This window comes from Peromyscus leucopus, chromosome 12 (genome assembly GCF_004664715.2).
Source record: "Peromyscus leucopus breed LL Stock chromosome 12, UCI_PerLeu_2.1, whole genome shotgun sequence".
In the NCBI taxonomy this organism is placed as follows: Eukaryota; Metazoa; Chordata; class Mammalia; order Rodentia; family Cricetidae; genus Peromyscus; species Peromyscus leucopus.
In genome coordinates, this window is record NC_051073.1 from 6,914,742 (window position 1) to 7,200,144 (window position 285,403).

Consider the following 285,403-nt stretch of genomic DNA (forward strand, 5'->3'; position numbering starts at 1 on the left):
GACAATGTCCAAACACTTTATGAAGAAAAAGAATCAACGGACAATATACAACAAACCCTAAATAGTCATTCTAAGTAGCTAGAGAGAACAGGGGCTTTACCATACCGGTATTTGACGCATGCAAGTGTTCCCGATTTTCTATAATGAGTTAACTCTTAAAGAAAAAGGAGAAAGGGAAGAGAAAACATGCACAAATACGTGTGATGCACATGTACAAACACATGCGTGCACACACACTGTTTCGTCACGTCAAACATTTTATATATGAAAGACACGTATTACAGGAACTGCTCCATAAAACTGTCCCAAGCTAAGCCGCACGAGGCAGCAAATACAAAAATACTCAGTTTACTTCCTTGTTATTAGCAGGACTCTTTGCCTAATTCAACAAACACTTATTACACAGCGACCATGCACTGGACCTGCTGTCTTCAGACTCCCAAAGGAGTCACAGATACAGTTAGTCAGCTGGAGAGACGGCTCAGTGGTTAAGACTGAGTACTGCTCTTGCAGAGGGCCTGAGTTTGGTTTCCAGTACCCATGTTGTTCAGACCACAGGCACCTGTAACCCCAGGATCAGACACCTGTGGTCTCTGGTACCTGTACTCGTATGCATGCATACACGCGAATGTGCATGCACACTCACACACAAAACTAAAAAATAACAAATAAAAAATTTAAAAGTATAACTAGTAAAGTTCTTCCTCACAGTGATAGACAAAGTAGGCTAAAGGTCAAAAGGCCACGTCTCCCCTTGACTACCCACTAGAAATCTGAGGAAGCCTTTTAGAATGTCACCGCGTCCAAAGACATACCATAGCAGACTTGTTATTATGAAAACTGTATGATGCCGGTTCTCAGATGCTACCAGCACATTCCTGCAGGAGTGAAATTCTTGCCTGTGGGGCACACGTGCGACCATGTGATCTGCTGTTAGCTCAGGAAGTACAAGCAGAAAAGCACAAGAAGGACTCGTGAGCCAATCAGAGTCTTGCCATGGCACTTTGCTTCCATCGTGTGCTCTGGGGTGGTGTCCACAGGAGGCACTGACAAGAGAAATGAGCTTCTGTTGTAAACTGGAGATGGGGGGGGGGGGTTGCTGCAACACAGCTTAGCAAGAGCTGACTCAAAGCAACAACATATGAGAGGCAGGTGATGGCACCAGGTCCTCGGAGAACGGGGTCACAAACTCTGGTGTGCTTGTCTCCAGAAGTCTGGGGAGGCTCCTTCGCTGACCTTGGGCATTTGGAATCCTGAGTCAACCCAGCAGGAAGAAAACTCAAAGGACACCCTAGAAACACGGCACCCAGCGAAACACCTCAGAGTAGCACAGAGAAGCGCTGCCCAGGAGCGAAACTGTATTATCCGCTTCCCCACAGATTCCATAAACAACCGCAGGAAGGAAGGTTTGGGGGTGCTTACTGCACAACTGAGATGAATTAAGTAAACAATAACCTAAAATTAAAATGCTGAAAGTGAGGTGGAACTGATGCCAGATCCAACCGCTCCTTAGCGGCGGCACCCTCGTGCATGAGGAAGGAGGTGCTGCTGCCGAAAAAGGGGTGAAGTCGTGGCAAAGACAATAAAGAACACCACAGATAACGTGAAAACACTCGTGCACACGGCCCAAGGGTGACATGTCTAGACACACAAACTACAAGCCAGCCATACATCCCCATAATAAGACTGTGCAGATGCACTGGCTTGGAATTCAGGAAGTGCTCTAAAAATAGTGAAATAACATGATATAGTATCATAAACTTCCTAATTATAGGATAAAATTCTAGGCTGTAATTCAGAAGTAAAGAAATCATGATCTTGGGCAGGAAACCTTTAAATTACTATGCCATATTCGTGCTTGTCCCTTTGAGTTTAAAAAAATGTCAGGAACCATATACCAATGTGTTTCTGAAACAAAGCAGTGACAGGAATCATATTAAAGTGTCTTCTCTCTTATATCCTTAGAAGAGGCTTCAAGTGTAAGCAAATTAACCTTAAACTTTTGACCTTTTGACAACCAAGAAAACTTTCTGAAAGCAGAACCCCACCCTGAAGCTCAGGACGGAGAAGCTGGGCCTGAAGATGTAGCTCTGTGGTAGAGCAGTTGTCCAGCGTGTGCACTCCTGACCCTCGATCGCATGGAGGGGCAGAAAGAAATGCTGAACCGCTGCGGACTCAAGTGGGAGCCGTCCCCGAAGGCGGCCTGTGCCTGTTCTCACCTAGGACTAGGAACAGAAGAACTGACAAAGTGAACCGACAGGATCATGTGACAGAGGGCGGGGCGGGACAACCGGGAGTCAGGGACGAGTTGAGAAGACATGGAGCAGCTTCTGGATCCCAGAGAAGGTTCAGCCAATGCAAAGACCCCAAGAAACCTGTGGAGAGACAGAGGCAGTTTGGCTGATGCAAGCAAAGCAGACGGGGAAATAGAGAAGAGGAAAGGAGGCTAGAGCAGCTGGACAAACACGTTCTTCAGAGTGCAGTCCGCATCTGAGGTGGGACAAGAACCCCTGCAAGGTTAAGGAGGGAACCACACTCTGCTTTACAGTGCGGACGCTGCTCCCGGGACACTGTCACAGGCAGAGGAACTGGAGACACCGGGGAAACCCCAGCAGCTAGCACATAGGACAGTGGCGGCTAGACTGCTGGTTTAGAATGGGGAGCATCCGTAGACAGCTTCAAGACGTGGCATCGATACACTGTGGGTGGCAGGGGAAAAAAAAGCCAACAAGGCAAGACATGGTAGCACATGCCTGTCTGTAGTCACAGTATTCTGGAAACCGAGGCAGGAGGATCAGGTCAAAACCATCTTCAGGTACACACTGAGTTAGAGGCCGGCCTGGACTAGATAAGAGCATTTGCCCCCCCCCAAAAAAAAAGAAAGTGGTGTGATGAGGAGGAGATAAACCATTCCCCAGGATGGGGAAGGTCTCAGGGCACAGATCAGGGAGGGCTCCCTCAAGTTTGCTCCTGTTCTATCAGTTCCAACTGCCTCCTGTGAGGCCAAGAGCTGCCGAGATAGCATACACTCGCTTACTCTCCTCTGCCTCCTCTCCCAGGGCTCTCAGGATTCCCAGAACCCAGAGCAGTACGAGCTGAGCAGTTCATTTCTACCTTCGCCTGAATCTGCCATTTACAAGGCCAACAAAAATAACAAAACACCGAGAAGATCTAAGTTGTATTTACCCATAATAAACCTACTTGCTTGTACTAAATTATAGATGGCTTAGAGATTTTATTAGAAAAAAAAAATGAAGCCATTAGAGTATAGTAAAAGAAAGTGCAGGTTAATATTTATAAAATCTCAGAGTGAGAAAGAATGTTCTCTTTTAGCATCAAGGCAAAGTCATCAAATTGGAAAATAATAGTAGTTAGCAGGTAGGGGACGATGACTACATCTACCAGTGTCTTTAAATAAGTCAGGTTTTTGTTGTTGTTCTCAGATGAGTCTCACTATGTCACCTAAACTGAGCTCAAACTCCCAAGCTCATGTGAACTTCTTGCATCAGCCTCCCAAACAGCTGGGGAAGCAGGCACATGCCATCACAGTTTTTGGATAGATATTTGAAGCATGCAACATGAGAATTAATATAAAGTATAAGGAGGCTCATAAATTTAAAATAAAAAGATTAACCACCCCCAAAACTGTGACAAGAGCAGAAATTCAAAAAATATATAAATGACACAGGTATGGGGGGAGCTTCAAAATTACACTTGATATGAAAATATATTTGACGAAAAAATTGGGCTCCAAAAATGAGAGTACTAGCTATCAATGGAGATATCCCATAAACGACTTCTGGTGGTAACATCAAGAGGCAATGGCGCCACCACTGCTGACACTATTCACCTTTCAATAAGCACAATTTGCTTTAACAGTAAAAACCTCATTTCTTGCTGGGCGGTGGTGGTGCACGCCTTTAATCCCAGCAATCGGGAGGCAGAGCCAGGCGGATCTCTGTGAGTTCGAGGCAGCTGGCTACAAGTGAGCTCCAGGAAAGGCACAAAGCTACGCAGAGAAACCCTGTCTCGAAAAAAACCAAAAACCAAAAACCAAAAAAAAAACCTCATTTCTAACATAAACCACACTGAAAGAAAATTCAACAAAAGCTAACAAAGTATCGTCAAAAGTAAAGTGTGTTTAGAGGCATTATTTCTTCTTTCGGAACAGATACTTTGTCTTTTCCACACTGCACACACAGCTCTTCTCCTTTAAATGAGGCATACAACTCTGGAGGCTGAACTGCTTCCAGATCTCCGGCACCTCCACTGTCAGGACCATCACCACTTGTCATGTCAAGAGCTATTCCTTCTTTGCAGGTTCTTTGGGGGAAAACAAAGAGACTGCTCCCCCAAAACACAGTGTCCTCTTCATAGTATTACTTATCTTCCACACTAGCTCAGGGTTTCCCAAAACCTGGTGCCCAGAGCAAAAGCGCTAATGTCAATAGAGAACTTGCCAGAAATGCAAATTCTTGGGTGCCATCACAAGTCTAGTGGATGCCAACTGATGTCTAGGAACACCTGTTCAATCTACATGCTTTACTTGGGCCTTCCAAATCCAGAACATCTCCTAAACAGGCAAATCACATCTGACCGTCTTTTCTCAAAAGTTCGACAGTAGCCCATTAAGTCATCCAGAGAGGCTGAGCCACACAATCTCTAACAGCTGAGAAACCTCTGAAACAAGAATAGATGCACAGTGAATGAACACCATACCTTAGTGATTTCGGAAAATTAGAACCAGCACGTCCTGGAGACATGGCTTCAAGCCTTCAGCAGCCTCGGAGATGTTCAAACACATCTGGCTTCCTCAAGACACTGGCTACAAACTCATGTAATTAGAGTCAAACGCAGGGCTACACAACCAAACATCCAACTAAGTAGATTCCTGACTAATAACAAGGCACAGCTCTATCTAGAGAGAAGCATAACAATCGGGTATACAAAAACACTTGAGAAATATTTTCATCTTTCATGAAGGGCCCCGCTCAGGGCTCGATCTGCTGAGGTTTGAGGTGCCTGTTCATATAGTTCTTGACACAGGGTAGGTTATTATCAGAACCAAAGTACAGACATAATAAGCACAGAACAAAGTTTGTTTGCAGTCCAACACCAGTAATGCCAATTGCAAACTCGCCACATTTGTTTGCTAAAAGGACGAAGGAGCCAGGCACCAAGCTAGCAAGGGGGACAAGCAACTGAGGTGCCCGTGCTGCCCTCAGGTGCCTGCAGCCCGCTTGCAGAGACGCAGAGGTGCGTTACTTACTACTGTGTGCCGTGACCAGAACACCTGACGGAAGCAATCAGGGAAGGAAGGGTTCATTCTGGCTCAGTCTCAATGAGATCTCAGTTCTCATGATTGGGAAGCACAGTGGTGGCAGACGCTCCCAGCATGGCAGCAAGACCATGAGGTGGTGGCTTTACGCTTGTGGCAGATCAGCACCCTGGAATCCAGGGCAGCCATAGCCACTCACCCCTCCTAAGGGACTCCAAAGTCTTCAAACTAGTACAACAAGCTCCCCGACCAGATATTAAATTATGAGCCGACATTTCAGATTTAAATCCCGGCAAGGGAACAGACAGGGATCATCCCACGGTATATACGCATATACATCCAGCTTCTCTAAAACACATGCAGATAATCAAGTTAAGGCTTTGAATGGCTCAGTCACTTCTTCAAAGCCACCTAGCTCCCTCCAAGTGCACACTCCATCCATGCACTGCAATCTAGCACCACGGCTTTTCCTTTGTTTGTTCTACATAATTAAAATATATGCCAGGCCTGGTGATACACACTAACTAATCCCAGCACTCAGGAGGCAGGCAGAGCTCCATGAGTTCAAGGTCAGCCAGGCTACATAGTGAAACCCTGTCTCAAAAAGACAAGAAAAGAAACAAAATATATGATATAATACCTTAACATAAAATTGGGGGTTGGTATTTTTCCCTAGGTGGTGCTAGTAAATGAACAGAGGGCCTTATATGTATAGTGAACTGATAACTTCAGTAAAGTGAAATATTCATCTTCTCATAGTTATCACACATGCTCTTGCCTCTGTGTGTTAAGATCTTCTGAAATTCACTTTTGCCATATTTCCTATACATACAAATATTTTCTAACTACAGGTATCATGCTATACATTAATCTGTATCTTTACCTAGATGAGTTACCCTTCCTAAATGCACATCTTTACATCTCGCGACCTACTACTCTCTGGACCTCTGTATGACATACAGAGCACAAGATCACTGCGTGCTCTCAGCTTCCCATATTCTACGGGGAAGTCTGGGGTTAGGAACACAGCACTGTTTGAACACAACAGAGGGTTGTAGTTCATGGGGTCGGTGAGCACAGAAAAATCTCTGGAGGGAAAAGAACGCTAATGCCCATTGTAGATACTAATGGAGGGTTTCCATCTTGAAAACTGCCTACATTACTTCAGTGCCCAAGCTGTCATTACACTTCCCTACATGGACCACAGACCCACAGGGTGGAGGGGCTGAACAGCCCTGCTCCCATGCCTTGCACCACACTTTATGGAGTTAAGGCCTACAATGTGGTAATTTGGCAATCATGGGAATATTCTGGCATCCCTCAGCCTCAAAGGAGATCTCCTGGTCATACCTTACTTCCTGCTAAAGGACTCAGCTTATTCTTCATGACACAATGCCATCATGACTTCATGTGAAGAGGCTGATGATTTTATTTTGATAACCCAAATCCAAAAAACCCAATCATGACATTGCTATAGCTTGAGTACAGTGTCCCCCAAAGGCCCTGGTTGTTAAAACCTAGTGTTTGGTGGTGGAGAGGCACTGTGAACCTCTAAGATGTGGAACTTTATGTAAGACTCTTACACCATTAGGACCACATCCTTGAAGCGGGCTATGGGCCTTTGGTGTGTGTCCTGGGGGATGGTCTCTCCTCATCCCACACAAGATTGAGTAATCCTCTATAGTGCTTCCCACTGTGGTGTGCTCTCTCATCAGCTGCCTAACTCAACAGGAATCAATCTTGGACCTGAACCTCCAAAACTCATTTTGCTGTACTAACATGAAGCTATTCACTAATATTTGTAATTCTTGTTTCTGTTCATTTTTCTATTTTCTTGTGTGTATGTGTGTGTGTGTTATGTGTGCTGTGCATGAACATATTATGAATTTTCATGTGTGCACATATGTGTAGAGGCCAGAGGCTGATGTCGGGTGTCTTCCTCAATGGCCTCCACTTTTTATTATTACTGAGGTCGGGTCTCTCCTTCAACTCGGAGAGGGCAGTTTCTGCTGGTCTAGTCATGCTGAGAATCCCTGCCACCTCTGCCTCTTGAACACTAGAATCACAAGTGGGCTGCTGTCCTGTTTGCTTTCTGTTGCTGTAATAAAAACAGCAAAACCAACTTGAAAAGGAAAGGGTTTATTTGACTTACAGGTTACAGTCCATCACTGTAGGAAGTCCAGGAAGGACCTGAAGGCAAGAACGGAAGCAAAGACTATGGAGGAGTGTGCTGTAAAATAATCCTTCTGTACACTGTGTGAACATGTGTCACTATGATTGTTTCAATAAACAGGCTGATTGGCCAATAGCGCAACAGGATAAAGGCAGGCGGGAAAGCCAAACTTCTGAGAATGATGGGATAAAGAAGGGTATAAAGTCAGAGGATTAGCTAACCAGATGCAGAGGAACCAGGAGATGAACATGCCATGTTAATAAAGATACCTCCACAAGGCAGAGAGAAAATAAGAACTATGGGTTAACTAAAATGTGAGAGCTAGTTAGTAATAAGCCTGAGCTATTGGCTGAGCATTCACAATTAATATAAGCCTCTGTATGATAATTTGGAATTGGCTCCCAGGACAGAAAACTCCACCTACATATGGCATTCCAATATGTGGCCAAAATTTCCACCAAAACAGCAACAACAACAACAACAACAACAAAACCATGAAGCTTTAAAAAGGATTCTAGACACAAAAGAATGGAGTCAAGCACAATTTCTTGGTAGCTGCCTTATCTCTAGCAGGCTCTGCTTGCTGGTGGGGAGCAGAGGCATGGCTCCTTTAAAAGATGGCTTTCTGGCTTGGTACTAACAGCAAAAACAAGCAGGCCCTTTAAGAGGCTCTGCTGCCACTTAAATGGAGTTAATGAGCAGTGGCGCACTACTCGGTGGTGGCATGTACCCAGAAACTTCCCAGAGTTGGATGGTGAACATGGCTCCACCATGAGACTAGACTGAGAACCGAGCAGGAGGAGCCGGCACCAGCACACCATGATCTAAGTTACACAGCAGTTTTTTTGCTCACACAGACAAAAAAGGTTACAGATTCACAGTAAGGACAGATTCAGACTAAAAGTCTCTAAACAGGTCACAGTGTGTTTAAAAAATATATGTAGGCTTGGGAGAGAGAAAAGAAAGAGCATATACAATCACAGATTTTAAAATATATATATATATATTATATATTATATATATATATATATTTTTTTTTTTTTTTTTTTTTTTTTTTTTTTTTTTTTTTTTTTTTCGAGACAGGGTTTTCTGGTAGCTTTGCACCTTTCTGGAACTCACTTGGTAGCCAGGCTGCCTCGAACTCACAGAGATCTGCCTGCTCTGCTCCAAGTGCTGGGATTAAAGCGTGCGCCACAACACCCGCTAAAAATATATTTTTTAAATGATCAAATAAAGTCCTTAAAAGAGAAATAAAGTAATATAAAAGAAAAAAGCCACGTAAATATACAGAGAGTCTAGATACTGTATGTTATTATGTTGTCTTTTAATTTTTTTGACTGCAGAGGAAGAGTAATAGCTAAGAGACATTTGATTATAAAGGCTGCTGGATTAAAACGACTTATATATTTTGAAAATGTCCTGACTTCAAAATGGAAGTCAAAAGATAGAGGGAAAGAGGTTCTACTTTTATTTCCACGGAAAATAAAAGACCATGGATTCATTCAAAGTTAAAGGAAATCAGGTTTGATCAAGGAAGATCCCCTGAAATCCTGACTGCAGACATAAGAAATTAAACCTGGAAGAACTGCAAGACAAGTGATGTATATTTTTACCTCCTCAAACACATAACAAGAAATTATCTTTGGCTGACTTGTGTACAATTCACAGTCTATACTTGTATTAATGCAGATATGTATGTTACTTTTTAAAGTTCATGTATTTTAGTACAAGGGGACAAGACACCAAAATGAAAACATGTGATCCAGCATCTCAAAATGCCTCTGTTGCAGTTTCCTCAGAGTTCTGCATCCAGAACAGGTGCATGATCCACCCTCACAGAATATTCCAGTTAAGACTTAACCATAATCCTAAATTTTCTCAGGGTTCCGCAAAGATTACCAGTGTCCCTAATCAGCAGGAAGTATTCTAGAGAACCACACCCACATTCCCAAAAGATGGGTAATGAATACTTATTATCATTCAAGGGGGGTTGGTTACAAGCTGTTATTGGTAATATTCAAGAAAATAGCCGAAAGCCAGGTGGTGGTGGCACATACCTTTAATCCTAGCACACAGGAGGCAGAGGCAGGCAGATCTCTGTGAGCTCAAGGCCAGCCTGGCTACAGAGTGAGTTCCAGGAAAGGTGCCAAAGCTACACAGTGAAACCTTGTCTTGAAAAAAAAAAAAAAGAAAGAAGGAAGGAAGGAAGGAAGGAAGGAAGGAAGGAAGGAAGGAAGGAAGGAAGGAAGGAAGGAAAGAAAGAAAAGAAAATAGTCAAACAAAGGAGATTAGATTCAGGGATCTTGTTCTGAAAAGAAAAAGGGAAGATATAGAAATGACAGGATAAAAGGGTAGATTATTGAATCTACTTTAACCCAAAAAAGAAAAAAAAAAACTATTGATCTTAAATGTTTTACATTGGTATGGATTTTGGCTTATTGATACAAATTTAAAGTTCACTTTGTTATACTGCATGTGTATTTCTGCTCTTGTTTAAGGTATTATGTTTATGCAGCTCATTTAAAAATGTAATTAAGAAATATAGATTAATAGTCATCTATAACAGTCAAACTTATAGTCATGTTAGGTATGTTTTCAAGGTCAAACACAGATATATTTAGATTGATAGATGATCTTCAAATACTTCAAAGACCTACAGAATATGGCATTTAATATGTTTAAAAACCTAAGGCTTTTCATGACATTTAGATAGGTCTGCTCCTGGCAGCACCAGTCTACTTTCAGGGCACATGATAGGCATTTGAGAAACTCTGTATGGAGTTTGTTTTCTTTATGGCAAAAGCTAGCCATGTGGGCAAAGAAACTGCCCTTGCCTCAATTGCTGAGTTACTGTCCAAACTAGACCAGCAGGACACAAGAAAGGTGACTGCTGAACTTTACCAAGACAAGGTAGGACAGTCCTTCAGAATTCCCTGCTTCACAGCAAAGTCTGTCAGATATGCTAGGCTTGTAGTTCAGAGATGGATACACCAATGTTACAGAGGAACTTTGGGTGACTGTCCAGGCGGTCTGATGTCCCTGTCATTAGGTAACCCTTTTTGGGTCTTCAACTCCAATGAAGTTTAGACTCATCAAGATAGATAATTAAGTATTTACTCTAATTTTGACAGATGCAAATGGATTGGATATTATTACTGTAATTCTTAATAACTGTTTTTGTTGTATATAGTTTTACTATATTAAGGTTAAAACCTTCCTTTTTAATTAGACAAAAAAAAGGGGGAAATGCTGTGGAACAATCCTTCTGTATACTGTGAATATGTATTACTCTCATTGTTTAATAAAAAGCTGACAGGTTTGTGAAAGTCCAGCTCCCACCTTTCAAAGGGTTCTTAGGTAGAGGAGAGAGAAATGAGGAAATACTAGGTAGAAAGACAGACGTTGAGGAGAAAGACAGAGACACAGGACAGCTTTGGGAGGGCCCTGGATCAATACTCAGTTGCCCCCTGAGCTTTATTCAAAAGGGCTTTCTATAATATGCCAAGGGGAGAGACTAAAGACCTTCCCCTTGCAAGATCAAAGTGCACTGAACAGCCAAGTGAAGACCCTTCCAAACACCTGGTAAACATGTCCTGGCCAAACATGCAGCCCTGCTAGTTAAGATAAAGCAAGCTCAGATTCTCTGACCCTGAGTAAGGTCTCATTAGGAAGCCTCTATGGGCCTCCACACAGGCTGGTAACTAGGCAGGAAGTTAGGCAGAAAAGCTAAACTGAGAATGATGGGAAGAAGGAAGGTGGATCAGGAGAGATGCCAGCCAGCCGCCCAGGAAGTAAGAGCTACTAGAGGACAGGTTAAGCCATGAGCCAAGTGGTAATACATAGATGAATAGAAATGGGTTAATTTAAACTAAGAGTTAGCTAGTAACAAGCCTGAGCTATTAGCTGAGCATTTATAATTCACTGAAGCCTCTGTGTGTGTATTTGGGACAGGGCAGTAGGGACATAAAACATCTGGTTACAGGAGTGCTGCTTCCTGGCTTGTTTCGTGTTACCTTTTATACAGCTTTGGCTGTTCTGCCTAGAGATGGCAACACCCACAAGTCAGCTGGGGCCTCCTATACTAATTAGTAGACAAGAATATGCCCTACAGACAGGCAAATCTGACACAGGTAATTCCTCAGTTGGGATGCCTTCTTAGGGTTTCTATTGCTGTGAATAGACATCATGACTACAGCAACTCTTTTTATTTATTTATTTTTTTTTTGGTTTTTCGAGACAGGGTTTCTCTGTGTAGCTTTGCGCCTTTCCTGGAACTCACTTGGTAGCCCAGGCTGGCCTCAAACTCACAGAGATCCTCCTGCCTCTGCCTCCTGAGTGCTGGGATTAAAGGCATGCACCACCACTGCCCAGCCTACTGCAACTCTTATAAAGAAAAACATTTAATTGTGGTGGCTCGCTTACAGTTCAGAGGTTCAGTCCATTATTGTCATGGCAGGGAGTATGGAGGCATGCAGGCAGACATGATGCTGGAGAGGGAGCTGAGAGTCCTTACATCTTGATTCACTGGCAACAGGGAGTGGTTTGAGACACTGGATGGTATCTTGAGCATATATGAAACCCCAAAGTCAGCCTCCACAGTGACACACTTCCTCCAACAAGACAACACCTACTCTAACAAGGCCACGCCTCCTAACAGTGCCACTTCCTTTGAGGCTATTTTCTTTCAAACCACCACAGATGCCCTTTCCCAGGTGTGTCTAGGACTGTGTCAAAAAAAAAAAAAAAAAAAAAAAAAAAAACAACCGGTCAGCCACTATGCCTGCCAGATTTTATATAGGAGCTAGAGACCCAAACTAATGCTAGTACATCAAAAGCTTTATCCACTGGGCTCTCCCCAACCCGTTTCTGGTAATTTTTTAAAAATGTACCTTTCTGGGATTTCTTCTAACTGGTGATAACATAAAACAATGCTTTGAAACCCTTTTTAAAAGTGTATCATTCTAATACCACTTCACTTCAACCCTTTCTCTTTCCGGTTGGTAACAAACCCCTCAGAAAGCTCAAATGAGATAAATACATGACCCAAATATGTAGTTTGGTGAAAATGTATCCCATTCCAAAGGGTCACAGAAAAGGTGAGAGGTCCTCTTATAAGCCCTGCGCCCAGACACTCTCCAGGGGAAAGTCCAATCAGCAAACAGGAACAGATGTGCCAGGACACAAGGCTCGGTCGGCCCCTTATAGCTGACTCCTCCTCCTCCTGTCCTGGACCCCCACTTCTCGGCCGACCACTTCCTGGCGGGAGCCCCAGCCTTGAGCGGCCCAACCCAACCCCTCTCCAAACCCTCTCGGTTCAGCACTACAATGAGATAAGGTACAGGCATCGCATGTAGAAATCCCACATCTGCACTGCCAGAGAGCTGCATTGGGCAATGTTTGTAAGAAAAAACACACACCCTATTGCTAACAGGACAGATACCGGGAGTCCAAAGGCCATTCGTGCCACTTACCAGCTGTGGCTCTGGAGGTGAGTTACTTAACTATGTTATACCCTGGATAGAAAACAGAAGTAACAGTGCCTATTCTGCCATTTGGGGGAAAGTTTATCCACAGAATTACCTAGAATAGTAAATACTAGTTGTCATTATCATTCTTAAAATACATTACGAACTTTAAAAGTTTGGGGAGCTAACTATGACAAAGTTGGTGTAAAATGTGTTCAAGTTTGAAAGATGGTTTACCAATAACGAAGATCCTTTGCCTAAACAGGCAATCTATTATGTCCTAAAAAGAACATCTGGGTTCCAAATCTAGTAACTCAAAAAGTCATCTGGCTTTCTATTTTCATATATTGGTGGTCCCAAAGTGCTTACCTTAGATAATTCAGTAAAAACTAAGCAAAACAGACACACACCGGCCCTTAACCATCAGTCACAAAGGGATGGTGCCATGCTGTGTCATAGAGCGTTTGGAAAACACACTGCACGTAGGAATGAGGGAGGAATGGTGAGCACTGCTGTAAACACAGCATGAGCCTGCAGTCTGCTTCAGGGTCTCGGCACCCCGGGGTACCTACCACTCTGTAGTCTATAACTTTGTACTAGGAGGAGATATTAAAACTCTCACCGCTTACTTTCTTTTCCCACCTTTTCTGGGGTTACAAGGCAAGAAAATAATCACAAAATATTTCGTTGAACTGAAATAATTTCCTAAAATGACCCAGAGTAAAGTTTAACAAATTATTTTAGCAAATCAGTACTAAGTAAATTAGAATAAGTGCTGTGCTGGTCTGAATAGGAATGGCCTCCAGAGACTCAAGTGTTTGAATGTTTGGCCCGTAGGGAGTGGCGCTATGAGGAGGTGTGGCCTTGCTGGAGGAAGTGTGTCACTGTGGAGGCAGGCTTTGAGGTCTCAGACACTCAAGCCATACCCAGTGTGGCAGCATTCTCTTCCTGCTGCCTGCGGATCTAGATGCAGAACTCACAGCTCCTTCTCCAGCACCATATCTACCTGCATGCCACCTTGCTTCTGACCATGACTAAGACAAGTGTCAGGCTAAATTTCTGTCCTTTGTTGTACGACTTACCATTCTAGCTACAGTACACAGCTCAGTGACCTTTAGTATATCCCTAGCGATGAACAACAATCACTTGCAGAACCTGGAAAGAAGCCCCCAGCACAGTGCCGCTGTGAATGCTCACTTTGATGTGAACACCTGTCTTCTATTCTGTTGGCTGTGTGCATAGGAATGAATTTGCCGGGCCACACGATAACTCCGTATTTAACCACTGACGAGCAAGCACTTGCTCTCCACAGTGGCAGCACACTGACACTCCTACCAACAATCCAGGAGGATTCTGCTTTGTTAGCATCCTCACCACCAATCGGCAGCTTCCGTTTTTGTTGTTGTTGTTGTTAAATAATAGCCATCCGAGTGTGAAGGGGAATCTTGTTTTTATTATGTTGAGCATCTTTTCATATGCTTACTGGTCATTTGTTTCTTTGGGAAAGTGCCTACTCATACCTTTCCGCCACTTTTTAATTGGTTTATTTTTTTATTGTTGACTTCCAAGTATTATGTCCACTTGTTTTCTGTGAGTAAATGGAACACTTTAAGCCTATCCATCATACATCTGGTCCTCTTCTTTCTCCCCAGCTTAAAGGAAATGGAAATTCTTCCAGATAATGAACAGCTGAAGAGTTATTTGAGGTCTGACAATGTACTTGCAAGTAAACAACATATAATACCTCCCATTTTACCATCAAGTCCGCACTCCAGGCTTGGATTACACGTGATGGTAAGATTGTCATTTCTTCTGAGTGCTCACTATATAGTCAAGCTCTGTGCTAACGGCTGGACCATCCTCACAACAATCTCACGACAAGAACTGCCATCAATCTGTTGGTGAGGTGGAGAACCAGCACAGTTAAACATGTCCTGGCCCCAAAGGAGCTGGCTGCACAGCTTCTTCACTCTACCACCTCTCGGCCTTGAAATGGCAGCACACTTTGTCCCACTGCTTACAAGCAAGCATGTTTGGAAAAGACCAACAGCTATATTGCTGGCATGTCATTTTTAGGTGTCAACCCCGCCCCACATCTGCACAGATCTTTTAAGTAACTGTTGGTTTTAGAAGTTGCTTCTTTATTAAAGTTAGATCTCTCTCTCTCTCTCTCTCTCTCTCTCTCTCTCTCTCTCTCTCTCTCTCACACACACACACACACACACACACACACACACACACACACACACAACACACACACCAAACAAATGAGTGAGTTACCCTGATTTAGACCTTTGCTAACATTTCTGAACTAGACAAAACTATTCAGGATAGTTTCACTCAGCAGTACAACCAAGATCACCTCATCTCTTTGCCAATAGTAACTTTAAAAGATCCCAGGTGCCAGCTAGAGACCAGGCCATCTAACAAAACCCCAAAATTTACAACACAATTTCCTATCAGCGATGGCTCTGATAACAGAATCTAATTGTTCTATATAAATAAAACACTGATGGCCAGTGACCAGGCAGGAAGTAGGTTGCCAGGCAGGAAGTAGGTGGGACAAGGAGAGAGGAGAATTCTGGGAAGCAGAAGGCTGAGGGGGGAGACACGGCAGCCACCGCCAGGACAAGCAACATGTAAAGACTCTGGTAAGCCACCAGCCACGTGGCAAGGTATAGATTTATAAAAATGGGTTAATTTAAGATAAAAGAACAGTTAACAAGAAGCCTGCCATGGCCATACAGTTTATAAGTGATATAAGCGTCTTAGTGATTATTTTATAAGTGGATTGTGGGACTGCAGGGCTTGGGGAACCTGGAGAGAAGCCCTCCAGCAACAAGAAGGTGCTCCTCTTCAGATGAAATCTAAAGGTAATAGATCTTATGATAAAAATCAAGAGGAATCTAAAGCTGGAATTTAGCTGCATTTTCTGAGTAGTACTTACAGCCATACATGCCAGTGTACCCAGCTCTACCACACGTGCCCCAAGAATCAGGGACCTCAAAGCATGAAGGAACTGCTCACCATCTCTGGAGCTCTGACTTCCAAACAGTTCCTGTTCCTTCCAGATCTAAAATGTAGGCTAAAGCCCTGAAATGTACTTACACTGACAAAAAGTTCATTCATACCAAGTCTTGTTTCATGATATTGTACTATCATTTAGGTAAATAATTTAAGTAAATAGCTGTGTTTTGTTTTTGTTTTTTCCACTTGAGTTCACCTGCCCAATAGTCTACTTATAAAGTCTATTATTAAATTAGGGTTCTAGTTCCTTATCTGCACCATAAAGACCCCTACCCTGTCTCACAGAATGATGGGAAATGACAGTACATGTGAAACATCAGGCAGGTGCAGAGTACACTTCTGGGTGGTGGGGGTCAGTAACACTGGAATTCCTTCTAAAGCACCCTCCACAGAAGTAGCATAGACTCTCCATCCTTTACCTAAAGGTCACTTATCTGAGGGACTCAGATAATCCAGAGGATATCAGGTATGGAGGTTTGCATAAGCAATGTCTCTGGGCATGGTGGTGCACACCTTAATCCCAGCACTCAGGAGACAGAGGCAGTTCAAGGCCAGCCAGGTCTACAGAGCTCCAAAGCTACACAGAGAAACCCTGTTTCAAAAAAACAAACGAACAAACAAAATGTATCTCTGGACTAGAGAGATGTCTAAGTAGTTAAGAGCACTTGATGCTCTTTCAGAAGACCAGAGTTCAATTCCCAGCACCCATTGCAAGCAACTCACAACTCCAGCTCCAGGGGAGCCAACCCCTCTGGACTCCACAGGCCGCAGCACTCACACGCACATACCCACATGCAGACACACACATATAAATAATTTAAGATACAGAAGTAAGTATTTTTAAAAAGAAGAAAAAGCCAGGCGGTGGTGGCGCATGTCTTTAATCCCAGCACTCGGGAGGCAGAGCCAGGAGGATCTTTGTGAGTTCGAGGCCAGCCTGGGCTACTAAGTGAGTCCCAGGACAGGCACCAAAATGACACAGAGAAACCCTGTCTCGAAAAACCAAAAAATAAATAAAAAAATAAAAAGAAGAAAAAAAGAAATGTCGCCCCTTCCAGGCACATGTGTTCAAGCCTTTGTCCCCATTTGTCCTCGGTTGGCGGTGCTATTTTAGGAGGTGCTGGAAATCTGAAAGAGCACGGTCACTTGGAAAACACGCTGTCCTTGGTTAGTTCCTGTCCAGTGCCAGCTATCTGCTACGGGGTGAGCTGCTCTGCCCCACGACTCATTCCTTACTGATGCTCAGCTTTGCTTCACCTACAGCAGCAGAGCCTGAAGCCATGGGCTGAAACCTCCAAAACTGTGAGCAAAAATAAATCGTACTTCCTATTCAACAGTTTCTCTTAGGTAACACACTGGGGATGTGTATTGAAAAAAAAAAGATAAAAATTCCTTCTTGTTAGAAGCAATCAGTTTATTCCCCAAACTTAATCTAACTACACACACACACACACACACACACACACACACTGTGGAGCTGAAGAGCAGTGTCAGTCATTAAGAGTACTTGCAGCTCCCATCGAATCACACTATATCTACCAATGAGTGGCTCACACTGCCTATTACTATTTCCAGGGGACCCAATGCCCTCCCCTAACCTCTGCAGGCAATGCATACATGCTGTGCACATACCGACAAGCAGGTGCATACACATAAATAAAAACAAAGTTTTAGAAAAGCTATAGAAGCTCACTACTTTGTAATCTAGTTTAAAATATAATTAAAAAAACAAGTGGTTTTTTTGTTTTTTTTTTTTTTTTTTTTGGTTTTTCGAGACAAGGTTTCTCTGTGTAGCTTTGTGCCTTTCCTGGAGCTCACTTGGTAGCCCAGGCTGGCCTCGAACTCACAGAGATTCGCCTGGCTCTGCCTCCCGAGTGCTGGGATTAAAGGCGTGCGCCACCGCCGCCCGGCCAAAAAAACAAGTGTTTAAACACAGATTTCCAACACCATTGGACAATAATTCTCTCTGAATATATGGGTTAATAAATGAAAATCTCGGTACCAGGCATGGGATACTTCCCTACAAGATATTGGTCAGGGAGGCCCCCACAGGCGACTTGCCCTTGCTCTTGGTTGCCCAACAGAACTAGATGGTAACACCCTACTGCTGAAGACATAACACACTGTGGTAGCAGGACAAAGAAAACCAAGCTGGAAGTGACCTGAAAACTTCCTCCCTGCTGCCTAGCTTCACAGGATAGGAAATTACCCTAGGCCACTAGAGGAGAAAACATCAACATTATCCCCACAGTCACCCCTGCACACTGCATACGATACCGACCTGCCAGACAACACGTGCCCACTGGTGCAGTAGTGGCGTCAACGTGATGAGAGCAACCAATTCCACAGAAAGGGATTCAGGCCCGGCGCTGTAAACCTGGTCAAGGTTGCCTAGAAGTTAGGAGAACAGGCTGCTCCTTCAGGACCTGAGTTCAATTTCCAGCACCCACGTGGTGACTCACAACCGTCCAGTTTCAGGAGATCTAACACCCTCTTCTGTAGCTGTAAGTTTTCTCTGGTCCCACCTGGCTCCTGCGGTCCCGCAGCTGCTCGGACCCAAATAAACACACACAGGCCTATATTATTTTTAAACTGTGCCATGGCAGGCTTCTCGCTAGCTAGCTCTTGCGTCTTAAATTAACCCATTTCTATAAATCTGTACTTTGCCACGTGGCTTGTGGCTTACCGGTATCTTTACATCTTGCTTCTCCTAGCTGCGGCTAGCAGCGTTTTTTCTCCCTGCCTTTCCCCTTCCTCTCTCTCTCTAGTTGGAATGTCCTACCTAACCTTATCCTGCCTCACCATTGGCCAAACAGCTTTATTTATCAACCAATCAGAGCAATACATATTCACAGTGTACAGAACGACATCACCCATCACTCTTCTGGCCTCCAAAGGCACCAGGCACACACACAATGCACAGACATTCCTGCAAGCAAATCACCCATACATCTAAAGTAAGCTAATTTAAAAATAAAATACATGTTTATGCTTATAGCCATAGGTTAGTGCTGCCTTCAACCTTGGCCACAGAAGCATCTCTCTGCACTGACTGACAACTGGTCAAAGTGCTGAACCTGAGAGCTGAGACCTAAATGGGGCATCTGTATGAGCCCCAGCCCTAAGGCTCAGAGAACATCACAGAAAAGGGACAGAAAGCATGTAAGAGTCATAGGAGAGGGAAATGCCGTGAAATGCTGTCTTCAGGGCATGATAGGACCACTGAACCCTGAAGTCTCTGCAGCTATTACCTGCACAAGAACAAGTCAACAAGATCGGTGGTCAACATTCCAACAGGCAGCACTAACAGAACTCAGTGGTTTATTAACAAAAAAAAAAAGATGTGAAGAGGGAGGGGTATGTGTTAGGGATGCTTAGGGGAAGTGGGGAGGAGCTGGGGGTAGTTAGGATCAACATGCATTGTTGACATAGGAAATTATCCTAGAATAAATGAGGTTTTCTTTTCAAGTTTTTTTTTTTAATGGCATAGGCTCTTGTAGATGTCCTTCATCAGACTGAAGAAGTTCTACCAAGTTTGACAAAGTTTTATCATAAATGGATGCTGAATTTTCTCAGAAGAATTTTTTTTCAGAGAACTGACATAATCGTGTAGTTTTTCTACATTAGCAAGTGAGTGTGGTACATTGCACCATCAGTTTTTCAAACACTGAACCAGTCTTACATCCTGGGATAACCCCATTTCGACATATACATATAGAATGTCAATTCAAGAGGGATATAAAAGGCTTTCCTGTTGTGATGGAATTACAGGACTGTACAGAGATTTCCAAGAACCCCTCAGCAAGAGCATCACCAAATGTTCTGTAATGGCAGTCACAGGGAAAGGGGCTTGTAGATGAGGCTCCAAGGGCTTTCTCTTCCACAGTGCTCAGTCCAGCCCAGTTGGTGTGTCAGCCACAGAGTAGGAACAGCCCAAGGAAGTGTACAAGGAACTTGCTGGGATGAGAAGCCCAAGGATACAGCTCACAAGAGTACTTGCCTAGCATGTGCGAATCCTGCATTCAATCCCCTATGCTGCCAATAATAACAGGGAATAGAGAAATAGCATAAGGAAAGGAAGGGGGGAAGGGAGGAGGAGGGGAGGAGGGGCAAAGAGGCAAAAGGGCATTTTAAAGTGAGGGTACTAGGAGAGTGGAATTCTGAATAGATGGTAGAGCAGAAAACTAGAGGACAAACAGCACAGAGCCATCTATATAAAGGTATAGATTTTACGCTAAAGGCAACAATTCTCAAAGTAGCACGTGGATTCCAGGGCTTCCCAAAACCCTTCCAAGGAGTGGAGACCAAAGTTATTGTGACAACACTACTCAAATATTATTTGCTCTTTCTCTGTTTCCATTTTCACAAGAAAAACAATGCTGATTATAACTCCTGCGGTCTTTGCAGTGCAGCAGACCAGACTGTGCGTGGCCACTGTCTTTTTACTCTATCACACTTTTCGTTCTCTTAAAGCCATGCTCGCATGAGAATACTCTTAATGAACTGTGAAATACTTCATTTATTAAACCTTAGCCTTGCATATATATTTAATATTCTCAGGGCTAAGTATTCAAAAAGCACTTACATACATGACAAACTGAACTATGATGCCTTGAGCAAAAGCATATGGTAGTCATTTTGAGTTACCAACTAAATTACCTGCCTGGCTAGCCTTTTTCATAGGGTATGGTTTTTATTTGTTAATTCTAATGACAGTAGAAAGACCAGTTATTCTGACTTAATTCTTTGACTAATGGTTTCTAAAGAACGGAGCGGGCCTGACGCTCCAAGAATTTATATGTGTATGCGTGTTTTGCTCACACACGTGTGTACATGTGTGCCGGTGTCCTTAAACCGCTAAGTCATTGGATCGCCTAGAACTGGAGTTACAGCTGGCTGTGGGCCACAACTGGAGCTCGTGTGGCCTACAAGTTGAGGGCTCAGACCCAGGAGACCGCTCCCACTCCACATACCAGCCTCCAGTCAGATGCACGCCCGGCTTCCATCACTTCTGCTAGACAGAAGAGGTTCCCACCTGCCCCTTCAAGCTCAGGAACTCACTAGGAAGAGTCACAGAATCAGAAAATCGCTATGTCTGCAAGAGCATCCCACTGGGACAGACAAGGCCTGGGTAGGGGAGCTTCCCTGCTCCCTCCTCTGGGAATGCAGGCCCACCTTTCCCCACACCAGCAATCCATAGTCCAGAGTCTCCCTCCATCTGGAACCTTACCTACCATACACGTAGGTATGACTGATCAGATCACTATGGGGCTGAACTCAGCTTCCACGGCCTCTCCTCCAAGATGGTGGGGGGTGACAACTTCAAGCCCTTCAGCCAGTGGCTATGTGGATAGCCCTGGGCCTGAGGCACCTGGCATTAACTACTACTCTTCCAAGAAACACACACACTAAGGAAGACCAGAGATAAGAATCACAGGCAACAGAGTATCAGGAAGGCCCAGCTAAGCGAGGGACAAGCAAGGCACACAAGACAGGAAGACAAAGAGCAAGGAAACAAAGTGAGCATCGGACTTCGGCTCACACAACCCCAGTGGGGCTCCCACACCTCCCCTTCTGGTGCCGGTGGCCCTCATTAAAGCCACAGAAGCCGTTCAATGCTGACCCCTGAGCTGGGAAAACAACATCTTCCTTCCCTGATTAACTCCTACATGCGTCTCAGCCGATGATGAGCAAGCGCTGCCCTCCCAAGACTCTCCAACGTTAGGACCTCTCGAGCACTGTTTTCAGTCTTGTAGCAGCTGGGAGTCATTTCTTTATGTTTGCTTGTTTACTGCCCCACTGGAGTATAAATAGAGTAGGGACAGGGACCCTGCCACTACTGTCCTTGCTTCTGCCACACCACCTGGCACACAGCAGTCAAGCAGGCCTGGCTCTGGCTCTGCACAGGGACCGGGCATGAAGAATGGAACAAAGCCTCCAGAGGAAACGAGCCAAGTGTCCAGCACTTGGGGAAGGAACGCTCAGTTACCTACCTTCTCTTCCCATCTCCAGGCACAAAACTATGTGTGAGAAAGACGCACTCACAAGAGCTACTGGAGGAGAGGGCAGCCCAGCCGGCAGGCAGCATCACACCCTGCCGGTGAAAGTCCTTGGGACTTGAGGCAAGGCGCCAGACTCAGTACGAAGGCTTCAGAAGGCTTACACTGAAGGGCAGCGGTCTTAGGTTGTATGGCTTTCGACAGCAGACTTTTAGCAGCACAAAGAGAGAAAACAGAACCCAGATAGTATGACGGATCTAGGGATGAAAATTCAGAGTTGAAATAACCAGCTTTGAGGTCCCAGATGTACAAAGAAGGAAATGAAACTAACAGGAAGAAGCTGACAGCCCATAAGGGGAAAGATCATCTACACAGGCTTGACGGTGAGACCCTGACTAAAGAGAAGAGTGGGGAAGAGTGATAGATTAGGTCACATCCTCATCTGGTCTGGGCACATACCTGCACACACACACACACACACACACACACACACAATTTCAAAAGTTTTTAGAAAAAAAAAAGAATAAAGAAAAAAAGTAGTTAAAACTGGTGGGCTACGGTTCTAAATCTTTCTGTCCAAGAATTTTCCTGGTCTTTATTAAAAGCAAAATGATTAGCTGCAATAAGTGAGTGAATTGTAAGCATGCATCACAAAAGCTGACAATATTTTCACCACGTATTAACAGAAAATTGGTAAACCTTTATGTACTTGAGATCACAAACAAGCAGGACACCACACACAGACTTCAGTTCTCATATAAATCTTGCCCGTCAGTGTGTCACCACAAATCTGGAGAGTTCATTTAGAGTTAGCTCACTAACTGAGAGGCCTGAGGCTGCCCCGCCCACAGGACTGACTGCCTTTGGTGCCCACAGGGACCCGGTCTTCAGTCTCCCACACTGAGCACAGCACACTGGAGGCCTGGGGAACCGTCACTGGGGGTCTACAACAGCACTGCAAGTGACACTCTACAGGACTTGTCTTTTTGCCTTATTTATATTTTCAAAACATTTCTTCAATAAGCTTGGCCGCCTTTATAGTAAGAAAACCACGTTATTCTTTTAAATTGCCAAATCACAACTATAATATCATTTCAACTGATGCGATCAAAACAACTACAGATAACACATAATGACTGTACTTTAAAATTAACTGAACCAAAAGGAAATGCAAGGCTACAATTCTTGCAGGATTTTCCTTCCTCTGACAGTAACTAACTCTACAGCTTGGACAGACAGCTACAGCACTGTGCAAAACAGATGGAAGAGAACAGTCTCTACGACACTCACCTCACAACACAGCAACTTTTCAGGATCCATTTCTGTGAATCTAAAGTTTCTTTCACAAAGAAAAGCAAATAAAATCTTTCCTCTCAGAAACCACATTCATAACCTCAATTAATGTAACATTTATGGTATAAAATAATTCTTGATCTTCATCTTACACTGCATTTTTGTTTGGGTTTGGCTTTTGGGGTAATTATTTGCTCATTTTGGCTTTTTGGTTTTGTTTTGTTTTTTTGGTTGTTCGAGATAGGGTTTCTCTGTGTAGACCAGGCTGGCCTCCAACTCACAGAGATCCTCCTGACTCTGCCTCCCGAGTGCTGGGATTAAAGGCGTGCGCCACCACCGCCCAGCCAGGCTTTCTGTTTTTTTGTTTTTTTTTTGAAACTGGGTTTCACTATATGGCCCTTGCTAGCCTGAAACTCACTATGTAACCTAGGCTAGCCTCAACCCTCCTGCCTTAACCTCAAGAATGCTAGGATTATAGTTATAACCACCTTACCCATCATCTTAGACTGCTGTTTTATTTGACCAACAGTACAGATGTTCCTGAAAAGAAAATGGGGTTATCTCCTAATAGGTCCATCATAAACTGGAAATATCCAAAGTGGCAAATGCATCCAATGCTTCTAACTTATCAAATGTCACTGCTCAGCAACAAAGCACACTGGAGAGTCATCAGATGCCCTGCCTGGGATCCAGGGGCTCACAAGGAGCATCTTACACCAGACTACTATCATCAGCCCAGGAAAGATGCAGCACACAATTCCAAGCGCAGTACCTACTGAGCTCCAGTTGCTCTTGCACCACCGTCAAGACATCTAACTGGCCTCACCCTAAGCCAGGATCTTACGGGATTCTGTTCCTCACAGAACTTCAAACAGCTTATACCACTCATTATCTCACAGTCTGAGACCCAAAGAGTAAATCACATTATCTACACCAAAAAGACAAAGTACAAGGCCTAAAGTAACTAACGTGGAGCTGACTTGGTCTTTCTCTTGTTCTCCTCCGAACCACTCACCCTGGAGGAGGAACTCCAAGGAGCCTTTACACAGAAGCAAACCACAGGAACTGTCAATTAGCTTCCTACCTCCTGGGGAGTCCACACCATGCCAGCCCTCTCTTCTCCAGCCATTCTACGCCATACACCAACAAATGGCTGCTGAGGGGCCTCCATTTGGTGAGCACTGGTCTAGGGCATGGAGATAAGGCTAAGAACAACACCGATGATGCTCTTTGCTCTCGAGCAGCTGACATCCTAATAACCCACTGAAAGCCTCTTCTTCCCCAATTTCTCTAATCATTAAAAGAACAATAAATAGACCCAAAAGTAAAGTACTACTTCCCATTGGCCACTGCTATTTGCAATCTGCTATCTTGAGTTTAAAGTGGAAGTAAGTGGATTTTTATAGAATATTAGATGCACAGTGCATAAACCCCTACGATATATGATTTACAAGAATGGTGTGTAAATGCATTCAATGATCCCAATTTATCAAATGTAACCTACGTACAACACAAGGCCCTCATAACCACAAAGTTGCACGGGAAATCTGTACTGGAGCCAGGCATGTAGCTCCAGCCCTTGAGAAGTCGAGTGGAGGACAACCACAAGCTCAAAGCCAGGCTGGGCTAGCCTGTGCTACAGTGAGACCCTTTTTCAAAACAAAAAAGGAAAGAAAGAAGGAAAAGAAAAGGCATCTTCACTGGGAATCATTAGCCCTGAATACACACGTACAGAGAGGACTCCCATGCACTTTGTTTAAGTGGCTTTATGTAAGTCAGTGTCTTCCTTAATGCATGGCATTAAAAGCCAGTGACTCCATGTATAACATCTGTGCCTTACACAGATGCAATCATAAATCAAGATTTATTATAAAAACAACAACAAGCCGGGCAGTGGTGGCGCACGCCTTTAATCCCAGCACTCGGGAGGCAGAGCCAGGCGGATCTCTGTGAGTTCGAGGCCAGCCTGGGCTAACAAGTGAGCTCCAGGAAAGGCGCAAAGCTACGCAGAGAAACCCTGACTTGAAAAAAAAAAAAAAACAAAAAAAAAAAAAAAAAAAAAAAAAAAAAAAAAAAAAAACAAAAACAAAAACAACAACAAGAAGAAAGTGCAAGCCAAAAGTTTAGCAAAAGAGGATGGAAAGTACTGTCCCACTGTTTGAAGAGGGCATTTAGTTTTAGTCATCCAGAATAAGACTGGCCACTTGCTATGACCTCGTTACTTGCACATTCTAATTCAGTTGGATCCAAAATCCTGCCGCATGCCTCTGAGTTCAATTCCCAGTTCCACCACTCAGTCGAGGGTGAAATGTACTTGGTACCACTTCCACACGGCCTCTAGGAAGCACCATGCCGCGCAGCTATGGGATGGGGTTTGACGGGCAGCTGAAAACCAAACCTGGCTCTCCCCCCTCACTAGGAAGCAGAGATAAACTGAGGCCAGGGAGCAAAGGCCAGCATGGCTGCACCGCACGGTGTCTGAGCAATTGGCTAGAAGGACAGGTTACCTATCACTGATTCGACCAAGAAAGGGTTGAAAGAGGATGAATTCACACGGGTTAACGTGTTTCCCATTCACCTAGTTAGGTGGCTACAAACTCTGTCACATTTAGTAACCTAAGATTTGCGGTTATTTTTTTTTTTTTTTACGGCTCTCCAAGTGGACCAGTAACATCTTTCACTCGGGCCTTGGCAGTGCTGAAGAGAACTGGCCAGCATGGAAATGCCTGGATAGGCTCCCGGTTGTCTCCGTCACACTTCTATAGTCTTGTGTTCCCACAGCAAGTCCACACAAGTAAAACTGTGTTTTCAAGTTTGACTGTCCTCTATTGCTCTAATCCTGTTTTCATGCAAAGCACTTTAGGAAACTCTCTGCAAGCTAAAAGATGAGAGATGACTGCCAGGCAGTTGCTGGGGCTTACCTGGAGCCAGTTTAAACGAACAACTCTTCAAGGGAGAGTTTAAATAGGCCCCCCCCCAACCCCACCCCTCCAGCCACCCACCTAATTACCATACACATTACTGCTTGTCAAGAAATCTCTAAGTACCTAAACAACAGAAATCACAGATGCAAAAAAATATTCATATGCCTATAAAACGTGTCCACCAAACAGGCCAAGAGTTTTGGACTCTTGGTTAAAAGTTTCTCCAGCTACTTGGTGGCTAAGCTGCTTAACTTCAGTTTCCAAAGCATATTCGGCGAGTTTAGGAAGGTTAAGTGAGTGAATGCATTCAAATGCTGCAAACTTAATGTCAGCTGCTACCACTACAGGTACATGAATGTCCTGACTTCATACCCCACTGCAAAGCAAGCTTATGCTAGCAAGCCGCTCTTCATGCCACAAGAAAAACTGTCTTGTACTGGCTAAGTCGTTCCAGAAAGTGGAGCATGGGCTGTGAAGTGCCATAACCTTCCTCGATGGCCAGCTGGAAATGCACAAGGCAGACCTTTAAACTGTATGCCATACACAGTGCTGCCTCGGTATTGGGCAGAGAAGCTTCTTTTTGCAGTGAGTCAGTCACAGTAACGCAGACTCAAAACTGATCAAGGTGCTGAGAGTAAGTGCTGAGTGCTCGGCCCTTAAAGAGACATCTGTCACCCCCTCAGAGCTCAGCCAACACTGCAAGGCAGACAGACCCTTAGAGCGGAGGTGGGGAGGAGCACTACAAAAGGCTTCCTGTGGGCAGGACATGTTTGTTGCCCCCGTGAACTCACAGCAACAGGAGTTACTGGCACAAGACTGGAGCCATCAACATTTCATCACGGAGAGGCAGAGGCGAGGGGCTCAGAAGCCCCACTTCTGCCTGAGGAGCTACTGACAAGTTAACAGTCGCTGCGGGAAAGGAACTCCTTTCTCAGTGGTGTAGCCACTGATGAGTTGCCCTTGCTCAAGTAAATAACCTCCCATCCACGATCATCCAAACAAGTCTAATTAAATACAGTGGACCTGTGTTCCTCTCCCCCACCCATCCCCGAAACCTCCATACCTAAAAGCTGGAGGGAGACTTGTTGGGAATAAGAGGATGAGGGGCAGGGGGGATAAGGGAGGGCAATGGGGATATGATCAGACATAATATGCTTTGTGTCTGAAATTGTTAAAGAATAAATGAGTTTTAAAAAAAAATCTTTAAGCCAGGCGGTGGTGGCATACACCTTTAGAAACCTGCACTCAGGTGGCAGAGGCAGGTGAATCTCTGTGAGTTCCAGGCCAGCCTGGTCTACAGCATTCCAGGACAGCCAGGGCAACACAGAGAAACTCTATCTTGAAAAAAACAAAAATGCCTTTGATTCTCCAATTCCACTTACAGAACCTAGGCTCTGTAAAAACTCTGTTGTATGTATGTGTATGCACTTGTGTGTAAAGATACATCTACCCATTAGGTACATGTAGTTGACACTGGGCGTCTTTTCCTCAATGACTCTTCTGCCTTAAATTTGGGGGACAGTCTGTTGCTGAAACTAGATCTTGTCATTTGGCTACTCTAGCTTCCTGCTCCTGGGGTTAAGGCTGGCCCCTAACTTGCAGTGCTTCTTCCACACATCATCATACCCAGCTTTTCTGTAGGCCCTGGGGAGCTGAACTCAGTTCCTCAGGCCTGAACAGAAAGCACCTTATCCACTGAGCTATCTCCCCAGCCCCTAGAAATGCATTTAGGGACAGGAGAGGCAGACTACTCTCCCAAGGGGATACAGGTTCAACCCCAGCACCCACATGGTGACTCATAACCATCTGTAACTCTGGAACCAGGGGATCTGACACCTTCTTCTGGCCTCCTCGGGCACCTACCAGGTACATGGTTCAGAAAACTACATGCAGGAAAAACACTCATATACATAAAATTTTTAAAAAATTAATAAAATTTAAAAAAAAATAAAAAGAAACACTCAAGGAGAGCCAGTCATTGCAGATGTTGTTAACACAATGGTGGAAAATGATAACCTAATGTCTAATAAATTGACCAAATTCTCATAGATCCATAGAGTGATGTATTATCTAGCTATTAAGTTGACAAATATAGACATAGACTTTTTTTTAGATGTTGAGAAAATAAGTTAAAAAGTAAATTTATGAGCTGGGTATAGTGGTTGGTGTGTGCTTGAACTCCAACAGCGGGGTAGCACAGGTAAGAGGATGTAGACTGAGGCTAGCCTGGTCTACACAGCAAGACACATTCTCTTTCTCACCTTCCCTGAGACAGAGGAAAAGGATGAAAAGAAAAAGGAACTGGCTCAGTGGTAGAGGTCCTGGGTTCAAGTCCTAGAGTGGGGGGGGGCAGGGGATGATGATACCTTTTTAGTGCTTCTTTTAGTCAGTGTAGGAAAGAATCATTGCAAGTTAGAAGCCAGCCTAGGTAGACAGGTTCTTGAAGAAGGAAGAAGAGGAAGACGGAAACAGACATGCATAGCCAGATCCCAGTTTAGTACCAAAAGCTGTATGTGAATAGTCAAATGCACACACAAAAATGATCAGGTATGTAGAACTCAGGTCATGGATTTATGGGTATTTCATAGTTTTCCTTGTTTTGCTTTTGTTTTTTAATTTCTCTAAATGTGATTTTTTTTTAAACACAAAGGCTATTCACTCTAAACTGATTAAGATTTAAAGTAATAAAATTAAGGTGAAAGTGATCATGAATCTTTATTTTATTACATGTATATAATCCTTGATAGTTTATTAAGTACACATATTTAGCAAAGAAATTATCAAGAGCCTTCCTCTGCAAACAGTGAGTTTCTACTTGTGACCACAAAGTAAAGCAGTATAGAAACCATATGAGTGCTAGTTTTTGAATTTTATATATTATACACTCCAACTCTTTATCATCAGTGTGAACTACTACTTAATCACTGGCTGTGTTTAAGTATAGGACATGAGGACATATGCTTGAAATCTCAGCAATTGGAGGCAAGCCTGGGCTACTCAGAGGTATGTAAACTCTGCTACCATTCTTCCCATTTTCAGCAAAGAAAACTGAGGCACTGAGGTTTGGTGCTACATCTAAGTCACTGACAATGTGATAAAACTCCATATTCTCCAGTTTTAGCATCATAACTATCTAGCCCTCGCCCACATAAAACCTGTAATTTATAGGTCCTGTGGCAGACTTTGTAAAGGAGAGAGAAGGTCACAATCGTGAAAGTAAAATTAGAAAGCATACCACTTGTCTAGATTTCCTGGCATTGATTCTTACAATATTAGGATTATCATCATTTTAAAAAGTGTGTGTGTAGGCCGGGCGGTGGTGGCGCACGCCTTTAATCCCAGCACTCGGGAGGCAGAGGCAGGTGGATCTTTGTGAGTTCGAGGCCAGCCTGGGCTACCAAGTGAGTTCCAGGAAAGGCGCAAAGCTACACAGAGAAACCCTGTCTCGAAAAACCAAAAAAAAAAAAAAAAAGTGTGTGTGAAATGATTAGCCACTACACTGCAACTTCAATTTTTGAGTGCTTAGGTCAACATTTTGCTAGACTTCTTCCCAGCATATTAACCAGAAAGACTCTACATTCAATATCAGTCAAGCTTAGAGACATGACTAGGATCCAGTGCTTGTGACTACCTTGTAATGCAACAACCTTGGCAGGTGAGGACTTTACTGCCCAGGCTCACTGCAATGTGGTTCACACACTCACTCACGACAGAAGAGAGTTCCTCTGGGCACTATTTCAGTTCCTACAGAGATCACAGTAACGCAAGCTCTACCCAATTATTCCTGAAGATCACGGCTGGTAGTTTACTAGCAGCCTAACTAACATGTAAAACTTCTCTTGGAAAGCTTGCTATCCACGTCAGGGGACACTCCATAAGAAAGAAGCATGTTGCCAAGGTTCTCCAAATTTTCCTGCCCTGGAGAAATTCCTAGAAAACACTGAGAATACTGACTAGTTCCCATTGTCTGACTCAGGTGAACGGACAGAGCTTGTGACGTGGATGTAAAGATATCTGAGGTCCAGACTCCGAAATGCAGCCAGTAAGTGGAGCCATTTGGGAAGGCATCACTAAAAAGAGAACTCTAACACAAACTCAGCTTTCACCTAATTGATTTTCTGTAAGTCACAAACTTAGCAAAACTAAAAAAAAAAAAAAAAGATGAGACTCCAGACGTAGCTCAGCCTAGCGTCACAAGGCCCAAGGTTCAAACGTCAGCGCCACACACAAAGATGAATGTGAGGCAGGGGGTGTAGCCAGGTGACAGTGCACATGCTTGACATGCTCCAACCCCTGGTTCAAACACCAAAAGAGAACCAGCATGAGCGGAGGAATTTCCTAGGGCCTCTCTTTTAATCTCTTTTAAGTGTTCTAAGGGTGTGTCTCAATCTAGGTATTTGGGGAAAAGATAAAGAATGCCCAGAGGAAAAGGAAATGGCTAGCAAAAGAAACAACAACAACAAAAAATGCTGAGGGACAAACATTTCGGGGAACTAACTTGCCACCACTCATTTTCTGACCTATTTCACAATGCTCGGCATCTGGGCAAGCGACAGGGTTCCAAAGTACATTAAAAATGTCTTCATTTCCTCCCTTACTCAGGCAGAATAATAATAGTTTTTGTGGCGGCGGTACCACTCTCCTCAGCAATTTCAACAGACACTTTTTTAGGAAGTATCATTTTTTGACATGCACTCTCAGAAGGGCTTACTGTGGCTTAAAGGTGTTTGAATGTCTTTAGCCCGGCCACCAAATCAGTGTCCCTCACTTCTTAATTTAAGCCCTTCCCAATTTCCTGAGTTCTTTACATATCTCCTACAAAAGATTTTCCTTTTTAAAAAGTTAAGTTATAAGCAAACTAACTCTCTCTCTCTCTCTCTCTCTCTCTCTCTCACACACACACACACACACACACACACACACACACACGCTTCAAGCAAACTAGTAAAAAAAAAATGTAACAGAAATGATAACAATGGTTGTTGAAACGTCTGCACGCTTCACGCTTACGCTAACGTCATCTAAAAATAAGAGTATCCCAACAAATACATTCCTCCTGTTAGAAGCGTTAGTGAAGTGCCCTGCAAAAGCAGCTGGCCTGCTGGCTCCCGGCCCTTGCTCCTGCCCTCACATCCTGTCCACTACATAATCCATGAGTTAGCCTTTCTCTTCATCAGTTCAGCAGGATTAGTAAACCGGCCTTCCCGAAAATAGAATTGATATTTTCCAGAGGCATTTGTTCCTATGCTTTCATTATCTATGCTATTTACTAATCAGACTCTTTTTTCATTCTGTCTTGTTGACCACCTAAGTACCAACAGAAAGATACCAACAGATAAGCACAAAAGAACCGCATCTGGCCAGAGTCTGCATGCATTTACATTTCCAGGCTGTTTTCTGAATACCAGTGATGAGGACAAAGTTGGAAACTTTAACATTCAAGATGCTACCAAACATCTCTACAGCCTCCAGCTGCAGCAAGAAGCCTCTCATCTATTCCTTCAAAAGCAAAGCCTGGAGTCTGAATCACAACAATAGACTGCTCATGAGCAAGCGGATCGGCGAAGTTGTCTTCCAAACCAAAGGCAACCGAAGTGAAGGGAGGTCCAGCCAGCTCCTCCTTGCTTTTCTCCTTCTGGGAATGCAGATTGCATTTCCTGGTCCCCCACAAGAAGGGACCGCAATTGTGCCCTGGGTCCACAGCAGGAACCCGAGTCGGTGCGTGCGCAAGGCAGGGCGAAGCGGCCGACCCCGGGGATGCGCTCTCGCTGCGCGGAGAGCCGCTTTCTGTTTAAATACCATCAGAGGCAGCCCCGGCCGCATCACTTGGGGCCGAACGGCATTGACCGCCCTTCAGTGACAGGGTATTCCAAGCAGGCGCCGGAGAAAAAAGGATGAGCCGGGGACTCGAGGCCGGGGCGAGGCGGGGGGTTGGGGGGGGGGACCGGCGGGCTGCGCGATGCCGCTCCCCCGAGCTCGGGATCCCCGGGAGGCCGGGCCGGCCCGCCACCCTCCGGCGGCCGAGGGCAGAGGGGTCAGCGGTGGAAGGACCGCCCGCCGCGATGCCCCCCTCGGGAGCACCGGCCGCGGCTGCGGACGCCCATTCAGCCCGAGCCCGTCCCGCGGCCGCCGCCGCCGCCGCCGCGGCCCGCCCGCCCGCCCCGCGGCCCCCGGGAGGATGAGAACGACGAGGCAGAGCGGCGACGGCGGCCGCGGGGGACGCGCGCCCGGCCGCGGGACCCGACCCCGGGCGGCCATCGCCGACCCCCCGCCCGCGCGCCAGGCCGCCCGCGTCAGCTCCTCACCTCATCTCCGGGCGGGTGCGCGCGCGCGGCCGCCCCTCGCACAAATCAGTGCAGCCCGCACGCCGCGAGGAGGAACGCAGGGTCCGCAGCCGCGCACACCATCCCCGCCCGCCCGCCCGCTCGCCCGCCTGCTCCCGGCCGTCCCGGAGCCCGCTCGGGGATGCTCCCTTGCGAGCCGCCGTACTACGGAGCAACCAAGCTGCGCGCCCTCCCCGCGCCGCTCCAGTCTCCTCGCCCTCCTTCGCTCCTTTGCTCCCTCGCTCCCGCCTATCTCCTCATCTCCCTCCGCCGCCTTCTCCGCCCCGCCCGCCCAACCCGGTCCCCGCCCACAGGCAGCCCTCCGTCCCGCCCACAGGTGGGCGGGGACAACCGCCTGCCAATCGGACGCCGGAGGCCACGCCTCTTCTCCGCCCCTACACATGACCACGCCTATTGGGTGGGCAAGAAATGGGAAGAGCCAAGGGAAAAAGAGATGTACAGAGTGGCAGCCAGATCAACCAATCAAGTGGTTCAGAGAGCGCTTTTTTTTTTTTTTTCCTCCCCTCCCTTGTCTCTTCCCAAGAAGGCGTAACTAGAGGTTTCTGGTCTGTGCGTGTGGCGATTTTGTTTCACGGTGTGGTGCTTTGCTCTTTTCTGTGCGCGACAGTAGCCTAGGATACATCCAACTAAATTGAAGGTTTTGCAGAAAGAACATGGAGACGAAAGTCGAGGCGAGACAAAGACTGAGGGAAGATGGTAGGGGGTACGGTTGGAATGAGGAAGGGTGTGGCCTCTTACTGTAATTTGCATAAAACGGAACCCATCTCGGCAACACCCAACTTCTCCCTTTTATTGGTAGTCCCTAGGGTGGTGCCTGGCCTCTCCAAGGAGAGGAGCATGCCGGGAGTTGTAGTTCCGGGTTCGGTTGCTATGGCGTTCGTCACAGCCTCCCCCAGATCCGTCGTCCTGCGCTATGACGGGCATTCTGGCCAATGGCAGTACTGTTTGGGCCCGGGGAAGGCGGGCTCTCTGCAGAAGGACTGGGAAGGTGGCGGCGGCGGCAGCGGAGGCGCTGGCGGTTGAGGGTGCTCGGAGGCAGGTGAGCTTAGGAAAGAGCGTTGTGTGTCTCGGGAAATGGGACTTGGGGCGAAAGATGGAGAAGCGCTTGGAGGGACCGTCTAGCCCTGGGGGTGGGTGGGGTGGGGGGTGGGTGCTTCGCACCCCAAGCCGACCTCAGAGCTGCTGCTGCACCTCAGGCCTAGCTCGGCTGAGGCCGCTGGGGGGCGGGGGGCGGGTCGTGTGATCCCAGAGTCGGGGGACGGTGCCGGACCCTCCGCGTTTATGCGGGCCGAGGTCTGGAACCGCTTTGCGCCTGGGTTGAAGCCCCGGCCCCCAGCCGCTTCTCCCTGTAACTGTTCCTGGTGCTCTCTCCGTTACTACTCCCTGTCACCCCTCCTCACCCTCCCCTTGCCTTTCCGGTGAGCAGTTTCCTAAGCCGAGGGTGGGAGTTCTCAGCGGTGTGGCCTTGGGGTCAGGAATTGCCCGCTTCATTGCGCTGTCCAGCGGGATACTTGAACCATGCGAAAGATTATCCGAGCTGGGGTCGTGAGGAGGTGCAGATGCTGATTCTGGATCCGGGCCTGATGGTCCACATTTGTTTTTTTTAAAAAAATGACTTTGAGTATCTGCGTTTTTAACAAGCGCCCAAGTGTTGCTAGTCCACAGTAGCTGTGGTTTTCATTGCCTGTTCAGGACAAGTGTTCTAGGTGTTTAGGTGCTTTTAGATTTCCTGGGAGCCATATTTGGATAGTGAAAAGAAAACATGAAATTAATTTTATGTTTCATTTAAGCCAGTATATCCAAATATTATTTCAACATTTTTTTAAAAAATCAGATATTTAAATGAGATAGTGTATTTTTTATACTAAGTTTTACAGATCGGTTGTGCATTTTACGCTCACAGCATACCTTCATCCTCACTGCACACCACCTGTGGCTATTAGCCGCTATACAAATCCAGATGATACAACGGACCGTTGTAGAAACGCAACTCAACAGTGTTGATCGTGTGATTGCCAGGGGCCACCCCTTTGCTGCTCTGTTACATGGGTTCAGAAGTACTTTCAAGAGTCGATGCTGAGCTTACAAAAATAATAGGAAAAGTAATTAACATTTTTAAAAAGCCAACTTCTGTAATGTGTGCTTTGCATACCATACTCAGGCCTTGCAGCACCCAGTTGCTGGTCTCTATCAGGTACTGCAATGCATAGTTATTTCTGACTAATTTCACTTCATCCCTACTTCTGATCCATCCTGTAGGAGGGAATGAGATGTTCATATTTGAAACGGTGTTCCTCTTATAAAATCAAGCTACCCAAGGTTGGAAAGCTGACTCAGGTTAAGAGCACATGCTAATGCTCCCAAAGGACCATAGTTCCCAGCTTCTAGATGGTGGCTCACAACCCTCTGTAACTCTAGTTCCAGGGGCTCTGAAGCCCTCTTCTGGGCACCAGGGACATGGGGCACACAGGTGATATACATACACCCATACACATACAATTTTTTTTAATTAAGATCAAGCTGTCTCACTGGGCATGGTGGCATATGCCTTTAATACCAGCGCTTGAGAGGCAGGGGCAGGCAGCTCTCTGTGAGTTCAAGGCCAGTCTGGTCTACATAGCAGGACTTGATAGAGACCCTGTCTCAAACAAACAAAAGTCAAGTTGTCTGACATCTGTGGTGAAGTATTTTGGTAGTTGCACAGTTCTCCATACTCCTCAATTACAGTTGAGAAGCTCTGGGCTGAAGAAGAGGTGAAAACTTGAAGGACATTCTTGACCCTCTGGACAAGAAAGAGAATGAGTCTTGACTCATTGTATACCTCTCTGGAAGCTGGGAAAAGCTTGGGAGCTCATGAAATGGTTCACTAGGGGATCACAGTGTTTTCTACCTAGTGCAGGCCTGGACTCCCACTTAGTCCTCCAGCTGAGGCAGGAGGATTGGCAGTTCAGGACCAGCCTGGATAACTTAATGAGACTGTCTCAGAACAGGCAAAAAGAGATAAGGGCCATGGACACATGTTTCCTGGTTGTGTTTGTGTGAATTCTTCCTGTCTCAATAGATAGTCCAGGCTGGCTGGCCTCAGTCGCCCCAGGACCGATGGCTAATTGTGTACCTTTTGTGGACCTACTGTGACACTGAGCTGAGAACTCTAAATATACATGAAAAAATATAGTATTTCTCAAAGTAATTTTCTTCCTTTTTATATATTATGATAGACTTCATGAGATTGTTTCCTCTTTCATTTTTTTTTCCCCATAGAAAGCTCGAGGACAATTTTATTAGAATTTCAAAGAAAAACATAGTATACTGGCAGCCACCAGGAGGAGAGATGTAGGAAATTGATGTCTTCTAAGTTAGATGCAGAGTAGCAGTAGAGCTGGCACTCCCAAGAAGGGAGGTGGGCTTTCTGAGGGAAGATCACCAAAAACCTCCTCTCTCATTGGTAGTAGCCACTGAAATTATAATTTGTATTTCACATCTAAATGTTTCCTCAGGACCCTATCATGAACCGGTGAATTAAGTCATCGTTTACAGATTGCTGTAATATTAATAGGCAGAGATTTTCTCACTGGACTCAAGGGTGAAAGGTTGACTGATTAGGGAAGATCCTCAGTGGTCTGCCTCACCTCTCCTCATCCGTCACATTTCCTCCCTGAGACCCCAGGAGCACATGTGAGAAGCTAGGACACTAATCAGAAAGCTAAGTAAGAGCGTAAGCTTCGGTTTTCTGGAGCACGCCGTATTAAATGGCCATACACTTACTAACAGTCTGGGAGATAATGACCTCCCACCTTGCCAGCCGACCCCTCCCACCCCTTACTGTATTGGCAGGGAAGGATCTGATGTAAGAAGTCCTAGGCATTTTTTTAATTTTATGTGTATGGGTGTTTGCCCATGTGTATTTTAATATACCACATTCATGTCTAGTGCCCTCAGGTGCCAGAAAAGAGCATCAGATCCCCTGGAACTGGAGTTACAAATGGTTGTGAGCCGCCATGTGGTTGCTGGGAATTGAACCTAAGTCCTCTGGATGAGCAGCCAGTGCTCTTAACCACCAAGTTACCTCTCCAGCCCTGAAGTCCGACACTCTTAAGTGAAAATCAGCTTACTAGACCAGGTCTCATGGAGGAGGATGGGAGAAAGCATGAACATTTTCTCTTCTGATTTAACAAACAGGGGTTTGATGGGTGCCTCCCTGCTCAATAGGCACATGCTGAACCCTGTTGAATAGATGAAGCAGCAGCTTGACATCTCTAAGCACATACTCTTAGTTTGTTTGCTTAACTTATAACTTTTCTGCCTCTCAATCTATCTTTAATTCTCAGGTTGCATAAAATGTAGGAATTATGCCACAATGTATAAAGTCAGTCAAGTATGACTTGATAATATTCACAGAGCTGTAGCTTGTCAGCCTGGTTGATTGCACATACCTGTAATTCCAGCACTTGGGAGATGAAGACATAAGGTACAAGAGTTCAAGGTCATTCATGGCTATGTAGCAAGTTTGGAACTAGCCTGGGTTACATGAGACCCCATCTCAAAAAATTAATGATAACAATAATAATAAAAGAAATTGTCATAATTAGAAGAGACCTCAAAAGCCTTCTGGTTCTCTGTCCCACTCACCTGATGCTTGAATCCCTATAACAGTATCCAGCCCATTTAAGTTCTTCTAGGGATAAGGACCACATAACTTCATTTTTCTTTTTTAAATTTAAATTAAAGCCAAGTGTGATGACACATGCCGGTAATCCCAACACATAGAAGATCTTTGCAAATTCAAGTCCAACCTGGTCAAACATAGAGAATTCCAGGCCATCTAGAGCTATATAGCTAGACTCTGTCTAGTAAATACTAAAATGGACAAATGAAATATTCTTACTAGGGCCTGGAAAGAGCTCAGTGGTTAAGTTCACTGACTGTTCTTTATGAAGTATTAGGTTCAATTCCCAGCACCCACATGGCAGCTCACAGCTCTCAGGTGATCCAGTACCTTCTTCTGGCCTCCATAGGCTCCTGCTTACAAGTGGCATACTACCATACTACAAGGAAATCTTGCCAAATGAGGCGGCACACACCTTTAATCCCAGCATTCTGGAAATAGAGGCAAGTGGATCTCTGTGAGTTCCAGGCCAGCTTCGTCTACATGGCAAGTTCCAGGACAGCCAGGGCTACATAGAGAGGCTCTATCTCAGAAAGTAAACAAACAAAACAAAACAACTTTTTTTTAAGTTCCTATAGCACATTATTTGCTGGACTTTCTGTAACTTGGCCAGGATGAAGACACTCAGGCCATCCCCTCTGCCCATCCTGTAATGGACTTCCAGTTACGTGTCTGTTGACTGAGGTTGACTTGGGGCACTTTTGTCCTAAAAGTGTATGTAGGTAAGGGCTAATGAGCAGAGGTTTATTTACAGTCATTAACAGATGAGCTCCTTGGGGAGTAGAGTGTAGCAGGAGACAGCCAGTGTAGTTCATGTTGCTGTTACAACAAAACAGAACCATTTGCAGTCCCCTCCCTTGGCTCTGAAGAAATCCTCGGCAGAGCCCTCCCTCCATCTGAAGGGCTTGCTTGAAGTCCTTCGAGTTTGGTGTTTAATGTATGCCAAGGTGTCTCTCTGTTTGCATAGCTGGATCTTAAGTCAACATCCCTTCTAATTTTCACAAGATTTAGCATGTTTAATATGTGACTTTATAAACATTTAAAATATTGCTAAAATAATATTCATTTATGGATTTATTTTCAATTCTAATATAATTGTAAAAATGTCAGCTCTGTATGCTTCTCGCAGGACATCTCAGCCTCCCTGCCTATCTTTTTTTAAATTTTTTAAATTATTATCATTATTTTATTTTATGTATCTGGTGTTTTGCCAGAATGTAGGTCTGTGTCTGTGGAGAGCACTGGATCCCCTAGGACTGGCGATTCAGACTCTTGTGAACTGTAATATGGGTGCTGGGAATCGAACCTGGGTCCTCGGCTTTACTGATGAGCTGTCTCTCCAGCCCCTACCATTCTAAACATATTTGATGTCGTCGCCGTCGAAAGCTTTATAAGGCAGATGTGGTAGATCAGGTGTTTAAGGCCAGATGAGGCTGTATAGTCAGTTCAGTGATGGCTTGGGCTACACAGGAAGACTTTGTTTCACAAAGAAAAGCACATAAAAAGTTTTAACTATTGTGCTAGAGATGTGACTTAGTGGTACCACACTTAGAGAACATGGATGAGGTTCAGTCTCCAGCACAGCAGATAAATAAATAAATCAATTATGTAGCACTTTTTTGAATTAACAAAGTTTATATTGGGTCATATAATTTTCAGATTATACCATTCTTGGAAATGTCAAGGTACACACTCATCTTTAACTCCTAATTTTATCACATGTACATTTTCTATGTGCAAATATCTTTAAGTTCAGTAAAAATTTTATTAGTGAATTCAAGTCTTTTGTTAACCTGGGCCAGTGCCTAAGAAGCCATGTGGGCCTTGAATATCACCATTCTACAATATTTTTAGTGCTAAAAGCTCAGAATTCTTATTTTTTGAGGGGGCAGAGAAAGTGGTATCATAGTAAAACAAATACTATTTCCTGGTTTTGGTTTCCATTTATCTACCTTTGGAAGACAAAAACAAACCACACCACAAGCTACCCTCTCAGGGCTGTGACAATTGCATCCTGCTCTGGCAGAGGACCCAGTTCCGTTCCCAGCACACGTCGGGGTGGCTCCCACTGCCTGTGACTCCAGCTCCAGAGGGTCCAGGACCTTTTCTGTCCTCTGGGGCATTTCACGCACATGCACAAACAGACGTACACATAATTTGTAAATCACATTTACTTACTAATTGTGTGTAGGTGTGCTACGTGTGCGTATGCAGGTCAGAGGACAGTTTCAAGGATCAGGTCTCTCCTTCCACCTGGGGGGTGTAGGACTGCACTGTCTCCTTCCACCTGGGGACTGTAGGACTGCACTGTCTCCTTCCACCTTAGGGACTGTAGGACCGCACTGTCTCCTTCCACCTGGGGGGTGTAGGACCAGACTGTAGGACCTCACTGTCTCCTTCCACCTTAGGGGGTGTAGGACCGCACTGTCTCCTTCCACCTGGGGACTGTAGGACCTCACTGTCTCCTTCCACCTTGGGGGCTGTAGGACCTCACTGTCTCCTTCCACCTTGGGGGCTGTAGGACCTCACTGTCTCCTTCCACCTTGGGGGCTGTAGGACCTCACTGTCTCCTTCCACCTTGGGGGCTGTAGGACCGGACTGTAGGAACGCACTGTCTCCTTCCACCTTGGGGGCTATAGGACTGAACTTAGGGTTTGTCATGCCTGACAGCAGATGCTTTGACTTGCTAAGCCATCTTGCCAGCCCACACATACACATAATTTAAAATAAAAATTAAGTATTTTTAAAAATATATATATCTTTTCCTTTTCTGGGACTGTGGTGGCGAACACTTTTAATCCCAGTACTCAGGAGGCAGAGACAGGTGGATCTCTGTGATTTCAAGGCTAGCTTGGTCTGTAGAACAAGTTCCAGGACAGACAGGGCTACACAGAGAAACCCTGTCTCCAAAAACAAAACCACACACACACACACACAAGCACCTTTTTCTTTACTTTGTAATGTGGAAAATGGTTTTGAGCCCAGACAGTTCTTAGATTAACTAATCCATATTTTACACACACACACACACACACACACACACACACACACACACACACACACACAAAGAAGATTCTAGGGAGTACAGAATTATCCCCCAGGTCTTTGAAATTAAATCACACTTTAAGGTCCACACAACTACTGACCCAGGCCACACATCAAAGATTCAATAGGCAGAGAAAACAATGGCTTCTAGAGCTACAAAAGGAGGTGTTTTGAACTCAGGGTTTTAGTTAGTATAGAACACCCTGAGGTCCACTTTTAGAAAAGGCAACCCTAGTAGGTCTAAGCTAAATAGGAGCAGAGTTTTGTTTATTTAATAATGGGTATTACTGGCCATGTGGTGCATACCTATAATCCCAGTACAGAGGAGGCAGCCAAAGAATCCAGAGTTCAAGGCCAGGCTATGCTACAAATCAAGGCCTTGTCTCCAAACAAATAAGCCGAAGAATGGGGAAAGACTTGGCACATCCAAGCAATAGCTGGGCAAGCTTACTCGTTAGTAAGTAAATAAAATAACAGTAATCTAAAGTGTGGACAGATGGGATCCATTACCTATCATGCATTAGCTATTCCGGAGGAGGGAGTTGGATCTGGACTTGATTTACTCAGCAGCATCAGTGGGCTAGTGCAGCTTACTCTCAAGGATAAGGCTGTGCCTAGATAACATCGATGTAGTGTTAAGTCATACTGAGTTGATCAAACAAGTTTGTGCTGAAGCACTGTGGGTGGAATAAGGTAGACTAGGAAGAGTAATATGCATTTAGAGAGCCTAGAAAGCTAGGCAGAAGCCAAAATCTGATGTGGGAAATGCATGCTGTGTCTGCATTCAGGTTCTCCCTTCACAGTCTAGCACACACACTGATGCTGATACAGACCTGCTGAACCATGTTTTCACTGTTTTATGAACTGTTGATACCTGATACATAACTCCATGTCTTAAATGTGTGTTTGCAGGTGGTTTCTGCATTTGATTATTTACCTACCAAGCAGTAACCATTACTCAGCTACTCGGTACAACTCTTTTATCAGGATCCTTTAGGTCTACAGAGGCCCTAACACGCCGAGCTGGTTCCATGGGCATGAGATCTATGCAGGTCCCTGGGCCTCGTGTGCTTGATAGTCTGCTATTGCCAACTTGGAAATTCTAGCAATTTCTAGATGAGGTACCACTTTTTGTTGTTGTTGTTGTTTTGTTTTGTTTTTTTATTGTTGTTTTGCTTTGCTTTGGGACCTGCAGATTTAAACAACAGATCTATCAGCAAGTCCTGAGTAGTCAGTCCCACAGGATAAAGCATTGTAGTTCTGGGTGAGTGTATCATGTCAGCAGCTCAGTAGAAACCATTAAAGACTGGGACAGTTCTAAGGAATGACCATCAAGGTTCCAACCCAGCTGGTAATATGAGCTCTTGGGTGACTCTTAATCCCTTTAAGATGCCTCCCTAAGTGGACGGGAGCGCATACATATAATAAATGCAAAAGGTATCTACAGAGGTGTTCTGAACACGGCCATTTGTAACAGCCCCAAGCTGGAAACTTCCAACATGGAACTGGAAACATTCATACAGCGAAGTGATAGACAGCAGTGAGAGCATGGACCACAGCTACCAGCCACCGCGTGAGTGAGGCCCAAAAACATCATACTGGAGAAATTAAGTAAATGTAAAGCAGCGTGATCTCATTCCTACTTCACATGGAGCTAATCGGTCTTAAAATTCAGGCTGTTTCATATCCTGGGGAAGAGGAAGGAAGGTCATAACCCAGCAGAGGCACGTAGAGCTTCAGAAGTTCTAGATGTGGCTGCTCCCACTGGGTCATGAGCATATTCACTTCTGATTAGACAAACTCTCCTAACGGTCTACATGTACTTCTCTGTGTAGTGTATATTTCTGTAAAGTTTACATTTTGGAAAAGTAAACAGTCTGGGCATGGAGGCTCACACCTATAACTCTATCACTCTAGATGCCAAGGAAGTAGAATTACTGGGAATTCAAGGCCAATCTGGGTTACCTAGTGAGTTCTGAGCCCACATGGGACGCAGAGTTCAAAGAAAGAGAGACAGACAGACAGACACAGACCTGTGGAAGCCTTAGAGACACTTTAAGAACTTCCCAGGATATAAGCCACTGGAAATGCTTGTGTTTAAAAAGACTGGAAGATCACTCAGTGGACAAAGACCTTTCTGTCCCAGGGTGAGGACTGGAGTGTGGGTCCCCAGCACTTACAGAATGCCAGGTGGGCATGGCAGCTACTCTGAGTCCCAGAGCAAGCTAACTAGCTAAGCCAAGCCAGTGGGTGAGCTCTGGATTCAAGTGAGAGACCTGGTCTCAGTATATAAGATAAGAGTCATTAAGGAAGATACCCAGTGTCATCCTCTGTCCTCACACATACACACACACATGCAAACATACATACATGTACACAGACTGCATCACATGCAAGGGGTGTTATAGAGGACCTGGGGGTTCAGTGCTTCCTTCACAAGTATTAAGACCCAAGTTTGGGTCTATAACACCCATGTAAATAAGCTAGACATGGCCACCAGCCCTGTAACTCCGGCACCAGAGAGATGGAGACAGGAGGATCTAAGGGGGTGGGATTGTCAGTGTTTATGATGAAACACCATAACCAGAAGCAACTTGGGGAGGAGAGGGTTTATTTCACTCACACTTCCATATAAAATAAAATATCATCAAAAAACAATGAAGGCAGGAACTCAAGCAGGGCAGGAACCTGGAGGCAGGAGCTGATGCAGAGGCCATGGAGGGGTGGTCCTCACTGGATTGCTCCCCATGGCTTGCTCAGCCTGCTTTCTTATAGATCCCCAGGACCACCAGCCCAGGGATGGCATCACCCACAATGGGCTGGGCCCTCCCACATCCATCACTAATTAAGAAAACGCCCTATGGTCTTGCTTACCAGCCCCATGTTGTGGAAGCAATTTCTTTTTTTAATTCTCTCATTATTACATCCCAGCTGCAGTTTCCCCTCCCTCCTCCCTCCCCCCACCTCTTCTCTCCCCCCAGATCCACTCCTCCTCTGTTTCCCTTCAGAAAAAGGGTAGGCTCCCAGAAGTATCAACCAAAACACAGCATGTCAAGTCCTAATGATACTTTGCTATACTTGTAGGTCAGAAGCAATTTCTTATTTAAGGTTCCCTCCTCTCCGGTAACTAGCTTATTTCAAGTTGACGTGAAACTATTCAGCACAAAGTACTCCTTGGCCATCCAGTCTAGATGAATCGGTGAGCTCCAGGTTTGAAGAGAGATCCTGTCTCAAAAAATACGGTGACCGGACATGACAGCTCAAACCTTTGATCCCAGTACTCATGGAGCAGAAACAAGTGGATCTCTGATTTCAAAGCCAGCCAAAGCTTTATAGTGAGACCCTGTCTCCAAAAGACAAGTAAGATGGAAAGAGGAAAGCACCCAATGTCAGCCTCTGGCCTCCAAATGCATGCATGCCCATCCTTACACAGAACTATATACCACAAATGTATATTGAAACCTTAACCACTGAGCCATCTCTCCAGCCCGAAATAAATAAATCTTTAAAAAATTAATTAAAAATCAAAACTAAAAAGGCTTATAGGGTTTGGACATGGTAGCATACCCCTGTAGTCCAAACCTTTAGAAGACTGGGCCAGAAGGAGCCTGAGTTTGGGGTCAGTGTGAATATACAGTGAGACTTATGAAAACAAGGCTGCCCCAGAAGAGTGGCAATCGCAGTCTCAGCCAGTGTCTTGGCCGTGCAGTCTTGCCTTTTAAGTGTGAGAAGGCATCTTAAAGTTACCTTTGAACAGTTTTGGCCTGCCTGTCTGGCCATTGTAAGACTTTTTTGTTGGTCAGTTTTAAATACATACCATAGTTGTTATTGAATAGAAAAGTGAAATCCCCCCCCCTTTTTTTTTTGTCCTTTTAAGACAACATCTGACTATGTAGCCCAGGCTAGCTTCAAGCTTGCAGTTCTCCTTCAGCCTACTGCAGGAGCCAGCCTGTGCCACTGTGCCGGAAACCTGGCCCTTCAGGAGGCACCTGTGATCATACTCATCCCAGACCATTGCCATCCATCTCTCTCTCCCCTCTGCTTGTGAGACAGTGTAGCCCAGGTTGGCCTTCAACTCTGGATCATCCAGCCTCTCCCGCCATAGTACTGGGATCCCAGGCATGCACCAGCACTTCTAACATGGCCTGCTGTTAGTTTTATGGAAGAAAAACTGCTGAACTTGCTTGAGGGTTACATTTACAGTTGCCTTTTTCTCCTTGTCTGGACAATTTTTCCCAATTTATTTTCATTTTCTTAAATAGACTTTATTTATTTGCTTACTTATTTTAATTTTTAAAACTTGCTTAAATTTTTGCTTTATGCATATGGGTGTTTAGCCTGCATATATTTCTGTGTACCATGTGCATGCCTAGTGCCCAAGGAGGCCAGAAGAAGGCCTTAGATCTCCTGGACTGGAGTTAAAAATGGTTGTGTGCTGCCATACGGGTCCTAGGAATTGAACCTGGATCCCTGGGTCCCCTGAAAGAGCAATAAGTTCTCCTAACCACTGAGCTATCTCCAGCCCTTAAGAAGACTGCTTTCTTTTTTAACTTGTATTTGTTTGTTTATTATAGGTAACTATGAAGGGCTTGTATTTTCAACAGAGTTCCACAAATGAAGAAATAACATTTCTATTTCAAGAAAGGGTATGAATAAATTATTTCATCATTAATTGAGACAAGATAATGTTTGTTTGGCTTTGGTTGCTATGAGAAAATGCTCAGGCAAAAGCAGCCTGGAGGAGAAAGGACTTATTTACCTCCCTGGTCCAGGTTAGAGTCTTCCCTACCATAACAGGGAAGTCACAGCAGCGGGAGGCAGCCCGGCCCGTTGCATCCAGAGCAAGGGGTGAGTGCAAGCTGCTGGCCAGCTCCCTTCCTCACCCAGTGCAGGACCAGCCGTAGAATGGTGTAGAACAGTGCCATCCGGTGCCGTCTACCGGGGATAAGTCTGCTCGTTTTTTTAAATGCAATCAAGGTCCTTCCCACAGGCACACTCGAAGCTCTGTCTCCACGTGATCCTACATTTTGTCTAGTTAACACTATTAGCACTAATGGTTACAGTAAGGATGCACTTTTAAAAGTGTGTGTGTGGGGGGTGATCATGCACATGCCATGACATACATGTGGAAGTCAGAGGACAAGTCTTTGCAGTCAGTTCTCTTACCTTTACATGAGTTCCAGGAACCAAACTCCAGTTACCAGGCTTGTGGGCAAGTACCTTTACCCACACGGCTAGAGCCGTCCACGTACCCCAGACTCACTTTACATTTGTTACTAGTTACTTTAAGTGGAACTGAGCGAGCACAAGCTTAAGCTGCCTCCCCTATGCATTACTTACATTACTTTCTCTTGACTGTGTGAGAACGGTAGCTCCCACTGTAGTGTAGCTGGAGTTTCAGAAGAGCTGCTGCAGGGCTGGGACATGGCTCAGCAGCACCCATGGCGGGCGGCTCACAACCACCTGCAAGTCCAGCTACAGAGGACCCATGCCCCTCTGGCCTCCATGCACTGCACTCAGTGTGCACAAACCCACATTTGTATGCGCACATAATTGTTTTAGAAGTCAAGTACCTTAGAGGGAGCTGCCGTATTGGCGTGCTGTGAAAGGTGCTGGGAAGGCTGAAACGCTCCAAGCCTACATGTTATGAAATGGGCCCCGCTGAGCAGGGTGGAGCCCAGTGGCACACTCTGCCTAACACTCACAACACTTAAGTTTGATCCCCAGGGCTGGAGAGGTGGCTCAGAGGTTAAGAGCACTGGCTCCTCTTCCAGAGGTCCTGAGTTCAATTCCCAACAACCACATGGTGGCTCATAACCATCTATAGTGGGATCTGATGCCCTCTTCTGGCATAAAGGTTTGCATGCAGATAGAGTACTCATTCATTAAATAGATAAGTAAGTATTAAAAAAAAAAAAGTTTGATCTCCAGCAGCAAAGAAAACTCACTGTGGATACTGTAAGAAAGCAAGTTTTCAGATTGTAGCCACATGATAGAAACTATCTGTATTCTTAAATGGAAGAGACAGAAAAAACCGTATTTTCTACACAAATTTAGGCGCTTCCTAAACTTCCCTCATTCGTTAAGCTTTTAATGACTGTAGTAACTGTTTTTGGATCAGGAACAGAATGTTTTTTTCCTCTCTTGTCTTTCCTTAACTCCAGAGTGATTTAGATCAGGAGTCTAAGGCCTACGCCTCAGACAGATCACCCCTACCCCTGAGTCAGGAGAAGAATCTAAGGTTTAAATGCATTTCAGTAAAACTTGTCTCTAGGTATAATTAATACATTCATCAATATGACTGTCTTCATCGGTATCACTGAACAACAGATCCCAGATTTAGTAAAGATGCTCCCAGATGTCGTGTGTCCTGTCATGGGTCATGGGGTGTGCAAGAGCTGTCTGTGTGTCACTGGGGGACATGTTTCAGTTAGTGGTCCAGAATACAGTATCTGGGAGAAGTGATATTTATACGTTTGGAGTATCTTTTGCCTTTGTCGCTTTATATAGCTAGAGTATAAGAGGTAGTTAAATTTTACTATGTTAATGTTTTGACAGCAAAATACTGTGGGATTTGCTGAGGCTTCTGGGGTAGATGTTAGAAAATAGGTGGACAAGAAACATTGAAGAATTTCATTCATAACATGAGGAAAATTCCAGATTTTATTAAAGGCTGTTTGTTGTATGTGTACTTTAAAGATCTGATAGTTTGAATTATTTGGGTTAAAATACAGTATTTGTCATTCTACTCTGTGAGACTGAGTTTGTTTCTATACTCATCCATGTTGGTCTTCGGTCGCTTTTCAAATAAAGATATGAAAGCTTTTTTAAAATTACACTCCTAATTTTTCTTCTTCTTTCATTATATACTATTAGATAATTATTTGTACCTTTTAAACTTAGGGTAATCATAAGGTTTGGTATCAGTTTAACTTTTCAGTTAGCTATAGAAGTTTTCACAAGATGAACAAATGTTCTCAGAGGAATGTGTAACATGTGGTTTGTTATTTGATTCTAGGATACTCTCCCTGTTACAGACGATAACTTTGTGAAACTCCAAGTTAAAGCTTGTGCTCTGAGCCCCATAAACACAAAGGTATTGGTGCTTTTATTGTGGCCAGTGAAACTTTCAGAGGATATTTAATGTATTAAGTAATTGATTTCTGAGTGTCAAGAAATTATTTTCCTTAGAAAAACTGAACTTAGAAAAATATTTCATATGTATTTCATATATATATATGTACATATATATATTTGTTTGTTTTGTTTTGTTTTTTGAGAGGGTTTTTTTGTGTAACAATCCAAACTGCCCTGGACTCTCTTTGTAGACCAGGCTGGCCTCAAACTCACAGAGATCTGCCTGGGATTAAAGGCGTGCGCCACTATACCTGGCCCATTTGTATATTTTTACATTAAGGTAAATGGTCTAATTTGTGTTTTATATGAATATGTGAAAAAATTTTATAAATTTCATTTTGGAAGAGTCTGAGAATTTATAATTATTAAGTCCTGTAGGTGAAGGAAGAAACTACCTTTATAAATACAATAAAAATAGAAACTAGAAACAGTTTATCAACTACTGAATTGTAGGCATTCTAGTTAACATTTTTTAGATTTGATTTGTATTCTTATTATTTTTCTGTGTCTCATAAACACATATTTCCAATGTCATAGCACCCATAGTTATCTTTTATTATTGGCCATAAAAATATGTGTCTTGTGGCAATGGTGGCACATGCCTTTAATCCCAGCACTCAGGAGGCAGAGGCAGGTGGATCTCTGTGAGTTCGAGACCAGCCTGGTCTACAGAGCAAGTTCCAGGATAGCCAGGGCTACACAGAAAAACCCTGTCTCAAAAAACCAAAACAAAAAAGTGTCTTTGACCCAGGCACAGTGGCATACACCATTAAGCCCAGCACCCAGGAGGCAGAGGCCTCTGAGACTTTGAGGCAGGTCTGATCTATATAGCTGGTTCCAAGTCAGCCAGGGCCACACAGGAAAGCTTGCCTTAAAAAACAAAAAGTCTTCAAATGGTAAATAAATAGTCAATAATAGTAAATAAATGGTTAAACATGACATGATAAGTATTTTCAGGTCTTGTCGTGAGAGACAGGGTCTCACTATATAGCCCAGGCTGGCCTGAAATTCATAGTCCTCCTGCCTCAGTCTCCCAAATACTGGATTATAGGTGTGTTCCTCCAGATCCGGATTTTCTCCTGTTTTTGTCTTGGACTTTTGTTGCTGTTTGTTTGTTTGTTTGATTGTGGTTTTGTTTGGTCTTTTGACTTGAACAACTGAAACTTTATCCCGGATTTGAAGGGTAAAAAGTCCAAGAAAAGTCAGTGTGCAGTAGGCTGGCCCAGGTCTGTTCTTCACGGTTTGCAGATGACCTTGCTCACGTGGCTCTTTGTCTGTGTGTGCCTGCTCCTGGTGTCATTGTCATCCTGGGTCCCCAGTCCTGCCGGATTAGAAGTCTGCACAGCTCCGTTTAATGGTAGTTACTTTTTTAAAGTCTCTGTCTCCAAACGTAGTTACATTGGGGATCAGGGTTAGAAGCATGTCAGTTAGTGTGGGAAGAGCCAATTCGGTCTGCAACAGGAAGGAAGACAGACAAGAAGATTGTTTTGAGCATATTTTAGATGTCTGTGCTAAAGTTAGATGATACCTAATGTGTGCCTGCCCAGTAGAGACGCTGTCCAGTTGGTTACTATTAAACTTTATAGGACCTGCACAGCTTCTGGTCGAGGGTAGTGTTGGGGATTGAATCCAGGACTTGTGAATGCGAGGCAAGCACTCTACCACTCACAGGAGGAAATGACAGTTGAATGAACTATTACAGCCAGGCGGTTGTGGCTCACACCTTTAATCCCAGCAGAGGCAGGCGGATCTCTGAGTTTGAGGCCTGCCTGGTCTACAAAGAGAGTTCTAGGCTAGCCAAGGTTACACAAAGGAACCTTGTATTGAAAAACAAAAACAAAAATGAACTATTAGATACCATTAATCATTCTGGTTATGAAGACAGTACATTAATGTAAGAAACTGCGTATGGTAAATGAAAGGTGGAGAATACAGTTGCTAAAGCCATGGTTATAACTAAAAATGGGAAAGAAAGGGCTCATTGTCTGAGTAAGTGTCTCCAGGACCACTACACACACACACACACACACACACACACACACACACACACACACACACGAAAGAGAGAGAGAGAGAGAGAGAGAGAGAGAGAGAGAGAGAGAGAGAGAAGGAATAAAATCCCCAGAAATTTCTGCAGAGTCGGTATACATCAAAAAGGGCTTCTTTTTTTGTTTGATTTTTAATTGAAACATAAGGCAGGCTGGAGAGTTAGCTCAGCAGTCAAGAGTATCTGTTACTCTTGCAGCAGAGTACCCGGGTTCGGTTTCCAGCACCCACATGGCAGCTTACAACCATCCGTAACTCCAATTTCAGGGCATCCAACCTGATCCCCTGACCTTTTTGGCACCAGGCACTCATGTGGTGCTTTTAAAGACATGCAGGCACATACATAAATAAATAAATGAATATTTTAGAACAAGGAAACCATCAGACACAAAAAAGCCCTGTGCTTACTTACCAAATAAATCTGAAATCTTTCCACACTTTTCCTACAAATACCCACCACTCCTTCCCACTGCGCCCTAACCCAAGACTGAGGGAAAAAAATCCAGGTGGCGTCCAGTTTTTTGAAGACAGAATCTCTCTTATGTACCCAGACTGGCCTTAACATAAAGATTCTGACCCTCCTGCCTCCATCTCTTGAGTGCTAGGATTGCGGCTTGTTTTTGTGTGGTGCTGGGGTGAAAATCAGGCTTTCTGCATAAGCCCTACCCACTAGGCTACATCCCTAGCCCAGGTTATTCTTAAAGGATTGAGGCTGGCCACACCCCCTGTTGTGGGGTGCCCTCTGGCCACACCCCCTGTTGTGCTCTGCCACCCCCTTTGTGCTCTCTGCCACACCCCTGTTGTGGGGGGCTCTCTGGCCACACCCCCTGTTGTGGGGGCCCTCTGGCCACACCCCCTGTTGTGGGGGGCTCTCTGGCCACACCCCCTGCTGTGTGGGGCTCTCTCTGCACTCCCCTCAGCTTACTTGAATAGGTGACTGGGAAGCAGTACTTAGGCAACTGAGAAGTGTTTGGGGTGTAACTTCCCTTCATCTTGTCAGAGAAAAGCGCTCAGCATGTCCTGGTGGTTTGAGCGACAACACCCGTGCCTCAGCCCTGTGTCAAACACCTCAGCAGCACAGCTCTCGCTCTGGAGAAAGGGGTTTTGTGAAGTTGTTTGCTCCATTGTAATTCCAAAAGCGAATTGTATTTGCTATTTCTGTGGCTTGAGTATTTTTGTTGTTCCCACTTTCTCATAAATAAGAGATGGTTTTGATTATTGGTTGGTTGGTTTGTTTATTGTCGTTGTTTGGTTTCGTTTCTGACCCACCATCTCCCTGTGCAGTTCAGGCTGGCCATGAGAACCCCTGTGTTGCTCACACTGGCCTCTGTCTCCTGCATGCTGGGGTTGAGGCAGCTGTTGAGACTAGAGAATTGCGCTATCACGTAAGTCCAGGGTTACTCTTGACTAATGTGCTAACAGCTTCTGTCATGATTCAGCTTCTGGCAGAAATGAAGATGGAAAAAGATCTTTTCCCTGTTGGGAGAGAAGTTGCTGGAATTGTATTAGATGGTAAGTATCATCAGTATTTTTTATAGTAAAAGATTTAATAATAGCTAATAAAGTTACCAATACATAAAATAATGTCTTACAATGTAATTTGTGTTGTTTTTTGTTTTATGTAGCCCTGGCTGCCTTGAACTCACTCAGTAGACCAGGCTGGCCTTGAACTCACAGAGATCTGCCTGCCTCTGCTTCCCAAGCGCTAGGATTAAAGCTGTGCACCACCACACCTGGCTATAAATTTATTAAAATTTCATTTTTAAAAATTAAAACTAGGATTGAGTTTATAATTGAAGAACTAATACTTCAGTAAATACTTAGTTATTAACTCATATGTAATCATATTAAGTAAAATGACCAATTTTATCCTTTTTGTTTTTGTGATGTGGCAGCTAAATTATACTTTTTCCTATAGTCTGGGTAGATTAAAGTAGGATAAAATGATCATTCAGATCATTATAATTAAAATCCCAAGTGAAATTGAAACACAGTCTACCCTGTGTGGTTAACATTCATTCCTGTGTGCACTAAAGGTAGACAGATGTACACTGATCATGAACACCTATTAGTAAATATTGACTGACTCTAGAAACAGATTTTTCCAGAACGTAGGGGTCCTGTTCTACATGTTAAAATCATTATTTACTAAAAAACCTACTTTAGGGTGATCAAAAAATCTCACTGGTTATTTCTCCTCAGAAATGACAATTCTGATTTTTAGATGAATGAACTGCTCACTTTTAAATGCTTGGTTTAAAGCAAACTTTGAAAGCTTTAAAGCAGGTGCTGATAGTCATGGACATTTTGGTCCAGCTAACTTACACGAGTGACTTGGACTTGTTTATGAACATTGGACATAATGTCGGGGCTGAGTATACAGCTCAGGGAAAAGTGTTTGCCTAGCATGCTTAAGGCCATGGGTTCTGTCCTTACCGCTGGCAGAAAAAAAGGAAAATGATTCTTCAAATAGAAGAGAATAAAAGAGAGTGAACAAAAGGATGTGTGAACAGAGACTTGTTCTCAGGAAGAAACAAACAGGAGGGTTGACCAGAGCCAGCCAGACTCTTGGTGAGCATTACAAATGAGATGATTTGTTAGCTGTCAAAGGGTGGATCAAGGCAAACCCGTTCCTAGGCAAGAGGACTGGTAGGGTCATAGACCAACACACAGGAGATAACAACGTCTATAAGCTAGAGAGCGATGACAGAGAAGAGGGATTGGCGGAGAAATGAGGAAATGAAGTCAGCAGGAGTTAGTCATTGATTGGGCTTAGAGGACCCAGAAGAGGTGAGAACTGAGAACGACGTAGTCATGATGAGCTCAGACTCACACTAGTTGAGTTCAGGAAAGGTAAAGGATGTCTCACTAGTAATATCTAGTAAGCAGTTGTTTGAGTTGATTTGGAGGTGCAAGTCCCATGCAGGATATAATTCCACTTGAGAGTTGTCAGTGTGTAGATTCAAAAAAACAAAGAACATAAAGCCAGAGTTGCAGAGCCAGGCAGCCAGTGGACATGAACCTCTGGAGTACCCGTGCTCCAGGGCTAGTGGGATAGCGGTGTGAAAGGAGCCAGCAAAAGCAGCCAGGTGACCTCACGGGATGTGAACCCACAGGTCACGGGAGGAAAAGCACAGTGCGTCCGAAGCCAGAAGAACTGGAGCTTGTGGTGCAGGAGGGATCCCCAGAGAAAGCAAGCAAGAGGGAGAACAGGCTTATGGACTTAGAGCTACTCACTGAGTACCAAAAGATGAGTTCTGGAGCCATTTTACCTCAGTTCCCTCGTCTGTAGAACAGAAGAATGAATGTACCTCACTATCTATATATATACACTATGAGGTATACCAAAAATATAAGGTATACTATAAATACACTATGAGTGTACTGGTATACTATAATGAACTGTAGATATACTCTAAGGTATACTATAAATACACTATGAGGTGTACTATAAATATAAGGTATACTATAAATACACTATGAGGTAGGTGTACTATAAGATATACTATAAGGTGTACTATAAAGCTTATAGGAAGATTCTGAACACAAGGCAGTCAACAGCATTGGACTGTTTTCTTCCCATTTCATCTTATAACTCTTAAAACAAAAATACTCAAATGAGTTGACTTTTGGCAGAGGAGTGTGTGTGTGTGTGTGTGTGTGTACACAATATGTATGTGCACACACACATTTAGGGTAGGAGACAGAAACAGTATCATATCACCAAAGTTCCAAGTCCCAGAACTGGGCCAAAGAGATGCTCAGCCAGTAAAGGCACTTTACTACACAAACCTGCCAGCCTGAGTTCATTTCCTGGTTGCAAAGCAACCAACTCCCAAAAGTTGTCCTCTGTCTTCCACATGTGTGCCAAGGCATATATATATATATGTATGTATGTATATATATATATATATATATACACATATATGTATATATATATACGCACGTACACACAATAATGATAACAGTAATAAAATTTTTAAAAGTTTCTCTGTAGAACACTTTCTACTTGTGCAGCTGCTCGAACCAGAGATGTTCTTATGTATTACGTCGCAAAGTCAGAATAATTTTTTGTTGTTGTTTTTTTAATAAAAAAATATATATATCTTTATTTTATATATATGTGTGTGTGTGTATATACATATATCATACACACACACACACACACACACACACACACACGAGTGTGTGCCTGCATGGATGTGTGTGCACCTGTAGAAGACAGAGCGGGCATCAGATCTCCTAAAACTGGAGCTAGCGACAGTCTGAGCCATCTTGTGGGTGCTGGGAACCTGATCGGATCTCTGCAAGCACAGCAAATGCTCCTAACTGTTGAGCCATCTCTCCTGCCCCATCAAACTAACACATGACTCGCTGGAATTCCTCGCTGTGTGGCTGAGATTCTTCCGCTTAGACGATGGTGGAAGATGTGCCTAGCACAGGGGTAGGGTGGGGGGTAGAGAGCAGCCATCAGAAGCCGTAGATGTGTTCTTTTCCTTTGCACCTGTCTCCTGAAAGTCGGCCACACTGGCAGTGGCACAGAAACAGGATTTCTCACAGTGCCAATACCCGTGTACCTCAGTTTTCCTAGAGAAGCAAGACTTGAAGGGCTCTACCTTACGCAAGTTCTTGGCCCTTTGATTGAGTGGATCTTTACAATCCCATGAATGATTTCATTTTTTTAGCTTTTTTTTTTTAAAGATTTATTTATTTATTATGTATACACTGTTCTGCCCGCATATATGCCTACACACCAGAGAGGGCACAGATCTCATTACAGATGGTTGTGAGCCACCATGTGGTTGCTGGGAATTGAACTCAGGACCTCTGGAAGAGCAGCCAGTGCTCTTAACCTCTGAGCCATCTCTCCAGCCCCCATTTTTTTAACTTTTTAATTGGCTTTTTGTTTGTTTTTGGGACAGAGTTTCATGTAGCCCAGGCTGTTCTTTAATTTAATATGTAACCAAGGATGACCCTAAACTCTTGAACCTCTTGACTCCACCTCCTAAGTGCTGGGATTACAGGTGTTGCCCACTATGTCTGGCTTTTAATCGTTAAGTAAAAATTAAATCTAGGGGGCTGGAGAGGTGGCTCAGTGGTTGAGAGCACCGGCTGCTCTTCCAGAGGACCCGGGTTTGATTCCCAGCACCCACATGGTGGCTCACAACTGTCTGTGACACCGTTCTAGGAAATCTAATGCCGTCTCTGACTTCCATGGGCACCAAGCATGCACAAGGTGCACAGATACACACGAGGCCAAAACGCCCATACACAATCAAATAAAGAGGTTTAAATAGAGTAATTAAATTTAGTAATTTTGTGATGTTAACGCTTCCCTCTTTCTGCTCTTTAGTTGGCAGTAAGGTATCATTCTTTCAACCAGATGATGAAGTAGTCGGTAAGTTGTTCACAAGTCCTATTTTACATCATGTATTTCGTTGTCAGCCCATCTTTTATTCTGTAATTGTTGATGTTCATTATGACCTCACTTCATATGAAAGTGCTTTTTTGGCTGGGAGTTTAGCATGTGTAAGGCCAGGGTTCAGTCCTAACATTCCAAAAACTTTTTCCTGGCTTTTGAAATTTGCTCTCAAGTATCCATTGCTGAAGAAAGGCGAGGAGCGCTTGACCTCAGTGAGCAGGACGCTTCAGACCTGCATCTGCCTGGCTGTTGAAGAGAACACAGGTAGAAAATGGCCAGACCTCATGCTCGCCTTGACGCTTGGCTCTCCTGTGTGGTCCCTCCAGAGTCAGGGGCCGGGGTTTGAAGATGGCTGATGGACTGGGCCATGTAGAGCCTCTGCTCTCCACCCCAGTCTGGACTCTGGAGGGCTCTGCTACTCCTGTACAAGCGGAAATTAACCTGAAGCAGTTTATTATTCTTAAATCCTTAATTACTGAAAGAATGTTACAAACACCTGTTCATGCGTGTGTCCCAGACACTCATGAAACATGTAGAGCGTCACTTTTGTCATTGTCCCTCAGAAACCTTCTTCATCCTCATAGAAAGTGTCCTCTGAGCCTTGGGAAATGCTGTTAAGGATTAGGTATGTGGGAAGGTGTCTTCAGCTCTCACGCCCCATGAACTGCTGATTTTATTCTTTTATTTTCCCACCTAAGAAATCAGTAACACTCTGTATTGCTCAAGTTTCCTTGAAACTAACTGGACTCCAGGAAAGTGGGGTTCTGTTGAAGTCAGGCATCCTTTGATGACAGAGTCCAGGGCATCCAGTGAAATTAAACGCTGCAGGGGCATCGGGCCAACAGGTGCTTGTGACAGAGGCCATCGTCTTTCTGTCACTCAGGAGTGACAAAGGAGAGAGAACAGAGGTGTCACTGTGTTGCAGTGTTCCTGCCAAAATAAGTACAACTGCTCCTCTCCCTTCCTGGGAACTTCAGGAACCTTCCTGAATTTACATGAACATAGCTCATCAGGAGTGAATTCATTGCGCGGGGCGTTTTCCCCCCTTAAACTTGTCATTTTAATTTTTAGGAATTTTGCCCTTGGATTCAGAAGCCCCTGGACTCTGTGAAGTCACTCAAGTACATGAACATTACCTGGGTATGTGGCGGTCCAGTCATTGGGAACTTGTCAGGCTCATTTCACTGGTTTGTCGTGTAACCGTCGGCTGGCCATGGGGATATTCCTAGCCTGTGCTATTTATAGAATTAGTGCTTAGACTAAGCATTGTGTGGACCTGCAAGGTTTATTAACATTGCTCATGGCTCTGAAATTATATTTATAATCCGAATTTAAAAATGTCTTACCCTTGGCTTATCTGAGTGTGTGCATGTGTGTGTGTGTCTATGTGTGTGTGTGTGTGTGTGTGTGTGTGTGTGTGTGTGTGTGTGTCTGTGTCAATGCGTCTGTGTGTCTGTGTTGCTAGAGATGGAAGTTAGGGCCTCCAGCCTGTTAAATAAGTGCTATGCCATTGAACTCTTTGTTATTAACTACAACAAAAAAATGTATAAAATCAGACAGTACTTTGTTGTTTGTTTTTGCTCTTTTGAGGGGCCCACCACCCAGCTCCCAAATAAATTCACACATGGAGGCTTATTCTTACTTATGAATGCCCGGCCTTAGCTTGACTTGTTTCTAGCCAGCTTTTCTTAACTTTAAATTATCCCATCTACCTTTTGCCTCTGGGCTTTTCCCGTTCTCTTACTTCTGTAAATCTTACTCCGTGGCTGGCTGTGTAGCTGGGTGACTGCCCCCTGGAGGGTGACTGCCCCTTGGAGTCCTCCCCCTCCTCCTCCCCGATTTCTCCTCTGTATCTTCTCCCTGCCCGCAGCCCCGCTAGCCTCTCTGCTGCCTCACCATTGGCTAATGTGGGGATTTACCAAGGCAATTCCACGTACTTACAAGGAGGTCTATTTGGGGGTAACTGACAGGCAGTAAAGGGTTGGTTACAGGATCCGGGAGAGGTGAGGTGCAGTCCAGTGGGGTTCTCTGGAGAACTCTGACTCAGTCTTCCCTCCAGCATCCAGGATCATGAGGAACCAAGAGGCCCAGCACCTCTAGATCTCTGGTCTTAAGGGCTCTCCTCTCAGCCCCACTTCAGGGAAGGTCATAGATAGGCGAGGAAGTTACCAGAAGCCTCACTAGGGGTAGTACTTCCAGGTCAAAGCTGGAACAGCTACCCACTACAATTAGCCGTTCAGATCTTTATTAGACCATCATGTGTTTTACACAGGCACAGTAACACAGCTTCACAGAGTTAAACAAATGCAACATAAACAAAAGTAACACACCTAAAAATATTCCCCAACAGTTCTTGTCAAAACTGAGGCAGAAAAGAATGAAGAAAGCTTATATTTGGTTTCTGTTGCTAATAGGCTTTGATCAATATTCAGTTTTATTTTTCATGAGAAATTGTATTTTGAGTATTTCCAAAATGCATACACACTAACGGAAACTATTGACCAGATGCTTCATCGCCTAAGCAGCTAGAGGAGATGAAGAACACTCGGGCCGGTCAGGAGGGTAGAGGCTGAAGAAGTGAAGAGTGGCTGGGGAGGCAGTTCAGTCAGAACAGAGGCTGCACGACTCTGGAACCTGTGCTCGGAACTCCAGAAGCCACACACAGTCCAGAGGCAGTGTGCACACCCCTAACCTCAGTGCTGAGGGAGGCAGGGATAACAGGATCCCTACGGCTGCTGGCCAGCCAGCCTAACCAGCGGGCACCCAAGTTCAATGAGAGGTCTCATCTCAACAAATAGGATGGAGAGTGATTGAGGAAAACAACCCGTAACTCTGGCCTCCACGTGTGCATGTGCATGGGTGTGTACACTCGGATACACATAAGCACACGTACACAACCAAATGGCTTAAAAACAACAACACAAACAGCAAGCCCCTCTGGGCAGCAGTGAGCATTGAAAGGTCCGTTTGCCTGTACTAAGGTGCTGGAGATGGAATGCCGAGGCCTCACGTGTGCCAGGCAGGCCACTGTGCCAGCATCCACATCCCTTCCAGCACAGATCAGGAGGGAAAGAGCAAGTCCAAGTGTCTGGGTCCAAGCTATAAAGTTTAAATTCAGAATGATGTTTCTCTTAGTGGTTTATTTATAAATCAGGAAAGTGGATTATAGTCCACAAGTGTACCAAAGTATGTAGAGTGAACAATTGCAGACATTCTTTGAGGAGGAAACCGGGATTCGATGGTTCCTTAGGAGTCCTTTAATCCAGGTGTGGTAGAACATGGCTGTAATCCTAGCATTTAGGCCAGAGACAGAAGGATCTAGAGTTCAAGGCCTGGGCTACAAAGTAAGAGCTTGTCCCAAAACAGGCCAAGCCCTATACGAATGGCCCCCACTGGGGCTAAAGCGGTGGCTCAGTGGTTGAGAGCACTTGCTGCTCTTCTGGAGGACCTGAGTTCAGTTCCCAGCACCCAAGTCAGGCAGCTCACAGCTGCTGCAACTTCAGTCCCAGGGGATCTGACACCCTCTTCTGGCCGCCATGGGCATGCAACACACGTGGCACACATACACAGACGCATGGGCACATACATATAAATAACAAGAATTCTTTAAAACAGTAACAAATGACCACCAAGAGTGTGACCTTTAGGTGAGAATCCTGGTCACACTCACCATGCACTAACGAGGAGACTCAGCTGGAAAACTGTGTTCTGTTTGCAGCTCCAGCATTTTATGGGCAGAAGATGATTTCAGTACACTCCATGAAACTTTGCACTGGGAAATCTCAGATTCAACTTGAGTTTCTATTCACGCTTAGCCTGGTGACAGTTTAATGAGAGCTCAGCGTTCAGTCACTTTCAGTTCAAGTAAGTTTTGTTCTTTCAGCAAGCCCAAGAATGGGGTTCCAAGTTACCCCCAAACGTGAATGCCGTTTCACAGTGCCAGGGATACAGTTCAGACTGTGTATTCCTCCCAGCTGGTTTAGCTATCCTGCTTCTGATCCCTTTTTAAACAGTTAGTTAGTTCTTGTGTGCATGTCTCGAGGCGTCGCGGGGTGACAGGCACGTCACAGTGCCTGTGTGACAGCCAGAGGACAACCTGTAGGACTCAGTCACTTCTCCTTCCACCACGTGGGCTCCAGATATGGACGCAGGTCATCAGACTTGGTGGCATTTTAGCCCTGAGCCATCTCTACAGCCCCAACTGCCTTTAGTTCTTAAGGCATTCCGACAAACTTAAAAATAATTTTTATTTCTCTCATTCAAGATTGAGCATACATTTTCAACTGTCTCCCCCCCCCTTTTTTTTTCGGGCCCAAACTGAAAAGAAATATAATGTTCATTTTTACTGTTCATGGAGCTATCACTGATCCATATTTTACTTATTTGTTTAGTCTTTATAACATAATGAGCATTGAGCATTAATACACAAGCAAGACTCGAGCAGGCAGTTAGAGCCTCTGCAGTCTAGGGCTGGAAAGATGCCGGTTCTGCCCTGAGAGCACTTGCTGTTGTGTCCTGAGGACAAGGACCCTCTCGCCGCCTTCTGCCCGGGACCTCCTGTGGCACGCGACATGTGTGCACACATACATAAATTATAAAAATAATCGTAAAAAGTTCTTAGAATCTTAAATGTAGTTTCTGTATGAATGGTGTGCACATGTGATTAGAATTATATATGTGTACTTTAAATTTCCTTCCTTCTTTTTTTTTTTTTTCAGTTCTCCACTGCTTCTGCTTTATTATAACTTACAAAGCAGCAGATGTTTGCAAGCATGTGCAAACGCTGTGGTCCACACATACACTGGTTAGTTATTGCCTTCCTCTTCCTCTTCCTCCTCCTCTTCCTCAAAGCTGTCTTCAAACCCCTCACTGTCCTCCTGGTCTTCATCACCTTCTATTGCCGTATCCCACTGTGGGTGGTTTTTTGGCACAGGCTTGGCCTCATGAACTTCCAGCTTCAGTGGTTTAATCTGATCCAAACCCATATAGGAGTCTGACCTCAGAAACACTGTATACTGATAATTTCCAGGCTTGCCTGGTGCAGGAAACTTCAGTTCTACCTCTTCTGTATCCTTCAGTGTACATACATGATATGGCATGGATATTAATGTCTGTTCTTTCCTATCTGCAGTATAAAGCCACCACCACTCTTGTTTTTCCAGGGTGTGTGGTCTTTGACCTGGCTTCCAGGAGCGCCCTCTCTCTCCTCTGTATGCTCTGTTGTAATTCTTGCCGCTCTGCTTCGTCGTCCTTGTTGGTTTCTCATCTTGCTCTCTATCAGACTCTGTCACTGCCGTCCTCTTTCCCTCTGGGACTCTCTGTTGGTCTCTTCCTCTTCAGAGTCGCTGCGGCCTTTGTCAGAAATGTCATCTTCTTCCTCCTTTGCTGAAGCTTCAGTCCCAACAACTCCGTTGGCCTGGGGGAAGGGCAGAGCTGTGGGCTTTTTTTTTCAAAGGCTTCTTCTTTTTGGACTTGGGCATCTTCTTGGGTCCTTTGCTCCTCTGCTGCCATCCTCCTTTGGCCTTGTTCTTGCTGGCATCACTCTGCCCATCTTCCGTAGGCTGTTCCTCCGCAGCGCAGATGGACTGCTCCTTTTCAAATACTTCGGCCATCGTCTGCCTTGTCAATTTAACCAACACCGTGACTAGGGATCCTACTGTGATGTTGTTGCTATCCTCATCATCCAATACCTGTGACTTTATATCCATAGTCACATAGGGAAGACTCCCAAGGACCGCCATTACCTCTTCATATTTGTCATCTTCAAGGAAGTGCAGCAGACTATGACGATCTGATTGCTTTAAACTGACCAAATCCTGAATAGTTTTTTTTGTTTTTGTTTTTTTTTTTTTTTTTTTTTTTTTTACTAGTAGTTATTATTTTGTACTTTTTATGTTTGGAAACTCTCCTACTTCTTTTTTTTTTTTTTTTTTTTTTTTTCTTCTTTTTTTTTTTTTAAACAAGACTCACTATGTATCCAAAGCTGGTCTCAGATTTGTAATTCTTTTACTATTTCAGCTTTCCAAGTGTTGGGATCATGTCATATGAATAAAATTTTGATAAAATATGATAGACTGAAAGGAAATAGTGCCTCCAAATAGACCATACAAGTAAAACGTATATAGATGAACTTAAGAAGAGGTAGATATACTGTAGGTCACATATTCAACCAGAATCCCTATGAGGCCTTAGGCAAACCAATTATTATTCCACACCTAATTTCATAATCAGCAAAATTGGAAGAATAGTATCGGGTAGATAAAAATGAAAGAGAGAGAGAGAGAGAGAGAGAGAGAGAGAGAGAGAGAGAGAGAGAGAGAGAGAAGAACAAACACAGAGACCATTTCTTCTATCATATACTCAGCATGGGTCATACCTAAGATGACCTCAGACTGTGTGGGGATTTTTCCCACAACAGTCAGGTCTACACAAGGCACACCAGGCCTCCTCTGTTCCTCGTTAGTTCTCTTTCATTCTGGTGCTGTCTTCCTGGAGATAAAATAGATGTCACAGGTTCCGGCTCAGTCCCACAAGACTGCCTTCATTTGTGACGTAGTCACAAGTGTGGGCCTTCAGGAATTCTGAGAGTTAGGGTTCCCACTCTAGACTCGTTTAATTCCAAGACTGGCTAAGTGAGCTGAGGCTGGGGCTGTAGAGATGGCTCAGTGGTTACAGAGCATGTGTTGCTCTTCCAGAAGACCTAGGTTTGATTGCCAGCACCCATACATCTGTAACTCCAGTTCCAGGGAGATGTGGTGCCCTCTTCTGACCTTGGAGAGCACAACACATGCAGGCAAACACTGATACATAAATGAAATGACTAGATGTCACTTTAAAGTTTGTAAAGAGCTGAAGATATTGCATTTACTGGTTTACTGGAAAGGATACAAATAAACACAAATGAAGATATGCACAGGTCACAGTCTCTCTCTCTCTCTCTCTCTCTCTCTCTCTCTCTCTCTCTCTCTCTCTCTCTCTCTCTCTCGTTCCTTTTGGATGTGGGCAGGACCCCACTAGACTGGAGTCTTCCTATCTCCCAGGCAAGGCGTGTCAGAGTGTTATTGGCAGGTCAACTCCAAGACCAGAAGAGCAGTAAATTAGAGTGTATGAGTCAGAGGGACTTTGCTTCCCGAAGCTCGCTTCTGAACTGACATACCCCAGCAATATTAAAGACCATGCTCTCCTTCATCCACCAGACAACCAAGGACAAAAGGTCCAACTACTTTAATGAAAGATACGCTTCTAGTCATTTAGAAAATAAAATGGGCAGTGGGAGTTATGACCAGGAACCAAGGATGGGAGCACATATGTGAGTCATGGTTGTCCTGAAGAGTTTCATGAAGAAGTACTCTATATAGTATTGGTATGTTCTTTCTCCTTTCATTCCCAGCTCACTGATTAGGGAATTTTCACCATATTGTGTGAATGCTCTGTCTGCCCACTAGGTGGCATTAGTGTGTTGTTAATGCACTGTTGATTGCTCTGTGACCAGGTCATATGAAAAGTGTGATTCGCTGATGGGAGATAAAATCAGAAAGGACTGCTTTTAGGGTGACAACACCACAGTTTATTTGAACACAAGAATTAGTCAAAATGTGAGGAAACAGCTTAATGGGCAGATCATACAGAGCTCTTATTTTTTAGTTTGTTATCCCATGGGGGGGTATTATTTAATTTTGAGACAGGTCGCACTATGTAGCACTGGATTGCCTGGAACTCACTCTGTAAATCAGGTTGGCCTCAAACTCACAGAGATCTGCCTACCAAGTTCTGAGATTAAATGTGTACCTCATGATACCCAGGTATATTTTGAGGTTCTAAAACTATTGGGAGTATACATTTTTCCCCAAGTGCAGAGGAGAGGCATTGATGGGATTTTAGGAAAAGAAGTGCTAGGAGATTATTTATATGTTGTTTGGTTTTGCTTTCACATGCAGTGTGTGGGTGTGTACATGCGTGTCGGCCAGAGGATAACGTACAGAAGTCAGTTCTCCTCCCACCCTGTGGTTTCTGGGATTGAACTCAGGTCGTCAGGAGTGGCATTGAGTGGCATCGAGCGCCATTACCTGCTGAGCCATCTTGCCAGCCCATTTTGTTTTCCAGTCAGGCTCTTGCTATGTAGCTCAGGCTGGTTGTTAACTCATAATCCCCCTGCTGCAGCTTCCTAAGTACTGTGATCATTAGTGCAGCACCATGTCCAACTAATGGATTTAAAATATCATCCAGCACTGCTTTTCTTAAAGACATCACTAAAGTGATTGAAAAGGAGAGTTATCACGTTGAAAAATGTTGAACAACTGCAGTCTGGAATAAAAGAATACTCCAAACTCTAAAACTTGGGAGTACCAGCATGATGCCACAAGTCAGACACTCCACACCTCATTTCCTGTGACAGGTTACAGCCAAAATGAAGGCACACTAAAAATACTGTATAAAATTACTTTCAAAGACATGGCCCCAAAGTTATTAGCACTGGCTGCTCTTTTGGAGGACCTGGGTTTGGTTCCCAGCGCCCATGTGGTGACTCACAGCTGTTTGTAACTCCAGTTTCACATGTCCCAATGCCCTCTTCTGCCCTCTGTGGGCACTGCACACAAGCAGTGTACAGACGTGTGACGGCGACACACACAAAACTGAAATAAGGGGGTGGGGGGAGGGAAATACAACTTCTTTTCAGGCCAAAGGGAAACTGATTTAGTCTGACACCTTGCTCAACAGTTTATCTTGGCGTTTTGGGTGCTTCTAGGTGTGATACATTCTACGACATCCTATGACACGGAACGGGTGTAATTCCATTCTGGGGCACAGAAGGATTTTCTGCTCCTGAAAACTGCCTTTTTTACAAATGTCTGTAAATATTAAGTAAAAACACTAGGCTCTAAGTCTAGAAGGACACTGGAACTGTGGGTTAATGGTAGTTGGGCCATCAGTGGGGCATGTATCACCTGGGCAGTAAGTCAAGGGATAAATAAATGCTTATTTATGAAGAACTCAAAAAAAAGGGGTGGGGGGAGGCTGGAGAGATGGCTCAGAGGTTAAGAGCACTGCTTGCTCTTCCAAAGGTCCTGAGTTCAATTCCCAGCAACCACATGGTGGCTCACAACCATCTTTAATGAGATCTGGTGCCCTCTTCTGGCCTGTGGGGATACGTACAGACAGAACAATGTATACATAATAAATAAAAAAAAATCTTTAAAAAAAAACTGAAATAAATTCATCTTTAAGAATAAAATTACTTTCAAGCTATATCCATAAAATATATGTGAAACAAATAAATGTTTTGTTTGGAATTGGGTCCTTCAATAGCTCACTGTGTATATGCAAATGTTCTGAAATTCAACACACTTCTTGTCTCAAGCATTCTGCAGGATGCTCGGCTTGCAATATTTGTAGCATAAAAACAGATGACTCATCTGAAATATATTAAAAATTCCCATAAAACAATAAACAACAAAGTAGAAAACTTGACCTAGACTTCAGCAGTCACTTCCTACAAGGACTCTGAAGGCCAGCGGACCTGAGAGGAGAGGCAGTCATGGTAGAGCCAATGACAGTCACAGGAAGAGCCATCACATACCCCGACAGTACCAGTGATGGCCAGAGATCTCCGCAGCAGGTACCTTTGCAGGGCTGCTTTGCTCTCCAAAGTCAACGCCCTGACATTCTTAGCAGTGGTATTTTAACTGCCAGACACACGGAACAAGTGTTCATCAGCTAAGAAATGGATGAACAAGCAAGGATTTCCACACGGGCCAGGCCTCCCTAACGAGGACAAGGAAATGTCCATTATAAACTAATGTGAGGCTCAGGAAGTTGTCCTCTGCTGTCTGCACACACTTGTGTCATGTACACACATCATACATGGGAAAGAAGAACTTTAAAAACTGAAATGTAACAAAGCAAAGTAGAAAAGCATGCATGGTCCTGCATAGACAGGTTCAGAATCAGGCAGAAGTGCTAACTGTCGAGGGATGCGGACATGATGAACTCTGAAGGAGGGCATGAAACCGTGAGAGCTGTAGAGCGCAGGGCTGAGACACCAGGTACTGGCCGCTCACCAGGAAGGCAGCTGCGTGCTGTGCATCTTACAGTCCGTCCTGCAGCTGTGCTTTTGTGCTCGCTGAATGTATTTTATCTCCTGACAGTCCTATGAGGACGACTCCTCCATGCATAAGAATCAAAACAGGGAAATTAATGTAAGTGATAAAGGAGGAGACTGGAGCAGAGTCAGCGGTCCATGGCGGTAGAGATGAGTCTGACTGGATCTAAGAGTTGGTACCGATGAACTCACTAATGAATTGTTTCTTGTTCGTTGTGATAGTTCATAAACCAGAAAAGGTTTCGTGGACAGAAGCTGCCGGAGCCATTCGGGATGGCGTCCGAGCCTGCACAGCTCTGTATTACCTTTCTCATCTCTCTCCTGGAAAGTCCGTGCTGATCATGGATGGAGCAAGCGTGAGTCCAGTTGATTTTGTTTTTACACCAGTACACCATAAACATAGGAACTATGGGAAAGCTGTATCTGTGGATGCCCTTCTGTGCCATTCAGTCGCTAGAATTCTCTTCCATCTTACCCTTATAGACAGCTTTTATCAACAGCATGTCGAAGCTGGCCTTAGCTGAATCCACCAGTCAGGTAAAAAGCAAGGCAAGACTTTTGTTTCTCCCTTCTCTTTTTCAGTGGTGATCAACCCAAGGTCTGGTGCCTGCTAGGCAAGTGTCCTACCAGCGGGCTCTCCCAGCCAGGCCTTTTTACTCATTACTGTTGTACAGAGTCAGGAGTCTGTGGGGTCTCATGGAAGTCTCAGCCAGTTCTGAACTGTAACCCCAGGGCTTACTTATGCTAGTAAGGGTGTTGGCATTTACCAGGTGGGTCAATACAAGCTTAAACTGTGCTCAAGTGTACTGCACGTCACCAAAAAACCCATAAGACGCTACATGATCCATTTAAAAAAAGTGTAAAACTTAGGGTACAATCAGTTTTCTTTTTAACAGGCTGTTGATGGAAGCCACAGTTCTGGGGGGTGTGCAGAAATGCCTTCAGCACTGACTGTAGACTGACACCCAACATCAGGAGAGCAGTGCTTTCCTAATCTTACCCATGGATCCAAAGATGGCACTTCTGAAGTGCCCTGATCTTGAAAGCAGTGTAATCACATTCCCATCCGTGCTGTGCAGCCAGCTTAGACTGACAATGCCTGTGTGGGCTGCTGTTCCTCTCCACCCCTGGACTTCCGTGTGCAGTTACGGTAGATCTGACCTCAAATTTCTGAAGGAAGTTTGCCCTGCTAAGCTTGAGTGTATTATTTCTTTGTTCTATTATGTAACGTTTTAAAACATTTTAAAGTAATGCTGAAGAATTGTATGTGTTAAATGGTCTGTGAAGTAAACTAGGTGTGTCCTCTCACCTGTATCTATGAACCCATTGATATGTATTCCACACAGGCGTTTGGCACAATAGCCATTCAGCTAGCACACCATAGAGGAGCCAAGGTGATTTCCACAGCATGCAGCCTGGAAGACAAGCAACATCTGGAGAGGATTAGGCCATCTATAGGTGCGTTACATGTTACATTACTCAGTATAGACTGTTTAAAATATGAAATCTTTTTTAAAGATTTATTTATTTATTATGTATACAGTATTCTGCCTGCATGTATGCCTGCAGGAAGAGGGCACCAGATCCTATTACAAATGGTTGTGAGCCAGAGGCAAAAAAACAAAACAAAACAAAACAAAACAAATGGTTGTGAGCTACTCTGTGGTTGCTGGGAATTGAACTCAGGACCTCTGGAAGAACAGCCAGTGCTCTTAACGGCTGAGCCATCTCTCCAGCCCTAAAATATGAAATCTTGAAGGGAAAGCAAAACCAGTACCCAGGCATGGTGTCTCTTTGCCTGTAATCCTAACACTCAGTGGAGTGAGGCAGGAGAATCCCGAGTTCAAAGGCGGCCTGAGCTACCCATTGAGATCCTGTCTCCAAAAAATGAAAAAATTACTGAAATGTCTTATTACTGATATTTGTGTATTGGTTTATGGTGCTGACGATCAGCCCAGGCTTCGTGCATGCTAGGCCGTGCCTACCACTGGGCTCCATCTTCAGCCCTGTTTAAGGCTCTAAACCTACACCCTTTACATCTTCTGTTTTCCTTCTTTGTCCTCTTGTTTCCGACTTCACCAGGTCTGAATTAAATCAACTCTGATACAATTTAGAAATGCCAGTTGCTTCTTCTGCTTCAGCCAGTCAGTCAATAGGGTTTCACATCACTCTGTGCATTTCTCAGCCTCTAACTGTCTGTCTTCTGTAAAATACTGAGAAGCAGGTGACCCATGTCACATAAACACAAGCAGATGGGCTGGAAACATCCAGGCCACGGTGGAGGCCAGCAGCCTCAGCAGACTGAATCATCTAGAGAAGAAAAGGGTGGAGACTAGAGGACAGTCAGATAGGGAGAGGCTGGACTGGAGAAAGTAACCCATGGAAAGCAAAAACCACCAGAGTGAGAGGCCAGGGGGGTCTGGGAAAGCCAGGGGAAATGGGGACGCTCCCTCGTCAAGTCCTCGGGGCCTCACTGCACAGCCAGTAGGTACTTCCAGAGACCTGAACTGGCTTCTAAGACAGGAACAGGACCACTGGAAGAAGAGCTGAGTCCAGCCCCATCTAACACGGAAGCCCAAGCTGTTTCCTCGGTTGCAGTTTGCATCCGATAAAGATAAACAAAACCAGAAGGAAGGTAATAGAGCTGAAGGAGGCGGAAAGGATGGAGAATGAAGATCTGAAAACAGAATTGGGGAGGGCGACGGCACAGTGGTTAAAGCAGTTGCCACTCAGCAGGAAGGCCAGAGTTCAGATCCTTGGAACCCGTGTGCCTAGAATCAGCACTCAGGAGGTAGAGACTGGGCAGGGTCCCCGGGGAAGCTGGCTAGCTAAAGTAGCTCCAGGCACGAGCCACAGATTCTGTGGGAAACCCTATTTCAACAAATACAAACTGGGATGGGCCAGTGAGATGGCCCGGGGGCAAAGGCACTTGCCACCAAGTACCTTCCCTGGGACCCACGTGGTGGAAAGAGAAAAATGATTCCCACAAGTTGTTCTCTGAGCTCCACATGTGCTATGGTACACACGTGCACACTTGCACACCATGCACACAATAAATGTAATACAAAGTGTGTGTGGGGGGGTTGTTTTGTTTAATGGAGAACAGTTGAGGAACATTCCCAGTGTGGACTTTGGCCTCACACTGAAGGTCACGTGTGTGCATGTAGAGCACCTACATACATCTGCAGATGTTGATATACATACAGAGAGAAAAGAGAATGGAGGTCTCAGTTGTGGTTTGGAAAGCATGCTGTCTATCATGTATTCATCTAACATGTTTCATCCCCAGCACAGGAAGACAGGGAGAGAAGCTAGGGTGGAGGGAGAGAGCTCAAACTGTATTCTTGGAAATGTTTCCTACTGGCGAATTCTGCCCTTCCTGAATTGCTTCAGCACCGTTTTAAGAAGGTGTTTTGTTTTAGGATTTACTTTTATTTGTGTGTATGTATGCCACGTGTGTACTGGTGCTAGCCAATCCAAGGCAGGGCACCAGGTCGCCTACGGCTGGACTTGGCAGCCTTGAGGTGTCTGCCACGGGTGCTGGGAAGCTGCGGCGGCGCTCAGGTGCGCTGCGAGAGCAGCGAGAGCTCTTAGCTTGTGAGCCCCCCAGCCCCGCCCCTGCACCCCAGCCTGTCCTCCTGGCCCCTCTCTCCATTTTTGCCCCATCTCCCCACCAAAAGTCATAGATTGCTGCTAGACTAAGCCTCTCACCTGAACAGCTCCAAAAGACATTTCCTCAACAATATGGTAAAAACCAAAATGAAATATAACTATATCTTCATTGCTTCAAATTCTAAGAAACTTTTTTCAATTCTCTGTATAGTTCTGTTGTACTCTTAACAGAATTCGTTTTTCTATTGCTGTAATTGTTTTAAGAGTTAAGGACATCACTCAGTTGTAGACTGATTTCTTGTCATCCATAAGGTCAGGGTTTGCCCACACCCCTCACCCAGCACCACACACACACAAAGTATGTGTGGGTCTGTATATTTAGTTAATGCAGCCAACTAAAAGTAGCGTGGTTCCCTAACTCTGCCCAAACCAGTCACATTCCTTTTCCTTACTTTCACGACTGTTCTCCATGTTGGGGAGCTAGAGAAGGATGGGAGAGGGCGGGTTTCCACGATTAAAGACGGATTAAATGACTTCTGAAAGATGAGTCCCACAGTGTACAATGACACAGCTCTGGATACTGGGGAATCTCAAGAAGCTTAAGAAACTGACTGCTCTCACTGGCGCCCTGAGGTGTGTGCTGGGCCTGGGCCTCTGCGCTCAGGTTCCCAGGTCTGGCCATCTGGCCTGTGTTCATGGACAGCTGACCTCTGTCAGCAGAGCAGCCTTGGGTCAAAATGTACCCTTGTTCATTTTACTGACTATGCCGACCTCTCCCTGACACTGGTCCTTATCAGTCAATACTGAATTTCTTGAGAAAGAAATTAAGCAGAATTGACATTTTCCTTTAAATTTAATAACTGTTGAAACTATTTCAGAAAATAGACACTGGCTTTTCTTTTCCCTTCCTCCTGATTCCTTTCCTTGACAGCCCGAGTGATTGATGTGTCTAATGGGAAAGTCCATGTTGCTGAAAGCTGTTTGGAGGAAACAGGTGGCCTGGGAGTAGATATTGTCATAGATGCAGGAGGTGGGTACCTATGCCATGAGCAGCCTGTGTGATGTTTTTAATTGCATAAATTGCAGAAAGAGTATAACTGGAACTAATTATTACTGCATTCATAAAATCAGACGTCTCATTTAAGGGTTTGTTTTTAATTAAGAACTCATCTATTTAAAGTGTAACTCCTTCACTTGATTCCCATCATCAACGCTGTCCTCTGGAAGAGGGAGCATGCATTTTAAGCCTTAGGCACTGAAGCTTGAAGAGCAAAAGATGCGTATCTGTAAGAAGCCTGTCACCGTCATCAGTGTACTCCCTTGGTCCCCAGTATACACACTGCCCAGCACTTCACAGCCACTTACACTGTGTGGCTGCCCTCGCTGGTGGGGGAAAACAAGTTCCTACCGTTCACTTTCTCGAACTTTTTAAGTTCAATTTGCATTTAACGGGTCCATTTCACACCTGATCTGTGCACATTTAGGTGGCACCACTGCTCCTGAAGTTTTGTACAAAACTTCGGTTTGTATTTTATTGTGAGTACAGCTACAGCCATCGTGTGTGTTCCTTTCTGATCTGTTCTCTGGGATCTGAAACTGACTCATAGAAATCACCAGTGGAAGTGAGCAGTGTACTTTGGTGTGGTCACTTTCCAAATGTGTGCTTCAGCGCTGTGACTCAGTATTTTAAAGAGAGCAGTTCGTCCACAGTATTAAGCTACGGTTGTTAGAATTAGCATGAGATATAGTGTTGCAGTACATTACCTTGCTTGCTTCCAAATCAAAATTTATTTTGTTTGCATTTCATTTTAATTAAGTCTAGAGTACATTTTGGTGTAGCTTAAAGTTAACTAAGTTTGCCTTTTATTAAGAAAATTATTTCTTGCTGTATAAAAAAAGACTGATATGCAAAATAAATTTTGTCAGATTTTTATAAAATATACCTTTTCTCTCTTTCTTAACTATTCATTTATAAGTGAGATTATATAGTAAAGATGATGAACCAGCTGTAAAATTACAACTACCACATAAGCATGACATCATCACACTTCTTGGTGTTGGAGGCCATTGGGTAACAACAGAAGAAAACCTTCAGGTATTATCAGAAATAATAAAGCCTTGCTATTAACCAAGTGCAGTCATTAGCAAAGAACAGTATAAGTTCTAATTACCCCCTGTGTTTAAAGGAATGTAGTCTCTTTTCTATGTTAACTACAGACTGGCCATTCTATTCTACTCTATCTATTCATTCTATTCTATCGGGCAGGGAAGTCCATGCAGTTAGAATGAATTATAATTGTATTTAGATTGTATTTCAAATTACACTTTTATCTGTGTGTACATATGTATGTGCAAGGGAAGCCAGAGATAAACATCTGGTATCTCCCGCTCTCATTCTCCACCTTATCTTTTGAGAGGTCTCTCATTGAGCCTGGAGTTTGCTAGTTTGGCTAGACTGGCTGGCATCAGGCCCAGATCTCTTCCCATTGTGTCTCCAGCAATGGGATTACAGATGTGCATGCTGCACCCAGCCTTTTGCATGGGTACTGGTGTTGTGTAACTTGAGTCATCTCTCAGACCCTAAAAATTTGCTTTCTAGTAACTTAGCAATTATAATATTTATAAATAATATTATCATAATTTCATATTACTATATATGTGTATAGGTTAATTTCCTCCCAAGCGTCTATTTTTTAACAGAATTCTTAATTGAATATATATATCATAATACTACAATCTAATATACCAGTCTAGACTTCCCAACATACAAAGGTGACCGACAGTCGCCAGAACCACCTGTAGAAACCTGTCATATACATAACTCTGCCATTTTCTCCCTGAGAGTCCACACCGGCCCGGCATCTGCCTTGTCCTAGTTATTTCATCGTGACATAGGGAGGGAAATGGAACAGTTAGTAAACAGCTGTTAGAGCGTGGAGCTCAGTGTGGGGCTTTCTACAATGATGGATTTGCATTAAAGGTTTTCTGCTTCAAGCACCTTCATGCTGTTCAACTTAATAGAAGCTGTTTTGTCTTTGTTTCTTCTGTCAAAGTTGGACCCTCCAGATAGCCACTGCCTTTTCCTCAAGGGAGCAACGGTGGCTTTCCTTAATGATGAAGTCTGGAACTTGTCAAATGCACAACAGGGAAAATATCTTTATATCCTTTTTCTACTGATTTGAATTGCTAGCTTGCAATTTGCCTTGCACTCTACTCATGAACTCTTTCAGTGAAACCCTAAGAAGTTACAATTAGCTGTGAGCTTTCCTTGAGCATGTCTGGCAGAGGGACAGGATCTTACATTCATTTAAGCAGTAAATCTATGAGGCATGACTAAAGTCGCTCCATTTCACAGGTGAAAAGACTGTCAGGAGGGTACAGGCAGAAGAGACAGAATCACACCCTGGGGTCTAATTCCTTCTGAAAGTGGGGGGGGGTAATGAGACAGGTAGAATATTTTCCTTTTTTTAAACCTGGTATTGCATGGTACTTTAAGGGGTAGCATGCTTAACTCCTAAGGTGGTACCATTGTATAAAATATTCCAAAATGTTTACAGTTGAATTTTACAAGTTCCAGTACTGGGAAATTTATTTTTTAGATTTATTTTTTGCCTAATGTGTGTATGTCTGAATATGGGTTTATGCCTGCATGATGTCTGTGCACATGGTGCCCAAGGAAACCAGGGGACAGGCCCCCTGAAACTCAAGTGACACACACTTGTGAGCTGCCACGAGAGTGCTGGGAACTGAACCCGGGTCCTCTGCAAATACAGCGAGTGATCTTACCTATAAGCCATCTCTCCAGACCTTCATGTTTCTTTTTATTTTTCTCCATATGGATATAATTTTGATTGCTTAGGGGTCCAGGGGGATCGAGTCCATAAGAGCTGGGAGGCATGGCTTGGCAGCAGGGCAGGAACCTGGGTTAACACAGTTTATCTACCCGTGGGAAGCCGAGAGAGCAGGAAGCAGGGATGAGGCCATAATCCATCAAAGCCCACTTCCTGTGAAGTACTTCCTTCCAATACTTCCAGAATACAGCCATCTGGGGACCAAGTCTTCAAGTACATGAGCCAATGGGGGACGTTTTTCATTCAAACTAACACAAGTACATATTTCTTAGCTTTTTTTTCCATATTTTTTTGAAGTAAATGAATTTATGCAAACAAATTGAACCTGATATCAACCAAATTAATTGATAAAAGTTTACTTCCTGTAAGAGATGTAAGTGCTGAATGCCATGCATAACGCCTAAGTGAGAACCATGCATGACTCCATGAACTGTTGCTTAATCTCGGTCACTGCTTATGTGCCAGTCCGTGCTATCAACACTTGTCTTTAGAAGGTTCTGCTCTGTCACACCTTAGCTCTCAACCGTTCACTCCTCTGTTTTAGAGGGGATTGACAGTTTCTAGTTGCTGGAATACCACTTTGAATTTGAAAGTACAAAATTTTTTTTAAAAGAAAAACAAAAGTGACCAGGCCAGCATCTTGTGTTTACTGAATGGCTTATTTAGTCCTCTTTCTATTAAGTTACCACCTTAACAACCCTTCCTTCCAGTTACGCATCTTAAGAGACGTGATGGAGAAGTTATCGGCTGGTATTTTCAGGTATGCAAAAAAAAAAAAAAACCAAAAAAACCTAAATCATTGTTATTGTTCTGTTCTCAAGGAAAAGTGGGCGTGTTTTTATTCCAGTTTTGTTTTTTTGTTTTTCTTTTTGTTTTTTGTTTTGTTTTTGTTTGTTTTTTTCCAGAGCTGAGGACCGAACCCAGGGCCTTATGCTTGCTAGGAAAGCAGTCTGCCACTGAGCTAAATCCCCAACCACCCCCTGTAGCTAGAGTTTTCCGCCTTGCCCACAGTCAGGACAAATCTCTGTCACCCGCCAGTCCCACAGCCGCTCAGACCCAACCAAGTAAACACAGAGACTTATATTGCTTACAAACTGTATGGCCGTGGCAGGCTTCTTGCTAACTGTGCTTATAGCTTAAATTAGTCCACTTCCATAAATCTATACCTTGCCAGGTGGCTGGTGGCTTACTGGCATCTTCACATGCTGCTGGTCATGGCGGCGGCGGCTGGAGTGTCTTTTGCCTTCCTGTTCTTTTATTTCTCCTCTCTGTTAGTCCCGCCTATACATCCTGCCTAGCCACGACCAATCAGGTTTTATTTATTGACCAATCAGAGCAACTTGACATACAGACCATCCCCCAACACAGCCAAGACACCATCTCAGACACCTGCACTCAGGCCCATGGTCCTAATCATCCTCTATGCAGACCTGCTGGGTAACGCCACAAAGAACCCAAGAAGGGCTCCCACAGGACATACAGAACATCCCACAGCAACCCCCCTCCTTTTTTTTTTTTTTTTTTTTTTTGTTTTCTTGAGACGGGGTTTCTCTGTGTAGCTTTGCGCCTTTTCCTGGAACTCACTTTGGAGACCAGGCTGGCCTCGAACTCACAGAGATGCTCCTGCCTCTGCCTCCCAAGTGCTGGGATTAAAGGCGTGTGCCACCACCGCCCGGCTTTTATTCCAGTTTTATAGTATACCTAGTACCTCTTTTTATTCACTTTAGATAAATAGCTGTTCTTTCAGATACATATCTCAAAATGTACCTGGTTGTACACCAATGAGTATACCCACAGATTTTTTATTTTATTTTATTTCTTGTGCATTGGTATGAGGGTGTCAGATCCCCTGGGACTGGTGTTACAGACAGTTGTGAGTTGCTGTGTGGATGCTGGGAATTGAACCAAGGTCCTCTGGAAGAACAACCAGTGCTCTTAACTGCTGAGCCATCTCTCCAGCCTTCCCACAGATTTTTTTATCTTGTGCCTTTTCTCTCCTCAACTTATTCTGTATCTCACCTTTCCCTTTCCTTCATCTCTCTTGCCAGAGAATTTGAAATAATTCATAGCTTGACAAGAGGAAAAAAGTACCATGTTGGTTTAGATTGGGTTTTGGTATGAAGTAAACAGATAGAGTGGTATATTTTTCTTTCAAAACTTAAACCCTTTTAGCCCAATGTTGTGGAACATACCTGTATTCACAGCCCTGGAGGGCTAAGGCAGGGATGATCATGAGTCCTAGGCCATACTGTGCTATCTAAGAAGACCAACCCTGTCTTTAAAGAAAAAAAAGAGCCAGGCATGGTGGCACATGCCTTTAATGCCAGCACTTGAGAGACAGAAGCAGGCAGATTTCTGTGAGTTCAATGGCCAGCCTGATCTACAGAGTGAGTTTCAGGTCTGGAAACACACACACACACACACACACACACACACACACACACACACACAAGAAAGAAAATTACTACTTCTTTAAAACCATAAAAATATTAATGGATGAGTTTGTAATTTTGTTTGGATTTTAATTTTCATTTAGTTATTTATTTTGATAGGTGAATAGCTCAGGCTGATCTGGAACTCACAGATTCACCTGCCTTTGCCTCTCCAGTGATGGACTAAAGGAATGTGCCACTACCAAGCTGTTTGGATTATTTAGATGAATACCATCAAACTGTAACCAAATGTGTGACCTGCTGCATGTGTATTCCACTCATCTGTGCCTGTGCCTGACATTTCTAATCCTTCTTCCTCCTCAGACCGCTACTTGATGAGACCATTCCACTGTATGAGGCAAAAGCTTCCATGGAAATTGTTCAGAAAAATCAAGAAAGAAAAAAGCAAGTTGTTCAATTTTAATTTTCTTTCCCAGACCTCAGTTGGATATACCCATACAAGTATATGAAGCCAGTTTTCTTTGGAAATTGTTGAGACAAATCAAGGAAGATCAAACAAGTTTTTCTATTTTTAAGCCTGTTTTCCTGCCATAATAAGATACTTGGTTATTCGACATATTTGAAAAATACTTGCAAAATTAATGTGCAAAAAAAAAATCCCGATTTTTTTTTTTTTTAGCCTCTGAAGGGGATATTCTAAAAACCTTTTTTTTGTTATTGCATCTATACATTTGCCTCTGCTATAAAATTCTTTCCATAAAGAAAACTGCTTTCAGCAAAAGCCACACTATTCTATCAATACATCCGTCACAAGCTTTTGCTATTCCATGAAAACATTATTTGATTTTGTTTCAACTCCATTCTCAACACCTTCCTTAACAAGCCTCTGCTGTCATTATTTTAGCATTTGAGTGTATTTCCGATTTCAAGGTAATCCATTGGCATTTAAAATTTTCTAAAAATATTCATCCACTCTGAATTTCTCCAGTATCCTACAGTACCAGGTCCTTTAATAGTGGCACAGCATTGGCATAGAGGGCTGGGGTGGCCGGGCACTGGAGACAGGGATGGAAGAGTTGGCCTGAGCCTAGCTTGAAGCTTGAGCATTGTTCTGGGGGTGCCCTCTTGAGCACCCCCTCTCTCAGAATGACCTTGCTGCTTCTCTGAGAAAGTAGCTGCCCACCACCCAGTGTGCAAGGTTTGCTTTGCACTCAGGCTCCCCACCCGGGGCTGACCCTGCCCTCACTGCAGACTAAAGTAGTATTGATTCGTTTCCATGCCCTTCGGGGATGCGCGCTAGTGACGTTTTCTCGGCGACGCCCCGCCTCGCAGCAGAACCGCTGAAGGAGCGCCCCGGGGCTGCACGCGCCGGCCGGAAGCGGCTACCGAGCAAGCTGTTGGGAGGGGCGGGGGCGGCCAGGCGCGCATGCTCTGGCGGGGCGGGGCCGCGGCGGGGCGGGGCCTCCGGGCCCTCCAGTCCGCGAGCAGCGCGGGGCCGGGGCGGGGCCGGAGCGCGCGGGAAGCGCAGGCCGGGCTGCGGGGCCGCCTCGGCGCTGCGCAATGGCCGTCCCGCTACCCGGCTACTCGCCCAGCTTCAAGAGGCCGCCCGAGATCGTGCGGCTCCGCCGGAAAAGGTCTCGGAGCCACGGCGCCGCCGCGCCCTCCGCGCTGCCAGAGCCCACGCCCCGCCGCGCCGCGCTGGCGGCCGGGCTGCCCCTGCGCCCCTTCCCGACCGCGGGCGGCAGAGGCGGCGCCGCCGCGGCCGTCCCCCGCAGAAACCCTTTCGCCCGCCTGGACAACCGGCCGCGGGTCGCCGACGAGGCCCGCGAGGAGCCGTCCCGTGGTCCGCAGGGAGCTCCGGACTCGGTGAGTCTCCGCGCGGGGCAGCCGGACTCAGCGGTGGGAATGGGCGCGAACAGCCGCCGCAGCCCGGCGTCCTGGGGTGGGGGCGGGGGCCCTCGAAGCCACCGGGGAAGGTCGCTGGAAAAGTCCTCGGACACCCCTTCTGCAAGGCGGCTGGCGGGGCCGGCTCCAGAATCTGCCTTCTCACCATCCTTCCGTTCAGTCGGGCTCTCGGAATGGCTGGACGCGGAGACTGTTGAGGGTGGAGGGGTCAGAATCGACAAGTGTTGATCCCTTTGGTCTAAGACTCAGGACTTGTCAGTTAGTTAATGTGTTGGTCCAGCACACTGAAGTGAAACAAACGTTGGTGGTCTCTGGATTTAGCCCCCACTCTCCTGAGAGACTGCTCTGCCAGGTGAGGCCTGACATATTTAAAGCAAGTTCCCTCACCGCTTAAGTTTTAAAAGGACAACGTTTTTTTTTAAACCTCAGCTTTTAGATTCTAATGGAGAAAATAATTTGCTGTGGAAGGAAGCGTCTCATGAAAGAACCGTCACCGAACTGTCCCAGGTACTTTTCCCATCTACATTATTGTGTGGACCACAGTTGTGTATGTGGAGGTCAGTCCTTCCACCGTGTGGGTCCAGGGTTGAACTCAGGTAGTCAGTCAGTCGAGCACAGAGGCATGTGCCTCTAACTGCTGAGCCATCTTGATGGCCTAGCCCAGGTCATAGTTCTTAAGTAGGATTATAATGTATTTTCTAAGAAACGCACTTCTCAGTAGCATTTTGCTTGAAAAATTAGTTTCAATAACAAATTGGAAGTCCGGGGCTACCTCGGTTTGTAAAGTGCTTGCCTAGTATGCAGGGACCTCTGGGTTGGATCCCCAGCGTCACATGTAAAAGGGTGAGAAGGAAGCCTTGTCAGAAGTTTGAGATCGTGCTCAGTTCACAGATATTTGAGGTCTGGAACACATGAGACCCTGTCTCCAAAATGAAAGCAGAACCGTGGGGAATCATTTCCGTACAGGTGTTGTGGAATAGGTGTGAGCTGTGGGGCCATAGCCTGCCGATGCCTCCCTCCTGCGTGTGGAGTGCACTGAGGCTCCCCAGCTAGGACAGATACAGGCTGCCCCGGTGGGAACAGGCTACAAGAGGTCACAAGAGCGTTCTAGCTCTCAGACTCTTCCGGAGGCAGTCCCCTGGCAAGATACTGACTGCGATGTTCCTTGAGGGAAGCCTTACGATGTGGAGAATATGGACTTGAACAGCAGCTTGACTGTAGTTTCCCCTTTTTTTTAACTTCAGGAAAACCTACCCAAGGTTGCTTAACCTGAAGGAGGAGCTTGGTGGTGGTCGCAGTGATTCAGGGGCTTACAAGATACTTTTTAAATACTGGGAGCATTTCTCCTTTGTGGTCTGTAGTACTAGATAGAACTGTAAAAACTAGCAAGTGAACTGGGACCCTGCAGCAGCACCTCGCTGAACTCTTCAGTTAGCTAGCTCACTCACTGGGCTCTCTCCTTCCAGGCAGACCCCGAGGCTCAGTGGCCTCAAACCTCTCGTGGTGGCTTGCTTTACCTCCTTCAGGTGGAATATATTTTACCTCCTCAGGTGGAATATATTTTTAGTGTTAGGCCATTTGTGAGTTTTGACATTTAGTGAGTAACTAGGGTCTTTGTAGTAAAAGAATTTTCTGGAAGTTCTAATTTTTGTGTTCTTTGTTTTCTAAAAGAGCCAGCATGTACCATTCTCTGAATCAGATCCGACTTCTTCAGAAGGTACTGAGTTGCCTGCAGACTGGAGCATTAAAACCCGGCTCCTTTTCACCTCCTCTCGACCCTTTTCCTGGGCAGAGCATTTGAAGGCACAGGAAGAAGCCCAAGGCCTTCTCCAGCATTGTAGGGCAGCAGAAGTTACTTTACCCCAGAGTATACAGGTAATGAATGCCCGAAATGAAGTGTGTGTGTGTGTGCACGTGCGTGTGCGCTCATTCAGGCAGGTATATGGACAGAGGCCAAAGGCGATAGTCCTGTCTCCTCTTCTCTCTTTGGAACAGGATCTCTGTGAGCGTGGAGCTCACATTTTTTAGCTAGCCTGCTGGTCAGCAACCCCAGCTCTCCCCCTGTCCCTGCCTCCTCAGCACTAGGGTTACAGGTATTCACAGGAAATCCAAACTTAGGTTCTTTTAACCGCCCCAGCCCATGAGTCTGTTAGTGTTTCAGACTGAGTGTAGAAGGATCTGCCCTTAACATCCACACACTGCTTTCTGTTACGCTGCTCTTCTGACAGGTGTAGACTGCAAAAGCTGTCAGTCATCTCCCCAAAGGGTCACTCGGGGTACAGACAGGCAGTGTTCTCTGCAAACCATCCTCTGTGTAAGGCTTTTGAGAAAACATCAAAAGCTATTGAGTTATAATAGCTGATGACTTTTTTTTTTTAAAGATTTATTTATTTATTATGTATACAGTGTTCTGTCTGCACACACCCCTGCAGGCCAGAAGAGGGCACCAGATCTCACTACAGATGGTTGTGAGCCACCATGTGGTTGCTGGGAATTGAACTCAGGACCTCTGGAAGAGCAAGCAGTGCTCTTAACCTCTGAGCCATCTCTCCAGCCCCTAGCTGATTACTTTGTACTGAGTTTTCTTACCTAGGACATACTCTGGGATTTTTTTTTTGGTGGCAGGGTGTTGTTGATGAAGTTGTTTTTTTTCCTCCAGATAAGGTCTCACTTTGTAGCTCTAGCTTTCTTGGAACTCACTCTGTAGCCCAGGCTGGCCTCAAACTCACAGACATAGCCTGCCTCCGCCTCCCGAGTGCTGGGATTGAAGTGTGTGTTACTACACCCAACCGTACTCTGGATCTTAATACACTGAAGAATTCATGAGTTCTGGGAAGATCTCAGAGTAATTTAATTACCATGAAGCAGCTCATCAACACAAACTAGGTTGTAAAGGTTTACCTGAAATAGAACTTGAGACATATTTCTCAATAAATCAAGATGATTTGTAGTTCATACTTACCCAGGTTTACTACTTTTCAGACTGTTTTCTGAGGGGGAGGATCCTCTTCCCTGGCAGTTAATTTGGTGCTCTCCTATAGGAAGAGCACGAGAACTCCCTACATGCACATCCCTCCTCCCGTCATCTGAATGCCTCAGGAAAGGCAGAGACAGAGTGTCTCATCTCTGTATATGTGCTCTTTCTGATGAATAGTTCAACACACTGTTTGCTGTCCAGAAAGCAAAGGTAGACTGCATTTTAACCTCTGTGACAGTTGCTAATATTTCCTTATAAAAATACTTAAGACTGTGAACTTGAAAGATGGCTCAGTGGTTATGGAAACCTGCTCTTCAGAGAACCTATCTTCAAAATGCAGGCACACATACAATTAAAAATAAAAATCTTTATTGGGCAGTGGTGGCACAGCATTTAATTCCAGCACTCGGGACCCAGGTGGATCTCTGTGAGTTTGAGGCCAGCCTGGTCTACAGAGTGAGATCCAGGACAGCCAGAGCTGTTACACAGAGAAACCCTGTCTAGAAAAACAAAATTTTTTTTTTTTTTTTTTTCGGGGAGGGGGTATTTGAGACAAGGTCTCTCTACATAGCCCTGACTTTCCTGGGGCTCACTATATAGACCAGGCTGGCTTCACAGAGATCTGCCTTCCTCCCAAGCACTGGGATTAAAGGTGTTCTGCCGCTACTCCCAGCTCATCTTCTAAAATACTAGATTATATGATATGTCAGTGATATCAGTGTCTCCTATGAACTTTTATCTTTCTGATGAGTAAAAATACCCACTCTCCCCCCTGGAATTTAGGATCCCAGACTCTGCACTGAGTTGCGTTGTGCCTTCCAGCAGACTCTTGTCTACTGGCTTCACCCTGCCTTTTCATGGCTGCCACTGTTTCCTCGAATTGGAGCTGATAGGAAAATGGCGGGAAAGTCAAGCCCATGGTCACACGATGAGACTCTGCAGCATACGTTAATGAGTGACTGGTAAGATGACTGGAGGTGTGTGTGCATTCCAGAGGATTCTCTAGGATTTGGGTGATATGGAAAGGACTAATGGTAGATGGCTCTGTGTGTTTCTGGACTTTGTCAGACACTGTTATTAATGGATTGAATCCATTCACATTTTTTCCAGCTTCATCACTATCAAATGTCTAGTGCCTGTAAAGGTTAAATAGATAAGCCTGAGTCCTCAGTGTTGCTTCCCATCAGTTGATGGCTTTTCTCACCAGAAGTTACTCAGAGTTTGCAGCTAGTTAGCAGTTTTGCTTGAGAGAGCACGTGGTTCCATCCACACCACGCTAGAGTCAGCTGCAGAAACTGATTCAGTATTCGAAAGGTTAGGTTGGGCTTTTATCTACTTGTCAGGCTAAATTATGCAGAATTAAGTTTAAAGTATTTTAACACCTGACTTCTTCTTCTTCGGGAAAATACCAAATGGCGGGCAACGCCGGTGCAGCAGGAGGGCCCCGGGGGCCCAGGACTAGGAGGCCGCGGCTTCTGCGGAGGATTCAGCAGCGGTCTTAGAGGGGCCGCTGTCGTGGTCGGGGCCGAGGTCCCAGGGCTCGTGGAGGTAAAGCTGAAGACAAGGAGTGGATCCCCATCACCAAGCTGGCCCGCCTGGTTAAGGACATGAAGATCAAGTCCCTGGAGGAGATCTGCCTGTTCTCCCTTCCCACTAAGGAATCCGAGATCATTGACTTTTTCCTGGGCGCATCCCTAAAGGATGAGGTTCTAAAGATCATGCCAGTGCAGAAGCAGACTCAGGTTCAAGGCTTTTGTCACTATTGGGGACTACAATGGTCATGGTGCACTGCCATCCGAGGGGCCATCATCCTGGCCAAGCTGTCCATTGTCCCTGTGCGGAGAGGCTACTGGGGGAACAAGATTGGCAAGCCCCACACTGTCCCGTGCAAAGTGACAGGCCGCTGTAGCTCTGTGTTGGTACGTCTCATCCCTGCCCCCAGGGGCACTGGCATCGTCTCTGCTCCTGTGCCCAAGAAGTTACTGATGATGGCCAGTGTTGATGACTGCTACACGTCAGCCAGGGGCTGCACTGCCACCCAGGGCAACTTTGCCAAGGCCACCTTTGATGCCATCTCCAAGACCTACAGCTACCTGACCCCCGACCTCTGGAAAGAGACTGTGTTCACCAAATCTCCTTATCAGGAATTCACTGACCATCTTGTGAAAACCCACACCAGAGTGTCTGTTCAGAGAACCCAGGCTCCAGCTGTGGCCACCACATAAGGGTTTTTATACAAGAAAAATAAAGTGAATTAAATCTGTTTAAAAAAAAAAAAAAAAGTATTTTAACACCTGAAAATTTTCTTTTGCTTCACAGGTCTGTGAGTTTTACTTCCTTGTATAACCTGTTGAAGACCAAGCTTTGCCCCTTTTTCTACGTTTGTACCTATCAGTTTACCGTCCTGTTCCGGGCAGCAGGATTAGCAGGAAGTGACGTGGTCACAGCGCTCATATCTCCTACAACTAGAGGTTTAAGAGAAGCTATGAAAAATGAAGGTAATGGTTTGGGGTTAAAGAGAATCCTGTAGATGTAACCAACCGTCTTATTAAATAAGAAACACAGAACCAATGTAAAAGAGAAAGCCAAGAGGTCAGAGCTCAGCTAAAATTTCACCCTTCCTCCTGCGGTATCCCAGCTTCCCGAAAGAGAGCTATTTCCCTGTGTGTAAGTCGTTTCATTGGTTGTAAACCCAAACACGTGACTGCCTCATCACTGTCTGTATGTACAGCCCCCCAGGTCTTAAAGGCATATGTCTCCAATGCTGGCTATATCCCTGAACACACAGAGATCTGTGGGATTAAAGGCGTGTGCCACCACCGCCACACTCTGTCTATGGCTCTAATAGCTCTGACCCCGGGCAACTTTATTTATTAACATACAATCAAAATCACATTTCAGTACAATTAGAATACCACCACAGAATCCCTCTTGCCTCAAATGCTGAACTTTTGGGACTGGAGAGATGGCTGCTCTTACAGAATACCTGGGATCAGGGTTGGGGATTTAACTCAGTGTGCAAGGCCCTGGGCTCATCTCTGAGAAAAAAAAAAAAAAGAATACCTGGGATCAATTCCCAGCACCCATATGGTGGCTAAAACCTATCTGTAACTCCAGGTCCAGGGGATCCAGTGCCTATGCTGGCCTCTGAGCACCAGGCACACAGTGGTACGCAGACATAAGCACCTATACACATAAGATAGATATATGTATTTGGTTTTTTCGAGTCAGGGTTTGTTTCTCTGCGTAGTTTTGGTGCCTGTCCTGGATCTCGCTCTATAGACCAGGCTGGCCTGGAACTCACAGAGGTCCACCTGACTCTGCCTCCCGAGTGCTGGGATTAAAGGCTTGCACCACCACTGCCCAGCAAAATAAGGTATTTTAAAAATACTTTGAATTGTCTCTTACTAATTGGTTATCAATATTATTTTAAGAGATGTAGTGCATTTTTTCAGAGTTGTTTTTTTTTTTTCTTCCTGTTGGTCAAAGGGTCTCTCAAATGTAGCTGGAAGTTGATTGTGTTCCTTTTCTTTTCTCTTTTTATTGGTTTTTCGAGACAAGGTTTCTCTGTAGCTTTGAATCCTGTCCTGGACTAGCTTTGTAGACCAGGCTGGACTCAAACTCACAGACCCACCTGCCTCTGCCTCCCAAGTGCTGGGATTACAGGCGTGCGCCACCACCGCCCAGCTGTGTTCCTTTTCTTACCTCTGAAGTAAAATCACTGTCTTATTGAATATATTTTGCTTTTTGAAACATTTTTACATTTATGTCTTATTTTGTGTGCATGTGTGTGTTTCTGTGGGCACACACACACCGTGTCGCACATGTGGAGGTTAGAGTAACAGTCATTTCTGCCACCATGGGAGTTCCAGGACATGAACTTAGGTGTCCTAAGACTTGACAGAGTCCAGCGGCTGAACCATCTCACCAGTTCTGGTTCTCTGAGAGTTCACATTATCTAACCTCCCCCTTTAGTAATTGTGAAGCTGGATTAGCCTGTCAGCTAGTGGGTCAGCAGAGGGAGGGAAGGGTAGAGACAAGTGCCTTGAATAGAAAACCTCATCTGGATACCAGTAGTGGGACACTGGTTAATTGAAGAAAGCCGAGTTGTTTTCTTTTCTGATGCAGGTATTGAATTTTGTCTGCCTTTGCTAGAAGCAAGTGGCTATAAGAAGAAAGTACGAGAAGCAAACCTGGAGTACGATGAGTATGGAATTACATAACCTTTTACATTTTCACTAATTTCTGAGTTCCTAAAAGCACCCACTCTGGGAATGTGTGCCTCTAACCAGCAGTTTCCTAGGGAGCAAGCGGCCAGCGATGAAGATGAAGAGGAGAGCTTGTCTTGGCTGGAAGAGATAGGTGTGCAAGATCAAATTAAAAAGCCAGACACAATATCTATCAAGCTGTATCCTTTCTGTTGTTAAGAACCTCAGTGGAGTTACTGGTTTAACGCTGAAGTAAAGACAGTCCATGTTGGTCATGTACAAAGTTGTTGTTGGTTTCTCTCTGCCACATTCAGATGGCCAGCATTTCATTCAGACTTGTGAAATGGGACAAGGAGCCCCCGGGCATCTGGAATCCAGGCTGCTATCTGCACTGGTGTAGGGTTTTTATTTTTTGATGTTTTTGGTTTTTGGCTCTTTCCTTGATTGTCGTTTTTCAGACTGAGGGAAAAACATGAAGTACAAGTGGATCACAGGCCCGAGTCTGCCGTGCTGGTGAAAGGGCCCAACGCTTTCACTTTGCTCAATTTTTTGATCAACTGCAAGAGCTTAGTTGCCACCTCGGGTGCCCAGGCAGGCCTCCCTCCGACCCTTTTATCCCCGGTAGCCTTTCGAGGTGCCTCAATGCAAATGCTGAAGGTGAGCAAGCACCTCCTTCTCCTGCCGTCCAGTTCTTAGTGTAGAGTTCCAGTCTTTAAAGGGGCATGCTGGACTTCTGTTCTTGGTTTGCGTTTAGAAAGACCAGGCTCTTTGTGTCGTCGCTCTGTCTGTCCTGAAACTGGCTACATAGACCACTCTGGTCTCAAGCCCACGGAGATCCACTTGCCTCTGCCTCCTGAGTGTTGGGAGTAAAGGCATGTGCCACCATGCCTAGCTCAAATTTTCAATTTTTAAAAAATAATTCTAGGTAGGGCCTGGAGAGATGGCTCAGTGTTCAAGAGCACTTGCTGCTCTTGCAGAGGACCCAAGTTCGGTTCCCAGCACCAACATGGTGGCTCTCAGCCATTAGTAAGTCCAGTTCCAAGAGGTCTGATGGCCTTCTTACCCCTACAGGTATCAGGCACAACGTGATGGCTACACCTTTAATCCCAGTACTTGGGAGGCAGAGGCAAGCAGATCTCAATGAGTTTGGAGATAGCCAAGGCTACATAGTGAGACCCTGTCTCAAAAAAAAAAAAATTATACACGTGAATCTTTGAAAATGTCTAATTGTTCTACCATACTATAGACTTTGTTTTTCAGCACTTAGATTGAACCAGGAGTTTGGGGCATATTGGCAAACATTGTATGCTGAGCTACATTCCCAGTAGTTTTATTTTTGCTTTCTCCATTAAAAATAAAAATTACTTAAGAAGTAGTGTGGTGGTAGGATGACCAGGAATTTAAGATCTCCTACGCTACATGAAACCCTGTCTCAGAATATGTATGTATTTTACATATATACATGAAAACACGGGAATTATGTCAGCTTCCTTTTACTTGTTTGCCTCTAAGACAGGGTCCCATAAGCCTCAATCTCACTGGTGGAGGATGACCCTGAATTCTTGGCCCTCCTGGCACCCCCTCCCAAGGGCCAGAATTACAGGCAAGAGCCGCTGTGTTCAGTGACTTTTGTGATTTTTCCCCCCATACTGGATAAATTATAACTGGTAACAAATCACTTGGGTGTTCACATCCTCCCTTGTCATTTAAGAAAAAGTTCTTTAATCCCATCTCATGTATGTGCCAATGCAATCACATACCCAAAAATAGTGACAGATCTCAAAAATGGGGAAATTGAAGCAACCTGTTAAGTATTATGTTGTAGTCTCAGGAAACAAAAGTAGTTCCTGTTTCTTATCAGAAGAAATCCCAAATAAAAATATACTGAACACATCTTCAGCTAAGGGACAAAGTGAGGTATGATCCTAATTGTCTTTTTCTTTAAATTTTCTGAAGGCACGAAGCATTAATGTCAAGACACACGCTCTTTCTGGATACAGAGATCAGTTTAGTTTAGAGATCACGGGTCCCATCATGCCTCATGCTCTGCATTCTGTGACCATGCTACTCCGATCTTCACAGAGAGGGTCATTCTCTGCTGGGATGTATGCACATGAGCCTACTGCTGTATTCAATGTCCGCCTGCCACTGGATGAAGACCTGCATAGAGTAAGTAGACTCAGTTGTAGCTTGTATTCTCTTGCTGCGAAAAAGGTCACTCATGATAGACCAAATTTGTATCAAGTTAGAAAGCAAGTCATGAATTAAGGAATTCAAGCAATAGTAAAAACTTCCAAAACCTAGAAAGTACTAACTGTCCTCACAACTGAGTTTAGTAATACCTGATTCCTCTGTAGTTTATGGAAACACGATTTACTACAGGTTTTTTGTTCTTCTGTGTGCATGCTGTTTGCAGTTTTACATGGGTTCGGGCACCCCAGTGGGGAGTGCTCACACAGCGAAGCCTGGGGTTCACGACTTGTACTGCATCCCTCTTCAAGGCAGGGTCTTTTAATAAGCCAGAGCACACTAACGTGGCAGGTCTTAGCAGCGTCTGCAGAGGCTGGACCTACAGGTGTTCCACGTCTGCCCAGCATTTATGCAGGTTCTAGACACCGCATCTCTGGTCGTCACACATAGCAAGTGCTCAAATACTGAGCTATCTCCCAGGCCTACGTAACTCACTTCCTTGGAAGTCTAGCCATCTTTAGACTTTGTGAAGAAAATTTAAGTTTTTGATGTTTTGTTTTGCTTTAAGATTTATGTATTATGTATACTGTGTTCTGCCTGCATTTGTCCATGTGGGCCAGAAGGCGGCACCAGATCTCACTATAGATGGTTGTGAGCCACCATATGGTTGCTGGGAATTATGGTTGCTGGGAATTGAACTCAGGTCCTCTGGAAGAGTAGCCAGTGCCCTTAACCTCTGAGCCATCTCTCTAGCCCAGTTTAATAGTTCTTAATTGACCTGGTACCTGTCACATTCAATAGACTTGTAAAAAATAAGATTCTATTAGTTTTTTCAAACTATAGAAATTGTTAGGATCAACTTGTAGCCATGATTTTATTAAGTGAATGAGCCATGTATTTGCCCATCTTTTTTTGTTTTGTTTTGTTTTTTGAGACAGGGTTTCTCTGTGGTGTTTTGGAGCCTGTCCTGGATCTCGCTCTGTAGACCAAGCTGGCCTCGAACTCAGAGATCCGCCTGGCTCTGCCTCCCGAGTGCTGGGATTAAAGGCGTGCGCCACCACCGCCCGGCCTGAATTTGCCCGTCCTCGTGGTGATTATTAAAAAGTCAGTGTTCAAGAACTAATGTGTTTATGGATATGGATTTGTATTTCTGCAGAAAGTTGATCATAAGGACCTTGCTAATTGTGGGCTGCACTCCAAAACCCTGGAACAGCTCAGTCAAATACCATTGCTGGGGAAGTCATCCTTACGGAATGTGGAAATGAGTGACTACATCTATAATTGGAGATCCTGAACACCAAAGTAAGCCTAAAGGGAAACTGAGGAACAGCTTCCTAGCAAGGAAGGAAATTGACAATTCTTAGGCCTCTGCCTCTTTTAAAAGTTCATTTTGGAAGAATATATTTTAAAATACTGAAATGTTTCTAAACATGAACTTTTTACATTAACTTTTATTACATGCATTAGCATTAGGTTTAATAATCAACATTTTGCTTTTATTATTTTCATACATTTTTCAGATCTGAAGATGTAAGCTGTGTCCTTAAACCTCAGATAACTTGAATGAGAATTCTATATCCCTTCAACTTAATTGTAACCTGAGTAGAACCCTGAATTAAAAGTGTTTCATTACAAATGAGAAATTGAATTCCCTGTACATAGCATGACTTCATTGAGAGTGATGACAGGAAAGGATCTGGTGTACCTTAGACCAGCAGCAGCAGCAGGTTCTGTGCAGACACTACTGCACAGCTGACTGCTGCTGCCGCCCGCCATGGTCTCCACTTCTAATGCCTCTTCACAGGACACTCACTCGTGTTCTTCTGTCAGACCGTTTGTTGGGTGGTTTGTACCTAAGTGTTGGTCAGTTACTCAGTATGTTTCAGGTAGTCTGTGTGTTTGCATGTGTGTGTAAAATTCAGCATTTTTAAATAAACGTGCATAGAAGTCACAAGTATTGGGTAACAAATAGTAGTACTTAGTTATATGTGTTCCATAAAGCCAGAGAATAAGACACCACATTTATTCCAGAGAAGGTTGTATTTGGGCCTTAAGCTTTTGAAAATAAAGTTTAGAGACATAGCATATGAATACCACTGTAATACACATGAATATTCTATCAGACCCTAAAAAATTAACATAAACTTAAACTTTCTCATAGTCAACAAAATAGTGGCTAGTTGCCAATTTTTATTAGATAAGTTGGTTACAGCATTTTTATTATTTACGTCTATCTAGGTGTAGCTGAAATTCAAAATGCACATCAAAGTAAAACTATATCACAACTCAAGCCATACTAAATATGTACTTGGCCTCTGAAGTAAAATTCTAGTTGGACTTCCATTTTGACTCCCTTCTTATGACCCAAGTGGCTTTAATGGGAATGCAGTATTTAGTGCTGATCATGACACAACATATCACTTTCTTTTCATAACCTCTACAAAAATTTAAGGGGAGATGGTGGCATTAGCCCTGTGGAACAGATCTTGCTTCATTACCTTAATAACACTGGCCCAGTATCTGTCCAGCAGAACCCATTGTGAAATAGTACAAGGTGCACAGCCCTTCACTGATTACAGGCAAGTGTTACAGCAGCCTAGCCATAGGAAGGGGAGTTACATCATAGTACAAAATACAGTATAAAAGCGTTATTTAACATTCCACACTGAATATTACTGATGCCTTCAAACAGTTGTTTTGATGTTAGCCACTTAAACAAATACATCACTAAGGTAAACAATATAAACATACCAAAACCCTGTATGGTTAAATACAATTTCCATGGTACAAAAACCAAAGCCTGGAGATGTTTGTACAGATTGCTTTTTATACACAATGTCTTAAATTGTGAAATATTTACAACATTAAGGAGGAGATACATTGTGATGCAGAGTAAAATTATCTGAAATGATTAATATAAAACCTCAATCTATCTACGTGAGGCACTCCTGAAGCAAGTGGCATTAGCCATGAGGTCCTTTGGTACAAGGCCCATTGCTTGAAGAACCACAGTAGCTGCTGTGGCTTTAGCATGCTTCTTATTAGGGCTGGCAAAGCTGGGCTGGTAAGCGCTTCCATTTATCAATACCTATTCAAGAAAAACATACAATTGGGCTGGTAAGGGCTTCCATTTCTCAATACCTATTCAAGAAAAACATACAATAAGAACAGCATCAAACTTTAATATCTATTAGCTTTGTACTTTTTCACTAAATTCTAAAATTTATAAATTCTAAACCCCAAATTATATAAAAATTAATCTCAGCCCAGAAACAGTAAATGATTTAAAGGAAACTGCAAAGTAAGTGCAGGTCTCCACATTTAAAAATAAAAAGCACTAATAAAAATATTAGTTACCCCCACCTTCCCCTAGAAAATACCAAATGTTAGCCAGAATTTGTCCATGCCCTCCCCTTTAATTTTCTAAAAGATCATTTATTTATACATTAAATTACCCTTCTAAGTTTAAAAACCCATTTTACCCACACATATGCACATCTGTAACCCACCCACAGATACAGCCCACTGTAGTTGTATCACACTTATCCCTTAGCCCTCTAATAAGTATGTAAGTTCATATTTACCCTAAATAGAAAATGTTTGCGATGATCAGGGCCACTATCATGGACCAAGAGAAATTCAGGTGGTTGCCACCTTCTTTTATTACAGATTTCCATCAAGGCAGACACAGGATGTTTGCCTGTAGAGAGAAAAACAACTAGTTATAAGATTTCCACCAACTTTGCAACAACTTAGGGCTTCAAGATGTGGGTGAGGCAAGAAGAATTCAACAGGCTTTGTTCTCACCTGACAAGTCTTTCATTGCAGCAGAGAAGTTCCCGGACCTCTTTTGTGCTCTTTCTCCTACTGCAACAAGACCTTTAAAGAGAAAGCCAAATTTATAAGATTATTTTTTTTTTATTGTAATAGATGGGAAAAACACCTCCCACTGCTGAAACCTTCATGCCTTCAAATAAAATACTCAGTAGATTTATATCAAAAGGGACTTTCTGTTTTCCCACTTCAGTTTGTGAAAACATACTTAAGGGGCTAGGGAAACAGCTCAGTCACAAAGCACTGCCATAATAAGCATCTGAGCCCCACTTTTGAAAGCCACCTGTGTTGGCACACTCTTGTACCTCCAGCACTGGGGCTTACTGGCCCCCCAGCATATCATTTGGTGGGCTCCAGGCCAGTGAGACCCTGTTTCAAAAATCAAGGTGGATGGTGCCTAAGGAATACCACAGGCTATTGGAATTTAACCTCCATATAAGTACACACAAATACAATGTGTGAGACTCAAAAGAAGTGTCATGTAACTGTCAGCATCTCAGTCTTTTTTTTTTCCTACAAGCTTAAAAAAGGTTGGCTACTAACTACAAGTAACTTTACAAATTCATCTTTTAAATTAGGTTATGAAGTTAAGGGTATGATCCCCACAAACCAAAGGCATAGACAGTAAAAAAGGAAGTGCCCCAATGATGAGATCATTTATCATAGGAAATACTTGATTTCTTAACATAAGTTACATAGAAATTAGTAATTTCATTCATATTACATAGAAATTAGTAATGCTGTAAACCCCCAAACAGTGCTTTTCCCACTTTCCATGTGTCGTTAAACAACAAACTTTTCAGCCACTCCATTGTTAGTATATAAATCTCCCTCAAACCTCTTCTAGGAAACAACCACTATCTGAAAATCCACACATTATGTTGAGTAATTTCAATGTGGAGGCTCCCTAGAATTATACAATATTAATTGGATTCACAGATAAGCCTATTTTCCATACCCATTGAAATTGAACTCTAACTTATTGTTGAACTTCAAAATAAATCCAGTTTCTAAAAATCAGGCCTGGTAGCACATGACTGAAATCCAAGAATGTGAGAAGTCTTTGTTTTGTTTTTTCTAAGGTAGGATTTCTCTGTGTGGCTTTGGCTGTCCTGGGGCTCACTATATAGACGAGGCTGGTCACAGAAATCTGCCTGCCTCTCCCTCCAGAGTGCTTGAATAAAGTCTGTTTTTGTTGTTGTTGACAGAGTTTCTTTGCAAAGCCATGGCCGTCCTAGACCTTGGTCTGTAAACCAGGCTGGCCTCAAACTTTTGAGATCTACCCACTTAAACAAGTAATATGAGCTACCAGCCTGTTGTGATTCTACTTTGAATGTTACTAGCTAGCTGTTAACTTTAGTTACTATGGGCATATTTCTAAAAGAGCTACCAGCAATAACAATTCTGAGGAGCCCAAACAGGAGGTAATGAAGAACTAATATTGCTGACCACAGATGATCTATGCTTTAACCTACAACACAAATACTAAACTTTAAAAAGATAAGCAAAAATGGTTTATGGAGTAGAAACTAATAGGAAATTAAGAAACTATGTGAAGTGTCTAAGAAGGATGTGAGAGGAAAAAAAGAAAATCACACCTTAGAAATAGAGGCAAACAAATGAGCCAAGGACAGTGATGATACAGGCCTGTAATTCAAGCTCTCATGAGACAAGGCAAGATCACTGGAAGTTCAAGGCCAGACAAGACCCAGCAAGATCTTGTCTCAAAAGACAACCAAACAAGCCTGACAGATGGCTCGGGTAGGGACACCAGTCCTCTTTTGAGAGGACCCTGATTCCATGCATCCCTGCAGCTCACAATCATCTGTCACTTTAGTCCCTCTGCTGGGCTTTATGGGTACTGGACATATACAAGCTGCAACAACAAACATGCAGACCAAATCTCCACATACATAAATCATTTTAAAAATAAAACAGACAACCAAACGATGGACCGGGATGGTGCTTCCACAGGTAAGGGTGCCTGCCAGCACCCACAAACCATGAATAAATGTAGCGAGAAAAAAAGAAAAGGGCAAGCATGTGGTGGTCTCCATTAAGAACAAAAGACATTTTTTTCTTAAACTTATTCAAAACTCACAGGTTTGCATAATAACTAACACAATGCAAGTTGTCATTTCAAAGTTCAAACTAGTATCTTCATCAATAGAAATCAGCTGCTATGTGTGAAAAATGTGTTAAAGGTTTCTCTAGCCAAGAGCTGTTCAATTGTCTCTAGTTCATGGTCACTAGGACCAAAATAAGGTCAACAATAAGTTAACACAACTCAACCTATTTGACCAGGTCTAAATTTCAGAAAGAACTTACCTTTCCGGTCTGTCTTAAAGTCCACGAGAATGGGCTCCTTGTTCCCTTCTTTGTTCTTGCCTAGTCCTTCTCCTTCTCTCCAGCCCATTTTTCTCATCAAGACAGCACCCATTCCTCCAGTTACTGGGGCTGCTCTTAAGAACTGATCCTACCAAAGAAAAAAGGGAAGAGGCCCCCATTTTACAGTTAGAACCGAACTACAAAGTGAATGGTAACTTAAGAAAAAGAAATCTTACTTTACTTCTAGATCTGAAGTAGCATTATATTTAAATTCTTCTTCTATGCTCAATACACTCTGCAGCATATGTTCTAATGATAATTACCAACACTTTGAAAGTCAAATGGCAATTTTAACACTCGCCCCTCGGTGCCCCCCTCCAAAAAAAAAAAAAACAATAACAACAACAAAAGAGCCACTCCTGTTTCCGTCCACTATTTAGGTTCACTGGTATCTCTTCTTAGCTTGCAAAATAAAAAGAAGGCAATGTTAAAACAGTCAATATTAAGATCTCAGGTATACCTCGTTTATGAATAAAGCCTAGAAATTATTTTAAAATAGTTTGCACACTGAAGCATACAGTTGTCATCCAGTTTTCTTCCCCATTCTAATATAAAGTATCAAATTTTTACTTAGAAAAAATCCCTATGAAAGAGTACATTTACATGTAGTAAGTTGAAAATCAGTACATAAAATACCCTGAGTACACCAAATTTGAACTCTTCTACAACCTGGCTTGATGTTAAAAGACTTAAAAACTCCTTAAATGTTTACATACCTAGGCCTCGGCAGCAGCAGTGTTGTGAATAGTACGGCTGGCACTGACCGGGGCAAGAAGACAGCTACAAGGATTTGGCCCTGAAACAAGTTTCCATACAGAGGGGTGAAAGTTCACAGGTTATTCTGTGAACAATCATCTCTCTTGTATCCAACCCACTGAACCATAATTTCCATCAAAGCAGCCAACCACTTAATGTCCTAAGCTGCACAACTGTGTGCATTAGCATGGTCAGCAGTCGAGAAATGTCCAGTGCCGCTTTAAAAAGGTATCAATGCACTATGAATTCTGCTGTTGATCTTTGTGGTTTTTTTTTTTTTCCTTTTTAATTGAAGCATCTCTAAACCATGTTTTATTTCCAATTATTACAACATTTTAGGCTAATGTTCTCTGCCAAATATATACCATGTCATTACAGAAAGTCAAATGTTTGGTAGTTCAGCAAGCAAGTATGCATTACTTTTCCTTCTATCAGTAAGTTAATACTTAGAAGTGATGTTTTGACACTGCAGTAAAATATATATATATATAAGCTCTGTTTCTCAGCTTTATAATTAAATGTCGGGGAGAAAACAACCCAGTGACATGTGACTAGACATTAAGTTCAACAAGGTGCTCTGATGGAAGGAGGCAGCTGTGGAGGTAAAAACATACCCCTGGTTCAGTTCCTTATTTGGTGCAGGCCATGCATTGTGGATGTATAAAGAGAAAAGTTAGCTGATGCTCGGGTATCAACTGCCTTGATGCTACACACCTAGAATGACTTTACTTACTTCCAGGTTCATCTCCCCCTCTTTTCCAGGAAACACTCCTAAAAAAAAGGGCAACTGTACAGACAGAGTACAATATAAATCCCCAAGTAGCCCAGTTTTCCAATCCTGTTTGCTATTATATTAGCATCTACCTCTTTATCCAGTGTAAAAATCTGTCTTAATCTAGTGAGACCACAATAACCAACATTTTTATAAAATCAAATCCCAAATCAATTGAGAAAATAAAGGCCCTTTAAAATCAATTAACTTTTAAATGTTTTACTGATAAATGAGTGTATCAATGAAATATTCCTCTTAATCTAAAAGTATTCTAAAACAAACTAAAGAACAGAGAAGGTATTGGTTGGTGTTTCCCTATGGTTTTTAATACAGGACAGTGCTGGGCCAAAAAAAGCCAAATGGCCATTTCCATATTTCCCAAACAATTAATGGGTATAGGTAGTACTTATGATAAATACCAATGACATTTTCAGTTGGCAAATGACTTCTAAATGTACCAACCTATCTACTTTAATAAAATAATGCTCCTCTGGTTTTCATTAAGCAGATATTCTCCAGCAATTCGTTACATAAGATCATTTTCCTATGAGTGTTGATTTCTTCTATAAAGTAAAGCTTAGTCTGATGAACACATAACTTATCAAAATAATTTGCTTCTCAGATTATATTCTATAAAAAAAATGTACAGCAAAATCCTTTTAAAGGTTCTAGTAAACATTAAGTACTTAAGTACATAGGGAGCCACTTGACTAAGTGAAGACTCACCTTGGAAATTCACTTATGTTTATCTGCTCTTTATACATAAACACAGAGCAGCACATTTCACAGTGGAAAACCTTCCAGAAGCTTCTACCTGGCTGGCAATGCACATGAACTATTACAAGCATAAACATTCAAAAACACTTCATGTCTAACTTCCTGCAATCCCAAGCACTCAGCTTCAAGACAGATGAGTGAAGCAGGACTGAATGTGTGGCTCTGGACAACTTGCTTAATGTCCAATGTCCCAAAAAAGTAAACACATAATCCTTCCTACTAAGATGACAGCTATTTTTTTAACTATTTTATAATTTATACAAAGTATTACTATATAAAATGAGTGCAATCATTAAAAATACTGCTAGCTTATCCCTTTTTTCCAAAACCAATGCCTAGGTACATACTCATTCAACTATGAAGATGTGTGATACCTTATATTAATTTGTTAATAAGAGAATCACAGGTAATGCTTGCTATACAACTGTTCAAAGCACCCAAAATTTTATTTTTTGAAAAACCCACCTCACCCATGACTAGCACTCATTCCAATTCTACAGGTAATAGGTACCCATCACAGCACTGATTACCACTGTCTGAGGCTTTGATATGAACCTGTCTCCCACACCACGTGACACTTGGGAGACAGAAATTCCAAGGAATTACTTGCCCACGATCACACAAGGAGTCAGGAGTACAGCAGGACAAAGAAACCTTCCCCATCCAAGAGACCACGCAGCCTCCCAGTTCAGCACTGCTGTTGCCAGTACTCCTGAAACAAATTTCTCATCACCCATCCAACCAAACCACAGCCCTTCACCAGATGTCATGTCTTCAGAAAGCCCCCTTTTAACCACCTAAGACTCCCCCAACAATGAGGTAGCCGTAGGTAGAGTTGACAAATCTCATTTCAGGAATCTGAGATCCGGTGCACCTACATCTTCGTAGCATGAGATGTCCGTCCTCTCCCTTCATTTTAGGTCTTATATATCCTGTTTTTTCATGAAGTCAGTGGTTCTCAAATTGAGCCTGTGGATCACCAGAGGCCACCAGAACCTAAATGGTGGTCCACAGATAGTTATCTCCAGCCCATCCCACCCACCTACCCCCCTTCACAACTGCCCACCCCACATTCCAGCCACCCTCCCACCCCCTTCCACTCCCATGGCAAGTTTACCACATGCAGTATTAACTAGGGCCTCCCAACCGCTTAATTGCATCTAACAGCTGACCACCATATAGGGACCTGGGGCTAGAAGTCACAAAGGAAGGGAGGAGCAAAGGTATTCATAAGCGGGTGCAGGCAGTAATGAGAGGACAAGGATAGAGGAATGGAATATCAGGGTGGCAAAGGGCTCTTAGGGGCAGTGATCCACCAAAACTAAACCTGCAATAAAGTATCCCGTGATGAAAATGTTTGAGAACCACTGCTCTGAAATGATTAGGTTAGTAGTCCAACAGGAACTGCGGAATATTCTGAACAGCACCTGGTACAGTTAGCATTCAAAACAGTTAAGCAAAACCACCCCCACTAAAACCAACAGCAAAAAATATGAAAAACAACCACCTCCAGATATAAAGTGAGTGGCTACTGAGCCGAATGTATGCATTTGGTATCGTGTCAGGATTTCAGCCCATCTTCAGTGTCCATCCTGGAGCATATACACATAGTAAACTTACTCAGGAACTTAGGTTAGTCACTTGCCTCTGCATTTTTAATGTATGATTATCAAAAAAAAAAATTGAGCTTTGTATTTTTTGATAGTCTGTGTACCTTTTTAATCCAGGCTTGGGCACCAGTATTAGCCAGCTGTTCCTGTGTCAGGACTTGCACTCCCGTACTTCCTGTGAACTGCCCAGGGATAGAGTTCAACTGAGCCCAGGCATCAATCTGAAGAAAAAGAAGCCATCTTCATTAAGTAAAATTACTGATCTGATGAAAGTGCCACACTGGTAGTTTAATTCACTGAGGAAAAACGGTTTGGTTCCTAAAATAGCCAAATAATGATATATTTAAAGTTCAATGTTTTCCCAAGTCTTCCAGTTTTACAGCATTCAATGAAATCTACTAATGCAAAAGAAGGTATGAAGTTCATATTTATGTCTAAAATTATCACTGTAATAATACTCATTCTTTAAAATATCAGATATATGAAAAATGTATGGTCAAAGATCTCTGCCTTTGACATTTGACCTCTCATTTAAATACCTTTAAAAATGTCATGCCAGTTAGATCTTTGATTCCTGTGAAATAATAATCTATATCTATCCAAGGTATAATGTAGAAAATGGTTAAAACCAGAAAAAGTAGACCATATCGCTCATCAACACCTACTGTGCTATAGACAGAATCAGGTGTCTTTCATATTGCATGTAATGCATATTTCATGTTGCATTTAATGCAATGTTACTTCTAACATAAACTGTTCCTACATAGATTTAGCATAAAATGAAAAGCTGTTTCCTTCCTGTTCAAAGCAGACTCTGGATTCATTATTATTGGGGTATGAACCCCAATTCTACTTACTAGTTGTGGGTGCCAGCTGACTACTGTTGTAGCTCAGTTTGCTTAGCTGAAACATGGAGAATAATAGTAGTACTACATGGAGTTGTTCTAGGCACTTAAGTGCACATCAGACTATAAACTCTGAGAGCAGGATGTATTTTCTGTTTTGTTCTCAAGAAATAGTTCTTGCCGTAGTATACAATAAACATTTTCTTAGTTATTAGGTTTAAGTCATTTTTATTTAAAGTCAGTTACTAAGAAAGAACAAAGTATAACAAGTATCGAGTGTGAAACAGCATGTATAGACTTTGAGTCCAGTCCCAACTAACACAACCGAAAATAATGGTAATGGTTCCTCACACAGTGTTGTAATGACTCAGCCATTTAGATAGTGAAATTCTCATTTAAAATTAAAAAAGCCACATACCCGTTCTTGAGCTCGATTTAACATACTCATGGCTTCAAGGTCAAATGCATTCTCACTGAGTCTCTTCTGAGCAAGTGCCCGTTCGCTCATTGCTGTTGAGATGTCCACAGGCTAAGAAAGAAAACATAGATAATTATCCCAAATTACCAGAGTCCCCTAATTCTCTCGGGTGCTTCTATATCTGTAGATGCTACATGTAAAAAAATAAACCACAGTCTATGTATTAAGATTCTTGGAAAATGAGAAGATTCGAAAGGCAAAGAGGGCACTCCTGGAAAATAGAAGACAATTAAGGTAAGTTAGTTACCACGTATTCAGAGGCAGAACTCAGTCCAAATTCTGATTTCATCAGTGTATTTTCTACAGTATCAACCTAAAACCATTGAGTTTCATTATGAACTCATTATCGGTAACCTTTAGATAAACTGTAGATTTGAATGGCTATAAATATTGTATTATGCTATACTCTTTTATCAGTTCACCTTACTCTACTTGATTATTAGCGTAACTTCCAGGAGTAGTAAGCGAAGTCTGTAGATAAGCAAGCAGAACACCACTAGAGTCAACATGGCTTTTTACTCATCAGCAGGTTTCACAAGAGCACAGTTGGGCATGGATATGCTTTATTCCTACAAACCCAGAATCTTAAAAATTATATTTAGTATATAGCTATTTTGAATGTACATACATTTATTACCATAATCTAGAAATAACACTGATTTTTAAAAGTGTTTAAGTCCTCCCCCAAAAATCCTATCGTCTACCTTTGACATCTTAGGCTAAGGTCTCATGAGGCACTCATAGTTGAGTGGTCAGAACGTGAGGTAAGTCACCAGCATCCCAGATCTCTTAGACAGTGAAAGCATAGCTTCTTGTGCTAAGCAGAGGACGAAAACTAATATCATTGAACATACTAGTGTTTTCCAGCTCTTCTGCACAACAATTGTTTATAAAATGTTTATCTCATAGAAAGACTTACTGTTTTCACATACATGGGTTCTGCTTGGATATTGCAAACATATCAGTAAAACAGCTTTTTTTTTTTAAATAAATAGAAGCTAGCAATAATTTCGCTGTGTACTGTGTATAATTCTTACAAAAATAAATCTATATACCAAAGGAAGCTTCAGGAGTAAGAATAATGTATAAGGAAGTGTCCTTTTCCCAACTTCAAATTCACTTATATATTATTCTAAGTTATCTTGATTAAAATTGTCCAAGACTCCTTTAACTAAATCATTTTTTTAAAAAAGTATACTTTTCTGGCTTATAATGCAAAAAAAAAAAAAAAATGTAAACATAGTTTGTGCCTATTAGACTACTTAATGTCAATGAAAGCTCTCACTTGCTTAGTTAACAGTATTATCCATGCTCTATTTATTCTTAAGGCCTACAAAAGTTAAGACAGCCTATGTAAAGTCACACCAGAATACTAGAGTCACCTTTTGCTTTTACTGTTGACTTCTGGGACTCAAATCTGCTCCACGTGATTCCTGGGTCTTTCAATGTGAATATAGTTGTTTCAGACCAAAATTTCTATTTCCTAGGCCTACCTTGGATTTTACCTCAACTGTCAAGTGTAGATATTTTTGTTAGTGTAGACCCACCAAACAACCAAATGAGACACATAGTCATATTAGCCTTCTTAGACTTTGGTTTCAGAGCAATTTGCAAACCTATGGGTGCTGAGTCCTAGTACGTTTTTATTCTTAAAAGACTAAATGCTGAAAGACACTGGGGAAAACTTATTCCAATCAGAACCTTCCAATTTCCAACATATGGTTCCAACTTTATAGCCATAAAAATACACTTAGCTCCAAAAACTAAATCTTTCTAAGTAAAACAAAAAAATATAAATTATCCTTTACAGGCCTATTTACCTACCACATTTTTCTTGTAAACTTTATCAAGAAATAACCTAAATACTCTTTCTATTCCCCAAATGAAACTCCCTTGAGTCTCAGTACTATTTCATATTAAATTTACACTACTTCTTATTAAATCTATGTCTCACGATTAATATAATAATCTTGATGTTTAAATAAATTACAACTATTTCCTAATACTTTTACTTTTCAACATTTGCATTTACTTTTCAACAGGCTCAGCAAATAAAGCAGGAAGTTTATACCAAAAATTTACTTAGGCTATTTTTAATGTGAAAATATACTCAAAATTGAGATAATCTAGATTATCTTAGGTTAGGAGGAATATAGCTCAGCTGGTTAATTCATATTATATGCTAAAACATAAAGGGTTAAGTAACTATAGTTCCCAAAGCATTAATATTCAAGGATCAGATCAAATGTTACATAGCCTAATTAAAACACATAAAATACAACAGGTAGCTGGGCATAGTGGCACACAGCTTTAATCCCAGCATTTAGGAGGCAGAGGCACGTGGATATGGGTTCAAGGCCAGCCTGAGCTATATAGAGAGACCCTGTCTTGAGAAAACACACACACAGTTAATACTTGGCATTTGAGAACTTTAGTGGCTGATGACTGCTTCATTGAAAAAAAAATTTTTTTAAATCTTAACCAGCCTTTCAAAAGTAAGAAATATGAGAAAGGTTCAAGGTCTCCCTCTATAAACTAAGAGATTTTTTTTTTAAAATCTGTAACACTATTGTCAATATCAACATGCTTTATTTCTTTTCCACTGACACAAGAACAGGTCAGTTTGCTTCCCAGTATATAAAATACACATCTGCAAAGTGACTGAGGGTGGCACTACTCTAGGTACTAGAGCAGAAATGCTGAATTCCCCTCGCCTAAAAGGAAAAAAAATGTACACATGGTGTCCTCAATTACAATTCTCACATTAATTTAAAAAAAAAAAGCAATCCCGGGAATTCCTTTCATCCTTATGTCAAGGGGATTACGGCTCCTCTACAGATGCAGACATCAGGTCAGCACATTCATGTCCCACAATCACACGGACACTTTGAGTCCTTCTACATGCTTTGTACTTCACCTCCAGTCACTCTACTCTCCCCCTGTGTGAAGCCCAGTGATTTCTACAACAAAAAATGTATTGTAAGAATTTTACAGAATGTCAGTGATTGATAGAAAAGAGCTAAAGGTAAGTGTGAAGGGCTAAATTGAATTCTTTTCCACACAGGTGACTGCAGGTTATCTCAAAAGGCATGAAAGAAACGCTAATAAAACAGCTAAAGAAAAAATATCCAGCCTATAAAGCATTAATAATACTCAAACAAAAATTATTAAAATGCACTAGTTCATATGAAAAAGTGTCAACTTCAAAAAGCAAAGGCACATTAACTTAGAACATCCCTAAGTCACTTTTTCAAATGAAATATGAATATTTTTATCATACAAAATTCTATACCATAATTGAGTTACTATAAAGAGATTTTCTCCTTGTATGTAAGTATTTCAGAGAAATTCAGGTTATCAGCCTATAAAGATCTAGGGAAAAGGAGAGTAAGTAACAAGCCTTGTACAATCTAGGAGTATTGTAACTGTAATTCAAGAACCTCTACTTTCACCCCGGTTACAATTTCCATCCTTTTCCAAGAAGTTAGCTTTGATAAACTTCATAAACAAAGAATTTCCAATTTCAAGAGAATTTTAGCTATTAGAATGTAGACAGGAGCCAATCAACAAACCTAACACACTGCTTGAGGCAGAAGTGAATTAGTAATGACTATAGTTATTACACCACCATTTGTGCATGTATACTCCCGCTAACCTATCCAGGAGCCTTTGCTAACCTTAGGAAAGAACTGTCCTTGGCGACTGGTTTTGTAACATTAATTCTCCAACTTTCTTTGTTTATAAATCAGATTCACACAAGTATCGTGAAAGTTCTGTAGTCACTCCTTACTGAGGATGCTGCTGGCTGGTTTCTGGGAAGGAAGACGATGCTATGGCAGAGGGGACACCATCTGATGAGTTGTTTTCCATAACATGGATTGACGCAGTTTTGTCCGTGTCATGTCAGCACACTCACGTGCAAGACAGTTGTGGCATCAGGGGTGACAACAAGGATATTTAGCCCTTGTGAAGATAAATTCTGTCATCTTTGCTAAAATGTTTTATGGTCAAGACTGAAGATCCCTAAACTTCAGTTATATTTATTAAAATTAAAACAAAAAAGGAGGATTTTAAAAATACTACCTCACCGTTTACAAAAAAAAAAAAAAAAAAATTTGCATTACTCTTAATAAAAAAAATCTCATTTGAAGCCTCACTGAAACCAGAAGGGTCAGTGCTCCTCTGATAGAACATCAACTCTACAAATATAGTACACTTAGATGGTAGTAAGTAACAAGCTGAGTAGTGTTATCAATTGTCAGCTTTCCTTAGGCGTCTTTAACACTGCTTCAGAAATGCATATATGACAGCAAAACCATCATGTCTTTTCCTAGTTTGGAATTCTTTTCATCAGTCTACACTCTGCATCTATCTCCCCAGGAAACATTACGCTTTATTCATCTGACCCACTGGTCGGGCGTTTCTTTTGGTCCAGTGTTTCCGTCTTCTCTCAACACTGCCCCCTTAATTAGAATCTAACCTCTGGCAGGAGAAGAGGCTACAGCATCACTTCCAATGTTGAGACTGAAAATGGCAGTCATAAATTTTAAATAATAAACTTTCTTGTTCAAAAAATATAATCAACATGCACTAAGCATTTTCCCCATGATTCAGCAGAAGCTAAAAATTATAATCCTTTTCTCAAGAAAATGTCAGAATTCTACAATATTTCTAAGTCTTTGCTACATAGGAGATTCTCTCTGGCTATAGTCTTCCCAGCTGTTTAAATGATAATCTGTAATAAACTACTGAAAACATATATATTGGGACATCTAATTCTGTACAGCCCTCACCTGGTTTATATCCGACTACTACAAGAAGATTAAGTTAGCTACAAATGTCCGTTAGCTCTCACTCCTGAGATGTGGAAGTAGCCTGATTTGGGGATTAGTAGAGGAGCACTAAACTTGTTCCAAACTAGATACCCTTTTCCTCTCTGGTGATGGTTTGATTTGCTTCAGTTGTTGAACTCCATGTGAATACAGACCATCACCTTTAACTGTAAATAGGTTAGCTGCACTGGCCAGTTACGTTCATCAGCATTACTATATAGAACTGTTCCCATTCAAAATGCCGCAGGTCAAAAAAACACAGTGAAAATGTCGCCTGTGAATATCTCTGGGGAAAAGTACTGCATGAAAAAGTTCTGATTTGAGTTGTTTACTTTGACTATAAACAAGATTTATTTGTAGAATTGGAAGTGTCTACTGGAAAATGTTTATGGCCAATGTAGGGAACCTCGAGTGAAGAGTAGAGGTCTCTCAGACCTACATATCCCAGAACTGCAAGAAAAAGAAGTCCATAAGGGCATGCGGTATCTAAGTCCAATCCTTGGATGAATGTCAAGGTGACGACTGTTAGTCTCTAACTCCCCCCTCCCCTAGTCAAGTCTCCGCCCTCCCAGATCCCCAAGCGTGATTTTGCACAACAAGTTAAATAAAAGTAAACTGTTTATTAAAAGACACAGCAAAGATACAGATACAGAGATACATACAAAGATACAGATATATATATATTTACATATATATACAGTTTTGCTGTTCTCATGTGCACTGTATTTAGCAGCACAGTACTTAATCAGGCGGCATTTTAATGGGGTTGTTTTGACATTTGGCATTGTTACTGCGTCATTTTGACAAGATACAACTATTGCCTTGAGAAATTTCAATGTATAAATTCCACTCCTCCAACTTTTAATAGTAGCAAAGAGGGGAAGGAGAAGGGAATGGAGAACCAAGGCTGAACACTAGGTTAAACACAAGAATTCAAAAGGGCTAAGGTAGCACAAGGAAGGGAAAATTACTGAAATCAAAGGCTATCTGAAAACCCAGAGAAACAGTAAGAAACCATCACTTAAGGGCAATGGGCTATGTACCCAAGATGTTCACATCAGCCTACAATGACTTTCAATCCAGTTCTTGTGTTGAACCTGAGGATCTGCCTTCTCTCCCCTCAATCCCTCCATCCAATACACTTGCTACCACCAAAATCTAGAGCTATAGAGCCTTGAAGCAAAACGGGAAGCTAAATAGTTGTACCTTGGGCTACCTTCCCACAAGTGCATGGAGGGCCCAATGTTGGGTAGGGATGTGATAACACTTTTCTCTGCAATTCGATGCTTTTCACTTTGTGGCTTCGTTCCACAAAGTGAATTGCATCGAGTTACTGTCAAATGAGAAGCTGCGGGTTGTTTCATCTGTCGTTTAACCCGGCCCTGCCGTTTAACCCGGCCCTAAGAAGAGTGAAACAGAATCCAAATCAGATATAAAATAACAATAAAATGGAAGATTCAGATATAAAAACAAACATGTAGTATTCCTACTACTTACCTCTGAGGGCAAGCTGCTGCTGAACACATTATCATCATCTTTGTTTTCTTCGCCGTTTTTCTCTACAGGAACCCACTCTCCATAAACACTATCGGCTTCTTTTTTCCGATGCTGAGATCCAGATGACACAGGAAATTCCTTTGTTAATGTTACTTGGCTCTTTGGTGGAGTTGGCTTTGCTGCAGCAATCTAAAATACAGTATTTAATTAGAATCCATTACAGAGGACACCATAAATGTTTCTAAAGAACTTCAATAAAATCTAAAGGAAAGGGTGACTTTCATTTTTCTACAGTGCCAGGAACTGAACTTAGAGCCTCACACATCCTAGGCACCCACACTGCCACAGAGCCACATTCCCAGCCCTACTTTTAGAGGGAATGTTGTCAATACTCATCACAATATTTATATACTAATATTTATACTATTTGGTACATATAGTACTCAATATACTAAACTCCACAAGGGTTTCATCAGTCTGGAAGCACTTTACTAATACTCACATTCAGATTGAAAAAAATGGGCTTGGGTTCACTGAGTTTAAAGGGATGATGGTAAAAAGGAGGTTCTTCTTCCTCTTCATCCGAAACATGAGGTTTATTCACTATTACATCATCATCTTCTTTACTCTGTGCAATCTGTTTGCATTTCTTTAAAGTAAAAACAAACAAAAGATGAATAAAGTTTACACAAACAGCATGTAATTTTTTAAAAAGACTCACATAAGATCAATTTCAAGTAATCAACATTTGTAACAACTTATAGAACTATAATTTAGCTTACTAGATAGACTATTTAAACACACACTGGCTGCTCAGTCAGTCAACAACATTTATTGAGCACCTACTATGTGCAGAGCACTGTACTGGGCACTGTCTTGGGAAAAATTAAAAAAAAAAAAAAAAAAACAAGGAAGAAAAAGAGAAGAAAAAAGAAAGAAAGAAGGAAAAAAAAAAAGGTAAAGACATGGTCCCTGCTCCAAAGGAGCTTACAATCTAATACGAGACAAGGGTACATATACAAGAAGTAATTGAAGAACCTTTGTACAGAGGCAACACAATAACAAGTACAAACTGATATAATACAAACAGGGTACATAAGTGCTAAAAGAACAAAGGCTTAAGAGAGAATATTCAGGCAGGGTTTGAGAATCAAAGAATATTCCTTCCAGAGTTCTAAGCGCAATTTCCATAGTAAAGAGGAGGAAATGGGAAGGCAAGGAAAGTTATCTTGGTCAGGAGAGACTTGTCAGACAGGACAAGAGTGCTGAAGATGAGGCAAACCACAGCAGAACGCCAAGTGTCCAGAGTTTTAGATAAAGAGCCTGCATTCGGTAAGGAAGCAAGAGGCTTTTTGCTAGGTCTTTCTTTTTTAAGTTATAATTCATACTATAATGAATCTAAGCGAGGAAACAATCTTTATAATCCCCAAATGTATGGTAAAAGATTTTAAACATTTGCAGCAGGGTAAATAGTAACATGTCTCTCCATAAATGGTTTTTAAAATTTATTTCAGGACTGTAACTTAAGAATGGAAAATAAGGCATGATGGAGAGGGTGCAATTGATGCAGTCCAACATAGAAAGTCAATCCCTTCCTCAGAAGCAAAGGAACAGGTTCCATTTATAAAAAAGGTTAAGAGTAAATTTTAGTAGACCTGTCTATACAAGCAGAATTTGTCACATCTATTATCAATTGAAAATATTACAATAGAATTAAAAAGCTCAATTAGCCAAAAACACAAGAGTGTATCAAGCATGTAACCAATGGGAACAGAATATGTTGACAGTGGCAGGCTGGCATAAGGCTAGCCAATAACAAGTTTCAGTATATGAAACAGTGTGTTATTTCTGGATCCTAGCAGCAATATTTCAGCGTCTTCCCCCCACACACACACAAAAAATATTAAAGTAAAACAAAGCTTCCCCAAAAAAGCCTTAATTTCAAAAGATCAATTTTTTTAAAAACAAAAATAAGTATATTTAAAATATGTTACTGCCAAAACCCGAACCGCAGGAAGAACTGATAATGGCCGGCCATTATCGCCAATGGCTGGTACCAAACAGCCAAAACCCGAAATGTTGATGCGAAAGAAGTTCCTTTCAGGCAATGGCCAGCTATTCTCATTAATTTCCAAGCTCCGGTGGCAAAAGATCATTTCTGAAGATTGTCTGTGTCTTTGCGTATATGCAGTACACTCTTGGCGATCAGTGAACACGTCGTGAATGGAAACGAAACTGTAGGCGAGCTTCTGCGTGTTGCTCACTCAACACCTCCTCCATTCAAACGAACCGTTCCACTCCTCAGTCAGTTTGGCTTCTAAAACTGGAAAGCAAAAGTAATGGGAAGTAACTTTTTAGCTGGCGGAGCTTAGCCATCCCGGATAATGGCCTGCTAAACAGAGCTTCTGCCGCTGCCACATCTGTATTTCGGGTTTTGGGCACTCGGTGCCAGCCATTATCAGTTCAGCCCACAATTCAGGTTTTGGCACGCTCCAGAGTCAACATCCATGGAATAATCCATTTAAGAATGAAAACAAAGTCTGTCTAGCTTACCTCAGTTAGTTCTTCTATGGTAGCTCCTCCAGACTTTTTAGCAACTTTCTCTTCTATTGTAGGTGGAGGTGCAGGCTTTAGGTTTGGTGGTAAAGGAACACCAGCCTTAGCACACATGGCAGCTGCATTAGCTTTGGCTATTTCAAGTAATTGAGCCTTATCTGTAAGAGGAAAAAGACAAGAAGCAGTTTTCCTAAATGCTCTACATTTTTGTTCTATCTCAAGTATCATATACAGTAAAATTAAAGGCATCAGAATTCTGCCCTAAGTTACAGCCAGAACAAGGTAAATGGGCCCTTTTCAACAAGTAACACTATTTGTTTCCAATTCAAATGCTACACACAATAGCTTACTATAAGTCTATGATGATCACCTAGCCACAAATTATAAGGCAGAAGTTTGCCAAAAGCAACATTATTTCCTAAAACTAGTATAACCATACATAAACCATTCTCATTTCGTGCTAGGGATGCAGCTTAGTTGAAGAATGCTTAGTGAGCATGCACAAGCATGCTCAAAGCCCAGTATTACAGAAAACTGCGATCCCAAGCACTTGGGAGGTAGAGGCAGTAGTACCGGACTTTTCAGGTCAACCTCAGCTACATAGTGGGCTACAAAGTTAGTCCCTGCCACCCACACCTCCCCCCTCCCTCTCTGACAAATCTCACTCTAATCTGACAACAACTTAATCCCTTATTAAGCCCCAAGTGCCATCTCTTTCAGGAAGCCTTAAACTGAGTAAGAACTAACACTCCTTCCCACTGTGCAAATGTGCCCCTACACCGTTAGTACTAGGGCAGTCACCACACTTCCTCTAAGTTTTGTCCTTTGGATAAAGGAGTACATTCTAGCAGCTTCCTTCACTAACTTACAATCACTCAGAGTTATTACTTGTTCCTCAGTTCTGAGATAAAAAGACATCAGAAAACTCTTGTCAAACTGAATACAAATTCTGCTGTCTTGTCTTTTTCTTTAAAGACTGCCCTATCCAAAAAATTACCCGCCAGGTAATCATACTTTAAGTTTTAATAAGAAAGAGCTTTTCTTCTTTTTTCGGTTTTTCTGTGTATCTCTGGCTGTCCTAGAACTCACTCTATAGACCAGGCTGGCCTCGAAATCAAGAGATCTGCTTGCCTCTGCCACCCGAGTGCAGGGATTAAAGGTATATGCCACCACTGTCCGGCTAGAAAACATTTACTTTTAAAGTAAAAGACAGATTCTTAATTAATGATTGCCACTTCGTTAAATAAGTTGCATCATTCATCCAGTTCACTCTCAGATATAAAATTTCCTAATTTCAATAACCAATCATATTACTCAGAATAACCTTCCCATTTAACAATCCTAGCTTGCCATTTTAAGATATGAAAGCTAAAGTCTGGCATGGTGGCTCAGCCTGTAATCCCAGCTAACAAGAGCCTGAGGAAAGATCACAGCCACTTTGGGCTGGCTACATGGGAAATTCCATGCCAATATGAACTACAGACTAAGACCCCGTCTCTAAAAAAAAAAAAAAGCCAAACAAAGAAAACAACTACTAAATGAGAAATTTTCAAATTCTGCTTATTTGCAAAGCCATGTGTTGAAATATGTACAAGGCTTCTCCAGCTCCAACTTTTTTAATTGGGGTGAAATAACAAGGACAGAAACATCAAGGCTCTGCAGACTCCCCATAGCATATCTTTTTAACCTTTCCAGTATACTCACTTCCCCTTCATTTTCTAAGCACAACTGAGTATCTAAACCAACAACCAACAATACTCCATTTGACTCAAGATCATCAGAAATCAAGCTTAACTCATACTCTATTACAATGTAAAACATGACTCACCCAAATCTGTTAGACGTTTGGGTGATCTGCCTCTTTCAGAAGACCTGGATCTTTTACGACGAATGGGAGATCTACTAAACCTTCTTCTCAAAGGTGTTCTTGATCGCCTTAATCTGACTGGCGATATACTGAAGCTTCGTCTTCTTACCACAGATCTTGATCTTCTCCTGCGGCTCGGGGTGCGGCTCCTGCGGCTGGGGGTGCGGCTCCTGCGGCTGGGGGTGCGACTCCTGCGGCTGGGGGTGCGGCTCCTGCGGCTGGGGGTGCGGCTCCTGCGGCTGGGGGTGCGGCTCCTGCGGCTCGGGGAAATGCTGAAACTCCTCCTTCTACCAACAGATCTAGACCTTCTCCGCCGACTAGGAGTGTGACTCCTACTCCGCCGACTTGGAGTTCGACTCCGAGCTCGAACTGTTTTCCGGTTGTCCCGGGAACTTGATCTTTTCCTCTTCCTTTCTCTGGACTTGGATCTGTGCTTTGGAGATCTCTTGCGCTTCTCTTTTGATACAGACCGTCTTCCTCTAGACTTAGATCTTGATCTGCTACTCCTTCTCCTGCGTCTTGAACGTGACCGTGAACGTGTCTGAGAACGATGAGACTTGGACTTAGATGACCTCTTCCTTGCTCTAGAACGAGACTCACTGGTACGCTTGCGTGACTTATGTTCAGAAGACTTGGAACGCTTACTCCGAGACCTTAATGAAGAGTCCCTTTTCTTCTCTTTTTCACCTTTGTCACGGTTTTTATTTTTCTTGCTTTTTTCATGTGTGTCCTTAACTTTTACAAAAATTTCATAATCATCCTTTTCCTCTGAAGAAGACTCTGAAGCTCTTTCTGGTATACTAATTACAACTGGACTGGCAGCCAATTTGTCCCGTTCACTTTCACTTGCAAGTAAAGGTCCTTCAATGCCAGCTCTAAGGCTTGTAAGACGTTCCATGTCCTTAGGAAGTAATGGTCTCACTAAGTCAGCTTCATTAATCTCATCAATGCTGGCAGGATATACTGAATCAGGAACTGTTTCTTTATTGGGAAGAGGTACTTCTTTATCTTCACTGCTTTCTTTAGGGCTAGGAGCAACTGCTACTGTCTGGTCACTGTCTTTTATAGGTAACGAGTCTTCTGTATCCTTACAAACAAGATTTGTAGATGGCAAATCAAGGTGAATGTCTTTAGCAGGCAAAGGTCCCTCTATGTCAGCTTCACTGCCACCACTGGGGCTGGTGGAAATCACCATGTCGTGTTCAGTATCTTGAGTAGTTAAAGATATTTCAACATCATATTTACTATCTAAACTGGGAACAGATGCTGTGACAAATTCCAACCCCTTATTAGTTCCCATTGTGTCTGGTTCCAGAGCAAGTTGGGAAGACAGACTTCTTCCTACATCAGCTTCACTAACAGCAGGACAGGTATCCAATTCTGTGACTTCCTTTGTCTCGATGACGGGCAAAACTTTCTCTTCACTTGTTTCACCAACAGGACCAATGGCAGCAGCACACACTGTATTATGCTCCACATCTTTAGCAATGAAATGACTGTTCATAGCAAGTTCTGCATTTCTATCATATTCATTTTCATACAAGTCATTTTTCAAGTGTCCTCCATCATGTGGCTCTTCACCTGGATGCAACATAATCTCCTGCACGCCAACCTCTGGACCAAGACTTGGATCACCAGAAAGTAAATTCATTCCTTTCATAACATGTGATGACAGAACACTGGACTCCACTACTGTTGGTGAAGACTCTAAAGCCATCTCAGGTGATATTATTTGAGTATGCTCCAAAACTGTGACAGCAGGTTCTGAAATTGCCACAGTAGGTTCCTGGACAGGAACACATGGTTCTGAAACAACCATAACAGGTTGAAGGACTGATACTGCTGGTTCCAAGACAGGCACAGAAGGCTCCAGGGAAGAAACACCTGACCCTGCAGTTGTAGCATGCTCTGGGTCAGCCAAAGCTGGGAGCTCCGGGACAGCCACAGGAGGTTCTGAGACAGGCATGGAGGAAAGCTCTGGAGTAGTCATAGCAGGAGGCTCTGGGGCAGCCACAGTAGCAAGTTCTGGAACAGCCACAGTGGGGGTTTCTGGAACAACCATAACGGGAGGTTCTGGGTCAGCCACAGGAGGAAGTTCTGGGACGGCAACAGCAGGAGATTCTGGGGTAGTCATAGTGGGAGGTGCTGGGACAGCCATGGATTGCAGCTCCAGACTGCTCTCTGCTGGCTGTGAAATGGTTACTGCTGGCTCCAGGAGGGACATAGACACCTCCGCCATAGCATGTCCTGATGGCCGAATGGAATCATATGTTTCTGATGTCTCCGACATAGCAGAAGGCTCTGATAACACAGCTGGTTCAGCTGACATGGTAGCCTCAGAAACCATGTAAGTCACTGGTCTCTCTGTAACCATTTCATGTTCTGCTACTACAGCAGACTCAACTGGTGCTGATAGAACTGAAGATTCTGGCTCTTGTGCAGGTTCTGCAACAGTCATAACAGCCTCTGATGCTAACATTGAAGTCTCTGATTCTGACACTGAATAACTAGCAGGTACTGCCAAAGGCTCTGAAATCTCACTTTGACTCACAGGAGGCTCAGGCTGTGCTACAGATTCTTCAGTAGGTAATGTTACCTCTGTAGGCCAAGTATTGTCAGCTGTTAATACCGATTGCTCGGCAGATAATGCTGAACCTTCTGGTGGTTCCTCAGGAGGCAATGGTGGTGTCATTGGTGGTTCCTCAGGTGGCAATGGTGGCATTGTTGGGGGCTCTTCAGGAGGCAAAGGAGGCACCATATATGCCTCCGCATAGGAGTCAGTGTAAGAATCAGTATAAGAATCAGCTGCCATAGACATCATTGATCGATCAGTGTAAGATGACATCATAGATCGGTCAGCTGCAGAGTACGATGACATCATAGACCGGTCAGCTGCAGAGTACGATGACATCATAGACCGGTCGGCACCCATGGACATCATAGATCGATCAGCCATAGGGGACATCATGGAGCGCTCGTAAGCTGACATCATAGAGCGTTCATAAGCTGACATCATAGAACGCTCAGCCATAGGTGACATCATGGAGCGCTCGTAAGCTGACATCATAGAGCGCTCATAGGCTGACATCATTGAGCGTTCAGCCATCGGAGACATCATAGAGCGTTCATAAGACATCATAGAGCGCTCATAAGATGACATCATGGAACGTTCTGCAGCATAGGACATCATCATAGAGCGTCTAGATGCTAACATCAAGGGTCTAGGTGCTAACCTGTATGGCCTAGGTGCTATTCTATAGGACCTGGGTGCTATTCTGTAGGGTCTAGGTGACATCCTATAGGGATCAGGAGTTAGTCTGTAGGGATCATGGCCTAATCTATAGGGGTCCTGTCCTAACCTATAAGCATCATGGCCTAACCTATAGGGGTCATGACCCAACCTATAGGGATCCTGAGCTAATCTGTAAGGATCCTGAGCTAATCTATAAGGATCAGGAGATTTTGAACCCATCATAGCAGAATCTTGGGTACTAGATGCTAACATTTGGGCATCCATAGTACCAGATGCTAACATCTGAGCATCCATGGTGCCAGAAGCTAGCATTTGAGAATCCATAGCACCAGATGCTAACATCTGGGAGTCCATGGAACTGGTGGCTAACATCTGGGAGTCCATACTGCTGGTTGCTAACATCTGGGAGTCCATGGAGCTGGTTGCTAACATCTGGGAGTCCATAGAGCTGGTTGCTAACATCTGGGAGTCCATACTGCTGGTTGCTAACATCTGGGAGTCCATAGAGCTGGTTGCTAACATCTGGGAGTCCATGGAACTGGTTGCTAACATTTGGGAGTCCATGGAACTAGTCGCTAACATCTGGGAGTCCATGGAGCTAGTTGCTAACATCTGGGAGTCCATGGTGCTAGAGGCTAACATCTGGGAGTCCATGGTGCTAGACGCTAACATCTGGGAATCCATGGTATTGGATGCTAGCATCTGAGAATCCATAGTGTTGGATGCTAGCATTTGGGAGTCCATGGTGTTGGATGCTAACATATGGCTCTCCATGGTGTTAGAAGCTAACATATGGGATTCTTGGGCCATCAAGGGATCCACTCCTACTGTTACAGAAGTCTCCCCCACCAATGTAGTAGGCAGCTCCTGTGCTACCGTATTATAGGATTCCAGCGCTGTCGTCGAGGGCACCTCCAGAGACTGCGACACGGTCATCGTTGACAGCTCCGATGTTGTCACCACGGACTGAACAGAGATCTCCAGCGCCACAGTTGCCACGGGCTGCCCAGGCAACTCTGGCGCCCCAGGTTGCCCTGGTAACTCCAGCACCCCTGTTGCCAGGGGCTGCCCCAAAAGCTCCAGTGCTCCAGCTGCCCCAGACTGCCCCGAGAACTCCAGTGCCCCAGTTGCCATAAGCTGCCCAGGCAACTCCAGTGCCCCAGTTGCCACGGGCTGCCCTGACAACTCCAGTGCCCCAGTTGCCGAAGGCAGCCCTGACAACTCTGACACCCCAGTCACTGAAGGCTGCCCAGACAACTCCAGAGCTGTGGTTGCCACTGGCTGTCCTGGCAACTCCAGCACCATCGCTGCCTCCGGCTGCCCCAGCAACCCTGTTGCTGTTGTCACCTCAGGATGCCCAGGATGTTCCACCGTCGTCATCGCCACAGGCTGCTCGAACTCTGTCGTCGTCACAGGTTGTTCGGTCAACTCCATTGCTACTGTTACTGCAGGTTGCCCTGTCAATTCTACTGCCGCTGAAACTGCAGGTACCCCTGGCATCTCCTGTGCCATCACAGGTGGCTCTGGTACCTCCTGTGGTGGCTCCAACCCCACGGATGGCGCTGGAGGCCCTGGCAATTCCTGCAACAATGGTGGCACTGGTGTCACAGAGGGCCCCGGCAACTCAGGCACTACTGTGGCAGGGGGCCCTGGCAACTCAGGCACTGGGGTAGAAAGGGGCCCTGACAACTCTGGCACTGGGGCGGCAGAGGGCCCAGGCAACTCCAGCACTGGAGTCGCAGGGGGCCCCTGCAACTCCAGCATGGAGGTCGCAGGTGGCCCCGGCAACTCCAGGGCTGAGGCCACCGACGACTCCTGCAGCTCCACCGCTGTGCTCTTCGGCAGCTCCAGTGACTCCTGAGGTCTTGTCAAGGATGAATCTGCCATCTCCGATGGTGCTTCTGCAGGCTGCTCTGGCAATCTTAGTGCATCAGTTGTAGATGACTCTGGAAAATCCATTGTTGATGTGCTTGGTTCAGGGTGCACCTCAGTGGGTGTCTCTGATACTATCATGAGGGTTTCTGACGGCTCAAGCACTTTTGCTACGGGAAGCTCTACCGGCGTGGTCTTTGACAGCTCTGGAGCGGTAGTCTCCCAAGAAGACTTCAGCACAGACTTCTGATACTCCACTGACATTGTTACAACGGGCTCAGGTGACTTCAGCGCTGCTGCAGCTGCAAAGGAATCCAGAATCTTGGTTGGGGACGGTTCCATCATTACTGACTCAGGCTGCTCAGACTGCTCTGAGATGAATGGTGCAGATCCAAAGGACAGTTCTGCAGGCTGGGGAGCAGGCTTCGGAGTCTCCAACATATGTGACTCCTGAACCTCCACCGATCCTACTGGAGGTTCCAGCACTAGAGGGGTTTCACTGGCCTCAGAAAAGCCAAATGCTCTTACAGGATGTTCCAGTGCCATTGCTGAAGATTCAGAATCAAACTTTAAAAAGGAATCAGATTCTAGATCAACACTCCCATCATGATGAGATTTCAACTTGGACTCAGGTTCTTCTGGTTGCCTTTTGTATTTTTTTTCCTTTTCTTTCTTCTTTTTCTTCTTTTTGTTTTTGTGCTTTTTATGCTTCTTTGACTTTTTGGTGGGAACTTCATCAGTAGGATCTGTTTGTACAGACACACATCTACTTTTTCTGGAGGCCTCCTTCAAGTCTGAAAGTAATGAAAACTTGTCAGCCATTCCCCAAAGTAGATTCATACAAACTGCCACTTGTTTCATTTACACGTAGCAGTCATTGTATAATTAATCTTACTGTAAATAAAATTTATAAAATAATCTATTGTCTATTAGCCAGTAAAGCTGAGGCTGCCATTTCTCCAGGATTTATAAAACTAAAATCATGAAAATAAATTCTTGGTCTAACACAAAAACCTATTTAGAACTAAATGAATGTTTTAAGGTAGGATATAGCTCAAGGGCAGAGTGTTTGCTTGGCATGTAAAGAGACTTAGCTTCAATTTTTACCCCTAGTGACGGTAGGGGGACGTGGGGTGTTTCACTAAAATCTAAAGTTCTTTTTTTCCTCAGTCAATGAAACAGCTCAGTGTGTAAAAACACTTGTAGACAAACCTGATGGTCTGAGTTCAATCACCAATATGATAGAAGAAAACAACTCCACAAATTACCTCTGACTTCCACAAATAAGGCAGTCCACATACGCATGGCTGTTTACACATGCATGCATGGATAGCTACCCACTCACATGTGGGCACAAAAACATACAATATTTTGAAGATCATTCTTTTCTTCAGCTGGGTATGATGGCACATGCCTTTAATCCCAGCATCCTGTAGGCAGAAGCTGGCAGGTCTTGGTGAGTTCAAGGCCAGCTTGGTTTACAAAATTCCAGGCCCAGTCAGAATTACAAAGTAAGGCCTTCTCTCAAAAAAAGGAACCCCCCACAACCTTTTTGTTCTCAAATTATAGCAAGTTTTTTAAAATTACATCAATGAATTTACTTCATATTTTGTTTCAATTTCTATTAAAAGAAAACAACTCCCATTACACGACTAATAAGATTAATGTCCAAAGATAAAAAAAAAAGTCTCTCATTTAAATAACTTCTACTAATATTTCATTAGCCATCATTTACACAGGAATTGATATGTCACTCACTCGGCTTAAAATTTGATAATCCTGGGGCTAAAGGGATGGCTCAGTGGTTAAGAGCACTGGCTGCTCTTCCAGAGGACCTGAGTTCAGTTCCCAGCACCCACATCAGGCAGATCACAGGAGATCTGACACTTTCTTCTGGTTCCCAGAGACACCTGCACATTTTCACACACATGTAATTAAAAAAATTTTTTAAGCCAGGCAGTGGTGGCGCACGCCTTTAGTCCCAGCACTCGGGAGGCAGAGGCAGGCGGATCTCTGTAAGTACGAGGCCAGCCTGGGCTACAAAGTGAGATCCAGGAAAGGCACAAAGCTACACAGAGAAACCCTGTCTCGGAGAAAAAAAAATTAAAAATTGATAAATCTTAAGGAAATGCTAGTCAAATATACCAGGGATTCCTACTATTGAAGAAAAAAATACCAACACTAAACATTATATCAGAAGAAAATGAATCATTTTCTATTGCTTATTTCACAGCATAGAATGATAGTTTATACCTAAACAAACAAGAATGCCAGAGCCATGATCTAAGCAAGACTAGCTGTTACTTTAATCCGTATCTTATCAGAGAGAACCATACCACACACCTAGTTCCTACAATTAATAATTTATTTTTGTAGTTAATCACAGACACTTCATTTTTTTTAAATTATTTTCTTATTGGGTTTTGCCTATATGTATATCTGTGTGAGGATGTTGGATCCTGGAGTTACAGACAGTTGTAAGCTGCCATATGGGTGCTGGGAATTGAACCAAGTCATTTGTAAGCACCCATTATTTAATCAATTCCAAAAAGGAAATACTACGCAATGACTGTGCTTCAACTTGCTTTGTACAAACAAGTCAACTTCTTTTTTTGTTTTATTTTTTTGAGACATGGTTTCTCTGTGTTTCCTTGGCTGTCCTGGAAATTGTTCTGTAGACCAGGCTGGCCTTGAACTCAGAGAGATTCACCTGCCTCTGCCTTCTGAGTGCTGAGATTAAAGGTGTGTGCCCACCACGACCTAGCACAAGTAAGTCAACTTCTAAGCATGGGATTTAAAACAAAATCTAAGGTGTCTTAAAACACACTAAAGATGGGCTGGAGAGATGGCTCAGAGGTTAAAAGCACTGACTGCTCTTCCAGAGGTCCTGAGTTCAATTCCCAGCAACCACATGGTGGCTCACAACCATCTGTAATGAGATCTGGTGCCCTCTTCTTCTGGTCTGCAGTCATATATGCTGTATACATAATAAATATAAAAAAAAGTTTATTAAAAAAAATCTTCAAAAAAAATTAAAAAAAAAAAAAAACACTCAAGATTTAGTTTAGGATATTGCACCTTACCAAATTGATACTCAGGAGCTAGAACAATGTGCTTAAGAAATTGTACTGCTCTTGCAAAGGAACCTGGTCAGGTCTCAACACCCACTTGATGGCTCACAACTCTCTGAACTCCAATCCATAGGATTCAATACTCTTGCCTTCCTCAGGCACCAGCCACACACAAGCTACATTTCCATATACCCAAACACATTCATATATGCAAAATAAAAATTAGGAGAAAAAAAGACACCAAAACCTATCTTAAAAAGAGCTGATATTAATACAATCCTTCAAAGAAGACACATATAGCCGGGCAGTGGTGGTGCACGCCTTTAATCCCAGCATACGGGAAGCAGAGCCAGGGTTCAAGGCCAGCCTGGACTACCAAGTGAGTTCCAGAAAAGGCGCAAAGCTACACAAAGAAACCCTGTCTCAAAAAACCAAAAAAAAAAGACACATATAGAAAAATCCTGCCATTTTAGTCACAACAAAACTGAATTAAATAGAGATTAAAAAATCTTATTTTACCAGTAAGTCAAGAAAGGAAAGTGCTCCAATGTCCATGTTTGAATATAACTGTTTTCAAAGGAGGAGCTCAAGACACTATAAAAAAAGATTAACCTAGCCAGGCATGATGGCGTAGGCCTTTAATCCCAGCCCTTGGGAGGCAGAGGTGGGTGGATCTCTGTGAGTTCAAGGCCAGCCTGGTTTACAGAGTTCTAGGACAGACTCCAAAGCTACAGAGAAACCCTGTCTTGACAAACAAACAAACAAACAAAGAGATTAACCTAGAAACAGTGCTATCAACATTAGCAATTTTTAGACTTCTAAAGTTACCCTCGACGTACCTGGCTTGTATCGCAGTTCTGTGTCTAGGACCCCAGAAAGGACTTCCTCTATCTTCTGCACGATCTCTTCGTTTGGGAGACTCCGCGTCGAGGCGGCTGTGTCACCTGCCTGGCTTCCTTCAATAGGTGCGTTTGTTTCCCCATTCAGCTGGCCTTCACTCCTTCCGCTTCACAAGAGAAAGTTTAATTTTCATGAATACTTTTATCATACCATGATTCAACATTAACAACCTAGTTAACATAATCTTACATTACACTATATTGCCCATACAACTCACAATTTTCTAGTTCATGTGTTTGCCATTAATAATTCTTAACACTATATACTCAGATGGAATGCTTTTATTTTTACACAAAGTTTTCAGAACTGTGATAGAAAAAAGTCCTTAAAAGCATTTTTTCTAAGTTTTAAAATAAACTAATGGGCTATCGAGATGGCTCGGTGTTTAAGAGCACTGGCTGCTATTCTAGAGGACCCAGGTTCAATTCCCAGCACCCACATGACAGCTCACAACTGTCTATAACTCCAGTTCCAGAGATCTGACACTTTCATACTAATGCACATAAAATAAAATTAAATAAATTAAACAAAAAAAACTAACTTAAAGCTTTCAGTTACCTAAGTACTAATGAGCCAATACACAAAGAAAAATAGATGACCCAACATTATGGTAGAAAGTGTGGCCACAATAAAGTCACCCCTGTACACTGTTAACAACCAGTCAAGGCAGACACTGGGTAAAAGGTTACTTGTAGCCTTTCATCAGGTTCAGATTTTGAGTGAAATGTCTTTGAATTTAAAAAGGAAATAGTATCCAGTAATTTACACCTATTAAAAATTCTGCACCTAAACAATTTCTGTAATTCAAGAAATTCACACAGAACTAGTTTATACTAATAGTAAAAAGGTAAATGGCTTAACCTATTTTCAGATCACAGGACCAAAGAATGTTACTGTAGATAAAACAAGGTCACTCATGCAAACATTTTTACTATTTTTGTGTACACTTGCAAAAAAATTTAACTCATTCAGTTTCAACTAGACTTTTACTAACTGAATATAAAAACTACTACCTAACAATTTCATTGGAGAAACAAAAACACTTTAGTGAGGAATGATTGGTTTTCCAATAAATAACATTTAAAAATACTGACTAGGGCCACTTTTTGTTTTGTTTTTAAGACAAAGTTCTCACTATGTAGCCCTGGCTGGTCTTGAACTTAACAAGATCTGCCCACCTCTGTCTAACTGCTGGGGCTGACAGCATGCACATCTGGCCTGCCACATATTTTTAAAAAATCATGCAATCTTAACGAAACTCTACAATCAGGATTATTATTCTGTTTCTATAAATGGAAGAAATGTATCTGTACACAATAAATTGTGTATTTTGGTCATCTAAATGTTGGTCTCACCATCTATACTAATGAGTATATAAGCAAACAAATGGGGGAAAAATAGCTCGCTGGCATGGCAAACCAAAAAAAGTTTTAGACCTATAGTGAGTGCCCTAGAGCATGCTGCTTGTTGTAATGCTCTTTGCAGACTTCGTAACACAACTATTTTACACTTTTTCTAAGCATTTATACATACATACCCTGGTGTTTTTTTTGTTTGGGTTTTGAGACAGGTCTCTCTATTCTGTCTGGCCTGGAACTCACTACTTTAGAGCAACTCATAGGGATCTTTCTGACTCTGCCTCCTGAGCACTAGGATTCAGGAGCTGGGCATGATGACAACTCGGCCATTGTGAGGCAGAGGAAGGCAGATCTATGAAAAAAAGACCCCTCCGGCTGGGCAGTGGTGGCACACACCTTTAATCCCAGCACTTGAGAGGCAGAGCCAAGTGGATCTCTGTGAGTTCGAGGCCAGCCTGGGCTACAGAGTGAGTTCCAGGAAAAGCTCCAAAGCCACACAGAGAAACCCTGTTTTGAAAAACCAAAAAAATAAAAAATAAAATTTTTTTTTAAAAAAAGACCCCTCCCCCAAAATTTGTGGTTTTTCAAGACAGGATTTCTCTGTGTAGCCCTGGCTGTCCTAGAACTAGCTCTGTAGACTAGGCTGGCCTCGAACTCACAGGGATACACCTGCCTCTGCCTCCCAAGTGCTGGGATCAAAGGTATGCAACACCACTGCCCAGCCAATAATTTCTTCTTAAAGCTACCAGGATGTTAATTACAATTACTGAAAAGCAACTAGAATTTCAAGCCACTTTGGTATTCAACAATGTGTCCTGAAAAGGAATTTAAGTAGTTATGAAAAATGTTGAAATTATTGAGACTTCAAAAGACATAATAGTATGATCACATTAAGAGAAGACATATGGCTGAGCGGTGGTGATGTACGCCTTTGATCCCAGAAACTGGAAGGCAGAGGCAGGAGGATCTCCAAGTTCGAGGCTAGCCCTGTCTATAGAGTGAGTTCCAGAGCAGCCAGAGCTGTTACAAAGAAACCGTCTCAAAACCCATCCTCCAAAAAAAGAGAGAAGACATGTTCATATTGGAGGAAAGAATCTAATTTGAGTAGTTAGTTAATTTTGTTTTCTCTTTTATGGTTTCTAAGTGTTCTACTACATCAACAACCAAGAAAAAGCCATCCCTCATAGTGTAATAAGAAGCTATAAAAACACTGGAGGGGTGGTCACAGACCTTTAATCCCAGCCCTGGGGAGGCAGAGGCAGGTGGATTTGTGATTTTTTGAGGCCAGTCTGGTCTATATAATGAGTTCCAGGACAGCCAGGAGCCAGGGCTACATAGAGAAACCCTGTCTCAAAAACAAAACAAGGGGGGGGGGGCTTATTAAAACAAGTAAATACAATTAGTACAGGAAACTACTTAAACTTTCAGAAGGGTGGCTGTGGTAGCACAGGACATTAATCCCAACAGAGGCAAGCAGATTCCTGTGAATTCAAAGCCAGCCTGGTCTACATAGTGAGTTCTAGATCAGCCAGAGCTACATAGTGATACCCCGCCTCAAAACAACAAAAAGAGCCGGGAGGCAGAGTCAGGCGGGTCTCTGTGAGTTTGAGGCCAGCCTGGGCTACAGAGTGAGTTCCAGGAAAGGTGCAAAGCTACACAGAGAAACCCTGTCTCAAAAACAACAAACAAACAAACAAAAACAACAAAAAGAAGTTTCCCTCGTTTATGTTTTGTCTCATTAAAAAAAAAAAAAAACTTGCCAATGCCTCAAAATGTTTTGTTTTTTAAAAAGGCAACATAGTGGGGATATATATAGTCCTACTTAAAAAAAAAAAAATAGCTGGATGGTGGTGTCACACATCTTTAATGCCAGCACTCAGGAGGCAGAGGCAAGTGAATCTCTGAGTTCAAGGCCAGCTTGGTATACAGAGCGAGTTCCAGGACAGCCACCTATACAGAGAAACCCTGTCTCAGAAAAACTAAAAAGGAAAAAAAAAAAATCCAGGGAAGTGGTAGTAGCTCAAGATTGTGATCCCACCCATCACTTAGGAGGTGATGAGTGGAAGGCCTGTTTCAGCTACATGACAAGGCTGTACACAGTGATATTAGAGCCTGTCCACAAGAAAGGGGGAAAAAAGAACGAAAAAAAACCTACTTCTTGAAAAAAAAAAACAAAAAACAAAAACCGAAAATTCCAGCAATAAAATATTATTGACCAATAACCCTTGCTAATAATATAATTTAGGCACATAATTTACAACTGCTTATCAGCTGATTTTCTAATTCACATATTACTGTTCTCAACTTACAACATTCGTAAGAACATTTTTAACTTGGAATATTACTTTTCAAGAACACTTTCTTACCGTATTTTAAAGAAATGGTGATTTTATACGAAACAAACAACTAAAAGAAAACCATTTAACATAACCCGCACTATTTTCCGGAGTAAACAACTTTGGAAATTTCTTCCACCTGAAATTTTGGGAACCAAGGCTCATCTCTTAAGTCTACTAGCAGCGACAAAAACAGCGTGATGTTCTTCGAATCTGTCCATTAAGTCAGAGTAGCAAGAAAAATAAGAGATCAACACAGAGAGTCCACTTTCTACTTAATAAATTAAGCAGTCACTACTCTCAAAGCCGCCTTGTATGCCTCTGTCGAGTATTTTATCGTGCGTCTTATACCGAACTGAGACGTTTTAGTTTACAACTGTTACAAGGGTGCTATCCGGTCTAAAGCACGGGGCACTAACTGGGGCTCGAGTAGTCTAATACACAGACTCCGGCCGCCAAACGATCTGAAGCGTACAATAATAATGAAGTTTTAAGATTACCCAAGAAGCGGCCGTTAGAGACCCTTTCCGGCCATGGACACCGGCCGGCGAAATGCGCGGAGGCGGGGAGGGGGAGGGGAAAGGCGGCGGCGGAGGAGGAGCTGGGGAAGGAACTAGGCCCGTCCCCGGTGGACGCTGGGCCTCGGAGTCGCTGAAGGGTAGGGGGTCTCCGAACGAAAGAAAGGTGAACGTCTCTAACTCGAGGAAAGACATGGCGTGTGCGAGCACCACGGCAGGGGCGACCTTTCTCGAAAGGAGCGAACGGAAGACTGGGGGGATGGCCCGGAAAATGGAGCCCGGGCCCAGGCGGGGCCGTAGCGGGGCCTGAGCCGAGAAACGACGGCGCCTCCGTGAAAGATGCCACGGAAGGATAGGCGAGGCCCTAACAGCCCGCGAGGGGCAGAAAAGTCTGGGGAGAGTTTACCTGGAAAGCTCCTGTTGTATTTCCCGGAATTTACTGACCACGAAAGACCTAAAAACCTGCTCGATGTCGGCCGCCATGGCGTCCGCTCCGTTCTCTCAACTCCTCCTCGCTAGTCCTCCAGGCTCCCAGCATGCCTCTGGAGGAGGCGCAGCGGCCAATTCCTTTTATCCCTTCCCTCATTGGCTGGTAGGGGCGCGTCCGGCCGGGCACGCTCCACCCACGAGCCAATCAGCGAGCACCGCCCCGCTCTCCTCCGCTGTCTCTGAGCCGCTGGGGTAGAGGTGCTGACGTTTGCGCCGCGCACCAACGGGTCCGCCATGTTAGTGTTTGACGCAGGCGCCATTACAGGAGAAGTCGCTCCCGAGACGACCGTGCCCCGCTTCGGCTGCTGCTCCCCTCAGCCTGCGGGGACTTTTTAAGAGGCTTTCCCTAGCGAGTAAATAATGCTCGAGATTGGAGGCCGTGAAGCAAGGGGGACAATGAAAAAAAAAAAAAAAAAACCAACCAACCCAGGGGGAGGGGTCTGGCACGGAGCTCGAACGCGTTTGTGGCAGGCGCCAAGTTTACTTTGATCACCGGGAAGGCGTGCATGAGGGAGAGATGCTCAGCCCGTGTCCCCACGGTTGACGCGGGCAGGAGCAACTCCCATTCTGTCTGGTTCCCTCCTATGACCGGCCTCACGTTATTGTTAGCAGAGGCTGGGGGACCCGCGACCTGCACAGGGCGCCCAGCACTAGCCGGCCGGTCCGCCCCGGCGCTCCGCGAGCAGCCGCGCGTCGGCAGCCCTGGCTCTGCCCGCCCCCCAGTGCAGGAGGCTCCGGGGACGGACCGGGGAGGCCTCCCGCGGCAGCCCTGACAAGTGTCAGCTGGCAGCGTGCTACCGGGGATGAGCAGCCCGGCCGGGCAGCAAGGCTCCGACCGCACCCTAGGGCGGGAGGAACCCCCACGGCTCGCCTCGCGGGCGGGGACCGAGCCGGCTCCGCCAATGGGCAGCGGAGCCCGCCGGGGGCGGGGGCGGGGGCCGGCGCGCGCCGAACTCCCCGGGCCGACTTCCGGCGGGTGCGTTGCTGGAGCAGCGTGGCGCGGCTTTTGCAGGTGCGTGAACCCCCTCTGTTTTTAAGATGGTGCGTGGACCGCGTGTGTGCTCTGGCTGGTGGGCTTCACCTCAGCGGCTCGTGGTACTGCTGAAACCGGTTTTCGCGGGTTGAGAAGGGTCATGCGCTTTGCACGGCATTGACCGAGGTCGGCCTTGTCCGACTTCCGATTCTGAGACCCGGTCCGGGTTTTTTGTCTATCTTTGCCTTTTAAGACAGACATCGATGGGTTTTTATCATTGTCACTGACGGTCTAGCTGCACCACTTTCGTGTTTGGTTTCCACTTTTTTTTGTTTTGTTGGTTTTTAGAGACAGGGTTTCTCTGTGTAGCTTTGCGCCTTTCCTGGATCTCACTCTGTAGCACAGGCTGGCCTCGAACTCACAGAGATCTATCCACCTGCCTCTGCCTCCCGGGTGCTGGGATTAAAGGCGTGCGCCACCACTGCCTTCGACAATACTTTGGGAATGTTTTTACCAGTAAGTTGCCTACTAATTAACTGACGCCCAAGAAAGAAAAGTCTCTCCAGGTCTCCCAGGTAGTAAAGTCCTTTGATTCCGGAGCACTCTCCTGACCAGTACTGCTGTTTCACAGATTCTGAGTAGTAAATAAAATTGTGTTCTTGCGCTGCTGCTCTTACTCAAAGTATATATAAAGATCTATTGGCGCCAGGCCGTGGTGGCGCACGCCTTTAATCCCAGCACTCGGGAGGCAGAGCCAGGCAGATCTACAAAATGAGTTTTAGGACAGGTACCAAAACTACACAGAGAAACCCTGTTAGATCTATTGGCTTCGGCTATTTCTAAGCAAATGACACACAGAATTGAACTAAAAGCCTTGTATGTGTTGAAGTCTTTCCGTTGCAGGCATCTATGTGCCCCACGTGGCTGCAATGCCCCCAAGGAAACCGGAAGAAGGCGTTCCTTCTCTGGAACCAGAGTTAGGGTGTTTGTGAGCCACTGCGTGGTGATCAAGATTAAGCCCGCCCTCTGCAACAGCACTAAGTGCTCTTAACTGATGAACCACTTACCAGCATGTTTGATTGTCTTTAAATGTGTAATCCCAAACTAAAGGATCAATTTAGAAGTTACAAATGACAGTTTCCTTTTTCCTGTAACCCATCTTCTGCTTAGGTAAATGTCTTGATAACTCCTTTGCACACACCACATTTGGTGCTAGAAGTTGAACACAAGGCTTTATCTAAGCAATAACTTTATTTCTAAACTACATTCTGTCTTTGTTATTGTTGCTCTAGTTTATCCAATGACTTGATAAATTGTCTCTATTCCTAAGGTATCAATTTAAGTAAGCAAAGTCATATAACTAATTAGCGTTTCCTATTTCTGGGTACTTTGTAATATACAATATTTTAATGCTACCTCAGTTCATTCTTAACAGCAAAACGTAAGCAAATGCCAGTAGTCAAGTGAGATATGTTAGGATTTGATTTTGGCTTCTCTAACAGATTTCCAATCCAGGGTATCCCATAAACTCTTAAATCATAAGCCTGCATGTGGTGAATAAATATTGTGTACCCTAATAAAGTTTGCCTTGTGGATCAGAGAAGCAGAGAAAGCCATAGCCAACCTTACCTTGCCATCTTCACAAATCTACTAACTGAAAACCTGAGTCCTCACCGAAAGGATCTCAGCTGAACTGCTTTAGTTCCTATTTCCTCACACCTTATATACCTTTCTCCCGCCCTGCTGTCACTTCCTGGGATTTAAGGCGTGTGTGCTTCCCAGTACTGGGATTAAAGATGTGTGCCACGACTGCCTGGCTCCCTTTCCAGCGTGGCCTTGAACTCACAGAGATTCAGATGAATCTGCCTCCCAAGTGATAGGATTAAGGTGTGTGCCACCACTGCCTGGCCTCTATGTCTAATCTAGTGGCTGGCTCTGTCCTCTGATATCTGGCAAGCTTTATTGGGGTACACACTATATCACCACACTTGCAAGCTAGGGATGACATACAGATGATTTTATCACTTGTTTTTGTACAGCCACCAAACAAAAAACAGTGGGAGAAGCCAGGCGTGGTGGCCCCCACTTGTGACAGAAAAGACCCTGTCTTACCAAAAAAAAAAAAAATGTGGAAAGAGAAACAGTATTAGTGCACTGGGTGGTAATGGCACATGCTTGGATGCTTGGGAGGCAGAGACAGGCTGATCAATGAGTTCAAGGCCAGCCTGGTCTACAAATCAAGTTCCAGGGCGCCAGAGCTGTCACAGAGAAACCCTGTCTCGAAAAGCCAAGGAAAAAGAAAAGAAATGGTTTTAGTGCATGTGGAGTTCAAGTTGCAGTGTCCATGCTAACGAGGTTGCATAGAAACGCACTTGCGCTTGTTTTGTTATGAACCCCTACGGCCCCCTGTTGTTTAGAGCACTGATTAAGGCCAGTAACCTGTGCCAGCTGTTCACACCAATAGTCTTTCTGGACGACAAACACTCACCCATCGATGTGCTGCACCTTCATGCTTTATTCAAGTTCGGCCTCAGAGTTTGGACACTACACAGATAGCTCTCAAATATATTTATTTCCTGCCCTTGACAGAAAAAAAAAAATGTGTACTGTTAATACCTGTTCTCTATACCACGCCAAGATTTAAATTGTTGATGTTTTAAATTTAAAACATCAACACTGGATGTAGCAGCACATGCCTATTGTCTCGGCTACTTGAAATGCTGAGGCAAGAAAATCTCTTGAGCCCAGGAGTTCGGGTCCAGTGTAGGCAAAGTAGCAGGTCTCCATCTCCTAAATAAGTAAGCAGATGTCAAAATCCATTTTCCTGCTAAGGCTTAATGATTATCAGATCTCCCAAAAGAAGACTGTTTATGGATTATTTCTCAGATAAGGCGCTGTATTAGTATAGAGTTGTTTTTTAAATTTATTTATTTTTATTGGTTGGCTAGAGTTTTGTTGTTTTTGTTGTCATAATATTACAGACTGGGTAAGTTACAAAGAAAAGAAGTTTGTTTAGGCTTATAGTTCTGGAGGTGCGCGATCAAGGGGGCCCCTTCTTTCTAGCATCAATGATAGAGCATCCTATGGCAAGAGATACATGGCATGCATGTGTGCATTTCTGTTTGGTCTCTGTCCCACTTATTTAAAAAATAAAATAAAATAAAAAATCTTAGGACTCACTCCAGAGGCAGACATAGCAACATATCTGAGTTCTAGGCCAGCCAGAACTCCATGGTGAGACCCTGTCTTAAAACCAAACAAAAACCTTCTCCACTTTAATCGTAGGTGCTCCACCCTAGTGCCCTTATCTGAACCTCGTCAGTCCCCAGAGGCTCAGTCTCTAAATACCATCGCTACATTATTTCTGCTCTCTACTACCTCACAATATGGATTAAATGCAGCACGTGAAGCTTGGAGGGTGCTCAGAGCCGACCCGGAGCTGAGCTATCATTCTTTCCTTAACTGAACTACAAGCATGCCTACCGCATTTTCACGGCCTTTTATTGTGACTATGGCTTATCATTTCTTTCCAGTTCTAGCCTCCAGGTTTTGATGTGTTTTTTTTGTTTGGTTGGTTGGTTTTGTCTTTGTTTTAGTATATATGAGTTTTCTTGCATGCTTGTTTACCACGTGTGTACCTTGTGCTCAAGGAGGCCAGTGAAAGGGATCAGGGCCCCTAGGCCTCTGGAATTACAGACAGTTGTTAGCCGCCATGTACACTAGGAATTGAACCCAGGTCCTCTGGAAGAGCAGCCTGGGCCATCTCTAGCTCATGTTTTATTCATTGAGGCCCAGTCTTACTGTGTATCCCTGGCTGGCCTGCAACAGAGACCTGACTGCCTCTGCCTCATAAGCCCTGGAATTAAAGGTGTGCACCGCCATGCTGCCATAAGTCCCAATTTCTAAATAATGAACCTCTGGATGAAAATATCACTTGTATAAAAATAAATGATTATGTTAAAATCCCCGTTTATAAATTAAGATTTCTATAGCTGGGTGTGGTAGTACCTGCCTGTAATTCCAACACTTGGAAGATGACTGAGACAGAAGGTTTGCCATGAGTTTGAGGTTAGCCTGAGCAACATAATATGACTTTCTCAAAAACACCAAAAGAATGACTGAGGAGATGGCTCAGCAGTTACCAGCACTTGCTGCTCTTCCAGGGAACTGCGGTTGAGTCACCAGCAGACACAGAGTGGCTCCCAACCACCAAAATAGCAGTACCAGTGGATCCGACAACCTCTTCTGGCCGCCATGGACACCAGCTACACCTGTGGTACACAGACATGCAGGCAAAACACTGGCGGCACACAGGAAAGTTAACAAAATAAACACCACCAGAAAAGAAAAATGGTGCTTTCCAAAAAAATGTCAGTCATGGTTTTCTTCCTACAGGTCTCATTTTGCTTCTGAATTCCTGCTTCGCAGGAAGCAATGGCAGCCCGAGTTCTCGTGATTGGCAGTGGAGGGAGGGAGCATGCCCTGGCCTGGAAACTTGCACAGTCTCATCATGTCAAACAAGTGTTGGTTGCCCCAGGAAATGCAGGCACTGCCTGTTCTGGAAAGATCGTAAATGCTGGTAAGTGTGTCTCCAAGTGGGGGTTGGTGGTTAATATGTGTTGACAGTGAGTGATAGCTCGCATGGGACCTTTAATAAGGTGGGCTGCTATTTAAAATGGTAACGTGAATTCTATCTGTGTGATGAGCATAAGGTATGTATTTTAAGCCTTCCTAACCACTGTGATTGAAAAGGTAGCAGGTGCCTAACGTAGGTTAGAAGCATTTTATGTGTGTTTATGGAAAAAGTTTCTGAGTACATTCTGTGGGTTTGTCTGTTTACTGTGTAACCAACACTGGTGACAAGGACAGTCACATTACTGATGCTGTAGAGTCACTTAACTGGCCACAGTGATAATAGGCTACTGAGCTTCGTTTAACCTAATGCACTATTTGGAATTTCTCATGGTGAAAATTACTAACTGTACCCACAAAAGCAAAACCAGCAATTACCTTAGTTTTAATTACCTTACTAAGGATAGTACTTAGTTTATTTGGTTAACCGAAGATATTTTTGCACATGTGTGGGTTTATGTTTTCTGTCCACAGCTGTCTCCATTGATGATCACACTGTCCTTGCTCAGTTCTGCAAAGATGAAAAGATTGAATTCGTGGTTGTTGGGCCAGAGGCCCCTCTGGCTGCAGGTGAAGTTCATTTCTCTTTGTTACGACACACTCAGTATCAGCAGAAGTTTAGAGATCATTTAGTCCAGTTCCTGGGTGGGGATTCATAATAACACATTAGAACAGGCTCTTTCAGCCCCTGAAAGCTGGTGGGTTCCAGGGTTTTGGTTCCCCCACCCCAAGCCTTCAATAATAAAATAAAACAAGGATGAAATTGTGTCTTTTTTCTGCTCTGTTCTAGTGTCTTTAGTGATGTGTGTATTCAGCAGGATAAATCGAGATAGTCACATAGAACAATTTACTTTTACTAGGTTGGTTGTTTGTTTGTCTGAGTGTTTGTTTTGGGATGAGGTCTACTTAGAGTGCCCAAGTTGATCTACAGTTTGTGGGCTCCTACCCCCTCCTATCAGTTAGCTGGGACTAAGGGGCCACATTGCGTAGCTCTTTTTGTATGCCTAGAATCACCTCTTAGTAATTGTCTGCTAATAAATAAAAGACAACATGGAAAACTTAAGCTAACTACCAGTTCAACTGCCCCTTGACTAACCGTAGATTTAATCTAATCATAATTCATATTCAGTGAAAATCCTTAGGCAGATCGTGGATCACCTAGATTTCAATTTGCTTCTATAGGGATTGTTGGGGACCTGACCCGAGCAGGAGTACGATGCTTTGGCCCCACAGCCCAAGCAGCTCAGTTAGAGTCCAGTAAAAAGTTTGCCAAAGAGTTTATGGACCGACATGGAATCCCGACTGCACAGTGGAGAGCATTCACCACACCTGAAGATGCCTGCAGCTTCATTATGAGGTGGTGTAAGATAACCTCTGAAGACAGGTGCTTCTTAATGTATGTGACTATAAAGTCACTTTCATTCTGAAAACACATTGTCTAAGCTGACCAGTGCTGGTACACACCTCTAATCACAGGAGGCAGAGGCAGGTGAATCTCTCGAGTTTGAGGACAGTCAGGCCTATAGGGTTTAGAGGAACATCAAAAAGACAAAGATAAAAAGGAAACACAGAGTTCAGTTCTGAGGATTTCACGGTTTATATTGAATTAGTTATGGAAAAGGTAACTCTCAATAAAAGTTTCCTTTTCAACACCACAATAAGATGGGATTCTCCAGCACTTGGAAACAGAAGGAAGCAGAATGATCAGTTCAGAGCCAGCCTGGGGTACATGGACCGGCTCTCAAACCAAAAGGAAAACAAAAACTTAGGATTCTGTACATTTCCTGTAAATATCTTGTAGATTATATGTTACTGTCTTCACTACTGAGTAATCTCCAAGAGGAAATACATACTGTCCTGCAGCTGACAAGCACAGTGACATGTTATCACAACAAGTCTTTAGCTTCCCACGTGCTGGGATAATATGTGTGAGTACCTAGATTTTTAAATTTTTTTTTTTTTTTAGATTTTACTATTTTATGTGTATGGGTGGTTTCACCTGCATGGATGGCCTGGTGTCCAACAAGGCGAGAGGAGGGCTTAGATGCCCTGGGATTGGAGTTAACAGACAATTCTGAGCTGCCATGTAGGTGCTGGGAATTGAACATGACTCTATTAAGTATCCTTCTCTCCACATGTAGAAACCTCTGAGAAGTCTGTGATTGCCTCTCCCCTTCTTTACCCTGCCACTCAACATGTTTTCCTTTCAGTGGGGTCAGGTTCTTTTTTTAACCACTTACTTATTGTGTGTGTGTGACTTGTCACCTCCATAGAACCAGAGGACAACTTGTAGGAGTGAGTTCTCTCCTACCACCATGTGGGTTCCAGGGATGGAACTCAGGTCAGCCACCTCGCTGGCCCAGGCTCGTTCTTTACTCACTCTTCATCACACAGGGTTTCTTAAGCACTGAGTACTGTTATTATCCTAGTAGCCAGATGCCTTGGGTCAGTGATGGCTGTGTTACTTTGGTTAAACTTCCTTCCAGATTTCCAATCCCACTCCATTGCTTTGTGTGTTTCTGGAAATGGTCTGTGGATATCTATCTGCCTGTGTTTGTCTCACGAGGCAGTATCTTTGACTTAAGTGAGATTCTCTGCTTTGTACCTTACAGATTATTTCATGTCTGCTCTACAAATCTGCTTAATTTTTAAAGAGTATTGTTTATTTGACCTCACTATATGTGAAAAAAAGTTGTACGTGCTGTATGATCAAAATTATAAAGGAATATATGAGAAAAAAATCTTGACGAGAAGTACCCGAAATGATACTGGAGTAATATTTTGTCTGTGTGCATTTTAATTTTGCTGAAGCATACTATTACAAATCACCAAACAGTTTAAATGCTTGCATTATGAGGATCTTGTTGTATGATCAAAGCTGCCCTGTCTTCACAGCGCCAACTTTCCTGCTTTGGTTGTGAAGGCCAGTGGCCTTGCTGCTGGGAAAGGGGTGATTGTTGCAAAGAGCAAAGAGGAGGCCTGCAGAGCCGTGCAGGAGATCATGCAAGTAGGTGGATGCTTCCGAAAGGTTTGTTCTCTGTGTATGTGAATAAATACTGCAAGTTTACAAAGTGGCCTCCAAATGTCCCAAACACACTGGAATGTTGCTTTTCCTTGTACTGTGTGTCGTCCATTTCTAGAAAATGGCTAGTGCAGAGCTATGCCAATTCCTAAACCATGGCTCATTCTTTTGAAGTAAGTTCTAACTTAATGGAAGGCAGAGAGTCTTTGACCCATGGGATTTGCAGATAACTCCACGCATCCATGAGAACAAAGGCATTTGTCCTCTGTGTTCCAAGTGTTAACAAAAGCAGAGTGGTTGATAGATACACTATTTCTTCATAATCCATATCAATGATTACGACGTAACCTCTTAGAGAATTCTATCTTCACATCCGTGGTTTTGTTTAATTTTATAGACAAAACTTACATGGTCATACAGGAATAAAGATCAAATGATGATCAGGAAAGTCAGAAATGTGAGCTCTGCCTGCTGCCAAACCATAGACCCGGGAAATTCACATGTTAGATCTTCGGGAAGAAGTTCCAATGCTCGTGTGCTTTAGGATTTACAAAGCCCTTTATCTTTAACTACGACAGGAAAAGTCTTTTGGAGCAGCTGGAGAAACGGTTGTCGTGGAAGAGTGTCTGGACGGGGAAGAAGTGTCTGTACGTACAGCCATCCCTTTGCCTTTACCACGCCCAAAACACACTCCATTTACTGTTAGTGTCCTCTGAGAACAGGAGCCCAGCAGTTTAAAACAGGATTTGCACACTCTTAAGATTCAGATGAGAAAACCTGTGTTCTCTTTTAATCATCCCCTAGACTAGTGGTTCTCAACCTTCCTAATGCTGTGACCCCTTAATACAGTTCCTCATGTTCTGGTGACCCCCCAACCAAAAAGTTATTTTCATTGCTACTTCATGATTGTGATTTTCTACTGTTAGGAATTGTACTGTAAATATCTGTGTTTTCCGGTGGTCTTAGGAGACCCCTGTGAAAGAGTCGATTGACTCGCCACCGCCAACAGTCGCATCCTGTCATCCCAGGGGTCACTAGTTGAGAACCACTGCCCTAGACATTAGTGGGGACACTTGGATGTAAGTCACACTGTGGGGGTTCTATACATTCAAGGTCTCTGTTTCACATAGAGCTTACTACACAGTAAGTGCTGGAATAGCATCACCGTATATACAGCATGAGTGCCTGGCGGTCTCAACAGTAGGCAGGTTGGTATTTGTCCTGGGCAGAAGCCCAGACTGTCCCTAGGCAGCTGCAATGACAGCTCCTTTACTAGTTGGATATCCAGGAGCTTCTGGTTCCTGCCATGTAACTTGGAATTATTATTCAAGTTTCCTTCAGAAACGGAAACTTTTCCTCTAAGAAGAGTCCTGTTTGACTTCCTGACTAATCTGTTTTCTCCACAGTGTCTGTGTTTCACTGATGGGAAGACAGTGGCCCCAATGCCCCCAGCACAGGACCACAAACGATTGCTGGATGGAGACCAGGGCCCCAACACAGGGGGGATGGGAGCCTATTGCCCAGCACCTCAGGTACTGTATGCTCTCACTAATCAGCAGTCTGGCTGTCTTTCAGATGGGAAGTCACCTCTTTGGGTCTCTAATAACCGCTTCTGAAAGGCTTTGAGGAACTAACCGCCAATCTAAGAAACAGGAACTACGATGAGGACTGACTGTATCCTCTCCCAGCTTGTGTACACTCGTATTTTACTCCCGTGAGACCTAAAGTTATTCTCTTCCTCTTGGGATCCAGGGCCCAGCACATAAAACAGATATGTATATGTAATGAGTTGAGGTCCAGGACAAGCCATAATTGTGCTCTCTCTACTTCAGACAGGCAGGCGATAGTCCCAATTTCTGGGTAGTTTTGTGTAACAAAATCTGCATTAGCCAGATGTGCTGCACGCCTTTAATCCCAGCACCCAGGAGGCAGAGACTGGAGGACCTCTCAGTTCAAGGACAGCCAAGGCTACACAAAGAATCCCTGTCTCAAAAAAACAAAAAAAAAAAGAGAGAAAAGAAATCTCCATTGTTGAAATAGAATGGATTAGCTCTCTAGAAATCATTTTTATTTGTTCTAGGACAGCCTGGGCTACATAGTGAGACCCTATCTTGAAAAAAGGTAAAGCATCTCTTTATAGGTTTCAGTAGTAGTGATTTTTGAGTCTGTGAGCCTATTTTCCACAGTTAGGCTTACAAGCTCATATGCATAAATATGTAGACTTAAAATTTGCGTGATCTATACTAGAAGAATACACTAAGGAGCATGAGGAGGGGAGAGAACTCTTCATTTTAGCATTATGTCTGAGGAAACTTTAAGTGAGGTACTTGAAGCTGCATATTTTTCAGCCCTAGTGAGGTGAACTGGCGCTCGCCACTGGTACACTGAGAGGAAGTGAGGAGCCTGTACTTCTGTCCTTGACACCATTTACTGGGCTCAGAGCGTTAGTGTTCTGATGTGTGTGGTGAAGTCGTAAGGAAAAGTGGAATAGACAGACACCAATGTTTGCCACAAATGTGTCCTTGAGTAGGAAACATTTTCTCTCTTGGAGTTCTTTCCTGTTCTGTAAAGATAAGGGCCATTGTGAGGGTGTTCTGTTTTGTCTCTCTGTGATCCTGGCTGGCGTGGAACTCTTTGTGTAGGCCAGGCTGGTCTCAAACTCACAATCTAACTTCTTCCCAGGAGTTAGGATTAAAGGAGTACACCTCCATACCCAGCCTGAAACATTTTTTTTTTTTTTTGAAAAGAAATTACATTTCAATGTTTCTGTGTGTTCCCCAGGTTCCTAAAGATTTGTTACTGAAAATTAAAAACACTATTCTTCAGAGAACCGTAGATGGCATGCAGCAGGAAGGTGTTCCTTACACAGGTAAGCAGGCTGGCGAGGATCGTTATATAGGAATGTTCTGCTTTGCCTGGGACCTTGTATCTTTCTACAACTTTATTAAAATGGTTAGTATTAGAAGCTTATAGACAGTCTAGGACGTGGTGGGGGGATTGTAGTTTGGTTGGTAGAACACTTGCCTGGCCTACATGAAGCCCTGGGTTCTATCTCTAGGACCATACACTTGGATATGGTGGGGCACACCTGTAATCCCAGCACCTGGGATATGGAGGCAGGAGGATCAGAAGTTCAAGACTGTCCTCAACTACAAAATGAGTTCAAGCTCAACCTGAGATATGTGAGACTTTGTCTCAAAAAAACAGTTCATAGTCTAGGTGTTATAGTTATAATGCAATGTTGTCATTACATCATTACAGACTCTCTCTCTCTCTCTCTCTCTCTCTCTCTCTCTCTCTTTAATAAAGGAATTCTCTATGCTGGTATCATGCTGACCAAAGATGGCCCAAAAGTTTTGGAGTTTAATTGCCGTTTTGGTGATCCAGAATGCCAAGTGGGTAACAATAAATAAAATACTCCCTGGTATGGTGGTATGTGTCTGTAATCCCAATACTTAGAGGCAGAGGCAGATAGATCTCTGAGTTCAAGGATGGCCCGGGCTACAGAGAAAGACTCTGTCTCTAATAATAATAATAATTTTTAGAAGGAAAGCATTGTTTTGTTCTCACAGTTTATCAGTCTTGAAATAATTGCTTTGGGGAACATTTCAGTTGCTATCTCAATGAATAAAGTGGAAGAAATAAATAAAGGGAGGACTATTAAACTTCATCTCATCTACCATATTGATTCTGTTCTTCCAGGTAATCCTCCCGCTTCTTAAAAGTGACCTTTATGAAGTGATTCAGTCCACCTTAGATGGCCTGCTGAATACATCTCTGCCTGTTTGGCTAGAAAACCATACTGCCATAACTGTTGTCATGGCCAGTAAAGGGTATCCTGGAGCCTATACCAAGGGTGTGGAGATCACAGGTGAATGAACAGTGGCTAAGAGGTTGGGTTACAGTGGAACCGTGACTGGTGGTACAGCAAGCTCCTTCCATGTGAATGAGTGAGCACCTTTTCCTCCTACGGGTCTGAAACCGTCAGATCCTGGAGAGATTCTTGACCACGAGGCTTAGTGTATGTAAAGAACTGCCGTTTATTTCCTTTCCTGCACCAGGAAACATGAGTAACCCAGTCAGGTTTCCGGAGTAACCCCGCTGCAGCCTTGCACTTCCACCTTCCCAGAGCCAGGGTGGTAGTGGCTGTGAGAGAGAACGTTGGCATGAGTCAGCTTTTAAGGACATGAGCTCTACTTCATGCGGTTTGGCCATTAGAGTACCGCTGCGTGCCGGGTCACGGTTTCTGTGGCAGAATTCCAAGTCTGAAAGGGCCAGTCTCTTCCCTTACCCCGTTTTTAACAGGCCGTGAGGTAGCTGCTTGAATGGCATTAGTCTGTAGAAATGAGATTGAGGTGCCAGACAAGTCATGCTTTATGGCCAAAGACCTCTGTGGTCCCTGGCATCCTGTAGCGTAGCATTTATGTGTTTGGTTCAAGAACTTTATTTATTCTCTTGCCCAGAAAAATAAGCAAGAAGTCTATCATCTTGCAACCTTGATGTCAGGAATTGTTTGCTTGTGAACAAGAGAACAGAGAAATGAGGTTGAGCCAAGAGCCTTTGTACTGATGAAATTTCCCCCGAGAAGTGTAACAGTGATTCCAGTCAAGCAGTATTGGACAAACGAGCGAGCGGCCGTAAAGTTTGTGCTGGTGGCACTGTGCTGTCAGAACGCTCAGAGAAACCTTGGCTAGCACATTACCACAGCTGCTCTGGAGGGGGCGGGGAGAGACTGCCGGTGAGAGGGCTGTGTTAAAAACAGTCTCGTTCTCATCTTTAAACCTCTTGTGAAGAAACCTTAACTATGCTGTAGTCCGTGTGTGCCGCCCCCGGCCCCGCCCCATTGGAACTAAGGCTTTGTTCTGTTTTTTTCTCATTGCCCAGAAACTGGAGTTTTTAAAATAGGACCACAGCACAGGATGAAATGTTATTTCATACCTTTGTTGCAGGGCATGATGGTGTACGCCTTTAGTCCTGGGACTTGGAAGGCAGAGGCAGGCAGATCACTGAGTTCGAGGCTAGCCTGGTCTACATAGTGAAGCCCCTGTCTCAACAAACAAACAACCGCTTTGTTCACTCTGCTTTTTACAGGGTTTCCTGAGGCCCAGGCTTTAGGACTCCAGGTATTCCACGCGGGCACTGCTCTTAAAGATGGCAGAGTAGTGACCAGCGGAGGCAGAGTCCTCACGGTAACAGCCGTCCAGGAAAATCTGGTGTCAGCCCTTGAAGAAGCCAGGAAAGGACTCGCCGCTATAAAGTTTGAGGGAGCAGTTTATAGGAAGGACATTGGCTTCCGTGCTGTGGCCTTCCTCCAGCAGCCCAGGTAAAGGTTCCCTGGGAGACAGTCGGGCAAGGTTCAGAACTGGCCTGCGTGGCTCTGGAGGAAGTTCTCCTAGCCCTACGCCGTCATCCTGTAGTCTCTCTGTGGAGCTGACTGGATCTTGGTTTGTATTTTGTTGGAATCTTAACTATTAAAGGCTGAGACAAGAAGGGCATCTCAAAATTGAGGCCATTCTATAGTAAGGCTTTACATGTCTGCCCCCCACCTCCACCCCCCCAAAAAAACTGATCACTGATCAAAGCAATAGTTGAGTAAATGGGAAACTCTTCTTGGCAATAGCTTATCTTTGACAGTTTGTCAAGATTACAGTGATGGAGACTTAACCCGTGAGTCATTGTGTAGTTAAACATTCTTGAGCTTGAGTCACGGATCCTGGTTTGTCCTTTAGCTATTACTTGAATGTGTTTTTAATTACTGATTCATTTATTAACAGATATTTCCTTATGAAATAAATAAATCTGGTTGCCACATGAGTGTTTTGATTTTTTTTTTTTTAAATATCACATAGTATCACATTGCTTTTATTTAGTTTTTCAGTGAGTGTGGGTGTGTATGTGTATGGTGTGAGTGTTTTGCCTGAGTGTATGCATTTGCACCACATGTGCCTGGTGCCCTCGGAGATCAAAGAGGGCATTAGGTCCCATGGAACTGGGCTCAGGGATGGCTGTGAGCCACCATGTGGGTGCCAGGAACCAAACCCAGATCATCTGCAAGAGCAACAAGTACTCCTAACCACTGGGCCATCCCAAAAAATAATTTTTAGCACTAGCTTACGTTGTAGCATGAATGAAAGACAGGTTTTTAAACCCTTCTGTAATATAGTACACTAAAATACTGTGCCAACTCGGAAATTCTCCACCCTAAGACACTGAAGTTTGGTTTGGTTTTTATGTTTGGTTGGTTGATTTGGTTTTGTCTTTTTAAACCAAGTTGAACCACAACACCCTGGCTAGCCTGGAAGTCACAGAGAACTTGCCACCATCCCCAGCAAGGAACTTACTGTTGGTTGGTTGGTTAGTTGGTTGGATGGTTGGATGGTTGTTTTTATTTTGGTCTTTCTGAGACAGGGTTTCTCTGTGTAGCCCTGGCTGTCCTGGAACTCAGAGATCCGCCTGCCTCTGCCTCCACCCCCCAGTACTGGGATTAAAGATGTGTACCACCGCCACTTAAATCTTAACTGTAGTCTGAGTTCTTCAAGATGGAAAAAGTGAGAAGTCACAATGCCAGCTGTTACCTGTAGGTTTTGTGTCCTGTATGAGAGTGACCCTGGACTGCAGGCACTGAGCTAGTTAGCAGTCCTCAAGTTCCCTAGCAGCTTGTCTTAAAACATTTCTGCATCTATCGCTGCATCCCAGTAAGCCAATCTCTCATTTTTCAAGGGGAAACTAATAAATTTGCAATGCCATTCACAGCCTTGACTTCTGCGTGACAGACCTGTGCTTTTATAAAGCCATATCAGTCATGTATTTCCGGCCCTGAGCTATGAGAACTGATAGATGGTACCGTGGGGCAGGAAGAACTCCTGGTTTGGAGGGATTTTCTTTTTTTAATTTTGTTTGGCATTTCATTCCTACTCAACTGAAGTTAGCTGGAAAATGGATGGTGTAAAGCGCTCTATTTAAAAATAGAAGGGGCCAGGCAAGGTCCTTGTCTGTATGTCCGCACTGGAGGGGCTGAGACTGCAGTATGGGAGTGTGAGGCCAGATTAAGCTGTTCCGGAAGAAAAAGATAGAATGGTGGTGTGCAACTGAGAGTCAGGACTGGAGAGTTCCCGTGGGACAGATACACAAAGTTTCCATTTTAATAGGTGAGAAAAAAATGGGGGGTGGTGATCCTGCACCAAATTGTGCCACTCAGTTGACCAGTACACTTAAAAGTGGCTAAGATGGCAAATTGTGTATTTTACTACAATTTAGAAAAAAATTCAAGCCAGGTGTAGCAACTGCAAAGGATGAGATGCACATTTCAGTTCCTAGTGTCTGCTCTAGAACACTTATATCCAAATCTGTGGGGTACAGGCATTGACTTAAAACATTTTGAGCAACTCACTGGATATGAAAACCAAGTGAAATGTCCTCTGCTATTTTTTTTTCCTTTACAAACTCGTGTGTGTGAGTGTGTGTGTTCCCATGTGTGGCCATATGTGAGTGTGTACCTACATGTGGAGGCCTGAGGTTGATATCAAGAGTCATCTCTACTCTCCCACCTTTGACAGATCCTTTGAGAGAGGATCTGTCAATCTAACTCAGCTCCCTGGTCTGGCTAGTCTCCAGCCAGCTTGGTTGGTGATCCCCTATCTCCACTTTCCCAGGATGGAGTTATAGGCAGGCAGCCATATCCATCCAGCATTTCTATGGCAAGTGCTTTATCCACTGAGCTATTTCCCTAGCCCATATGTGTGTTGTTTGTTTGTTTTGTTCAAAATAAAAATATTTGTCCCTGCTGGATGTGGTGTTGCAAGCCTTGAATCCCAGCAGAGGCAGGGGCAAGCAGATCTCTGAGTTCCAGGACAGCCTGAACTACATAGAGAGACCCTCTCAAATAATAATTTTCCCTGGCATTAAGGTGAAATCTTAGTTTTCATTTTCATTTCCTTAGGGGCCTGACTTACAAGGAATCTGGGGTAGACATTGCAGCCGGAAATATGCTGGTTAAGAAAATTCAGCCTTTAGCAAAAGCCACCTCCAGACCAGGTAACTTAGACCCTGTCCTCTACAGATAGATTAGTGGTATTAGGAATTGATTTGGGCCTTCCATTTAGCTGAGGAAAGTTTTTCAAATTATTGCTAGATATCCTCTTAAGTCATTCTTAAGCCAAGCACATCGTCTCCTGCCTTCTTGATCAGTTCTGTGTGTACATGGGCTCTTTTCCCACTCTCAGCAAATGTAGCTCTTATATTAGCCATTGTCAGGAAGAGAGTTGGAATATTCATGTTGGACTCATCGATTAAAATGCAACATGTAACTCGTCTCCTCTCCAACAGGCTGCAGCGTTGACCTTGGAGGCTTTGCCGGTCTTTTTGATTTGAAAGCAGCTGGTTTCAAAGATCCTCTTCTGGCCTCTGGAACAGATGGTGTTGGGACTAAACTGAAGGTAATCAGACACTCGAGATTCAGGGCTTTGTGAAAGAGAAAGGAGACTTTGTCTTTCAAATGACTTTTATGTTTATCAAGTAGCCATTTCTTAACAGCATGCATGCGCTGAAAAGAGCCCCGGCGGCTAACCGTTTATTTTAACCGTGTGGCTCAGGCACACATTTTAAACAGGGTTCCGTTGGTTAAGAGGAGTAGGAAAGGGGTGTTGCTGCATAACCTGTCCTCGTCTGAGGTGTTCTGAGCAGAGAGCAGCCAGTCAGCGGTGGTGGCTGGTCTCTGGGTGAGCTGACGAGATGAAGGCGGCGCTGATCCCCGGTGGGCTTGTCTGTTTTCTGCAGATTGCCCAACTGTGCAGTAAGCACGACACCATTGGTCAGGATTTGGTCGCCATGTGTGTCAACGACATCCTAGCCCAAGGAGCAGAGTCCCTCTTCTTCTTAGACTACTTTGCCTGTGGAAAGCTTGACCTCAAAACGACTGAAGCTGTAGTTGCTGGAATTGCTGAAGCTTGTGGACAAGCTGGCTGTGCTCTCCTGGGTATGATCCATTGACCCACGGGTCCTCCACTGCCTGTCGGTCATGTGGAACTTAATGGGATTGCCATTGCGGAGGAGACTTTAGATCACAAAACAGGAAAAGGAAATGTAGATAAAACGACCTGCGACGTGGGCACGCCTTAATCCAGCACTTGGAGCAGGCAGGCGATCTCTGTGAGTCGAGCCAGCCTGGCTACCAATGATTCCAGAAAGACAAAGTACACAAGAAACCCTGTCTCGAAAAACAAAAAAAAAAAAAAAAAAAAAACGGCCTAACGACCTTCGATCATTTTAGACCTGTCCCAGTCCCATACTCCCTGTCCCAGTCCCATACTCCTGAACTGACAGTCTATCTTCCTCCTCTGTCCACCTCCCAGCTGGGCCTAAAACAGGGAAGATGGTCTCCTAGAGTTGCATATGTTAAAGTATAGTTCCCCTCAGAAGAGACATAAAGAATAAAATGTAACCTGGGTTTTATAGACATAGTTTAACCACATACATGGGTGGAGGGGTTTTAACTATTTCTTCTGTTACATGTCGGGTTGGTGTAGTGGTGTATACCTACAATCCTAGCACTCAGAGGCTGAAGCAATATTACTGAGAGTTTTGAGCCAGCCTGGGCTACATAGCAAGACTCTTGTCTCAATAGAAACATTCACTGCTATGTCTATAGACAAATCAGATCTCAAGACCAAAAATTGCCATTCAACTTTTTTTGTTTTATTTGTTTTGTTTTTCAAGACAGGGTTTCTCTGTATAACAACCTGGCTGTTCTGGAACTTATAGAGGTCCACCTGCCTCTGCCTCCCGAGTGCTGGGATTAAAGGCAATCACCATTAAGCCTGGCTAATTTCAAACATTTTTACAATACAGTTTCTAAGTTGGAGTCTGCTGCCTCCTCCTCCTCTCTATCTTCATGTGATGGGAACACAGCGCTGTGCTCGTGAGAGTCTGCTGCCTCCCCCTCCTCTCTGTCTTCATGTGATGGGAACACAGCGCTGTGCTCGTGAGAGTCTGCTGCCTCCCCCTCCTCTCTATCTTCATGTGATGGGAACAGCGCTGTGCTCGTGAGAGTCTGCTGCCTCCCCCTCCTCTCTATCTTCATGTGATGGGAACACAGCGCTGTGCTCGTGAGAGTCTGCTGCCTCCCCCTCCTCTCTATCTTCATGTGATGGGAACACAGGCTGTGCTCGTGAGAGTCTGCTGCCTCCCCTCCTCTCTATCTTCATGTGATGGAACAGCGCTGTGCTCGTGAGAGTCTGCTGCCTCCCCCTCCTCTCTATCTTCATGTGATGGGAACAGCGCTGTGCTCGTGAGAGTCTGCTGCCTCCCCCTCCTCTCTATCTTCATGTGATGGGAACACAGCGCTGTGCTCGTGAGGGAGGGAGGCTATATGGAGTGGGGCAATTCTGTGCTATTATCTGAAAGATGGAGTGATTGTAAAACTAACTAAGCGGCTAGAGACATGGCTCAGCAGTTAAGAGCACTTGCTGCTCTTCCAGAGGACCTGGGTTTGGTTCCCAGAGCCCACATGGCAGCTCACTGTAACTCCAGTTCCAGGGGATCCAGTGTCTTCTCTGTCCTCTATGGGTACCAGGCACATACATGATACATGCAGGCGAAACACTCATCCACATAAGCTATCAATCATTTTTTTAAAATCAAACCTGTGAAATCAAACCTCTGAACTCACACTACTGTAGACACGTTGTTAAATCCAACTGAGCATTGGCCTGTCAGCGGCGTCTGTTTGAAGGCCTGCAGAGGTGTGGCCTCATCGCTGTATGCATTAGTGCTCTCCGTAGATGTCAGCAGCACGCAGTATGGGATGTAGCTACACACCAGCTGCCTGTGTTAAATGTAACTTCTGTCTGTCACTGTCTGAGATCCGTGAGGATCACAGGATGTCTGTCCTTGTCTCACCAGGTGGGGAGACCGCGGAGATGCCCGACATGTACCCCCCTGGCGAATATGACCTCGCCGGGTTTGCTGTGGGCGCTATGGAGAGGGACCAGAAACTCCCTCAGCTGGAAAGGATCGCCGAAGGGGATGTTGTTGTTGGAGTAGCTTCCTCTGGGCTTCACAGCAACGGCTTTAGCCTTGTGAGGAAGATTGTGGAGAGGTCTTCTCTCCAGTACTCCTCTCCAGCGCCTGATGGCTGTGGTGATCAGACTCTAGGTAAACCAACTCTTGCTGTCCTTCCTGCAGCTACCGCAGGGGTAACCGAGTACCTGAAATGGAAGGACTCCACTGACCTGCCGTTTTCCTGCCTGGGTGACATTCCAGAACTCATGTGCTACGCAAGGCCCCTTCCAATCATCGTCCAGTTCAGAACTGTTTTTAGGTTTGGGTCTCGAATGTGTGGGCTAAGTCTTTATCCCTCCAATCCCCAGGGGACCTGCTTCTAACCCCAACCAGGATCTACAGCCGTTCGCTGCTGCCTGTCATCCGTTCTGGCCATGTCAAAGCCTTGGCTCACATTACTGGAGGGGGGTTGCTGGAGAACATCCCCCGAGTCCTGCCTCAGAAGCTTGGAGTAGATTTAGGTGAGCTCACCAATGGAATTGTCTGATTTACAGAAGGAAAAACATGTACTGTGGATACTGAGTGCACATATGATGTTTCTCTCTACAGCCCTGGCTGTCCTAGAACACACACACACTCTCTCCCTGTAGACCAGACTGGCCTTGAACTCATGGAAACCTGCCCTCTGCTTCTGGAATGCTGGGATTAAGGCCTACGCCACCGTATATAGCCTCTTGCCATGTTTTTTTAGTGCATTCTATTGTGTTTTGACTATGATCTATCACATGAGGTCAAGTGTGGCATTTTTCACTTTGGCATCATGGTGACATTCAAAAAATTTCATATTTTTGAAGTATGGATGTTCAACCCATATAGCCATATTCTTGAGAGCCTTTTTCGTGGTTTTAGTTGCAGACAATCTCACTGTGTAGTCCAGGCTGGCCTTGAGCTTTCTGTCTCGGCTTCCCTGGGGATTACAGGCATGCGCCGCTGTGCCCAGCTTCCTTCTTTTTCCCTCTTCATAAACGCTTCTTTGCTGAACTAGCTTGGCACTCTGACTTCCTATTTAATGTATTGTCTACATCTGCTTTTCATGGTAGCACCATTTTTATGTAGGACTATTCCATTTTATGTATGTACTACTGTTTGATTTTACATGGCTGTTGACTTTTGACCATTGAGGGGGTCATGGTAAGCATTTGTGATGGCTGAGTCTTGTGAACTTTCCCAAGTTCATAGTGGAATTAAACCAGATGGGGGCTGGAGAGGCATCTCAGCAGTTCAGAGCACTTGTTGCTCTTACAGAGGACCCACATGGCTACACACAACCATCCCTAACTCCAGTTCCAGGGAATCTGACCCCTCTTCCATCAGACCAGGTGCTCTGGAGGCAGATGGGGCCCCAGGAGTTCAAGGCTAGCCTTGTCTACATAAGTGAGTTTCAGGTCAGCTAGGACTATAGAATGAGACCCTGTTTCGAACAAACCAAAACGGAGCCAGGTGGTGATGTCACATGCTTTACTCCCAGTACTTGGGAGGCAGAGGTAGGCAGATGTCTGTGAGTTCCAGGCCAGTCTAATCTACAAAGAGAGTGACCGGACAGCCAGAACTGTTAGACAGAAACCCGTCTCAAAAAAAAAAAAAAACAACTTGGGGACGGAAGGATTTATTTCACCTTAACAACTCTCAGGTCACAGTCCATCACTGTGTAGTCAGGGCAGGAGCTCCAGGCAGAAACCTGGAGGTAGTAACTGAACCAGAGAGCACAGAGGAGTGATGCTTACTGGCTTGTTCCCGTGGCTCTTGTTCCCCATGGCTTGCTCAGCCTGCCTGTGTTTCGTTTGTTAGTTGGTTGTTGGTTGTTTTTTGTTTGTTTGTTTTTTTGAGACAGGGTTCCTCTGTGTAGCCCTGGGTGTCCTAGAACTCACTGTAGACCAGGCTGGCCTTGAGCTCATCTGCCTGCCTTGGCCTCCCGGGTGCTGGGATTAAGGCTTGCACCACCACTGTCTAGTCCAGTTGAGCCTGCTTTCTTACTTTACCGAGGACCACCTACCCACTGCCATGGCACCGCCCTTGGTGACCCGGTCCTCCCACATCAGTCACTAAGAGAGTCTCCCCCAGACCTGCCTGTAAGCAAGTCTTAGGGGGCGTTTCCTCCCTTGTGAGTCTCTTCACAGGTCACTCTAGCTTGTGTCTAGTTGGCAAAAATAATCTGACAAAAGCTTTTTTTTTTTTTTTTTTTTTTTTTTTTTTTTTTTTTTTTTTTTTTTTTTTTGGGGGGGAATTGGTTTGGTTTGGTTTGGTTTGGTTTGGCTTTTCAAGACAGAGTTTCTCTGTGTAGTTTTGGTGTCTGTCCTGGATCTCTCTCTGTAGACCAGACTGGCCTTGAACTCACAGAGATCCGCCTGGCTCTGCCTCCTGAGTGCTGGGATTAAAGGCGTGTGCCACCACCACCCGGCTCAGTAGTTTTTGTAAATCCAGTCTTATAACCTGTACACTAAAATTATCCACGTTACTTCATTCCTGATGAATTCTGTGCCTGTGTATGTAAATAAGCCTTTCCTGATGCGCCCAGTAAGAGTTGTGATGTACAGCTTGTGATGGAGGAGGAGCTAAAGTCAGCTCAGAGCCTGAATTTTAGAAGAGATGAAAGGAGCCAGGTATTTATCAGAAAGCTCTCTCCAGCAGAACTGCCCTTTGAGTAGTTCTGCATGGTGGTTAGGGTGCGGCTTATCATCCTAGACCCAGCCAAACTTTTACAGAGGATGGCATGCCCAGTCCCTGGGGGAACCAGTGACTAGCACATCTAGACCATGGGGAGGTTCTAAAGAGCCAGGAAGTTCAGGAAACAGAACCTGCCTCCTAAGTGTCAGCACTGACAAAATACTAATCTGAAAGGACCATTGATAGTTTTACTCTACACAAAATAGCAGAGTCTGGCTATGACTTGTTTTTGTATTCTCTGTATGGGACAATAGAGTAATCGGGCAACTCTTGCTTATTTTGAGATGCTTGCACCTGGAAGATCCCCAAGGTCTTCTCGTGGTTACAGCAGGAAGGACAGCTCTCTGAAGAGGAAATGGCCAGAACCTTCAACTGTGGGGTTGGAGCTGCCCTGGTGGTGTCTAAGGACCAGGCAGACCAGATTCTGCACGACATTCGGCAGCGCCAGGAGGAAGCCTGGGTGATAGGCAGTGTCGTGGCATGTCCTGAAGGTAATAGCTCCTTGTTGGCTTTTAAGTTTAGCCGTTGCCAGAGCATCTGTCTTTACCCAGGTGTGTCTCGTGGTAGTGTTCGCTGATACCCAGCTACACTGCCCAGGATTCTTTCCCTGAATAACGTCACTACACAGACACCTCACAGTTCTGCCCGGAGGTTAAGCTCGAACACCCTGACCGGTCCTGTGTGTTGGTCAGGACCCTGTCAGAAGTGCTAGCATTTGACAGGGTGACAGATAGTCATTCGGATAGCTAACAGTGATAGTCACAGTGATTGTTCCCCTGGCTTCTGTCTGCCTTTCTGCTCTCTGCGGCACAGGTTGTTTTCGGGCAGGTTTCCCCGTGCTGGACAGTGAAACCCTTCAGCTTACACTGCAGGAGGAAGAAGCCTTTCCTTCCTCACACCAGCTTATTTCAGTCCCGCATGGCCTCCCAGGAAGCCAGGGTCAGAGCACCCTGGGAAGGGCTCACTAGTGGGTTGAGGGGCCGGGGAGAACATAGGCAGGCAGCACTTTACGTGGCTGTGCCTCAGTGCACTGGTGTGTTCTACAGCTCTTAGCTGAAGTAGTAATTCTGTATGTTCACCTTCAGTGTGTTCTTAAAGTGAGAAACGGTAATGTTAATTACCCTGGAGTTTTAGTTCCTGTATGCCTTACTTGCAGAATAAAATACAATCAAGTTTTCCTATGATAGTTTTCTGTCATTCCTGTTAACTCATGGCTGTTGTTTAATTTTTTATGCATATAATTGAACTGAAGATTCCCCTCGTGTCAGAATCAAGAATCTGATCGAAACCATGCAAATAAATGGGTCAAAGATGACAAATGGCTTCCAGAGAAGTAATTTCCCTGCCCACCACAAGAAGGCAAGAGTGGCTGTCTTAATATCTGGAACAGGTAAGGCATGGCTTCTCCCTACCACAGAGCTGTGGAGCTCTCCCTCCACCGCCATTGACACAGATGTTACGTATGTTTCAGTATGTTATTTATTTATTTATTTATTATGTATACAGTGTTCTGCCTGCATGTATGACTGCAGGTCAGAAGAGGGCGCCAGATCTCATTACAGATGGTTGTGAGCCACCATGTGGTTGCTGGGAATTGAACTCAGGACCTCTGGAAGAGCAGCCAGTGCTCTTAACCTCTGAGCCATCTCTCCAGCCCCAGTATGTTCTTAAAAGTGAGAAATGGCAAATGTTACTAACCTGGTATTTAGTTCCTGTATGTCTTTCAGAATCAGATGCAGTATTCTGAAGTTGCTTTTATCAAAAGTGAGAGCCCTGGGTAGAAGAGCATGGTGCTCTGTCAGATGGCTGTGGCGTGCCTCTGTTGTTTGCTTTTAGAACCCCCCCACCCCTATCTCCCAGACTGAGCTGGCCGCAGCCATTCTGGTGCAGGGATTTAGGAGTGCTCTGACTGTTTCCCCGAGGGAGCACTGCTCTGAACAGTGTGAGTAAACTCGCTAGGCCCCGAGCGTCCTTTCGGATTCTAGCCCCAGTGCCATGGTCGCTCTACGGGGTTATCGTACGTTTGAGTGTATTTTAGCTCCGGTTTGTGATAAAGCAGAGAGGCCATTCTGAGGAGCGAGGGCAGTGTGAGGAGGCCTGGGCCTCCAGACTGGGAGCTCACTTTTCCCGTTTCCAGGATCGAACCTCCAAGCACTCATAGACAGCACCCGGGATCCAAAGAGCGCCACACACATTGTCGTTGTCATCTCCAACAAGGCTGGGGTCGCGGGCTTAGACAAAGCCCAGAAGGCTGGCGTTCCCACCAGAGTGAGTTCCTACAGAAAACAGCTTTCCTGCGGGCTGCGCCTGGCTGTTGGCTGTTCAGCCCGGAGCCTCGGGTACACCACTGAGCCACACCACCAGCCCCTGCACACTACTTAAACGCATGCTCTGCTTTCATGGGGCCCTGTATGTGGTTGTGAAATCGTGGAACTTCCCTTTTGGGGTGGTGCTGGGTCTGTTGTTCTCCATCCTGCCTGTTCCTCAACTATCCCTGTAGTGGGTACATCTTCACCACTGAAGTGTGGTCCTTGTGAAGGTTATTTCTCTTTTCCTGTTACAGGTAATTAACCATAAACTATATAAAAGTCGGATTGAATTTGACAATGCTGTTGACCACGTCCTGGAAGAGTTCTCTGTAGACATAGTCTGTCTCGCGGGATTCATGAGGATTCTCTCTGGCCCTTTTGTCAAAAAATGGGATGGTAAGCAAATGCCATTTGACATTCCATTGGGAGGTCAGCTGAAAATGGACTCGAGGGATCAACTTTCCAGACGGTCCTCAGAATGGAAGATTTTACCGTAGACTGTATTAGTTCCCTCTGCTTTGGTCGAGGCCCAGACTGAGTTACAGACCAGTTCGCCGAGCTGCTGGCTGCTCTCACTAATCACCCCCGTGACTGCGAGGCCCACTTCACTGTGAGAGAAGTGTCAGGAAGACCCTGTTCCTTGTTAGAGGTTTAGAGATGAGGAAAAGTGATGCTCAGTCCATCCCTGTAACCTGAGCATCCTGAGGCCAAGATGGAGGGCTGCAGGTTCCAGGCCAGCCTGGTCAGATAAGACACACTTCTCAAAAGCCAAGTGAAGGAAGAGGAGAGAAGGAAGAAGGAGCCTGCGTGTCCCAAGACGGGGAGAGAGCTGGGCAGAGATCAGCCTTGATGGGGTGTGTTTGAGGCCAGATTGAAATCCAAGAGCTAGTGGCTGGAGACCTCTCCGTGGTTAGGGCACTTGTTGCTCTTGCGGAGGACCTGGGTAAAATTCCCCGCTCCATGACAGCTCACAGCCATCTGTAACTCCATTTCCAGGGGACCCAACACCCTCTTCTGGCCTCTTCAGGCACCAGGCACATTCATGGTGCACAGACAAACATGCAAGCAAAACACTTGTAAAATAAAATAATAATTAAAGAAAAAACAAGCCGGTAGCTGGGGTTTAGTTCTGCCTGGCATGTACATGCCCTGGTTTGATACCTTGTACCACAGAAGGAAAAGCAAAGACTCATGCTCTCCTGTCAGACAGACAGAAGATAACAAGGAAGGCATTGTTGCTGAAAATGCATAAATGTCTACAGTCTGTTGATCCTTTTTTTGCACTTTATTTACTTTCTTTGTGTGCATGGGGTGGTCCGGGCACCTCGGCTTGCTTGTGGTGGTTGGAGGGCAGTTCATAGGAGTGGGTGCTCTCCTTCCCCTGTGTAGGTCCTGGGGATTGAGCTCTGTCATCAGCCTTTACCCCGTTCTTCCTTAAAAGCTCCTCTGACTGCATCCTGTTGTCAGTCTGTGCGTATGTGGGCTAATTCCCCCAACTGAGTCTCTAAGGTAAACAGAGATGAGCACTTGTTCCTTTAGCAGAATAAAGAAGAGCTAAAATTTCTGACCACTGCTTTTTGCTTTCTAGGGAAAATGCTCAACATCCACCCATCCTTGCTGCCTTCTTTCAAGGGTTCAAACGCTCACGAGCAAGTCCTGGAAGCTGGAGTCATGATTACCGGGTGTACCGTACACTTTGTAGCTGTGAGTATGTTCTTTCCTACCAAACTTGCCTCTCGTGTCTGGATGCAGAACACTGGTTTGAAAACATCTGCTTCCTCTTCCAGGAAGATGTAGATGCGGGACAGATCATCCTACAAGAAGCCGTCCCTGTGAAGAGGGGCGACACCGTTGCGACCTTGTCTGAAAGAGTTAAAGTGGCAGAACATAAGATCTTCCCTGCAGCCCTCCAGCTGGTGGCCAGCGGGGCTGTGCGTCTGGGGGACGATGGCAAGATCCACTGGACCAGAGAGCAGTGAGGCCTGACTCCAGAGGACGGCTGTTTGCTGGGTGCCTTCCGTCTTTTCATGGTGGTCTTGGCCCAGACTAAAATAGCTGCTAACAGAAGACTGTATCCACCAGGCGGTGGAGACACACGCCTTTTATCCCAGCACTTGGGAGGTAGAGCCAGGCGGATCTCTGTGAGTTTGAGGCCAGCCTGGGCTACAGCGAGCTCCAGGACAGGCACTAAAACTACACAGAGAAACCCTGTCTCGAAAAAGACAAAAAACAAAACAAAACAAAAAAAGACTGTAACCCTTACCTGTTACCATTTTTTAATAAACAGATTCATTAAAAACAAAACTTACTTAGCATTTTTTAAGGCATCCACAAGTGGGAGGGTCTAGGCCAATGTACTGAGTACATATGAACCCAGACAAGAGACCACCAACTTAGTGTCTACCACATTTTTCTGCTCCTAGAACTACCTGAATAAGCAATGGCCGCAGCCAGCACAAAGGCAGCCAGCCACCCTTGAACTGCCTGCGAGCAGCTTTTGTGATGCACAACTGGATTTCTAGGGTACCTAGAGACAGGTGTCGGTGGTGGCGTATGCCTTTAATCCCAGCACACAGGAGGCAGAGCCAAGCAGATCTCTGTGAGTTCCAGGCCAGCCTGGTCTATAGAGTGAGATCCAGGACAGGCACCAAAACGACACAGAGAAACCCTGTCTCTAAAATAAATAAAATGCTTATTTTATGTATGAGTACTCTATCTGCATACATGCCTTTATGCCAGAAGAGAGCATCAGATCCCTCTGAGGTGGTTGTGAGCCACCATGTGGTGGCTGGGAATCAAACTCAGGTCCTCTGGAAGAGCAGCCACTGCTCTTAACCACTGAGCCATCTCTCCAGCCCATACTTTAATTCAGAACAACAGCAAAAGGCTCCTAACAGCAGGAGATCATTAAACTGTAACCTCACAAAGAGTATATGGTTGACGGTGCAGCTGAGCTACAACAGAGTAACAGATGCCCGGCTCCCCGCCTGGTGCAGGTGGGGCACCTCAGGCCTGTGCCACTCACCATCACCCTTGGACTAGTAAGAAGCCTCCATCAGAGGGGTCTAAGTGCCATTAAAACTGAACTAGTTCTGGAGACTTTCCAACACAGAAAATGCTGTGGGTTAGTAAAGTCACACACTAATAGAAACAATATGAACTACTAAAAATCAGCATGTATTTATAATCTGAAAAGTTAAGAGTACTCAGTGTGATCCTCAGTACTGTAAGAATAAAAAGTGAATAAGTTAATGTTCCTGCTCTATTTCATGCTAATCTCCACCCCACTGTTTTCAAAGGACAGGCTCCATGGAAGGTAACTGATCCCATGTCCCTAGAGAAAAATCCATGTGTCTAGATGCCTGAAAACAATATACATTATAGCAGAGATGATACTGGTCAGAACTAGAGACTCCTGTTGTCTGGTTTGTGATAGAGCATGATGCTAATATTCCTTCCCAGGGGAAGAGGAAGCAATCCCTGCCTTCTAAGGTCCCTAACCCAGACTAGATCCTGCCAAAGTTCACGGCGGGGCATCAGTGAGCTTACTGGCATCCTTACAGAGCATAGATGGAGAGGTACTGGAAGGGTGTGCATGCTCCTCCCGCAGCTGGAACGTACCCAGCAGGGGTGAAGGTTTCTGTAACTTCACAGATGGATGCCCACCCTCTCCTCCTGTCTTCCCTGGCCTGGAGACCCAAGCCCCTCCCCCAGGCCACCTGCAGTTCAGGCCGAGTTGCATACACACAACAGGTCTTCGGACACTCCCCTCCCCCAGGAAGGGATGTGAACAGTCAGCAAGCCCAGATAGGATAATCCTTCAGGCGCACAGCTGAACTCCCAAGATGGAGGGTGCTTGGCTGGGTTGGCAGTCACACACAGAGTATTATTTAGACACACTGAATGTGAGCAGCCATTGGAGTGTCATGATAAAAAGGAAAATTAGATTATGAAGATGTCACTGAGTTAGTAAGTATGGGTATTTATCTCATTACGGAGATCACTTGCTCACTTTTTCTGCTCAGAACTGAGTAAATCCACCTTTGATTACACATTTTGTTCTGGCAGAAGGCTGTGGTAGGGTAGGAGTGTTTCTTGTTTCTCTTTCTTCTTTCTTTCTTTTTTTCTTTCTTTCTTCCTTTATTTCTTCCTTCTTATTTTTTTTTTTTTGTTTTTGTTTTTGTTTTTTGATGTTTCGAGACAGGTTTCTTTGTGTAGCCCTGGTGGTCCTGGAACTCACTCCCTAGATCAGGCTGGCCTTGAACTCACAGAGAGTCACCTGCCTCTGCCTCCCAATGAGTGAACTGTACATGAAGATGTAAGTTAAGGCCATGTGCCAGATCCTGACTTAGCACCCACAATCTGTAGAGACTGGCATCTTCTTATAATAATAAATTAATATCTAGTATTCATACATTCAGCCAAAGGAAAAGGATTTAGTTCCCAAAGGTTAAGTAAGACAGATATTCTAAAAAGGACTATTTAAGTTTCCTAGTGAGTTATTTCATGCCCTTTAAATACTCCTCAAATTTTTAAGTTACTGTCTTAATTAATATATGAACATTAAGTTATTCAGGGGGCTAGTGAGATGGCTCAGCCCATAAAGGCTCTTGCCTTCAAGCCTGACGACTTGAATTTGGTTCCCAGGTTCCACAAGATAGAAGGAGGCAGCCAACTCCACAGGCATGCACCTTAACACATGCACGTCCTCCTGAACCACACATTAATAAATAAAAGTGTAATCGATTCTTCAAAGCCAGACATGGTGGCGCACACCTTTAAACCCAGCACTCAGGAGGCAGAGGCAGGTGGATCTCCGAGTTTGAAGCCAGCCTGGTCTACAGAGTTGCAGGGCAGCCAGGGTCCAGAGTGAGAGCTATCTGTAAGTAAGCTATTAAAGTGCAACATATTATTTAATAATGAAGTTTAATAGCTAATCCTTCCTTGTTATTTTTTCACCAGAAGTAGAAAATAATGCAAAAAAGGAGGTTCTTGGGCATTATCACTCATTTTTTTTAAATTTTTGGGGGATGGGGGATGGTAGCACATGCCTTCAATCCCAGCATTCTAGAGACATGGGAGATCCCTGAGTTGAAGGCCAGCCTGGTCTACAGAGCAAGTTCCAGGATAGCCAGGACTGTATAGTGAGATCATGTCTCAAAACAAAAAAACAAAAAACTAAATAACAAAAAGTAAACCGTTAGATCAGCTTACATGGTTTTCAGATACCATGATCTTGGTTTCGGTTTTCAAATTTGCTTGTAGATAGGATCTCATGTTACCCAAGCTGACCTCAGTTCACTGTGGTCAAAATTCACTTCTTGATCTCCGGCCTCCACCTCCCAGCCTTATACTTCAGTATAAGGGACTTTCCCCAAACGCATACATGTTTTAAGTTTTTCTGTTGAGGCGTACATGCACAACGATACCACTCCACCTGTGACCCACCAGAGCTCTGGTGATGTCACCGACACTCTGCAGAGCTCTCTGGGTCCTGGTGTTTTGTGGTTATCCACTCTGGGGAATCACTCCTGACTAATTCATTGTTCTGCCTGCTGACCTTTTCATTCAAAGTTCTTTCCTAAGTAATTGGTTCAGGGCTGGTTTTACATGCCTTCAAACTGAAGATGTGGAAGGCTGAGGCAGGTGATCTCTGTGAGTTTGAGGCCAGCCAGGGCTACATAGTGAGAGCCTGTCTCAAATATATTTTATATACTTCATATACATATTATGTTTATATATTAAATAAGATATCAAATTATAATATCAAATATATTTCATATCATAGCGTTTAAAATATATTGAACTATATGTTTTGTATATATATGTATATATATTAAAAATAACTAAGTAATTTAGGGATTTCTGTTTGGAAATAAAGCTGACTGGCTTCTTATTAGTTTTCCCTGATACAAGCTCTTAAGCAAACTGAAGTTCCCAGAAAAGAGCCACACCTTTGTTACAGATTCCTTCTGCAAGACTGATACACTGCTCTGAATGTCTGGGACAGGAGAGCTGGAATGGTGTCGATCTGGAGCTAGATTTTCCTGGGCTATCTTAGCCCCCTAAATAGCTATGTATTGCCCACACAGTGAGTGACCAAACATCTTTGAGACTATCAGATAAAATCCTTCTGGAATGTGCAGACTCCTAGCTTCTAACAGACATTATGGGGACCAACAACAGTTTTCCCAGCAGGTGTTTCCAATAATGTATTTGAGAGACATCTTGACTTATAATTTTCTTTGTTCTGTTACTATAAAAACAAAATGAAACTGTTACCATACTGGGACATGGATTTGGGCGCGGGGGAGGGGGTAACCTGTGTGGTAATATTTTGTTTGTACTCTTAGCAAATAAAAGTTACCTGAAGATCAGAGGCGTGGCCTACTTGAGATTAATCCAGTCTAAAAGAGAAACAGAGCCAGGCAGTGGTGGCACACACATTTAATCCCAATACTTGAGATCACACACCTTTAATCCCTGCACTAGGAGTGTTGAGACAGGAAGTGATATGGCTGGGCAGAGAAAGGATTATAAGATAGGAAGAGACAGGAATTGACTCTCTTGTAGAGGCTCTGTCAGGCTGAGGAGTTGGTGAGGTAAGAGGTGGCTGTGGTTTGCTCTGTTTCTCTGATCTTTCAGCTTTCACCCTGATATCTGGCTCGGGTTTTTGTTTTTTATAAGACCATTTATAAGGACTTGTGCAACAAACCTGAGTCTGTTCTTGGGCCATGGACTTCTGTTTGCCTTTAGAATAAATAACCTCGTATTCCCTTCGAGCCAAGAGGGTGTGTGTGTGTGTGTATATCTGTGTCAGTGTGTGTTGGCATCAACATCTAAATAATGGAATACCACAAGATATATGTACATTTCTATCTTTAGCTTTGTTGGCTCCCATTAAGTTCCATATTATATGTTTTATGAATCACAATTCAGCGTGTGAAAATACCAGTTTATTCATTTCTCTGATGTCATCTGAGTGTTTCTAGTTAGTGCTGTAATAATAACTACTGCCGACCTTATCTTTGCTTTTCTGTTGTGTCCCTAGGAATAGAATCACTGGGGCTCTTTAGCCAATCTTCTGCCAAGTCTTCCAGCCAATTCACACTCACACCAGCAGTGTGTGAGTCCCACTGCCTTGCTGTAGCTGGAGATTTCTCCAGTCCTGCCAGGGCCCGCAGCCACTCAGACCCAAGTAAACACAGAGACTTATATAAACTGTATGGCCATGGTGGACTTCTAGCTTTCAGCGTTTTATTTATCAATCAATCAGAGCAACACACTCACAGCATACAGAAAGACATCCCCAGCACCTTGCGGATTCATAGTGTGCCCCACCGACCCTTAGCCAGTACGGGTGGACACTGCTATTGCATTGTAGTAGTTTGCATTTCCCAGGGACTACTGAAGTCAGGACCCTCTCACTGAACACTGGGCCAATTCTTTTCAAATCTGCCCATCAATACCCTTTTTCAAATAGTCCCCTGAGTGTCTTGATTTAAATCTCCCCATTCCCTCTAAACTTCCAATTGAGATTTAACTTCCAGACTAAAAAGAGAGGGACTGAAAGGAATCTAGAGGTTACTCTAGAAACACAACAACAACAACATCCACTTCCTTCATTTTAAATTCTGGATCTGCAGTTCTTTACAGACAGTGCATGTATTTTTTTTAAATTTTGTTTTGGTTTTTCAAGACAGGATTCCTCTGTGTAGTTTTGGTGCCTGTCCTGGAACTCACTCTGTAGACAAGACTGGCCTCGAACTCACAGAGATCCACCTGCCTCTGCCTCCCGAGTGCTGGGATAAAAGGCGTGCGCCAGCCACCTGCCAGCCACCACCGCCGCCAGGTTGTGCATGGCTTTTGTTTTGTTTTCTGCTAATTGAAGTTTGTATTGAAGTTTGTACTTGTAAGCAGGAGTCCCAGAAAACTAGAAGTAAGTTGTTTTTTCTCTTTCTTTCTTTTTTTTTTTTTTTTTAGACAGGGTTTCTCTGTGTAGCTTTGCGCCTTTCCTGGAACTCACTCTGTAGACCAGGCTGGCCTCGAACTCACAGAGATCCGCCTGGCTCTGCCTCCCGAGCGCTGGGATTAAAGGCATGTGCCATCGCCCCCTGGCTAGAAGTAAGTTTTAACAGGATCCCTTTTAGCCACTTCCATCACCCAGTACCTGTCACCAAATACCCAGAAGGGACCAGAGAACAGTGTCTTAGTTAGGGTTTCTATTGCTGTGAAGAGACACCATGACCACAGCAACTCTTACAAAGGAAAACATTTAATTGAGGTGGCAACTTACATTTCAGAGGTTCAGTCCATTATCATCATGGCGGGGAGCATGGCAGCATGCAGGCAGACATGGTGCTGGCTACATTTTGATCAGAAAGCAACAGGAAGTGGACTGAGACACTGGGAGGTATCTTGAGCATATATGAGACCTCAAAACCCACCTCCACAGTGACACACTTCCTCCAACAAGGCCACACCTATTCCAACAAGGCCACACCTCCTGACAGTGCCCCTCCCCTTAGGGGCCATTTTGTTTCACACCACCACAGAAGGGTAGGAAACTGACAAGGCTGTGGCTGGCATGTGTCACAGAAGTTGAGTTCCATTTTGCCTGTGACGGGGTCCCACTATACAGGCCAGACTGACCTGAGCCTCACTGTGATCTCTTATTGTCATCCCTCCCGGGATTACAGATGCCAATTACAGGTGCCGGGATTACAGGTGATCACCACCTCAGCCTCTCTGTGACCTCTTACTGTCATTCCCTCCAGGGGTTACAGGTACTGGGATTACAGGTGCTCACTACCATGACCAGCTTCAATTCTGGTTGTGATCTGTATTTAGTTGGAGGTAGTGGGTATAGACCACAAAGGACAACTTGCAGGGCTCAGCCCCTCCCTCTGCCGTATGTGGATTCTGGGAATTGAACTCAGGTCACCAACCTTGGTGGCAGGGACCTTTATCTGTTGAGCCATCTCCCTAGTCCTTGAGCACATTCTTTTTTTTTTTTTTTTTTTTTTTAAAGATTTATTTATTTATTATGTATACAGTGTTCTGTCTGCACATATGCCTGCAGGCCAGAAGAGGGCACCAGATCTCATTACAGATGGTTGTGAGCCACCATGTGGTTGCTGGGAATTGAACTTAGGACCTCTGGAAGAGCAAGCAGTGCTCTTAACCTCTGAGCCATCTCTCCAGCCCTTGAGCACATTCTTAACTAAAATTACATCGGAGAAACTACTGAGATTAAGAAAAGCCGTCTTCGGCCGGGCGGTGGTGGCGCACGCCTTTAATCCCAGCACTCGGGAGGCAGAGCCAGGCGGATCTCTGTGAGTTCGAGGCCAGCCTGGGCTACCAAGTGAGTCCCAGGAAAGGCGCAAAGCTACACAGAGAAACCCTGTCTCGAAAAACCAAAAAAAAGAAAAAAAGAAAGAAAAGCTGTCTTCATTACCCTTCACTAAAAGAGCAGGAGGTGAGAGAGCCTGGTTTCAAAGTTTTTCACTATAAATTTTAACTTTTAAAATGAAAGAAGGGCTGGGCGGTGGTGGCGCACGCCTTTAATCCCAGCACTCAGGAGGCAGAGCGGGGTGGATCTCCGTGAGTTCAAGGCCAGCCTGGTCTACAGAGCGAGATCCAGGACAGGCACCAAAACTACACAGAGAAACCCTGGCTCGAAAAAAATAAATATATAAATAAAATGAAAGAAGGCTCTGTGAAACCCTCCCTGTGGTACCTACCAGCCTCCCACCTCCCCTCTGGCACTACGCTCTGGAAGGTCCTATGTGATGCTGGCCGGGTCCTTTTACTCTCGCTATTAGAGGTGAGGGGGCATTTTTCCAGAGCTGGCAGTCTTGGTCTTGGTCTGAGTGTGCCCAAGACTGAGGGGGTGGACCAGAAGCCCAGAGCCTTACAGCTGGAAGTTCTGGAAGCAAGGAGCCTGTCGCTCCAGACTTTAGAAGCGAGAGAACACTTCTAAAGCAAGTAAGGCTCTAAACACTTAAGCTGGAGGCTTCTTGTTCTGAGATCCAATGACCAACCAGAGCAGGGGGGTGCGGAGTGGGGGTGGGATAGGGGTGTGTGCACACCCTAGATCCCAGCACTCGGGAGGCAAAGGCCAGTCTGATCTACAGAGTTCTAGGACAGCCAGGACTACACAGAGAGACCCTGTCTGGGGTGGCAGGGGCAAACCAACAAACCAATAAAAAACAACAAAAAACCAAGGTCTTACTGTGTAGACCATGCCTTGGAATTTGCTATATAGACCAGGCTGGCCTTGAACTCCTAGAGAGTCACCGGCCCCTGCCTCTAGAGTGCTGGGATTAAGGGAGTGCCCAGCCATTATTAAACACTTTTAATCCCCTACTGTGTCTAATTTGCAAGTGCTACTTTGTGTTGGTATGCATGCTTAGGAAAATCAAACCAACAAACAGTATATAGGGTCTAATTCATGCCGTTTCAGTGTGAACTGAAGTCCACAGAAAAAGCCACACCTCCCTTAACATATTCTACAAGGATGGATTGACTGCTCAGAATTTCAATGACTACGGAGAGTTGGAATGTTGTAGGTCCAGAGTCAGATTATCCTGGGCAGTCTTAGTCCTTTAAGTAGCCATTTATCGCCCACCTGTATATCACCGGCCACCCTACTGGTTGATATGTAAATTCTTTTGAAATGTATGAACAGATCCTTAGCTTCCCCTGACCCCAAACCTAAGAATGTTGCCATCAGAGACCGGCCACAGAGATCTCCTTGCTTTGCTGTAACCACCTACCGGATGTTTCCACCAGAGGATTTGAAAGATGTCTTGATTTCTGCCTCCAAGGGAGAGGTGGTGATCTAAAAAATATTGTTTCATGGGGCTAAAGAGATGGGTCAGCGGTTAAGCTCTTCCAAAGGACCTGGGTTCAATTCCCAGCACCCACATGGCAGCTCACAATTGTCTGTAACTCCAGTTCCAGGGGATACAACTCCCTTACACAGGTGGATTGATGCAAATAAATAAATTATTGGGGCTGGAGAGATGGCTCAGGAGTTAAGAGCACTGGCTACTCTTCCAAAGGACCAGGGTTCAATTCCCAGCACCCACATGGCAGCTCACAGCTGTCTGTAACTCCAGTTCCAGGAGATCTGGCACCCTCACACAGACCTACATGTAAGCAAAACACCAAAGCATAAAAATAAATAAATAAATAAATAAATAAATAAATAAATAAATAAATAAATAAAACTAAACAAATAAATAACTTATTAAAAAATATTGCTTCGGGGCTGGAGAGATAGCTCAGCGGTTAAGAGCACTGGCTGCTCTCCCAGAGGTTCTGAGTCAATTCCAGCACCACATGGGCCCACAGCCATCTGTAGTGAAATCTGATGCCATCTTCTGGTGTGCAGTATACATAATAAATAAATCTTAAAAAATAAATAAATGAATAAAAATATATATATTGCTTCATGTGCACGGCTTCCTGCCAAGTGGTCTACATGCACTGTGTAATTCTCACAAGATCAGTGTCTGAGGCGATGATTACATCCTCTTTTGTAAAGCAGAGAACAAAACGGTGTTTATCTCCCAGCACTGTTGTGAGGATTTAGAAACTAAAGCCCCCACCCCAGAGACCTACCTATTTTGACTCTCATCAGTTCTCTTGACTGCTGAGAATCTCCTGATCATGGAGAGTAAGAATGTTACAGAGCCAGAACAACGCCAGGTGGTGGCGCATGCCTTTAATGCCTACATTCAGGAGGCAGAGGCAGGTGGATGTCTGAGTTCAAGGTCAGCCTGGTCTACAAAGTGAGTTCCAGGACAGTCAGCGCTACACAAAGAAACCCTGTCCTGGAGGCTGGAGAGGTGGCTCAGCAGCTAAGAGCGCTGGCTGTTCTTCCAGAGGACCTGGGTTCAATTCCCAGCACCCACATGGCAGCCTACAACTGTCTGTAACTCCAGTTCTGGAGACCTGACACCCTCACACAGATATACATGTGTGCAAAATACCAATGCACACAAAATAAAAATAAATCATTAAAAAGAGAAAGAAACCCTGTCCTGAAAAAAATAATAATAACAAAAGAAGAATACTACAGAACCATAACCAGTTCACCCGGGGCTGCTTTTGGTTTTGTTTTGAAGCCACTCATTTCTGACCAGTTTCTAACCTAACAGACAACCACACAAAGCCTTCAAAATGCATCCTTAGCTGACTACCGGCTTCCACCAAATCCAGCTGGCATCTGAAACCCTTAACCCAGTCTCCCCCACTTTCCTGCAGCCCTCTAACCTGTGGTCCCAGGTTTTTGGTAAGTGCCTTGATTTATGACTTTCTTTCTTCTAGAATTAATGAACTCTCATATGCTTACTTCTGTCGTGGACCATGCTATTTTGAGCAAGTTGAATCTGCTTCTCAGGTACAGTCATTCCCATAGCTCAGAATAAGCCATTTCTCACTCCTTTTGAGGTGAACACTAGTTTCTTTGCATGGACTTTTTAACACAGTGTTCACTGAGTACTTATCCCAGTGGCTGGCCAGCAGCAAATACTAAATACACATTTACTGTTTTTTAAGATTTATGTCACTTTACATCTATAAGCATTTTGCCTGCATATATGTACATGCGCCCTGTGTGTGCCTGGTGCCATAAAGGTCAAAAGAGGGCACTGGATCCCTTGGATCAGATGATTGTGCACCATCATGTGGGTACTGGGAACTGAACCCAGGTCCCCTGCAAGAGCAACAAGTGCTCTCAACTGTCGAACCACCTCTCCAGCCTCCACATTTATTATTTGCCAGTACTCTGACTTTACAGAGAGGTAGCTTGTCTAAAATACTCAAAAGGTGGAATAAATAGGACTTTCAACTCAAGAAGTCTTTGCTTGTTTCTTCAAAATAATCGAGAGGGAACTTGAAAGATGAATAACTTTTTTTTTTTTTTTTGGTCTTTGAGACAGGATTTTTCTGTGTAGCCCTGGCTGTCCTGGATCTCGCTCTGTAGACCAGGCTGGCCTCGAACTCACAGAGATCCACTTGGCTCTGCCTCACAAGTGTCGGGATTAAAAGCATGAACCACTACCACCCTGTGATGAATAAATTGATAAGAGCACTGGCTGTTCTTCTGGGGACCCAGATTCAATCCTGGGAACCCACACAGCTCACAGCTGTCTATAATTGTACCTGGTGCAGACATACATGCAGGCAAAACATCCATACCTGTAAAGTCTAAATAAATAAAAATAATTAATGAATGAATTAATGAATGGGGGCTGGAGAACTGGCTCGGTGGTTAAAAGCACTTGCTCTTGCAGAGGACCAGGGTTTGAGTCCCAGCTCCCACCTGGCAGCTCACACTGTTTGTAACTCAGGAATATCCTTTTCTTCTTTTGTTGTTGTTTTTGTTCATACAGTCCTGTCTGTCCTGGAATTAGCTCTGTAGACTAGGCTGGCCTTGAACTCAGATCCACCTGTCTCTGCCTCATAAACGCTGGGACTAAAGGCGTGCACCACCACCACCACCTCGGAACCACCTCTCCTACTCCCCATGAGCACTGCACACACCAGGTACAAAGACATACAGGCAAAACATCCATACACATGAAGGAGAGGGTGGGGGGAGAGAGAGGTTTAGAAAATAAGAAATTGCTCTATTAGATGGGAGGGGAGCGTGTTTAATTCCGACAGAGACTGAATTTAAAGCCGAAGACTCTCATTTTTCCCCCTCACCTTGCATCGCCTGGCCATGTGCAGCGCTGACTGCCCTTGCTGCTGGTGTGAGGTGTAGCAGCTGGTAGAGCTCTGAGAGCGCTCGCCTGGCATGCACATGCCCCTGGCTTTATACACCGATAGCGTCCTATAAACAAGTGACAAAGGACAGTAATCCCGGCACCTGGAAGATGGAGGCAGAGGATTTGTAACTCACAGTCATCCTCGATACATAGTGAGTGCGAGGCCAGCCTGGGCTAAGTGAGCCGGTGTGTGTCAAAACAAAACAAAACAAAAAAAAACAAAGAACAACAAACATCCAACCAAACAAAAGACTGGCTGAATGCAAGACCATCGTTCCGGCCTAAGGAAGCCTACTGACAGTGCAGGTGTCCCACAGGGGCAGACAGCTAATCTTCTCTCTCCAGATCACACACACACTTTGGAGTCACAAACCCATCCCACCCTGCCGCAACTCCCCTGGTGGTCCCAAGCCCGCCCCCCCCCCCGGCCGCACCTGCCTTGGAACTACATTTCCCATAATCCCAACCGCCCAAACCCTGCCCTCGAAAGCGGCTGGAGGCGGAGCCTGTCGCCCCCGGGTTCAACGGGCGTCCCTAGGTGTTTGTCCTCCGTCCCCCGGGTATGGCTCTCCCGGCTGAGGGAGGCCGCCTGTCGCAGTGAGACATGATCAAGGCTCCGCCGGGTAGCGCGGCAGAGGAGGCCGGGACGGAGGGGGCCGAGCGTGCTAGCGCAGAGGCGCAGCGGGGGCCGCGAGCCGCTGAGCCCACATCGGGGCAGTGAAGGTGAGTAGGGGGTGCCGCGGGACTGACACCGTCCTGAGACACCCCCCACCACGGGGAGCATAGCTGCCAGCATTCCAGACAACCCTGAGGTCCACTGACCCCCCTGCTATGACATCGGGGTCCCCATAACTTCTAAAACACGCCGTACAATCAAACGTCCAGTAAACTCACATCCAGTGATCCTCTAGTACTTCATCGTCTCTTGTCGGTGTCCAGTGTCTTTCTTCTCCACAGGACCATGCGTTTTTTAATAAGGCTGGGGATCGCTCGCCTTTCATTCCCCTCCCCCTCTCACCCCCCAGCACTTGGCAGATAGTGAGGTGCGGAGCTTAAAGTCGGTTGCACACAGTACTCTATTCAATCTAGTGTCACACTGGGTCCCTGTCTCCCTGGTGCTCCCTGTTTGGTGTGCAACAAGTATTCATGACGACCATGCTACACTATCTGCCAAAAAAAAGTGCTTGGGGAAATTTGCAATTTGCTGAGGATACAATTAAATCAATTGCCTGGCAGTGGTGGCTCACACCTTTAATCCCAGCACTCTGGAGGCAGAGGCAGGTTAACCTCTGTGAGCTCAAGGCCAGCCTGGTCTACATGGTGAGTTCCAGGACAGTCAGGGCTACACAGAGAAACCCTGTCTCAAAAAAAAAAACAAACAAAAACCAGTCAAGCCAATTCCCCAGCCCCAATCATTTGTCATACCTTGTAATATTATTTGATTGATTTGCTTAACCTTCTAGGCCTGCTTCCTTTTTTAAAATTTATTTATTTTTATTTGCATTAGTGTTTTGCATGCATGTATTTATTTGCATGAGGGTGTCAGATTTTGGAGTTACAGACAGTTGTGATTGCTGGGAATTGAACCTGGGTCCTCTAGAAGAGCAGTCAGTTCTCTTAACCACTGAGTCATCTCTCCAGCCCCCTGCTTTCTTATAAAATGAGAAAATTGGATTAGGGGAATTCTAAGAACTATCTAGGTTCTTGGTGAGTAGAAGAATTCAGATTGTGTCACAATATGTAATTGCTAAACATCAATGTCCACCCTCTAGCTAACATCAATAAAATATATAAATATAAAAATGTATATATTTTGCATAGCAACATTGTTACAAAGAACTGACTTTTCTCTTTTTATGTGCATATGAGTGTTTTGCCTACATGTATGTCTGAGCATCATGTACATCCAATGCCTGAGTAGGCCCAAAGGTGTCAGACCCCCTGGAACTGAAGTTAGGGACATTTGTTAGCTGCCATTTGTGTGCTGGGAACCAAACCTCTCCACTCTCTTGCCCCAAGAATCGGTGCTTACTGAGTACACCTTAATTTACTTTGTTAGTGAAAAAAAGAAAATGGCTGATAATACAGTTGGTTGCTCTTTGCTGTTTTGTAGACCATTGCTAGGAAGAATTCCGAATCAATGATGAACACAATGAGCATGAAGATGGCTCAGATCTTAAGACCACATCTAATGAGCGCTTCACTGCCTCCTCCTGGGGTAAAAATGCTTTCGGACCCTGCATCTAGGATGCTCTCCACCCATAAATCTAAGAAGACGATCAAGGAATATTACAGGCTGCTGAACCTAGATGAGGGATGCTCTGCAGACGATGTCAGGGACTCTTTCCATAAGCTTGCCAAGCAGTATCACCCAGACAGCGGCTCTGATAAGGCTGATTCTGCAACATTTATAAAGATCGAAGAAGCTTATAGGAATGTGCTTTCCCATGTCATAGAACAAACACGTGCCCGAGAGAAGAAAGCTGAAGACACAGAGGAAGAAGAGAAATTCAAATATAGAACACCTCAGCACCGGCATTACTTAAGCTTCGAAGGCGTTGGCTCTGGGACACCAAGTCAACGAGAGAAACAGTACAGACAGTTTAGGGCAGACCGTGCCGCGGAGCAGGTGATGGAATACCAAAAGCAGAAACTCCAGAGGGAGCACTTTGCAAACAGCATAACTGTCCAAGACGTAAGACAGAGCAAAGAACGAAAGATAACTCAAGCCATAGAGCGCCTGGTGGAAGACCTCATTCAGGAGTCGATGGCAAAAGGAGACTTTGACAACCTCAGCGGGAAAGGAAAGCCTCTGAAGAAGTTTTCTGGCTGTTCTTATATTGATCCCATGACTCACAACCTAAACAGAATATTGATAGATAATGGCTACCAACCAGAGTGGATTTTGATGCAGAAGGAAATCAAGGATACCATCGAGCAACTTCGAGAAGCACTTTTAGTGTCTAGGAAGAGGCTTGGGAACCCGCTGACACCCGGGGGCCAGAAACAGTGGAACCAAGTGTGTGAGCAGTTTCAAGAAGACATCCGGAAGCTAAACAAGCGGATCAGTGACTTCAACCTGATCGTTCCCATTCTAACCAGGCAGAAAGTCCATTTTGATGCCCAGAAAGAAGTGATCAGAGTCCAGAAAATGTATGAGGCCTTCACAGAAGCAAAAGAAATCACAGACAAAAACCCAGATGACATTAGCCAGGAAGAAGAGAAAACCCCCGGAGTCAAGACGGGCTTTCTAAACTGGGTGAATCTGTGGAAATTCATTAAAATTTGACGCTTTTGATGTTCACGGTCATTTACTGCTCTGGTCAGTTTTGAGCTGCCCTGACACCAGATGTAGAATCTGATTGTTGTGCCTCAGGGACTCGAGAATTGTGTGCCTTTGTAGTTTTCAGAGAACTAATCATACCCCTGGTGATAGATGAGAAAACCGCAAGAAACCAAGTCGAGAGAAAATTCAGTCAGTATTGCTATAAGGATGTAGCAAGAAAAAGATCCTGCTAAAGGAAAGGTCAATCTATCAGGCGATGGGTGGGACTGAGACTCAGACCTGTGACCCACACAGGGCATTCCTGAAGCCTCGGTGCTCTTTGAACCTCTAGGGACGTAAAGGTTGGCATTTTTCCCCCAGTTTTTCGAGACAGGGTTTCTCTGTAGTTTTGGAGCCTTTCCTGGAGCTCACTCTGTAGACCAGGCTGGCCTCGAATTCACAGAGATCCACCTGCCTCTGCCTCCAGAGTGTTGGGATTAAAAGCATGAGCCACCACTGCCCGGCAAGGTTGACATTTCTAAACATAGGTATTTAAACAACAAAACCAAAAGATATATTTTTGAAACACAAAACTGAAGAAGTTGTAAGTTGTAATGAGATTTAACCAACTAAAGTCTCCAAATGAAATTTAATAATCTCAAGAAAAAAAAGGGGGGGCAGAGCTGGAGAAACAGCCCCTGGAGTTAAAAGTGCTTGCTCCTTGCTCTTGCAGAGGACCCGAGTTCATTTCCCAGCACCCATTTCAGGAGGCTCACCACTGCCTGGAACTCTAGCTGCAGGGATCCAGTGCCCTCTTCAGGCCTCTGCTGGCACCTGCATGTGTGTGCATGGGTACTCGCACAAGCGCGCGCGCGCGCGCGCGAGCACACACACACACACACAGATACACACACATAAATAATAAATTAAAAATCTCCAGATGGCAGGTGCTTTTTGTAGTTTGCTACTGTGTATCCTGAGCTTATTCAAGCTCCAAACTGTTGGAGCATCTGCTGGATGGAGGAACACTGAAGGTCAGGAAATAGCGTATCGGGACTCTTGCACTTAGAAAGTCCTTCCCTGTGGGCACTGGACAAAGAAAACACTGAGCAAGTACGTGGGCTAACCTTTAGGATCCATTGGCTACAGAAGTTAATCGGTTAAACTAGTTGATTAAAAAGTTCTAAGAATAGGTTTCAATGCTAAAGAGTCTGAATATATTCTTGTAACTTTTAGAGGGGGCAGACGTCCCTAAGGTCAATGCAAAGGTCAGGGTTCACGTCTAGTTTGTTTTCTGATCACAAGTTGAAATGCTAGGTTTCCACAAACTTTCCTTGAGCCCCACAGTGTCCTAAACCAGACTCCCCAGAGACTTTCAGCAACATAAGAACCCCTCGTTACTGTCTTGGGGACCCAACTTCCCATCTTGGGGACCCTTTGATAATGAGGTATCTGAAGTTTATTCCTTGGCATCTTTGGCAAGTGACGGACTGACAAGATTGTTTATTGTTCCTGTCTCCTTAGAAAACCTGGGGCTCTTGGGCTTGGCTAGTTGCTTTGAGCACAGTATTGGGTACCTAGGAGGATGCCGAGGCAGGTGGAGAGGAACCAGTCCATCTCCAGAGAGCAGAGAGGTGGGATTCAGAAGAACAGCTCCCAACGCTGATTTGGGGCCAACAAATGATTCTGGAAAGATTGTAATGATTAAAACAAATCTACATCCTCAGAAGGAAGATGGGACCTTTCTGCTTCAATGATCAGCCATTAGTTGGCACAATATGTGATTTTTTTTCTTTTAGTTGGAGTTATTTGGCTTCTAAGATGATAGTTTTATATATATATTTATATATATATATATATTACTATAAATGAAATTGTCAACAACATGAAATATGGCTTTGTGATAAGAACTATGGTTCCAGATTTTTTGTTTTGTTTTGTTTTATTTTTCGAGACAGGGTTTCTCTGTATAATTTTGGTGCCTGTCCTGGATCTCACTCTGCAGACCAGGCTGGCCTGGAACTCACAGAGATCCTCTTGGCTCTGCCTCCTGAATGCTGGGATTAAAGGCACCACCACCGCCTGGCCTGGTTCCAGAATATTTTAGAAGCCTGTTTTTCTGTGACTCTTGTTAAAAAATCGAGTTTGGAGTAAACATGAATGAAATGATTTTCAGCATTGCCCATGAGAAAGTGAAGTTACAAGAAAACTATCCCAGCACCATTCGCTTTGTTTGCCAATGTCTGTGTTAATAAAGTTACGTTAATGATCATTCAGTCGTCCCTTGTTCTATAAGTAAAAGTAAATAATAACCACATTTTAACTATCTAAGTGGAGTTTGAAATCTTTTTAATTCTTGTGTTATTATTTTCTTTAAAAATTTTCTACTTATTTATATGTGTGTACGTGTTTTGCTTGCATGTATGTATGTGTACCATATGCATGCTTGGTGCCTCAGGAGGCCAGAAGTGGGCCAATCTCTTGGGCCTGGAGTTACAGTTGGGACCTACCATATGAGTGCTGGGAATTGAACCTAAGTCCTCTGCAAGAGCAGCAGGTACTCTTAACCACTGAGCCATCTCTCTCCCCACCCCCCCATTTCCTTTTTTATTGTTTGAAGCAGTTTCATGTAGTCCAGACTGGCCTCAAACTCACTACGTAGCCAAGGATGACTTGATCTTCTGACCTTCCTGCTTCCACCTCCCTGGTGCTGGGAGTACAGTGTGCAGCATCCCAGCACCCGTTCATGTGGCGCTGGACCAGAACCCAGGGTTGCACACGCACTGGGCAAGCACTCTCCAGCTGAGCCACACCCCCAGCTCCTTCAGATCTTTTTGGCGGATGATAGACATCTGACTGTGACATCAATCTTCACATTGAAACTTCACTGGTGTAAAAACAGTCTCATTTTAGCAACCCTTCTCAGGGCAGGGAAACGGTTTGCAAGTTTTTAGTTTGCTGAGATGGAATGAATGCTTGTGCTTCCGAGTGCTGACCTTTTAGCTTTTCATCTCTCCAGCTTAACTGATCAGCATTCTACTTCCTTGCTGCTGCTGGGATTAAACACCCTGGCAAGAAGCAGTCTGGGGAGGAAGGATTATCTTCAGCTCACTATTTCCGGTCACAGTCTATCGCTGCAGGGAAGGCAAAGCACTGGAAACTTGACACAGCCAGTCACGTCACACCCACAGGCGGGAGCAGAGAGACGTGAATGCACGCGTGCTTCATGCTCAGCTAGCTTTTCCTAACATACAGTTCAGGACCCAAATCCGGGGAACAGTGTGGGCCCCCTTTTAGGTAAGTCTTCCCACATCAACCGAGGCCAGCAAGACAACCCCACCCTGAGCCTCAGGCATGCCGAGGCCAGTCTGATCTGGGCATTCCTTCGCTGAGACTCTCCCCATGTGATTCTGAGGTTAGGCCAGGTTGACGAAGCTACCTCTCGCCGTTTCAGAGCACATTAAGACACAGGGCGCCCTGCCTTTTCCTCATCCCCTCTGCACTGCTTCTTTCTCTCTGTCATTTTTCTAACTCTCAAGACCAGGGCTAGCCCAGTGATCTGAGGCTAGGGCTTCTGATCCACATGCCCAGGTCTCAGCCTCCGGCAGTATGCTGGTACCTCAGCCCTAAAACTGAACCCCATGAGAACAGCCACTATACATTGTCAAAGGGAGAGAGAATACTTCCAGGGACAAGGAAATTCACATCATTCAGTCATGAACAGTTCAGAAAAGTCCCAAAAGGTGGGAGAAACCCAGTGAGGGGACCCCAGCAGCTGGTAACAGGAAGTGCATCTGGAAATAATATGCTAGGCCAGGCCTTTAATCCCAGCACTTGGGAGGCAAAGGCGGGGAGATCGCTGTGATCTTGAGGCAAATCTGATGGTGAGTTCCAGGCCAGTCAGGACTACATAGCGAGACACTGTCTCAAATTAATGGGGAAGAAAAACAAAGCTCAAGCTAAGAGGCTTGGTTAAGAGGAGCCCATGCTTGGAAGGAACATTCCAGTGCCACTAATGCTGACTAATGCTTTACCTGTTCTTAGAAATACCATCTTTCATAGTTGGGCGGCAGTGAGCTCAAGGCCAGCCTGGTCTACAGAGCGAGTCCCAGGACATGCACCAAAACTACACAAAGAAACCCTGTCTCAAAAAAAACAAAACAAATAAACAAAAAGAAGAAATACCACCTTTCCCTTTTGACAGTGTTTTGGTCATGCACTGTCTTTTGAGGTCACGACATCTATCATCCCTTATCTGAATTCTCAGAAATCTATAACTGAGGGGACCAAATGGACCCTTTACCCTTAAATGTAGCCCTGGGATACAGACTCCTTGGTGTGTCCGTCATCACTGCCACCTGGCTTTAGGCAGAGGACAATGGACCCCTCTACACCGGTGTTTAAAGACAAACAGAAATGTCGTAATAGCCCCGACACCAACAGCTGACACTAGATTGGGACATCCAGTCCAATCTTTTCACTTAAGACTCAGACATAAGGAGAGGAAAACAGTCCTGAGGATGGGACGACCTCACCTGTCACTTACTCCAGGGTGCCATCAAGCTGGCTTCCCAGCCTGCTGGAGAGTGACAGGGCCACTATCATCCCACCTCAGAGGAACATCTTTAGGGGCCCAAACCATGCCTCTGCTCACCCCAAATCTAGAGTAGGGCCAAGGGACAATGGGATTTTCTTTGCCACCAATCACAGTTTCAAAGATCTGGCTTCCTGTGGGAAGGCCCTATCTTCACAGGTGGTTGATGTGAACACAAGCATTCCCCAGCCACCCTTAAGAGACAAGAGGCTAGATGCATTCAAACACACCTCAGTGAGCTGATGGATGTTCTCAGACCCACCGCTGTGGGGAGGGTGCCTACCTGGGGTCCACGGGTAAAGAGGACATCTGTGCTGCGGAAGATCTGCAAGCAGTTTGGGCACTGATGTTTACTGCTGGTTCCCGCCTCCTGCCGAAAGTGAGCTTGGCTCTGCCATAGTCTCACCCAGCCACAGGGTACTAATCCACCTGGTGTTACTACACTGGAGTGCCCGGGGAGGGCTAACCTTATTAATAAGAGGGAGTTATGTAGCTCACAGCATTGAGCACCAAGGGTACAGTACTGCCACCAGCCCTGGCATGGATGGGTTCTCTCAATTGCATCACCTCATGGCTGGAGCCTGAGAGATTGCATCTGGAAACCGGAAGCCAGAGAAAAACTGGGTGGGGTCAGGCTCACGCTTATGCAATAACCTTTTGGGAGGAACTAACCAGAGTCCTGTGTGATATACCCTAATCCCTTCCTGGAACATGTGCCCCATTAAACTAGGGGTCTCCCACTGGGCCCCACCTCTAACACTGGTGGGATTGTTTCTTGAAACAGAGTCTCCATAGCCCAGGTTGACCTACACTCACAGCTGTCCTCCTGCCTCAGTTCCTGCATCATGTGCCGGGGTTACAGGCTCCAGATCCCACTTGATGAGTTTTTTATTAACACTTAGTAATTCATATTATGGGCTCCATTAGGACATTTTCATACGTGTATATTTTCTTATCACATTCACCCCACTGCCCTTTCTTGCCCGCCACCAACTCCTGCTGATTATCCTGTTGATTATCTATCTTTTTATTTATTTATTTTGAGACAGGATCTCACCCTGTTGACCAGGCTGGCCTGGAAATTATAGAGATCTTCCTGCCTCTGCCTCCTGGTGCACAGGCATGTGCCACAGCACCAGGCCCACTTATTTATTAATATATTTATGTATATATGTATGCAGTTATTTATTTTTGAACCAGTCTCATGTATCCCAAGACTGGCCTTAAATTTTCAATGTATCTTTCTGTTCAACGCGCTGGGATGACAGCCATGTGCCACCATGCCGGGTTTATGTAGTGCCGGGCATTGAACCCAGGGCTTCAAGCACGCCAGGCAAGCAGTCTACCAAGTAAGCTACATCCCCAGCCCTAGAGTCCACCCTCTACCTTTTAAAAGACTCTATATTGGGGCTGGAGAGATGGCTCTGAGGTTAAGAGCGCTGGCTGCTCTTCCAGAGGTCCTGAGTTCAATTCCCAGCAACCACATGGTGGCTCACAACCGTCTGTATGTGGTGCCCTCTTCTGGTGTGCATGAATACATACAGGCAGAACACTGTATACATAATAAATAAATCTTAAAAACAAAAAAGACTATATCATCTCTCAATGGTGCCATCCTATGGACCCAAATGTTGGGGACACGCTGAAGCCATCCAAACCTAACAGTATACACCTGCGCTGGTCAGTTTTCCCCCAAAGTGATGCAACTTGACGTCATCTGAGAAGAGGGAACTTCCATTGAGAAAATGCCCCCATGTAGGCAAGCCTGTGGGGGAATTCTCTACATTGATGATTGGGATAGAAGGACCCAGCCCACACAGTGCCGTCCCCGGGCGGGTGGTCCTGGGGTGTGTAAGAAAGCAGACCGAGCAAGCTAGAGGACCAAACCATTAAGCAGAATTCTCCTGAGGTCTCTGCTTGAGTTCCTGCCCTGACTGCCCTATAACTGTGAGCTGAAACAAACCCTCTCCTTCCCAAGGTGCTTTTCGTCATGGTGTCTATCACAGATGAGGAACAGAACTGAGACCAGACCATGATTTGCCCTGAGAGTCTCAGAGAGCTTTGCCTAAGGAAAGAGTGGACAGCTGCAGTGGTTTTGGCTGTGAGTCTTCTTCTGTGTAGTCCAGCAGGCCTTGACCTTGTGATCGATCCTCTGACCCCAGTCTCCCAAGTGACTACAGGCGTGCGCCGCCACTCCCAACTCTGTCTTCCTCCAGATGGCCCACACTGATGGTGGCCTGCGTCACTGATCTGGGGAAAATGGGACTCTTCCAACAGGAAGCCAGACAGAGGCAGGCAGATCTCTGAGTTCCAGGACAGCCAGAGCTGATACACAGAGAAACCCTGTCTTGAAAAAACAAAACAAGCCAGGCAGTGGTGTCGCACGCCTTTAATCCCAGCACTCGGGAGGCAGAGCCAGGTGGATCTCTGTGAGTTCGAAGCCATCCTGGGGTACAGAGTGAGATCCAGGACAGGCTCCAAAGCTACACAGAGAAACCCTGCCTCAAAAAAAAAAAAAAAAAGAAAAAAGAAAGAAAGAAAATAGAAAAAAGAACAAAACAAACAAACAAACAAATCCAAGTTTGAAGTCAGCAAGTTGGTTCAACCAGTGAGGGCTGCTGCTGCTAAGCCTGGTGACCAGAGTTCACTTTCTGGGCTCCACATGGTGGAAGGAGAGAACTGACTCCTATAGGCCGTCCTGTGACCTCCAGATACATGCCAAGACATGTCTCCCCAGCCTGCTCTACCCCGATACATTTTCAGATTTCCATTTTTAAATATACTGAGAAAATGAGAGCACAACCTAGGTTCTGTTGATGGATGGCGTCTTCAGGAAACACAAGTTCAGAATGAGACGTGGCAGGCAATATGCTGGCTGTCTGTGGTGCCACTTGGCTGGTGCAGGGACTGGGGGGCTGCCAGGTAGAGTTGCTGGCACAGAAAATAAATGTGCAGGTGGCAGTGGCCGTCAGGTTCGTGGCATCAGGAGTGTGATGCTCACATGAGGCCTTTCACCAAACCTGTTCTTCCAGGTCCCGGAAGCAACAGGGACTGCCTTCCCTTCACAACTAAGAACTGTGACAGAAAGAGATGATGTCATGAGGATATCACAGTGTCAGGGTAACAGGAGCCATATACTACATCATAGTAGGTGAGGCACATGAGCTCTGGCTGGAATCTCTGCGCGTGTCTCTGTGGTTCTATGTCCCGTGTGTGTGTGTGTGTGTGTGTGTGTGTGTGTGTGTGTGTGTGTAACAGAAGTCCACATGAGTGTTGTTCCTCAGGCATTATCCACCTTGTTCTTTGAGGCAGAGTCTCTCCTTGGCCTGGGACTCCTTAAAAGTAAGCTAGGCTGGCTGGCCAGCAAACCTCTGGGTATCCTCCTGTCTCTGGCTTCCCACTGGTGGGATTATAAGTGGGAACTACCACACCTGACTTTTCATGTTCGTTTCCAGGGCGCAGACTCAAGTCCTCATGCTTGTCTGGCAAGCACTTAGCCAGCTGAGCTGAGCCCCTCTGGCTAGAATCCTAGCTCTGGCATTCTGTAGGCATGTGCTTTGGGGGAAATGACTGGACTTCAATGTCCCAGAGATTCATACAGAGGAGCAATGAAGTGTATTGTGGGAGCTGAAGAGCTGAGTCTTGTAAATAATTGAATACAAAGGCCAGACATGGTGGCACACGCCTTTGATCCAGTCGCTCACCAGGCAGAGGCAGGTGGATGTCTGTGAGGTCCTGGGCCATCCTGGTCTACATAGCAAGTTCCAGGACAGCCAGGGCTACATAGGAAGACCCTGTCTCAGAACAAACAAACAAAGATGAGGTTTAATTTGTATTCACTTACTCTTCTAAGTTTATGGAAATTGCTGTCATGCTTTCGGCTTAAAAGAAGCTGTTAAGGCTGAAAAGAAAATGTTACATAATTGTCACATGCAACTGTCAACTCAGAACTTGGGAAGCTCACACACACACACACACACACACACACACACACACACACACACACACACACAGCTTTGTTGGTAGAGTGCTTGCCGAGCACCCATGGGACCCTGGGTTTGACCTTCAGCATAAACAGAGCATGATACTGCCTACCTGTAATCTCAACACTCTGGAGGCAGAGGCAGGCAGGTTAGGAGTTCAAGGTCTTCCAGAGAAAATAGCAAATTTCAGGACAATCTGGGCTACATGAGACCCTAACTTGAAAGGAAGGAAGGGAGAGAGTGAGAAAGGAAGGAAGAGAGAAAGGAATAAACAGTCTATTGATATGTGAAGTCCAGAACGGGCAATCCAGAGAAAGGACATAGATTAGTGGATGTTCTTAAGGCTGTAGGATTTGGAAGGGCGTGAGTGGTAACAACGCTCTTATGTAGGTTGTGGTGATGTTGCACAGCTATGAGGCCATTCCCAAAACTGCAGAATTATGTATTTCAGATGAGTGGGTTTCACAGTTCCTAGAAAACTTTTAGCCAGTTCTGGTATTGTATGCCTGTAATTTCATCACTCAGGGCATGGAAACAAGAGAATCAGGAGTTCAAGGTCATCCTATGTCAGCCTGGGATACATGAGACCTTGTCTAAAAATATTTAAAAAATTCAATGTTCCCTTATATATCATGTTGCTCCATGTCTTTGGGAAAGGACAGGCCTGAACATCCAAACTATTTTCCCTTCTCCTTCTTCTACTTTGGAAAAAGTGGTCCAAGAAGTTGTGACGTGAGCCTGGAGAGACACCTCAGTGGTTAAAAGTACCCTTTGCTCTTCCAGAGGCCCCAGGCTTGGCTCCCAGCACCGACATGGTGGCTAATAACTGTCTGTTATAATCCCCACTTCCAGGGGATCTGATGCCCTCTTCTGACTTCCATGGGTACTGCATACAAGTGGTACACATACCTATGTGTAGGCAAAACACTCCTACACATAGAAAATATTCTTTCGAAACAGAGTTTCTCTGTGTAGTTTTGGAGCCTGTCCTGGATTTTACTCTGTAGACCAGGCTGGCCTCAAACTCACAGAGATCCTCCTGGCTCTGCCTCCCGAGTGCTGGGATTAAAGGCGTGCGCCACCACCGCCCAGCCAATATTCTTTTTTTAAAAAAAAATAAAATAAAATAAATATTTTTTATTTTTTTAAAAAAATAAAACTACATTGTGACATTGTAGTTTTCTGAAATTGTTTTCAGAATTGTTCCTGAGTGTCAGTGAGCTGGCAGAGGGAAGAGGGGTGTCTGCTGGTGACTTGGGGTTCCAGTCTTACACATCTGAGTATGTGGAAGAGTTGGAGGGTTTTCTGCTTTAAGCATCTGCCTGACCATGGCTGCACAACAGCCAAAGGCTTACACAAAGGACAGCGGGTGCCTTGACTGGTCAGTGAAGTGTTACGAAGCACAAGATAAGTTGATAAACCAGGTTACTTCAGAAAAGAACTAAGGAATCTCATCTACAGTAAACAATTTAATCGGCACCAAAAGAACAGATAAGAACAAATGAGCTCCCTTTGTACTCCAGAGTGTCCCTATCCAGACCTTCAGCACCCACCTCCTGGATCCAGTCATGGTGTACAGACTCTTCTGTGCCTGTGGTGTGAAGGGTTGATCTAGTTAATCTTTATCAATAAAAAACCGGGAGTCAAACATCGGGGTAAGAACCTGAAAGATCAGAGAAGCAGGAAGCAGCTCCCAGTCCTTCAGAACTCTTCCGTTCCTCCATCCAAAGGGCCGAGATGCTCTCTCAGCCTCACCTTACCACTTCCTGTCTCCTCTCTGTCTACAGTCCTCCAAACCTCTATGGTTAGCTAGTGGCTAGCTCCGCCCTCTGACTCCAAGCAAACTTTATTTGTCAGAACACAAGCAAAATATCATACATTTCCCCCCTTTTGGTCTAAATAAAAAGCAAAGATTTTAATTAACATAGAAAAACTATATACAGTAAGTACAATAACTATATACAAATATATACAGGCAAGAATTATATTAACAATGTTAATCTATTTGCATTTAACTAATTCAGAGAAAATACTCCATTAGCTATCCTACCTTGGTGAATCCAAAGCATTGTACCTATTTCACTTTCTATCCTAACTTGCATTACTAACCCAAAACTATCTTTTTATGTTTCTCAACCTTATACACTTTACACCTCTCTTATGAGTGTCTTTTCTGAATTTGTTAAAAAGGAAAACTAAGAAATGACAGAAACAGCCGGCTGCCTGGACAGTTATCCAAGGTTCCTCTGCAATGTTGGGGCATCCATCTTCGGTCTACAGGCCTAGAATATCTAACAGACTTTACCGTGAAGCAAGATTTTTGAAGGACTGTCCCATCTTGTCTTGGCAAAGTTTGGCAGTCACTTTATTTTGTGTTCTGCTTGTCCAATTTGGACAGCAACTGTCAGCAGTTGAGGCAAGGGTAGTTTCTTGCCCAGTGGCTTATGTTTGCCACAAAGAAAGCAAACTCCATATGAGTTTCTTCAATGTCCATCATCTTCTCTGAAGTAGATTGGTACTGCCAAGAGCAGAAATGGCTCATTGTTATTAAAAAAAAAAAAAAGCCCAGGTGGTGGTGGCACACGCCTTTAATCCTAGCACTCAGGAGGCAGAACCAGGTGGATCTCTATGAATTTGAGGCCAACCTGGTCTACAGAGCGAGATCCAGGACAGGCACCAAAAACTACACAGAAAAACCCTGTCTCCAAAAAAAAAAAAAAAAAAAAAAAATCTTAAATGCCATATTCTGTAGATCTCTAAAGTGTTTGAAAATTACTTGTCTATCTAAAATATCTGTTTGACCTTGAAAACATACCTAATATGACTACAAGTTTGATTGTAATGACTAACTACTAACCTGCATTTCTTTATTATCTTAAATAGTTTGTAATAATAACTTTCAAGGACTAGAAATTGACATTATGGGCTGGAGAGATGGCTCAGCGGTTAAGAGCACTGGCTGTTCTTCCAGAGGTCCTGAGTTCAATTCCCAGCAACCACATGGTGGTTCACAATCATCTGTTATGAGATCTGGTGCCTTCCTCTGGCATGCAGACAGAACACTGTATACATAACAAGTAAATCTTAAAAAAAAAACAAACGAAAGAAAGAAATTGACATTACATTGTTAAATGAGCTGTATAGGTACAATACCTTGAACAAGAGTAGAAATGTATATACAATAGTTTCTAACAAAAATAACCTTAAATTTGTATCAATATACAAAAATACATGCCAATGTAAAATATATAAGACTAGTAGTTCTTTTTTGATTTAAAAGTAGATTCAATAATCTACCCTTTTATTCTATCATTTCTATATCCCCCTTTTTCCTTTCAGAACAAGATCCCTGAATCTAATCTCCTTTGTTCAGCTTTTTTTCCTGACCATTACCAATAACAGCTTGTAACCAACCCCCAAAACAATGATAAATATCTATAACCCACTGAACTACCAACCCCCCCAAAAAAAAACAAAACAAAACAAAACAAAACAAAAAAACCAGACCACCCTACTGTCTTGGGAATATGGGCATTGTGTTCTTAAAATTATTTCCTGCTGTCTTGGGGCAACAGCATCTTTAGGGGACCCTGAAAAAAATGAGATAATTGTCAAGTCCTAGAAGAGGTAGCTGTATCATTTGTTGTCCAGTCTCTGTGTCATGGGAAAGTGCAGGGCTTATGTCAAGTCTTGGCTAGAGTAGTCTGTGAGGCTGGATCACCTCAGCTAGCCACCTTGAAATTGCCCTGGGCCGTTTGTAGTCCAAAGCCAGTCTTTGGGTGGTGTTTGCTAGGTTAGTGGTGTTACCGTTACCACAATCCAGGTGGAATCATCACTGTGGGGCCCCATCATCCTTTGGGAGACTTCAAGGTCACTGTTAGAAATGTTCACAGTTCACTGCAGAAAACTTAAACATTTTAAATGTCATATGAAGCAGATCTCAAAGAGGGTAAAGGACTACAATTTGTTAGGTACATCCAGAGTACAAAAACTTAATTCCTAGTTACCTGATAAAGACTCAACTTGAAATCATGTACAGGAAGCTAGATGAAGCCTTTTTCTAGAATTAGTTAGTACTCTATATGACCATTAATATGACAAAAAGTTTAAAATATATGTATTAATTTTATAAATTTTGAGATAATATTTATACCTCAAGAAAAGTGTTAAAGAGTAAAAATAAAATAAAAGGATTATGAGAGATGTTCCTGCTGTTAGGTAGCATTTCATTCTTCTGGGGTCTTTGACAGAGTTGAAGTCTAGATAGTCATAGTTATAGTTTTTCTTAGTTATGATTAAAGATAAATTAGATGTGAAATATGGTGATATTTTATTTGTATTAAAATGTTATTTGTATGTTAATAAATAAAGTTGCCCGGGGGTCAGAGCTATTAGCAAGCCATAGGAAAGCAGGGCAGTGGTGGCGCACGCTTGTAATCCCAGCACTTGGTAGGCAGAGCTAGGTAAGTCTCTGTGTGTTCAAGGATACAACCAGTATTGGATACACATGCCTTTAATCTCAATACCAACCATAGAAAACCTGGAGGTCTGTACAGACAGGTAGTGATGAGGCGGTCATGTGGTTGGGTTTACAACCAATGAGAAGGCAGAACAGAAACTCTATATAAAGACTTTAACACAGGAAGTAGCTCTGGTTCGGAGAGGTAGGACCACCGCAGGAGGAAGGGTAAGGTTTTAGCTCTTAGCTCTGACCTTTTGGCTTTCTTCTTTGCATTGGTTCTGTGTTTCTTATTTAATAAGATGGTTGGTTACATCTATAGTGAAACTTTAGACTCACCAAGATAAGATAGATAACTGAGTATTTTCTCTAATTTTGTCAAATACAAATGAACTGGATATTGTAACTGTAATTCTTTTTTTTTCTTTTGGTTTTTCAAGACAGGGTTTCTCTATGTAGCTTTGTGCCTTTCCTGGATCTCGCTCTGTAGACCAGGCTAGCCTCGAACTCACGGAGATCTGCCTGCCTCTGCCTCCTGAGTGCTGGGATTAAAGGTGTGTGCCATCACCACCCGGGCAATAACTGTAATTCTTAATTACTGTTTTTGTTGTATATAATCTTACTATGATAAAAATTAAAAACATTTTTAATTAGACAAAAAGGGGGAAATGCTGTGGAATAATCCTTCTGTATACTGTGTATGTATATGTATTACTCTAGTTGGTTAATAAAAAGCTAACAGGCTGGTAGCTGGGCAGGAAGTTAGATTGAAATGCCAAACTGAGATGATGGGAAGAAGGAGGGCAGAGTCAGGGAGATGTTAGCCAGCTTCCCAGGAAGCAAGACATGCTACAGAACAGGTAAAGCCAGGAGCCATGTGGCAATACACAGATTAATAGAAACAGGTTAATTTAAATGTAAGAGTTGGCTAGTAACAAGCCTAAGCTATCAGTCAAGCATTTATTACTAATATTAAGCCTCTGTGTGTTTATTTAGGACCAGCCAGTCAGGACAGGAAAACTCCATCTACAGTGGTGATTTTCCATTTCTGCTACAAACAGTTTCTGTAACTTAAGGGGCTCCACACACAGTTGCTATGTTATAGTCTGCAAGACCAAGTCCCTGAGTGGCCTTTCTGGCCTAAAATCAGGATTTTAGAAAGGCCTTAAGGAAATAATCCATTCCCTTGGCTCTTCCATCTTGTAGATACTGCCTGACCTTGATTTCCAGCCTCTATCTTCAAAGTCAGCAAGGCCAACCCCACCCCTGGTGGCATCACTCTGACTCTCCTCTACCTCCCTCTTCCACTGTGAACACCCTCCGTAACTGCATTGGATCTACCCACAAAATCCAACACAATTTGCTTATTTGAAGGTCAACTGACTTGCAACTGTAGCAGGAATCTTAAAAGTTCTTATTAATAAAATCAAACCCGAGGCCAGTTATCGGGGTCAATGCTAGTAGATCAGAGAGACATTGTTAATGTAATCTTGACTGTATATTGCATATACTTATTGAAGATAGTTAAAAAAAATAAAAAAAAAGATTTCTATCTCTGGAATGCTAGGATTAAAGGTGTGAGTGCCACCATTTTCTAGCCTTTGTATCTAGTAGCTGTCTGTTCTCTGACCCCAGATAAATTTATTAGAGTACACAATATTTTGGGGAACACAATACCACCACATGCAACCTCCATCCCATTGGAAATTTTACCTCCTTTTTCTTTGTAATTTTGGTGTTTGAATAAGAAAGGTCCCCCATTGGCTCAGGTACTTGAACACTGGGTCCCGGTTGGTGGTGCTGTTTGGGGAGGTAACACAGCCCTGCTGGAGGAAGTTGGTCATGAAGGGCTTTCATGGTCTCTCCCCTCTGCCGGTTCACCATCTCTGCTTGGGTTTGCCCTGGAGGGTGTGATCTCTCGGTTTCCTGCTCCTGCCCAGTGCCTGCCACTCTCTGTCATGTCTTTCAGCCACAGTGGACTCTTCTCCCTCTGAGACCATAAGACCAAGTCAAACGCTTTATTCCATAAATTGGTTTTGATGATGGTGTTTTATCTCAGCCACAGGAAAGTAACTAATACAGTAATATGACGTGGACCGCATGGTGACCATTCCTGCTAGACAGAGTTCCAGCATTTCCACATTGCTGACCACACTTCTCCAGCACCTTTTTACTTTCTTTCTTCCTTTTTTTTTTTTTTTGAGACAGGGTTTCTCTGCGTAGCTTTGGCACCTGTCCTAGAATTCATTCTGTAGCCCAGGCTGGCCTCGAACTCACAGAGATCCGCCTGCATCCCGAGTGCTGGGATTAAAGGTGTTGGCCACCACCGCCCAGCTTTACTTTCATTTTTAATGTTTCACAATATTAATGCCTTTCCCTTTGAGAAACTTTGTATGTGCTTAGGTAAAGGATAGTCAAGGTCAATGTTAGATTCCTCAACCCCTGATCTCAAGCCACACACCAGCTCACATGCTCTTTGTCTCCTGTGCAGCTATACAGTATAAAAGGTGTAATCTTCTCTCAGTTAAGTCTGCTGGCAGCCAACCTGATTCACCCTCAGATCGTGTCTGTGTCATGCCCCTCCCCCCCAGCCAACTCCACACATCCTCTTTGGGACCTGAACCGCCCTGCTGAAGCAGGTCTTCAGCAGTAATATAACATATTTACAGATTCTGTGGATTAGGAAAGGACATATTAGGAGGCTATTATCCTGGTACTGCAAGATCCTTTCAAAAACTTATAGTTTATATACAGAATTTACATATACACACAGTCTCTTTCTCTAATGGGACCACATTGTAGACATGCTTGTACATCTTTTTCTTCACCTGTTTATTACTAGATCTTCAGGATATCTCCAAATCGTTGAGTTTAGCTCTACGCCATTATTATTTACTGAGGCCGCATGGGATTGAATGCACTGATGGGAATTAGAACTCATTACGACTAAGCCAAGAAATAATAGTACAGCCAGCAGTGCGCGACTGGGGAAGTGAGGCTGCAGTTCTCGGGAATCAGGAACAAGATGTGCCACAAGAGGAAGCACAAGTCATAAGGTGAGGAGGGTGACTGAATCAGGACTGAGATGTGGCTGGGAAGGAGGAGAGCCGAGGCACAGGAGAGGCGGCCCTAACACACAGCTGTGGGCCGCTTCTCCTGCAGCCGCTAATTCAGCCCGGGCAACAACCAGGCGCCACAAGAAGATGACGGTGGACCCTCAATCCCGGCACTCAGCAGGCAGAGGCGGGAGAATTGCCGCAAGTTCCAAGCCAGCCTGATGAATGTAGTAAGTTCCAGGCCAGACAGGGCTAAAGAGTGAGATCCTGTTTCAGAGAGGGAGGGAGGAGGGGGAGGAAGAGGAGGAGAAGGAGGAAGAGGAGGAGGAGGAGGAGGAGGAGGAGGCGGCACACAGAGATTAAGTGACATATTGGGTGAGGTAGAAAGTGGCTGAGGTAGAATTTGATCCGAGGGTACCCGCAATTGGTTTGGTTCCAGAGCTCTGTTCCCATACAACTCTAGGGTGCTGTGGAGACTTGGGAACTCCATTCATGAGTGTGTTGTCTGCATGGGCTGACATTCTTGTCCTCGGTTTCTCGTGAGATCCTTGACTCCCGTGTGTCCATACACAGTACCAATGAACCGAAGCATCATAATGTGGTAGAGAGCGAACTTGGAAACTGGAGAGATTTCAATTCAGATCCCGGATTTTTCATTCATTAGTCGTGTGACTTTGAGCTTCTGGTGAACCCCTCTGTCAAAGGAGAAAAAAATCAGAAGCTGGAGAAGTAGGACAGTCAGGAACGTTCTGGCCACATAGGCATGAGACCTGAGCTCCACGCCCAGAGCCCGTGTAGAAAAGCCAGGCATGATTACAGTCGGGAGAAGATCGGCAATCGGGTCTTTGAGGCTTACTGGCCGTTCAGCCTCACTGAATTGGCAAGCGCCAGGTCCCAGGGAGAGATCAGGTTTTAAGCAAAACAAAACCCCAAATCAAAGCAGGACAAGAACAAAGTGGAGGATATCTGGGGATGAAACCCTCGGCTTCCACATGCTCACGCACACACGCACGCACCACACACACACAGGTTCATGCACACACAGAAAAATAAAACCCAACTGGCAGGATTGAGGTATTACTGGGTCACAAAAAGCTGGCTGCAGGGTGGAGTCCTGGTTAGCCAATCACCGGTTCTCAGAGGAAGCTGCCTTCCTCCAGGGGCCTTTTTAGGAGGAATCCTTGATGTCTACAATAACAGGACATTGCCGCCTGCAGACTCTCTGTTTAGCGGAGTTGTGCCCATATATCCATTGGCTAGCACTCATTCCGACTGGCTTCTAAGTCCATGCCATCCTGCTTGCTGGATATTTCAAATGTCATGTCTGACCACGGGCAGGATGCCAGGTGTTTGTCAGTGTTCGGGGCGGTTAAGCACAACCAGGAATTCTCCCTTGCTTCACCTGACTTGCAAATGTCCCACTAAAGAGTCACGTGAATGAAAAGCCTGCTCATTCTCCAAGCCTACCGTGGAATTATATTACACATAAAGGCAGTGTGTTATTTGCTTGCTATTAATTATGCTAACACTTTGACCACACAAACCACTGTGAAGTTGGTACGAAAAGTGTGCTTCATTTTCTTGGGAATGTCACTATGAGTGGTACCCAGAAAGGCGTCTTAAAATGTGTGTTTGTGTGTGTTCATGTACGCGTGTGTACGTGTCCATGTGTGTTGGTGCCTGTGGAGGTCAGAGGTCAATGTCAAGTGTGTTCTTCAATCACTCTTACCTTTTTTTTTTTCTTTTTTGAGGCAGGGTATTTCCCTGAACCTGGAGCTTGATGATTGGCTTGTCTGACTGGCAGTGAGCCCCAAAGGTTCTCGTGTCTCCCCACATGCGGTGCGAGGCGTACACTGTTGTGCCTGCTTTCTACGTGGGTGCTGGGGATGGAACCCGGGACCTCGTGTCTGTGCAGTGAGCACTTTGCCGACTGAGCCGTCTGCCTAGCCGCTGGTGTCCGAGTTACCTGTATTTATTGCACAGCTATTGCAGTTTGCATTTGCGGTGCTCAGTGAAAACACAGAAGAAATCCGAGGTCCCTTTTAATTTAGAATAAAATATTACTAAGTAAGTAAGGTAGTAGCCAGCCTTCGAGATGATCCTCAGTGGTCCCCATCTTCTGATATTCATGGGTTTTTGTTGTTTTGTTTTTCGAGACAGGATTTCTCTGTGTAGCTTTGGAGCCTGTCCTGGATCTCACTCTGTAGACCAGGCTGGCCTCGAACTCACAGAGATCCGCCTGCCTCTGCCTCCCCCTGTGCTGGGATTAAAGTCTTCTACGCCACCACCGCCCTGAGGATGTTCATGTTTTTGAGCAATACCCTCGAACGTTGTATCGGACTTGATCTACCTGACCAGTAGAATAGCCAAGTCATGACATATCACTTCTGAAACTCTTTCTCTCCCCTCCCTCCTTCCCTCTGAGTGTGTGTGTGTGTGTGTGTGTGAGTGTGTGTGTGTGAGTGTGTGTGTGTGAGTGTGTGTGTGTGTGTGTGTTTAGACCCTCCACCACAGAAGGAAAAGTTTCCGCTTCTTCCAGAAGCAAATTATCTCTCAGGCATTGGTTGTGTCCTGGTTGTCTTTCTGTTGCTGACATAAAACACCCTGACAAAGAGCAACTTGGGGGAGAGAGGGTTTCCTTCACTTAGGATTTCAGGTCACAGTCCATCGGGAAGTCAAGGCTGCAGGAACTTAGAGTGACTCGTCACGTCATATCTACTGCTAAGTGGAAGTGTTGCAGCTCTGAGAGGAAAGGTCCCCTGGCCGTCGGGAGCCAAGGAATATCAAAGTCACACTGCACAACAGACCTCATACAAGAGATTTATCGGTAAGGACACAGAATGGCTGCTTCTGCTTGGGGGAGAAGCATCGGGGAACTGAGCAGGAGGCAGGTTTGATACAAGGCTTCTTGGGGGGCAGAGTTTTCCAGGGTGGGGATTGGTGGGATTTCAAGGCAAGCCCAAGGATTGGAGGGATTTTGAGGCCAGGGGAGTGGATTTTCAGGCTCAGGGATTGGTGGGTTCTGGTGAGTTTTCAAACCCAGAGGTGGGCTTGGACCTTTCCTATAGCAAGAGCGGAGAGAAATGAATGCATGCATACTCCTTGCTCAGTGCACTTTCTCTTATACAGTCCAGGACTCCAAACCAGGAAATGGTGTCTCCCTCTTTCAGGCTGAGTTTGCCCACATCAACTGAAACAATGAAGTCAACCCCCGACGGACATGTCTGCCCATGTGACTCTTTATGAAACAGGGTAAGGAAATGGTAGCATTCGTGTGATCAGAGGGTAAAGCCCCAGGACACTGCCATCAAACTGTCACCCCTCAGGCACTTATGCAGGCCTAACTGAAGGGGAGGCATTGTCAACAAAAGTGGCCATCAGACCTCTGAAGAGTAACTTCAGCAATTGCCACCGTGACCCACATGCCAGAGGTGCTTCTAAAGTAAAGCTGTGGATGACTAATACTGTATTGGTCAGCCATGTGGCTTCCAAAATTAGTTCAAGTCAACTAAGAACAGAAAACTAAAAGCTTTAGAGCTTATTTAGACTAGCCCTTGGCTTCAGTATTTTTTACCAAATGATTGATAAAGCACAGACCTTATTTCAGAAGAGAGCAGACATTCACAAGGAGTCTGCCATTCCTCTCAAGACAGCTTTCTGCGGGTGCAATGTAACAGCAGCTTGAGGCCTTTGTGTTACTCAACACAGTAAACTTACCGGAGGAGAGAGCGTTTGAGGACGTTCACACGTCCATGTTTACATAGCTCATTTCGGTCTTTTAGTTCTGGTGATGCGGTGTTTGCTTTGCACTCTTAGATGGTGGGTATGACCTGCACTGTTAGAAGTAGTTCACGGAAATCCTGGCAGTTAGGGACAAATCAGAACTTATGGAGTCCCTCATGAACAGTCCCCACGTCCTGAATTGCTCTTCTCTCTTGGCCGGCTTCTTTCAGTCTATTTGCTATTTTTGGTGAAGTGGGTTTTTAGTCCTGGTCCGAGGGAGAAAAGGACCCTCAAGTTACAAGATCTCCCCAGTCTAGGGAGCCTCTGCAGGTGCTTAGGCAAGGAGAATTTAACAAAGCCTATAAGCCTGGTGTGGGGGTACAGGCCCTTAACCCCAGCACTCAGGAGGCAGAGGCAGGCAGATCTCTGTGAGTTCAAGACCAGCCTGAGCTACAGATCGAGTTCGAGGACAGCCAGGGCTGTTACACAAAGAAACTCTGTCTCAAAAACAAAACAATAAAAACAAAACCCAAAGTATATGAATACATACATGGCAGTGGAGTTTCAATCCAAGTAGAGCACATATGGAGGCTTGATCTTTTTTATAATATTTAAATGTATGTGTATGAGTGTTTTGCCCACATGTATGTATGTGCACATTTGCATATTTGGTGCCCAGAGAAGCCAGAAGGGGGAAGCAGATCTCCTGGACCTAGAGTTACAGATAGCTGTGAGCCTCCATGTGGATGCTGGGAAACAAGCCAGGGACCTCTGGAAGAGCAGCCGGCGCTTTTTGACGCCTGAGCCATCTCTCCAGTCCTTTTTTTTTTTTTAACTGATGGGGAGTGAAACGAAGTTGCACTTGCGGGACAGACACTGCACTACATCCTAGATCCTCAGTTATTTTTGAGACAGGCTCTCACTTCAGGCTGGTCTTGGATTTGCTATGTAATCTAGTCTGGCTGGAAATAGGAAGCCTTCTGCTTGGGACCATGGGTATGTCCTATCATTCTCAAAGCAAAACTGGGACATTTTGGAATGTAGGGATTACACCTGCTTCATGTGATGCTGGGGATACAATCCAGAGCCTTGTGTATTCAAGGCTAATACTATACCAACTGAGTTACATCCCTTAGCTCTGGGACAGGTGCTTACAGAGTTGTTCCCTTCTGTGTCCTCCCTCCTGCTTGTTAGGGTGCGTGCATAGTCCCATACTTCATAAAGGAATTTATGCAACGAGTGTTTATTAAACACCTAAGTCCCAGATTATATACAAGAACTACAGAACACGATCCAGGATTACATTTGTGAGTTACGTGACACAAAAATCTTTTGCTTTATTCTACCTAGGAAAAGCGTGTTTGCATTCAATTTAGTAATAACTTGGACTTGGCATCTTTCCTCAACTGTATTTAAATCCTGTAGGAAATGTGGCCTTTGAAGTTATGCTGAAAATCCAGAGGCAGTATCTTTAAAAGAGAGATCAGTAGAGATTTGCTCCTGAAAAAGCCAAAAATCTGGTTGGATGGATGGAAAAAGAACCATCAGGCTGAAATAGCAGTCTAGCGTTATTTTGCGGGTACCGTGGATAACCAGTACTGACCGGGATCCCTGGACGTGTAACTTCTTCGTTTTAGGTCTCGGTTTCTGAGTGTCTTGGAGCACATGCTCAGCTCTTGGCAGCTGGTGAACAATGCTCACCCGCCGGTGTGCAAAGGGATCTTGCGTAGTAGGCTTCGAGTCCCCCACGCAGGTATTCTCGTCGGTGTTGAGGCTCTTGGGTTTACACTACCGTAAACCACAACCAGCGAGGTCCAGACTTCAGCTCCTGGACAACCGCAGGGTACCACGCCAGCCCCGCCCTCAAGAACCAAACCCCACCCCTGCCTCACCGGCCGCATCCTGGTTGGTCGCCGCGGTGAGCACCGGTCTCGCCCCGCCCCGCCTCTGAGGCCCCTGCCCCGCCCATCAGCGTTATGGCCCGCCCACGCAGGCCACTTGCTGCAAGCCCATTGGTCCCTGCGGTGCGCACGGCGCCTCGCTCCGCCCCTCCCCGGTGCCTTGGCCTCGCGCCCGCCGCCGGCTCCCCGGGCTGAGGTCGAGCGGGCCGCAGCCGCCCCGGCCGACGCGCGCCCTCGACGTCCCTGCGCCCGCCTGGGTTCGGTGTGGACGTCGCAGGTAGCCGGGTGAGTGAGGCTGGTGGGTCTCGGGCTTCCGCCATCCGCCCTCCGATCGAGCGTGGGGCGCCGGCCCGGCCCGGCCTGGGGTGCCGTGGCGCCGCCCGAGTCGGTGCGGAGCAGCGCGCGGGCGCCCGGGGGTGGGGTGAGGGGTGGGGTGCCGGCCTGAGCCCGCGTCCCCTCGGCCGCCCGTGGCTCTGACACGGCCGGGGCAGGCCGCTCCGCCGCGTGTCTCATCCGCAGGCTGGGAGGTTTCTATCTCGATCCCTGGAGCGTCCCAGGGCGACCGGTAGGGGAGGAACGACCTGCGGGGCGCCGCCGCCGCCGCCGCCGAGGCCCCGGGAGGGTCTGGGGACGAGCGACCCTCCCGTCTGCTCGGGGAGCCATCGCCAGGAGCTGTCCGCGTCGCCTTGACTTCCCCGTCCCCTCTGCAAGCGCAGCGATGAGAGGGACGTCTTTGGGCATTCCTCCTGAGCGGCCTTTTCAGAGAAGTAGCGCCGACCGTGGTCGCCGTCGCAGTGGCCGGTGTGGGCTAGGCCATTCTGGGTTTTTGGCCCGTGAGTTGGTTTTCCGAGTTCGCCACTTCAGCCTGAAAGGTAGATAGAGGCTTGACCTTTCCAGCCCAGGCGGCGGAGGCGAGGGCCCGCTTCCACGATGCTGCTGTGATGGGAGGAGGGCCGTGGGAACGCGGACCTCTCCCCGGGGTGGATATGCTCACTCGCAAACAAGTCTCCTTTTCCCTCGCTCGCAAACTCTTTCCCCCCACTTGGACCACGAGTCCCGTTTCCAGGTAATTCCAGAGGCGCCTCTTCCTAAGCCTGTCTGCCTTTCTCGTCATCTTCAATCCGTTTGTCTTTCCAAAGAGCAGAGCCAAGCGACTTAGCACTTTCACCGAGCATGGTGTTGGAAGGACTTTCCGATCCTAGATTGAAACCCAGAGGTTGATTTGCATAGCGATGCTGCAAGAAAAGCAGGTTTAATTGGAACGGGGTGAGGATGTAGTTTTTCCTCTTCAGGAGACACGCCCCTTTGACCTCCCCTTTCTTCCTGTATCAGCTAGTAGCCGTCACTGCCGTGTTTTGGTTTTGTTTTCTAAATTCCCTTCTGGGGTCCAGAGGTAAAGAATTAATCTCGTATAATCCTTATTTGCCTTTTAATATAATAAAGCTAAAATGTTGTGTAAAAAACACAATTTAAACGTTACAGAAGGATACCAAGTAAAGCATTCAGACAATACAGAAATGTTAAATAAAGCTGGGTGGCTGGCGGTGGCGCAGGCCTCCAACACTCAGGAGGCAGAGGCAAGTGGATCTTCGTGAGTTCGAGGACAGCCTGGTCTACAGAGCGAGTTTCAGGAGTGGCCCCAAAGCTGCACAGAGAAACCCTGTCTCAAAACCTCCCTCAACGCCCCCCCCCCAAGGAAATGTCAATAAAAAGTGAAATCCTCAAAATTCTCATTCCTTCACTCTCCACTCTTCATGCCTCCAGTTGTCCTCCTGAGGAGGCCATCACAGCATGATGCTTTTGGTAACATGATGAAGACAGGTGTCCACACTGATACATGTGGACTTAATTTTTAAGAGAAAAAAAGGCTGCACAGAGGGCCGGAGAGATGGCTCAGAGGTTCAGAGTGCTGCTCCTGCTCTCAGGAAGGAGTACACATCAGACTGACAGCCCACCTGTCACACTCCAGGGAATCCAGTGCTTCTGGCCCCTGTGGGCATCAGCACTCACATGCAGGTGCACTCCACACAGACACACACGTATACAGGTGTGTGTGTGTGTGTGTGTGTGTGTGTGTGTGTGTGTGTGTGGTTTTTCAAGATAGGATTTCTCAGTGTAACAGACTTGGCTGTCCTGGAACTTGGCTACAGCCCAGGCTGGCGTGGAACTCACAGAGATTCACCTGCCTCTGCCTCCCGAGTGCTGGAATTAAAGGTGTGCGCCACCACCGCAAGGCAAATAAAAGCTGAATTTTAGGACACACACACACAGAGCTGTGACCCCAGCACTGGAGGTGGGGGATCAGAGTTGTGTGGATTCCAGGGGATTGCTGGCCAGTCACTCTAGCCCAAATGGTGAACCAAGTCTGCGGAGAGACCTTCACCTCAAGCATAAGGTGGAGAGCAATAGAGGAGGCACTGACCTTTAACATCTGCATGGGCACACAACACACCTGTGCTCATACACGCACAATAAATAAATAGTAAAATAGAAAGCAAATGAGTAAAAGTTTGTGAGTTACATTTTTTTTTAATTAAAAAAAAAAAAAAAAAAAAAAAAAGAGTCCTTGCCGCTCTTGCTGCTCGTCCAGAGAACCTGAGTTCATTTCCCATGTCAGGTAGCTCACAACTGCTTATAACTCTAGCTTCCGGGGATCCAGCACCCTCATCTAACCTCTGAGGGTACCCACACACATAAGGCATACTCTCACATAGAGACACACATATAAATAAAAAACTTTTTTTTTTTTTTTTTTTTTGAGACAGGGTTTCTCTGTGTAGCTTTGCGCCTTTCCTGGAACTCGCTTTGGAGACCAGGCTGGCCTCGAACTGACAGAGATCCGCCTGCCTCTGCCTCCCGAGTGCTGGGATTAAAGGTGTGCGCCACCACCGACCGGCATAAAAAACGTTTTAAGTGATGTAAAAAATGCTTTTACAGTGGGACCAAGTCCTGTGCTCATTGCATGAGTTGGCTGTTTGAAACCTGGAGCTTATGCAGGGACACTTGGCTCAGTCTGGGAGGAAGAGACTGGACCTGCTGGACTGAGTCTACCAGGTTGATCGCAGTCCTGGGGGGGCGGGGGGGGGGAGGACTTGTCCTGGAGGAGGTGGGAATGGGGGGTAGGCTGCGGGTAAGGGGAGGGGGTGGGAGGGGGGAGAATAGGGGAATCCATGGCTGATATGTAGAACTGAATGGTATTGTAAAATAAAATATATATTAAAAAAAAATGCCTTTAATCTCAGCACTCGGGAAGCAGAGACAGGCAGATCTTTGAGTTCAAGGCCAGCCTGGCCTGCAGAATTCTAGGACAGCCAGGGCTACACAGAGAAACTGTGTCTCAAAAAAAACCCAAAATAAATAAATAAGAAAAAAACCAAAAATAGTGAGCATGTGTCTGTTTCAAAGTTTTATTTAAGAATTACGAAACTTTTTTTCCCCAAAAAAGATTTAAAGGAGTAGGTGTTTACGTGGTTCATAGAGAAAAGAATGTCTCATAGTTGCTATGTTAGGTATAACAGGCTTATGTTTCACAGGGCAAGAAAAAATTACAACATTTGGAATGAATTTTCTCCACTAGGCTATATAAATCCAAACCATACCTTGTTAATTTCTTAAGAGGTAATAAACTATATTTTCATCTTTATCAATAGGGAACTGTCCACTAAATAAAGTCAGAACAAGGTCAAGCCTTACTGTTGGAGAATGTAGAACTTCCTGGCTAGTGGTTGTTTACCTTTTATAATCTTAAGTTCAAACTTGACCTTAAGGAAAGGACGGCATCCCCGCTGTAACGTCCAGGAAGAGTTGAACGGACAGTGGCTCCGGCTTGCCTGGCTCCTGGAAGGGCTCTTGGTGAGGATGTCAAAGCTGCACTATGCAGGAGAGAGCCCTGAGAACCTGAGCTTAGTCAGGGCATCTGGGGGCTCTGGTCCAAGGCCTGGATGGACAGCAGATGCGGTCATTTGTGCCTCAGCTTCCACCCAGAGCCTCTCTGCAATTGCCAGGGTCCATCCAAGCCAAACCTCTCTGGGAGGCAAGTGCCTGGGCCTCAGGGCTTGCAGGAGAGACAGCAGCATCAGCATATGTTCAAGATGGAGCCAGCCCTGCCAAGTGGCGATGGGAATCTGGGCCAGGTTCCAGGGCGTGCAGGCTCAGGTTGAAGGCTGCCAGAGCGCCTGGGACACTGTGCTGCTTCCGTTTGGCCTGGTACCCTCTGCTTCAAGGACATGGCTGGCTTCCTTGGCTCTCCTGTGTGGGGTCTCCTGTAGCCTGCATTATTTTTGAGTGGCTTACCCTCTCTAGTGGTGTACCAAGTCCGGGAGGGCTCTGATGAGAAGTTAGAGTTTGGGAGCCCTTGCAAGTCCAGTGCTTCGGTTCTGTCCGAATGCTCGATTGATATTAACAGTAGAATTGTGGTTGAAGTCATTTTCCCTCAGAGTTTGGAAGCTATTGCCCCATCCTGTGCTTCCACTGCTGCTGTTGAGCAGTCCTCAGGCTTTGGCCATTCCTCCTCCGTCAACAGAGAGGCTTCTCTTTGTTGTCAGTGTTGTCCATGAGGTTGAGTCTCTGAACCTTTAAATACAAACGGTACAGGAGCATCTTCTCCAGGAACCTGGCAATGTCGTTTGCCTGCTGTCTCGGCCGTCTCTAGTCATTTGTATGTGAACTTTCACTTCTGGTTTTCTCATTTTTTTTTTTTTTTTTTTTTTTTTTTTTGTTTCCTGACATCTGTCCCCTCACCCACACTACTATTGTTGAAATAGTCTCTTACACATAGCCCAGGCTAGCCAGGAACTCGTTATGTAGCCTAGGCTTGCCACAAACCCACAGCCGTCTTTCTACCTGGTTCTCCCCAGCGTTGACATTACAAGCAGGACCACAATGCCTGGCTGGTTTTTTGTTTGGTTTGTTTTTTTTTTCTCCACATCTTGCTCTGTAATCCAGGTTAGTTCAGGCTGTACTTAACTTGCAGATACAACCCACCTGCTGACGTCTTCTCCATGCTAAGGATTACAGATGGGTGCTTTATTTCCTTTAGAGTTTGTTAAAGCTTATTTTTTATTTTCTGTGTATTGGTGTTTTGCCCGCCCTTACATATGTGTGTCACGTATGTGCCTGGTGGCTGCGAAGATCAGAAGAGGCCTTCAGATCTCCCAGAATTGCAGTTACAGATGGTTGTGGGCGGCCATGCGGGTGCTGGAAATTATCCCACGGTCCTCTGCATGATAGCAGATGCCCTTAGCCCCAGCCATCTCCCAGCCCCATCTGATTTTCTTGACTCTTGTTTCTCAGTTTTTCTATTTGGATACCATGTAGCCTAGGCTGTCCTCAAACTTCCGATCTCCCACCCAGGCCTGTGGAGTGCTGAAATTAGAGGTGTGTGCTTCCATGCCTGGCTCTTATTTCATTTTCATCTTTCAAACCGTATTTATGTGTGTGTGTACACGCCACAATTCATGTGTGGAGGTCAGAGGACAACTTGGGAGAGAACTCTCTCTCCACCACAGGGGTTCCAGGGATCACCAGGTTGCCAAGCATGGGGGCAGCAGGCACCTTTAAACTGCTGAGCCATCTCCACGGTCATAATTCGCATTTAAAACAGTTTCCACTGTGAGGTTTCTAAATCCCAAGGCCGTTTTCCAGTCCCAGTGTTTCTTAGCATAGTATTCTTTTTATATATTTTATTTATGTATTTATATATGTGTATATATATGTGTGTGTGTGTGTGTGTGTGTGTGTGTGAGAGAGAGAGAGAGAGAGAGAGAGAGAGAGAGAGAGAGAGAGAGAGAGAGAGAGAGAGAGAGAGAGAGACAGGGAGGGAGAAGAGAGAAACGCATGTGTGCTTACATGCGGAGGACAGTTTTTAGGATGAATCCTTTTTCTCCACGTGTGCAGGTCCCAGGGATCAAACTCAGGTGCTCAGGTGTTAGGAATGGTGGCTGAGCCATCTCACTGGTCCTAGGATGGCATTCGCTTCTTGGTTTCTGGCATTGGAATGATTTTTTTTCTTCTCCCTGTATGGTTTGTTGTACCAAGCTGCTGTTTTCTTTTTCAAACCCTCTCTGTATACCTTCCATTGTCAAAGGTTCTTCATACACACAGTACTCTGACTCTGCTTAGAATAAAAAGGGAGCTAAGATGACTGACCGCTCCGAGGGTGTGGCTGGGACCCTTGAACTGTTCATTGCTTGAGGCCATTCAGTTAGTGGAAAACCCCATACCTGTGTACATCACCTTCTTAATTTCATCAGGTCCCCTAGAGAAGAGCTGTCTTGTCCAGAAGGAAAGACCCGGCCCTGTGTCCTGATCCTTTCTTTCTGTTCAGCACGCAGTTGCTCATGTCCTTCTCAGTGCGTGCCCACACCGTCTGCTGTGTAGATAACCCTTTGTCCGGCATACGAGAAATCAGAAACAAAGCCACCAACCCACAGACTTTTCCCCAGTACAGAAGTCACAGTTGACCACCCCATGATGACTGGCGGGGTCACATCTGCTCTGTTTCCTAACTGTATCCCCTGCTCTTTTCTGATTGGTTCTCAGCTTCCTTACTGGCTGGAACTTCAGTGTCCCAAGTCACTTGTTGTCCATCTGCTTTGAGTTTTCATTGATTTTGTCTCCTTTTTTGTCCTTCCTGAGACGGAGTCTTACTGTGTAGCCCAGGATGGCCTGGAATTCACAGAGATCCACCTGCCCCTACCTCTTGAGTGCTGGAATTCGAGGCGTGTGCCACCCTTTTACTGTGGTGTTAGTGAGATTGCAGGATTACCCAGAAACAGTCATAGTTTTTCTCAACCCTAGAGTCTTGGTGCTTAGTCAGGAGTGGCACACCCTTGGAGCAGTTGAGTGTTTGTGAAACCTGTCTGTGGTTGATTGGCAGGTCTGAGTGCTAACATGCGTACTCTGCCGTGATCCTTTCTCATTATTCTTTGTGTGTGTGTATGTATGTTGTATGTTTGTGTTCATATGGAGACCGGAGGTAGACACTGGATATTACTCTTAATCGTTATTTTTTGAGACATGATCTCTCATTGGATTGGAGCTTGCCAACTGGCTAGACTGTCTGGTTAGTGAGCTCAGAGGATTCACTTGTGTGGTTAGAATGAGAATGGCCCCATAGGCACATATATTTGAGCATATATTTGAATGCGTGGCTGCAGTTGGTGGAACTGTTTGGGAAGGATTAGGAGGTGTGGCCTTGTTGGGGGCTGTGTGTCACAGGTGGTGGGCTTTGAAGTTGTAGAAGCCCACATCAGTCTCGGTTAGCTCTCTGCCTCATGCTTTTGGATCAGCTGTGAGTTCTCAGCTACTGCTCCAGTGTCATGCCTGCCTGCTGTCTGCTTCTGCTCTCCCTAGCACTAAGGAGTACAGGCCAGCTCTCCCCAGGTGTTACCTGGTGTTTGGGGAGCCAAACTCAAGGCCTCATGCTGTGCAGCAAGCACTTCCTCACTGAGTCACCTTGTTTTGGGGTTCATTTGGATCAACACAACTCAAACACAAGTCAATGCAGAAAAGAAATGTTCATTGTAATCAAGCTGCTACTGGTGGATGGATCAGGGAGAGAGAACAGACTTGGAGCTGAGCTGTGCCCCCCAGCTAGAACGCTACAGAGCTTTTTAGCACAAAAATCACAAACATCTATGCCAAGTTACAGTTACATTTTCCACCAATCAAGATTCAGGGATGGGGACTTTCCTAGGAACATTTCTTTGTGGTACACTTACCATGTTCTCATTGGTTGGTTTACTCAACTGTGGGGGTGGCTTGCTCCACATTCATGTTTCAACTTGCCAACCAGGATGTCAGTTACCCAGGGAGGTCTTGGGAACTTAAATTTTGTTTGACCCTTATTCAAACTGGAAGTTTTACTCAAAATGGCATCAGTTTAGTCCACAGCCTCTCCAGTCTTGACTTTTTGAGGGACATGTCACCATTACCCCAGTTCATTTACCAGAAGACTATAGCTTATGGAGGCTTAAAACTTAAAAAGTTCCTGGCACATAGCTAGTCCAGGAAGATGGGAGTAGGTACTTGAACCTGCCCATGTAGGTGCCCTAGTGACCCGAGGTCAGTGAAATGCCAGGCTCCTGCTTCCTGCTACCTCTAGTAGCTAGTGCTGGAAGAAGTTCTTGGATGGTCATTGTCTGTTTTCTGAGCCTTTCAGAGATGCTTTTACTCTTGCTCCTTCCTCAGTTGGTCCTGATGCCTCTGTTTCCTCAGTACTGCGCCAACAGGGTTCCATTCAGCCTGTACAGAGAAAGCTGTGGCCCTGTAGTGTGGGCAGTTCCAGAGGATGTCAAGATGCCTGGGCTGGGGTCCTGCTGGGATCCTGGGAAAGCATGTCCCTTGAATGAATGGAGTAAGCTACAGCTGGATTGGCTCGTGAATCGTGGAGTAGTCATCTGCGTCTGTGTTACAGTTCATGGTGCTGTGCTTTTCTGCTTGTTTAAGTCATACAGAAGGGCTGGGGGCCGGAGATGGCTCAGTGGTTCAGAGCACAGGCTGCTCTCCCAAAGGGCCTGGATTTGGTTCCTAGTACCTACATGGTAGCTCATAACTCTCTGTAACTCCAGTCCCAGGAGCTAATGCCCTCTTCTGGCTTCCTAAGGCACCAGGCATACACACGGTTCACAGATGTACATGTAGACAAACATCCATACACATAAAATAAAATAAAGTTTGTAAAACATTAAAATTTATCTTTTTAAAAACTACAGAAAAGTTGAAAATAGAGTCAGCACTTAATATTTGCCACATTTGATTTCTTATCATTTCTGTTATTTTTTCTTTTTTGAGTAAGAGAGCCTTACTTTGTAGCTCAGGCTTTCCTTGAACGTCTGTGTAGCTCAGGTTGGCCACAAACCTGCGGTGGCCCTCCTTCCAGGTGCCAGGATGACAGACATGAGTGACCACACCCAACTATTTTGTTGTCAGCATTACTAATATTTTTAGAGATTTATTTTATTTTTAATCATGTGTGTATGTATGGGCATGCGCATGTGTGAGTGAAGGCACTGTGGAATCCAGACGAGGGCACTGGCTCTCCTGGAGCTGGAGTTACAGCAGGCTGTTGTGAGCCGTCTGCTGTGGGTACTGGGAACTGAACTTGGGTTCTCTGCAACAGCAATGTATGCTCTTTCCCACCGAGCTGTCTCTCCAGCCCTTGTGTTATTTTGCTTCATTATAATACGCTGCTAGCATTGATATTTGGCCTGTAAATATGTCAGCTTGCGTGGTTTAGGTATGCTGCATCCCAGGCCTGGGGTAGTGGTAGTCCTGATGACTTTTGATTCTTTTTCTTCCATTGTCTGGAAGCATGACACCTGGCTTCTACCGGCGCACTGGCCCACACCAGTCTCCTTCCTCTGAAGGTCATTCACTCAGGCCTCTGTTCTGTCCGTAGCAAGCATTTTTTTTTTTCTCCTAATATGAGCAGGCTCCGAGAATACTCCACATTTTTTAAGGTCCGCTTCTCCTTTGGTTAACAATTCCACATTTAACCATGTCTGACTTGGTACTTTGTAAGGGACAAGGCACAGGTTTTCAACCCCGCTCAGCAGGTGCCTTAGCCAGCAGTCTACGGAAGCTGCAGCAGGGAGGACAGCTTGAGCCCAGGATTCTTGGGAAGCCCTGGTAATACAGCAGGCTCTGTCTCCAAACAACAGTGCTGGGTGTCGGTGCACACCTTTAATCCCTGCACTTGAGGCAGAGGCACCCGGGAGGCAGAAGCAGGAGGATCTGTGTGAGTTCGAGGCCATCCTGGTGTACAGAGTGGGTTCCAGGACAGCCAGGGTGGTTCCACAGAGAAACCCAACGGCTAGAAAGTGTCCTCTGCTAACTTTGAATTTTGGCACATCACAAGTTCTGTCTTCTACAAAACACTAAAAGGTAGACACAAAATTTAAGTTCTTTGGTACTTTAGAACAGTGATGGCCTTTCCTCCTCAGGTCTCACGACATCTTGATCCTGCTTGGAACAGGGAGAGACACAGATGTCCCATTCAGGTTCTTGGTTGAATGGAAACCTAAGGCCAGTTTATCATGGGGAATATGCCGGGGGCAGTGGGCAGCTTGGTGGTCTCAGCAGCTAGAGGAGATGGTGGAAAGTTAGGCTTCCTAAAGGGCCCAGCAGTGGGGGCCTGTGAGCAGTGCACCCAGGGGTGAGGCCTTGGGCCCTCGTTAGCGCTTTCTCTCTGTCTCTGTCTCTCTCTGTGTGTCTCTCCCTGTCTCTCTCTGTCTCTGTCTCTGTCTCTGTCTCTCTCTGTCTCTCCTCTCTCCCTCTCTCTCATTATGTAGCCCTAGCTGGCCTGGAACTTTCCATATAAACCAGGCTGGCCTCGAACTCACAGAGATGGCCTGCTTCTGCCTCCCAAGTGCTGGGATCAAAACTGCACCACAATGTCCAGCTTGCAAGAGACTCCTTTCTGCTTCTGTCCTGCCATTGTCCCTCACAATTCCTGCTTGAGATATCAGTGGTTTAACCCTTACTGTCTATATTTTCTATTCAGGATTGAAGCTGTCTGTCTTGATTTCTCTTCATTCTGAGCTCTCTCCAGAGTCGCACATAATGCATAATGGTCTGTGCAGCCTTTTTTTTTTTTTTTTTTTTTTTGGTTTTTTGAGATAGGTTTTCTCGGTGTAGTTTTTGGTACTTGTCCTGGATCTCGCTCTGTAGACCAGGTTGGTCTCGAACTCACAGAGATCCACCTGGCTCTGCCTCCTGAGTGCTGGGACTAAAGACGTGTGCCACCACCACCTGGCCTGGATCTTCTTTTTAGCATGCACCAGTGAGCTTCCAGCCTCTCCCCATTACCAGTGCAAAGGTGTGCCCGCAGTTTTAACTGTTTCAGGAGCTCCCCCTCTTCTAGCTTTTTCTCTCAATCAACTTGGGCTTCTAGAACACAGTGTCTTACATTAAGTAGCTTATAAACAATAGAAATCCATTGTCACAGGGCTGGGGTCGGGAAGACCACGATCAAAGCTGGCAGATTTGGTGACCAGTGACATTACCAGAATCCTAAGCTGGAAACCTGAACCTAGAGGCTCCAGTGCACCATATGAGCCCCAAGCAGGAGACAAACGTTGGTGACAAACTCCAGGAAAGAAACCTACCCCAAAGCTCCTCACTGGGAAGGCAGAACTGAGGCTACTGTAGGTGGTAGCACCTTCCCTAGGGAGAGGACAAGGGCAGCCTGAAGGTCTTGGCACAGCTGGTTCTGTTCAGATTGTGATCTAGTTGCTCATTCTCCCGGGGCTGGGCCCACAGTCTTACCTGTGCCAAGGACACTGCTGCCTTTGGAGAGCTAGTTTCCATTTTCTTGGGAATGTTTATCATATAAACCTGACTCTGGAATTTAAGGTAACTGAGAACAGAATGGACTAGAGTGGACATAATGGCAAAAACCTGTAATACCAGTACTGGGGAGGCAGAGGCAGGTAGATTCCAAGTTTGACATAAGCCTGGCCTGTATAGCAAGTTCCAAGCATGCCAGCTTGTGTGACCCTGTTGTACAGGACAAGGTGGGGAAAGAATAGGTCAGCGATAAAGTGGAGTTTGTTAGGCCGTGGTTGAGTTCTGCCTCAGGGAGGGCTGGCTGGCTCAAGACCACATTTTGCCTTGGCACAGTGGGAAGGGTAATGGATCTCTACCAGAATTCTTTAATCAGGTTGCTAATGCTGTTTATGAGGGTCCCACCATCATGACCTAATCTAATCCATAGCCATCTATTCCATAATCCTATCGACTTGACTGGGAATTGGGGTTTTAACATTTGGATTTGGGGGCACACAAACATTAGCAGTGGCCCTCCTAAAAGTAAGGCAGTTTTCATTACAGTTCCCCTTCTCACATGCAAGCGGATGGATGTGTGATGTCCTTTAATAGGACCTGTCTTTGGGTTTCTCTCACTGACCCAGAAGGCCTTTAAATTTTTTTTTTTTTTTTTTTTTTTTTTTTTTTTTTTTTAGTTTTTTAGTTTTTCAAGACAGAGTTTCTCTGTGTAGCCTTAGCTGTCCTGGATCTCGCTCTGTAGACCAGGCTGGCCTCGAACTCACAGAGATCTGCCTGCCTCTGCCTCCCGAGTGCTGGGATTAAAGGCATGCGGCACCACCACCCAGCTAAAACATTATTTTAAACGATGCTTGGTAAAGCTTTCGGCATTTAACTTGGCTTGCTAATAACATTGCTAACATGAATGAAGTGAAGGATGAAGTCCTTTGAAGCATCTACCCTAAATATAGCCTCTTGAAGATGGCCATATTACTGCAGTATGTGGACTCTTGGAGGCTTGGGGGCCCAGAGGTAATTAATTCAGTGCAGTGATGACCAAACTTCACTGGTCACGAATGAGGGAGATTTTCTACATTGGAAAGTCTGAGACGTAGGTTCTGAGCATGTTTCCTCCTGACTTTCTGACTTTAAAGGTGGCGCCTTCTCCTTCTCACTTTAACTTCCTCGCAGTGGGAGTTTAGCCCAGTGTGAGTCCCTGTTGGTTCTCCAGCACTCAGGCCAGCGGGATCCTTGAGGACACAGCCTTAGGGACAAGGCTTACATGGTTCACACTGTCGCCGGTTGCAATGGGCTCCATCACCCTCAGACACATGGAAAAAATGCCATGGTGGATGAAAGCTGCTCACCTCATGGTTGCCAGGGCTCCCGGGACAGAGCAGAAAGGGCCAGGAACAAGATGCCCCCTTCTGCTGACCTAATGCCTCTGCATAGGCCTTGCCTCTTAGTTCCTAGTTCCATGCAGTGCATCAGACTGGGGGAGTTTTCCGATGGCCTGCTACAGCAGCTGTGCAGCCTGAAAGGGAGGCCCGTGCTTGGACCTAGACCATGCTATATTTATAGCCTCTATGGTTCTATGGGGTGGCTGATGTTCTTATTTTATCTAATCCACCTAGAGGAGAATACATGATCTTTCTGGGAGGGAAAATACCAGATTTGCATTATTTTATATAACAAAACATTCTATCTGTGGTATGCAGTGCATATTGGTGAGGACAGGAGAGACCTGGGTAGACCTGCCGAGAGACTCATGGTGGGCGGGGGAATGCACACCGTACTCGGTCAGGGTGGAGGGAACTGAGGAGGAATCAGGTGGGTCTCTTGAGAGAGGAGCGTGATGTGGCAAGGGGGATGCTGGGATCTGGCTTGTAAAACTGCAGTGGTGAGTCCTTCATTCAGGGACTTCAGGACCTGTGAGCAGGATGAGCTTGGAAGACTCGGGTTCAGACATGTTGATGCTAAGGGTTTGTGGACTGAGCATCAGGCAGTACCTGGGTGTATCTGGGAGCGGGTGTTTACATTTGTAAACCACTCTCATTGAGAAGCGGTAGAGAAGATTCATCAAAAATCTACACTGAATCCTCATTGTTAACCAGGATATTACTGAGAGAATTACAAATTTATAAAATTGAAATCTCTTTAAAAATTCATACTTTGTCTTTTACTGATTTTAGATTGAAATCTTTCCCCCAAACTAGAAGTGCTTTGCTGGGGGATGGTCTGTATGGCAAATGTGTTGCTCTGATTGGTCAATAATAAAACACTGATTGGCCAGTGGCTAGGCAGGAAGTATAGGCGGGACTAACAGAGAGGAGAAAAGGAAGAACAGGAAGGCAGAAGGAGTCACTGCCAGCCGCCACCATGACAAGCCACATGTGAAGATGCTGGTAAGCCACAAGCCACGTGGCAAGGTATAGATTTATGGAAATGGATTAATTTAGGCTATAAGAACAGTTAGCAAGAAGCCTGCCATGGCCATACAGTTTGTAAGCAATATAAGTCTCTGTGTTTACTTGGTTGGGTCTGAGCGGCTGTAGGACTGGCGGGTGAGAGAGATTTGTCCTAACTGTGGGCAAGGCAGGAAAACTCTAGCTACAGTGCTTACCAGGTTTTATTTTTCTTCTATGTGACTTACAGTCCTTAGGGCAAGAAAGTGTTCCCTGATATTAAATATGTAAAATGTTTTCCCTGAAATGCTTAGCTCTCTGAGTAGTTCTCATTGCCTGATTTTAAGGCCTATAAAACATGCGCACGGTGAGTACCTAGAAACCAGGTTCATGGCTAACTGGAGAAAACTGTTCTCCTGACCACTTTGGCGGTTGGCTCCTGCACTTGACACATCGCTGCGGTCCTCACTGGACTGCTTTCTTCTCTTTCCAAATGACCTCCGGGTTCCTCTGAACTGGGGCTTTTTCCCTACATTTTCTTGTTCTTGCTCTCTTCACCATGGCGAGCAAATACCCATCTCCCCTTGGTATCTGAAGTGAGGACCTTTGTGCAGAGGAATGCAAGAACTCACATTTATGTGACAGACACTTTACTGACTGGCACCTCCCCAGCCCCGGAGTTTTTAATGTACAGACTATAGTTAGCCCATGTGCTACTGACCCCTGTAATCCCAGCACTTGGGAGGTAGAGGTAGGGATCAGCCATTCAAGGCCAACCTCTGCTGGACAGTGAATTTGGGGTTGGTGCAGGCTACATGAGACTGTCTCAAAAAAGAAAACAACAAACAGACAGAGAATCAAGAATTTAGAAGAGCTAACTGAGTCTGCCCGAGCATGTAAGCCCTCTAATGACAGAGGCCAAGTCTTACTGATCGTTGCCATCCCAACTCCCTGCTCGTCCCCCCCACCCCCAGGAGGCACTTCTGTAAATAGAAAATGCTCTCGAGGTGTTCTGTGCTAGTTAACACCACGGTGTGAACCTACCTGCTCTGGGCAGCAGCATCCTAGGGAAGACAGGAAATAGAGAACGCCCATCTGTCACATGACCAGTTTCTCCAAAGCCCTGGCTGGATCACTACTTTGGGTAGCACCTCACCGCCCCCAACAGCCTCCTTTCTAGACGGTTTCGGCTGTCTTCTGATGGTTTCCACCTGCAGGTCCTGCAGTTCGTGTCCTGCACACTTACTGACCTCTCCCACATCCCCGTCAGCAGAGCCGGCTTTGATCAGTGGTCTCTCATGGGCACTCAACCGAGAAGCCTGAGAGCATTCCTGCCTGTTACTAGTGACTTAAAAACATGTCTAACGAATCCTTTTCCTTGGCTTGTAAGTGTGGCTCGGTTTCTTCTTATCCTCTTATTACGCAAACGCTTTATGTTCCTCTTCAGCCTCTGTAGCTGACAAGCCACGACCAGGATTGTCCTTCTGAGTTTCAGGTCTGCTCCTGTCACTTCCTCCCCGGCAAACCTCTCGTGGTTTTCTGTTGCTTAGAGCAAAGGCCCACAGGGTAATCTGTGGGCTGCACTGGCTGTTCACCTGGGGTTTTGTTTTCTGGTTGATTGGGGGACTGGAGATTGCTTAGAGGTTCAGAGTACTTACTGATCTTACAGGAGACCTGGGTTCAGTTCCCAGCACCCACAATAGCAGCTCACAACAACCTGTAACTCCAGCTCCAGGGCTCTGATGTTCCTTTGTATCTCTTCGGCTCCTCATGCATACACTCAGCACATACACACACAGAAAATAATATTTAAAAAATTTAAAGCTTTAGTTATTTTGATCTTGTGTACATGAGTACTTGCATGTATGTATGAATGTGTACCACATGTGTGCATGGTGCCTGAGGCCAGAGGACGTTTGGTCCCCTAGAACTGGAGTTTCGGGTGGTAAATATCAACAGTGCAGTCATCGTGAAGGTTGAGCTTCCCAGTGAGAGTGTCAGTTCTTAGGACACTCTGTCCCCTCCCGTGCTCACCGTGCTTCTGGGGTCTTGGTGTTCTGGTTCTTTTCTCCTGAGAGTTCCTCAGCTGGCTTCCTCTTTACCGCCAGTGAAAACCCTAATCTTTAGTGAGGTCCGTAATAGTCCTTATTGGGATCGAGCTCTTAGCTGCCTTTCTCCACGCCATTCCAAGCCCCTTGCCCCACTTCATTACCTGCCAACTGTCTTTGGTGCCAGGGAATTCTTTATTGTTGAGACCCAAGGGTTTGGATATACTTTCTCTTATTTTTGCTATGCCTCTTTTGCATGTCCCTCATCTCATTAGTTTCCATGTTCTTCTGTTCTACCCCATCCCTGACCCATGCAGTTTAAGCCACAGGAAGGTCACAAATATGTTGTTGGTTGTTTTTGTTCTTTTGGGGCACCCACCACCCAGCTCCCAAATAAAGCCACACATGGAGGTTTATTCTTAATTATAAATGCCTGGCCTTAGCTTGACTTGTTTCTAGCCAGCCTTCCTTAACTTAAATTATCCCATCTCCCTTTTGCCTCTGGGCTTTTCCCATTCTCTTACTTCTCTAAACCTTATTCTTACTCCATGGCTTGGTGTGTAGCTGGGTGGCTGGCCCCTGGAGTCCTCCTCCTTCTCTGGTTACATCTTCTTCTCCTCCCAGATTTCTCCCTCTATCTAGTCTCTCTGCCTGTAGCCCCACCTATCCTTTCTCCTGCCTTGCTATTGGCCATTAAGATCTTTATTAGGGGGCTGGCAAGATGGCTCAGAGGTTAAGAGCACTGCTCTTCCAGAGGTCCTGAGTTCAATTCCCAGCAACCACATGATGGCTCACAACCATCTGTAATGAGATCTGGTGCCCTCTTCTGGTGTTCTGCACTGTATACATAATAAATAAATCTTTAAAAAGAATGAATGAGTTTTTTAAAAAAATCTTTGTTAGACCATCAGGTGTTTTAGACAGGGCACAGTAACACAGCCTCAGAGTTTAACAAATGCAACATAAACAAAAGTAACACACTTAAAATAATATTCTACAACACGAATCAGTGTGTGGAAATAGCTATGAATTCTCTGCTTTTAGACCTACTTCCAACAGGAAATGAGTTTGAGAATGAGTGTTTGTGGGAAATGAAGTTCACCTCGTGTGACCTTCAGGTATTGTTTCACCTTGATAGTGGCCTTCCTGACGCCCGGCTTTTCACTGGTTAACATTTAATCTTTTGCTGACAATATGATAACACGTCTGCAGAATATCTTGCTCAGAGTGCTAATATTGCTCTTTGTTGTATGAGGCAGCTAAGATGCTGGCTGGTTGGTCACCTTGGTCACATTGTGAGACGAGGTTTTGTTCTTTGTTAGGATATGCCTGGAAATTCCCTCTGACTTGGTGAAACTGAGCCCCACCGTGTTTCCTGTTCAGAGAAGAGCAGCTAGACTCTGTATTCTGCCAGCCATCAGCTGGTTTCCTTGGGGTCTCATACACAGGTGCTCAGTCACAGGTATCAGAAGGGAGTTTACACTAAGGGTGGGATTATCCCCATGACCTGTTCCTCCAGACTTCCCTCTCAGTCTCCAGCTGACCCGACATCTCTATCCTGCAAGGCCATGGTTTTTTTTTTTGTTTGTTTCCTAGACTGTGAATGGGAGCGTAGGGGTTGGGTGGGACTGTGTAAAAGTGGCCCGTTAATTGAGTTTTATTGCTCATCAGGTTGAGTCTCTGCAGGTTCTTGCTACTTGTGAAAAGCAATATCTAGTGTTTTAAAATAAAGTTTTTTTCTTGTCCTTTTTAGACGTTATGGTGGTTCCGAAACTCCTGTTGGGGCAGTCTTTTTGTTTTTATTATAGTATAATGTAGTGTGCTGCTCTCTTTCATTTATTTATTTGTTTGTTTATTTTTGTTTGTTGTTTTGAGATGGTCTCACTATGTCCCCTGGCTGTCCTAGAACTCACAGTGATCTGGCTGCCTCTGGCTCCTGAGCGCTGGGATCAAGGGTATGTGCTCCTGGGGGCTAGTATGCCGCATTGAATGCTCTTCACCATGCTCTATTCTAGTCTCCTACCATTCTCCCCTTCACTAACTGCTGCTGCGTTATAGATTCACATCAAACCCAGAGGCTGCAGGTGCCTTTTGTTTTACTTACTTTACATACACTTCCAGTGTAGAGACTGGAAAGGGCCCAGCCAAGATGCTGTGTCTCTGCTCCGTACATCTGGCACCTTACCTGGAAAGGTTCAAAGCAGAGATGACACTCTGTCTAGGACTGCAGTCACCTACTTTACGCACACATGGCCCCTGAGGCTGTTTATTGGCAGGGACTCAGCTGAGCTGTGGTTTCTTCACAGCGTGGTAGCTTTGGAGATTTTCCATGCTGGTCCAGAGAACCAGGTGGAACTGCATTGCCTGCTGTGACCTAATCTTAGAGGTTGTATGGAAGAAGCTACACGGTATTTCTTCTTTTGTTTTGGTTATCAATCTTTATTGGATCAAATTCAAGAGGTGGGAGAAATTACATAGTGTATTCCCCCCATTTTGGTCCTGACTGTTGACTCAAATTCGAGAGGTAGGACACACATTCTCCTCTGAATGAAAGATGTGTCAAAGAATTTGCAGACAGCCATTTTGTTTTTGTTTTCGTTTTGTGGGGCTGCCAATCAAACAAACCAAGGTCTCCTGCTTTCCTATTCTCTGCCGCTGGGTGCTGCCCCAACACCTGCAGGTGCTGAAACCGAAATGACCACTTAAAAACGGTAGCGCCCCCTGGTGTCCAAGTACAACCCTATATTCCTCTCAATAGGTTTTGTTTTGCCCCCCAGACAGGGTTTCTCTGTGTAGCTCTGGCTGTCCTGGAACTTGCTTTGTAGACCAGGCTGGCCTCCAATCATCTGCCTCTGCCTCCCAAAGGCATGGGCCACCACCACTATGACGATAGGTACTCCTTGAAGTATAGTTTTCGTAACTGTAGTAGATAAGAACTTAGTCAGTTTAGGATTAAAACTCTAGTAAAGGAGTGTGACATTTTATTTATTTAGTTAGTTATTTGAGACAGGTCTCGCTATGTAGCACTGGCTGGTCTACAACTTGCTATGAGGACCAGGCTGGCCTGGAACTCACAGAAATCTGCCTGCTTCTGGATGAAAAGGGCGCACCAGCTCACCAGCTAGATGTTTTACTTCCTGAGTGGATTTCCTGGGACAGGAGAGGTGGCTCCGTGATTGAGGAAGGGCTTATGTTCTTCTTCCGAAGGACCCAAGTTTGGCTCGCAGACCCATGTCAGGTGGCAGACCTCTGTGATTCCAGATCCAAAGGACCCGACCTCCTCTTCTGGCATCTGTGGGCACCCTGTCTCCAGTAACACACAGACACATAAATGGAACTAAATAGTTTTTAGGAAGCACTTCTTGAATCTGGTTATTTTTTGTCTTTTAGGAAACGTTATTTAATGAACAATCCATGCTTACAGAGTAAAGATGGCAGGCTTCCTAGATAACTTCCGGTGGCCAGAGTGTGAATGTATTGACTGGAGTGAGAGAAGAAACACGGTGGCCTCGGTGGTGGCAGGCATATTGGTAAGTGAGATAGATGGTTGGTGACATCATGCCTTTGAATTCATGATCAAAATTAATGGTAACAGTCTGCCAGAATCATTTCATTCCACTGCTCTTGGGGATAGGCAATGTTATTACATAGCCTGGTGGGGGGTTCATTTGTTTTTGGAGGTGAGGTGTGTGTAGTCCAGGCTTGCCTTGCACTCCTGTCCTGCCTCTGCCTTGCAGCTGTTGGGATTCCAGGGGTCTGCGGTGCTGGGGTTAAGGGTGCCGGGCAGACACCTTACCCACTGAGCTGAGATCCAGCTGGGGGGGTCTGTGCGGTGCTGGGGTTAAGGGTGCCAGGCAGGCACCTTACTTACCCACTGAGCTGAGATCCAGCTGTTGGGATCCCAGGGGTCTGTGCGGTGCTGGGGTTAAGGGTGCCAGGCAGGCACCTTACCCACTGAGCTGAGATCCAGCTGTTGGGATTCCAGGGGTCTGTGCAGTGCTGGGGTTAAGGGTGCCAGGCAGGCACCCTGGGGATCCAGCTGTTGGATCCAGGGTCTGGGTGCTGGGTAAGGGTGGGCAGCACCTTACCCACTGAGCTGAGATCCAGCTGGATCCCGGGCTGCGTCTGGGGTTAAGGGTGCCAGGCAGGCACCTTACCCACTGAGCTGAGATCCAGCTGTTGGGATCCAGGGTCTGTGCTGGGAGGATTATCCAGGCGATACTGTGTGCAGTGCTGGGGTTAAGGGTGCCGGGCAGGCACCTTACTTATCCACTGAGCTGAGGTCCAGCCCCAGTCCCGGGTTGACTCAGCTGTGAGGATGTTTAAATCTGGGGTCTGCTCTTCAGCTGCAGCATTTGTCAGAGCCTGGGAATTTGATGTCACCCCGAGTTACCGGGACTCATTCAGGACTGGCTGTGTAGACAGCGGTAACACCTTCTGCTTTCTAAGAACCGACGCCTCAGCCCCGCAGACCCAGAAGGAAGTTTGTGGAGGAGTCCTTTCTCTTGTTTTGTTGAGACAGGGTCTCATGTAGCCCAGGCTGGCCTCAAGCTCACTGTGTATCCTAGGCTGGCCTTAAGTTCAGGATTGAAGGTGTGAACCACGGAGTGGGCTTGCTTACCTTTCTTCCTGTTTTGTTTGACTTCATTTTTTATTATGGAAAATATCAAGACTTTAAAGAAAGTAGTTGTGGGGGCAGGGGAGGGGACAGGGACTGGGAGGAGAGGAAGGAGGAGAAATGTTGGTCAGGATTTAAAACAAAAATAAACAATAACAGCAACAACAGCAAAGTAGTCGTAACAATACCTCTCACTTGCACACCTGCATCTGGCTTCCCAAATCTTACGTTTCATTTATTTATTTTGGGACAGAGTCTACAGTGAGGACCACTTAGCTCCTGGTCCTGCCTCTGCTTCCCGATACTGGGGTTACAGATGGGAGCCACCCGGCCCGACTTGTTTTATTTGGTTGTTATTGTTGTTTGTAAATCGTGACCTGAAGCAGTCTTTATATTCTGTGAACCGTTTTCTGTCTCTGAGGTAGAACAAGTAGGAAGACTGATTACTAGATACTGATTTATTGATTTATTCAGTGATTTCCTTAAAGCACTGCATGTCCTGCCTATTTGCCAAGCATGGCTTCACTTGCTACCTGGGACAGAGTGACCTGGAGGAATAGCTGAAAAATGGGTCATTGCCCTTAACAACCTCCTGACTGCCATGCGGTTTTAGAGTGTAAAGAGTGCAGACCGGACCTGGGAGTCCAGTGTAAAGAGTGCAGACCGGACCTGGATCCAGTGTAAAGTAAGAGTGCAGAGCGGACCTGGGATCCAGTGTAAAGAGTGCAGACCGGACTGGGATCCAGTGTAAAGTAAGAGTGCAGACCGGACTGGGATCCAGTGTAAAGTAAGAGTGCAGAGCGGACCTGGGGTCCAGTGTAAAGTAAGAGTGCAGACCGGACCTGGGATCCAGTGTAAAGTAAGAGTGCAGACCGGACTGGGATCCAGTGTAAAGTAAGAGTGCAGAGGACCTGGGTCCAGTGTAAAGTAAGAGTGCAGACGGACCTGGGATCCAGTGTAAAGAGTGCAGACGGGAACTGGAGTCCAGGTGTAAAGTAAGAGAGTGCAGACCGGACCTGGGATCCAGTGTAAAGTAAGAGTGCAGCAGACTGGGATCCAGTGTAAAGTAAGAGTGAGACCGGACTGGACAGGTAGTGAGAAGGAAGTGAAAGGACACGCGACCTGTAGGATCCAGTCGTGTAAAGTAAGAGTGCAGGACCGGACCTGGATCCAGTGTAAAGTAGAGTGCAGACGGACTGGATCAGTGTAAAAGAGTGAGACGGACCTGGCATCCAGTGTAAAGTAAGCTTAGTGTGCAGCGGACCTGGGATCAGTGTAAAGTAAGAGTGAAGACGGACCTGGGATCCAGTGTAGTAAGAGTGCAGACCGGACCGGGATCAGTGTAAAGTAAGAGTGAGACGGACCTGGATAGTGTAAGTAAAGAGTGCAGACGGACCTGATCAGTGTAAAGAATGGACGGACTGGATAGTGTAAAGAGTGCAGACCGGACCTGGGATCCAGTGTTAAGAGTGCAGAGGACTAGTAAAGGAGTGCAGACGGACCTGGGATCCAGTGTAAAGTAAGTCAACGGACTGGATCAGGTAAAGAAGAGTGAACCATGGGATCCAGTTGTAAGAGTGAACGACGTGCTGACCGGACTGGGATCCATGTAAGAGTGCAGACCGGACCTGGATCCAGTGTAAAGTAGAGTGCAGACGGACCTGGGATCCGTGTAGTAAGAGTGCAGACCGGACCGGGATCGTGTAAAGAGAGTGCAGACCGGACCTGGGACCAGTGTAAAGAGTGCAGACCGGACTGGGATCCAGTGTAAGTAAGAGTGCAGACCGGAACCGGATCCAGTGTAAGTGAGAGGGGGATGTGTAGAGTGCAGACCGGACGGGAAGTGTGGTGAGAGGATCCAGTGTAAAGTAAAGGACGGCTGTGTCAGAGAAGAGTAAGGTGAGAGGATCCAGTGTAAAGAATACAGACCGACCGATCCTGGAAGTCGACCACTATGGTGTAGAGAGGATGTTGTGAGTGCAGACGACCTGGGTTGTAAAGTGCGCGGATGGGATCCAGTGTAAGTAGTAGAGACGATCTGTGACAGACCGGACCTGGGATCCAGTGTGTAAAGTAAGAGTGCAACGACATCCAGTGATCCAGTGTAAAGTAAGAGTGCAGACGGACCTGGGATCCAGTGTAAAGTAGAGTGCAGACCGGACTGGATCAGTGTAAAGTAAGAGTGCAGACGACCTGGGATCCAGTGTAAAGTAAGAGTGCAGACCGGACCTGGATCCAGTATAAAGTAAGAGTGCAGGACCGGATCAGTGGTAGAGTGCCGAGGATGGTAAGTAAGAGTGCAGACCGGACTGGGATCCAGTGTAAAGAGTGCAGACCGGACCTGGGATCCAGTGTAAAGTAAGAGTGCAGAGCGGACCTGGGATCCAGTGTAAAGTAAGAGTGCAGACGCGGGATCCGTGGATGACACATCCAGTGTAAGAGTAGACGGATGGGCCAGGAAGAGCGCGACCTGGGATCCAGTGTAAAGTAAGAGTGCAGACCGGACCTGGATCCAGTGTAAAGTAAGAGTGCAGACCGGACCTGGGATCCAGTGTAAAGTAAGAGTGCAGACCGGACCTGGGATCCAGTGTTAAAGTAAGAGTGCAGACCGGACCTGGGATCCAGTGTAAAGTAAGAGTGCAGACCGGACCTGGATCCAGTGTAAAGTAAGAGTGCAGACCGGACCTGGGATCCAGTGTAAAGTAAGAGTGCAGACCGGACCTGGGATCCAGTGTAAAGTAAGAGTGCAGACCGGACCTGGGATCCAGTGTAAAGAAGAGTGCAGACCGGACCTGGGATCCAGTGTAAAGTAAGAGTGCAGACCGGACCTGGGATCCAGTGTAAAGTAAGAGTGCAGACCGGATCTGGGATCCAGTGTAAAGTAAGAGTGCAGACCGGACCTGGGATCCAGTGTAAAGAGTGCAGACCGGACCTGGGATCCAGTGTAAAGAGTGACAGACCGGACCTGGGATCCAGTGTAAAGAGTGCAGACCGGACCTGGGATCCAGTGTAAAGAGTGCAGACCGGACCTGGGATCAAGGTCTCTCTGGAGCCGTTCCGGCTTCTGTCTGTCTTTCTGTCCATCCTTCTGTCCTGGCTTCTGTGACATGGCCGCTCCTCCACTCTCATTGGTATTGGAGCGCTTATTCAAGACAGACCCCTGCAATGCCTCTACTGCATTAAAAAAACAAAACAAATTCCCGCATCCTTTATATTTTGTAGTGTTTATCCCTTCCCATGCTTGCTTTGGAGGTGGGGTCTTGGTATATAGCCTAGGCTGGTCTCAAATTTGAGGTCCTTCTGCCTCTGTCTCCCAAGTGTTGGAATTACAGGCATGTACCACCTTGCCTGGCTTTCTTTCTTTCTTTCTTTCTTTCTTTCTTTCTTTCTTTCTTTCTTTCTTTCTCTCTCTCTCTCTCTCTCTCTCTCTCTCTCTCTCTCATACACACACACACATACACTTTCTTCCTTTTTTTTTTTTTTTTTTTTTTTTTTTAACAGGTCTCACCCTGTAGCCCTGGCTTCCCTAGAACTCACCCCAAAGCCCAGGCTGAACTGAAAGTGAACCTCCTGTGTGCCGGGACAATAGTCATGAGCCACCATGCCCAGTCTCTGTTCTTTTGCTTTAGCTTTTTATCATATGTATTTATTTGTGTGTGTGTGGGGGGGTACACTATGGCACATGTATGCAGGTCAGAGGATAACTTTGGGAACTGGTTCTCTCCTCCCGTGTGCATCCATCCCTGGGGTGGGACTCAGGTCCTCAGGCCCAGAGGCACATGTTTATCTAAGTCATTTTTTCTCTTTCGTTCTTTTTCACACAAGAGCTCATATATCCCAGGCTGGCTTTGAACTTGGTGTATAGCCAAAAACAGCCTTGTACTCCTTTGCCTGGCTTATGCTGTGCCAGGGATAGACCAAGGGCCGTGCGGGAACGAGCTCTGCCGGTTGTGTGTGTCCTGGGCAGGAGAGCCCAGGTTTAACCGTTGTCTAACTTAATGCAAGGGTTCGGAGCCTTTCCATAGATGTTTTTAAATGAATTTTGAATCTCTCTCTGTTTCTCTCTGTCTCTCTCTCTTTTTTCCGAGACAGGGTTTCTCTGTGTAGCCCTGGCTGTCCTGGATCTCACTCTGTAGACCAGGCTGGCCAAGAACTCAGAGAGATCTGCCTGCCTCTGCCTCCCGAGTGCTGGGATTAAAGGTGTGCACCACCGCCGCCCAGCTGAACTCTTTTAAACATGAAAAGATGATGTAATTCTCTTACTTTGTCAGTTGAGAAAAGGGTTCTCATACCTGTTCTTAATTTCTCTGGACAGTCTTTGGCACCTGTCTGTGTAGGTGTGCTCAGTTTGGTTGACGTGGAAACCTCACACTTTATAGACTCATGTCCAGTCAGCTACAGGGCACTCAATAAATCACTTAAACTAAAACAATAGCAGGTCTTTATAGTCTAGGAGCTGCGAGAGCTGACTGCTGCTACGTGAGCAGCTGTGTGGAACGGCCTTCTGTGGGGCAGAGCCGTGGGTACTGGTCAGAGAGAGGAAACCTGCAGGGGCCAGGGAGAGCTGGTTAGTGAAGGAGGCTGCTGGTTAGTGAAGGAGGCTGCTGGTTAGTGAAGGAGGCTGCTGGCTAGTGAAGGAGGCTGCTGGTTAGTGAAGGAGGCTGCTGGCTAGTGAAGGAGGCTGCTGGTAGTGAAGGGGCTGCTGTTGTTAGGGGGGCTGCGGTTAGTGAAGGAGGCTGCTGGAGTGAGGAGGCGCTGGTTAGTGAAGGAGGCTGCTGGTTAGTGAGGAGGCTGCTGGTTAGTGAAGGGGGAGGCTGCTGGTTAGTGAAGGAGGCTGCTGGCTAGTGAAGGAGGCTGCTGGTTAGTGAAGGAGGCTGCTGGTTAGTGAAGGAGGCTGCTGGTTAGTAAAGGAGGCTGCTGGGTTTTAGTGAAGGAGGCTGCTGGCTAGTGAAGGAGGCTGCTGGTTAGTGAAGGAGGGAGGCTGCTGGTTAGTGAAGGAGGCTGCTGGTTAGTGAAGGAGGCTGCTGGTTAGTGAAGGAGGGAGGCTGCTGGTTAGTGAAGGAGGCTGCTGGCTAGTGAAGGAGGCTGCTGGTTAGTGAAGGAGGCTGCTGGTTAGTGAAGGAGGCTGCTGGTTAGTGAAGGAGGCTGCTGGTTAGTGAAGGAGGCTGCTGGTTAGTGAAGGAGGCTGCTGGCTAGTGAAGGAGGCTGCTGGCTAGTGAAGGAGGCTGCTGGTTAGTGAAGGAGGCTGCTGGTTAGTGAGGAGGCTGCTGGTAGTGAAGGAGGCTGCTGGTTAGTGAGGAGGCTGCTGGTAGTGGGGGGGGCTGTGAAGGAGGCTGCTGGCTAGTGAAGGAGGCTGCTGGCTAGTTAGGGAGGCTGCTGGTTAGTGAAGGAGGCTGCTGGTTAGTGAAGGAGGGAGGCTGCTGGCTAGTGAAGGAGCTGCTGGTTAGTGAGGAGGCTGTGGCTGGTTAGGGAGGCTGCTGGTTAGTGAAGGAGGCTGCTGGTTAGTGAAGGAGGCTGCTGGCTAGTGAAGGAGGCTGCTGGTTAGTGAAGGAGGCTGCTGGCTAGTTAGGGAAAGTTAAAAAAGGCTAGTCATGAGCGATGAGACTCTTACTCAGATTTGACTAGGTATCTCACATCATCAGATGTACAAACAGGTACCCCAAGAATGATAGTTTTATGATCTAGCACCCCCCCCTCACCCAAAAGTAGAAGTACTGCACTCATCCTTTGGGAAGGTAGGCCACTGAAGATCGGTGACGTGCGTTTAACCCCTGCCGTCCTGGGCTTTCTCAGTTTTTTACAGGTTGGTGGATAATGATCGACGCCGCGGTGGTCTATCCGAAGCCGGAGCAGTTGAACCACGCTTTTCACACATGTGGTGTGTTCTCCACACTGGCTTTCTTCATGTAAGTCTGAAGTGATTCTCAATGCGGCATTGCCTTCTGAAAACAATAGTCTTCCTCAACCTTCAATGGTTTTTTTAAACGACTTCTGACCTTTATTGATGGATTCTCTTCTTTTTTTCTACTTTTTTGAAATTTTTGAAATTTTTAAAAAAATTTTTATGAGTCTACATGTATACCTGGATGTCAGAAGAGGGCACCAGATCCCACTAGAGATGGTTGTGAGCCACCATGTGGTTGCTGGAATTGAACTCAGGACCTCTGGAAGAGCGGCCAGTGTTCCTAACCTCTGAGCCCTCTCTCCAGCCCTGATGGATTCCTCTTTAACATGTTGAATTTATCCCCCCCACCTTTCTTTTTTCTTCAAGACGGGCTTCTCTGGGTAGCAGTCTTGGCTGTTCTGGAACTCACTTTGTAGACCAGGCTGGCCTCAAATTCAGTGATTTGCCTGCCTCTGCCTCCCAAGTGCTGGGATTAAAAGTGTGTGCCACCACCGCCCAGCTTTATTTCCCTTTTATTAATAATCTTTTTTAAAACATAAATTTTGTGCACACATGTGTGTGTGTTTGTGTGTGAGCCTGAGCATGTGTGTGTGTTTGTGTCCTGGACATGTACCATTGAGAGTGTGTGTGTGTGTGTGTGTGTGTGTGTATACCTTTGTGTGTGGCCGTCAGAAAACAACTTTGTGGAGTTGGCTTTCTCCTTCCCCCTTTATGTGGGTTCTGAGGATCAAACTCAGGGCTCCAGGCTGAGCGGCAAGCGCCTCTACCCGCTGAGCCACCTCGCCAGCCCGGGTCTGTCTTCCTTCCTTTCGTGTAGCTAGAACGAGTGTAGAATTAAGTCACTTCTTCCTAGCGGCTGCAAGATGGTCACGTCCTTTTCTCCTTGTATTTGATGGTCATATTTGTCAGCTCCCGAAAGTAGGCTTTTCCCTCTTATTTGCTTATCCTCTGTGTGTGGATGTTTTGTCCACATATATGTCTGTGTACCACGTGTGTGCCTGGTGCTGTGGAAGCCAGAAGAGGATGTCAGATGCCCTGGAACTGGAGTCACAGACACTTGTGAGCCGCCTCTTGAGTGTTAGGGATGGAACCAGGGACCTCTGTGAGAGCAGCCAGTGCCCTTAACCACAGAGCCATCTCTTCAGCCCCAACACTTTTTCTTTCTTGGCATCATTAAAAACTAACAAGCAGCACATCTCATAATGAACCAGCAGCACTTTGGATTTCAGGGCCTGTGTCCCGTCTAACTGCTCAGCTTTTACTCTGGGATGCTGTTACTGCTTCCCCGGGTGCCGTCCTTACCCTGGGTACTGTTACTGCTTCCCGGGTGCCGTCCTTACCCTGGGTACTGTTACTGCTTCCCCGGGTGCCGTCTTTACCTGGGTACTGTTACTGCTTCCCGGGTGCTGTCTTTACCTGGGTATGTTACTGCTTCCCCGGGTGCCGTCCTTACCCTGGGTACTGTTACTGCTTCCCGGGTGCTGTCTTTACCCTGGGTACTGTTACTGCTATCCTGGGTGCTGTCTTTACCTGGGTACTGTTACTGCTATCCTGGGTGCTGTCTTTACCTGGGTACTGTTATTGCTTCCCCGGGTGCTGTCTTTACCCTGGGCACTGTTACTGCTTCCCCGGGTGCTGTCTTTACCTGGGTACTGTTACTGCTTCCCCGGGTGCTGTCTTTACCCTGGGCACTGTTTATTGCTTCCCGGGTGCTGTCTTTACCCTGGGTACTGTTACTGCTTCCCGGGTGCTGTCTTTACCCTGGTACTGTTACTCTTCCCTGCTTTTTACCTGTTTACTGCTTCCCCGGGTGCTGTCTTTACCTGGGTACTGTTACTGCTTCCCCGGGTGCTGTCTTTACCTGGGTACTGTTACTGCTTCCCCGGGTGCTGTCTTTACCCTGGGTACTGTTACTGCTTCCCCGGGTGCCGTCTTTACCCTGGGTACTGTTACTGCTTCCCCGGGTGCTGTCTTTACCCTGGGTACTGTTACTGCTTCCCCGGGTGCTGTCTTTACCTGGGTACTGTTACTGCTTCCCCGGGTGCTGTCTTTACCCTGGGTACTGTTACTGCTTCCCCGGGTGCTGTCTTTACCCTGGGTACTGTTACTGCTTCCCCGGGTGCTGTCTTTACCCTGGGTACTGTTACTGCTTCCCCGGGTGCTGTCTTTACCTGGGTACTGTTACTGCTTCCCCGGGTGCCGTCCTTACCCTGGGTACTGTTACTGCTTCCCTGGGTGCTCTCTGACAGAGGGCAAGGTGGACCCAGTGAAGTCAGATTGAGGCTTTGATTCTTTACCCGATCTGTTTAAGGTTTGTCCGGTATTCTGACGTACAAAGAGTTTGGAAACTTTTGTGGGTGTTTTTAACTTTTCAGTTTTTGAGACAGGGTCTTACTGCGTAGTCCTGGCTGCCCTGGAACTTGCTATACAGACCAAACTTTCTTAGAACTCACGGAGATCCACCTGCCTCTGCCCCCCAAGTGCTGGGATTAAATGTGTGTCCCACCACACCTGACCTAACATTTTTATTCTAATTATGTGCTTAGTTATTGATTCATTTATTTTGAGATAGGATCTTTCTGTGTGTCCCTACTGGAACTCAGTATGTAGACTGGAAGGTGATATTATGAAAGATAAAACTGTTCACTATCCATTCAAGCTGTGGTAAGCAGCCCCTCTATTAGCACACATGTCCTCCCTCCCTCCCTCCCTCCCTCCCTCCCTCCCTCTCCATCTCTCAGTTTAACTCACGGTGTTATTCATACTGAACATGTGCCTTGACACTGAGCTACACCTTAGCTCCTATTTAGTCTTTCTAATATTTCTTAAAATTATTTTTATTTTGTTTTATGTGTACAGGTAGGTATTTTGCTTGCATGTATGTAGGTATGCCATATGTGTGCAGCACCTGTGGAGGCCAGAAGAGGGCACTGGATCCTCCGGAACCACAAACAGATGGTTGTGAGCTAGCATGTGGGTGCTGGGAATCGAACCTGGTCTTTCAGCTGGTGCCTTCGACTACTGAGCCATCTCCAGCCCCACCTGTCTGGTTCTTTATTGTAACGAAAACGGTGCTCTCGACTACTGAGCCATCTCCAGCCCCACCTGTCTGGTTCTTTATTGTAACGAAAACTCTAAAACGGGATAACTAACACCGCGTCTCATCTATACATACATGTATAAAACAGGCAGTGAAATGAGAAGCTAGGCTGGCGGTGGCGGCGCCGCCTTTAACCCAGCATTGGGAGGCCGAGCAGGTGGATAGATCTCTGTGAACTGGAGGCCAGCTTGTTCTATATGGCAAGGCTACAATTGTGAGACCTGCGTCAAAAGAAAGAAGAAAAGAGAAGGAAGGAGGAGATTAGCTGCTCTTCCATGCTCTCTGGGACAAGTGATAAGCTAAGTGTGTTTTCCAGGTGTGCTTTAGGGGAAACAAAAGACTATTTCTGCGCCCTTGGATTTCTGTTCAGTTAACTACGTAGCTATTAAGATATTGGCTCTAGTTAGGCAATAGTCTGTTTCTCTTCTAAGCGATATGCAAATATCTGTGTCTGTTCTCCTGACGTGAGAGCTCATTGGCTGACTTTGTGTCATCCCAGGATCAATGCTGTGTCCAACGCGCAAGTGAGAGGCGACAGCTATGAGAGCGGCTGTTTGGGAAGGACAGGTAAGGTAAGCGGGACGAGCCCAGAGAAGAGTCAGGGCCTCCTCAGCAGGCTCTCCAGTCTCTGCTTTTATTTCATGTGTACCAGTGTTTTGCCCAAATGTGTGTAAGTGCCCTGTGTGCAGTGCCTGGTGCCCAGGAGGCCAGAAGAGGGGGTTAGGTCCCCTGAAACCGAGGTACGGATGGTTGTAGGCTGCCCCACAGGTACTGGGCCCCGAACCTGGGTTTTCCGCAAGAGCAGCAAGTCCTCTTACCAGCTGATCCATCTCTCCAGTCCCGCCCTTAGGTTGTAAGACAGGGTCTCTCACTGATCCCGGAGTTCATGGATTTGGTTGGCAGTGGGCCCCAAGGGTCTGCCTGTTCCCCCCCCCCCATGCTGGGGCACGCGTGTGCACTGCTGCTCTTGGCTTCTTATTAACACGTAGGTGTGGGAGATCTTGCCCACGGTCCTCATGCTTCTGCGGCAGGCTCGACTGACAGCCATTTCCCAGCCAGATTTTTCTTTCTCTTTAGAACCCATGGAGTGGAGCACCCACCCAGGCCGAGTCTCCCATCTCAATTAACCAGTCTAGAAACACCCAGATGCGTTTCCAGGGGGACTTTCAGTCTCATCAGACTGACCGTCAAGCCTGACTATCACCGGCTGGAGAGATGGCTCAGAGGTTAAGAGCACAGGCAGCTCTTCCAGAGGTCCTGAGTTCAATTCCCAGCAACCACATGGTGGCTCACAACCATCTGTAATGAGATCTGGCGCCCTCTTCTGGCCTGCGGGAATACATGCAGACAGAACACTGTATACATAATAAATAAGTAAATCTAAAAAAAAAAGATTGACCATCACTTCTGCCTTCTAAAAATGGGTTGAATCCACTTGAGCATCCAGATAATTGTCACTGAGGCTCTCGACATCCATGACCCTGGGCTGAGAGGCACTTGTGCCTTGAACTCATCAAGGGTGTGTAGTGCAGACTGTCTCCTTACAGAGCAGTCAGACTGTCCCTACAGACAGCTGCTGTACAGCAGTGTGGGTGTGGTGGGGGGTGCCGCTGTTAGAAGCACACTGATTCAGGGGGACCCCGACCTCCACCACTCCCGTCTGCTGGAGGTGGCTCTCTGATGCAGCAGTTCTTTGGCTGTGTGAACAGCAGGAGGCCTGTCACTTATGGTTTTTAATAATAAGGCAACTTTGTCAACCAATCGTCAGTGCCTTTACCTGACTTGCTCAGATATTAGTTTCTCTAGAAGTAAAGAGGTAACTTTTCTTCTTTTCCAAGTTGTCTAACCCTTTTTAGCTTCTTTGTTTTGGTGTGTGTGTGTGTGTGTGTGTGTGTGTGTGTGTGTGTGTGCGCGTGCAAACGATGCACGGTTATAAGCGGTTACAGAGCTGCGAAGGTGAACAGCGTTTGAATCCTCTTCTGTACACAGGTGCTCGTGTCTGGCTCTTCATCGGTTTCATGCTGATGTTCGGGTCACTTATTGCTTCCATGTGGATTCTTTTCGGTGCATACGTTACTCAGAGTAAGTGTGCGTTCCTCCTTTATGTCCGGGTGGGCTTTATGTTTGGCTTGGTCTGTCCGGTCCATTTGGAGTAAACATTAGTGGATTAGGTTAAAGTCTTCCTCTGTGTGAAGACCTCTGATAACAAAGTCTGTCTTTGGAAGTGGGATGGCCCGTCGTAGGAAATCCCAGCCCCTAACAGCCCAGCCCCTCATAGCTATCTCTAGAGTTTCTGATCGCCTTCCCTTGGGCTGCTAAGTTCTAGGGGTTGCCGTGAGAAACTGATCCAGGTCTGTTGTATCCGTCCCTTCATGCCCAGAATACTGACAGTCGAGCTTCTCTTTACTGGTTGGCGATGGAACCTGGTCTGAATGGACGTGTGGCTCGTGTAGCCTTTACCACACCATTCTAAGGATTCCAAGTACAGTACTGCAGGAGTGGAACGGAGTTACGTGGGTTCGGTGGGGAGGCCACACCAGGCACGGGTGCTGCATAGCATCCGTTAGTTTTCAGTTTGTTTCCAGACTAAGTTAGAACTCAGAAGTGGAGCTCAAAGTAGAGAGACAGCGCTGGGCAATGGCTTCTGCTGTCTCCTCTGAGAAACAGACAGCTGTTTCCTGTCCCTCTGCTGAAAACGGGAATAAGCTAGCGTTCCCGCACAGCGTCGGGAACCCTTGTAACGTTGTGCTCTTCCTGTGTCTTTCTTTTTTTAAAAAGATTTATTTATTTATTGTGTACACAGAAGAGGGCGCCAGATCCCATTACAGATGGCTGTGAGCCACCATGGGGATGCTGGGAATTGAACTCAGGACCTCTGGAAGAGCAGTCGGGGCTCTTAACCTCTGCGCCATCTCTCCAGCCCACTTCCTGTGTCTTAATTTTAAAAATAGTTCACAGTGAGAATCCTCTCAGTTAGGGTTCCTCCTGATTCTATCAGCTTTGCTCATTCCGTATACTTCCTCACTTAAGAAAGTGAGTGTACTTTTATTCCAGGGGCCATTTCTGACTAGTTCAAATTTCACTATATAGCTTTTCTAGAACTATTAATATTTATAATAGCAGCTACCATTTATGTGTACATTGAATATCTCTAATATGAAAGTTTGAAATCTGAAATTGGAAACAGAAACTGAGTTCTGACATGACTCCACAGGTCCTGAAGTCAGCCCCTGACCTTGTGTGGGTCGCAGTCAAAACAGGTGGACTAAACCAGGCAGTGGGGCGAACGCCTTTGATCCCAGTACTTGGGACACAGAGGCAGACGGATCTCGGAGTAGAGGCCAGCCTGATCTACAGAACAAAGTCCAGGACAACCAGAGCTACACAGAGAAACCCTGTCTCCAAAATCTTAACCAAACCAAAATTAAAACAGACATACTAAAAACATTCCATAAAATCACTTTCACACTGAGTGTGAAGGTTTGTATGCAACATAACTGAACTTCATATTGGGTCCCAACTGAACACACTTGGGGTCCCATTCCCAAGATAGGCATATGCAAGTGTTGCCAAATCTAAAAACTGAAATCTGATCCCAAGCCTTTTAGATAAGGCGTTACATCTGGTATCACTTAGTGGTCCAAGTACTGTTGCAAATATCACACAGGGTCACCTTTTCAATTCCCACTCCCTGTGCGGTGGACACCGTTAGAATGCCCATTCTACAGGAGAGAAAATTAAGACATTGAGGTTTAGTAACCTGCTCACCTCCTTTAGTCGGTAACAGAATTAGGAGTCAACACCAAGAACTCAGCTCAGACTCAGAGCTCTCCAACCAACCTGCTGTTTTGTTCTTTCTATGCTTTCAAAAGCTCGAAATGTAAACAAGTGTCTTTATCATGGCCAGTGGTTTTGATGATGTCACATGTGAACTCATGGAAGGGAGTAAGTCCCTTTAATTTAAAGAATCAGGAATGTAGCTAACTCCCTGTTAAAATTCTGTGTTGGCCTTACCAGGCAAAGGTGTTTTGCTTTCTTGGCACTTTTTTTTTTTTTTTAATATTTATTTATTTATTATGCATACAATGTTCTGCCTGCATCTGTGCAGGCCAGAAGAGGGCACCAGATCTCATTACAGATGGTTGTGAGCCACCATGTGGGTGCTGGGAATTGAACTCAGGACCTCTGGAAGAACAGCCAGTGCTCTTAACCTCTGAGCCATCTCTCCAGCCCTTGTTTTTGTTTTGATGGTATCTCTCTGTTTCCCAGACTGGCTTCAGTCTCCTGGACTAAGTAAGTGCTCCTGCTGCTCCAGCCTCCCACATGGCTGGAACCCAGTCATAGCACCTTTGATGTGGCCTGAGCTGAGCCCTATGAGTTAGACAGAGAGAGCCTGATGACGTGTATCTGGAGTAAAAGCAATTTTTTGTTTCAGGGAATGAAATCATTTGTTCCATTGCAGACATCTTAGTGTCGGAGCATTCTAATGCGTCCTGTATTCTAATGAGTCCTGTATTCTAATGCAGAGTCCGTCACTATGAACGGCGGCTGGCCGCGGCTGGTCCTCCTCTAATGTGTTTGTTTTTTGTGCAGATATTGATGTTTATCCCGGGCTAGCTGTGTTCTTTCAAAATGCTCTTATATTTTTTAGGTAAGTTGTCTAATTTCCTTTGCTCTCTTTTATTTTTTAAGAAAGGTTTATTTTTATCTTGTGTGCACACATGAGTGTCTGCGTGAGGAGACCCGAAGAGGGTGTCAGGTCCCCTGCAACTGGAAATTGCAGGTGGTTGTGCCACGCCACCGTGTGGGTGCTGGGAACCGAAGCCTGGCTCTCTGTAAGAGCAGCCAGTGCTGCTAACTGTTCAGCATCTCTCCAGCTCCAGATGCCCAGGTTCCCATTTACACTTCAACATTTACAGAAATGTCATCAACATCGTAAGAGTGGCGTGGCCGTGGACGTCAGCGAGAGCCTCTTAGCCAGGGGTCCTGCTGTGTGCTAAGACCTTGTTTATCTGGACAAGGATGTTTATATGTTGCATCCCTTTAAGTTCCTGCCACTGCTTAAGTACCAGGTGGTGGTCTCACGTCATAGCTGAGGAGTACTCAGAGCTCATGGAGGACTCGGTAAATGCAGAGCAGGAACTTAAATTCAGACTTCCATAGCCTGCGCTTTGCTTAACAAAAATCACGCAGACTTACAAGAAAGAGAAAGATACAGGGCATGGGGACACACACCTTTGATCCCAGCACTCGGGCGGGGGCCGAGGCAGGAGTTAGGGCCAGCCTGGTCTGCAGAGTGAGCTCCACACCGAAGACCTTTGTTGTTCCCACTAGCTGTAGCGACATGACTATGGTGTGGTGCGGTTTTCTTCATGTTTCACTGCGTTAAAAAATCAGTCTGTAGAGTTCATGAAATTCAGACTTATAAACTAATCTTTCTTGGACTGTCTTTCTGTCTGTCTTGTCTTCCTCGGGTTCTGGGTTTCTATGTATAGTAGCACTGGGCCGTGTTGATGACCACTGCTCCTCCTTTCACTGCCCCTTCCCCTTCCTCCCTCCTCCTGCACCTCCTCCTCCATCTTCTCCTGCCTCTCCTCCTTCCTCCTCCTCCCTTCCTCCCCCACCCAATAATGCAGGGTCTTTCTGTGTTGCCTAGGCTGCCCTCCAACTCCAGGTTCCCATGATCCTCCTGCCTCGGCCTCAGAGCTGGGACTAGCGGAGCCATGGTGGACTCGTAGAAGTCGCTCCAGCTGCTCCAGCTGTGTGGCTCCGCGCCCGCCCTGCCCTTGAGGTTTGCTTTTCCATTGTCTTCTCCCCGTGCCCTTTGGCTCGTTCCTAGCGTTCTGTCTTGAGACTAGCTGAGCTGAGCTTCTTCAGTGTCCAGGCGGACTGCTCACCTCCGACACTGGGTTTTCAGCCCTAGAAGCTCAGGTCAGGTCTTTGGTGGCTTCCTTGTCTCTCCTTAGCATGCTGTGTGTCTGTCTGTTCGTGTGAGCACACCTGCTGACTGTCTAGAACTCTTTTGATGGCCTTGTCTAAGGCCTGCGCTGTTTTCTCTTTATTTTTCAGTTTGGGTTTCTTTCCCCTCATTTGTAGCTTTCATGCAGTTTGCTGGGATTGTAGTTTTTGGTATCCTGTTTTGATACAGTGTTTTTTTAGCCCAAATTCTTGTGTATCTCAGGCTGGCCTCAAGCTCACCATAGTGGAGGATGTCCCTGAACTTCTGACCCTCCTGCCTCTCCCTCCTAGGTGGTGGGCCAATGGGGTCAGATGCTTCTTATCTGTTATGGTAGACACCACAGCACTCCTTCACAGCATGTTTTTACAGTTGGACTTTGACAATGCACCGTCACTGCCCTCATGAGACTCAGGGAGCATATCGGTTCCTTTTGATTCAGCCTTGTCCCAGCACTTAGCCAGAGGCCGGGCGCAGTCCAGTATTCAGCCTACAGTAACTGCTAAGGAATGGAGAATTACAGTCTGGTCTGTTTTAGCATGATTCAGTGGCCATGCACGATAAAGGTGCTCTTAGACCTCTAAAGTGGCCTTGTACCCATCACCACCACAAGGCTGCCCCTCTCTCGAACATGTTTCCTTCGTAGTAGCTGTCCAGGCATCGTGGGGTGTTCTTCACCCCAGACACCACAGTGCAGCTGCTTTATAAAGTGAGCACCCCTCACAGCTCCTCTGGTCCTGCATTTGGTTTTAGACGTTGATAACTGGGCATGTCCATCACAGCCGCTTGGACTCGAACCCTGTACTCTCTGTTCATGTCACCTCACCGCTCTGTCCCTCTTTTTCCAGCACTCTGATCTACAAATTTGGAAGAACCGAAGAGCTCTGGACTTGAGATCGTCTCTCGAATTGCACCTTCCTCTTGTTTTCTTCGTAGATAACTATCTCTGGTATAATTTACACATCGCCAAATGGAACAGATCGTGCAGGCACTCAGTGTTCTATTTCCTCACAGTTTTATGCCCTGAGTTCCGAATTGCTTTTGCAAAATGTCTAGGTTTTCCATTGATTGGACAAGTTAATATGTACATAAAACATGACTACACAACACATAATACAGGATACTGAATGTCAGGGTTTTTATTCCCAAGACTCTAAGGTTGGTATGTGTACCAAGCCAGAGTTCTGTTGTCTTGGTGTTTAGAGGTATTTCCTGTCGCAGTATCTTTGCTGTTTAGAAATGTGCAGAATATACAGCTCCGTGACTCTAGAAGCCCTGAGCTATTAGAGAAGGTATTTCTGCCAATTGTAATTTATTTTGGCTTGGAAATGAGATTATTTTTAAAGGAACAAATGTTTGTGCGTATGTATTAAAGAACTTTTTATATGAAGATTTTTAAATCTTTAAAAGGACTAGTTTGAAAGCTCCCTTTAAAAATCATTTCTCTAACATGACTTTTATTTGAGAAGGGATAAAACACACTCAGAAAAACTCCATTTTCTAGAGTGACTATAAAAAGACGGTAGGCAGCTGAGCAATGTGCTTCCCATCTTCCCACGCAGCTTCAATGTTCCCAGCTGTCTTGTATGGCTCAACACCTTCCGCATCACACACTCAAGCGAGTGACCCTGAGACAGATGCGGTTCAGACACATGTCACAGGAAGTGGAATAATTAGCTAACGATACAGACTTCTCCCCAAAGCCAGCCTTGGATTCTTAGTCCTGAGTCCCTGTGCCCTAACCCTCAGGCCCTGGGTGACCGGATGCTGCACAATGTGTGTACGGTGTCCTGAGAGTCACACTCCACTCCAGACGCCCCTTGCCACCTTTGAGTGTGTGTGCGCCCGTGCGTATGTCTGTGGGCCTTTCCTTGGCTGTAAAGATTCTGTGTTGCACTTTTAACCTGAGGGATTTTTATACAGCCTTTTGCTGTCCAACAGTAATGTCGACGGCAGTATATGCAACTTGTAACGCAGGCCTTAGTTTCCTGAGCACAGCGTGTGAAGCAGCTGCGGATCGCTGCGCCTTCATCTAGACGCGTCTCGCTTCGTTACATTTCCCTCAAAATGCCGGCTTTGTCTTGCTTCCAGAAAACTACAGAGCGACTGACACGTTTCCATTCTTAGAATCTAATGCAATAACCATCCCTCTCACATACTGTACAGTTAGGTGTGCTGGGGGAACGAACCATGAAACCGTGTGTCTCTCTGTTCAGTCTTCGTTGTCCAAGTTAACCTATCCAAGAAGCGTTCGTAAACAAGGAGAAGACACAGGCGAGAGCACGCCAGTGTGGAGGTCTATGAAGGGCAGCCCGAGGACCGGCTGACAATGCTGGTGGCTTCTTTTCTGTTCATGACCAGTCGGGAACGTGAGAGCAAGTCTGTTGATTTCTGTCTGTTGTCTCATTAGATGGGGGTGATGGGGTCAGCATCCTCTCACGGGTACTGTGAGTCAGGAGAGTCCTTGGTGATAGTCTCCAGTGCACACGGTTCTCTTAATAAAGGTCTCGCTTTACTTGTCACTCCACCCCAAGACTACTGACTCTTTTGTATGGGGGCCCTGTGGTCAGAGCGTCCTGCAGGCCACTCTGAGAGCCTCTCTGGGGGCCCTGTGGTCAGAGCGTCCTGCAGGCCACCCTGAGAGCCTCTCTGTGCTTTTTTTGGTTGTTTCAAGACAGGGTCTTACTATTAGCTATGGCTGCCCTGGAACTCAAAATGTAGACCAGGCTGGCCTTGAACTCACAGAGCTCTGCCTCCCAAGTGCTAAGATTAAAGACATGGGCCACCACACACAGCCTGTGTTAGTTTGTGTGTATGCACATATACATGCATGTGTGTGTGCATGTGTGTTGGAGACCTCTTCTGCACCTTGTGTTTTGAGACAGTCCCTCACTGGGGCCCAGGGATCACAAATTAGACTAGGCTGGCTGCTCAGTAAGCACCCACACAGTCTCTGCCTCCCCAGCCTAGGACTGCAGGCATGTGCCATTGTGTGCCTCGGTTCACATGGGTTCTGTGGATCAAACTGGGGTCCTCATGCTGGCCTGGCAGGCTCTTTCCCGGCCGCCCCGTCTCCTTGGCCCCCTGCTGCAGTAACTCTCCTGTTGGCACTGATGAAGAGAGACACACTCGGATCCCCTCTAAGGCACCAGCGTGCATAGACACGCCGAGCTGTGAAGACTGAAAGGATGCTTGTGTCTAACCACGTAGCTTCATCTCTTGTAGGAAACTCAAGAGTGTTTGCAGTGGACAGGTTGAATTTACGTTCTCATGGGAGAAATAGTCCAGTCATGATGTCAATTTAGGGTCACTTAAAATATATTCATTATTACGTTATTTTATAGGTATGCATGGTTTTCCTGCGTGGATGTATATGAACCATGTGTGCACCTGATGCCAGAAGAGGCCAGAAAATCATGTTGGGGGGCTGGAGAGATGGCTCAGTGGTTAAGAGCACTGACTGTTCTTCCAGAGGTCCTGAGTTCAATTCCCAGCAACCACATGGTGGCTCACAACCATCTGTAATGAGATTTGGTGCCTTCTGACATGCAGGCAGGACACTGTGTACATAATAAATAAATGGTTTTTTTAAAAAAAGAAAATCGTGTTGGATCCTCTAGAACTGGAGTCACAGGTGGTTGTGAGCAGCTCTTTGGGTACGCGGAACCAACCTGAGTCCTCTGCAAGAGCAGCCAGCGCACTTAACTGCCGAGCCGTTTCTCCAGCCCCCCTTTCTTTGTTACTTATTTTAGATCTAATCATTTCATAGGAAACAGGCTCTCCCACTCCCACGAGTTTACCCCAGTTCTTCCATGTACTATCTTGAACACTTGATTATTCTGATTAAAATTGTGAAGGTTTGGGCTTCTTTTAGTATTATTTGTGTGTGTGTGTGTGTGTGTCTTATCATTCTGTATATCTGTATGTGTCCATGTGTCTGTCTGTATATATGTATGTATGTCTCTCTGTGTTTGTGTGTTGTCATTCTTAGTGTATCTGTGTGTCTGTCATTCTCTCTCTTTCTCTCTCTCTCTCTCTCTCTCTCTCTCTCTCTCTCTCTCTCTCTCTCTCTCTCTCTTTCTGTGTGTGTGTGTGTCTGTCTGTCTGTCTGTGTAGGCCGGAGGATTACTTGTGGCAGTCAGTTCTACTCAGTACATCCTGGGTGACTGAGCAGGAATTGTTTGCATCACTCTGTTTGCTGTTTTCCTTCTGTAAGGAAAACAGGAATTGACAGTTGCTGTGATTGACAGGCCCAGTTCTTTTCTGAGAATTGTTGAAGGAACCAGGACACACTGAATTCATTGTAGAATCAGTTTTTACCTTAAGGAAATTGTGACACAGTTTTTCTTTTTACAGCTCATCCCTATTTTCTTAGAAATAGTTTTTATTATGATTTTGTTTTCTTAAAAATAAACTAATTTGTTTGTACAAACTGATATTTAAAGAGCTCAGACTTCCTATTCTCATTCCTTGAATTTCATTAATGCTTGCACTTTTTTCCCTGACACGGTTTCTCTGTATAACAGCTCTGGCTGTCCTGGCTCTCACTCTGTAGCCCAGGCTGGCTTCAAACTCACAGAGATCCTCCTGCCTCTGCCTCCCAAGTCCTGGGATTAAAGGTGTGTGCCACCACAGCCCGGCAGCTTGTGCTTTCTTACTAGGTATTAAATGGTACGGTATGTATATGTAGGGTACAGAGTAGTGTTTTTTATTTTTATTTATTACTATTTTTTTGTTTTGTTTTGTTTTTCAAGACAGGGTTTCTCTGTGTAGCCCAGGCTGTTCTGGATCTTGCTCTGTAGATCAGGCTGGCTTGGAACTGGCTTGGCTCCTGATTGCTGGGATTAACCAAAACAGCTGTTCTTTTATTTATTTGTTTGTTTGTGCCACCGCATGGGGCTGTAGTTTCTAAAAACACATTGTGAAATGATTAGATTAAGATTAAGCAAAATAACACCTCCTCCTCAGGTGTCCTCAGTCACCACAGTCTCTCCAGGTGTCCTCAGTCACCACAGTCTCTCCAGGTGTCCTCAGTCACCACAGTCTCTCCAGGTGTCCTCAGTCACCACAGTCTCTCCAGGTGTCCTCAGTCATCACAGTCACTGCAGGTGTCCTCTCATCACCAGCCTCCAGGTGTCCTCAGTCACCACAGTCTCTCCAGGTGTCCTCAGTCAGTCATCACAGTCACCTCGTCTCCAGGTGTCCTCAGTCATCACAGTCTCTCCAGGTGTCCTCAGTCACCACAGTCACTCCAGGTGTCCTCAGTCATCACAGTCTCTCCAGGTGTCCTCAGTCACCACAGTCTCTCCAGGTGTCCTCAGTCAGTCATCACAGTCTCTCCAGGTGTCCTCAGTCACCACAGTCTCTCCAGGTGTCCTCAGTCACCACAGTCTCTCCAGGTGTCCTCAGTCACCACAGTCTCTCCAGGTGTCCTCAGTCATCATAGTCTCTCCAGGTGTCCTCAGTCAGTCATCACAGTCTCTCCAGGTGTCCTCAGTCACCACAGTCTCTCCAGGTGTCCTCAGTCACAGTCTCTCCAGGTGTCCTCCTCAGTCATCACAGTCTCTCCAGGTGTCCTCAGTCATCACAGTCTCTCCAGGTGTCCTCAGTCACCACAGTCTCTCCAGGTGTCCTCAGTCACCACAGTCTCTCCAGGTGTCCTCAGTCATCACAGTCTCTCCAGGTGTCCTCAGTCATCACAGTCTCTCCAGGTGTCCTCAGTCATCACAGTCTCTCCAGGTGTCCTCCTCAGTCACCACAGTCTCTCCAGGTGTCCTCAGTCACCTCAGGTTCCTCATCACACAGTCTCTCCAGGTGTCCTCAGTCATCACAGTCTCTCCAGGTGTCCTCAGTCACCACAGTCTCTCCAGGTGTCCTCAGTCATCACAGTCTCTCCAGGTGTCCTCAGTCACCACAGTCTCTCCAGGTGTCCTCAGTCACCACAGTCTCTCCAGGTGTCCTCAGTCACCACAGTCTCTCCAGGTGTCCTCAGTCACCACAGTCACTGCAGGTGTCCTCAGTCATCACAGTCTCTCCAGGTGTCCTCCAGTCATCACAGTCCTCCAGTGTCCTCAGTCACCACAGTCTCTCCAGGTGTCCTCAGTCATCACAGTCTCTCCAGGTGTCCTCCTCAGTCACCACAGTCTCTCCAGGTGTCCTCCTCAGTCACCACAGTCACTCCAGGTGTCCTCCTCAGTCACCACAGTCTCTCCAGGTGTCCTCAGTCACCACAGTCTCTCCAGGTGTCCTCAGTCACCACAGTCACTCCAGGTGTCCTCAGTCATCCACAGTCTCTCCAGTGTCCTCCTCAGTCACCACAGTCTCTCCAGGTGTCCTCAGTCACCACAGTCTCTCCAGGTGTCCTCCTCAGTCACCACAGTCTCTCCAGGTGTCCTCAGTCACCACAGTCTCTCCAGGTGTCCTCAGTCACCACAGTCTCTCCAGGTGTCCTCAGTCACCACAGTCTCTCCAGGTGTCCTCCTCAGTCACCACAGTCTCTCCAGGTGTCCTCAGTCACCACAGTCTCTCCAGGTGTCCTCCTCAGTCACCACAGTCTCTCCAGGTGTCCTTCAGTCACCACAGTCTCTCCAGGTGTCCTCAGTCACCACAGTCTCTCTCCAGGTCTGTCCATCTCTCAGTCATCACAGTCTCTCCAGGTGTCCTCAGTCACCACAGTCACTCCAGGTGTCCTCAGTCACCACAGTCTCTCCAGGTGTCCTCAGTCACCACAGTCATCCAGTGTCCTCAGTCATCACAGTCTCTCCAGGTGTCCTCAGTCATCACAGTCTCTCCAGGTGTCCACCCCCCCACCTAAGAAGCAAATCAGGAACTTGACACCCCAAATCCACTGATTTTCTCCCTAGATTAGTTTGGGGCACTGGTTTAGAGAGTACCAAACAACTGTCCCTGGAGCAAGGACAGGACTAGGGTCCTGAGAGCCACTAGTCATGAATATTGTCCTCGGGTGATCAGCCCTGTGGGCATTGCACTCTGTTTAGTAGATACTGTTACCGTGTTCCACTGGACCCGCCATCACCACCTTCCTGTAGCTACAAGCACTGGACAGCACTTGAACTCAGCCCTCAGAGGCCACGTTAGACCCCAACAAGAGCAAAAGTGACGGACGTGTCACCGGGGAGGCCGGACACCTGTTTCCACCATAGAGCAGAAATGAAAGAGTGGTCTTGTCACCTGCTCGTCAGGGGACCTAGATCACTCTGCACACACCCTTAGAGGATAAGGAAGTCTCCCCAAGTATTGATCCTGGGATCACAATACATTTCAGCAGGTAGAGTGCTGGCCAGTGTGGGTCTGAGTAATGGGTGTGTAGTGGCCAGGGAGCACACACACACACGCACACACACACACACACACACACGCACACGCACATGCACAGGCACGCACGAATCACCCCCCCCCCCAGCACGCCTTAGTCCCCTTTCACGCTGGTTGTTCTTGACATTCCTGTGATGGGTCATCACCCCCTTAGTTTTTGCGGCTGCCAGTTTAATCACCCAGCTTCCGGGCAGCCCGAGTATTTCTGCTCCATACAGAGCGCTGTGGGAACAGTGTGTCCTATATTCTTTCCGCTGCAGTTCTGTCTTGGGTCCAGAGAGGTCAAGTAACTCCTTAGTGACTCAGACTTTCTCCATGACCCCAAAGCCCTGCTCTTCACTCAGCCTGAACTTCCTGAGCTGCTCCCAGAACACTCAGGCCCTTTCAGGGACCCAGGAAAAAGTGGGGTGTCAAAGAGCTTGGGAAGCCCCGGACTGAGCGAGGTCAAACATCTTCTCCCACCCCCATGAATTTTTGTTTTTATTAGAACTCCATAAAATGTGTACTCTTGATTGAAATTAAAGAGGTTTATTTGCCCCAGAGGGGCGAGGGCAGGGAATGAGATAAAGACAGGAGACAGAGGGCAGGAGAGAAGGGGAAGGGAAAAGGGAGAGGGGGCAGAGTCCTGGAGGACAAAGGACTGACTGGATAGAGAGCAGACAGACGTGGCCCACAGGAAAATGGCGGTGTATAAAGGTTCGAGGGGAAATCCCGTGTTAGGATAAGGTGTTTAATTTTAATTGGGCATGTTAATTAGGGCAGCCAAAGGAGGCTTTTGATTGCTGGACTTCAATACTTGGATAGCTGGACCTTGGTGGTCAGCCTCAGGAGGAGGAAGTGGTCAAATAAGAGAGCAGACCTTGGTGGCTAGCTTCAGGAATCTAACGTTTTTTTAGCAAGGCAGAGGGGATGGGGAGACGGGCCAGGCCTGCCAGAGCCACTGTGGGCCAGTGTCCCTTGAGTCTCTTAGGATGACTCCTGAGGTGGACCTCTGGGCCTATGCACATGCATTCACAAGTACACACACATGTGCACCCATGTGGGCACACAACTCACACCGTATGCTTTAAAGAGGGAGAGTCACAGTAGTCTCTACACATTTTTTTCAATGACTATTGTTTAAAATCTTTTAAAATTGTATTTGGGGGGCTGTGATTTTTGCCTGCTCTTCCAGAAGTCCGGGATTCATGTCCCAGCACCCACATGTGGTTCACAAACATCTGTAACTCCTGCCTCGGGAATCTGATCCCTCTTCTGACCTCCAGAGAGAACTGCACGCACATGGTGAGCAGACATATATTCAGGCAAAACGGTCACACACAGAAAATGAAAACAAATCTTTAAAAATTACGTTTTTGGTTGGCTTACAAAAATGTGTTTCACTGTGACTTTTTTTTTGTGCATAAATATCGTACTTGGTTCTTTTTAAAGTTTGTTTTATTTGTGTGTGTTGTGTCTGGATGTGCACATGTGTGTACATGTGTGGAGGCTGGATGCCGGGTGTCTTCCTCCCTCCGTGGCTCAGGCCGACCTAGAACTGGAGACCCTCCCTTCTTCAGCCTGCAGAGTGCTGGGATCACATTGGGTTGCTCCACACTGGGCTGTGCTCCCTCTTCTGTTCTGAGTCTGCCAACACCGCTCATTCTTTCGTAGCAGTGTTATGGCCGTGGAAATGCTCTTCTAGGGTTTTCAGGTAAAAGCACACAAGGGTTTTACATCCCTAGAGTTAGTGTGCAGGCAGGTGGCTGCTCTGGACTGGGGGATGTCATGTTGGGGTGGGGATCATGGGAGCTCTGACCTTTGGAGCATCAGAAACTGGAAAACCCTTTGATGTCAAGTAGATTCGCCTCCCCACCCCTGCCCCTGCCCAAGGCCTCCCGGAGTGGACTTGGTGCGCTTCCTTAGGAGGTCCCCATGTTCCTTGAGCTGTATTTACCTCCTGCCATGAACAGTGAATTCTCAGATTAACATTTTATTTTGAAAGAAGTCTCATGGAGAAGTAAAACAATGTGACCTTGTTTTTGTGTCTGTGGAGCGTTGGACACTGTTGCAGACTGATGCCTGGAATACTTCTGTGTGTGTCGGGAACAAGACAAGGCACAGGCAGTGTGTCTGTTTAAGAAGGAAATCTGTTGTACTTGGAAATAAGATGACTTAGCGAGACCTGCCTTTATCTCATCTACACCACGTCCCTATGGGTTAGTGCTTGGTGCACTGACTTACCAGCGTGGAATGTGTTCTCCTAAGCTGTGCCCAGCTTCCCCCCCCCCCGACTCATGCTTCAGAGTATGCACACAAGAAGGCAATGCTCTCTCTTAAAATCTCTGACTCCTGACCTCTACATCATAAGCCTTTGCGACTGGATTGTGACCACTTCATTAAGAAGGCCAGCAAGCTTTCCACAAAGGGCCAGATGGTGTAAATATCAGGCGTTGCGAGCCATACATTCTGCTGTAATTACCCAAGTCTGCCTGGTGGTGCAAAAGCAGCCACAGACCATGTGTGAATGAGTGAGTGAGCCTCCCAGGGTTCCCATAAAACTCCACAGACACTAGAATTGAAGTATCTTTAAATGTTTTCTTTTTATTCCTTTGGGTACTGTTTGTGCCTATCTGTATGTTCACCATATGCGTGCAGGTACCCACCGAGGTTAGAAGAGGGCGTCCGATGGAGCTGGAGTTATATGTGGTTCCAAGCCACTTGGTGTGGGTGCTGGGAATCGAACCCAGGCCCTCTGGAAGAGCACCAAGCCCGAAAGTGCTGGACCGTCTCTCCAGCCCCTCTCTTGCTTGCTTCTCCAACTATTTAAAGATGTAAAATGGGCCAGGCAGTGGTGGCGCACGCCTTTAATCCCAGCACTCGGGAGGCAGAGCCAGGCGGATCTCTGTGAGTTCGAGGCCAGCCTGGGCTACAGAGTGAGTTCCAGGAAAGGCGCAAAGCTACACAGAGAAACCCGGTCTCAAAAATAAATAAATAGACGGCGGTGGCGCACGCTTTAATCCCAGCACTTGGAGGCAGAGGCAGGCGGATCGCTGTGAGTTCAAGGCCAGCCTGGGCTACCAAGTGAGTTCCAAGAAAGGCGCAAAGCTACACAGAGAAACCCTGTCTCGAAAAAAAAAAAAAAAAAAAAAAAAAAAAAAAAAAATAAATAAATAAATAAACAAGAAAGGAAGGAAGGAAGAGAAGGAAGGAAGAAGGAAAGGAAGGAAGGTGTAAATGGTTGTTGGCTCACAAGCTGTAGAAAAACAGGGAGTGAGTTTAGCTGTGATAACTACTCTCTAGTAAGACAGCGACCTACTGGATGCTTTATAGATGATGTACTTCTCTTGATTGAAATTAAAGTTCCAAGTTTGCTCAAGAATTCATCCTATTGACTAGCTGTTTATTTTACAAGGCAGAGCCAGGCATTTCTTTGGGAGGTATCTTTCCCACTCCGATATTCTGGTCTTTCAATAGGCAGGGCTCATGCCTGTTCCACATGTGCTGAGCTGGAACTGTGAAAGGACTAAGGGAACACCATCCTGTTCCAACTCCATTTTGGGCTTGCTCAGACAGTTCTCAGCCCCCTCCCTCCCTCCCCACAGCTGTCACATCTGCCTCGGAGATTTCCGTGGCCTTGACCAAGGTCCAGATGTAAAAACCAAAATAATAAGCAAGTTATGTCTAAAACAGTTACTGTGGTCCTGCTAGGGATGAACGTTTCATCCTGGCCTTCATCTCACTCAGATGTGAGTTATGGTCTTGGTGGGCTTTTGCCTTTAAAAACTCTGCATCCCTGAGCTTGGACCCCAAGAGACTTCTCAGAGGCACAAACCTACTCAGGCCATGAATAAAAAGGACTTAAAACTGTTAATTGGCCTACTCAACATCATTGTCAATAACTACCCGAGTAGATCACTACAATGGTGATCTACTACATTGTAAAACTGCCTGTTTCTTCTGGGCATAGTGGCGCATGCCCTGTGAGGTCAAAGCCAGCTTGATCCACACAGCCAGCGTGTTCCACATAGATGGTTCCACACCAGCCAGGGCTACACAGGAAGACCCTGACTCCAAAACTAACCAACCAACCACAACAAATATGTCCATTTATCGTCTGTTTGAATTCTCAGTAGATGGTGTGTCCAGGGCAGCCCCTCCCTCGGAGAATAAGCTCGGGCAGCCCATTCCCAACTTGTACAAGGTGTTCGCGCTGGCCTTGGGCTCCATGTTCCCCTCTGGCTCCATTGCCACCGTTAGCCAATTCGGGCTACCCTTTGGGCCTCAACCTCCTGCCTCGGGACAATAGACCAATTCCACCCCAAAGCCAGTTTATGGTGGCTATTCTTGGTTGTCAACATGACCACATTTGGAACTAAAACCCAAATGTTGGGGGGCTGTGGGGGGGGTGCCTCCTTTGTCCTCCTTTTTGCAGTGCTGGGAATGGAACTCAGGGCCCTGAGCATGCTAGGCAAGCACTCTACTACTGAGCCACAGTCCTGTCCTTTTAACCCTCAACTCCCCTACCCCCACCCCACCACCAAGATGGCCAGGTAGAAAATGCCTAGTCAGAGAGGCACCTGCTTCCTACTAGGTACCCGGCCCAACAGGATGAGGAGACTCCGCCAACACGTTTAAGAGGTTTCACCAGCCCGAGTCTGGGAGTCGCCTCTCACTGCCAGCAAAGGCTGTTGGCAGGGCTTCTCCTCACAGAGGACCACATGGGCGCTGTGCTACCGTGTGTGGCAGAGGGACGAGCTGCACATTCTTCCCTAAATGTTAAATCGTATGAATGGGTGGGTCTCAAATTCGCCTTTGGGAAGCCAAGCAAGAGCGGCCATCAGCTCGTGCGTGCTTGTGGGTGACAATGGTTGATGACCGTCTGTCTCCCTTTACTGGGTCAACACAGTGTGACTCATTTGTGACTCACATGCTGATGGCACCTCTGGAAATACCCTCATGATTTTGAAGACGTCGGTGACGACAGTAGGAACTTCTTTCTGGTGGAGGTCTCCTGAGGACTCAGCAGCTCTACTGAATGTTACTTAAGAAAACCCAAGTTTTAGAAACAATTGGTCTTTGTTTTTTGTCTTGTTTTGATGGAGGGTCTCTCTACATAGCCCTGGCTTCCTGGAATTTATTATGTAGATCAGAGTGGCCTCAAACTCACATAGATCTGCCTGCCTCTGCCTCCCCAGTGCTGGGATAAAAGGCGTGTGCCACCACCGCTTGGCTAAAACTTCTCAAGAGTCAATACTTTGTAGAAAATGGCCAAAGCAAGGAAGGTAAGGTGGGCAAAGGGCGAAGAAGAAAAACTCACAGACTTTTAAAGTTCAATATACAATCCTTTACTTCTAGCTTTAAAAAACCTGACTTAAATTATCACGGCACTATTTACAGGATTAATCACCGCTATGTGTGAGGTGCAGGGGTGGGCCATGTCCATGCTTGGCAAACACGAAGCCATCACACTGGACATGAAGGGGACATGACGGGACCCTCTTTGTGACAGGCTGGGATGGCCGGGACAACCATTCCCAAAGTGAAGGGGGGCCCCAGTTTCTCGCCGCCAGGGCAGCTAACAGTAAGTGATCATATGCCTTTTTAGTGTTAAGAGAAACCTTTTTTTTTTTCCTGAGATATTTTTTCTGTGGAATCCTTTTAGATACTTGTATGATCCAGAAAACTCATAAAAAACAAACAACACACCGTCTTCCCCGAGGCCTTTCGGCCTCCCTGAGGCAGAAGTCCTTGGGGCATTGGTGGTCCCCGCAGAGGCCAGGCAGAATGGCCTCCTCCTCATCCTCCCGGCAAACAGGGACCGGTGCCCTGGCTCATAGTGTTTGCAGCACATCATCTCGCTCCTTTTCTGGAGAGGAAATGATTGACACAGAGTCCCAGGCATCATCCTTGGGGGAACTGTCCTTGTCCAAGGCTTCTAAGATGGGTTGATCTGGGTCCTTTAAATACTAGGAAAGGTTAGAAGGCAAAACCGTTATACACAGTTCCGTACGCCAGGTCTCCAGGTCTCTCCTTGTAGTTGGAGATGTCATATTACATTCAGGTATAACTCTGTCGACTAATGAAGTAATAGCATCAATGACAATGCTCTGTTGTTACTGCGGTGATGCTGGCGCATGGTAAGCACACACTCTGCCGCTGGCACACGCCCAGCCCCGATTTCCAGCATGCGCCTGGCTCTGCCCCTCATCTCGGTCACACCTGTAACCCGGCTCCAGGGGCAGGCCTGGGGTGGAGCCCCATGCAAGAGTACTTGTCTAGCAAGCACAAGGGGCTGGGTTCCATCCCCAGACCTGTCAACAACCCAAACCAAATCAAACAGCCTGAGACTTAAGGGCCAACTATGTTCATCTGATATAAGCTGTGCAGGTCAGGACTCAGAAAAAGTAGGACTCCTGGCTGTCCTCGGTGTACACTTGGTGGATTGTGAACTTTAAAATATTTAAGAAATGTAACATTGGATGGTAAGGGTGCTTGCTGCCTAGCCTAATGGGCTGCCCTTGAACCCTGGGACCCACACGATGAAAGGAAGAACTGGCTTCTGAAGGTTGTCCTCTGATTTCCACACACAGCATGCACCCCCCACCCACCCACTAAAAGGAAGCTTTCATTCAGCTGTGATGGGGTCAAGCAGGGAACATCCCTAAGGACCGTGAAAGCCCCTCCCGCTTGCCCACAGCCCTGGGGTACGCTGGGGTGGGGTGCGGGTCCTCACAGGAAGAGAGGTCCCACAGCCCTGAGCTTCCCCTTTTGTCCTTGGCTGTACCCAGGCTCTGCCTGCAGCGCTTAGATGTGCTGAAAGACAGACATCCAATGCTAACGGCCAACAGAAAAGAGGACCAGGAGTCACGCGCATGCGCAGGAGTCACACGCATGCGTGAAACCCCGGCCACAGAAGCGAAACCGTTCTCTGTTCTCACGTAACACCAGCGACCTTTGGCAACTTTTCACTTTCCCAAGCAAGTGCATCAAAACCTCAGATTCCTGCCCCAGAGAAACGGCTGTGGTAAACGCAGACTCAGCTCCTCTGAGGGCTGTCCCCGAGAGGCAGGAGGAGCCCAGGAAAACGCCAGGGGTCATCAGGACCTGTCTTTAAACCCATCAGCACGGGTGCCACGCGTTTGCACAGACTCCCGTGTGATCCAACACTCATTTTTCTACCCTTTATCCTGTGTGAATGCATGGGTGTGGTCCGCTCTCGCCTGCCCTGTGGAAGGTGGGTGCTGGGGTCACGGGTGTGTGCCGCCCTGCCCAGCGTCTAGCGACACCATCTTAAACCCCAGCGTCTGCTCTTGGGCACCCGAGCCCCGCCCGGTCGCCTGCTTACGCATCTGCTCACTGACCTCCTTTATCTGTTCCGGGATGTTTGGGGGAGCTTGAAACCAGTATTTCGCCCGGCTTTGGTATTTGAGGAACAGGAAGCTGCAGGCCACTGTCAGCGCCACTAGCAATGAAAAGATCCCCAAGGGGATCAGGATGACATGCAGACTGGAGGCTAAGAAAAAAAAAAAAGACATAAAAGTAAGCAAGACACAAATGGCAGTCCATGTTTCATCCCCCACTGCTTGACCACCTTCGTGTCCCAGTAAAACCGACGGGCCTCCTCTCTCTCCCGCCCTCGCCTCGTGCACTTAAATTAATAATTTCGATCTGAAAATGTGAAATCTGAAAAATTCTCTTCCAAAATAAAAAAACTGCCCTGTCATGATCTCACAAGTGGAAAGTTCCACATCCGCATTCGTGTGATGGGCCACAGTTCGGGGACCAGTGCACTTGGGGCAGTGAGCCGGCTCAGCAAGGAAAGGTGCTTGTCCCTAAGCCTGACAGACCTCAGTGTGACCCTGGAGACCCATGTGGTGACGGGAGAGCTGTCCTCTGACCGCCACTCAACTGCACGCGCACGCGCGCGCACACACACACAGTAAATAAAAATGCCATAAAAAAATTCCCAAACATCAGTATACTAAAAATATTATATAAAACCCCCTTCAGGCTATTTGTATTGCGTCTCTATAAAACATAAGGGAACACTTTGTGTTCAGACTTGGGACGCATCCCTAAGACACCTCGTTATGCGTATGCAAATATACTAAAATCCGAAACAAGAAACGTCAAATCTGACATACTTCTGGTCCCGGGTGTTGTGGAGGCTACTCAGCCTAGTCATGGCAGCCCTTGCTGCTACAGACCTCAACACGATCAGACTTCCAGGGAAGCGCTTCGGGGTCTCTCTGCGCCTACCACCTGCCCCCCACCCCCAGTACGCCCGTCTTCACTATTTGGGGAGAAGTTCCTTCGCACCCCATAGCGGGTAAATGAAGGTGTGTCTTACCCTCCGCTGCTGTTTCATGGCACGATACGTCGCTTAACGAAGGCCCAGGTCGACAGATATTTTTCTTTCTCACAATCAGCTGTGCCTCGGTTTGTAAACAGTATACTCTCAACGGCTTCAAATTATCCAACACAATGGAGTTCTCCTTGAAAGGACCTCTCACCTGGGTAGACAGCACCAGGCACACAGGTCAGCCAGCCAGCCAGCCAGGGCCAAGTGGCTTTTAGCCTTTCTAGTGCCTCCTCAAATCCACGGCGAGCACAAACGAACGGTAACAAGATTACAGGGCTGTGAGCGCTCAGAGCCTCATGCAGCAACCGGAACTTAACAGATTCTAATTTCTAGTTTAAGAATGTCTCCTATAAAATGAATACATTGGGCTGGGGAGGTGGGTCAGTGGGCAGTGTTCACTGCGTAATCAATCACAAGGAGCTGAGTTCAGATCAGCAGCAGCCATGTAAAAATCAGGCATGTTGGCATTTGGCCGTATCCCCAGAATTGGGGGAGCAGAGACAGGTGGATCCTTGGAGCCCAGTGGCTGAATGGTGAACTCCAGGTGCAGAGAGAGACCCTGTCTCAAAAATAAATAAGGTGGACAGCAACAGAGGAGGTCACCTGACATTGACTTCTGTCCTTGACACACAGAAGTGTGGATGTGTGTACCTGTGCACATTCACACGTGTACATACATATACCTCACACACAGACAATAAACATCTGTGTCTTGGGTCAGAAAACAGAGAAAAACATCCTATGATGTTTTTCCTTTAATTCCCAAATGGCTTCTGGTGAAACTTGCTGATCCCTTTATAGTTTTGGTCAAAGTGACCGTAGGTATTTATGTCCTCCGGAGATGGCTGGACCCAATGGACCCAATGACAAGGTCCCTTGGATCTGATGTCTCTGTCAGCCTTCCTGCTGACCACATCTGTCTCTTGGCTTAAACTGAACAAAGCGCCTGTGATGTCCCGTGTGTGCCCTCTCATACTTGGAAGTATTAATCCCTGGGGGTTTCAGGCGATCTCCACCTAGTCATGTGTGTGGCCTTTTCGCAAACCATTCAAACCATTTACATGGCACCGCAGATCATGGAGTCCACATCAAAAGTGGTCCCGTCAAAGGGAAAGGCCGATGCCAGGGAGGCTTGTCCTGGGGTCGCTCCCATGTTTTTATGGCCCGACCATAACTGCAGTGATATCACAGACCTATGGCCGTCCGCAAGGCCTAACTATCTAAACGGTTTGAAGGGCAACAGGTCCCTATACCTCCTCAAAGCCCAGATACGGCAAACCCACCATAGGCAAGGAACCAGCAAAGCCTAGAAACGGAAGCAGACAACGGGAATGGACGGCACCAAAGGCTGCCAGACCCTCCCAGGACAGCAAGGCTAGCAAGGAGAGTCAGCCGGGCTCAGGTCTCAAGCTCCAGGAGACTCGGGGGACCCTGGTCTCCTGAGTCACGTGCAAAGCCTTTCTTCTGAGTCAGAAACTCTAAAGAAAAGAAAGCCCAAACGAAGGAGAGAAGTGTTCTTGCCTGCTGGGCTCCTGCTTTTTCCCAGTAACGGACGCGATACTCGAACACTGCCTCCTTCACCACATCAAAGGGAGGGGAGAAGTGGAGGGTGAGGGAACCTTTTCCTGGGGTCACGGAGATGTTTTTCGGAGGCCCAACAGTAACTGGAATAGAATTACAAACAAACAAAAAAACTCATGAATGACATAGAGACACTCAATATAACCCCATATACGCCATGTATACGCACACCGTCTATCTATAGTCTACCCGACATACTTCTACGTGTTTGTGTGCACACACAGTTATACCTTTATAAGCAATGGGCTGCACTCAGATGCCTGCTTTGAACGTGCTGTTTGCTGAGAAGCCAATATCCAAGTGGCAGGGAAGCCCTGCAGATCCCACTTGTGGCCCCAAACCACATGTGGCTGGTGCAGGATTCACCCCTGCCGAAAGGCCCTCTGAGCCGCTTTCCTTCAGAACTACATGGACGTTGTTTCCCGATTCCCACCAGGGAGGGGCGTGCCTGGTCACAAGAGTCTGCACGCAGCACGTCTCAGGGACAGGGCCTTGCACAAGGCACTCAGGCCTGTGCGGCTGAGATGCTGCTTCTCGGCCGGAGGTCACTTGACAGCAAGCAAAGCTTCCAGATTCATAGCTGGCATCAGAATCCCAGAGAAACGGGACACAAAGCTAAGCCAGAGGTCAAGTGTTTATTCAGGGTGGGAAAAGATGTGTAAGACTTGAGATTTGCAGAGTAATCAGTGGATCTGGAAAGCATAAAATTAAGCGAGGGACCCAAACTCAGAAAGAAAAAACAATGCATGTTCTCCCTCACATGAGGATCCTAGTCTATAGTGACCACGTGTGTGTGTGTGTGTGTGTGTGTGTGTGTGTGTGTGTGTGTATGTGTGAGTAGAAAGGATTAAGTGTGGTTGTAATATGACACTTACTCTATCATTCAGGTTTTCTTTCATTGCTGTTTTTTGAGATAGGGTCTCTGTGTGGCTCTAGCTGTCCTGGAACTCACTGTGTAGTCGAGGCTGGCCTTGAACCCACAGAGATCTGCCTGTCTCGGCCTCCCAAGCCATGGGATTAAAGGTATGTGCCACCCTTATCCCCAGATCATTTTTTTGTTTTGTTTTGTTTTTTTGTTTTTTTGTTTTTTTGTTTTTCGAGACAGGGTTTCTCTGTGTAGCTTTGCGCCTTTCCTGGAGCTCACTTGGTAGCCCAGGCTGGCCTCGAACTCACAGAGATCCGCCTGACTCTGCCTTCCGAGTGCTGGGATTAAAGGCGTGCGCCACCACCGGCCGGCTCCCAGATCATTTTTTAATAAGCTGACATTTTAATGGTTCTGGATTATTGTGAGGATTTTTTTTATTTAGTTAGTTAAATTTATTTGCTTAGTTTAATTTTAAAATTTCTATTACATTTTGTGTTGTAATGATGGTAACAATAAAATCTGCCATGCTAACTGGGATCTCACCTCTTAAAAAAATAAAAAATATAAACCTAGCCCAGCCAGGCCGTGGTGGTTTTTGATCCCTTTGATCCCGGCACTCAAAAGGCAGAGGCAGGTGGATCTCTGTGAGTTTGAGACAGTTCCAGGACAGCTAGGACTGTTACACAGAGAATTCTGTCTCGAAAACCAAAAAACAAACAAACTAACTAACAAAACCCCAACCCAGCCCAAATAAATAACTATAACTTACAGCATCAACTATCTAGACAGTGGTTACATCTCTAATTGTCTTATACTTGGATTTTGTGTATGTACGTGCGTGTGTGTGTGTGTGTGTGTGTGTGTGTGTGTATGGTGTATGTGGTGTGTGGTGTGTGTGTGTGTGTGTGTGTGTGTTATGTGTGGTGTGTGCGTGCGCGTGCGTGCGTGCGCGCGTGTGTGTGGTGTGTGTGGTGTGTGTGTATGCGTGTGTGTGTATGCGTGTGTGTGTGTGTGTATGGTGTGTGTAGTGTGTGTGTGTGTGTGTTATGTGTGGTGTGTGTGTGTGTGTGTGCATGCGTGCGTGCGTGTGTGTGTGGTGTGTGTGTGGTGTGGTGTATGTGTGTGTGGTGTGTGTGTGGTGTGGTGTGTGTGTGGTGTGTGTGGTGTGTGTATGGTGTGTGTGTGGTGGTGTGTGTGTGTGTGTGTGTGTGTGTGTGTGGTGTGTGGTGTGTGTGGTGTGTGTGGTGTGTGTGTGGTGTGTGGAAGCAGGAGGCTGATATCAGGACTCATGCTTGATCACTCTAACCATCTTCACTGTTAGCCAGCTTCCTTTGGGGACCCCACCTGGGGATCCCACCTCCGCCTTCAGGGGCTAGAATTACAGGCAGGGGCACCCATACTCTTGGTAACTGTGTAGGTTTCTCGGGATCCGAACTTCGGTCTTCAGCAAGAGCTTTAACCACTGAGCCATCCCCCTAGCTGTTTGGATTTATTTGTCAAGACACAAGTGTGTGTGAACCAACCACAGACCGAGGAAGCGTCTGGCGTGGCCGAACTGTGACAGACCCAGCACCCGAGGTGTTTGCTTCCTGAGTACCCGAGACACACTGGTTCATCCTGCAGTTCAACATTCACGGAAAACCTCACGTGACAGGCACAGTTGGAGTCTGAGTGAAAATCTTCCTATCATACGATTATAAGATCAGTTGTGCTGGATCAGGAAGGGCGACTAGGATCCGACACACCAGCGTCTCGCCCAGCACACAGGGGGGTGCCCTCTCAGTAAGATGGGTGGGGACCATGGTTCAGTAGGCCAGCACCAGTTCAGCACGCATCAGGCCCCCGCTCTCCAGAACCCCAGCAAAGCAAACAAAAAAGGGGTGTAACCGTCTTCCAGGAAAACATCATTTACGGTAACAAGGGGGCAGGTCAAATTTGGAGCCTGGTGTGGCCAATCACATCCCTTTAGCACCAGCCTCTGGGGTCAGTCTCTCACAACCCTCCCTGTTTGTCTTCGGCTTGTTTAGGATGCGGGCCAAGACCTAGGGCGGGTTCACCGTTGCTCACCAACGAGGCGTGTCAAGAAAACCTGGGCATTGTAGAGCATTTCTTCTTAAAGACATATTTATTTTATTTATCTCTGAGTGGTATGTGGCTGCCCAAGAAGGCAGAAAAGGGTGTTTGATGTCCTGGAGCTGGAGTTGAAGCTCTCCAGTGGGGGTGCTAGAAACGGAACCTGGTTCTGTGCAAGAGCCGTCTCCCTGGCGCCCGTGAAGCTTTCTGCCCGAGTTCTCTTACCGTTACAGTAGCGTTCAAACTTAGTCGAGGTGACCCAGTCGGAAGTGCGCTCTCCTTGCCTGGCTCGAACCCGCAGGAGAACACTGTATAAGCCTGGGAAACCCTTCAATCGGCCGCCTCCTGTGAAGTCACACCTCGTCACTGTGATGTCTGTACAATTCACCCCTTTGAACGCGTTCCAAGAACCAGAACCTGTACTGCTAGGAAAGAAAACAAGATTTCAATTCACTATTCTCCAGAAATACTGTTTCCTACAGAAAAGCGGCAATCATTTCTCCTTTTGGCAAAGGTCAAGTACAAAAACTCTTTGCTAAGAATTAATTCATATGCCATACCTGTTTTGATGTATTCAACACGATGTGTTTGGACAGCCAACTACTATTATACCAATTTTAAAATATGTTGCTACTCCCCCCCCCTCCAAAAAAAAACCCCACCTGGCATCCTGTAACAGGAATCTTAAAAGTTCTTATTAATAAAATCAAACCTGGAGCCAAGTATTGGGGTGAAGCTGGAAGATCAGAGAACCAGAACAAGCTACAGCTTCCTCACCTGGCCAACTTCTCAGCTGATCCTGTTTCCTCAGACTGGAAGCCTCTGAGTCCTCATCCAGAATGAATCTCAGCTAAACTGCTACTCAAAAGCCTGAAGCTTAACCAGCCAAATGCTGCTAGTTTCTGGTCCTCACGCCTTATATACCTTTCTGTTTTCTACCATCACTCCCTGGGATTAAAGGCTCAATTTCTGGGATTAAAGGCGTGATGAGTCACCATGCTTGGCTGTATCTTTGAACACATGGATTTCTGCCTCTGGAATGCTAGGATTAAAGGTGTGTGCTACCACTGCCTATCCTCTGTGTTTAATATTGTGGCTGTTCTGTCTCTGACCCCAGATAAGTTTATTAGCGTGCACAATATTTCGGGGAACACAATACCACCACATTATCCATTGATAGGAATTCTCCATTTTTCCTCAACCTGTTGCCCCGGTCACAGGCAACAACGGTTGTACTCTCTGTCTCAACAGGTTGTCTCATTCTGAATGGAACCATACCACTCGGACACCTATGACAGGCCCATTCATGCTACAGAATGTATTAATTCTTTTTTAAAATTTTTTTGTGTTTTATTTTTATGTGAATGCATATGTGCCTTTGAGTGTTCATGTACCCCACCTGCATCCATCCAGGAGCCCAAGGAAGGCAGGCGGGGGCACTGGGTCCCCTGGAACTGGAGTTACATACAGCCACTCGGGTGCTGGGCAAACAAACGTCTGCACTCCTAACCATAGCTATCTCTCTAGCCCCATGCAGTTCTGTGCGTGTTACATTTACTTGTGTGTGTATGCGCCACAGCACACAGGTGGAAGTCAGAGGACAACTTGGAAGTTCTCTATTCCACTGTGTGGGTTCCAGGGACTGAACCCCGGTCCTCAGGCTTGGCAGCACGCTCTGTCTCCCTGAACTATCTCCCTGGTCCCATCGATCAGTTTTTTCTTCCTTCCTCTGTCCCCAGACTCCCACTGGAGCCTGCTATGATGACGCTCACCAGGAATCGTAGTTTTCTAGAGGCCATGACACATGGCTTATGTCAGCCTGGATTACATGATGAGTTTCAGACCAGTCTGCAACACACAGGGAGACTCTTTCTCCAAAACTAGGAAGGGGGAGGAAGAAGCAAGGAAAAAAAGGAAGGAAAAAAATCCCTTTGTATGGGGGGAGCACACTTCGTCTATACGTTCATCAGCTGGCAGACATGTTGTCTATACGTCTGTCATTTTGAAATGGGTGACCAGGGTGCCCAAGGGAGCTTCTCATCACACACACACACACACACACACACACACACACACACACACACACACACACGTATCTAATCCCAGGGTCTCCGAGCGGAAGAAGAGAAGGATCATGAACAGCAGGCACCCCCGCCCAGAATGAGTACTTTCTTAAAGACTTCTAACCCCCATTCTTCCAACCCCATTCTGCTAGCTGTTGAACTTGGAGGAAAAGGCCCTATATCTCAAAGCACTCACTCCCTGATTCCTCAGGGAATTGAGCACTCCTGCTCTGTCATTGCCCCCCCCCCAGCTCCCAGACTGTCTTCCAACCTTGCCCCTATCTCAGAACAACATTTTAAAAATGTCTCTCAGAAAAGAGACTTATGGGGGAATAGGAGCTCTGAGGGAAGGATTCCCTATCCACGCGGAAGGTAAAAATAAGGTGATTTTGTTTCATTTAAACGAACAATGAAATGAACACATCTCAAGCGCACCGTTCACCACCGGACCCCACTACATCAGTCCGTCTAAGCTTTATTAATCAGACGAGGCGTCCTGGCTCCCCTGCACTGACTCATTTCGTACTTCTGCTTCAGAAATGGCCTAACTTTTTGTGTGTGTGATGGTTAATTTTAGCTGCCAACTTGACACAGTCTAGACTTTCCTGGGCAGAGTCTCAGTGAGGGCACGTGACTGTGTGTGACACTGTGGGCGGCCCTGCTCCCGGAGTGGGGGTCCTGGTGAGTTTGTGTCAGAGGGAGCCGTGAGATGAGCACTAGCAGTGTGCATTCTTTCCTCTGATGGATGTGATGAGATGTGGGTGTGACGTGAGCCGCTCCCGGCTGTGACAGTGTCTGAACTACAGCAAACCCACGCTCCCCTGTGGCTTTCCTCAGGGCGTTTTATCACAGCAACAAAAATAAAACCAGGGTAGCATCAACCCCTGGGCCTTACGCAAGTCAAACCATGTCCCACCAGAGCCCACAGCCCAGAAGATACGCATTGGCTCTTTATTTGATTAACTTACTCTCTTGAGACACAGTGTTGCTGTGAAATCCGGGCTGACTTTGAATTTGCAATGCATCTGCTCCCAAGTGTGAGCACTGCGGTTACCTGTCACTACGCCTGGCTAGAAAACTCGTTTTTTAGTTATTATTTAAAATCTTACATGTATTTACTCATTTGTGTCTGTGTGTGTGTGTATGTGTGTGTGTGTATGCACATGTGAGTGTGTGTGTGTGTGTGTGTGTGGTGTGTGAGTGTGTGTGTGTGTGTGTGTGTGTGTGTGTGTGTGTGGTCAGAAGATACCTGCAGTATTCTAAGTGGGTTTTGAACCTGGGATTGAACCTGGCAGCAAGTGTTTGCCGTCTGAGCCACTTTGCTAGCCCCTAGAAAATCTTTTTTTTTAAAGCAACAGTCAGACAGATTCCCTGTAGCAAATTCTAGTTTCTCCCCAACCCCGACCCCCAGACAAGGTTTCTCTGTGCAGCTCTGGCTGTCCTGGAACTCACTCTGTAGACCAGGCTGGCCTTGAACTCACAGAGATCCGCCTTCCTCTGCCTCCTGAGTGCTGGGATCAAAGGCGTGCGCCACCACTGCCCTGCTCAAATTCTCATTTCTTAACACAGTTTCTCAGTCTCCTTATCTTGAAGAGAAGAGTCAGGCCAGTGGACGGCTGGCCCACTGGGGGAAGAGGCGCTTGCTGCCAAGCCTGTTAGGTTGAGTCCCATCGCCAGGATCCATGGGGTAGATGGATAGAACTAACTCTGGCAAGCTGTCGTCTGACTCACACATGGGTTGTGGCATCCATGCCTCCTCAGTGCACACCCAAAGTAAATAATAAGAAATCTGTGTTTATATGTACACATACACACACACACACACACACACACACACACACACTTCTTTTTCTTTGTTAAGAGAAGGCCCAACTGCAGTATCTGCTTCCTGGAGGTATAGGGAAGACTGAGTAGATATAAGAAAAGTACTCAAACAAGTACCCAGTGCTCAGTAAGCACCAAGCAAATGTTTTTGGGACCTCTTTCTACCACACAGGGCATCTCTGGGTCAGTACCCCTCAAATCTTTAACATCCACTCTTTTCCTTATTTCACACAACGGGACACTCCTCCCTTGGTGAGCCCTCTCAGCTTTCAGGACTGAGGGCCGGAAGTGTTGTGATGGGAACCAGAAGTGCCTGTGGATGCTTCCTCCTGAGAAGACGCGGGGTCTGACGAATGCTTGGCTATCCTTGTTTTCTCTCTGGCCCTCATCCCCAGGCTAGGTCTTAGGTTTGCATGTTCACTCTGCACGGAGAACAGCAGGTTACGTCGATTCTCGCTCTCCTGGGGGTCCTACAAAGAACACGTAGTGCTAGAGCAATCAGAAGAAACGATGTCTTGAGACAGCAGACTCTGTGAGTCTGGCAGCAAGCTGTGACCCCGGCTTCCAGGACCATGAGGGGACAGCATGCTTCTTGTTGTTGTTGTTGTTGTTACAGCCAAACCTCCATTTCTATAATGTTGGCTACTAATGTTTGTTTGGTTTCTTAAGATGAGACACTAAGGCCATACAGCCTGGACGCTGCTATCTGTGACCTACTATTTTTTTTTTTTTTTTTTTTTTCAGACATTTTTTGTACTTTGTTTTCTGGCTCACTTGTAAGCTGCTCGAACTACAGAGATCGCTGGCTCTGCTCCAGCTATCGTGCCCCACCCCTGTGACCTACTATTTAACTTTAAAATCTCCCACAGTGTTTCCTGTAGATTTGGCTTTGCTACTGTGACTGTCCTAAAAGCAACCCATGCTTCTTGTACTAACACCAACCTCAACCCCTGATGAAAGGCTGTAAAACGTTCAGCAAAAGAAAGGAAGGAAGGGAGGGGGCTGGGGAAATGGCCACCATTCAGCTGACAGCTCACAGGCCTAGGTTCAGACCCTGAGTACCCAAGTGAACCTGTGAACCCCCAGTGCAGTGGGGAAGAGAGATGGGCAGAGACAGGGGCAGATCCCTGGCCAGCCAATCTAGCCCAATCAGAGAGCTCCAGGTTCAATGAGAGACTCTGCCTCAAAAAAATAAGGGAGAGCAGGACTAAGGAAGGTACTTGGACATACAACCTGGCCTCCATATGCCTACACACACACACACACACACACACACACACACACACTCTCTCTCACATATGCGGTACACACGCACACATTTTCACACACACATACACATGCATGTGTACACACACACCACACACACAACACACATATGCATACGAGTGCACACACTCACACGCACACATTTTCACACACACATACTGTGGTGGTATTGTGTTCCCCAAAATATTGTGTACTCTAATAAATTTATCTGGGGTCAGAGAACAGACAGCCACTAAATACAAAGGCTAGAAAATGGTGGCACTCACACCTTTAATCCTAGCATTCCAGAGATAGAAATCCCTCTGGATCTCTGTGAGTTCAAGGCCACATTGGAAAAAGCCAAGCATGGTGACACACGCCTTTAATCCCAGAAAGCCAGCCTTTAATCCCAGGGAGTGGTGGTAGAAAGCAGAAAGATATATAAGGCGTGAGGACCAGAAACTAGAAGCATTTGGCTGGTTAAGCATTTGGCTGGTTAAGCTTCAGGCTTTTGAGCAGTAATTCAGCTGAGACCATTCCAGATGAGGACTCAGAGGCCTCCAGTCTGAGGAGACAAGACCAGATGAGGATCCGGCGAGGTGAGATAGCTGTGGCTTGTTCTGTCTCTCTGATCTACCAGCATGGACCCCAATAACTGACCTCAGGTTTGATTTTATTAATAAGAACTTTTAAGATTCCTGCTACAACATACACATGCATGTGTACACACACACACACACACACACACACACACACACACAACACACACAAAACAAACAAAAACCTAGAATCAAACAACATGAAGCTCTTGGAAGCCTTTTTAGCAAAGTTCGGTATGCTGAGCACAGTGGCATGGGCCTAGAATCCCAGTTGCCTGGGAGGCTGAGGCAGGAGGATCTCTAGTTCCAGGACTACAAGAGCAAAACAAGAATGCTTGTCTCAAAACAAGCAAGTTAACAGCGCCCAGTGACTTCACCTTGATCCCCAATTAGCTTCTAGGACAAAACAAAACCAAACCACTGCGCACACTCCTTCCATGCGTAGCTCGTACGTTGCAAACCAAGCTGTGGCCGGCAGTGGAGAAACACAGAAAGGTGAGAGGCAGAACAAAGGGAGAGAACAATACATGATTCAAAACAGAAAACCAAGTGAGAAACCGAGAACCCATTGTAGTCTGCCGAATAAATTCCTCAGTAGGCTCAATTTGGACGTTGAGGTTTTAAACCTGAAAGCTGCCCCCTTTCCTTTCCTAGGCGGAAGTCAACTCTTACTGTTGAATGGAACAAAGGGATTAACTTTCACCACTAAAGGAGGTTACCTGGCAGCCAGACGGGCCTCTGGTGGGTGGGAGGTCATGAGATCTCTGTCCAAGAGAGATGCCTGCCACCCACAGGTCTCTTCACAGCCCTGCAGCCTCCACGGTTCCAGCTGCCCCCCCCCATCCCCAGCAGGTCCCAGCAAGGACGCCCACAGAACATCCGTCCACTTACTATTTATACTGCACCTGGTAGACCACTGGTCTCAGGTCGTTGCTGGGGGGTGACGGCTCCCAACTGAGAATCTGCTCGTCGTTGTACAGGTGAAGCTCCAGGTTCTGAGGGGCGGCAAGCTGGGGGACGGGGTCTTGAGAGGAATAGGGAAGGGGGGGGCATGGGGCAGATCGGGAAGGGGGAGGGGGCAGATAGGTAATGAGGGGGGTGGGGCAGATAGGGAGTGGGGAGGGGGCAGATCGGGAAGGGGGAGGGGCAGATAGGTAATGAGGGGGGATGGGGCAGATAGGGGATGCGGGAGGGGTGAACAGGGAATGAGGGGGATGGGGCAGATGGGAATGAGGGGGGGGGCAGATAGATAATGAGGGGGGATGGGGCAGATGGGAATGAGGGGGATGGGGTGAACAGGGAATAAGAGGGGGAATGGGCAGACAGGGACCGTGAGGGGGAGAGGCAGGGAGAGAAGGGGGAGATTTCAGAAGTGAATGCTCAATCACAAAACATTTCAGGGCATGTTATCAAAGGCATTTATTCAACACAGCTCTTGGCACAGTTCAGGAATGGGAGGGCCGGCTCTCCTGGCACACCCCAGGCTCTGATTGTGAGGATGCCACTGTGGACAGTAGGAGAGGTTTGAAGCCACACCTCCACCTGTGGGCTCCAGCTGGCTAGAGCGGGTGGTGGGACCCAGCCTGGCTCCACCGCGATCTCAGATTTACCCTCTGTGACTGCTCTTCACTCTGAGCGGCCCCAGTCTTCATTTTTCTACAGGAATAACCCTAACCCTAAGCAGTAAGAGAACACCCCACAGAGCTGGAGTAAAGATTCTGTCAGGAAGGATCTAATTGGCCCAGGTAGGGTACCAAGATGACCCTGCATGTATGTGGGGATGCAGACGCCCCAAATCAGACAGGCAGCTCCCAAAGGCATGTGACATCATCTGCTCCTCCAAGACCCTCAGCACTCATCACCGAGCGCCGGCATAGTGTGCTGAATACCAAGTTCCATACCACAGGTGAGGAAATGTGCCACCTCCCAGCTTTGAGAGCCACAACTGACAAAATTACAGCATCCCCTCGATGTAACAGGGTCCCCCTCTCAGGGTGACCTGAAATAAACCAGTTCCAACCCATCCTGTCAGAGAGATACTCTGTAGGTGGGACTAGCGACTGAGAACACTGGAACCTTCTCTCTAAAGAGACATCATGATAACACTTTCTCTGATCGCAAGATTAATGAGAAATATTCAGAAGGTGGAAAGAAAAACATGCTGCTCCAGAATTCAAAGCAGGAAATTCAAACCACATGTTTTCTGAAAGCTCTTCTGAGCGAGCCCGAAGAAGGATGCAGAGGAGCCTCCAGAGCCGACCTCCCCACCCCACCCCACCCTTCCCACCACCAGGCTGCGGCCGCCGCCTGTCTATTCACAGAATGCCCGGCCTCTCCACCTCGGCGAGCTCTGGCTGCTCTCACCCTGGCTCTTCTTCCAACACTGCTGCCCAACCACACAGGGCCGCAGGAGAACCTTCACCAAGGTCAGACGGGCGAGGCAGCGTAGCAGAGGGCAGGTCCGCTCAGCTCGCTGAGGCTGATTCTCAAACTGAGCAGATGGCCAGCGATCTGCCTGCATGGCACCCATGAGCTGAGGCTTGGCCGAAGCCAAGCGCCCATCAAGAATCTGAGAGACACACTTTTTTTTTCCTGCCTGCATGGGGGTTCTGTCATGGCTGTAGCATATCGCCTCAAATGCAAGAGCTTTCAACAACCCAGATGTCACCTACCATTTATCATTTTATCATATGTACCATTTATCATCATTCTGGAGGCCAGAGGTGTGCAACAGGCCCAGGATGGAGGTGGCAGCAGAGCCCTGCCTGTTCCTTCTGGAGATGCCAAGAGAAAACTCTGGTTCCTCCCTTTGCAGAGCGCTGGAAGCTATTTGCACTCTGGCTGGCGGCCCCTTTCTCTGGTGGTGCTGGGCCAAGTCACTCTGTGTCACCCGCCTCGCCTCTCCGTTCTCTTTCCTGGCTCCTTCTTACATCTTTCAAGGACCCCGAGTCTGTGTAGCTCAGAATCCAGGATCATCTCCCCACCTCGGGATCTTCTTCAGCTCAGTCATCCCTGAAATGCCCCTTTCGTCATTTCAGGTCATGTATTCCCAAAGTCCAGGGATTCGTGCCTGGCCTTCTTCCTTTTCTTTTCTTTCTTTCTTTCTTTCTTTCTTTCTTTCTTTCTTTCTTTCTTTCTTTCTTTCTTTCTTTCTTTCTTTCTTTCTTTCTTTCTTTCTTTCGTTGTTTTTTTTCTTTTTTTCCTTTTATTTTATTTTACAATACCATTCAGTTCTGCATATCAGCCACGGGTTCCCCTGTTCTCCCCCCTCCCACCCCCTCCCCTTACCCTCAGTCCACCCCCCATTCCCACCTCCTCCAGGGCAAAGCCCTCCCCCCACCCCCCCAGGACTGGGGTCAACCTGATAGACTCAGTCCAGGCAGGTCCAGTCCCCTCCTCCCAGATTGAGTCAAGAGTCCCTGCATAAGGTTCCTGGCCCTCTTTCAAACCACATTATTCTGCCTGCCATACCTTCCCTTCACCAACTCTCACATCTTTGGAGGAACCAGAGGAATATTTCTCCTTCTCCTGGGACCCTATCTTCCCAATCTAAACACCCATCTAGGAAAAGGAAGATCAAGGGATCCCAGTTAGAAGGAACTTTACCCAACGTGGGAGAGCAAAGACATCCTGTTCTCAGGTCCAAAAGGAACTCAGGACAAACTGCTAACTGTAGTGTCTATTGGCATGCCAAAGCGTCTGCTGGCCGCCAGGCACACTCAGTACCTGGGGCTCCTCTCAGCTCTTCTCACCCACCCCTACCCTAAACTTCTCCAGCTCATGGGCTCCCCGCCCCACTTCTCATCCTTATAGAACCCGGCCATTCACGCCGTGCGCCCTCCTTGACCTCTCTTGTCTTCCTCTCTTGCTCTCTCCCTTTCTTTCTCTTCTCACTTGGTGCACCAAGGTATGGTGGAGGGGAAGGTTTTTGTTGCAGATATGAGGGAGAGTGCAGCCAGAGACACTCTGGAGGGCCCATCCTTGAACTCCATCCTCTCCACTCCAGCTCCCCTGCCCCTGGGAAACACTCAGCCCACTGAACTTGGGACCTAGTTCTGCTGTTCCTTCTCCAGCAGGCCTCCTCCTCCTGGTCTGCTCAGCCACTGCCTCAGCAGAGCGACCTCCTCCTGTAACAAGTCCAGAGCCGGGTGTGTGTGTGTGTGTGTGTGTGTAAACCTGCAAACCTGCCCTCAGCTCTTGCTGTGTTTTCCCTCCAAAGCTCAATTCACACCTGAGTCCTTCACACTGGGGAGGTCAGAAGCACAGACTTTAGGACTGGATAGCCTGGGCTCCTCTGCTGCCGCCGTTGTCTTAGGCTGGCCTCCAACTCAGAGATCTGCGGGAGCGCTGGGATTAAAGGCTGAGCCACCAACACCCCTCCCCCCCACTCCCGACTTCACAGCGCACTGTTAATACAGTCCTCCTGGGAAGGAGTGAGTTCTTTGGATGCAAAGGTGTGTCCCACCAGTGCGCTCCAAGATCTGTTCATTTGGTTGCTGGCAGCCGTCTGTCAGTCTCCCCTCAGCACTAGAGCATGCACTTTGAGAAGGTGAGGTGTTGCCGGGCTTGGGGGTGTTTTCCCGAGGGCCCTGGAGCAGCAGGCACAGATGCGTGAGCGAGCATTGCATTCTCCCCTTTGGAACCCCACGCAAGACCCAGACTCTCTTCCTTGCTTGCTTTGTGTTTGAGCCCATGGTTTGTCTCACCTCACAGGCCAGGGCGGGGGTGACAATTCTGGGCTAGAGACTTCTCTGGAGGCTCCCAAAGACGTGTGTTAGTTTCTTTTGAGTCACTGTAACCGAACTATCTGACAGAATGTGGCTCATGGTTCCAGGGGATTTCACGCCATCCTAATGGGGAAGGCATGCGGAAAAGGCTGCCACTGGCAGCCGGATCGTATGTGTGGCTGCATCCCCAACCTGGCTGACCTATTCTTAAGTATCTATGAAGTCTCGAGTGTCTGGAGCCCAAGCACATCACAGGGGTGGGGCAGGGAGGCAGGATGGAAGGACCCGTGGCTGAGGCGCAGAGGGCAGGCTCACACAGACTACACCCTGCTTATCTCTTTATACCACAGCGCTCCGTGACTCAGTGACTGCAGGCGCATGGGGAAGGTAGGCAGAGTGGAGCTTTGTTCACCCTCCTAGGGTCTGGGAGCCTTACCAGTGTCTTTGAAGCCCTGGCATCCACCCACGGGGACCATGTTGGTTTCCTATTGTTGCTGCAGCATATGGCCACCAACTTGGTGGCTTGAGACCAGAAACATTATCCTATAGTCCTGCCGGTCAGAGCAAGGCAGGTGTTTCAGGGGCCAAGGTCATGGTCCTAGGAGCCGCAAGTGGCAGAATCGGTTCTCTTACCTTGGCTAGATTCTGCTGAAACAGTCTCCCATGTGACACAGGACATAACCCAGACATGCCAAAATAGTGTCCCTGTTTTAAGATCATGTGTCTAGGGACCTGCCCCTTTTTATGTAACCGGACAGTCACAGGACACAGGCTTCTTGGGGAAGAAGCATGCTGATCTGGCCGTGACAGGACAGAGCCATTGAATATTGTGCCAGCCTGAGGCCACCAGCTGCAAATATGTCTCAGGAACCAGCTCACGACCTCCATACCTATGGGGAACCAGGAACCAGCCTGTTCTTATAATCTTAAAAAAGACATCATTAATTAATTAATTAGTTGCGGGGGAGAGGAGAGAGGACTTGTGGAAGCCGGCTCTCCTGCTACCATGTAGGTCCTAGATATCACAGTCAAGTCACCAGGCTTGGCAGCAAGCAGCCATGTCCAAAACATGACACCATAAAACGGAAAATAATCACATCTTTAAAATAATGAGACTGCTGTCTGGTTTTGCCTTTCACTTATTTTTTTTTAAAGATTTTATTTATTGTCTTTATTTATGTGTATGTGAGTGTGCCTGTGTATGGCTATGTGTATCCTGTGTTTGCAGGCGCCCATGGAGGGCACCCGATCCCCTGGAACTGGTGGCTGTGAACTGCCTGACGCGGGTGCAGGGAGCTGAACCCCATCCTCTGCAGGAGCTCTTATCGGCTGAGCCGTGTCTTCAGCCCGACTTTCACTTATGATCTTGGGTTTGCCTCTCACAATTCTATGGGAAGGAGTGTCATTCTTTATAAGGAAACCAAGGCTGGGGACTAGCAGGATTCCAGAGGAGGCCCTCCATCCATCCATCCATAAGCTTCCTTCTGTTCCCTGGATGCCTTTGTCAGCACCACCGAGAGCAAGAGCTTTTGTTGGGGCCAAGACGCCCCCCACAGGCTCACGCTTTGCGTCCGTCCAGGGTCTCCAGCATGGCATGCTATCACAGGGCTGGGTAGCCTGTAAGTGTAGGACCTGACTGGGGAGTAAGTCAGCAGAGACTGGTCTTTGAACCTTAGACCCACACCCTGGTTCTAGTCTTGCCCTCTCTGCCTCTTGGTCAACTTCACATGAATCATACATAACTAATGCCAAGGATCTCACCTCCCGCCCCTGAAATGGGACAGGTAAAGAAACAGTCCTCAGCCTTAACCAGGAAGTTAATCTTTTTAGTAAATCCCCAGTAGCAAGGTTTTTTGTTTGTTTTGTTTTTGCTTGCTTATTTTTTTTTCCTTTCCCCTTAGATCATTTGTCTCTTCCTGGGAGTAAAATACAAAGGTTACCTACCTCAAAAGAACGGTTGAAAATAGAGAAAATGCACACAAAGCTTAGCAGTTTGTCTCAAGAAATGGGAGCTGGGATGATCAGTTATCCAGCTACAGACAGTTTCACCTGCAGAGACAGTGCTCAGACAGGAGACTCCCTAACGCCCATTCATTTCCAAAGGCTTCTAGGTCGTCTGGGACTTCCTGTCCTGTCAGTGGTGTCTACGCTAACTACAAGTTTGGACACTTATTCCTTCAAGCTTGAAAACGATGGCAATGAAATCCTTACACTACACACACACACACACACACACACACACACACACACACACACACACACACGAGAGGCCAATCCAGAGTACAAGTGGAGGCCCTGATTCTTCAGAGTAGGTGATTAAGTAACTAAAGATGTTGTCCCTTTTTTTTTTTTTCCGATCCAGGGCAAAGAGCTGCCAATTAACAAAACCACAGAGAGTAATCACAGACAGTTTGGGGTCCAGTATTTTTATGCTACCCTTGAACCTACTGGAAGGGCTTGATATTATAAACTTTCCTTTCAAAGTCTTGTTTCTGGGGGCTGGAGAGATGGCTCAGTGGTTAAGAGCACTGGCTGCTCTTCCAAAGGTCCTGAGTTCAATTACCAGCAACCACATGGTGGCTCACAACCATCTATTAGCCTACATGAACACTGTATACATAATAAATAAATAAATCCCAGCACCTATGGAACAGCATGGGACTCTTCCCAGTACCTGCTGGCCACATGATCACTGTTAACTCTGCATTGTGCCTAAAAAGTTCTGGGGAAGGTTTTTCTCTGTGTAGCCCTGACTGACCTGGAACTCACTCTGTAGACCAAGCTGGTCTCAAACTCTCAAACTCAGAGATCCACCCACCTCTGCCCCTTGGGTGCTGGGATTAAAGGTGCGTGCCACCACTGCCCCTTTCTTCTTGTTTAATATCTCAGGTTTTTGTTTTGTTTTGTTTTTACAATAAAGTATGAAACTTTCAAATTGTTGCTTGTTAAAAGGGTGGTACGAGAGTCTAGGAGATTGGCACCAAGGGATTTGCACCACTTTCAAGAGACCTAAGGATCCAGTTTGTTGTCAAGGAGCTACAGAGCAAAACTTTTGTGGAATAAAAGTTAATCATTGGAAAAATGGCCGCGCCCCACGAAGTCAGTTGTAAAGTTTCTAAATATGTCTGTCAACCTCTGGACTCACAGCAGGTGAGTTACAAACAGTTCACAGACACCTTCTGCAGCCCTGAAACCAAGGACCACCACCTGTCTATCCCCAGCTTGACAACCACAGGCCCTTTCCCAAAGGAGACTGAGGGAGGGGCAGGCAGAGATTGCTCAAGGCAAAATTGGGGAACATCAGCCAGGGTTTAAACCATTTCTCCATGAGAAGAAGTTAACCGGGCGCATCCCTCTGTGAGAACCTCTGCCCTTAAGGAGACTGGGAACTTAAGGGCCTTAGCTAGGGATGCTGAAAGAAGGACCAAGCCCTCAGAGACGCCTTCAAAGGAAGGGAACTTCCTAATTCATGAAATTATTTAACTAATGGCCAAACTAAAGCAACAACAACAACAACAAAACCCAACAACAACCACAAAAACAAAAAACAAAAGCAGGACTGGCTGGGAGTGGCCCAAACTGGCCCGGAAGCTTAAGGACCCTCCTTTCTCATCCTCAGTTCTGCGCGCACCATACACTCACTGTAGACTCCAGCTACCTAAGCTTTGATACTCTCTCTGCATGGGAAAGAATCCAGAAAAACATAAACAAATACACAGAATGCTCTAGGTCACTGAGGTCTTCTTTCATCGGTTTTGATTACCGGGTCATAAATATAGTCAAGGAAGTGACCGAAGTTAAGCCCAGGTAAAGAAAGGGCTGTCTAGGTGGAACCGGGCAGAGTTGGAAATCAAAGTGTGGCTCAGCGGATCCCCTGTCCTCAGACGCCGGAGGGGACACGGGCATGTCTGCTCCTCATTTGTAAGACCCCGAGAAACTGAGTACCAGGATTTTATAGGCCGCCCAAAGCAAACGCTGGTCCTTGCCCTTCAGCTGATCCCCCTGGCACCAAGCAGCCAACAAAGACGGAGACCTCCTCCCGCTTTCCAGCGCCAGGCCTGGAATTCCCCCCGGTCCCCGCCACCCTCACGGCAGCTCCCTCCAGCAGAATCCTCGGGGTCAGCCCACCCACCGCCCGATCGCGGGCCCGGGCCGATCGGGAACCGCTGCAGACCTCCCCCCGACCCCTCGACCCTGCGCCGGCCGGGTGCAGGCTCCCGGCGGCACCCACGCGTGGACGCGACACCCTCGGAGACGGGGATCCGGGGCTGCGCTTACCTGGCGGGGGCGCAGCGGCGCCGAGGCCACCGAGCAGCAGCGACAGCAGCCACAGCGGCGGAGGCCGCATGGCCCGGGCGGCCCGGGACCGCGGGGGTGGACGCCGCTCAGACCCGTACCGCGGCGGCCATGGCGAGCGCAGCGCAGCGCAGCGCCCGCCTCTTCCCAGCCGGGCCGCAGAGCCGCCCCGCCCCGCCCGCGTCCCGCCCCCGCCCTACCCGAGGGACTTTCCCTGGCGTTCCCGGGAACTACGGTCCGGGCAGCCCAGCACCCTGCCGCGGTGGCCCCGGCCGCACCCAGCCGAGCCGACCTCCAAGCCTAGCCAGGGACCGCTGGGACCATCCTTCTGGAGAGACCCGGGGACACCCAAGCCCCAACCCCACCCCAACTTCTGCCTCCCGTCACCCAAAACTTGAGGAGCTGTCCATTTACTCGTTATTCTGTTCTCTTTCCTGGTCCAGCAGTACAGGCTAAGCTTTGGACTCTTTTGAGCAGAGGGTTATTTAGGGGTAGAGTAGAGAGAGGACCCGCTGGGACATGGTGACACAGAGGAGGGGGAGGAAAGGTAGAGGAACTTGATTCATTGCTTAATACTCTGTGGGTTTTGGCCTTATGTGGTTGTGATGCTGTAAGAGGAAGTGACCCCCGAGAGGGGCAGGCACAGGCTCCCGGCCTGAGCCTTTCTCAGGGGCAAGTCTGTTGGTAGAGAAGTTTGCACCCGCTCCATCCTCCAGCTCAGCCACCAGGAAGGGGCGACAAAAGGGGATGGGTAGATGGAGACCGAGGAGTCAAAGAAAAGGGTCCTCCGAGCCCACATCCTCTTGAGATGGCTCAGAGGTTAAGAGCACTGACTGTTCTTCCAGAGGTCCTGAGTTCAATTCCCAGCAACCACATGGTGGCTCACAACCACTTGTAATGGGGTCCCCACTTGTAATGGGATCCGGAGCCTTCTTCTGGCCTGCAGGGACACATGCAGGCAGAATACTGTATACATAATAAATAAATAAATCTTAAAAAAAAAACAAAAACAAAAACAAAAACAGATCCTCTTTAAGAGCAGCAACTGTGCTTTTAACCCCCGAAGCCTTTCTATTCCCTTTATTGTTTTTTGAAATAAGGTCTCAGGTAGCCCTGGTTGACTTTAAACGGGCTGTACGTTAGTCATGGGCCCACACACCCTCCTTGTGTGCTCACATAACTCTTGACATGAGCCTGTGTACTGGTGGGTTTTGTATGTCAAAAGCGAGAGTCATCAGAGAGGAAGGATCCTCAGTTGAGCAAATGCCTCCGTGATCAAATCCAGCTGTAGAGTATGTTCTCAATTAGTGATCCATGAGGAAGGGCCCAGCCCAAGGTGCGTGGTGCTATCCCTGGGCTGGTGGTCCTGGGTTCTACAAGAGAGCAGGCTGAGCTGGCCAGGGGAAGCAAATCAGTCTGCAGCACCCCTCCATGGCCTCTGTCTCAGCTCCTGCCTCCAGGTTCCTGCCCTGCATGAGTTCTTTCCCTGGTTTACTTTGGTGATAAGGCAATGTGGAGTGTTTATTCAGTAAGCTGAATAAACTCTTTCCTCCCCAACTTGCTTTTTGGTCATGGTGTTTTGGCATAGCAATAGAAACCCAAGACAACCTGTTATAAAGATACGGGATAAAATATCTAGCAAGAATTTGAACTATGCCTTGAGTATTTCAAGACACAAAAATGTACTTACAGGCCAAGTGAAAGCGGGAGAGTTTGTCGGGACCCTTCTCAACATGATGTGTTGAAAATGGCAAACGAGAGAAAATTAACCCACAGGCTGTGGGCTATGAATGAGAAGCGTGTTCACCCCACCTCGTCCTATTGGTCTTGTTTTACTTTTTTTGATGCAGGGTGTCAGTTAAGGCAGGCGCATGTGTCTGCCTTAGCTGAGGCCATAAAGAGCTTGTCACCGGGCTGGAGAGATGGCTCAGAGGTTAAGAGCACTGACTGTTCTTCTAGAGGTCCTGAGTTCAATTCCCAGCAACCACATGACAGCTCACAACCATCTGTAATGGGATCTGGTGCCCTCTTCTGACCTGTAGTTATACATGCTGTATACATAATAAATAAACAAACAAGTAAATAAATCTTAAAAAAAAAAAAAAGAGCTTGTAACCACTGGGCTTTTCAGCCTTGTAGTCTTGACCCCAGATAGAAAATCTTCAGAAGAGCTGCCACCCTGCCATAACCCCCGCCCCGACCCTCTCCAGAATCTCCCTCCGGAGCTCTTCTCTGCTAAAACTAAGAGGATTTGTTTTCCGTGCAGAAGTCATAGCACAGTGCCAAAGAGCCTTCCTTGGATTGGCACCCCCATTGCCTCAAGCATACAGCACCCCAAATGCAAGTGATTCTCTCCTTGCCCCACGGCAACTTTGCCAACTCTCCTTGCCAAGGCCAACTCAGTGCTGGCTTGCATTCTCCTGCCCTTCCTGCGAGAGGAGTCCCGATGTCCTTGATAGCTGGCTCTTACTTCTACTGAGATCTGGCAGCTGCTGATAACGGGAACTTAGTTTTACTGGCACTTCCTGTCTTTCCCTCTGAGCACCTGTACGGCATTGATTGAGTCATGTGCCTCCCTTTCTGTGTATTCTCTTAGTTCCCAGCTGCCTCTCCCCTTTGGAGGCAAGTTTACTGTGGACACAGTAAAAAGATTAAATCTCAGGGCATTTCATTTGCGTCTTCCAAGACCATGAGAGCACGAGCTGTTCCTGGGACTGTGTGCACACAGTCAAATGCTCTTAAAAATATTTATTTTACATGTATGTGTGTGCACGCACGCGCTTGCATGCACCACATGCATTCAGGAGCCTATGAAGTCAGAAGAGACTTCATATCCCCTGGAACTGAAGTTATAGGTGGCTGTGAGCTGCCGGGTGGGTGCTGGGAACCGAACCCGGGTCCTCTGGAAGAGCAGCAGCACTCTTCTGAGCCGCCTCTCCATCTCCTGTCACGTGCTTTTGTGAAATCTGCAAAGTGGCCGGAGCTTGTAGCCACTTGGTTGAGACTCTGGGTCTCCTCTTTGAGTATTTTTTCTGACACACTTCTGTAGGGAAGCGTTGGAGTGGCTGTGAGAGTCTCGAGAAATGCCAGGATGTTCGCAGCATATTCAGATGTAGATCAAGAGTAGCTGTGAGTCAAAAGGAAACTTTCCAAGTCAGCAATAACACAAACCAAGTTTTAGAGCTGGAGAGTTGGCTCAGCGGTAAGAGCACCGGCTGTTCTTACGGAGGACCCAAGGTCAGTTCCTACACCCAGGTCAGCAGCTCTGTGTCCTGTAACTCAGCTCCAGGGGATCCAACAACCTCCTTTGGACTCTGGGCCCTGCACTCACATTGCACAGACACACGTATTGTCCAATAAAATATTTGTCAAAAGCAAATTTTGGCTAGTCATGCTAGAGGAAAGACTAAATTTATCTGCACATGCGCGCGCGCATGCGCGCGCGCACACGCACACACACACACACACACACACGCGCGGCGCGTGCGAATGTATTCACATATGTAGAGATCAATACTTGCCATGTTATGTCACAGTTACACACGTCTCAACTAATTGTGAAGTTAAAAGGAACTTTTCTAACTTACAGGTTAAAAAGCAGATTTTGATAAGTCATGCCACAGAAGGGGCTGAAGTACCTTCCTGTCTCCATAGAGGCCAGGATAACAACATAGTATAGAATCGAGTAAAGGGAATTGGAAAGCATGGTGGGCAGTCACAAGGTTTCCTTAGTTTCCTAGACTTTGTGAATCTGGCAGCCTTAAAATGGTAATCTGTTGTTTATTTTCTCATTCTAAATTAATATTTACCATTGTGCCTAACTTCATATCTTTTTTTTTTTTTTTTTTTTTTTTTTTGGTTTTTCGAGACAGGTTTCTCTGTGTAGCTTTGCACCTTTCCTGGAACTCACTTGGTAGCCCAGGCTGGACTCGAACTCACAGAGATCCGCCTGCCTCTGCCTCCCGAGTGCTGGGATTAAAGGCGTGCGCCACCACCTCCGGATTCATACTCTTTATTGTACATTATTTTATATGAAGAGAGTTCACATACATCATACGAACTTTGGCTCTGGGAAACCTGAATCTGTCCCACCTCTTTCCAAAGTCACTGTCTTTCATCCAGACCACTGGTCCTGAAGCTTTCCCTCCTGCTAGTAGCCTGCTTGTGAGAGGATGCAGGTGCTGCCCCCAGAGCAGGTGGATGGAAGTGTCAGAGAGGCCAGTGATCCACGTCTGGGTGTGTCGGGTCCCTCGTGCTCAAGGTCCCGACTTCCGTTGCACAGATTCGGAGGCCATCAGGGATAGGGACCGTTCCCACGAGCGGATTTGTCTTGTGCTGTCTTTGCTGAGCCATCACCTCACTTTCTGGAGTTCCTCTTCCGGCTGAGTCGGAATGGACGGGAACAGGTGTTTGTACACGGGGTGTATTGGGTAGCAGAAAGTGTGCAGCCATAATCCCTGCTCTTGGGAATTGGTTGTGAGTGAAACCTTGTCACAGGTCACAGAGCATGGCATCCTTATCTGTTGGCATCCTGGGTGGCAGGAACGAGCCCCAGCAGGACATTCCACCACAGCTGCTCCAGCTCCGGGCAGGTGTGCTTGGTTTTGCTCTGTGGCAAAGAGTGCCAGCTTTCCCTGCAGGATGCCTGCATGAATGTTCAAACTGGAGGACTAACAGTGGACTAGAACTGAACTCTAGATAGTCTCAGATGATAGCTTGTCCCTGCTTCCGCTACTTCCTGTCGTTCACTTCCTCCCGGTTTCCTGCCTAAGAACTTCATCCTCAGACATAGGAAAGACAATGCCACACAGACTGTGGCCAACTCCTACAATGGTAGCAGATCAAATCTTTTTAATACCCTACTTACACACGTGTGCACGTATGCACTTGGCATAACGGCTCTGCTCCTCTGAGCAAAGCCTGGCTGAGCTTGCCGCGGATCACATGACCAATGAGTGATGGTGTGGCTCCCTCACTCTGGCCTGATTTCAAAGCCCACTGCAGCTCATGTCTAACTTCTCCTGTAACCAGCGCTGTTCTGAGGCCCAGCAGCCCTCTGCTCCTTGCTGTTAGTATACGAGTCTCTGCAGCTGTGCGCAGCTGTGCCCACCTGTGCCCAACTTTCTGCTTCTCTGCTTCCGCTGCTGTGGATGTACCAGCTTGCCCCTCTTCCTGTCTTCCCTGGCCCCCCTGTTCCCATGCCTACAGTCTAAATTCTGAGTTCAATCTCTCATCTGGGCTTCTGCTCCCCGAGAACTTTGGGACCCTCCCTCATTACTGTCTCCCATTGCTTGGAACCACATTGTTGGTCTCTGTGGGGTGATACCTCCACATCAGCCCCACTGACTTCCTTGTGTGTTTGCAGCTGAGTGCCCTCTGTGGATATAAACGGAGCCTCGTGTTGGAGTTGAACCTAAAGTAGGACCCTGATGATCGCTGAGTGAAGGTCTGGTTTGTTGCCAGGCACCCTCTCTTTCAGGCTCAGAAGCTTTGGCACAAATGCTAATGACTTTTGCAGTTTGAACTTCTTCTTCTTCTTCTTCTTCTTCTTCTTCTTCTTCTTCTTCTTCTTCTTCTTCTTCTTCTTCTTCTTCTTCTTCTTCTTCTTCTTCTTTCTTCTTCTTAATATTATTAATAATAATAATTTATTTATATTTTATGTGCATTGGTGTATTGCCTGCAAGCATGTCTGTGTGAGAGTGTCAGATCCCCAGGAACTGGAGTTACAGACAGTGGTGAGCTGCCATGTGGGTGCTGGGAATTGAACCCGGGTCCTCTGGAAGAGCAGCCAGTGCTCTTAACCACTGAGTGGTCTCTCCAGCCCCGCAGTTTGAACTTCTCTAAGGAAGGATTTATCTTCGCTCACGGTTTCAGAGGATTTGGGTCCATCACAGCAGGGACAACCCAGCAGCACGAGTGCGTGGCAGAGGCTGTTCATGTCACAGAGGACCTGAGAGCAAGAAAGGAACCAGGCCAGGTGAAACCCACAGACCTACCCTGCTGAGTTACTTCTGCGGGCTAGACCCCATCTCCTAATGGTTCCACGGCCTGCTGAATTAGCACCACTAGCCAGTGGCCAAGATTCAAAACATGAGCTTGTGGTGGGACCGTTCAGAGTCCAATGAAATCTGCAGGAAAGAGTAAATTCTCCCCGGTCTCCAGGAGCAGGCAGTTCTCTTCCTGGAAGCTCCCAGTGGGAACTGGTAAAGAAAGACCTGAGGTTTGGTTTGCCTGGACTCTCAGAGCAGGACGTGTCTAATGAAATCTCTTGGGTTCTCTCAGTTCGGAGAAGCTCAGATTGATCTGTTTTCTAGAAAGATTGAGATCATATCCTGTGAGTGTGTGTGTGTGTGTGTGTGTGTGTGTAAAATAAAACTTACTCTGGGATCCTGGAAGGTTCCTGGAAGAGCTTGGCAGTTGAGCAAATTAGAGCTGTTCTGGACAGACTCAGGGCTCAGAGCAGTGGCGTTCCTGTAAGTCACAGAGAAGAGTGGCGAGGCATCAGACTGACATGCGTGAGTCACTCACCACGGGTGCTAGCGGCAGACCTGGAGTTGTGTGACAAATGGTCCCATTCACTCGGTCCTGTGCTGTGAGATCGCTCCACTGAGTCTCACACAAACCAATGGTGGAAAGCAGTGGCTGCAGGTCTACGCTTTCGGACTGTCCAGAATCTTGCTGTCTATGGGGGCGGGCGGGGTGGGAGGGGGTGTTCCAGCCTCTTGCACAGCACGCAGTCATCTTCTCAGTTACGTCAGCTCTGTCTTCCATGGGTGACTTTACACTGCATGTCTTCACAGGCCCCAAACACACACAGAAATTACTTCCAGTCACCACCTGGCACAGCTCATAGAGGTCTGATTCCTCATAATTCTTTTTTAAAATTATTGTATGTGTATGAGTGTTTCACCTGCATGTCTGTCTGTGAACTATGTGCATGCCTGGTGCCCGCTGAGCTCAGAAGACGGTATCAGATCCACGGTTGTGAGCTGCCAAAGTGGGTGCTGGACATTGAACCGGGGTGCTTTGCAAGAGCATCCCGTGCCCTTGACTGCTGACCTATCTCTCCAGCTCTCTTCAACAATTTTTCATAAAACCAAAAGAATTTCACCTTATCTACTGTATTGGCTTAAAATGACTATCCATACTCCCTTTGCAAACATCCACTAAAATACCTTTGTCAATATTTCCCATTCTGTGACCATTGCGATTCCCTTTGTTTTAAGAATACATATTTGATACTAACCTGGCTGGGGAAATACCTTGGTCAAGAGGGTGGTTTTCCAGGGCAAGCTTTATCCACTGCACTCAAGATGTGCTGACCCCAGTGAGTTTCCCACGTGGGGGAAACTCGACTGCATGCTTTATGGTAGTGGGGATCGCATTTGCACTCTTCCCCAACAAGTGTTAAAACATTGAAAAAGTATTTGAATCTTTTCCCCCAAGTGTATACTTTGGTGTGATTACTGTAACTGTGTTTGGAAGGGATGCACCTGGATCTCTTGTGGAATATTTGTTTAACCAGGCAAAGATGTGTTACATTTTTTTTTCATGCTGCATTTGTTAACTGTGTAAAGATGTGCTGCATTTGCGTTAATTAAATACAATTAAGCTGGGTTCAGAGAGGCGGGGTTAGCAACTGGCTGACAGGAAGTCGCAGGGAGGAGCCTAGCATGGGTTTTTTAGTTGGGGCGTTGTGGAAGGGAGCGGCCTCTGGGGTCACCAGCAAAGACAAAGTTAGCGGCTGCTGCTCTAACTCTCAAAGCTCACTGGTTTTAACCTAGCCTTTGAATCTTGAGTTTTAGTTGCACTATAGGGGTTTAGTTAGAACTACCTTCAGCAGCAGCAACAGAGCCATTGTCTGGGGAAACAGAACTTCCCCCAGGCTACGTACAGCCTTAGCGGCCTGGCCAGGGTAGTTTAAAATGCAGCTGCTGTAACTAAGGGAAATCAACTGAACCTCTTGTGAGTCTTGTTTCTGTGCCTTGTACCCTTGTGGTCCTAGAGCCTTTCTCCCGTGTGCATGTGTGGGTGTGTAATTGTATGTGAGTGTGCGTGTGTAGGGCTGTGTGCATACACATGTGTGTATCTGTGGTGTGTGTACATGTGGGTGCGTGTTGGACAGTTCTTGGGCTTTGAGTGTGCACCGTGTGAAGAAATCCACAGAGCAGAGCTGCTGGGAATGGACGGCTTCTTCCGTGCCAGCTTCGGTTTGGTTGCACAGTAGCTTTCTGCCCTGGCAGTAGCTGTTTGTGTTGGTGCAACGTAAAAGCACTGGTGAATCGAGTCTAACTCACTTCCTGCTGCAACCCCTTGGGAGTCGCCAGTCAGTGTTTCTGGAGGCAGAGCGGGTTGCTACACCAAGGGGGATGTAACCCAAGCCACAAGTAAAAAGACCTGCTGTTTGAATACGCCCCTGTGGCCTTCCTAGGAGAGGGAGCGCTTTCCATAGGCCTCGTGGAGCTAAGAGACCTTCCGGAGGCTTCATTCTTCCCTCTGGGATGCCCAGCCTGGCAGGGGTCAGCCTGGGAGCCCCCAGTTCAGAGATGAGAGAAGCATGTCCCTCAACAGCGGGTCCTGTGAGGAGGCGGGCCTCTGTCCCCAAGTCCCCATTGGTTCCACACTGCTGTACCATGTCACCACAAACTCGGTGGTTTAAGACAAAACCGGCAGGAGTCCCCAAAGAGTTGGCACAGCTGTGGCTTGGGGGGGCTCCAGGGGAAGAGAGAGACATTTCTTTGCTTCTCCAGCTTCTAGAGGTGCCTTTTCCAAATCCTGGGCGCTTAGGTCAGCAGCACAGCTTTCTTTGGCTACTTAGTGCTCTCTGAGCGCTCTCTCTCTCTCTCTCTCTCTCTCTCTCTCTCTCTCTCTCTCTCTCTCTCCCCTCCCATCTCACTCTCTGATCTCCTCCCCTTCTTTCACTGTAGGGAAACTTGTGTCCCACCACCAAGGCCCATTGGTCAAAGGTCAGTCCCAACCTATGTCCTGACAGCAGGTGGTGGAACTTTCATTAAGATGTAGGGCCTGATCTTTAAGTGTAAGTAGTAAAATATGAATTACTTGATGATGGATAAACATGATTTTCATTTTGTTGAACAACGCAGACAAGCATAAATTACACAAAACCTTAGTCCCTGTGCAATATTTATAAAATAACATTAAATTATTGTTCCATTTAAATTCAAGCAGGGATTTTTTTTTGCTTACAAACTATATGGCCGTGGCAGGCTTCTTGCTAACTGTTCTTATAGCTTAAGTTAATCCATTTCCATAAATCTATACCTTGCCACGTGGCTGGTGGCTTACCGGCATCTTCACATGCTGCTGGTCATGGCGGCAGCTGGCAGTGTCTCTGCCTCAGTCTTCTGCTTCCCAGAATTCTCCTCTCTTCTTGTCCCACCTACTTCCTGCCTGGCCACTGGCCAATCAGTGTTTTATTTATTGACCAATCAGAGCAACAGATTTGACATACAGACCATCCCACAGCACTTCCCCTTTTCTTTTTTTAAAAAGGAAGGTTTTAACTTTTACACATCTCCAAAGCCAGCTTGGTATATTTGGGAATTTGGGCGTAGCTTCTCTTACTACTTCCTGCTGGAGGGGGGCGCTGTATCTTATGGGGACACAAAGAAAATTTTAGGATCATGGAGTAGTCCGTGAGACTGTATCATCTGAGCCAGTTGCCTTGAAACGATTCTGGATGTTGGATCATCTGGGCCATGGTGTCATCGGAGACCTTTCAGGTGGTCTTGGCTGGTCAAACCTGATGTATCTTAATCTGGAACAAATCCATAGCCTCTGGCTTTCTTGCCACGTGGCTGGTGGCTTACCGGCATCTTCACATGCTGCTGGTCACGGTGGCAGCTGGCAGTGTCTCTGCCTCAGTCTTCTGCTTGGGATTTTTTTTAACAATTTAATTTCAATTGCAGGGTAACCAGTAATTATAATTTAATACTGTCTTCCTATGGTTATTTCTCCACTGTGTTCTTGAAAGTATAAAACTGTTTTTCTAGAGCCAGAGTATAACAACTCCCCAACAATTTGTATTAAATATCTTTAGCCCTAACTGTGTTCTAAAAAAAAAAAAGGTGTAGGGTCTGATGGGAGGAAGTTGAGTCCTTGGGGGCACGCTGTGGAAGGCTCCGATGAACTCCAGCATCTCTGTCTCCTCCGCCAGGAGCTCCTGCCTTGAGGCTCTGTGTCCACCGATCTAAAAACAGGGCTGAGCAGCCTCGGGTTGCGGTCTTGAGCCATCGTGAACTCTTCCTCCTGTAGGTTGGTTGGTTTGGGTGTCTTGCCCTAGCACAGGAAGCTAGCTAACGTATTTCCATGTTGGAGGTTAGACCATTGACAACTGCTGGGTCAGGGTCGCAGGCTGACAGGCAGCCAAGGGCGGCTGCTCGGAGCACTTCCTCCTTGGGTGGTTCACTTCCACGTCTGTTTGTCCGTCCGGCTGTTCCTTCTGCCTCCAGTTAGCAGCCCTGGCTGACCACCTTCTCCATCTCAACTCTGAAGGTCATGACCTGGCAAGGATATGCATCCTGGGCTGGCATGGGTCTTTCCTTGTTAACTTACTAAAAGCCTGGCTTACCCAAGGAGGGAAGTCCTGGGGTTGTAGCTCAGTGGTGGAGCATTTGCCTACTATGCCCCGGGTTCTCCAGAGCTGAAACTGGGGCAGCGGGAGAGAGAAATTAAAACAAAAACAAGAGAAAATCTGAACGGGTGTAGAAAGATTAGAACTCTCTTCTGGCCTAGAGTACTAGAGCCAGGGAAGGCAGGAAGGATTTGCTACGCTTCTTAATGAGTCCTTATGCATTCATCAGGGACCATGCTTCAGATTCCTGGCCTCAAGAAGGCAGCAGGGAGGTGAACACGGGCAGAACTGGCCAGTCATGAGTCATGAGGTGTGGCAGCGAGAAAGTTTATTGAATAGCAGCTTTCTTTCTTTCTTTCTTTCTTTCTTTCTTTCTTTCTTTCTTTCTTTCTTTCTTTCTTTCTTTCTTTCTTTCTTTCTTTCTTCCTTCCTTTGCTGTTTTTTATGTTTCTTTTTTGTTCTTTTTTTGTTTTTGTTCTTGTTTTCTGAGACAGGGTTTCTCTGTGTAGCCTTGACTATCCTGGAACTCACTCTGTAGACCAGACTGGCCTCGAACTCAGAGATCCACCTGCCTCTGCCTCCTGAGAGCTGGGATTACAGGTGCGCAGGCTGGAATAGCCACTTTCTTTTTTGAATCCTTTTAGGCCCTCCACTGCTTAGTCCTGGGGGCATAGTCCTCTTGTATAGGCTCATGCTGAGACTTCTGGGAAAAGTTGAAGGGAGTAGCCCTGACACCCTCCTGGATTAGTTTGGTCAACACCTACAGAAATCAGATGGACTCTGATCCCCAGTGATAAAAGCAAATCAGTGCTACACCCCATTCCCTTACTTAGTTAATTGGAAAGCAGTTTGGAACGATGAACACACTATGGCCGTTTGTGCCATGTACACGCACAGGACCACCCTTTACTCATGGTTTCATGTCTGTGTTTTCAGTAGGAAACAACCCACGTGTTTCAATTTGCATGATATTGAGCAGTGGGACAAACACTTAGGAGATCCATCCCTGTTTCGTCCCTTTATCCAATATGTGCACGCTGCACACACCACTCACTGTCGGTCACTTGGTAGCTACTGGGTTATCAAACTGATTGTTTCAGTTCGGGTCATACAGTGGGGTGTCAGGGGACCCTCAGATAGTGACCTAACATTACATCACCATGCTACACCAGTCACCTTTTCCCTTTAGGCATTACGTCATCTCCCATCACCAGGAGGGTGGGTACAGTCCAACAGAATATTTTGATAGAAAAGACTGAAGAACAGTCTAGTATATTGTTACAATTGTGCTATTTTACCATAGCTATTGTTCTTAATCTCCACTCTGCCTAATGTCTATACAAGTGTGTTAAATGTGTATTTTTATCTGTACAAATATAAATATTTACATATAGGTTAAGACAGTATATTGTATAGCTTGGTGACATCCAAGGTTTTAGGCATCCACGGGGCTTTGGAAGTTAGCCTCCACAGATAAGGGAGAGCTGCTGTTTATTTTGTATGTATGTGCATGTTTCTGTGGGTGTACATGCAGGTGGGTGTGGAGGTCGAAGGTCAACTTTGGGTGTTATGCTTCAGGAATGGCGTCCATTTTGTTTTTTGAGATAGTCATTTTAAGAAAATGATTTATTTATTTCGCATATATGTTTGTATGCCCTCATGAATGTATGTGTACCTCATGGGCTGGGTTTATACATGTTTGTATGCCCTCATGAATGTGTGTGTACCACACAGGCTAGGTTTATGTATGTTTATATGCCCTCATGAATGTGTGTGTACCTCACAGGCTGGGTTTATGTATGTTTGTATGCCCTCATGAATGTGTGTGTACCTCACAGACTGGGTGTATGTATGTTTGTATGCCCTCATGAATGTGTGTGTACCACGCAGGCTGGGTTGGGATTGTGAGTGGATGCTCCTTATCCAGGCTCTGGACACGCTCTTAGAGCAGGTAGCCTCACATCAGCAATGGCACTGGCTAGCTCCCTTTGGACTTTCAATGATACTGCAGAGGTATGTGGTGTGAGTCACAGCACCCTGAAGAGAGTCCTGTGGCTTGGAAGGGATGAAGCATGGCACTAGATGAGATACTTGTCTGGCTGTAATTAAGATCAGTTTCACAATCCATCATGGTCCAGAATGGCCTGGGAATCGTGTCAGGGACCGCCACAGTGCCCTGGCCAGGAGGTGGGGAGTTGAAGAGACAGCTCCTAAATGAGCTAAATGGGGGCTGAGGACATGGCTCCATGCTCAGGAGAGTCTCCCGGCTGGGGGCTGAGGACATGGCGCCATGCTCAGGAGAGTCTCCTAGCTGGGACCAGACAGAGACAGTGAGTTCCCAGGCCCTAAGAACATCTCAGATCCAGAAGGGGTTTTAAGGAGGAAGGAACCTGCCCTGGGCTGGGCAGATCTGGAATCCTTTTTTGAGAGGAGAGGGGAGCTCCCTCTAGAATCTAGAGCCCTCCCCACCCCCACCCCCGAAGTAGCCCGCTTCCTGGACAACGGATGAAGGTGTCCAGACCCTCCCTGGGGAAGGCCGGCCCTCCTGAAGCAGATCCATTATGCAAAGGCAGACGGGGGTCATGGCTCGGGATGCCCGGTGTACTCTCCAGAACACAGTGTGGACCACCTGCTACGCCACATGAAGTCCCAGTGAGGTTTACTAATGGCTGCCCAGTAGAGACTGGGGATTGCCCTTCTAGGAGTCACATCGGTGGGCTAGCCCACACGCCACTCAGGCCAGGGCAAGCCTGCAGCCAGTGTGTAACTTGCAGCCAACCCCCTCAGGGAGAACCCCCACGTGGCTCGGAGAAGTGTGGGTGACGCAAGAAGACTACCCGTGGTGAAAGTCCTGCAAAGAGACGTGTGGTTAGCACGCTGTAACCACACAGTATCAAAGGTTACTTAACGAGGTGCGAAAGCAACAGGCACTTCTGCGAACACCAGGGGAGCCTGGCGGTCCTTCCTCGAAGCTTTCTGATGACATCTGGAACCGTGTCCAAATCACACCAGTTCCTCTGAGGCCGAAATCACATTCTTCCTCCTGTGCCCGAGGCCTCTCCAGGTGCCAGGACATCAAGAGCCTGATCAGTGAATCTTGGTGTGTTCCAGGGTCACGTAGAAGAGCAAGGAGAGGGCTGGAGAGATGGCTCATCAGTTAGGAGCACTGGCTATTCTTCCAAAGGACCCGGGTTCAATTCCCAGCATCTACATGGCAGCTCACAACTGTCTGTAACTCCAGTTCCAGGGGATCTGACACCCTCACACCAATGCACTAATAATAATAATGATAATGATAATAATAATAAACAAATCATAAAAAAGAGCAAGGAGAGGCTCTTGAACCCTTTCTGAAAGGACAGAGTCTGGGCGCATGCGCTGTCTTATTTTGGAACAAGTACCTATGCTCGGTCAGTGTTGACACAGGTGTCCCTGGAAAGGACTCCGCCTCCAGGATCTCCCAACCAAGTTAGAAACGTAGACAGGAACAGAAGTGATGCCAGGCCGGGGCAGAGGGGGAGAAGGCAAAGAGAGTACTTGGGAGGGAGGGGCCGGCGAACACATCAAATTCGGAAGAGGAGAAGGATGGGGGAGGCTGGACCAATGTGTGGCCGTGGCTCCTGCAGACGGCAGTGACTTCAGAGAGGGCAAATAGAGCCGCGGCCCGCCAGGAAAGCCAAACTAAGGATGATTAACCACCGAGTGGGTGTGTGGAAGCAGAGAAAGGTGTGGTCACAAAGTGTGGCGGTGAGCCAAGGAAGTGGTAGAGAAAAAAAGAAGCTGGGGAGACCCGAGCATCCTCGCAGGCAGAAGGAAGAGATCGTCGAAGGAGGGAATAAAAATTTTGAGCCTCTCCATGTGTCATGCTGTGGTTGTTAATTTAGAAGTCCCCACAAGTTAATATAAGGCCTTGGATCTGAGGGAGGCACCGTTGGGAGGTGGTGACCTTTGGGCCATGGCCAGGAAAGGTCTTTAGGACACTGAGTTGTGCTCGCAGTAGGAACTGTATTCCTCCCGTCCGTCCTTCTCTTCCCCTTCTCCAGACTTTGATTTTACTTTACTAGGGTTTTTTTGTTTTGTTTTGTTTTGTTGGTTTTTCGAGACAGGGTTTCTCTGTGTAGCTTTGTGCCTTTCCTGGAACTCATTTGGTAGCCCAGGCTGGCCTCGAACTCTCAGAGATCCGCCTGCCTCTGCCTCCCGAGTGCTGGGATTAAAGGCGTGCCGCCGCCGCCGCCGTCACCACAACCACCACCACTGCCTGGCAACTAGGGTTTTCTAAAAAGTGGTTTGATTGCCTTTTTTAAGGTTATTCCAGTCTGGGTTTCTACCCAGGAAAGAGTCTTGCTCCTCCTCTTCTCCCCGCCCCGGCTCCTTGCTTCAGGCTGGAGGTGTGGCCACTGGCCCTGTGCGCTCTTGGCCTAAGAGTTGATGTTATTGGAATACATTAGCACAGCCACAGAAACGAGGCTAAGAGTTTATACTGATATTTTATCTGTGAGGTTTACAAACAACAGCAAGGGGTCTGGAGAGATGGCTCAGCGGTTAAGAGCACTGACTGTTCTCCCAGAGGACTGGGTTCAATTCCCAGCCCCCACGTGGCAGCTCACAATTTTCTGTAACTCCAGTTCCGGGGAACCCGGCCCCCATGACAAAACACCAATAACATAAAAAAATGAAAAACAACAGCAAGAACAACCTTGTTCCTGCAGCTTCTCAGAGCGAGTTGGAGCTCAGCTCAAACCTCCAAAAGAAAAATTACCACAGGGAGGGGGAGGGCTCAGTGTCCAAGTACTTAGTTTCCATATGCACCAGGGTCTGGGTTCTAGTCCAGTGTCACAGAAAAGTAACTACATAAACTGTGGTCTACCATGCAATAGAAAGTACTCAGCCATAAAAGGACCAAGTGCTGAGAGTGAGCATGAATGGACCAGAAAGCCTGGAGATGCTAGTCCCAGAAGGATGGTCCCGTTGTCCCTTAGTGTCCTTTCTATTGCTGTGACAAAGTTCCCCACGGCAAAAGCAACTAAGGGAGAGAGTTGACTCTGCTCTGACTCTAGGTTACAGTCCATCCTTATAGTGGAGTCAAGGCCAGAGCCTGCAGCAACTATTCACTCCCACCATCAGGGGCAGGAAGAGAGTGGATGCAGGCATGCTTCTAGCCAGATTGCATTCTCCTCTTTATACGGTTCAGGACCCAACCCCAGGAATGGTGTCACCCACCTTTAGGCTAGGTCTTCCCGTAGCAATTATTTAAAATGAGAATTTATATTTATTCTATGTATATGAGTATTTTACCTGTATGTATACATGTGCATCTTGCATCAAGTACCATGCTTGGTGCCCTTGATGGTCAGGAGAGGGTGTGAGGTTCTAGAGAGTTCCCGATGGTTGTGAGCCACCATGTAGGTGCTCGGAACTGAACCTGGATACTTTGCAAGAACAGCAAGTGCTCCTACTGGGTGAGCCAGCTTTCCAGCCCCTTCCCTCATTAACTGGTGGATCAAGACAATCCCTCCAAGACATGCACACAGGCTAACCTTGTCTGGACAGACTCTCATTAGGACTGACTTCCCCGGGTGACTCTGGACTGTGTCCAGTGGAACTATCATACCCCTTTCTATGAAATGCCCAATAGGTCAATTCACAGAGGCAGAGCTCAGACTGGTGCTTCCCAGAGGCTGGAGGGAGATGGGGCAGGGGGAGGAGGGGATGGGGGCAGGGGCAGACCAGTGTCACAGGTGTGAGGGTTCTATTTGAGATGATGACTATTTTCAGGTTGGGATTCTCAGCCTTTCCATCTGGAGATGGCCATTGCCGGACGACCAGCACCATGCCCTAACCACCTGGGATAGACAGCCCAGCCTGAACCCCACCCCCTGAACACCATGGGTGCTGACAGCCTGAGAGGCTGAAAGATCACATTCCCTAAGCCCTTCGGTGCCAGACGTTTCTCTGTTAGTTCACAGCATCTTGGATCCTCCCTGAGTTTTTCTGGAAGAAGAAAATTAGAATGCAGACGGGGTTCTAGGCTTAGACAGATAGCTCGTTGAAGGTCTGCAAAGAGCAGTGTGGAGAGGTGGCTCAGTGGTTAAGAGCACTGGTTGCTCTTCCAGGGGACCTGGGTTCGATTCTCAGCACCCACACGGCAGTTCACAGCCATCTGTAACTCTAGTGCCAGAGGATCCGATGCCCTCTTCTGGATTCCAGGGGTACCAGGCCAGGCCTGTGCATGCAGGCAAAACACCCTGATACTTAACGTGTAGTAAGCAGAATAGACATGTGAGCCAGTCATCAGGAGGGGTCTCTGTAAAGAAATGAAGTCCATGGTACTTCCTCACCCTTCACTCCAAGGACCTGAGGGTACTAGAGGACACCCCGCTTTGCTGAGCGTGGGAGTGGAGTTCCCAGAAGACTGGATCTCAGATATGTCTGCCAGGGCAACCAGACAGCCCGGAGCTTCATTCTCATTAGCGCACTGAACTGCAAACCTTCAGGCCATGCCGACAGTTGCCATGGCCAAGACGAAAAGAACCATAAAGGCTGTGAAAAGCGGTGGCTGCCAGAGTCTCAGAAAGTCTCCGCCCACTTCCAGAAAAGATGACTGTTCTTTCCACCATTGTCTTCCTCCATTGATTCTTCTCTATCTAGGACCTCCAGACCCCCCAAGAGCTGAGAAGTAGATCTGTCTCCTACATCTTTAGTAGCCAACGATAAAACTCTCCTTCACTGCACACACACACACACACACACACACACACACACACACACAGAGAGAGAGAGAGAGAAAAACACAAACACTAACAACAAACTTACAGGGTGTGATTATTTATCTTGACTCAAGGTTTCAGAGATCCCGCCCATTGTCTTCAGCTCTGTTAATTCTGGGTGCATGGGGAGACGGATCACGATGGATGAAAAGCATGTGGCAGAGGCCTCTCACCTCATTACAGACAGGAAGCAGAGAGAGACAGTTACAGCCCCGGGGGACTCCAGCTAGGCCCCATCTCCTACTTCTATCACTTATTCAGGATGCTAATTACAAACTCTTGGTTATGCTCAGAATACACGCGGTCTAATCATTTCTGGAAAATCTCTCACGGACACGCCTGGAGCTGTGGTTTGCAAATCTCTTAGGTGTTTTTCTCAATCCATATTGGTGAGATGAACCATCATGTGGCGATTATTAAAACAAGGCTGGGGTGTGGCTCAGTTGGTAGCGGTGCTTGCCTAGCATGAGGGATGTCCTAGGTCCTATCCCCAAAACCCTATCAACTAGCATGAGGGATGTCCTAGGTCCTGTCCCCAAAACCCTATCAACTAGCATGAGGGATGTCCTAGTCCCGTCCCCAACACCATATCAACTAGGATGCTGGTGCGTGTCCATGGGAAGTGCAGGCAGGGGCATCACAAGTTCAATGTCCTCTTTGTCTACATAGTGAGTTTGAGGCCAGCCTTTCCTGGATTCTGCATCCCTCCGGCCAAGGATTGATTACTTACTGGCTTTGAAACTGGGGTTGGGCAAATCACCACCAGTCACTGAATGCTTGTTTGGAGGGTTAGTCACAGCACAGTAAACCTAAGAGCTGCTTTCCCATAGACTTTCTCAGATCTAGGACCATGTGGCACTTTGTACAGCATCACTATATCTCAATCTCCCCCCCTTCCCCTTCCCCCGGACTGAAATGTTTTATATAGTCCAGGTTGGCCTTGAACTCCTGACCCTCTTGCTTCAGCCTCCAAGAGTGCTCAGATACACGTGCACTACCACACTTGGCCCTGCATCGCTCTCTTCAACCAATGCTGTAGCTAAGTGTGCCATTCACGGCGTGGTGACTGATAGGAAAAAAAATCCCCCGTAGTGAGTAACTCCGCCGATGCAGTAAATCAGATCAGGCCGAATTCCTAAGTCCAGGTTTAATCTGAGCAGAGCAAAGCAACTCCTGGGTGAGAAAGAGCATGTGTCAGGGCTGGCGACCAGGTCTTCAATAGCCTGGAGGCGTGGGTCTTGAGCAGCCCCGGGGGCGGGGCTGGTCCTTGGCGGCCTTGAGGAGGGCGGGGTCTGGAGAGGGAGGGGTGAGACGGGAGCCTGGAATGAGCCCCACCCCCACCCCCCTCCCCAGCTAAGATCCCCAGTCCTGACTAGTGGTGGCCCTGCTTTGCAAGAGACCAAGGAGTTCCCCCTAATCAGGGAATTTCAGTGCTGAGACTGGGAAAGTACCGAGTTGATCACGAGGAGCTGGTTATGTAGGGTGTGCAGAAGCCAGAGCTCCGGCCTCTCCTGGCCCAGGGGCCAGTCCCAGGATCTCTCACCCCGAGGTTGTCTTCCTGCCCGGTCAGCCAGCGCAGTCAGGGATGTGCTGGATTTCCATGAGCTAGAGAAGGAAGCTGGATTTAAGGTCAGGGACGCTGGGATGATTCTAACGCAGCGGCTGCCAGTTTGTCCCTTGGGAGCAGAACCTGGATTTTCCTTACAGTTCATCTTGAGGTCAAGGGTTAGCATCACGAGAGGCCTCTTGAGTCACGCGGATGCAGGCAGCCCCCCGGGGATCATATTGATGATGACGAGCTTGGGTGCGGTTGGAGTGTCTAACGAGGTGGCCCCGGGGGATGCCAACAGTCTGGCTAATTTGTAAAGGTGCCAAGGGGACTGAGGAAGAGCGGCGGGGCCTCTGCTTCTCTGTTTTGGAATTCAAGGGGCTGCAGGACAATCCGATGGGGGTGGGGAACGCCGGACTGAGGCCAGCACAAAAGAGTAGCAGAGGTTCCGGTTCCCCCTGGGTCCGGGTGTCTCACTGCGAGCACAGAAGGGAGAGTTTATTTGGTTACAGTTTGAGGGGACACGGGCCACCATGGCAGGGAAGCGTGGTGAAGTGTGAAGCGGCTGGTCATATTTCTGTAGTTGGGAGGCAGAGGCCCACAGTGCTGGGCCCGGCTGGCTTTTCCCCTTTTCCCATTTCCTTCTTTCCAGGGTGCCGGCCTATGGTGGGGGGAGGTGGGGGGGAGGTGGGGGGGGAGGTGGGGGGGAGGGGGGGGGGAGGTGGGGGGGGAGGTGGGGGGGAGGTGGGTGGTGGTGGTGCCTGCAGCCAGTGGGTCTCTCTTCTCAGTTAACCCTCTCTGAGAATACATTCGCAAACATGCCTAGAGGTGTGTGTGTATCTCTGGGGCGGGGGGTTCTAAATGTAGGGAGGTTGACAGTGAGGTTAATCGTGACTAGGGGTGAGGGTGAAGGAGAGTTCCTGGAGCATGACCCACTCGTGAGAGGAGTCAGTCTGGGACAGACTTCAAGAGACATGGCTGCTAGCATTATTATGGGCTGTACTGGGGCAGTGGCTTGTGGGAGCCCACAGAGGTGTCCTAGTGAGATCTGAGCTTGCTTTACCAGCAGAGCTGCATGAGAGGATGATGACCACGGGCCTGGGTACCAGGTGTTTGGAAGGGTCTACACTTGGCTGTATCTCACAAGGAGGAGGTCTTTTGCTCCACCCCTTGTTATAAAGTTCTGGGCTGGTAGATTAGGATCCAGGCCCTCCTCAGGCTATCCTGTGTTTCTGTTTTCTCTCTCCCCTCTATATTTCTACCCAAATCTCTTCTCCCTCACTCCTCAAGAGTACCCAGGTAAAGGTGGGGGCTGGTCCCCCATGGTGGCTGTCCATGAATCAAGAGTGGGCAGCTAAGTACTATGTGTATTAGTCCCACAGTGAGTAGCCTAAGAGTCTTTCCGTTTACGAATGGATAAATAAAATGTGGTGTGTTGTGGAAATTATTCGGCAGTTTTTTTAAAAAGTTGTCTTGGGTCAGCAAGATGGTTCAGTTGGCAGAGGGGCTTGCCACCAAGCCTGGTGGCTGGAACTTGATCCCTGGGACCCACATGGTGAAAAGAGAAAACTAAGTCTTAGAAGTTGTCCTCTGACCTCCACGAATGTACCATGGTGTTCACAAGGACCACCCCCATCCATACACTAGATAAACCGATGTAAAAAATAAAATCTTGATTGAGGCTGTGGGCCTCAAGGAGACCCCAAGGCAACCAAGAATGTGGGAGCTGTGGTTCAGCCACTGTGGCTGGAGCACTCTCTGTCCAAGGAGGCCATGCTCTGAGAAGAGTGTGGCTTTGCCTCTGTGTCTGTTTTCTTGTCACGGTGACCAGCCACCTGCTGTGAAGGGTGTACAGGATCTGAACACAGTGGACATGCCGATAATCCCAGCTGTGGAGAGCTCATATGTGCAGCTCACATGCTATCCAGCTGTGGAGAGTTTGTATGTGCAGCTCGCTGCTGTCCAGCTGTGGAGAGCTCATATGTGCAGCTCGCTGCTGTCCAGCTGTGGAGAGCTCATATGTGCAGCTCACACGCTGTCCAGCTGTGGAGAGCTTGCATATGTTCAGCCCCCTGCTGTGTTCAGGGGACACTGCTTCCTTGCAGCCGTCCTAGTCATCCCCTGCCTCTGGCTCTTACGGTGTTTGCACCCCGTTATGCAACGGTCCCCGCGTCTTTGGAGGAGAGGGTATACGATACAGTTGTCTCTTAGTCCCTTCACTTTGGCTGGTTGCGGGTCTCATCTCAGTGTTAGCGCCATCAACTGCAAATGGACGCTTCTCTGATGAGGGCTGAGGGATGCGTTAATCTGTGTGCATAACTCTAAGTCATTAGGAATTGGTTTAATACTAGGACCATTTAGCAGAATAATAATAGCAGGTTCTTTTCTAGGGCCTACGACCTGTCTAGCCACAAGTTCTTGGCTGTGTAATCATTCCAGGTCTGGGTCTCGTCTTGCGGAATGGGCCTTAAATCCAGTCAGAAAGCAGCTGGTCACCCACACGGTGTCTGAGCAACTCCAGCAGCAGTGGACACATTCTGCCAGGGACGGGGTGGCCGTGGCTTGCAGGGTCCACAGCGGGGAAGACCGGTGACTGTTTTTCTCCTATAACGTGCCTGGCAGCTTCAGCACTATGAAAGCTACAGAGCGGGGATGAAGATTTCAGGTCAGTACCAGCAAGATGTTTCCACGTTCTACGAACCAAGCATGTGGTGTCTTCAGCCACCAGGATCTCACCAACGAGTTCTGGATAGTAACTGGGTAGCACTGGCAACTGTCTGTGGTGTTTGGGGGGGTGTCTTTGGGACCTCACTGGCTAACAACTCCAGAAGGGGTGACTAATGCGAATCCTAGTGCTGGGTTCGTATTTGTTAGCCTGGGGTGTCTAGTCTGGGCATTGTTGCTCTGTTGTAGGATAACTCCATTTTAACTCTTTCCGTATGTGTATATTTTAGGAAGTTTCCACAGTAGTGGGTTTTCATATGACTTTTTTCTAAAGTGTGTGTATGTGTGTGCACACATGAGTGAGCAAGCACAGAAGAGGCCAGAGGAAGTAATCAGATGCCCTGGAGCTGGAGTTACAGGAAGTTATGAGTCTCCTGATGTTGGTGCTGGGAACCAAACTCAGGTCCTCTGCAAGAACAATAAGCGCTTTAACTGCAGAGTTCTCTCCCTAGCTCCCGTGAAAATATTTTTAAATCACTGCCTTTTTTTCTTTCAGTGATAATAGCTTAAATGAAACCAGTTGAACTATTTTAGTGAATCTATTAATTGTCCTTCTTTTGTTAAACATCATGCAATGGTTAATTGCATGTCCATGGGGCTACCCAGAAACCTAGTTAAACACTATTCTAGGTATTTCTGTGCTGGCTCGGATCAGTGTAGTAGCCATAGATGTGGTGATGGTGGTTAGATCTGAGACTGAGATGACCCTGGTAGAATTTCCTGACAGAATGTAGGGCACAGAAGAATGGAGAAGTCACAAGCTTTTAAGTAGAAGTAAGGGACTGACCTGTTTTGATGGGAAATGATTGAGCAATGAGACAGTTTGACTTGGTTTCAAATTAGCATCCTCATCCCCCTTAGCCTAGACTGGCTGTTAACACACTTATCCTGGCTTAGATCCAGAGTGTGGGGGTTACAGCATTGTGACTGGCTAGTGTTCTTTATTGTGTAATGGAAGACTTTTTTGGAAGCGTTTGTTTTTTTCTTAAAAGAAAAGATGTCTGGAGTCTGTTTTGTGGATTCTTCTAGATAATGCTGCAGCTTTGAACTGTGTATTTTATCACCACCGGTTTTCATGATGTGTGACAACATCTTTTCCATGTTTATTGCTACCCCAACATTACTGTACTATAGTTCCTGAGCACTTGTTGGGTTTTAGGCATAGACTGGTGAAGCTGTTTAGCCCAGCTCACTCAGGTAATAGGTATCAGGGCTTGACTTTGAACTAGGTTGGACCTTAGGACCCTTATTCCTTCAGGCCATTTGGGCCTAGTCGCAGAACTGTCCATTCTGTCGGCTGCCTCTAGAAGACGCATGGGAAGGACTTTGTTTATACACTCCAGAGTCGGTAAAGGCAGTGTGTGTATCTTCTGGGTCATTCGATCTTTGTTCTTTAAATTCTATATATGGAAAACAACAAAACAAAACAAAAAACTTCCCTGCATTGATGAGGAAGTGTAACTAGAAACTGCATGCTTAGTCAAGGGGGAAAATTTCAACATAAAAAAAAACCCCACACATTTGAGGAAGTGGGTCCACAGGCCAGCAGACCAGTAAAGAATCAGACCTCTGTACATACGTTCACAACAGAATTATTTAAAATGGGAGGAATAACATCAGCAATAGAGCAATGCTGTAATCGGTCCAGGTCAGTTCTCCCTGAGCGGGTTAATGAGAGGGTGTGTGCAGGTATTCAGTGTGGGGTACACAGCATGTGACTAAGTCTGTGAGCTAAAAGGAGGCTTGGCCTTTTGTCACCTGTGTTTCCTGAGATGACCCATGGCTCTGGTGAGTATATTTCTTCCTGATGATGACTGGCATAGAGGTGTGAACGGCCAGGCTAGGGCTGCAGCTCGGTGGGAGAGCTGCCTGGCATGCATGGGCATGCATGCATGGGCCTCTGTGTTCCATCCTCAGCACCACAGAACAGACCAGAACGAAAACAGAGTGCATGATACAGGAAGCAGGCACCACCCAAAGCCTGTGACGGGCAGATGCAGAGGAAGATTTGGGGTAAAATTCAACCCAGTTGAATTTGAGAGAAAAGCAACCGCACAAGACAAAGGTTTCATTGTGTCCCTTCTGGTTTTGAAAAAAGTAAATCCAAACCCATAATTTCTCATGCATTGTGATTTTAGCAAAAGCAAGCACATTCTTCTTGACTGGGTAAATGTATACTGAATCCATCATGAAGAATTCTTCCAGTTTCTAAACCGCAGTTTTTTGCTCCTCCCCACCCTGACCTTGCCGCCACCCTCCTGCCAACCTGCGTGGGATCGGCTCGTCACTTTGGCCTATGGGTTCCATCTGGTGTGGACACAGAGCCCCCCAAGGTTTCCCAAGGCTCCCCTGCAGGGCCCGGGTCAAGGAAGGGCTCCTGTTCCAGTGCTCAGCTTTTTAAACAGCTGCCTATGGGATTCTCTCAGATCCTACAGGATACTAGAGTTCTGTCTGCCCCTTGTTCCCAGGCATCTCCACAGTGTTGCCTGCCTCCTGGCATTTCAGTATCTTAGGCAAATCTCACTTTGATGACGGGTGCCTGCATGTCTTGAGATCAGGAGGAAGGAGACGAACCTTCCGGAATCCACATTCTGGTTCCCCTGTGAGTCCTCCTTCCTGGTTCCACTGAAGGACTCAGGGTTGTTCTTGTTCATTTCAGGCGAAGTCATTTCTTCCTCCTCAGGGTCAGCTTCACCCCACATACCTGCTTGATGCCAGCTGAACCGTTGCCAAGCTTTGCCAGATAAGTCTCTGGTCCTTGGCATGAGGACGGGGCTGCTGTCCTTCTGTCTGCAGACTCCCTGTCTAGAGGTCAACCGTGTTCTATAGTGCAGCCTCATCTCAGGCGGAAACCCATTGTGTTCACAGTCCTGGGGTGATTAAGGGCCTATCCACATGGTGTGGAAATCTCGGGGGCCGTCTTAGACTTGTCTATTGTGCCCAGCTTGAGGAATGACCAGCCATGGCCACTCACGTCTTCGTTTGGCCACAGGATGGGCTTCCTGGGTAAGCCCCCAGGGCTAAGGTTGACTTGCAGGAAGTGTAGTAATGCGTTCTCTGAGGTGAACTCTGCAAGGAAGCAGGGGTGGGGTGGGGTGCGGGGCAGGGTGGGGGAGCAAGACTGGGGAGACAAAGATCCAGGATGGTCTTCAGTGTGTCCCCAGAGAGGCTAAGTCAGAGCCCCTCGGCGCACTTCTGAGGATGCTGAGGGCATCTCTGGCTGTTTCTCGGCAACACACAGGCAGGTAGGGACCAAGACCTTCGCTTCTGAGCCAGCATGGCGGCTGTACAGTGCACTGCATTGCGGTACCTTACTCACTGAATCCAAATCCAAGCACGCTGACAATCAAGTTGAAGTTGAGCAACAAGTTTTGGTCACCCCCATAACTAACTTGCCACTCTCGAACCAGTAGGGCATGGCCGGTCAGGTTAGCCGCATAAGGGTCCACAGCTGAGTAAGACCATGGACCCCAGCTCTGCTGAGTAAGACCATGGACCCCAGCTCTCCCGACAGCAGCCTGTATGTACAGCAGTGGGTGGCGCAGAGGGGTAATCTTCAGGGAGGAAGCTACCAGCCCAGTTCTAGCTGGATTTGTGTCCTGTGACCAGGGCCTGTGGTGGCTTCAGTGCCAGAGTTCTACCAGCTAGTTCCGCCGGGCAACCAACAGCACTGGCCAACTGCCTGTATTGTTTTGGGGCCTCAACTCCTAGGGAGGTTGCTGCCCTGGCACTGAGGTTTTCATGTAATGATCCATGGCTTCTGAGAGCACCTGTATCCACTCACAGGCTACTATGCTCAAACTAATTGGTTTTTGCTTCTATTTCTTAAATCAGCTGGGCATAAAGCAGGTTTCCTTATGGCTTCTCATTCATCCTAAGTTTGGCTGGACCCCGCCCCCTCCAGCTTCTCTTCTCACCACGTCCCAAGCAAGTTCATTTTAAAATGTGAATATTACAACCCACTGGAAAGGACAGCCTTTGTAACTACCTGAACTTCTCAGGAGATATTGTAGATGTTAATTAAAATGTCAAGGATATAAACACACTTTTTTTTTTTCTGAGACAGGGTTTCTCTGTGTAGTTTTGGTGCCTGTCCTGGATCTCGCTCTGTAGACCAGGATGGCCTTGAACTCACAGAGATCCGCCTGGCTCTGCCTCCTGAGTGCTAGGATTAAAGGCATGCGCCACCGCTACCAGCCAAAGTTCTTTTATAGGGACAGTAAGCACCATGTTTAAAGATGTAACTCTCTCCATCCCCCTTTTTGAGAAAGAGTCAAGTAGCCAAGGATGACCTTGAACTGCCTCTACCTGAGTTCTGGAATTGCAGGCACATACCATTCTGCCTGTTTTATGGTTGGGATCGAACCCAGAGCTTCGGGCATGCTAGGCAAGCTCTCTACTAACTGAGCTGTATCCCTGCCTCCTTTTTAAAATTAAATGAATCAAGCAATTAATTTGTTATTTTGCTTTGTTTCTTGAGACAGGGTATTGATAGAGCTGACACTGGTCTTGCACTCCTGATCCCCCTGCCTCTGCCCCCCAAGAGCTGGGATTAGGAGCTTTCGACTCCATGTCCAGCGTCAACACCTAAAGTGTTTAAAGTCATCATGTATCCATTTTCCTCATCCTGCCTCTTAGTGTAAATACTGCATTCATTTTCTTCCCTGGCTAAGGGCAACAGGGGAATATTTGCTTCATGTTCACATCAGTAAAGGTCTGGGGACGAGTGCGTGCTCACTTTAAAAAACAATGCACGACAACAAAATTCCACACCTCCACTCTGGGCTGATAAGAGGATAGACTGTGCAGAGACAAGAAAACAATGTATGAGAACCAAAGACACAGAGACTAACAGAAGGCTGCCCTATGTATTCTCCCGTTAAAAACACAGCATTTCAGGACCTGGAGATGGCCAGGGAGCAAAGTGCTGCATACAAGCATGAGGATCTGAGTTCAATCCCCGAGCCCACATGAAAAAGCCTTGGGTGCTGGTGTGTGCTTGGAATCTCAGTGCTGGGGAGATGGAGACGCGTGGGTCTCTGGGCTTACTGGTCAACCAGCCTGGCCTACCTGCTGAGTTCCAGGCCAGCGAGTGACTATCTCAAGAACAGTTAGAGGGCTGGAGAGATGCTCAGTGGTTAACCATACTTGTTGCTCCTGCAGAGGAGCTGGTTCTGATTCCCAGCACCCACATAGTGGCTTACAACCATCCATAACTTCCAGTCCGGGGGATCTGATGCCCTCTTCTGACCTCCTGGGGTATGTGGTGCACAAACATATGTGCACGCCAAACATTCATACACGTAAGAAAAAGCCAGTCACCATGTGGGTGGTGCCTGAGGAATGACAACCGAGGCATCCTCTGACTTCCACGTCACCTGTGCACTCACACCCACATGCATGTACACCCCAGCCCTAGCATATACACACCTGGGACATGGCTCAGTGCTAGATAGACAGTATGCCTGGGGCCCTGGGTTCAACGCCCAGTACTGAGAAAAAGAAAACAACTGATGCATGATAACAATAGATAGCCATATGTATGTGTTGTAATGTGACATTTCAATACATGTATGCGAAGTGTAAAGATCCAGTCAGGGCGAGCACATCCACGGCTGTGAACACTTACCACTGCCTTGTGTTGGGGACATTCTAAACACTCTGCCAGCTTTTGGAAATTATAACTGATATTTTCCAACCAGTTACTACCCTACTGTGTGGGACAGAACATCAGATGTTGCTCCTCTGCCCCCCTGTCCACCTGCACCCCTGCAGCTTGCATCCCCCTCCTTCCAGCCACGTGCCCCCCTTTCACAGCCTGGCTGTCCCCCTCCCACTGCACACAGACCTTGAGATGTTCCTTCTCAGGCTGCACAGAGCCCTTTGTAAGGAACCAAAGCACAGCAGGAACTTTGAGCCCATGTCCCTCAGCTGCACTTTATTGAGGGGAGGAATAACCACCGCTCTTCTAGAGATTATAATTTTCACTTTGGCAGCAGTGTTCAGAGATGCTAACCACTGAGCCATCTCTCCAGCCATGGTTTGGTTTTCTTTTGTTTTGAGGAAATGGCTTTGGCAGTGGACCTGGGTTTGGCTCCCAGCACCTGCATTGCGGCCATAACCTTTGTAACTCCAGTCCCTGGGGATCTAACACCCTCTTCTGGCTTCCGAGAGAACCGGGTATGTACACTGTCCTTTCATACATGCAGGCAGTTGCTCATACACATAAAACAAAATCCTGAAAGGAAACAGCTTAATTGGTTCATTGTAGGGCATGTGAGAGGCAAGCATGTGGAGCTCAAGAACGCTCACTCCAAGCAGACTTTGGTCTGTAGCAATTTAATTTCTACAAAACATTATTATAAACATTGAGATTTTGTTTTGATTATAAGTTAAGTTTGGTTTTACAGTTGTGTAAGGGTTGAAAACTGAAGATTTTCTTTTTCTGTCAGAAGCACATTATGGGCTGGAGAGTTGGCTTGGCAGTTAAGAGCACTGGCTGTTCTCCGAGAGGACCCAGGTTCAATTCCCAGTACCCAGCTGGCAGTTCACAACTGCTTGTAACTCCAGTTCCAGAGGTTATGACACCCTCACTCATATATACATGCAGGCAAAACGCCAATGCACATGAAAATAAATTAACCTATTTGTAGCAGGAGTCTTAAAAGTTCTTATTAATAAAATCAAACCTGAGCCAGGTATTGGGGTGAACACTGGACGATCAGAGAGACAGAACAAGCCACAGCTAACCTCACCTGGTCAACTTCTCAGCTGGTCTTGTTTCCTCAGACTGGAAGCTTCTGTACCCTAATCCCAATGGGTCGCAGCTGAACTGCTGTTTGAAAACCTGAAGCTTAACCAGCCACATGCTTAACCAGCTAAAAGCTTAACCAGCCAAATGCTTCTAGTTTCTGGTCTCCACGCCTTATATACCTTTCTGTTTTTGCCATCACTCCCTAGGATTAAAGGCGTGAGTCACCATGCCTGGCTGTTTCCAATGTGGCCTTGAACTCACAGAGATCCAGAGGGATCTCTGCCTCTGGAATGCTAGGATTAAAGGTGTGAGTGCCACCATTTTCTAGCCTTTGTATCTAGTGGCTGTTCTGTTCTCTGACCCCAGATAAGTTTATTAGTGTGCACAATATTTTGGGGAATACAATACCACCACACCTATTATTATTTTTTTTAAAAGAACACGTTATACGTCATTTGCCGACACTGGGAGATACCCAAGCAGCTTTGTTCTTTCAAGGGGTCCAGACATTTTTCAAGTCTAAGGAACCTGTATTAAACATGTGGGATGGCAGGTTCTTGTGTTCCCCAGCTGGAGGGCTTTGTGTGTGTGTGTGTGTGTGTGTGTGTGTGTGTGTGTGTGTGTGTGAAGGTTTCTCTGTGTAGCTTTGGAGCTCTGTAGCCCAGGCTGGCCTCAAACTCACAGAGATCCGTCTGGCTCTGCCTCCCGAATGTTGGGATTAAAGACAAGCATCACCACCGCCCGGCTTGTTTTGGGGTTAACCCTGACTTCAATTCAGAGTCAACTGAGATGCTTTGTAAAAATACCCACCCTAGCTGGAGATGGCTCAGAGGTTAAGAGCACTGCTGCAATCCCAGAGGACCAGGGTTCGAGTCCCAGCACCCATATGGCTGGTGCTTTACAACCATCTGAAATTCCAGTTCCAGGGGCCAATGCCTCCAAAGGCTCCTGCTTGCAGTGGTACACCTACACTCATGCAGGAATCTTCAGATACACATACAAACATAAGCAAACTAAGATGTACCCACCCTGGGAGTATGATCAAGGTATGTTATATCCATGCATAGAAATATCAAAAGGGCTGGGGAAGTAGCTTAGGCGGTAGAGGCTTGCCTCGCATGTACCAAGTGCTGGGTTTGATACCCAGCATCACTCAAACTGGGCGTGATGGCATGTGCTTATAATTTCAACACTTGAAGGTACAAGCAGGAGGACCAGAAGTTCAAGGTCATCCTCAGCCACGGGAGACCCTGCCACACCAACTCGAGTGTCGTCCGTGTGAC

General features: G+C 46.1%; 7 protein-coding genes, 1 non-coding gene and 2 pseudogenes across 23 annotated transcripts; 7 read left to right on the forward strand and 3 right to left on the reverse strand.

Moving 5' to 3' along the window:
• The first annotated feature begins 33,296 nt into the window (after positions 1 to 33,296).
• On the forward strand, positions 33,297 to 75,742 carry Cryzl1 (crystallin zeta like 1). Of its 3 annotated transcripts, XM_028877100.1 has the most exons (13): positions 33,297 to 33,542; positions 44,789 to 44,860; positions 47,233 to 47,310; positions 50,837 to 50,909; positions 54,751 to 54,795; positions 55,891 to 55,959; positions 65,141 to 65,274; positions 66,265 to 66,376; positions 69,462 to 69,560; positions 70,507 to 70,625; positions 71,584 to 71,689; positions 73,096 to 73,141; positions 75,138 to 75,742. In XM_028877100.1, the coding sequence occupies exons 1-13, from the start codon at positions 33,417 to 33,419 to the stop codon at positions 75,235 to 75,237; spliced, it is 1,179 nt and encodes a 392-aa protein (XP_028732933.1). In that variant the 5' UTR covers positions 33,297 to 33,416; the 3' UTR covers positions 75,238 to 75,742. The 3 variants fall into 3 exon arrangements, with proteins under 3 accessions (XP_028732933.1, XP_028732934.1, XP_037065539.1); XM_028877101.2 differs by lacking the exon at positions 44,789 to 44,860 and having other exon boundaries at positions 33,336 to 33,542; positions 75,138 to 75,738; XM_037209644.1 differs by lacking the exons at positions 44,789 to 44,860; positions 47,233 to 47,310 and having other exon boundaries at positions 33,336 to 33,542; positions 75,138 to 75,738.
• Positions 59,625 to 62,897, reverse strand: LOC114698428 (annotated as a pseudogene).
• Positions 75,743 to 76,282: 540 nt separating the features above from the next.
• On the forward strand, positions 76,283 to 102,594 carry Donson (DNA replication fork stabilization factor DONSON). Of its 5 annotated transcripts, none has more exons than XM_037209642.1 (12): positions 76,286 to 76,640; positions 76,960 to 77,031; positions 77,109 to 77,186; positions 78,351 to 78,554; positions 80,440 to 80,618; positions 81,976 to 82,154; positions 83,785 to 83,863; positions 83,960 to 84,064; positions 84,323 to 84,521; positions 85,821 to 86,033; positions 87,211 to 87,356; positions 101,264 to 102,594. In XM_037209642.1, the coding sequence occupies exons 1-11, from the start codon at positions 76,335 to 76,337 to the stop codon at positions 87,346 to 87,348; spliced, it is 1,752 nt and encodes a 583-aa protein (XP_037065537.1). In that variant the 5' UTR covers positions 76,286 to 76,334; the 3' UTR covers positions 87,349 to 87,356; positions 101,264 to 102,594. The 5 variants fall into 5 exon arrangements, with proteins under 5 accessions (XP_037065538.1, XP_037065537.1, XP_037065536.1 ...); XM_037209641.1 differs by lacking the exon at positions 101,264 to 102,594 and adding an exon at positions 87,575 to 87,702; XM_037209643.1 differs by lacking the exon at positions 101,264 to 102,594 and having other exon boundaries at positions 76,283 to 76,640; positions 83,785 to 83,854; positions 87,211 to 87,702.
• Positions 80,625 to 81,909, forward strand: LOC114698429 (annotated as a pseudogene). Its single transcript, XR_005092506.1, has one exon. The product of XR_005092506.1 is annotated as a 40S ribosomal protein S2-like (transcript).
• On the reverse strand, positions 88,076 to 122,264 carry Son (SON DNA and RNA binding protein). 8 transcript variants are annotated; one of them, XM_028877083.2, is made up of 12 exons: positions 121,981 to 122,264; positions 117,302 to 117,468; positions 108,228 to 114,185; positions 106,397 to 106,557; positions 104,346 to 104,492; positions 103,844 to 104,032; positions 97,455 to 97,565; positions 96,296 to 96,412; positions 92,217 to 92,364; positions 89,862 to 89,933; positions 89,639 to 89,754; positions 88,076 to 89,142 (listed from the first exon to the last, which is right to left on the reverse strand). In XM_028877083.2, the coding sequence occupies exons 1-12, from the start codon at positions 122,055 to 122,057 to the stop codon at positions 88,984 to 88,986; spliced, it is 7,422 nt and encodes a 2,473-aa protein (XP_028732916.1). In that variant the 5' UTR covers positions 122,058 to 122,264; the 3' UTR covers positions 88,076 to 88,983. The 8 variants fall into 8 exon arrangements, 7 of the variants coding, with proteins under 7 accessions (XP_028732916.1, XP_028732918.1, XP_028732924.1 ...); XM_028877085.2 differs by having other exon boundaries at positions 88,076 to 89,195; XM_028877091.2 differs by lacking the exons at positions 117,302 to 117,468; positions 121,981 to 122,264 and having other exon boundaries at positions 108,228 to 113,465; positions 113,578 to 113,663.
• Positions 122,265 to 122,992: 728 nt separating this feature from the next.
• Gart (phosphoribosylglycinamide formyltransferase, phosphoribosylglycinamide synthetase, phosphoribosylaminoimidazole synthetase) lies at positions 122,993 to 148,883 on the forward strand. Its single transcript, XM_028877102.2, has 22 exons — positions 122,993 to 123,075; positions 127,432 to 127,615; positions 128,143 to 128,238; positions 128,851 to 129,025; positions 130,564 to 130,675; positions 131,269 to 131,337; positions 132,097 to 132,222; positions 133,472 to 133,559; positions 134,000 to 134,085; positions 134,393 to 134,561; positions 135,782 to 136,013; positions 138,630 to 138,724; positions 139,016 to 139,125; positions 139,466 to 139,664; positions 141,590 to 141,841; positions 142,057 to 142,209; positions 144,697 to 144,903; positions 145,665 to 145,802; positions 146,550 to 146,680; positions 146,976 to 147,117; positions 148,310 to 148,425; positions 148,509 to 148,883. The coding sequence occupies exons 2-22, from the start codon at positions 127,471 to 127,473 to the stop codon at positions 148,698 to 148,700; spliced, it is 3,033 nt and encodes a 1,010-aa protein (XP_028732935.1). The 5' UTR covers positions 122,993 to 123,075; positions 127,432 to 127,470; the 3' UTR covers positions 148,701 to 148,883.
• Positions 148,884 to 160,971: 12,088 nt separating this feature from the next.
• Positions 160,972 to 163,812, forward strand: Dnajc28 (DnaJ heat shock protein family (Hsp40) member C28). Its single transcript, XM_028877103.2, has 2 exons — positions 160,972 to 161,225; positions 162,616 to 163,812. Exon 2 carries the CDS (start codon positions 162,643 to 162,645, stop codon positions 163,789 to 163,791), a length of 1,149 nt encoding a protein of 382 aa, XP_028732936.1. The 5' UTR covers positions 160,972 to 161,225; positions 162,616 to 162,642; the 3' UTR covers positions 163,792 to 163,812.
• Positions 163,813 to 185,638: 21,826 nt separating this feature from the next.
• Tmem50b (transmembrane protein 50B) lies at positions 185,639 to 223,307 on the forward strand. Its single transcript, XM_028877104.2, has 7 exons — positions 185,639 to 185,768; positions 204,592 to 204,731; positions 211,613 to 211,725; positions 215,324 to 215,391; positions 216,814 to 216,906; positions 219,418 to 219,475; positions 221,629 to 223,307. The coding sequence occupies exons 2-7, from the start codon at positions 204,633 to 204,635 to the stop codon at positions 221,672 to 221,674; spliced, it is 477 nt and encodes a 158-aa protein (XP_028732937.1). The 5' UTR covers positions 185,639 to 185,768; positions 204,592 to 204,632; the 3' UTR covers positions 221,675 to 223,307.
• Positions 223,308 to 233,418: 10,111 nt separating this feature from the next.
• Ifngr2 (interferon gamma receptor 2) lies at positions 233,419 to 255,869 on the reverse strand. Of its 2 annotated transcripts, none has more exons than XM_028877107.2 (7): positions 255,715 to 255,869; positions 247,601 to 247,733; positions 241,204 to 241,400; positions 237,981 to 238,123; positions 236,448 to 236,610; positions 235,459 to 235,610; positions 233,419 to 234,063 (listed from the first exon to the last, which is right to left on the reverse strand). In XM_028877107.2, the coding sequence occupies exons 1-7, from the start codon at positions 255,782 to 255,784 to the stop codon at positions 233,929 to 233,931; spliced, it is 993 nt and encodes a 330-aa protein (XP_028732940.1). In that variant the 5' UTR covers positions 255,785 to 255,869; the 3' UTR covers positions 233,419 to 233,928. The 2 variants fall into 2 exon arrangements, with proteins under 2 accessions (XP_028732940.1, XP_028732939.1); XM_028877106.2 differs by having other exon boundaries at positions 241,204 to 241,403; positions 255,715 to 255,868.
• Positions 255,870 to 262,970: 7,101 nt separating this feature from the next.
• Positions 262,971 to 263,132, forward strand: LOC114698460. The gene has a single exon (XR_003735351.1). It is a non-coding gene; the product is annotated as a U1 spliceosomal RNA (small nuclear RNA).
• Positions 263,133 to 285,403: the final 22,271 nt, after the last annotated feature.

Bases quoted from the DNA above. Each gene is read 5' to 3' on its own strand.
- Son (XM_028877083.2), bottom strand. From the start codon at position 122,057: ATGGCGGCCGACATCGAGCAGGTTTTTAGGTCTTTCGTGGTCAGTAAA. The intron at 104,493-106,396 runs GTAAGCTAGACA...TTTACTTTAAAG, and splicing joins CCATAGAAGAACTAACTGAG to AAATGCAAACAGATTGCACA. The intron at 89,755-89,861 runs GTGAGAACAAAG...TTCTCTCTACAG, and splicing joins TGCAATGAAAGACTTGTCAG to GCAAACATCCTGTGTCTGCC.
- Cryzl1 (XM_028877100.1), top strand. From the start codon at position 33,417: ATGACGGGCATTCTGGCCAATGGCAGTACTGTTTGGGCCCGGGGAAGG. The intron at 47,311-50,836 runs GTATTGGTGCTT...GTCATGATTCAG, and splicing joins TGAGCCCCATAAACACAAAG to CTTCTGGCAGAAATGAAGAT. The intron at 70,626-71,583 runs GTATTATCAGAA...CTTCTGTCAAAG, and splicing joins CAACAGAAGAAAACCTTCAG to TTGGACCCTCCAGATAGCCA.
- Tmem50b (XM_028877104.2), top strand. From the start codon at position 204,633: ATGGCAGGCTTCCTAGATAACTTCCGGTGGCCAGAGTGTGAATGTATT. The intron at 204,732-211,612 runs GTAAGTGAGATA...GGGCTTTCTCAG, and splicing joins CGGTGGTGGCAGGCATATTG to TTTTTTACAGGTTGGTGGAT. The intron at 215,392-216,813 runs GTAAGGTAAGCG...TTCTGTACACAG, and splicing joins CGGCTGTTTGGGAAGGACAG to GTGCTCGTGTCTGGCTCTTC.
- Ifngr2 (XM_028877106.2), bottom strand. From the start codon at position 255,784: ATGCGGCCTCCGCCGCTGTGGCTGCTGTCGCTGCTGCTCGGTGGCCTC. The intron at 241,404-247,600 runs GTAAGTGGACGG...TTTCTTTCCTAG, and splicing joins TACCAGGTGCAGTATAAATA to CAGTACAGGTTCTGGTTCTT. The intron at 236,611-237,980 runs GCAAGAACACTT...CTGTCTACCCAG, and splicing joins AAAAAGCAGGAGCCCAGCAG to GTGAGAGGTCCTTTCAAGGA.
- Dnajc28 (XM_028877103.2), top strand. From the start codon at position 162,643: ATGATGAACACAATGAGCATGAAGATGGCTCAGATCTTAAGACCACAT.
- Gart (XM_028877102.2), top strand. From the start codon at position 127,471: ATGGCAGCCCGAGTTCTCGTGATTGGCAGTGGAGGGAGGGAGCATGCC. The intron at 128,239-128,850 runs GTGAAGTTCATT...TTGCTTCTATAG, and splicing joins AGAGGCCCCTCTGGCTGCAG to GGATTGTTGGGGACCTGACC. The intron at 142,210-144,696 runs GTGAGCTCACCA...GCTTATTTTGAG, and splicing joins GAAGCTTGGAGTAGATTTAG to ATGCTTGCACCTGGAAGATC.
- Donson (XM_037209642.1), top strand. From the start codon at position 76,335: ATGGCCGTCCCGCTACCCGGCTACTCGCCCAGCTTCAAGAGGCCGCCC. The intron at 77,032-77,108 runs GTGAGGCCTGAC...TTTAAACCTCAG, and splicing joins CTGAGAGACTGCTCTGCCAG to CTTTTAGATTCTAATGGAGA. The intron at 84,065-84,322 runs GTATCCTTTCTG...GTCGTTTTTCAG, and splicing joins GACACAATATCTATCAAGCT to ACTGAGGGAAAAACATGAAG.